At 40.0% G+C, this 274,166-nt stretch overlaps 5 protein-coding genes, 1 long non-coding RNA gene and 3 other non-coding genes across 15 annotated transcripts; all 9 read left to right on the forward strand.

The window, feature by feature from the left end:
• Positions 1–8,452: 8,452 nt before the first annotated feature.
• On the forward strand, positions 8,453–29,566 carry slc38a9 (solute carrier family 38 member 9). Of its 3 annotated transcripts, XR_014090364.1 has the most exons (16): positions 8,453–8,585; positions 11,347–11,490; positions 12,722–12,851; positions 13,088–13,206; positions 13,292–13,355; positions 13,480–13,573; positions 15,035–15,205; positions 15,892–15,951; positions 17,640–17,846; positions 20,291–20,398; positions 20,851–20,957; positions 21,682–21,795; positions 23,602–23,750; positions 24,302–24,391; positions 25,228–25,502; positions 25,801–29,566. XR_014090364.1 is itself a non-coding variant. In XM_008423100.2 (15 exons), the coding sequence occupies exons 2-15, from the start codon at positions 11,393–11,395 to the stop codon at positions 25,391–25,393; spliced, it is 1,677 nt and encodes a 558-aa protein (XP_008421322.1). In that variant the 5' UTR covers positions 8,453–8,585; positions 11,347–11,392; the 3' UTR covers positions 25,394–29,566. The 3 variants fall into 3 exon arrangements, 2 of the variants coding, with proteins under 2 accessions (XP_008421322.1, XP_008421323.1); XM_008423100.2 differs by having other exon boundaries at positions 25,228–29,566; XM_008423101.3 differs by lacking the exon at positions 8,453–8,585 and adding an exon at positions 8,691–8,892 and having other exon boundaries at positions 25,228–29,566.
• A 95-nt stretch (positions 29,567–29,661) lies between these two features.
• Positions 29,662–55,789, forward strand: nrg1 (neuregulin 1). 4 transcript variants are annotated; one of them, XM_008423102.3, is made up of 8 exons: positions 29,662–31,743; positions 31,826–32,783; positions 40,248–40,386; positions 44,087–44,154; positions 46,806–46,908; positions 48,272–48,428; positions 48,510–48,625; positions 53,717–55,789. In XM_008423102.3, exons 2-8 carry the CDS (start codon positions 32,090–32,092, stop codon positions 54,312–54,314), a joined length of 1,875 nt encoding a protein of 624 aa, XP_008421324.2. In that variant the 5' UTR covers positions 29,662–31,743; positions 31,826–32,089; the 3' UTR covers positions 54,315–55,789. The 4 variants fall into 4 exon arrangements, with proteins under 4 accessions (XP_008421324.2, XP_008421328.2, XP_008421326.2 ...); XM_008423106.3 differs by lacking the exon at positions 44,087–44,154 and adding an exon at positions 44,867–44,925; XM_008423104.3 differs by having other exon boundaries at positions 31,899–32,783.
• Positions 55,790–56,832: 1,043 nt separating this feature from the next.
• mfhas1 (multifunctional ROCO family signaling regulator 1) lies at positions 56,833–90,665 on the forward strand. The gene is made up of 3 exons (XM_008423109.3): positions 56,833–60,261; positions 87,337–87,626; positions 88,499–90,665. The coding sequence occupies exons 1-2, from the start codon at positions 57,300–57,302 to the stop codon at positions 87,459–87,461; spliced, it is 3,087 nt and encodes a 1,028-aa protein (XP_008421331.1). The 5' UTR covers positions 56,833–57,299; the 3' UTR covers positions 87,462–87,626; positions 88,499–90,665.
• Positions 90,666–95,923: 5,258 nt separating this feature from the next.
• Positions 95,924–100,664, forward strand: rpl17 (ribosomal protein L17). The gene is made up of 7 exons (XM_008423110.2): positions 95,924–96,004; positions 96,431–96,480; positions 96,662–96,702; positions 97,409–97,543; positions 97,714–97,812; positions 99,741–99,932; positions 100,587–100,664. The coding sequence occupies exons 2-7, from the start codon at positions 96,441–96,443 to the stop codon at positions 100,632–100,634; spliced, it is 555 nt and encodes a 184-aa protein (XP_008421332.1). The 5' UTR covers positions 95,924–96,004; positions 96,431–96,440; the 3' UTR covers positions 100,635–100,664.
• On the forward strand, positions 96,526–96,591 carry LOC145554446 (small nucleolar RNA SNORD58). Its single transcript, XR_014090405.1, has one exon. It is a non-coding gene; the product is annotated as a small nucleolar RNA SNORD58 (small nucleolar RNA).
• LOC145554443 (small nucleolar RNA SNORD58) lies at positions 97,582–97,648 on the forward strand. Its single transcript, XR_014090403.1, has one exon. It is a non-coding gene; the product is annotated as a small nucleolar RNA SNORD58 (small nucleolar RNA).
• LOC145554445 (small nucleolar RNA SNORD58) lies at positions 100,456–100,523 on the forward strand. Its single transcript, XR_014090404.1, has one exon. It is a non-coding gene; the product is annotated as a small nucleolar RNA SNORD58 (small nucleolar RNA).
• A 3,993-nt stretch (positions 100,665–104,657) lies between the features above and the next one.
• Positions 104,658–114,281, forward strand: nkx6.1 (NK6 homeobox 1). Of its 2 annotated transcripts, XR_014090195.1 has the most exons (4): positions 104,658–106,195; positions 106,403–106,575; positions 107,074–107,453; positions 109,803–114,281. XR_014090195.1 is itself a non-coding variant. In XM_081613571.1 (3 exons), the coding sequence occupies exons 1-3, from the start codon at positions 105,628–105,630 to the stop codon at positions 107,317–107,319; spliced, it is 987 nt and encodes a 328-aa protein (XP_081469697.1). In that variant the 5' UTR covers positions 104,658–105,627; the 3' UTR covers positions 107,320–107,822. The 2 variants fall into 2 exon arrangements, 1 of the variants encoding a protein (XP_081469697.1); XM_081613571.1 differs by lacking the exon at positions 109,803–114,281 and having other exon boundaries at positions 107,074–107,822.
• Positions 114,282–130,506: 16,225 nt separating this feature from the next.
• On the forward strand, positions 130,507–132,133 carry LOC145554413 (uncharacterized). The gene is made up of 2 exons (XR_014090375.1): positions 130,507–131,167; positions 131,865–132,133. It is a non-coding gene; the product is annotated as an uncharacterized LOC145554413 (long non-coding RNA).
• The last annotated feature ends 142,033 nt before the right edge of the window (positions 132,134–274,166 follow it).

Consider the following 274,166-nt stretch of genomic DNA (forward strand, 5'->3'; position numbering starts at 1 on the left):
AAACAACAGAAGATGCCTCAGCACTGAGGGATATTGTTGTTCGGATCGATGGACTATTGATGTGAGGGCTCCACAGACAACATTTCACAAATAAGATGGACATTTTATTGTGTGTATTTTGTGAATAGAATATTACTTTACTGTTTTTATGTCCACCGGTGAGATACCAGCTAATATTAGCTATAGTGCTTGGTGTAATACCGGGTTCAGCCCCGCTATGAAGGCTAACTGAGATTCTGTAAATCTAAAAAATTTATTATTTTATAACATTGACTTAGATTATCTAACACAAGAGCCTAGATTATAAATTAAACAATGTAACATATATTATAAAACTTATATTTTGTGTTATAACCAGGGGTGAAAGTAGTTTTAAATTCTTGGGGGTACTATGACAAAAAGTTTCTGTGCTGGTAAATTTTTTTGCGAAGCGATAAAAGCTGGGTAGCTCTTGAATTGCTACAAAATAAAGCTGTATTTCCTCCCTCAGCCCACTGGCTGCAACGTTGACACCTTGAGATGCCATGAGACCTAAATCCTGAACATCATGGCATGGATGCATCCCAGTTTTCCATGTCTGGCATATAATCATTCATTTTATCTATTGATCCTGTGTCCAGACAGAGGGATAATCAGTAGCCAAGCATCATGACCTGTTTGTTCTGAAGATCCTGCAGCTTCCACTTCTCTTCCTAACATGGCGCCTCCTCACCCTGACTCTCATACTGATACAAGGAACCACAGAGCTCTGTTAGGTTTAAAGCACATCTTTTGAAGTTGGGATATTTTTCCTCCAACAGGTTCCAGAGGAATCACCTCAAACCAGATGGACTGGATTTTATTTCAATGTCATTTGTTAGAGCCTCATTTTTGACAGTGGAGCTATAAAGGTTGAAAAAGGTTATCATTTTGGATAAAGTCTCATCAACATCAATATTTCCACTAAATAAGAAGCAAAAAAAAAAAAAAATTGATAGAGGAAAAATGTCTCAGACTCTGAGCTCAAAGCAAGATGCCAGAGAGCAATGAAACTATTATTTTTTAATTAGACAATTTAATTTCACATAATTATCGCGGTAGAAGCCATTTGTTTGTTAAATACTTAATAAAACATATTTACCGTGTTTGATGTTTGTTGTGTCGTATACTCATAAAGAACGAGGTAATTAGTCCAAGTTTGTCGTTTATTGAACGTTCAGAAACTACAGCGGCTGTGATGAGCCACAGCAAAGGTACATTAACCCGAACAGGCGATCAACTCAAAACCACTCGCACCGTTTTACTCTCCGTCTCTCTCTGTCATTTAAGCACAGCCGTTGCGGCGGCAACCGCCTGCGCTCCTGGAGCCGAGCACAGATTACGGTAAAAACATCACGTCCGTTACAATATCAGGTTTTCAGGCTTGATATTTATTTTGCGATTATTAATAAGCCTCCCTGAACACAGTGGTGGTTGATTAGTTAATTTTAAACTCCTGCTCTGCTCGTTATTTTGGTAATGGAACCGAAACGTACAGAATTGCGCAACACCTTGTTGCTACGGCTGTAACGCTGGGCTTATGCTTCTGAGACAACACCTAGCGGCTACAACAACACTGGGTTCCCACTACAACATCTGACTGGCGCTGGGCAGCTGCGGCAACTCCTGAGCTGGACCTCTAACGCCTGACCATCAACTTGTACAGATTAAACGGAAATGTCGAAAAGAAATGTCGAAGCAAAGTCGATCTATGACAGAGGAAGAATTTGAGGAGATAAAGAAATCCTTGGATTTTATGTCTGAGGAGATAGCAAAAATCTCACAACAGCAAAAACTAATAATGAACTTAATGGGGGAGGTTAAAGAATTGAAGAGACAGAATGTAGAGAAAGACAAACAAATAGCCTTCCTGGAACATCGTGTGGCTGACTTAGAACAATACAGTCGAATGAATGATGTTATAATTAGTGGGTTGGAAATGAAGCCACGATCATATGCCCGGGCCGTGACAGAGGCAAACATTACTGAAGAAAGGGATGAAGAGCAAGAAACTTTTGAAAAACAGGTAATAACATTCTTCAGTAACAAGGGCATCAGCATTGATAATAAAGGCATTGAAGCTTGCCATCCACTTCCACAAAAAAACAAAGGAGTTAAACCTGCTATTGTAATGAGGTTTACAAACAGGAAACATAAGAATGAACTCCTAAAACAAGGGAGGAAATTAAGAGGATCCAATGTTTATATAAATGAGCATCTTACCAAAACTAACGCAGATATAGCAAGACGAGCTCGTTTTCTCAGGAAACAAAAGAAAATACAGTCAACATGGACCTCAAACTGCAAGGTTTATATCAAATTAAACGGTTCCCCGGAAGAAGCCAAGGTACTGATCATCAGACAAATTGAAGAGTTGGATAATATCAGTGAAACAGGACAACCAGGCAACTTCTGATCAACTTACTGAATTCCATTAATAAAACAAAAATATACACATGAACATAGACACAGATATTGACCCAGACAACAATTTCCTTGATTATTTGAATGACAACTGTCATTACTACACTGATGATAATTATAGCCAATGCTTTAATTTGGATCAAGAAATGTCAGTTATTCACTTCAATAGCCGTAGCCTTTATGCTAATTATGAAAAAATCAAAGAATATTTATATCAATTAAAAAAGTCATTCAGCGTCATAGCAATAACAGAAACCTGGCTCACCTCTGAGAAGGGAGCAGACTTCCCACTGGAGGGGTATGAGTTCAATTATGTAAATAGAAAGAATAAAAAAAAGTGGAGGTGTAGTATAATGTGACATTTTAAGACAAATATGTCCTGGTTAAATTAAACTGAAAATAATACTTGAAAAATGGTTTACAGAGAAACTCCAACCGCCTGATTGAGGCTGAGAACATCTTACATGCACTTTTTATCTTCCACAAAGGCATAAGTTAGAATGATCTTTTCAAAATAAGAATGATCATACTTAGTATGGTAAGTACAGCTGTGCTGCACAGCTATCTGTCTTATTCAGTTTTTTTTTCCACAGCTGACTTTCATCTCAATATTCAGTGCTTACTGTGAGCATCAGGGCATAAATTCAAATGGCACATTACAATACATTAGAAATACATGAAAACTTTATTAATCACATCAAGGCATAAACCACCTGAGCTACAAAATGTATCATCTTTAGTTTGTAGCTTTGTATATAAAAAATGAACTCAAATATAAAGTGGTAGAAAAAATGTCAGTGTCAGTTGATGAAGTAATGGAATGCATTACTATTGAAATCCAGTTTGAGAAGCAGAAAAATATAATAGTCAGCTGTGTGTACAGAGCACCAGCATCTGACATTGAAGTCTTTACAAATTACATGGAAACATTGTTTGCTAAGACGCATCAAAAGGTCATTTTCATCTGTGGAGATTTTAATATTGACATGTTGAATCCAAATATGGTTAAAAGTGCATCTAATTTTATCGATACTATGCATAGTTTAGGTTTATATCCACTAATTACTAAACCAAGCAGAATAACAACACACAGTTCAACCCTGATTGACAATATATTTACCAATTACATGGAAAGTAAATTGAGAAGTGGACTTCTTATAAACGATATCAGTGACCATCTTCCAGTGTTTGTTATCCTAGAAGATGTTTGCAGGAAAATAAATAAGGTCACTAAAATCACATACAAAAGAATAATATCAGAGGACTCAATAAGAGCATTAAGAAACGATTTACAATCGGAGAACTGGGAAAGGTTGTATGAAGAAAAAAATATTGAACAATAAAAAATAAATGGACTGGAATGAAATTAACATGTCACTTATAAAAAAGATAATTGATGAGATTGCAGATCCTCTAACTTACATCTGCAACTTGTCATTCATAACTGGAACATTTCCAAATGCAATGAAAATAGCGAAGGTTATGCCTCTATTTAAATCTGGAGATAAGCATATTATTAGTAATTATAGACCTGTGTCCCTTCTTTGTCAATTTTCAAAAATACTAGAAAAGGTGTTTAATAAAAGGTTAGATAATTTCATTGAAAAGCAAAACATTTTGACAGATTGTCAATATGGTTTTAGAGAAAGCAGATCAACTTCAATGGCACTGATGGCATTAACAGAAGAAATTATAGACTATTGTCTATAATTTAATTGGATAAAAAGAAATTAGCAATTGCTGTATTTCTGGATCTCAAAAAAGCTTTTGATACCATTAACCATGACATGTTATTAAAAACACTGGAAAGGTATGGCATTAGAGGGGTGGCATTAAACTGGCTTAGGAGCTACATTGGAGAAAGGAAACAGTTTGTAGAATTAGATGGTCAGAGGTCAGATATACTAAATATAACTTGTGGAGTTCCACAGGGATCAGTCTTGGGACCCAAATTGTTCAATTTGTACATAAATTACATAGTCAACATATCACACCTTATAAAATACATTATATTTGCAGACGACACCAGTATCTTCTGTGCTGGAGAAAACATTCAACAACTTTCAGAAGTGGTCAACACAGAAATGGAAAAATTACAGTATTGGCTCAAAAATAATAAAGTAGCTGTAAATTTAGATAAAACTAAATTCATGATATTCGGAAACAATAAAAAACAGGAAAATAATCCAATTAAAATATCAATTGAAAGTGTTGATTTAGAACAAGTACATGAAATAAAATTCTTGGGTGTCATGTTAGACGATAAGTTTAGCTGGAAACCACAGATCAGCCTAGTAAAATCTAAAATAGCCAAAAGTGTAGCTGTTATAAGAAAAATTAGTTTCGTCCTGGACTATAAATCTTTGTTTATTCTATATAACACACTCATTGTACCACAGTTAACATATTGTGTGGAAGTTTGGGGGAATACATACAAAACAAATTTACAGCCATTATACGTCTTACAAAAAAAATCAATCCATATACTACATAAAGTGGGATAGTGGGAACACAAACCAGTTATTTATCAAATCAAATACACTGAAATTCTGGGACCTGGTCAAATTTAAAACTACACAATTCATGTTTAAGGTCCGAAATAAAAAACTTCCACACAATATACAGGAAATGTTTGGTGACAGAGAGGGTGGTTATGATTTAAGAGGTGAAGGGTATTTTAAAAAACAACATATTAGAACAACCAGGAAGAGTTTTTGTTTATCTGTGTGTGGAGTAAATGTTTGGAATGGATTGAATAATGAGATTAAAAAAATTACAAATGTAAACCAGTTTAAAAAATTGATTAAAGCAGAACTCATTTCAAAATATGCTATATAACATGTTTGATGGTTTATGGTGTAGATGATTATATAGATAGTACTTAAAATAATTGTACATAGTTAAACATAGTGAAAAGTGGAAACAAGTTGTCTCTTGTTTCCAAGAGACAACTGATAATACTTCGACAATATGAGGGGGGCAGGATATTATAAGATGTATCTTCTACCTGCTCCTTTTCGAACAGAGAATGTGGAATTGCATGTCACATGGGCAGAATGATTTGTTTTACATTTTATTTCTTGAGTTTGTCTCATTCTATTTTGTTTTCTTGTTCTTTTTTGACTGTTTTTAATGTCTGTTCGAAATAAATAAATAAATGAAATGAAATGAAATTATAATGATTATTGTTGTTGTTGGGTCATTAATTTGAACACGTTTTGTTGATTTTGTTGTTGTTCTTTAATAAAGTTATGAACGTTTTAAGCCAATCAGAGGAGGACGTGCTGCTCTCAGCCTCCTGGCTGCGTTCAGTTTGTCACCTGATGCCGAGATCCACTCAAAACCTTCCGCGATCGACGTGTTGCAGCCCTGCTCTAGCAAAGCACGAACAGTTCAGAAACCATATGAAATGAGAAAAAAAGCTATTTATTAACGGATTATGTGTGTTTTAGATTGTTCTTGAAAAATTAATCAGCGCACTCACAGCTGCACAGTGAACCCATTGATTTTTTTTTTTTTTTTTTACAGTTGCTGCCGCTCTCCTCTCTCTTGGAGGTACTGCGTGACCCCGCTAAATCTTTTAGGGGTACGCAGTACCCTACCGTACCCCCTTACTTTTACAAAGTTTACACAGGTGGTAAAGACTATTATTTACATGTAATTCTTTCACTCTGTCAAAAGTAAGATACATCCCAAATCTTCCGTTTTTGTTTTGAAGGTTTCCTAAAGACACGATGTGAGGAAGAAGAGGGAGAATCTATAAAGAGAGACGGATTCACTGCAGCACGGATGAATCTCGTATCGGATTTTAGACTCAGTCTCAGCTGCTGAATCTCTCTGAAGCTAGAACTCGTCGGCTGAAAAACATATACATATATCTATATGTATGTATATACATTGATACATACATATAAACGTATCCAATAAATATTATTCAGTATTAATCATGTATTTGTGTCATTGTTAATCATTGTTTGTTTGTGTTTGTATAGTTATATAAATATGTATTGATATTACTAAAGAATTTATTAAATAAATTATGAACGGCTGTGTGCTTTGTAATATGCTCATCATACGTCAATATCAGAATATTCCATTCTATTGTTATAGCCACTAAGCATATATATGCTGAACTATGTATTAAAAACATTCTTAAAAAATACAATTGTTTATAAATGTAGCTTTGATAGATGTTTGAATATGGTTTCCAGTAACAAAAAAGCGTGTTATGATCGATTAAATACGTTGATATGTCATTGTGCTGCTAAACACATAAGCTGAGTGGAGTGGTGGACCGCTCCAAGATGGCCGCACTAAATCTCGTCAACGACAGTAGGCGAGAGCCTGCACTTCAGCTGTTTGGAGTTAACCTTTTGGACAAAAGTAATTCAAACAAAAGGATGCGCCAACATCTAACCAATTTAATATTTCCTGTCCGATCAAATAAAAACTCCATCTTAAATTTGTTTCCTGATTCAGAGGTTAATAAGTGGAGAACAGCTTACCTTAAATCCCCTCTAAGCCCTAAAGCTAAAGAAGTTCATTTTAAAATTCTCAATAATATTTTTCCATCCAGGGAACTGTTACGACAAAGATTCAACTTTGACACTAACAGCTGTACCTTCTGTGATAATGATATTGAAACAACAGATCATCTTTTTCTTCTGTGTGCACACTGGGACATTTTGGGGAAACTTTCAGGACTGGATCTCATCAAAACTTTTCCTAAATCATCCTTTAAAAAGAGAGGATATAATATTTGGAACCACCCACAGAGACAAAAGAACCGACCTCATACTTAACAACCTGCTGATCCCTGCAAAATTCTTCATCCACTCATGTAAATGGGGAGATAGAAAACCTGACTTTACAAGCTTTAAAAACCTTCTAATGGACAAACACTTCAGAACTTTAAAACGGATGAAAAACAAGCATGGACTACAGCTCTTGATGCCTATAATGATGTGAATTTATTTGAAAACTAGTGCCCCTTTCCTTTTTTTTTGTCATCTTATAATTTTATGTGCCTTAAGTATTTGAAGTATTTGAGACTTATCGTCTTTATGTATGTACATGCCACGTGACTCTGTACAGCTCGAATTGTTTAATAAAAAATAAAAAAAAGTAGGCGAGAGCGGTCCGTGAGGCGTCTATTCTTATATTATGTCTATGGTCTTACCAAAAGAAGAGAAAGGAAGTGGTCATGCGGTCCTCAGACGTTCTGGTGCCCCCCAATAATGCCAGATTTTTTGTTTTTTACATTCTTTTTATGTCTGACGGAGTTGGCAAAAACTTGGGACAAATTTCAACTGAGTTGGAAAATATATAAAAATTATTTTTAATTCAATTTATTGATACTTTTATAATTATTTATTTGAATACTTTAATTGTCATGGTATATATTTTTAGTATTTCTTTAATTATTTTAACCGTTGTAAGTGCGTGGACTGAGGCAACTGATACAAGCGATATGTATCAGTTGCTTAACCCTTTGTAAACACAAGAGTTAAGCTATTACAATGTTTTGAGACAAGGGGTTTTACAGACACCATCCACCTACTACAATGTTTAAAATAAAACATATTCAGCAAACACCAGGAAAACATACATTGTTGTGCTCACATGGTCCAGGTTAGTTTAGTCAGATATTTAAAAAAATTGTGTATATTTTACTCAAATTTTGTGTAATATTTTAGCCTCTAGTGTGGAGCTGTACCAACTGGAAAGAGGCTGGGCTTTAGAAAGTAAGGAACGACCAGAGATGGATAAATCTTTCATCCATTTTCTTTACACCGTTTTCCCTTAGTGGGGTCGGGAGTGGTGCTGGTGCCTATCTCCAGCGAGAGGCGGAATCTGTATGCATAAATCTTTCTGTATGCACATATTAGATTTCTTCTGGACTAAAGCAACAACGGGGTTTAAATTTTCATTTGACCTTTGGTTTTCTTCTTTCGTAATGGAAACACACAGATTTTTACCTTTATATTTGACTGGGGAGTCTGCAATATTTACTTACGCGGCCCTGCGTGTGACGTCATTGCACGTGCTTGACAATGAATTTGATTGGATGATGCTCAGCATTTTCAGAGTGTTGTGTAGCTGTGGAGCTAACACCGCTTTATTTCCTCTACGCTGGCCCACAGGTTAGTAACGCTATAAGGTTGGCATTTTCCGGAACATTTCGCTGTGTTTACACTACCGGAGACAGGAGGCCGCGGCTCCTTCGACGTTTCACTAGCAGAAAAACTTTAAATTGGAAGCTTTAGCTGTGACAGTAGGGTCGAAGTCAGGTAAAACACGGGAAGCTGCAGTGTGTGTTACCCACACATTCTAATATTGCAGGCACTTAAGAGCGCAACGACAGGAACTGTGCTAATATGCGCTGGGAGAAATAGCGAAGAGAAGCAGGTCCAGGCCACTTCAGTTCTTGCCAACTGGTTCTGCGGTTCGGTAAGGGGGCCATTAGGGGTTTCAGATGATAATAAGAGAACATCTGCTTCCAGACACTGCTGCCTGGGAGCACGCGCGTCCAGGCGGTCACACGGATAAGCAGATTGCGGATAGTTGTTTAAGTTAATCAATAGTCTTGTGATTTATTCTAAACTATGATAGTTTGTTCTAATTATTGTTTTGGATCTAAAATAAAAGTATTCTTTTTAGATAAAGTCTAAAACCAGTTAGATTTTATGTAACTTTTAGATAAAAACATCTAAAAGTAATTTTTAATACACAGTTGTAATCAAGCTCAGACGGGGACGATCACTGAGGGTTTCTAAACTGCTCTGATTATATCAGCACACAGAAATGACCTAACCTTTGTTGTCACTGATTGTCACTCTCCGGATTTTTACTTTAATGCATTTTGTGTTTGATGTTTTATTGTTAATAATCTACTTATGCACAAAAGATTACCATCACAGCTTCAGATCTTCATGTTAAATGCTGATGGTGACTAATTGGATGACTAAATATCTCACAATTTGAATGTTCTGTAGTTCCCTTTTCTTTGGACTTCCTTATTTTAAACATCTGAGTAAGATAGTTTCAGTGTGGTTGTGGACACTGAAAAGTTTTTTAAAAAAAACTTTCACCTGAATAGCCTTCTCAGAAGTGATATGTAGTCCAACTCGCTTAATCAAATCAGACTAGTGTGCAGATCAAGCCATGTTTAAAGAAATACTTGGCACAATAAGTGTGTTTTAGCATAAAAGATGTGATGTACTGTAGTCTCTACCTTAATGCAATGAAAGCATTAGGTGCATAAGATGCATCCATAAATCAGCCAGCCTACAAATCAGCCCAGATTTTCTAATTTTGGGAGATTGGTGATCGGCCGATGCTTACATGTGAAGCCGACCTTATTCATCCATCTCATTTGCCTCAGCGAAGGTCTACAAATCAGCCACTGCCCTCTTTTAATCTGCTGTGAGAGGTTTGATTGCCAGACCGGCCCACCAGGTCATGTCTGTATGTTACAGTTAACAATAGTCACTCCACTGTCACTAACTCAGCGACTTTCTTGCTATATTTATCAACATTCAGATAAAAAAAATCATTATGGGCCAAAATCGGAATCCGAAGGTCAGACTTTTTATAGATCGGCAATCGGCCAAAAAACTGCAATCGGTGCAGCCCTACAAGCATGGCCTCTCTGGTAGTTTTCAACATGAAATCTCACTAAAACTAGCAGTGTGAGCACACATTCCTCTTTTTACTCAGCCTCTTTGTTTGGTTAAGAAAATTGTTCCCCAGAAATGTGAAGGTGTACAGTTTGCTAATAAAACATTCTCTTACACTGGTGGAACATGTTTTCAGTGGTGCTGTTTCTGTTGACTGTGATTTGTTCTGAAGATCTTCATTTGGTCAGCAGCTGCATGACCATTTCATCTCATCTCTCCAAAATATGTTGGCTGTAACTTGGGTTTACTGCAGGCACAATACAAGGAAAATACTTGTGACTATGTTGTTAAGGTACTGATCTGATGATGATGATGATGTATTTTTGGCTCTCTTCTTTGTCATTAAACAATGTCCCCTTAATTCTCTAAGCCTTGCTATCGCATACTTATTTTATAGAATCCAAAGATAATTATTCTAACTTTATCTGAATCATTTACAATGAAATATTGCAATGGTGGAGGTGGACAAAGATCATTTTAAATATGAAGCTACAAAGTTTTCATCCAGTTTTAGAGTTTGCATAAGCTCCTCCTTTAAGCTCTTTAGAGCCACATGAGTGGAAGATGTGTCAGTGAAACAAACTGAGTACTGAGCAGAGAATATTATTTAAATGACCTAATTTTGTCTTTCTGTTGTTCCATTATAAAAAAAGAATACAGATGCTGAAGTAGCGCAGCACCCAGTGAACTTTTAAAGACACTGTTAGATAAACTCTAGATGCGTCCATTAGTTTATAGAACTTTGAGTCCATTAGTTTATAGAACCTGATGATAGAAGCTGCTGCTGTAATGGACAACGTTTCTGTGATGTTTAGCTTGGTAACAACACTGCTGATGAGTGGAGTGGTTGGGAACATCTCTGGTTTAAATCTGTCTAAGCCACATTAGATAAGTTTAAACCAGCCAGCAGGCTCTCTCTTCCCAACATAAACTTAGAAATAAACTGGAATAGAAATATCCTTTGTTGCCCCACAGAGGGGAAATTCAGGTGTAAGAGCAGCATCAGATCTGTAGTTTCACATAAACGTGTGTCCCACATCACTCCGAGAGAATTGAATGAACTTTACTATGACGGGAAAAAAACTCTGGGTAAATTGCAGTCAATAACTTCTGTGCAATATTCAGCAATAATATTGTATTATTATGCTTCATAATATAATTTCTTTGACATTCTGTTGTTGAAGTACTGGTTGTTCTTAACGTGAATCTTCCTCTGTCCTTCCAGACAGGTGATGAGTTGAGGGCTGAAGCCTGGCTGATTGTTAGAGACCATGGAGGATGACTGCAGGCCTCTGCTGGGCCCAGATCCCACTGGGGAGAGCCCCTCCCACAGAGGCTCAGCTGGGTCACTGGACATCAGAACTAAACGGTAGAAACCCCAGAACCTCTGTGTGCTGCAGAAGCTCAGAATACCAAAATTGGCTATTAGTGGTGAAATATCAAAGACTTCAAAAGTTTTTAAAATGGCTGAATGTACTGAAGCAAACAGTGGTCCATTCTGAGATCAGGGGATAGTTTTGCTTTCCAGATGGATTTGGTTTTTTAGAAAAGTTCTCTGCAAAGTTTAGAATGGACAACAATTTCTTTATGAGTTACGGTATATAATTCATTTTAATATTCAAGTCCAGTTATTTATAATTAAACTAATTGAAACATTGGCAACCATAAACTGTTCAGCTGTGTCTTTCCACACGGGGAGGAGTGTAAGACTCCTGGCCCGACCCTTAGCCAGATATCTTGTATGGTCATCCGGTAGACGTACCTGAAATAAGGCTTTAGTCACAACTGTTCATTTATTTTCTATTATAACAAATGTTTTCTGTCTTGTCTAAAATAAAATAAAATAAAGTTTTCAATGTCAACCTCTGGAAATTCAGAGGCATTTAGGATTTTCAGTACAAAAGCCACCTAGTTCAGTTTTGTAATGCTTTTAGTGCATGTGTTTTTTCCTTGAGGGTATTGCATGATAATAAACAAACATGGTGCTTTTCTAGGAAGCGAACTCTATGATGGACTTGTGAGATTGGCACCGTCTTGGCATAATTCCCCTCTCTGTTAGCAGTTTGTGTCAGTTTTAATCCAGTTAGGTATTTCACAGGGACCAACAAGTTTCTAGCACATTAAAGATTACAAACACTCCCTTTCACAGCTCACAAACAGTCTTTGTTTTTACTCAGGGAATTTTTGCAGAACAGTAGTACAGCATAGTGTGGTATGACTGTGATCAGTTGGACACTGTTCACTGTTCTGACTGCAAGAAGCTGATCTGTTAGGCAGCCCAGGTTGCCTTAATAGTGGCCTTGCTGGGTCTTCTCTCTCTTCTTTTCCTCTTGACGCATAGACTCTGTGTGGTTCTGGTCAGACCAGTTCACCTGCACATCCAGCACTGGGATCCATGGTGATTAAAGCAGGTACTGGTACTTGTAGCAACAGGCACCAAGTGCTGGAAAATGCAGTCAGCATGAGGCACTGTAAGATGTTCTAGCATATTCTTTGCTGACTTTGGACTTGATAAACATTCTGAACTAACACTAAGTTGTTTGGGGGAATTTAAATTAAAAGTAAAGGGGGCAATGCTGTGGTTTTGTGTGGTGTTGCAGGCCTTTCTATGTGGAACCCAGGAACATTGTAAGTGATGACCCTCAGGAGAGGATCTCTGCTGAGGCTGCCATCCTGAACAGTAGAGTCCATTACTACAGCAGACTGACAGGGTCCTCTGACACAATGCTGGTAGGTCAAGTCACTTTGTCGCTATAGCAAAGAATGATTTTAAATGACATTTAATTTCCTGGCTTACTGTATGCCAATAAAATTGGAGAAGAAATGATAATAAAATGGCTGTTTTATGTTTTTCATATTGTCATCATTGCATCCAGCTGTGAATTAAAGCCATGTGAATGTTTGTCTTTATTTCTCTGAAGATGTCATTGATTTGAAAGCGTTGATGTTTTCATTTGCTCCTCCAGAGTCCTCCAAACCATGTGATCCCCACAGCAGAGGAGATGTACGTCTACAGCCCTCTCGGGACGGCTTTCAAGATTCCAGACAGTGAGCAGGCTGTTAAGAACCCCAGCATTGTCACCATGTAAGATCTCACTGCTTGTCAGTGTCACTGAACTTGGAGCCCTCATCTTCAGGGCTTTGATTCCTTTGTGTGTGTTTCCTTGCAGCTTTGCCATATGGAACACCATGATGGGGACGTCCATACTCAGCATACCGTGGGGTATTAAGCAGGTCGCCTACCTTTTACTGTTTTCCTCAGTTTGTGGCTTTATGCTAACATTAAGTCAGCTGTTGCTGATCATAGATTTCTTCCTGAAAATTGAATAGACTTTTTTTATTCACCTAATTTCTTCAGGCTGGTTTCACTCTGGGAATCATCATCCTCATCTTCACTGGCCTGCTAATGCTGTACTGCTGTTACATTGTCATCAAATCACCAAAGGCAATTAGTAAGTCCAGCAGTATCTCCTCTGCTTTAGTCCTCTCCTTGTTTTGCTTTAGTGAAGTAAGGGATGATATTGTATTGTACAGGATAGATGTTCTTTTTTTATTTTTTCTTTAATCTGAGCAAACTTGGTCTGTGCCATTCTTCATTAGGAAAACAACGTTACTATCACTTTGCTGTTATTCAGCATTAAGCTGTGGCTTAATAAACTGTGAGGAGGTGACTATAAGAGCTTAAAGAAATTCCTTAGTGTTGTTTTGAAGCATGGTTGAAGTCCAGTCTTGACATTCTGTGAAAACTATGAATGGTGAGTAAAATTGGGAGGCCCGTTATCTGTTGATGCGTTCATTTTATGTCGTGGTATGGTAGTTTCACAGGTTCTGGTTCTACTAGTTTTCACATATGATGTGACAAGACCCTGGGGGATTATGCTCCCACTGATATGAAGGGCTACACAATAAATTATCATGGAAATATCAGTGTGTGCAACATTCACATCAAAAGGACTGCTTGGAGTTGGCTAATATATTCAAGGTTCTGTTGACTTTGTTTTTCATGCTAGCATAATATTTAGCCAGTTGGACAGATATCATGTCCAACTGGAACATAATATCTGTGCCAGTTGGATGTAATATCCCACTGACACTCTACCCTGGACAGAGTGTCAGGGCAGCAGATGTTGACATCAGACACTAATGATCTTCTCCAAAATGCTAAAGGTCACAGAGTGATGGACGGACAGATGATGGATAGAGGAAAAAAAGAAAATATAGTCCACCTGATATCAGCCACACAATTTCCTCACATCATGCAGCTCTACTGATATTAATAAATTCATGTTGTGGAAACTTAAATGTAGAATCTGTTTCTTAATGGTCTGAAGAGTGCAGTCAATGGTGAGAACAAACAAAAGCGTGATGAGTGATCTGGTCCAAGTCATTATTTCTCTTCACATTCTCACAAGACTTTTTCTGACAGAGTATTTCTCAGGTTGATGATTTTATGTACTACTTAATTATAAGTACTTAAGTATAAGCAGTGCAGGAATCTAGAGAGTCATATCTCTGTAGATTTACTAGATAAATGGCCTTTTGGTGTGGTTTTCACCAAACTCTTTTTTTCTTTATCACTATCCTTCCATTTCTAACATTTCTCATGAGCTTTACTGAAGATGAGTGCAGGTCTTTCCAGGAAACTTCATCCAATGTGGACATAGTGCTGCCACCTGTTTGACTATGTCTTACTTTGAGATTTTCCCAACCTTCTGTTCTGTTCATGCTGGTTTTCAGATTCATTTTAAAATTCCTTGTTTGCTAACTTGTTCCTTGTGTGTAAACTCAACACATTCTATCTTTGTGTTTTTAATATCCAGCAATGAGGTATTGTGTCTTAACCAACAAGGGAATATTCCTCTGGAAAGGAAAATTAACTGATATTCTCTAAAATACTGTTCTGTTCTGCTCAGGGGGTGTGGACACATCCAGCTGGGAATTCCCTGATGTTTGCAGGTTCTACTTTGGAAAGCTTGGCCTGTGGTCCAGCTTGGTCTTCTCCTTGGTGTCTCTTGTTGGAGCCATGGTGGTATACTGGGTCCTAATGTCCAACTTCCTCTACAACACTGGGCAGTTCATCTACAGTAAGTTTAAACATGACCGTAATGTTCCATGTTTACTCTGCTGTCTTGAATCTTGTCTGGTATGTGCTGTTGTGTGCAAGTTTTCAAATTATCTACCAAAGTGCAACATTGCTGCTCATAAACATGTAATTCCAAAGTCTGACAGCAGTTTTTCTTTACGGGGTTGTTCATGAAGTCATGTGGGCCATGTCCACTTCAGATTGCTAGTTTCCATTTTTGCCTCAATGCTTGCTTCAGCAAATCTAAAATGCTGACTCAGCTCTGATTGTTCAACTCATACATCCTGTTGGAAGTGGCTCATTCATTTAAACTGGAACCAGAAATGTCTTTAAGGGCTGACTCTTTATTGTATTTGAAGCTGTAGGTAGGTAGTTGCTTTGATCATGCAGCTATCAAGTCACATAAAGGTCATGTGACCATTTTTAACAATGCATAAAAATGTTATCTTGGGCAATATCTGTACTCAGAAGTTGGAGCCGTTCACACATTCCCTCATTAAAACATTTTAAAAGATTTATTCTTTGAGAATGTCTAGGTGTTTGACTGAACACCCAAACCCTGGTCCTGTATAAATATGCATTTAGTTAACTGTCCAGCAGTGGTTTGAAATAAAAAATAATTTTACATTGTGAAAATAAATTCATAAATGAGTGTTTTAAATTCTTCTTATTTTTTCACGTCTACAGACCACGCTCACAACGTCAGCACATCCGATTCAGAGTATGGAACCAATGGTTCTGACAGAGGTGAGAAACCTTTACTTGTAACATTTCTGAGTAGTTTTAAAGACTGTTCTACACCAACAACCCCAAAGTTCTATTTATTAACAGCTTATCACAAAAGGTTATTCCTGACCATCTACTCAAAATGCATGATAAAGTAATTGTGCTCAGTGAAATATGAAATATTTTGCAGATTTTGGCATTGTAAGAGCGAAATATTTATAATTCGCACATCTGGGATAATGTTATTTGATGTATAATGAACCTGTTGGTGTCACCTTAAAGGTGGCATTAACCACATGGTACCCCATTCATTCATTCATTCATTCATTCATTCATTCATTCATTCATTCATTCATTCATTACATTACATTACACACTCAGGCCAACAGCATGAATGAACAGAGTAGCAGTGGTGTTGGTGCTAAAAGTTTTCTGCAGCACACAGTAACCTCCTCTGTATGTATTCTCTGGTGATGTGTGAACGAGGCTGCTAATTCAGATCTTTTGGCTAAAAGGAATTCTGTGTGTTTTGGAGCAAAGAGGATCCTTCACAGCCATCCAGGTTAAAGACCAGGCTCTGTGATGATGATAGGTTTTTATTTCACCTGTCAAACCTTTTTACACATTCTCATTCTTTCCCCTTCTTCACAAACTACTTTCCTGTCTGACCAATCTCAGATAAAAAAATCTTAAAAACGAACAAAAGAACATCAATAATGATGTAAACTTTAAGTACTCTCCCCCCAAAACGTTACTCAAGTACCTGAACCAGAACTTGAACAATCAAATAAAATTTAATTGAGTGATTAGATTTGGTTATTGAGAACTACCCACCTCTGAACATGGAAAACAAATTTATTAGCTTGTTTTTGTTAATGAGCTTAGTGTGATGTATTATATAGTTATCGTTTTACTAGCATTATCAACATCCAACAACATTACTCAACTCTTTCAACTTGTTTGGAAAAAACTGTACAAAGTTTTTTGCCTGTTGCTGGTTTGCTCCAAGATTCTAATACACATGATGTGCAAGTTGACACAGCAGCGTGTCTCCATCTGTAAAACCACCGCAGGCATCTTGACGCTCATGTTATGTATAAAGATGACTTGGAAAACTACGACATATTAACAGAGTAAACATTTGTAACAGCTAAAAAATGTGTGGGGGATAGAGGACACAACTACGGTGTGGGAGTCCATATTTTATCAAATCAAGATGAGAATAATAGAAACTTTGCCTCTCTGACGTAAAAAAACCCCCAAAAAACAATCACTATCACATAAAATAAACTGCTTCCATCCCAAGGCAGGCGTGGCTGACTCTGTGGGTGGGCAATGTCCGCCCATGCTGCCAGGGCTGTGGGTGGAGCATGTACAGAGTAAGACTGTGCATCTCTTGTCTGAGTTGTTCTTTAGGTACCAGCTTAGAGAGAGAATATTTATGAACATGGACCCCCAAATAAAACTATGGCCACCCCTGGTATAACAGCCCAGTTCCACCACAGACCCTACCCCACACTTCAGAAATGAAATGGATATTGTTGTTAACTGAAATGAGGGTGGCTCGACCAAATGTAAAATATGTGAAGTTTGTGCAGTGAGGTGAAAAGTAAAACCCAAATTAAAGTGGATCTTTCTAATTGTGTATTGTTAATAGTGTAATTGTTTTAATTATGCGTGTGGTGATGTCTTGTTGATGTGTTCGCCAGTTATCTGCCCATACCCTAAAACTCACCCTGGAAGAAATGACTCCATGACCAGTCTGTGTGGCAGCTCCTCTGGGAATGACTCATCTGGGAGCAGCTTTGATCACTACTGGAGTAAAACCAGCACCATCCCTCTCTACCTCATCATCCTGCTGCTGCCACTGCTCTGCTTTCGCTCTGCCTCTTTCTTTGCCAGGTTCACTTTCTTTGGTAAGTGGAGACCAAGCTCCTGGGATGCTTTCAGGAAGTTTTGGCATTTATCCAAAAATGTGGGACTCAGTGAGCGAATAGTTTGTTCTTCAGCTACCTAGCATAGATTTTCATTAGAAAGATTAGAACTCGGCATTTTACCACATGGGGAGGATTCAGCGCATTCTTTGGTCCTTAATTGTAAAACCACTGCAGTCTGGAGTAAAACCAGACTGAAGTCAGTGACCAGACCTGTCACTGACTTATATGCTATAGTGTTGAAAAGGCCACCCTCTTCCTCCTATGATAATAAATGAAAATAAATGAAACACAGTCTGCTTAATGATGATTTTGGCATACAGCTCATGAAAACCCAAAATCCCTGTCTCAAAAAATTAGCATATTTCATCCGACCAATAAAAGAAATGTGTTTTAATACCAAAAAAGTCAACCTTCAAATAATTATGTTCAGTTATGCACTCAATACTTGGTCAGGAATCCTTTTGCAGCCTTCAATGCGGCCTGGAGGCCATCAATCTGTGGCTCTGCTGAGGTGTTATGGAGCCCAGGATGCTTTGATGGCCTTAAGCTCATCCAGAGTGTTGGGTCTCTCAGCTTTCTCTTCACAATATCCCAGATTCTCTATAGGGTTCAGGTCAGGAGAGTTGGCAGGCCAACTGAGCACAGTAATACCATGGTCAGTAATACCAGTGGTTTTGGCACTGTGAGCAGGTGCCAGGTCGTGCTGAAAAATGAAATCTTCATCTCCATAAAGCTTTCCAGCAGATGGAGCATGAAATGCTCCAAAACCTCCTGATAGCTGCTGCATTGACCCTGACCTTGATAAAACACAGTGGACAAACACCAGCAGCTGACATGGCTCCCCAGACCATCACTGACTGTGGGTACTTGACACTGGACTTCTGGCCTTTTGGCATTTCCTTCTCCCCAGTCTTCCTCCAGATTCTGGCACCTTGATTTCCGAATGACATGCAAAATTTGCTTTCATCCGAAAAAAGTATTTTGGATCACTGAGCAACAGTCCAGTGCTGCTTCTCTGTAGCCAAGGTCAGGCGCTTCTGCCGCTGTTTCTGGTTCAAAAGTGGCTTGACCTGGGGAATGCAGCACCTGTAGCCCATTTCCTGCAGACGCCTGTGCACGGTGGCTCTGGATGTTTCTACTCCAGACTCAGTCCACTGCTTCCCCCAAGTTCTGGAATCAGTCCTTCTCCACAATCTTCCTCAGGGTCCGGTCACTTCTTCTCGTTGTGCAGCGTTTTCTGCCACACTTTTTCCTTCCCACTGAGGTGCCTTGATGCAGCACTCTGGGAACAGTCTATTCGTTCAGAAATGTCTTTCTGTGTCTTACCCTCTTGCTTGAGGGGTCAATGATGGCCTTCTGGACAGCAGTCAGGTGGGCAGTCTTACCCATGATTACGGTTTTGAGTAATGAACCAGGCTGGGAGTTTTCAAAAGCCTCAGGAATCTTTCGCAGGTGTTTAGAGTTACTTTGTTGATTCAGATGATGAGGTTAACGGCTCGTTCAGAGAACCTTTTCATGATATGCTAATTTTTTGAGACAGGGATTTTGGGTTTTCATGAGCTGTATGCAAAAATAATCAGTATTAAAACAATAAAAGACCTGAAATATTTCAGTTGGTGTGCAATGAATCTAAAATATATGACAGTTTAATTTTTATCATTACATTATGGAAAATAATGAACTTTATCACAATATGCTAATTTTTTTAGAAGGACCTGTATATGACAATATGGCTGTTGCGCAGTTAGCTGGTTATTTGGTGACAGCTTGCTGTTTTAGGCAGACACCAGCACAGAGCCTCAGTAACTTGTGAGTGTGGATGAATGAGTCAGAAGAAGGAACTGCATACCACAGGCATGGTGTCACCTGCGTAACCAGCTTTCCACAGAACAGCGTCATGGAAAAGTTGTGCATTGATGTAGGAGGGAGAACAACTGAGATATAATTTGATAAATTTCATAAAAAAGGTGCGAGACAGTCGTTTTAAAATGACTATTTCCCTCAGTATGGCATGAACTGACATTGACGTAAACCTCTGGAACATCCACTCCTGGGAAGGTTGGCAGCCTTCCTAAATGTTTCCAGCTGTTTCTGTTAAATAACAAACTTCCAATTGTTTAGAAATGATCTTATTGCAACTTGCAGATTGAGGTGAAGCGTCAAACAGCTACGTTTACATATGTGGTCACAGCTGCTGATGTTGATTTCATTAGGTACCTTAATGTGCATCATCTGACCCATTAATGGACTCCATGGCTGTATATTGATGTATCAAAAGCTACTAGCTTACTGTCAGTTTATTCTTCACTTATGTAGCATTTCAATAATTGCATAGTAATTAGTAGTTGTAGTCAGTGTAATTAATGGTTTATACAATCTACTCGTTTGTCAATTTTTCCAAGGAATGTTTCTGTTTCTTCTAGGCACTATATCAGTCATCTATCTGATTGTGCTGGTTACAATCAAAGCTTCCCACCTTGGCTTCCACCTAGAGTTCCACTGGTTTGGTCCGTCCCAGTTCTACGTTCCAGGTAGATCTGCCAGTCCTCTGTCCTGTTCTGCCACAGCCCTGAGAAATGCTCACACTTTTATCAACACTGTACTAAAAATGTCCCATGTACCTGCTAACCATATTGAATGAATTTTTTGGGGGGATCTTTTAGATGAACATGGGCAGGGGAGATTAGAGGATGTTTATTTATTTATTTTTTTTTATAAATACTACTACTTTTATAAATAAAAAAATCTAAAAGGTCTATCTGGCTGTTATATTACTTTGATCTTTTGTTCTTTTTAACCTAAAACTAAAAACAAGTCTTTAAAATGTTTCAGATGTAGTGTTTACCAAGACTGGATAGAGCACTAAATATATGACCATACCAACCCAGTGACCTTTGTTTTGGTGAAATCTGTCTCATACATAAAGATCTTGGTTGTGATGCTTATGTTTCGTCTAAGACTTGTGATTTTCCTCTTCTTTCAGAGTTCAGGTTGTTTTTTCCTCAGCTGACTGGTGTCCTCACCCTGGCCTTCTTCATTCACAACTGCATCATCACATTGATGAAGAGCAACAAAAACCAAGAAAATAACGTGAGTCTGTGCTCAGTTATTGTTGCTCACAGAATTAGCGGGACAAGCTTTTCTGTGGTTCTGGCTGGACCAATAGGTTCATCAAGAATTTGGAGGAAAATGACCTTGAAATTGATTAGACTTATTTTTCTGTCTTATTTCCTTTATTTGCCTTACTATTTCAACAAATGCAGATGGAAGAAGTAGTGAAGAAATTGATTTGTTAAATATTTTAGGTCCTTTCAACCTGGACCCACTGATTTTATTACAATTCATTTTATTAAATATCTAAAGTATAACAATGTTAGGTTAGAATACTACCACATCTGGTAATATTGCCTTTTCCACTGAGACAATTCCTGTAAAAATATGAATGACTGTCTGCTCCAGATGTTTAGTGGATCCCATTTTAAATAGACCATAGTGCTGACAGAACCTGTTGTTCAGGCAGTATTTCATTAATCCTAATACACTTCAGTGGAACAGTGCAAAGGTTTTGAATCTTTCTTCTGGAATTCAAATATATTACATAAATAAATTACATAAAGTGATCAAGTTGTGTAGAAACTGTCCACCAGCAGGATCTGTTCAAGGTGGAAAACGACAGTAGTTCACCCACCAGGTCACCTACTTTTCATCAGCGTTTAGGATTTTTATTGTTAATAATTTAAACCTAGTTTTGATTCAAACTGAGTTCAGGCTCAAATACTCCACATGGATCCTTAACAGTTTTTCTTCCATGCAGGTAAGGGACCTGTCCTTGGCTTATCTTCTCGTTGGAGGGACATATATGTATGTGGGCGTGTTGATCTTTGCTGCCTTTCCCTCACCTCCTCTCTCCAAAGACTGCATTGAACCAGTAAGACGTAAACTTTTTTTTTTTTTTACATCTTTTTGAATTCTTTTTCTAAACTTTATACATTATGTACAGAAAGGTCACTTTTCCATATACTGTAGCATTAAAGCTAAATCAACACATCATAAACATGGTACCGTTTGCCAACATCCAGGTATGTATTTAGTTATTCTCATGTGTTTCTGCATTAGTAATATTTCTTTAAATACTAATCAAGGTACTGTATTAAATTCTGATGTAATATATGGTAAGCGATATACAAGTTCTGAATACAAGTTCTCATATATTCATTGTTATGCATTCAGAAGACATGAGGTTATAATGGGTCAGATGAAGTTCAATTCAATTCAGTTTATTTATATAGTACCAAATCACAACAGATGTGGTCTTAAGGCCTTTTACAAAAACATGTAGAGACAATCGTTTGCGTTGAACCACTGACTGTACAGCAATCCCTCATACTGAGCATGAGGAAAACTCCCTTTAATGGGAAGAAACCTCCAGCAGAACCAGAACCAGACTCAGTACAAGCGGCCATCTGCCAAGACTGACTTGGGGTTTGAGAAGACAGAACAGAATGAACAAGAAGAAACTGATGAACTGATGTAGGTTTATTTAGATTTTCTTGAAAGTAAAAAGTTCAAAGCAGGGCAGCTGATTGCAGCATTATGTCAGCCGATGCCCTCCTCCAGGAAGGAATCACAGCCAATCAGTACGCCAGACCAAGTGTAGCTTCAATGGAGAGAAAATAACAGAGAAAACAAATTTAACAGATTAAATAACAGCAAATAATGCAAATTGAAGAGTAGAAGAAGAAGGCGAGAAAGTGAACAGTTCATCCTCTAGTAGCCTAAGTCTATAACATTATAAGCACAAATACATCAGGATAACCCGAGCTGGCCCAACTATAAGCTTTATCAAAAAGCAAAGTTTCAAGCCTCGTCTTAAAAGTAGATGAGTTCTGGGATGGGTGAAAGTGGAGGAAATATATGTTAATGCTTCCTAGTCGTCTTAGTCTGAAATATTTTAATGGTCTAAAACATTTTCCCTATTATTGACTCTTTGTTTGGTCCTAAAAAATATGTACTTGTACACAAATTCTATCTATAAAGTCATCAAAATATTTCCATCTCCGATTGGATCTCTTCAGGAACAAAAATATGTGGCTGTGGAAATATTTTCCACAGCCTCAAGTGTCAGGACAAGTGTCCTGTTTCATTAAAGTGTAAAAAATACATCCGTCAACTAATTTCTTATAAATGAGGTATAAAAGATATTTCAAAGGAGATACAATGAAAATGAAACAAATATGAAATGAATAAGACATTGATTACCTGGACACTATGAGAACGAAGACCCAACCTTTAAATAAAAGTAGGAATAGGTTAATCTTTTGATTGATACTCATTTGAACTTCTATTTTCTTTTGAGAGATGCCATTTTCATTTCCTGTCCAAAACAAGGTTCTTGTTCAATGTAAATTTTAAGTCTAAATCTAAAAGGATTATAAATCATCTAAGCCAGTCTTCCTCAAATTGAGGTCTTCAACTACTGGTGGTCAGTGGGCGCCTCCTAGTGGTTAGCAAGGTACTGCATATATATGACTTAATTTTCTGCCTACAGTTAGCTTTTTTGCAGTTTGTCATTAGTTTTCAATTGGACATGGAGGTGAGAATGATTTATCTCAGCTATATAATTGAAACCTAGTGATTAGAAAGTAATATGTTTTTGAGCAAAAATGAAGGTTAGTTTTTAATTGTTTAATACACTCTGCTTGAAGTTGCAACTGTGCTTTTCCTTTTTTTCCAGAACTTTTTAGATAACTTCCCCAGCAGTGATGTGATGGTGTTTGTGGCTCGAGTGTGCCTACTGTTCCAAATGATTACTGTCTATCCTCTGCTGGGTTATTTGGTACGAGTCCAAATTATGGGTCAGCTGTTTGGAAATCATTATCCCGGGTAGGAGAATACAAATTTTATTTAAAGTTCATATTTGAAGATTTAGTCCTTTTTTTCCATTTATAGCCATTAGAATTTAGGGTCAATATCAGTTTTGTTTACTTTCAAAGCAATATAATATATTTTATTAGATATGACTGATTAACTCAAATCTAGTTAATAACTTTAAATTCTAGTTTGTACCGACTGTTTTGTTTACCAACCATGACTTGTTTTCAGATTGCATCTTTTGAGCTTTGTCAACATTAATTTCCTGCATCAAAAATGTTCAATTTAAATAGCTGTTCAATCTATTTGATGATATTCCATTATTAATGCATTTCACTGAGTGACTGATCTGGTAAATCTGAACCAGTACAATGGAGCATCAGATCAGTTTTTCCTTCGGTTACTGTCCGTGTTGAACTTGCCTGGTCAGGTTCATGACACAGCAGTTTGCCCATTTCAAGTCTTATTGGATCACCCAGGCATCAGAACTTGATCTTTTCTTGGAAACTCTTGAACAACATTTAGGCTAATTAAATGTTGTCTGTCCCATTGTCTCTACTCAGTTTCATTCACATTCTTGTGCTGAATATTCTCATTGTTGGAGCTGGAGTTCTAATGTCCATGTTTTATCCCAACATTGGATCTATAATACGGTATGTATAGAGTTATGTTATTAACTGTTTATGAAAGAAATATCCAGTAATGTTAGCTTGGAGATGCTTCTTCAATAAACTTCTAAAATTCTTCAACTACTGTTATGGAATGATTATTGTAGAAATATTCTTCTATTAACAAGTAGCACACTGGTTTTACTCATCCTGGTACTTTACTTCAGAGAGCCATCTAGTGTCCTAACAGAGGTTGAATTAATTCTAATTCTTAATTTAAATAAATGGCATTTTAAGAAGAACAGATGTACAGAGATTGGACCAGCAATTGTATCATTGTAGCAGAATGAATTTGATTGTTCAGTCCTATAGTATGTTTGGTTTAAAGCCAGCCTCTGCCAACTAGTATGTCAGTCCAAAACTTTACAGTTACAGAAAATCTCTAAAGCTATTTTATATAAACATGCATTAAAGATAAAGATAATCCTTTTCAAGTTTTGAAGTATTTTGGGAATGTGCAAGGGAACCTGAAGTGAAAGGTCTACAGTAACTTGAAAAGCACTTATACACCTTCTGACAACATTAATCTGTGCATGTTTCAACCCCAAACATCAATATATTTCAGTGGGATATGTAATGAACCAACAGAAAGATTGTGAAGTGGAAGGAACTTCACCCCCCACCCCCACACACCATCTTCTTGTATAAAAATAGAAACCTGAACCTACTGAGTAGCAGTCTGTTCTCTTCATATCTCCAAAAAGGGAAAGACACCCATAGTCTTGTTCTGTTTTCTTGAATTATTACAATATAGTCAATTTTCCTCTGCGGCCCATATGTGTTTTCTCATTCACTGATCATAAATCCATTTCTCTCTGCAGATTTTCTGGAGCAATATGTGGACTGGCCTTAGTGTTTCTACTTCCTGCTTTAGTCCACATGTTCTCTCTGAGGGAGCAGGGGAGACTCACCTGGCAGTCGGCCTTTTTCCACAGTTTCCTCATCGTTCTGGGTGTGGCCAACCTGATGGCTCAGTTTTTTATGTAGGAAACAAGTAGGCAATAATTTAAAGATGAGAAGATCTAATGGAAGGTTTAGCTGCTACCACCTAACTGTGGTGTGGTTTAAATATCTGCACAACAAGCTCCAAACATATGCAAGTATTTACATTCATATTTATTTCATTATATTTTTCATATTCAAATAAATGTAAAACCATCAGTTGTTTGAACTTACATTAAGTAAAAAATGTTTTGAACATGTCAATATTTTCTCAGTTTAAATATTTCAAATGATTAACTGGTAGCCTTTAACAAGTTTTTTTTTTATAACAAAACTATTTCACAGTTGCATGAGTGGTAAATGCAAAGACACCTTCACAAAAAAAAAAATCAAATAAAATCACTTATCTGTCCATTTTCCAACGCGCTTTTCCTTCTGGCATCTATCTCCAGCGGTCAACGGGCGAGAGGTGGGGTCATCTTGAACAGGTCACCAGTCCAGCATAGGACAAACAATCATGCACACATTCATACCTCATGAGAATTTAGAGAGACCAGTCAACCTAAACATCATGATTTTGGACGGTGGGAGGAAGCCAGAGTACCCCGAGAGAACCTACGCATGGACATGGAGAACATGAAGAGTCCAGGCCCTTCTTGCTGCAAGGCAGCAATGACTCCACCACACAACGAAAAGCTTACTGTTCCTAAACATAGTCAGTGGTTACAGCTGCATCCCCCGCCCCCAAAGTTGTAATGGCTGTAGTGGCCTTTATTTGACAGGAAAGTGGGTACCGTAGAGAAGGGGGATGACATACAGCAATTGAACCTGTGACAGCTGCGTTGAGGGCTAAGGCCTCCATTTGTGGGTTGTGCTTAACCCCTGCACCATCTCAGCACCCCACAGGTGCATTTTTAAACTTCAAAAGAATAACTACTGGAAGAATTGTCCAAGAGCCAAAAACCACTTGCAAAAAGTTGTGGAAATAGCAGGTGCAGTTTCTCCAGTTAAGCAATAAGTAATGCCTTTAATAGCAATGACTTCTGTTCACAGTGACTGTACAAAACTTCACCCTGGAAGAACGTCTGCTGCAGAAGATTTGGACAAGCATGCGAAATTCAGAGAGAAGATAGTCTGGTCTAATGAGGCCAATGTAATCGCTCACATCAAGTTTAAAGAAAGATTAGTTTTAAAAATCACTGGAAACACCATGCAAAAGGTGACATTTGCACGTGGAAACATCATAGTGTGGGCTCTGTTATAGCATCTGGTTCTGGGAGACTTCATGTAATGCAAGGAAAGATGGATTTACTGGTAAATTTTTGATAAGAATGTGAGAATGAAACAAATGTTAATTTGAAGCAAGTTCCAAACAACCAAGGAAGACATTTTGTCTGAGACAATAGGTTCTATTTCATGTTTTCAGTCATACATTCACTGGTGGATTGATTTTCTTTGATTGTGTTGGTGTATTACTTGGGTGTAGGTTGTTGCTGATGGTGATCTGGTGTTAAATTTTTCTCAGTGTCCCCATTAGAAACATTTAAGCTGAGAAAAATGTTGACATGTTTAATACTAATGTTACCGGCCTCATTTTAATGCAGGCCAACCTTTGTTTATTTGACTTTGCTTATGGTGACATTGGAATGAGATTTGTTATGTGTCGGCTAATTCTGACTATCACCAAACTTTTTGAGGAGCGATCTTTATACAGCAAAGTGCCACACAAAGCGGCGCTATACAGAGATTAAAAACGGACAGATGGACATGAAGGCACAAGAGACTCATTAGATAATGTCAAACTAATCAGAGCTATAATAAAGACTCAAGGGAATATGGACCTATGCGGAGTGTAGATTAGCAGGAAAAGAAAATGTATATAGACACAAAATAATCATAAAGTAAATGGTAAACTTTGATTTGAAAAAATACCAATATAGACAAATACGTTACAACAACTGCAAAAATGTTAACTTGTATAGAAACGACAAAGAACATAGATACTTGTAATGTACTAGCAATAATTAAAAACAATAAACTTTAAGAGGTGACAAATGGGTATAAACCAAAACCACCAAACTGAATGGATGTCTTTAACATGCTCTTCAAGATGTCCAAGCTCTCAGGTGACCTCTGACCTTGAGGCTTGTCCCACAGTAGACAGCCATAACGATGCCTCACCTTGTGATTTAGTTCTCATTGTAGGTACCAGTGAGAACCACTTCAGAAGACGGAAGCAGTTCTCATAAATGGGGTGGGCTATAACATTACGGCCATTATTAAGTTTTAAATGCCACTAAGAACACCTTAAAATCAATTCTAAAATGCACACCAACTTTAAATACAAACTTTAAAGTTGCCGTGATGTGAGCTCAGCTTCTGGTCCTCGACTAGCAGAGTTCTGAATTAGCTGTAATAGAGCTAAGCTTTTTCCAACAAGATCAGGAAGCAGAGTATTACTATAATTGATTGTACTGGCTGTAAAGGTGTGAATCAAAGTTTCTGTATTGGACTATTAGAGAAATGGTTACGGTCTTGCAATGTTCCTCAGAAGATGAAAATATGTTTCTAGTGACATTCTTGATATGGTTTCAGAAACCATAGTTTGAATCAAATATGTTTTTCAATGTTGTCCTAATTTAGATAAAGGAAATTCTCATAATTTAATATATAATAAAAAAAAAATAAAATAAAAAAAAAAGGGCTTAAAAGTGCCTGGATGTAGGCTCATCAGGACGCAATAATAAACGGAGCTGTGTCATCAGCATAACTATAAAAGTTAATGCCATGTCTCCTAATAATGTATGCCAACAGTTGATGGGTGGCATACAAGGATTCAAAATATTGGGACTCAGTGCTGAGCCTTGGGGGACACCATAGTGTAAACTACAGTTTTACACAGATTACTTGTGTAAAACTAACTGCAAAACTGGGATGCTGCTAGTTTAGTTGATTAAGGAAAAGCTTCTCCACATTTTGCTAAAAACACAGCAGATTAGAATAGAGACATTAAGGTTTGTTCTCTTCCCATGAGGCTTCACAACAGCAGTCTTAAAGACAATTGTGAAGCCCACTGCCCCGCTCCGTATGAAAAGAATAGTTAATATTAAAAGCATCATTTTGAAAAAGATGTGGTTTATAGGGTCTAAAGGATATTTTTCTGTTTTAAGTGAAATAATTCTGCTTGCCAGTTCATCAACCATTCTCCAGTGTTTCCCCACCATTTAACAATGACTCAGTGGTAATATTTTTATGCTGGCATTGAGATAAATTATATCTTGTATTGTTTATGTTTCCTCTGAAGTAGGCTGTGAAATCTCCACACTTTGTAATTGTGGAGTTACTGGTGAATACTGGGGAGGGCTGGTTTGGTTAGTCTGTCAAAAACTGAGAACAGGATTCTTTGATTATTTTTAGTATCAGATATTAATTTTAAGAAATATGAATGGTTCACTTGCTTGACTGTTAATGATTTAATTCTGGAAATTGTGGTAATTTATTTGCTGATCTTTCCTTTCTGATTTTCCCCATTATGTCTTTCCCAGAAGATTTTATATTTTGTATTTCTTGATAAACTGTTGGATTTTTTCCAACCATAAAATGTAAAAATTCTATTTATGAAAAAGTATTTTATCAAGCAATGTATGATTGTTGTTAATACTGACCAAAGTGAAACTTCAGCTTCATGAAGTACTGTGGTTTGCTGTCTTTGTGGAGTAGTTTTTCTCCATCCTTCAGTTTAACAGTCTGGTCTCACTTTTTGGGTTGCAGCTGATTTCTATGGCAGAGCTCTTAAAATGGCTGCTCAGCAGTGAAAACACAGCAGCACTCAGCAGTTGGACAGTGCTCTCAGGCATTGGTTTTAATCAGACAATAACATTTGGAGCAGTCTGAACGAAGCGCAGAGTTGCTTTTCCTCCTCTGTGGGTTTAAGTCCAAGATCTTTGCTGTTGGGTTTAATTCAAGTTAAATATATTATGAACTTTATATTTCTGAAAACTTTGTTCTTACAAAAGGTACAGTGTGTTGACATTTTTGAAAGAACTTTAGTAGTATTTAAAGCTGTAACCAAACGACTGACCGGTATTTGACATGCTAAGATGATGTCTGTACACAGCAGATTGTATCGGCCCAGTAGTGATGGACAAAGGGAATACTTGTGTGAAGATGTAGGATCTGTATGTTTGGTAACTTTTATTAAACTTCTTGTTGATTTTATCCTTTGCAGTTTCAATTTATTGGACTTTAGATTCTATTACCTTGCTTCCCAAGAACCAAGTGGGAATAAATAAATCAGAATACAATATTCAGGAGCTTTAAGATTGGTTTTATTTTCTTTTTTGACTAGAGGGATAAACTGTTCTATAGATGTGAAGCAGCCACTGCAAAAAGTGTGCTTTTATATTCATCTGAATCTAAGACAAGCTGATTGACCAGCAGGCAGAGGTTTAAACATTAGTGAGGCTGATGGGGCCTTTTCAAACTAAAATTATGTAGGAAGACATTACCAGAAGTTTTCAGAGCTTTTTGTGGCAGTTAATAGATGAGCCCCTCTGTAATCTGTCAACAATTTAGATAATTTAATAGGCTTTTTAAAATCTCCTTCACTAAGTGTCTTAATTTTGGCATTAAGTTGGAAAAGCTTTAATGCAGAAATCGCTTAACAAAAGTGTTACTCCAGTTTTGACCAGTAAGTGCCAACAGGGACAAGGAGTAAATGTTTGGTGGAAGTCTGACACTCCTTTTAATTTACCGTGACTTTATCAAATTCTTAAGCTACAATTTTTTTTTCTTTGTTTTATTGTGGGAATGAGTTATGAGTTTTCTTTTGTAAATGCAAATATTCAAGCCAAAACCATAAAAATAACACTAAAAACATTCATGTTTTCACTAAAAACATTCAAGGATACCTATTAAAAGTATCCTTTCTAATTCTTATCATGCTATATGTAATTGATAATTTATCTAATGAAACATTTGCAATCTTGGGTCTTATTGTCTTATGGTCTAAAGAGACTAAACAACACTGTGATGGTAATAGACCTAAACCCCACAGATATTTATTATTCTGCACTTCCTGTGTCAGATTATGTATCCTGAGAAGTTAATCAATATTCAGGTCACTAATTCAGAGGCCTGACAGGAAGTGCTCCCCCACTGATACCATTACTGGTATTAACTCTGTCTGAGGATGGGATAGGGTCACAGGAGTGTCAGTGCTCAGTATGGTGATAAACTGACCTTTTAGATACTCCTCATCTTGTTGAAGTCTTCTCCCCCTCCCAAACTCCACCTTGGATTTTTCTTTTATCCTATTTATAAGTCTGCAGTGCTAGTGGGGGGTGGGGCTTGGGCATTAATTGGCTTAATGAGGATCTGGTGGCTTTATACCACTCTTGCAGCTTATTTTTTTGAGAGCAATGAGCACACGGGTAACATTAGGAACCATTCCCTGAAACATTTATCCAACTGTTTCCCATAGCAACTGTGGGAAATGTTCTAAAGTTGTATGATGATGAGCATCAATAATTTATTTCCCATGAAGTTATTTGTTTTAGTTTCTGACCCATTAGCAGCTAGTAGACTGCTGAGATAAAACTGTATGCAATGATCAACCAATGATTACTGTTTCCAGTCACAGAAAGTTCTGATGTTTGAATATTAAACGTTTTAAAAGTAAGACCTGGAAAATTGTTCTCTAAAGATTGTGTACATTAAATATGTTAAGATCTTGAATTTTTTTTTTTCACTTCAATATATTTCAGATGCAACAATATATTAACTAAACTTTTGTGCCATTCATTTCTCCATGTGTTTCCTATGTCTGCTTGGCTGTTCGTTCCCCAGCCTTGCAGTAGAGTCATTGGGGAGTGGTGCTGGGAGGGGTGGCTACAGCAGTTCGGCTGTCTGTGATTCGCTGACATGCACTCTAATTGGATCATGTAGGAACTTGCTTAGCTGGATGCTTTGTGCTTGGATTGGGAGCAGCCTGCAAAGACAGAGGAAGTGAGACAGAGAGGGAGGAGGCCAGAGGCTGCTGTGCACTCCAGTTGGAGAGAAACGACAGCGAGAGGAGGAGTGAGAGAGGAGAGAAGGAGAAGGGGAGTATCCATCCTCCTCTGACCCACTGTGCTACTGCAGCCCCCCTCCCTCTCTAGGATTCGCTTTCTTTCCCTTTTCTCCTTACTCATCTGTTTCTTTGGCTGCACTGAGAGGAAGGACACCTGCCGCTCCCTGATGATTCAGCCTTTCAGCTGCTTGGAGCACTTTAGACAAGGCAGCATGTCCGTCCTGCCACTGCAGTGCCCGGCCAGCCTGTCCTTGACGATCCAGTTACTGCAGCCGGCCCATCACGTCGACACCGCCCCTTCTCCTTCCCCTGCCAAAGTGTTCAGGTGAGTCACAACTACTTTTCTACCGTCGCTCACGACTCAACCAGATACAGCATTAATATATGTGTATGTATTTCGCCTGCAGATAAATTAACTGCAGTACAACTCCCTGACTGTGTTTAAAGCATGTGTAAAAAGCTGGCTTTCCTTGGATGCAGGTCATCCTGCCACCTCGTGGACCACTGTCAAGCTTTCAGTCTCTGAAGGGCATTTTGCTTTTTCGTCCTCTGACTCTACAGCCTCATGTTGGGAAGCCTTCTCATAGACTGTCGTGGCAGACCACACTTGTGTGATGCCCTGTTTTAATGGTTGAAGCATTCAGAGACTCTTCCTCCAGCAGTTTAAAAGGATGACTGAGGGAATGGAGGACTACTCTGCAGGACCGGCTCCATCTCCTGAAACGGCCTCCCCCACTGGCCCGCCTCCTGATACTGGGCCAGTCCCAGAGGAGAAACCAGAGGAGACGGAGGCAGCTGGTGAGAGTGGGGATGAGGGTGTAAAGGGAATTACAGAGGAAGGCCGAGGTGATGGGGAGCATGAGGGTGCTTTGGGAATTGTGCCTTTGCCTGCGACCTGCTGTGTGTGCATAGAGATGGAACAGATTAACCGTTGCCTCCACTCTGAAAAAATCTGCATTCTGCCCATCCTGGCTTGCCTTCTTAGTTTAGCTCTTTGCACTGCTGGACTCAAATGGGTCTTTGTGGATAAGATCTTTGAATATGAACCACCCACCCACTTAGATCCTAAACCCATTGGCCAGGATCCCATCATTATATCGGTTAACCCCACTCTTGGAATCACCGTCTCTATTCCTCATTCTGCTCCCTCTACCATCTCCCTGACCACTACCATCGCCATTACACCTGGACACCCGGACGTTTTTGGGAAAGAGAAATCTACAGTCGGGCCATTTGTGCCTCAATCTCCACAAGTGACATATCCTTCTGTGACCCTGAAGTACAATGCTGAACGTTCTACTGTTCCAAAGCAAAACTCCAACCCACAGACAACCCAGGACTTAGACAAACTCTTTCAAACTTTATGTAAGTATCCCAACATTCTCGTCAACAGGTTTTCTTCTCTTCTTGTTTTCTGTTTAAGAATAGGCTTTTAAAACTAAGGTTTAGGAATGTATTAATGGTGCTTGGTGACACAGAGTAACGTGAAAAAGTAATTTAATTTACAGCAGTCTAAGCACAGCACTCTTTTAAAAAGTTTTAATCCTTGTATTTGTTCTCGGAACACCTGATTTTCTCTTTAAAAGGCAGGTTGATGATTGGAGGATTGCTGAATTTGGTCTGGACCTGGGGTCTGCGGCTCCTAGTCCAGACCAAAGAGGACTCTTTCAAACTCAGCTCTGTTCTGTGGATGTGTTCTGTCAGCTATTTAAAGAATTTCCTTTGAATGATAACATGCTGTGACATGCAGAGTGTAGCAATCGCCTACTTTGCCAACTGTTGCTATACAGGTAGGCGTGTCAGAAGCAACAAATGAACTTGTTCCAATTTCTGTTCCCAGCTTTTATTCCACCAGTGATTCAGGTCAATTTCTGGAAGCAAATGTTATCAAAATACTATGCAATGTTAGGATCACACTAGCTCAGTTTCTTTCTTTGGAAGCTTCTAAGTTCAGAGAAATGAGATGGAAGTATCCACAGAGCTGGTCAGGATTTCCAGAACTCAAAGGAAAGAATTGTGTGTTTCATTTCTGAACTCAATCAGCACAGGAGAAGCTGGAGCAGACTTTATGAAGGGAAAGGACATGTCTTCACATCCTTTCTTCTCCAAGTCAAACAAATTAGCTAAAGACTTTCTCATCACACATTCGGCTTGGAAAGTCAGAGGCTTCTCGACCTCGAAATCCAAGATGGCTGCATCATGTGTTAAATATTAAAAGCAGAAAAAGACATAAAGGAACCCTTACCTAGTACCATATTGTACATGGTACTTGTACAGTATCTCGCCAACATTCTTTTTTATGTTTGAATTAATAAAATAGATAGAGACACTGTTGTCAGTTTGTAATTCTAATAGATTCAGCAAACATCAAAAACACAAACCATCAGGAATGTAAAAAAGGGCATTTTTCAGTAAGGTTTGTATGTGTCTCAGCTGTACTGGTCTCTGGTGAAAACCTCTTACTTTCCAATTAGAATATCAACTTCAGCACACTTTCCAGTTGATTTACAGCTATGAACAGAACACACAGAAGAACCATGAGAATAATCAGTGTGTGAAAGCACTTTAACTTTTTATTGATTTTCTACAATATTTCACATTAATTTGAGAAATGTAGGGGAGCTTATTTGAAAGGAAATGTGATTAAAATTCCAATAAGTTTCTTGTTTGTTTATGCTCATCAGAGCTTAGTGTTAGCTGGGTTCCATTAGCTGAGCTGCTGCTTATAAAGCCCTTGTGTATTTTTCCAAATATTCATCAGAAAGATAAATGAGATAAAAAATTATTATTATTTTTTTTTCAAAAAATTGGATATAACTATCGACATTTCAAAAGTCGGAGATTGAACAGTAAAAACACTGGCAGTGAATAAAGACCACCATATGGTCTGCTGCTCCACAGTATTCCTGATTGAACTGTCTTCTTCTTCATACACTGTAGACACATTGGTGGGGACAATCACTTAGTATAGTTTTGACTTATACATTTGTCTTTTCCATATTTCATCTCAAACTATCTCTAATCTTAATTTGATATATTTCCTTAACCACATTCAAATTGTTCTTTGTTCTGATGCTGACATAAATATCTGAGCTCTTGAAAAAAAACTGCAGCAACAATAAGCTTTCATTTTTAAAGAAAGCAATATTTAGCAGTGATAGAAAGTAAACCTGCTAATAATATAATGTGTATGACTATGCAATGTTTTAATAAGGTAACTAATAATATGGTGACAATGATAATTTTCTCTAAATACAATATGTTGTAATCAGTATGTTTAATGCTAGATAAGAAGTGAAATCTTGCTGGTTCCATTTGTCTTTTGCTCCAGCATTGTGTTGTCAACATGAGGTGTTTCCTGCACAAATGACTCCAAATCAAGCAGAGATGCTCTGCATTGCTTCCAATGTTTTAAAATTTGCTCATGCAGATTAAATTTGTCATGCATACCTAGAACTACAAACATTATCAATTTGAACAATTATCATGTAATAAGAATTATACCAACTATAATTTCTTCTATGTATATATATATATATATATATATATATATATATATATATATATATATATATATATATATGTATGTATATGTGTGCTTGGTAGCTCCACTCTAAAACTAAAGGCACCACAAACCTTATTCTATCTGCACTGAAGATGTGGGAGCTGAAAAGGTCCTGCACAACTGTAAGCAATGTGCAACTCCCTGAAATGTGTGGATGAATAGTTCCAGTCTTATGAATAAGTAAAAATCAATAAATGATGCATGACACTAACTGAAACCCTGGGCTCTGATATGGAGACACTTCCTGTTTTCTGCCTGTGCTACATTTCAAGGTCAGAGCCTGCTGGAAGCTAATTGATGCTGCCGCCAGAAAAACCAGCACAGTAATACTGTCTGTCTGCCTGTGGCTCGCCACCATGATGCTTCTGTTGTGATCACCTCACTTTCTGATTTATTGCCCTGTGAGTGTGTTAGATCATCTCCACTGATGATGGCAGAGGTATTTTCTTTATGACTCAATTAAGGTGAAAACGTATCGGTTTGACGGGAAGGGAACATGCCACAAATATTTTTTTTTCGAAATTTGATCTGGGACTATTAAAAAAATGACATTGGGCTTGATTGTCATAGCCTAGAATTTTATAATATTAATTTAGACACTTAATTTAACCTTGGAAGACCGATTGAAATTTCAATAAGGATTCCCTGTCAAGGTTATACTCTGGGAGATAGGGATCAACTTTCCAGCATTCTGGATAATGATGCTGAGATCCTCATCTAGAAACAGACAGACTGTTCCAAGGCGTAATCAGCCCACAAAAAATGTTTTTATTACCAAAACATGAGCTTAATGAAAATGATCTTTAAAAGTAATTTTCAAAATGAATCAAACAAATGAGTCTCATTGGACCACATATTCGTCTGTGTAAATATGCCTATGTATTAATCTAAGAAATGCATTTCTTGATATTTTTAGAAATTAGATTTTAACCTTATCTAAGTGCTTCTTTTTCTATAGTATTTAGATGCATTTTAGCTTAGATTATAATTGGAGTGTTGCAGTATTATTGACAGTGATGTCAACATTTCTGCCATCAGACTTTAGACATTATTAGCACTGATGAAGAATGATCAAATGTTTCCTGTTTGAGACTGCCTGGCTTTGCACCATTCCTGTTTCCATTCATGATTCCCATGGTGAACACTTAGAAATGTGCTTCCAATTCACTTGATGATGGCAGTAGCTGCCCCATGTGACAGATACTGATCCAGCCTTTTGGATTTAACTAAACACTAAGCCAACAAAAGAATTGGTTTTGCTAAAATTGTTAACATTCTTGTATAATCTTAGCTATCCTATTTTGCTTTGTGTATTAAAATTGTTAATTAAAGATAAGAGGCCTACCACTGTAATGACTACTTAATTCACAAAAGTTCTGTTCATCTAATTATAAAACAACTCTTGTGTTTAGTTATGGCTCAAAGTTATGTCGTTTAACAAACAAGCAAACATTTCTGTAAAATTGAAAGACGTCCAGAAATCCTGAAGATCTAAATCAGGGGTTCCCAAACTTTTTCCTGTGAGGGCCACATAACTTTTCCCTTCTCTGGTGGGGGCCGGAGTCAGTTTGTAACAGAAAAGGTGTGACAATAGGAGTGCCTAAATGTAAAAATATATTGTTTTCCAGAAAGCACAATCAAATAACCCTCTCTGGGTTCTTCACAGAAAAAAATCCAGGAAGGATTATAGTCCGTATTTTCCGAACTATGAGCCGCACCGGACTATAAACCACAACCCCAAAGTTTTTTTTAATTTTTTTTTTAAACCAGTAAACATACACATCTAAGCCTCAGATATCTCTGCCGCTCCAGGTTTTCCACAACGATGCAGCAGCAGCAGAGGGGGGCGGACACCCAAAATTTGAGTCATAACAGGTCAATTGAATATCACATTTATTAGGGTTGAAAAAGAAAAAGTTGCCAAGATTAGATTTAACAGAACTGATTACGGTAGTTTCCGAACGGTAAAAGTGCTGATCCTTCGTGTTGCTACTAGCATGTGCTAAATCAGTGGTCCACCTTTTTAATACTGCGGACTGGTCAAGACTTGGACATTTTGTTGCGGCCCTGGGGGGAGAGGGGGAGGGATGAACAGTCAGATAAGGCTTCTGCATGTTGGTGTTCCCACTAAATACTGAATATGCCCTATTTGGGTTGTCTTGGCCCTTTTATGCAGCCTGTGGGGTTTTTCCCTGACTTGGAACGAGAATAAAACCAGTTGAATGTGACAGGTAGCCAATCAGAAAGCGCGGTGACGTCAGAACAGAGGGGAATCCCAAACAGCTGACATATCTGAGAGTCCGGTGGATATCGGAGATGATATGTGGAAATGTTTATTATTAAATCTAAAGGTCATTATTATGTTTATTCAGTTAAAAATGTTAACTATGAAAAAACATATTGACCTCCAAATCATAGTGCAGCAAATAGAGCGGCTGCTCACGTTGTCTTTTATCCACCGCCTTTTCTTTTTATTACGTCTTTTATCTCTTAAAATGACTCCACAAACTATCACTATTGCTTCTACATCGTCATCCGTGTTTGGTTATTCTAAATTCCCTCTATGTTGGAGGTTTTACTGGATTATCCTCTGGAATCGGGATGTTCGTGACTGGAATCGGTTCATGCTCCTCCTGCCTTGGACACACGAACCGATCGAACCTGTTGGACTTTTATCAGCTCTGTGGTCACAGAGGTTTGGAGAATCGGCCGACATTCTTAAATCTTTCCGTCTAAACCAGACTTAAGACTCACAAGCTCTACTCATCTCCTCTCGACCACTGCCCAAACGCTCTGACTGGTCGCTATGGTAACGTTTATATCCCTTCAAAATAACAGAAGCGCCACAAAAACGAACATTTATTTTCGTGAAAATTTTAACTCACGATAATGACTAACGGGAGCCCTGAGCTTGTTTCTCTGCAACAAGACGGTCCCATCCGGGACTGATGGGAGACAATGACACCTGAAGTGTTGCTTATATCCACAGCCTGCTTGGTCTCAACGTGGCAAAGCAGCTTGAAGCTTCATTGCCTCATTAGCAGCCGGTCCCCTGCCGGCATACCTAGGTGGGCCCCATATGGGGGAAAGGAGGGCAGATATATGGGTCCCATATGGGTTTGTCCTCGGGTTCCACGGTGGCCCAACGCAGTCTACGTGGGCCCTATACGGGCCCTAAATGGGCAAACCCATGTGAGCCCACCACCATGTAGGGCCCATGTGGGCTGTGGCCCTACATGTTGAGCCATCGTGGAACCCGCGGACAAACTCATATGGGACCCATCTGGTCTGTCCTTCTTTGCCCCATATGGGGCCCACCTAGGCATGCTGGCAGGGTCGCCATGTTACGCAGAGCGGGCTTGTAATGTGGGACTCACCTACCGGTCCGGGATAAATCCATTCTCCTGTCTCTTCTCTGGGCCTTTTCCCCTTTGCAAATAAACTTTCCAAAGACATCTGATCTGTTTCTTACTCATTTTGCTGCTTGTGGGCTCAATGTTGGCGCGCAAGTAACCGAGACTTCCAATGATTCACTTCCTGCTAAAGAGCCCCCTGGTGGTTGAAGGAAAATCCACATATAAACGGCTTATAGTCCGGAAAATACGGTAAATGGAAAAAAAAATCTGAATGCTCTCTGGTATTGTTCAGGGGGCCGAACTAAATGTGGAGGAGGGCCGGATCCGACCCCGGGCCTTAGTTTGGGGACCCCTAATCTAAAGCCTGCCACTTTAAGGACTAACCAAAGGTATAGGTTTCCGAAAAGCAACATAAAGAAATCAGAGATGACTCAAGAGTGGTTAAGCTAAAGGGATATGAGGTTCTAAGCTACAAAGGTTGGCAATATTGCATACAGTCAAAAGCCAGTAAAAGCAGGAACCCATAGCAAAGCAACCGATGACGCCATGTTAGAAAAGAAACTGTCTGCAAGGCTGTCTAAGCAAAACGTAACATCATCTGAAGGCTGACCAATGGACTCAGACAACCTTATAATCTGGTTTTATGATTAATTTTAAGACAGCTTTGATTGTTTTTCATGTCTGTGTATTTAACAATTTTGTCTGTATTTTGCTATAACTGGAACTAGAGAGTTGGGCATGTGTGAGAGGAATTTGATCCACATTAAAAACTAAAACCCTGTTCTACTCTAAATCAATTTGCCAATGAGTAAAACAACAGCCGCAAAGGATTGCAGTCAAGTATGGAGCAAGGTCAAAGACATCTTAACCATTTGTGATTGCTATGGGGAATGGGGAGCCTCCGGTTAAAAGCGTGAGCTTGGAGCATCGCCGAGGACAAATTGCAAATGAAATATTGTATGTTTCAAGGAGACTTGTCTCCAGTGATCTATTCTCTGGCTCACTGTTGTTTTCAGGATTTGTGGGCAGACAGACCCTGCAGTCAGTGCAGTAGTGACTGAAGCGCAGTAGCAGCTGATGCTGAAATGCTAATTATTATTATTATTTTTTTAATATTCAGTGTTGGGGGTTTTGCTTGTCATTTTTTAGTAGCAGTGGGGAACTTAGCTGCTTACCCACAGTGCACCCTGCCTCTAGCCTGCCATACCCATCACAGCTATGAGTAACTTTAATCTGATTACTGGATTGGAAATAGTAACACATTAGATTACTTGTTAATAAAAAAAGGGATGAGATTAGAATTGCGGGTTACTAAGTAACACATTACCGACATTACTTTCCAATATACAGATTGGCACAAAACTTTGGATTAACATCCTTGCCCAGGTGCACAGCAGCATGTGGCAGGAGGAAGCTGGAATCAAACCCACAACTTTCAGATTGTGAGGCAACTACTTTTCTCTCTGTGCAATCTTTGTTGTGTTGAAACACTGATAGACTGGGAGGACAGACTATGAAAAAAATGTTTTTTTTTCCAGGACCAAGATAACATGCTTGAAAAATGAAGTTATGCCAAGCTGAGGATTCTGCTGAGTCTGTGGTGTAATAGAGTGCTTTAGTAACATACATGCAGAAAAATGTATTTACCTAGAGGTAATGTAAAGTTTAACATGCATATAAAGTAAACTTAGTAAGATATAATTTAAGTAAAATCCTAAAGTTTCTACACAGTCTTTCAATAAAGTCAGGCAGTAAAAAAAAAAATGTGACAGGCAGTAAAAAATAAAGTGTCCATGTTTTTAATTCTTTTTGTACATTATATATTTATTTATTACTTGCAGTTAAAAAATTGACTAATTGATTTTATTTATTGTCCTTCAAGCAATAACCCTGGTTGTCATCCTGCAGCTACCACCAGCACCTCCTCTCCAACCAAGACTTCCAGCCACATCATGCGCTGCAGTGACAGGCAGAAGAACTACTGCGTTAATGGAGGCGAATGCTTCACACTTGAAATCATGCCTGGCAGTACAAAGTTTCTGTGCAGGTATGAGACAGACGTCTGCTTATGTCACCAAATGTGTTGGAACTGCTGGAGGAGAACTTCTAACCTCTGGTTATCATTATGTACTCTGGGTTAAAGGGCTTTCATTACCATGTGTACAACTGTTCCTTTTAATTTTATTTGGTTTTGTAATTCATAATATTGTCTCTATGTCAATCACTCTAAAAAAGGAGTGGAAGAAAGAAATGAATGTCTATGTGGACCATGAGTTGGATGAATCAATTGATTGATCAATCAATCAATAAATAAATGAAAGAAAACACCGGTTAGACTAGAACACAGCCTAATGTTGCCAAAGAGTGATGACAATAGGTAAGTAACACTGAACCAACTGTACACAACACAGTGTAAAGTCTTCATCTTGAATGTTAACTAATTACTTAAATAATAATAAATAACAGTGAATCCAATGAAGAGAAGGAAGTGTTGAGGATTGCTGTCTGAGAGCAACAAGTGGGAGATCTTACAGACGGGCTCCTTTCTGGGGGTTTAAAAGTGGTCTGTGAGGATCTGTGGAGGCAGCTGACAAAATCAGGTAATTGGAAAGCAAAAATTCTGGTAGCATTGTTTGATGCAGGCGTACTGATTTCTGTTTCTGCTGGTGGGTCACCGTTGATAGGCCTGTTACTGGACTGGACATCACATGACTACTGTGTGTCAGGTGCTGCACTGTTTTGCACTGAGTCAATAATATCGGTGATCAGGAAAATGACAGTAATACAAAGGATCTGAAAAAGTATGCAATGTTTTACTTGTCAACACTATGACAATTAGATAACAACATCCAAGGGTATCTTATTTCACAGTTCTGGAAAAAGTAGTAATAAAACACAAAGTGTTAGTTGCCACGGCAACTATGTGCAGGTGGAGTAAAACCGACTGAGAGAAATTAAGAATACAAGTGGTTTTGAGTTCTTCACCTGTTTTTCAGCATTTTTTCCTTTTGCCGTGGCACACTGCAGCTGCTGTAATTTCTGAAAGTTGAATAAATGCCAAAAACTGGACTGCCTCCTTTGGAGATCATTGCAAAATAACATTTGTAAAATAGGGTAAAGAATATCATAAAGTATTTAACAAACTATATCTCCTACAGCAGCAATTACCAGTATGTAAAAGTAAATTAACTGTCCAATATAAAAAATAAGTTTGCTTAGTCCTCTCTTGCATCTTAACACAACTGACTGAAATTTTTTTTACATGCAATTTTCTTCTCTTTAATTTAAGTCATATTTTATAGAAATCTGATAAGGAGTAAGGGTGCTGCGATCATTTTTGTGGCTGACTCTTGCATTGGAACAGTGGTTTTGTGGACATGATGTCGCCTGCAGGTGTGTGCCACTAGCTATGGCGACTTGTTGGCGCTCTCCAATCCAGTAATCTACATCGATGGTGCTCAGCTCACCAGGCTCACAGGACTTATTGCTGTGGTCATTGACAAATCAATGAGAAGTGCAGGCTGCCTGGCACACGGTGGTGCTCAGGAATCTCTGTGGAATGAGTATGGTTGAAGTAATTTCCACTCAGGTTTTTGTCAGACAATGCTTTTCTCTGAAGAATTGTGTCACCAGAATACTTTGTGTCTGATGTGCTTTGTTTGTGTAGCATAACAACAGTCAGGATAAAAGTTACAATTTATTGCAAATAAATTGGTCTGTGTTTTACTCACTGATATACCGTCACTCTTTCATCTGACTCAGACACTCAGGAAAAGGAAATTCACGCTTCAGCTAAATATTATGGGTAAACATACAGGGGGCTGTTTAGAGACCATGATTATTTCATAAAATAATCCATGGACATTAGCAAACAAAAAAAGTTCAAGTGCTGTGTTGTGTTCTCATCCTGATGTTTCCCTCCTATGAAGGTGTTTAAGATGGAGGGACTGTTTATGATGGATGAGGAGAAATTTACCCTAAAAAACATCTCATCTTGCCCTTAATCACAGTTAGTAGATGATTTAATGAGAGTGGAATTACATTTTCACAAAAGACCAGGTTGGTTTGGATAACTTCTTAATACATCATTTGAAAATAAACATTTAAAATCAGCATTTTTGCATTTATTCACATTATTTTTGTCTGTTATTAAAATGTGTTTGATGATTTGAAGTGTGGCGAAACAGAAAAGCAAAAACAGACGATGTCTGTTAGAGACCAAACACACTACCTGCTTTGATGAATTTGCGATTCCTTTCTCAGATCATAGATCTACATAAACACACAACCACAGGCCTCCCTTAGAGATTACTTTAAAAGTGTGTTCTTTTTGAACATACACCTGGGATTGCTGAATCAAAGGGGCGTGGCTCTGTCACTCTCCTCCTGCAGGCAGTCTGCATAAATCAAATGCTTTAAGAAGCAAAGCTGTTGTTCAGCCATTTGATCTGCAACAAGTTCTATTGAATAAAATACTTGTGAGATTTAAAGGACACTGGATGATCAACTGTTGTTCTGTTTGCAGTGGCAGATTGTAGCTTTACAGCTAATAGTTTTGCTTTGGGTCACTTTTAAACACACTTTCACTTGTGTTTAAAAGTGAAAGTGAGCATTTCCACTCCACAATGTGAAGGGACCTCAAAAGGAACAGGACTGAACAGCTTCCACAGATCAGTGAGGCTAATCTGCTGGGGAGCATCAGACTGGACGCTGGAGCAGTGGAAGGTCAGGTGGTCTGATGAGTCCAGATTTAAATACTGAAGACCAGGTTAGTCCATCTGTGAATGTCCTCTTTGCTGGTGGCATGACTACATTCCAAGACGGCAATGCCAGGATTCATCAGGCTCAAGTTGTCCAAAAGTGATCATGAGTCATCATGGATTGGCGACCACAGAGTCCAGAGTTCAAACTATGCAAAGCGCTGGGTCTCTCCCATCATCTCTGCAAGACCATGACACAAATCAATGCAACACTGGTGGGAAATAAATATTTACATTGCAAAGCTTATTGAAATGATGCCTGAGGTAATGTATTCTGTATTGGTCCAGGTAAATATTACAGTGTGAGTCACTTTTCTTTGGACTGGTAGTGGTTTCTCAGCTTCACTTGCTTCTAATTCATTTTCATCCATCCCAAAATGAGCTTTTTCAGACAAAGAATGGTGACCAGCTGAAAAGGTCCAGCTATAATCTAAACATTTAGTGTTATTGTTTGTTGTGAGCAGAGGATTGTTCTACACAGTGGAAGCTTTGAAGTTATCCTGAGATTTCTGTTATTCACCCTGACTGCTACTTCATCTACTGACTTCAGCCTTCACAACATCATGCTCATCAGATGCTTGTTTGGTTTTTGTTTATATATGTCCTCATAAAAACTTACCTTAATAATCTTTACAATCTTTATTGGATATGTATAAAATCTATTTTATTTTAAACTTAATTGAATAAAGTAATTATTTGGGTTTATTTTGTTCTCAGAAATGTGAGGTCATTTTTTGAGAATAAAAAAAACAACAACTTGTTTGATGAATTTCAAGAGCATGTTAGTAAAGTAATACATATGAAGAGGATCTATTATGGCCACCAAATTAAAACTGCCAGGTCTCAGTGAAAGTAGTGCTCTGTAACTTGAGTTCTTATTCTCCTGGATCTCTGTTTTTTTGGTGCTCACTGTGCTGTCAATCAGTGTGTGTTTGTGTGTAACACATAGCCGTTGTGTTTCTCCTCTCCCTTCTATCCATCACCCAGGTGCTTGGCCGGATTCACTGGGCACCGATGTGAACAGGCTGTGCTTAAGAAAGTCTCAGACCCAAAACGTATGTCAACACAGCTGTCTTCAGTCCCACATGTCATTACTGGTGTCTCACCCCTGTCATGTTTTCTTCAAGACATGATGGAGAAATCCACATTTCCCTGGTAACCCCTAACTAAAATCATGTGATACAATAATCTTTTAAAACATCAAATCTGACACAGCCAAACGGGGAAGCATTTTAAGAGTTCTGCCCACTCTCCTCTGCAGAGCACTGTGCTGAATTTTGCATGTACTTCACATCTCATCACATGTCATCTGTGTTGTAACCCATCACGTCGAAGGGCTGAGTTGTTTTCCAAGAAGCAGAGATACGTGTATGACTTAATGTTGTCTCCATTCACACTAACATTCTTCCCCTGTGACTCCCAATCTATAGGATTATATTAGTGACAGCCTGGACTCAGTGGCCACATAAGTACATGCAAATTTCAGTCTGTTGCAAAGAGACAGGTTAAACTGGCTTGCTGGTGATGCAAACCCCAACAGTGTGTCATGTAATCTCTGCATGACTGCAGACAAACTAAAACACACAGGAAGGTCTGAGACAAATCACATAACTCAGATTCTCAGATGTAAAAAAAAGTGACAGCTAGACTTTTTGGTCTTGTTGGACCCGTCCTCCTAACACCAGTGATGACTGTTGTGGGTTTTACACAGATCTTTCGTAACTAACAGCCTCTCGTTCTTGTTTGTTTCTTGTCTTTCATGCGTAGGTGTCCAAGTGAATTTACTGGTGATCGCTGCCAAAACTATGTGATGGCCAGCTTTTACAGTATGTGTCCTGTTCTTCTCTCCTTTCATCCATATTAAAGCATGCATCACAAACAATTACATTTGTCCTTCATATCATTAATGTTGTCACTTGTTTTTGCATGCTAGCAAATTTCTCTAAAACTTGGCATGATTTGGAATTGGTTCTTAGCTTTTAACTTGAAGGAATTCTTTTACTTTTATCTAGAGGAGTTACAATAAAATAGAATGGAATTTGCATTGTTGTTTTTTGAAAGTTGGAGAAACAAAACAGTAAAAAGATGAGCATCAGAAACCACATCAGGCCTCATGCACATTGGCACATGCGCGAAGTGCATGCAGCCTGTGCATGACCTGTCATCTACATGCACTCCTACTGGATTTCTGACCATTACCACCCATCACTAACCTTAACATTTGCACACAATATTTCCATTCACTGAAGCCTTTCCCAACCATCGGTTTGCACTGATAAATTGGTTTGTTTAAGTAGGGTTTGTAAAGTACTTCAGAGTAGCCAGTGTCTTACTTGCAGTAAACAGTTTGGACTGTCTACTGCAAGTAGACAGTCTTATGATTAAGAGACCAATGAGGTCAGTCAAGACAGCGTCAGATGCCAACATTTGAATAAAAAGCAGATTTTATCATCTGAACTCAAACCCCATATATGTATAATATTCTATAGTGCAACATAGTGGAGATTTACCTTGGTTAATTTCAGTCTCCTTTGTTAAGTTAGACACTGCAGGGTTTTTGGTAAAGTACTGCACAGCTAGGTAGTCCTCATCCTAAACACCATCAGTACAGTAAACTAGCTGCACAGATGAAGCCTGTAGGATGTTCATAAATCAGAATTCCTTCAAACTGCTGTGAGGTCAGAAGGTTTGAGGCGTCTGAATATCTTCTTCTCAGCCTAATCTGAAACCTTTTGTTTGATCACAACTTTTCCTCACCATATAAAAATGCTGTTGTTCTTAAAGCCAAGCTAAAAATGGCTTTTCATCAGATGGGATTTGATTAGTTTTCTCCATGTATTTATTTTGCTCCATCACAGAGGTTCACTTCGCTCATGCATAGTTAGTTTTATTTTGGCCAGTGTTGAAATCATAATGATTTAAAATGTTTATTCTTTAGGTTGGTTAACCCCCCCCCCCCCCCCCCCGCTCCCCCACAATGCAATTATTGCAGTTAAAGAACAGAGAATTGCTATGATATTTTCCCTGATACCTCCTTGATAACTCATGCCTTAAAATATTTGTTCAAATTCAGAATAATATATGAAAATCAAACAAATGACATTAGAAACTTTTCTGGTATCCAACAATAAATTGAAACTAATCTTATTAAAAAGGCTTCCTCAAAAAACAGCATATGCCAAAACTACAATGTTATTAAAATATTGTTTATGATGGTTACAATTTTTTTTGTATTTCTTTTGAGCCCAACTTGAAATTGAATGATAAATTTATCATTTCCACATTTCCTTCTCATATTTATGTGTATAAGTGTGTGTTTCCATAATGTCAGCTCTACATATTCTACAGCTGCTAATGCTGCATGTTTCTGTGGAGATTGGAGGAATTGTTGGTCCCTCCAGTTTCATTTCAGTGTTTGTGTTTTCTAACACACCTGCTTCCATTTAGTGCATCCGTTCATATTTATTTTATCTGTCTGCTCTGCTCTTCTAATACTGTATAAAGATGAGCAAAAAGCAGAGCAAACCAATGCAAACGGATAGTTTGGTGTTTTTATCAATGGCGAGATTTGATCATCTAACTTTTTCTCAGTGTTGTGCATAATGCAGTGTTGCACGCACAATGCTCTCTTTCGGTTTGCTTTTAGTCATATGTTTGTGATTGAGTGTTACTTTGATATCATAAAGAATTTTCTGTTCTCTTTCAGAAGCCGAGGAACTGTATCAAAAGCGCATTTTAACAATAACGGGGATCTGCATAGCACTCCTAGTTGTTGGAATCTTGTGCGTGGTGGCCTACTGCAAAACAAAGTAATTTCTACCATTTCTTTCTCTTTTAGCATAAATGTTTTGAATTTTCACACCCAAATCCCTAAATCTCTCCAATGGGGCGAATCTCAGTGTCTCATCCCAGATTGATCAATTAAATTGAACCTGAAAATGACATGCTGTGCACCTCAGTAGACTTGAAGCAAAGAGATCTGTTTGGGAAGGTTGAGGTGTTATTTTGATCCCGTCTTGTGCTGATCAAAAGAAAACAAGAATAAATAAAATTGAATCGTTCGCAAAATTCAGGTCAGTTTGGATGTATTCTAAAAGTAATGGTTTTTGTGTATCTTTGTGCAATTGAATGCTGAAAACACTAATTTGTGCCCTAAATGGTTGTTATACTTTGAGGTGAAGCTAATGCAACATGAAGCAGAGCCTTTCTGATCTGTATTTTGAGTGTGTGTGATGGTGTGAGTGCTCCTTCTTGCTGCAGCTTTAACTGCTGCATTCACTGCATCATTCACTGAATCATTCACTGAATCATTCACTGAATCATTCACTGAATCATTCACTGAATCATTCACTGAATCATTCACTGAATCATTCACTGAATCATTCACTGCATCATTCACTGAATCATTCACTGAAGCATTCACTGAATCATTCACTGAAGCATTCACTGCATCATTCACTGAATAATTCACTGAATCATTCACTGAAGCATTCACTGCATCATTCACTGCATCATTCACTGCATCATTCACTGCATCATTCACTGCAACTGCAGTTTTCTGTAAACAAGTACAGATATAAGCCTTTTTTTAAACACTGATATTTTCTAATTGGTAGTGAAGGAAGTGCAAGTCTTACAAAAGTCCTAACTAAAACATTTGACTTTATAAGTATTACAATTTAGATGTTTTTAATTAATGTATGTAATATTTTGTAATAATGTTTTCTTCTGTGTTTACAGTCAGTTGTGCAAATGCTTGTAAAGAAGAAGCATTTGCACGTCAGGCTCCACCTTCCCTGTCCGTCTTCACACTGTAAACTCTGATCAGCAAGATGCATTTAGTTCAGTGTCCATGTCAGAGGTGATATTCAGAAGAAATGTGCTTAAAGTTGAAAGCGCCCAATGTGTCTTCACCAAGTACAGTCAGGGATGTAAGCTGTAATCTGTCAAAATGTTCCAGAATTTTCTGTTGATTCAAAGAAAATACACCAGTCAAATATGGAAAATATTTGTTATGCAATTGTTCAGAGATTGAAACACTGCTGAGTTGATTCTGTAACAAAATAGACATGATAAAGAAAACTTATGAGCAGGTGCTGCTTTTGACTACCTGTGAATATTTGTAACACCTTCTGGAAATATTATGACTCTCCTTTGTTTCTCATCAACCAGCAAGCAAAGGAAGAAACTACGTGAACGCCTGAGGCAGAGCCAGAAGAAGAAGAAGAGAAAGAACAATTCAAATCCCGCTGCTGGCTCCTGTATGGAAAGCTCTGCTGCAGGACGTCCCAGTGCTGCTGTGCCTCTGCAGGATTTGAAGATTGTCAACGTAAGCTGTTGGTTTTAAATTAAAAGTATGAGAACTTATATCTGTAGAATCAATTCTCATCCTGGTTCTGCCTACTTCCAGCCATGTAATGGTTCCATGAGGCAGCTTGTAACTGAGGAGACAGAAACAACTTTTCCCACAAGCAAATATGCGACTGCTAATCAGCCCACCACACTCACCAACATCTCCAGCCAAAGGTAAAAACAGACATTTTGTTAGACGCTCTCTTTGGTTTGAATTTGTTTATGGGAATTTATGTGTTACTAATTAGATTGAAAATGTGCACGAGGTTGGCGTAAGTGAAAGAATAGTTCACCCCATGAAATACTGACAGTGAACCTGTTCAAACCCAACTGCTTTGTGTTACCATAACATGTTTTTGAACTTGCCTACAATAGTATCAGAACAACAAAAAGCAATATATCTACAAAAACCTTTTCAATCATGTCCAGCAGAGACAATCTATCCATCAATCCAAAAGAATATTTCATAAAGTGTCCTGTTCAAATTTCTGGCTCCTCCCAGTGAGATGTACCAGGAGAGGATGCAATGCAGGATTACACACTGTGTGCTTAACATAAAGACAAAAAGCACAATTGAGCTGTGTGTCTTCCCTGGAAAAGGAGCTGGTGGCTGAACTTCTTGACTCTGCTGAACCATGGAAAAAACCCATGGTTCAAACATTCAATCACAAAAATGTAGCAAAGTCATGGCTGCAGTATAGCTGGTGTTGAGCCAGATTAATCAGGCTCTTTGATTCAATTCAACTCAGTTTATTTGCGTAGCGCCAATTCACAACAAATGTCGTCTCAAGGCACTTTACAAAGAAATCATTTCAGTTCAATCATACATACATTTCAATAGATCCTAGTTATCTGCCAGATTCCAGAGAAACGTCTCGCTGCACAAAACGGTGAAGTCCTGGAAAAAGCTGAGATTCAGCACAGAGTGGAGGAACCCTCAGTCCTGCAGAGCAATGAAGCCAGAGATGCCAACATGTAGGACCATCAGAGGGCTCCTCTTTGTTCTGTCTGCCTCCGGGCTCTTCAGATGGTGACGAAGCTCACATAGTGAACACATTATTCCCCACCACTGTTTTAATTTAGCTGCCCAAGCAGCTAAACTACTGTAAAAGGCCTGTTGTAATTCAAATGTTATAATTTTTTTTACCTAAATGAAGTTGGAGGCTTCAACAGTCTCCATATTTCACATATCCATTATTCATGCAGGTATTTTAAGGGTTCAACACAAACAGCTCAACTGCGCCCTCTAGCAACTTAATAATAATGATAATAGTAATAAAACAGTATAGAGATTGTGATTTAAAATGACGACACTCCCTTACATAACTGTACATGTATTCTGGTCCCTGAGTGTAAAGAGGAGAAGTCTTTTCTCAAGTCCTGAACAAACCCGGGTTGGGAACACTCTGACCTTTGACCCGACACTGAGAACATGAACTCAGGTGTACTTTTACTGATTACACAGAGTTTTGTGTCCTGACATGAAAACTAAATCCAAATGTTGTCTTTGCAGAGGTGCAGTCTTGATGAGCTCCATGCATTCACCAGTCTCATTTTGGGATGTTTTCTGATCTGACAGTCTGTTCCTGTTTTCCGATTCCCCTTGTGGCTTCTCTTGTGCATTGAGAATAAATACCAAAATAGAAAGAAACGTACATATTTTAGGTGATTTAGTACATCAGCCTCTGACTAAACACCTTCTATGTGACATGGGTTAAACAGGTTGTGGGCAGAAGACGTAGCAGTATATGGTCCCCATGTCAATAACTCCCTCCCTGTCTCTGCAGCTGGAGTGAGGACTGGAGCAACAATGTTCTGTCTGATACTGAGTCTTACTCTGTGATGTCATTGGCGGAGAATAGCCAACGTGCCACACAGGGCGTCCGGGGCCGTCTGAATGCCACAAGTGGCACCACTGACTTAAGTTTTAATTCAGCCAAGTGCCGAGACACCAAACTCCAACAGGAGTTGCCTTAAACTTCCAGGTAACTGATAAATGAATCTTAAATTTGACAAATAAACAGAACTATGAAGATCAGAAGAATGACAACACTTTAGGGGAAAATCGTCTACAACTATCAGTTTTAACTATCAAAAGGAAGCACTTAATCTGCAAATAATGGGAAATGGGGTTCATTTCGCCATGTAAAACATTTATCAAAGGTACATTTAGATATGTTTAATTCAATCATTTTCATGTCTTACTTTAATGATAGAATTTGGAAATCCCTGCTCATTGTGTAGATTTCAGTTTCCAGTAGAGAAGCTGTTTCATGAACATCTCCCCATCAGTTAGTAAGTATGGAATTAGTTTGTCAATCAATTAAATTAGAGCATAATTAATGCAATTATTGAACATATAAATTGTCCTGAAGTGAAATGTGTCCATAATTCATTTTAATGGAAAAGATGGACAGGAGTAATATGCCCTGTGATTGGTCAAACCTCAGAGGTTGACATGCACTCATTATGGTGTGAATGTCTTCACTTTGAGCTCTTAACGTTGAATTTACACATGAAACAATGTCCATTAATTGATGCAGAATTTGATGTTTCCTATTAAACTACCCGTCAGCTGCTGGTTCTTACACCAATATAGAACGTCTTTTAAAGTTGGGCAATAGGATGTATTTATTTTTCTTTAATTTCTTATTTTATAACAATGCTTGGCTGAGGCCAAAAGATGCAGCCTGAGAAAAATAAGACATAATGCAGCTTTTAATGATACACAAATCCTTCCAGGTGAAAGCAAAGCTTTTATTTCTTCCCCAGAGTGCAGCAGTGATTTATTTACCCAAACTTATAACACAACAAAATGGCTGTGGCCTATTTTGAGAAACTACATTTATTGAAATAATAACAAAAAATTTTGGGGAGGGAAACAAACAAAAACTGGCTTTTTTCAAGTATAATAGTGTTAAGCAATCTTCCAGACTCAGCTAAATATGAGATCTATAAAATTAAACATGAACTAAAATAAACATGATCTCCTCCAATGAATGTGTGCTTCCATAAAACAATCTCAACCCCAGGTTGAAGTCTTTTTGAGCAATTTTGCTAATTCAAAATAAGTAAATGAATGTCTGCGCTCACTGAGCGGCTGGAAACCTGAACTGTCCCCAGGTTCTAACCATCGAGCTGATGAGTTGAGACTTAATGTGGAAGAATTTGGCAGTGGTCCTCTGTCTTCATTTTGCAATGCATCTGTGTCTCTGGTAGCAAATAAGACCCACAGCATGATGCTGTCACCTCCACTTGGGCATTGCTTCAATTTTTGTCTCATCTGACCGTCAAACGTTTCTCCAATCTAATCCAGGTAATAAAGTCTTTAACATGTCAAAGACATTAACATTTATTTGACATGTTAATGCCAAACACCCTTCAGTCATGTTCTCTCTGTCCATGATGGGTGTCTGGGTTGTTCTTGGACATTCTCGCCAGTTTCCTTCTGTCTAAGGACAACACTTAGGGTAAACTTCTTGAAATTTTAATAGAGGTGATTGTCACACTAGGACATTGGTTATAAACACACACTACAACTGGTTGAGACGCATTCTTAACGGACAAAGATACATCTGATGTTCAGGTCCACTGTGTGTGAAAGTAAACCATTTTCATGTCCTGTTTCTATAGTGGACAGCTGTCATTAGGCCTAATCTAGGTCACGTGGTCAATGTGAACTCTGCACTCAGTGAAAGATCCAGCATCAGCATAATAAAAATATATTAAAATATACATCTGACCTAAGATATTATCTCATCCCATAACAATGGACCTGTGATACAATCTAAAAATCAGTCTTTCCTTCATGACAGTTAAAAATATGGTCAAAAATCTTGTGCTGTTGCTAATAAGATGGAGCTGCAGTCAGCATATTTTCTGTCTTTGTCTTTGGTTTCTGGTTGTAGATTGTAGAAACCCTTTAGCTAAGCTAAATTTAATTGTATTATATTTTTTTAAACAGTGAAGTTAAAAAAAATGGAGAACACTTATGACAAATAGTATACCAACTGACATCAAACCTTAGAAATGCTTAAAAGAAAAGGAAAAAAAAGACAGAACAAAATGATGTCCTGAAACATTAAAACCAAACTTAATTGGTTTCATTAACTTTGTCATGTTTGGATTTGCCTCAAATTGTATGCATGGCTGACAACAATAATCATTATGTATCACCATACCAGTGTTTAATCACTTCTCACTGGAATGATCTGTTTCCAGTTAGGGTGCACCGATTGCAGTTTTCTGGCTGATTGCCGATTCCCAACCTTTTAAAAAGCCTGAGCTGCTGATTCAGATTTTGGCCAATACCTTTGTTTCTGTCTAAAATGTTGCTAAATACAGCAAGAAAGTCGCTGAGTTGGTAACATTGGGGTGACTATTGTTAAAAGCAAACATTTAGACATGACCTGGTGGAGCTGTCTATCAGTCAAATATCTCACTGGAGAGCAGCAGAGGACAGTGACTGACTTGTAAACCTTTGCTGAGGTACATGTGGATAAGATCGACTTCACATGTTACGTATCGGATGATCAGAAAACACACAGAACTCCCAAAATAATGGAAATCTGCTGGCTGATAAATCGGTGCACCTCTAGTTTTCAGAATAGCAGTAGGACGCCTGCTTTATTGTATCTGGCTGTTTTGACTTGCACTGTGTTCTTTTATTGGTGACGTCTGTGCTATGAAGCCATAATTCTCCACTTATGACTTAAATGATTTGGTATTTGATCTTTTTTAAAATTTAAACACAGAAGAAAAATGTAAAAACTTGAAAGTAATAATTCTGTATGTGGATGTAAGAAGAGTCTGCCTGCTGACAGTGTTGTTATGTTACCTTAGGAAATGCTGGACTGTTATAGTAGACATTAGAAGACTTTACCAGCCAATGTCCCAGATATTTGACAGAAATTAGTTAAAAATATAATAATGGAAAAAATTATCTTATTGATAACAGGAATAAAGAGGTCTCTCTGTGAAGTTAGTTGGAAACAGCGCCCCTAGTGAGCATTTGGTTTAAGGCATGTGGACCTTCATGACTGATGTGATTTTCCAGCTAATTTTCATTGTTGCATCTGGTGAAATAAAAAAAATCTCATCTTGAACTTGCTCATTTATTTTATCTTACTTTGAGTTTGTAATAAAGACTTCATGGGTTGAATCTTAAATATTTGTATGTTATTTCCATTTTTCAGGTCAGTCCTGCGGTATGATTTTTTGAACTAAGTTGTTTCTAATATCTCTGTTCTGACTGTGTTTGTGCAGATTTGCCTCTCCCATGAGAAGCCTGTCCCAGCTGTCTCCGGACCCAAAGACAGCTCTGAGCAGTCCTGTCTCTCCTCCATCAGAGATGTCTGCTCCACTATACAGCCTGGCCCTTTCTGTCCCCTCAGTGGCTCTAAGTCCCTCTGTTGAGGAGGAGCGCCCGCTGCTGCTGTCAAAGAAGAGCCAGCAGCAGCTGTCCCCAAAACTGGCCGATCAGAAGAGAATCTTCTCCCACTATAATCACGGCTTGGTAGCACACAGCTTACCTCCCAGCCCAGCCCTCGCTGCAAAGAATGTTACCTATGGAGTCATGGGGGACTGTGGGACAGACGCTACCAGCTACAGCTTTTTAGAATTACCAGAGAAACTAATGAATCAGAACTGCAGCACCAAAAGTGCTGTATGCCATGTACTGCATTCCATGGAGTCCAGTGACAGCATGATATTCAGTGAAACAGACGAGCCTCATGGAGGAGACGCGCCCTTCCGTACTGCAGACAGTAGCACAGCGCTTTGGGACGTGGAGAGCAGCAGGACTAACCCAGCATCACCAAGTCCTGTCCTGCTGGTTAAACCTTACAATCCCATTGCTGTGTAACATTAACAGAAATACCTTCTACAGAGACACATTCACTTAAAATGTAACTTTCAACAAGCTAACTGCTGTATAAAGACTTTTGAAAAAAAGAAAAAAGAAACCTATTTTAGTGATGTAGCAAATAAAGAGTTTTATAAAAGAAGACACAGCTGTATAAAGATGTTCATGAGCTGCAGGTTAAGTGCCATATGCTCGTATGTAGCAAAGGTTCCCAGTAGATTTCAGAGCAGAAAAATATCAACGGTGCCTTTCTGTTTAGTGTGGCTGAGCTGGAGTAGCGTTGCATACTGAGCTATGGATCACCGTCCCAACACTTGGTTGGGTCCAGACGCATGCTTTGATAAAATAGTGAGCATGTTGTGGTTTAATTTCCAGGGTTTTCCTTTGACAGGTCACTCCTTTCATACCCTCGTCTGATTGGTCCACTGAACGGCTTAAGGGAATGTGTCACTGAACTACCACACCTGGACTCATACTCAGTAAACATTTTAAAATGACTTGTTATCTGCATTTGATGAGAGATAGAGAAAATGTTAGCAAAAATCTGATTTTTGTTGGTCACTATCTGTCCCAGTAACTTGTCACTGAATTAATATAACTGCGAGATAAATGTGCAATCACTAAAACCTGCTTTGTAGGTGTTGCTAATGCTGTCACATCTATACCTAACATAACCATGTAGATTTCTTTCAGTTCTATATTGGATTCTATTCTGTATTAAAATTCTAATGTTGTTACCGGAAGCACTGCTGTAGCTTTGGAAAGCCGATCCATATTCCCACTTCAGGCTGGGGATTTTCCAGACAGGCTGCATAAGAAGGACAGTGTCTGCAAGCTAAAGTCTTACCTGTTTGCCAAGCGGATTTAAAAAGCTGTCCTGTGAGATGTAATATGAGTAAATAATGAATATCTAGAGCAAAGACATGAAGAGAAAGATGGAAATGCTTTCTCTCCGTTTTTTTTATTTTCTTTATTGCTGACTTCCAGCAAATCACTGGAGACAAAATGGCTGCTAAAATGGAAACAGCAGTGGTCAAATACACTGATTTTATGTTCATTCAAGCAAGACATCTGACAAAGATATCGTTTTAAAAAGTAACGTTTCATTCATTTCTATAAGAAACGGTTTACTTCGTTTCACAATCTGTAGAAAAACCCAGCCAGGGTTGTTTCCCCGAAGGACAATGATGAAAATACAGAATAAATGGAGCATTGTTCCTTTAATGAAGGCTTCCATGTTGTACAGACTGGCCACAAATAATACTTTAACTACACATAGTGGTTAACTGCTTTCACTCTTACATGGACTTGTAAGTGTGTTTGGACTTTTAAATTCAACAACTCACAAACTTCAAAAGACTCGTTTGCACTTCTGTTCTCAAATGCTTTGGTTTGTGACTTATGTGTGTGGTGTCATTGTAAATGTAATTGAAAAGAAATGAATAAAAAAAACCTGAAATGGTTTAACCATCCAATCTATTATTTGTCATCTGCTGAACACTCACTCACCATGGAACCAACAGAAAGAAACTTTATTTTTGGAGGTTGTAAACAATTATAATCTCCTAAAGTTACACGATAATTAAAATATGTAATACTTCTAGCACAAAAATAAACCAAAAAAGGCCCAAACAGTTGACTGACAATTTTCTTAGTTTGACCTTTTACCTTTCAGCCGTGTACTCGATAAAAAACACTTTTGAATTTAAATATATTCTGTTTTGTACCTCAAAGTACCATTATATTCCTATTCTATATTTAGTTCTTGCAGTGCTTTGTAAAAGTATTCATAGAGTTTTTACCCCTTTTGTCATGTTACTACCACAAACTTTATCATATTTTATTGGAATTATATGTGACAAACCGACTTAAAGGAACTGTGAAGGGCAGATGAAGAATAAAACAAGAAAAATGCTAGAAGTAAGATTTATTTTTAGATTTAAATACGTTTATCAGGTATTCGTGATTTTTGACTAAAGTGTTGACAAGTCGCCAACTTATTCGCCTTTACTTTGGAGAAACTGTTAGTCGAACTTATACACCCCGTCCACTAGGTGGAGTAAGAGTCATGTAGGGGTTTTCATGTTTTCTCCATTAGTATCGAAAAGACATGAAAAATCTGCCTGTTATTATATTAATTATAAGAAAATCATTTATATTTAATGGTGTATATCAAAGTTGGGACTTATTGTGTCTCTTTTGACAAACGTATTTTAAAATGTAATTTATTACACATCATCCCAGGAAAGGATAATTCCACGATTAGAACATGAAAAGGTGGTTGACTGAAACCACCAGCTGTTTACTGATATTTGTTCTATTAAAAATCACCTGAATATTTAAATCTGGTCATGATTGTCTACAAAATATCTTCGTTCCCTTCAATCAACGGGACCCACAGTCTCCACCGCTACCCTGCATGTTTCTATTCGTATTATAACAACATTTCTGCTCTGGAATCTCGTACAATAGTGAGTTTTGCAGCAGGGAAACGATGGGAGGATGACCACTTTCCCTCCTCCTCTCTCCGGACGACAGGAAGGAGGAGGAAAGGAGGAGGAGCGCAGAGATCTGACGCAGTGTGCGGAGCTGCTGCTGCCTCACTTCCACTCCGCTCCCCGGAGGACCCACGGCGGCTGCAGCCATCACAAACACTCGGCTCCTCCCGGACTCTGGGAGCCTCAGGGCGGTTTCTGTGCGCGACGATGTTGACTGTGATGATCAGAGGGCAGGCGGGGCCCCGGGCCTCGGGCTCAGGGTTGAAGCTGGAGCTGTAATCGCGGAGGTCTGCTCTCATTGTGTGCTGAGTGGCGCAGGAGAAGAGGATGTCTCCGCGGCCGCAGGAACCCCTCCCATTCCTGCCACAACACTTGATTACTAGCGGACACCGAGGGGCTGTTGTCCCCCTTCTGACCGAGGGCTTGTTCATCGGAGGAGCGCTGGTTTTTGAGGGACTTTGTCCACCATGCTGCCCGCTCAGGAATCATGAAAACTCTCAATGAAAACAACGAGGAGGAGGAGAAGGAGAAGGAGAAGGAGGGATCTGGGTGCAACGCCATGGAGGAAACGGAGAACAATCTGAAAACGGCCAGGTTGTGGAGGGATGCCGCCCTCCGCTCCAGGAAGCTGCGGAGCAACCTCCGCCAGCTGACCCTCTGCTCCAAAAACAACCAGATCATCCTGCCCGACGATATATCCGACATAGAGGTGCTCAACCTGGGAAACAACTCCCTTCAGGAGCTGCCGGACGGACTGCAGTCCACCCTCAACAACCTGCGCATCCTCATCCTGCGCAGGAACAGGTTCTCCTCAGTGCCCAGGGTGGTGTTTGAGCTGGGGCAGTTGGTAGAGCTTGACATGAGTCACAACTGTGTGAGAAGCCTGCCTGATGGTGTGGGGCAGCTGAAAGGACTGAAGAAGCTCTGCATCAGTCACAACAAACTCCAGAACCTTCCAGCTCAGATTGGAGCGCTTCAGACTCTGGAGGAACTTGACATCAGTTTTAACGACCTGCACGACTTCCCCAGGTCCTTCACCAGCCTCTGCAAGCTGCGAACTCTGGATGCAGATCACAACAAGCTGAACCGGTTCCCCGCTGAGATCTTGACCCTGGGGGAGCTGGAGGAGCTTGACCTCTCTGGGAACAAGTTTCAGGCGTTGCCAGCTGACATTTTGAGGCTGAAGTCCACCAAGATCCTGTGGCTCAGCAGTCTGCACATGTCCTCCTTACCTGACACTTTCTGTCACCTGCACAACTTGGAGAGCCTGATGCTGGATGGAAACAACCTCACAGTGCTGCCTTCATCCTTTGCTCAGCTGCAAAGACTGAAAATGATAAATTTGTCCTCCAACGAGTTTAACGAATTTCCACAGGCTGTTTTAAGCATTACAGGATTAGAGGAACTGTACCTGAGCAGAAATAAACTGACTAATATTCCAGAGGGAATTGCTCAGCTGGTGAAGCTGGTAAATCTCTGGCTGGACAACAACAACATCACTCATCTACCTGATTCCATTGTGGAGCTGGAGAAGTTGGAGGAACTTGTTTTACAGGGTAACCAAATAGCCATTCTTCCAGATCATTTTGGCAAGCTGTCCAGGGTTAACATTTGGAAGGTGAAAGATAACCCTCTCATCCAGCCTCCATATGAGGTGTGCATGAAGGGAATCCCATACATTGCTGTCTACCAGAAGGAACTAGCACAGTCTCAGCTTGCTGTAAAGCCATGGCTCAAACTGGTTCTGATGGGGACAAAAAATGCTGGGAAGACCAAGCTGAGACAGAGCTTGGTACCAACTGAGCAGGACGTCAGAGGAACCCAGGGAAATAAAGGAATAGAAGTCACTAATTGGGTGGCAGACTCTGATCGCCATCTAATGTTCTTAGTGTATGACTTGTCAGGGAACCTTAATTATGACCTCATCAAACCCTTTTTTCTCTCCCCCGGTGCTCTCTATGTTCTCGTTGTCAATCTTAAAGCTTACTCGCCCAAGAACTTTTATGCCCACATCGGGTATTTCCTTCACCTGCTGTGCGCTAAAGTCCCCCATGCTGTTGTGTGTTTGGTGGGGACACATGCAGACCTGTGTGGAGAGATAGAGGTGGAGGAGAAAACTCTGGACATACACAGACAGATCGGCCTCCAGGAGAGGAGCGACATCCAATGTCTAATAAGCCTGGTCCAGCAGGTAGACCTCGCTCTGGAGCAAGGCTATAAGGTCCGCACCTCCAGCCCACACGTTCTCTTTTATGGTGTCAGCGACAAGAACCTGAGGCGCAAGAAAGCCCAGTTGCAGTACATGCTTAACCAGCGATTGCAGATCCTGTCCCCGGTCCTGAATATTAGCTGCACAGAGACCCAGAAGAACATCCAGAGGCTGAGGGAGAAGCTCATGTCGGTTGCAGACCACAGGGAGATTTTCCCCAACCTTCACCGTGTGCTGCCAAAGTCTTGGCAGATGTTGGAGGAGTTGCACTTTAAATCCAAAGATCTGTGGCTGTCATGGTGGAGCTCAGCCCGTCTGGGCCTCCAGGCGGGACTCACAGAGGACCGACTGCAGAGCGCCTTGTCCTACCTGCATGAGAGTGGGAAGCTGCTTTACTTTGAGGACAGCATCACACTGAAGGAGTATGTTTTCCACAATCTTCCACGTTTTATTGCAATTCTTAATGTCTTCTTTCAGAGGGACAAGTCCACTCTATTGGACCGGCTGCTGTCTGAAGGGGAAAGGGGTGACAAGGGGAGAGTGAGTCTAGTTATTGAGGATGAGAAGGGAGAGAACCTCAGGGTCACTCATCTTCAACAGCACCTGGAGGGCTTCCTCCATGATGGCCTCCTGCCCTCCAATGTCATCCGCCTGCTCCTCAGACCACACATTGAGACACAGCAGGACCTCCACCTCATTATGGAGCTCCTGGAGAAGATGGGTGTCTGCTACTGCATCAACAAACCTCGTACCAAGCCCTTGAATGGAGCCACAGTGTGGTACAAGTTTCCCAGCTATGTCAGTAGCGAGGAGGCTCAGTTAGAAGACTCAGTGGGAGGAAACTCTCTGAATCTTAGCCCCTTGTTTTCAGTGGAGCAGCTCTACATCCAGTACAGCTTCCCTTTCCTGTTCCCTCCTGGACTTTTTGCACGCTTCAGTGTGCAAATCAACAACCATGTGGTCCAGCGATCAGATGGCAGGCATCAGATATTTGCCTATCGGGGGAAGGTCCCAGTGGTGATCAGTCACCAGCCCTCTAAGGGGAAGCTGTTCATGGAGACTTTGTCCATCGCTAGCCACGCCTCACTGCCTAACATCTGGACCGCCTGGCAGGCTGTCACTCCACTGGTGGAGGAGCTGAACATGCTGCTGCAGGAGTGGCCTGGCCTGCACTATAATGTACATATTTTCTGTTCCAAGTGCCTCAAGAGAGGGTCGTCCAACCCGCATGCCTTCCCAGGTAAGTCCTGTTTGATGAGCTCATCCAGCTGAGCGTCTTTAATCCAGGCTTATTAACACAGCTCAGACATGTGAACCACACTGAACTGGGAGTGGTGCAGGAAATATTAAGTCTATTTAGTAGAAAGCAACATTATAAAGTTGAACACCTCTGAAAGCTACCAGTTAGTGTTTGACCTGAGCGGATACAATGGAAGATTTTATTACTTCCTTATCTGGATAATACGCTGGTTGCTACCTGGAGTTCACCAACATGGTTCATTATTTTCTTGTTCCAGCAAGAAATTATTCTGCTGGTTTCAGAACATAAATTATCTGTTTAAGTTCAGACTGGGACCATCTGATCTACTAACACTGAAGATGATGCTTGAATCATGATGGATCCTTTTTCTTCTTCAGCTTGTTTTACTGCAAAATATAACAAAAATCAGAATTCAATATTAATGTAAGGCTTGGTGTCATTATGTGTGGTTTTGGTTAGATTTCAGTGCTGTGTCCCCTTTAACATCCAGAGCACTTGATGTTCCATCCTTAGCAGTTTGCTGTTCCTGGACAGGTTGCTACTGGATGGGCACAAACAGATGATGATGATGGTGTCTGAGTGAAGAAGGCTGACCTGTGAAATTAGACAGAGTTCTGTCTTTGTCCTTGTCTGCCTCTGCTGTGAGAGGAAGATTTGTGTTGACATGAGCTGAACCACTGCAGCTGTCAGTAATCAGATTCAGCCACACCCTGATTCTGAATGCAGCTCTATGGAAGATGGAGACAGATGCCTCCATCAGTGGGGGATGGAGGTGGAACAAAGCTGCTGCCGCTTCCCCCTTCCTCAGGGACAGAAATAATCCTCAGTGCTGGTCAGGCTGCAGCTGCACAATGACCTGCTTTTAATGCTGGGCTCTGGTTCTGCTGGCTGCAGACTGGACGGAGTGGAACTGGTCAGCTGCTGCTGTCATGTGATCTAATGTAATGCTGGATATTCTCAAGCTTTCAGGACTCTTGTTTTACAAGATTTCCAGTAATTAGATGATCAGTTAGCTCCCAATAACTTTACATACTTTGACACATTTTACAGAGGAGCTCTGACACACAACTTTCTTCACACTACATAAACCGAGTCATTTGTTATTGCAACAGGAAGCGGTATTGTGGTGACAGTTTCCATCTTGGCTTGAAATGTTGACATGCCATGTTTCCAAGGCCGATGAGCCTGGGATGCTTTCTGACATGAAGGCTTCTCTGTGGGCTGTACACTGTCTGAACTTATAGTGCAGAATCTTTTTGGTCATATTCAATGAGTGTTTGGATGTCAAACTGCAAACACACATTTTATTTTGAAGGTCTGTGATGCATTTTTTAAAGTTTTACAGTTTAAACTGAAAGTGGGAGGTCCTCCAGTCTCTGTTCCTGCAGATCTGCACTGAATCGTTTCCACTGAACATAGTTTTGTTTCAACCAATGATTAATTTTCCGCCTCAGTGGTCAGGGCTTTGGAACTGGCTTTCTGCAGTGTTCATGTGTGAAATGTTGGCCAGTGTTAGATTCGAATAGCTTGAATCTGACAGCAGAGTGATCACAGTGTTGGTGTTTAACAAGTTGTTTTCTGCTGCTGTCATCCTGATAAAAGGCAGAAATTCCTCCTCCAGGACTCATTCTGCTCCTGCACACCAGCAAGATTTTCACTTTGTCTTTGAGGCAGAACACATAGAAAAGACGTGGACTTTTATGGCACATTGTGTGCTGGCAGCTGTGGAAGTATTCCTTCTGCTTATTATATTTAGAAAAAGAGCTGGATTAGTTTTTGGGAAAAGTTCAGCTGTGCTCAGAGGAAACAGGCTGCAGGTCTGCTGGGAGGAAAGAGTCATGATGACGAAGGCTGAAAGATTTACTGTTTCAGGATTGAAAGGGACATTTCAATTCTGGTCAGAGGAAAACAGCAAGGCACACTCCATGAAAATCAAAAGATTCAAAACGGAAGAAGTGATTATTGAAAGCCTGAAGTTCAAAGAAACAAGGAGTAGGTATAATGGGTATAGCGTGTAAGGAGATCTGCTTCATCTGGCCTTTTATGGACATGATCCTCGTGGCTGCAGTGTGTTGATGCAGTTTGGACCCACAGAGACTAAACACACTTTGTCCTCAGATGATCCGCTCCGTTTGAGAACAAAGTCCTGGGTTGATTGAGTGTGTTAGACTGTTAGCATCTTCTCCTTTTTCTTCGTCCTGTGATCCATGCCACAGGTCTGAAGGCTCGAAGTCTTCTCTGTTCTCTTTTCCAGGTTTGTTGCGTTCATATTTAGTATGAATCTGCTGAATTGTTTTCACCTTGGTATGTTGTTTGGAACCTATCACAAGTTTCTCTTCTTTTTGAAATCATTTTTACTCACTTGTATAACTGCAACCGTAAGTTCATGTATTGAGGAAGTGACAAATATTATGTGTGTGCGTTTTTTTATTATTATTTTATTTAATTCCAATATTTAAAACATCAGGAACCGCTTGGATGATGGTCCACTCTTGGTCATTTTATTTCATTTGGACAAAGTAGTTTTTATATCTGACCATTTATGGAAGATGAAACAGAACTTTGCTTATTTTCTTTGGAAAGGCTGCAGAAACATGTTTGTTGCTTCTTCTTCAGAGGTTCATATCAATAAGTTAGAAAATTATTAAAACTTAATTTATTTCAGCCAGTTCACTATGTGAAACACAAATGATTAATTCCACACAGACTGATATTTTCAACCCTTTATTTCTGTTAAAATAATTTTCCTCTTGCAGCACATTTAAGATTTGAATATTAATATTATCAGAATAAAAATGTTTAACACAGAAATGTAGATTTAAAGGCAAGTATGTTTATTACCTGCTTAAGAGTTATTATTAAAAAAAATACTATTAATCTGACAAACGAGCCTTGTTAGAACACAGATTCTAACTTGCTGAGACGTAGCTGGTTATACAGAGTGTAACACTGTGCTGCTCACCCTGCAAAAATACTCAGACCTCTTCATCTTTTTCACTTTTTGTCACACCACAATGACAAACATCAGTGTATTTTTTATTTTGGGGTTTTATGTGACGGGTCCACACAACACTGTTTATTTATGAAATGGAGGAAAAATAATGCTTGATTTTCAACATTTTTTACAAATAAAATTGTAAAACAAAATGTGGCCTGCGATCGTGTTCAGGCCTTCCACAAACCCATAAATTGGGGATTAGTTTATGCCCTTAAATAAACTAAACCCTAATTTATGAGTCAGCCAGCAACACCGGGATGACCTGGTGCTGGTTTGGTGTAAACATGTCATGTACCTGGTAACTAAGATACCAACTTTTTTGGTGGGAAGTTTATTTTTTGCCACAGTTAATACATTGAATGAAAATCACATCAGTCAGTTTTTGCAAAGTTGTAATTACAGTTTGGATGTAATATTTGGTAGAATATTATAATCAAAGTGTCATGCACTAATAATGTCTCTGTCCTGTTGGATGGACAGTCACTGGTGATGCTGAAGCTCAAAGAAGGATGGGTCATTGTGACGGGGTTAACAGGAAGAAATTGACTCATCGTCATGGCAACATTCAGCAATTCTATCACAATGACATGTTTCCTGATGTCATGCTGCATTATTATTTAGTCTGGGTAGGGTTTTATTGTGAAAGTCAGCAGGATATGCCGTTTATGGCTGTGTCTTCTTCAGAGGATCACAGTTTCTACATGGACTAGCTTCTCTTTTGATGGAGGACATAACATTACTGTATCGAGCCCAGGGGTCAGATAAAGGTCAAACTGAGATCAATGGCTAAGACTTCTCCGAACATAAACAGGAAGGAAGAATGTCTGGATTCTCTGGTCCTGTAAGTTCTTCTTCTCTTCATTAGCTGCTCAGACAACGGACAGTCAACCTTTAGTGGCGAGGCCTGGTGTGCAGCCCATTGGTGGTACTTACTGCAAAGCTTACTTCACAAGGAAGCAAAATTAGACAAACATAAAAATAGATGAAGCAGAGTTCATCCTGACCTGGAGGCTCAGACTCATCAGAGCTCCATTAGCTGACAGTGAAGGATTACTGTTGGAGCAGGCAGCAGGAGCTCTGGTCTATTTGAAGCACAGAGGCTTCCTAATGGCTACAGGGCTTCCATGTGACTGGAAGAAAAACACACGAGTCATCACTAGTTCCAGATGATGAGCGCCTGTATCTGTGTTTGGGAGGTTGTTCAAGCTCTGTGGATAGTATAGAAATTCCTGATGCTCCTGACCTCATCATTACATTAGTTTGAGTTGAAGCGGTCTGTGTCAGTCAGCATCCAGAGCTAGCTGCTGTAGGACACCGTCATAAGACCAAAGCACCAGACTGAAGACTTATCATCCAGTTTTTGAGAGAAAGGATGAATCATGCAAATGAAAACTATTGAATTTATTTTAAATGATCAAACTATTAATTGATTTATTGCGTAACAGATCTAATGTGTGTCCGTACATTTGTGGTCTAACGCGAAACCTTTTTTCACGTCTTTGGTTAAAAACGATGTTTTTACCAAGTTCAAACATTATTTCAATCACACTTGAAGTATACATAAGCACATAGGAGACCACACACCCTTATTTTTTTTTAAATGAAAATGAATCTGAAATTAAAAGCTCCTTTGGCAGTAAGCGCTTATAGTGCATGGTTTCTCCATGACTCTTATTTGCAGTAATGCAGATTTGTGCTCCTCTAGAGTGCTGTTTATTCCTCCACACATTGTTTCTTTAAGCTTGTGGTCTAGACTTTGACTGGACCATTGCAGTAACTTGGCTCCTTTCTGTTGTGGAAAGGAACCAGAAATGGTGACCAACGGTGATGTTTGGGGTCATTGTCCTGTTGATGATCCAGTTTGAAACAGTCTTCAGCGGTTAAGACAGATGGTTTCATGTTTGGTGTGTTCACACTGCAGCCTGAAATGACCCAATTCCGATTTTTTTTGACGTAATGTGACCTGTATCCAATCTTTTCATGGCAGTGTGAACAGCACAGGTCAGATTCTTTTTCAAATGTGACCCATATCCGATACATATCAGATTCAAATGCGACCTAACGTCCAAGTCGCATTAACTGAACGTCACTGATTCTCAACAAATCTCACTATTCTACGGGAAGAAGCGAGAAGAAAAACAACAGCTATGATGGACTATATGAGGATTAAGTTGTTAATAAGCTGCTCCGGCCGGACAACAACTTCAAATATGTAAGCTAAGCTCCACCGTTAGCCTCCAGGTTTACTTCCGCAAACACTGAGCACTTCTTCTTATGGCAGTTGGCAGAACACTGAGAACGCTGACGCTATTGCGCCCTCTAATGCGCATGCGGGACACTTTCAGGTCGTTTGCCCGTTCACACTGCAGAACGCATACAGGCCGCAATTACTGGCAGTGTGAACGGCCCCGGCAAAAAAATCGAAATTGCCAAAAATTCGGAATTGGGTCACTTCAGTGTGAACGCACCAAACATGAAACCATCTGTCTAGCACTTCTGTTGAATCCAGAATACTTTGGTAAACAGGAGTTCATCATAAACTCATGTGGCTGTAAAACAAGCCTAAATAATTCCCCCTCCCACCACCGTGCTTGACTGTTGGTGTGAGATGTTTGTACTTATACCTATATACTCTGTGTGTGGTTTTCTGCTGGGATACATGCCCTTTGTCTAATCGACGTTGTTCTGGGATCCTTGTGGTACAGTCTAATGCAGCTCTGCACACCAAAGTTTCACCATCATATATTTTATATGGGGGACCAAACTTTCTCGACCTTCTGGGCAGCCTTTCCAAACAGACCAAACATGTTCAGGTCATTTCTAATGTCTTTCTCTCTTGGCTTTGTGCTGTAGATACATAAATGCTCCAGATGAGCTAACTGCTAGAAGAACTGCTTTTCTACAGGTGGTCACATGACTGATAATCAAGGTTTGATGAGGCATGCTTTGTTGTTACTTCCCTTTTGAATTTGGTAAAAGCAGCAAGCGGGTATATATATATATATATATATATATTTTACCTTTGTTTTATTTATTTTCAGCGGTGGAACTTGATTAAGATTTTAAACTGAGTTAAGTGCAGGGTCTATAAATAATCACAATTTATCACATTTTATTTGAAAACTTTATGGCAACAAAATAAGAAACATTTTGTGTTCAAATTATTAAATATATGAGCTCAATAACAAGGATACTTATTGTTTTTATTCACATTGGTGCCAAAAGCTGTTCTTGCCATTCAGCTTTCCAGAATTTCAGGAGCTATGATCATTTATGGAACTTCTTTAGAAATGTGAATGAAATGAAATGCTGACATTAGCATTGGGGTGTCTGAGCTGCTGCTACATGTTTAGCATGTTTTAGACTAGCATAGCTTCACTGATGAGCTAACTTGTTTTAGCACAACTTGAACACAACAATAATTTTTTTGCAGTGTTCCTTCAAGTTTGATTTTTGAAGCAAAATGAAAATACTAGTATTTATCTGTTATATACATTTTTTACATACAGTATATTTGTTAAAACTACCACTCTCTTTACAGTGCAATATGAAACGGATAATCAGTGAAAAAGTCAAGTTACTTCTCCTTATAGACCTGCTGCCACCTCATAGACCACTCCATCAGAAACAACCAATCAGAGCCAGGAGGAGGGTCTTGGGGCTGTCAGTCATCATTGTGTATGAGCTGCTCACACCCTCCCTCTTGCTCTTTGCTATGCTACATTTTGATGAGGCATGCTTGTGTTCTCCACAATGAATGCTCAGGCTCGTTAGCTTGGCCACTGATGATGATGGATAAACTACTTTCCTGGAATGATAAGCTGTTTCTCCATCATTAGCACAATGAGCAGTGTCTACACAAGAGTGATTGACAGTGCTAAGCCCCTCCATCTGATTCTGACCTGTTGTTTCTGACCAGAGTTAATTTCTCTAGATGCCAATTGGTCAGGGAGAAGATGGAGGAGTTTGATCTTTTCATAGATAATCTGTCTCATACAATACTGCCATGACATAGTGTGAGTTTTAACAAATAAATAAAAATACATTTTTAATAAAATTTACATAACGCAGCTTTAACCACTGATTGCAGAAAAGCAGTTTTGCTGTTTGCTGATGTTGCTTGTGCGTCAGATTTACTGCTGTTCCAGAAACGCGCTAATACATAGGTTATTTTACAACCTGGTTTAGATCATTTTTATTATGTCCTGGCAGTCCTGCTTCATAAAACGTGACATCCTGTTCCCAATTTCTGTAACAATTTTAAATATGTAAATTATCTAAAATATCATAAAGATGTATATTTCTGAATACAATCATCATGTTAAATGGGAAAGTAAACAAGAAATCTTTAGTGAAATGATTTAGATTCAGCTTGTAATATTTTTTCCTGGTAGATCTGGTACTGAAGGCTTTCAGTACCAGATCTACTGAAAGCCTTCAGTAGATCTGGTAAATGATTAACAAGTTGCTTGCTCTATGTACTTTTGGTGGTAAAGTGTGTGTGTGTGTGTGTGTGTGTTGGGGTTTACCCCTGAGAACACGTGTTGCTGCATCTGGTTGTCACAGGACTTTCATTCTTGCTGTAGATTTTGGTCCGACTCTTAATCCAGTTACAGGATCTGCTGGGATTATCCTGAGTTCCTGAGCAGCAGGGCACTCAGACGCAGCCAATCTTATTTAAATGACTCTGGAGCAACTGCCTTTGCATCAGAGAGCGGAGTGGAGCAGAGCAGAGCAGAGGACAGGAGGCCTGTCCTCCCACTCGTTACCCTCTCAGCCTGCAGCTGTTACACGGCTTTAGCTGCAGGCTGCTCCGCCACTCATTTGTTTCACATGTATATTTGTGATGAACCTGAGCCAGGTAGCAGTTAGAACATGTTCAGGCTAAAGGCTCATGTTTCCGCCTCAAGCTTAAGTTTAGAAAACTGAAGCAACATGGATGACTTATTAAATCATTCCCTTGCCAAAATCCTCCCGGGAACACATTTTACTAAAAAACATTAACAGTTTTATGGTTGTTTTCCTTTCTCTGTTTTAGGCATCAGAACAGACACTTTAGTCACTTCCAAGAACTTCATAAATTATATATTTTTTTTCTTTAACATACTGCATGCAGTCTGAGTAGAATGCTGTACTCCTGTTATTAGACGTTTACAGGAGTTTTACTGTAGCACAACTGTTACATTTCAACACCAAACACATGTATTAACTGTTTTTCAGAGATTTTAGATGAAAAATAAATACAAAAATATGCAAGTCTGGGTAAGTTCCACAGTATCATGTTTTTTTCCAAAATATTCCCATCAGCAGCAGCTTTCTATTGACAGTGACAGAGTGAAGTGTTGAATGAAGCAGAGCTGCTGTTGGTCCTGATTGGCTCCCACATTGCAGCTGCTCAGTCCTCAGACTGCCACTGCCCTCCAACTTGTTGAGAGTTTTCATTTTGAGGAAGCAGACCTTTTAGCTGTCAGCTTCAAAACCACTTTTATTGAATTACAAAATATAGTATGTAGATGTGAAAGAAGTCAAAGTAGGCTTTTCCATTTTTAGTTCTTCATTTTATCGTCTGAAAGTGTCAATAATGAGGAAGAGACTAAACCCAACTGAACTGGGTACATTGAAATAAAACATTTAACATGAGACAAGTGTAAGTATAAGAGGTGCTAATTATGACTAAATCCATGCAAATAAACCAAAGGCAGAAATCCCACAAACGGATCAGTGAATTTCATTCAGAGAGGCACCAAGTCATTTATTTGTGAGTCCAGATGGAAGCAGCTGGTTCTCTTCTGCTGTGGCTCAGATCAGCTGACAGGTTTCAGAGTAGTACATGGATTACCATGGATACAGTGTCATTTTGGAATCAGAGTAGCAGGCTTTTGTGAAGAGACAATGAGTTCCAAACGTTGCGTCTAAAGTCAATTAAAGAGGAAATACTGGCCATACAGGACCTGGAGGTCATCATAGATGTGAGATAAAGGTCAAGACAAGTCACTGAAGTTTAAGAGACACCAACACCAGCCTCAAGTACCAAACAGGAAGGATTACAAAATCCAGTTCAGTTCATTTATATGGAATCAGTTCACAATAAATCAGCTCAGATGTGCACACACTGGCACTGCAGGCTGCGTTCATGGTTCTGCCATAACACTTTCTGTCTTTACAGGAACTTTCTATTGACTTCCATTTATTTTTGTAGCCTGATCCTAAACCTAACACTCTCAAAAGAAAATAGTTGAACCAACTTAATTGAATTGCTTCTACGCAATTCAATTCAGCTTAATTTATTAAGTTTAACCAAGTCAATATATTATAATCATCCAACTCAATTTGTTAATTGTTTTTAACAAATTTATTAAGTATGTTTAAGATAACAGATTTATGTCAGTCTTACTCAAATCCTTTAGTTTATTTCAAAAAATGGTAAATGGACTGAAGTTATATATGCTTTTTCAGTCATATTGACCACTCAAAGCACTTTACACTGGAGTCACAAACGCTCACACATTTATATACTGATATCCACATCAACATGTGGCAGGAGGAAACTGGAATCGAACCTACAACCTTCCGATCACAAGATGACTACTCTACCCACAGAGCCACGGTCACTTACCAGGAAATCTGTCCCTGGTCAGCTTGAGGCATGGTGTCAGACGTGGGATATAAATATGGTATTGAAATTAATTATTTCAAGTAAAGTCAACGTAAAAAGGTCATTTAAGAAAAAGAACAGCTAACTTTTAAGTTAGAGTGTATTTAGAGGACATTGTAAAAAAAGTATTATGCTGCAAACTAAGAAGTTTGCAGCCCAAAATATTTAGTTTGGAACTACTTAAAAGTTTGAGTTGACTTTTTGTAGAATTAAGTCAAAGAGATTTTAAATGTTTATTAGAAGAAAATAAATTATTTGAGTAAGAGTGACTTAAATCTGTTATCTTAAACATACTTAATAAATTTGTTAAATAGAATTAACAAATTGAGTTGGATGATTATAATATATTGAATTGGTTAAACTTAATAAATTGAATTGCTTGTTACCTATGGAAGCAATTCAGTTAAGTTGGTACAACTATTTTCTTTTTTAGAGTGTAAGTTTTGAGTTAAATGAACACAAAAAAGGAAGTTGTCATAGTAAAAGCAAAATAATTAAGTAAAAGTCCATAAGATGAACTGCAGCCCAAAAACACTTTTTAGAGTGAACCTCAGCTTAATTCATACCTTAGTCCTTAACCTAACCCATAACCCAAAACAGCAGCCCTTCTCCTGGTAAGGAGCATGATGACATCACCTATGTGGGTCCATCTGTTTGTTCTTCAGAACCAGAACATCTTGTAATCTGTTAGATGAAATAGAGAGCGATAACATGACTCAGGCAGATCAGTTGCTTCATTTAAAGTGCCAGTAAGTGTTTTCTTGCTTTGGTTGTGAATCTTCATGCTGACCTTGAGGTCGTTGCCATGGTAACTCGCAGATGCTGAAGTGGAGTGAGGCAAGATGTTTTGTCTGAAGCTAAAACAGATTAGATTATTTCCTCTTGACTAATTCTAAAGGGTTGTAGCAACACCATCTGGACCAAAAACTGGAAGAAAAACCTTCCAATAGATTTAGTCATTTTAAATGGTTCAATCTGGGAAAAAAAGTAAAAAAAAATTTCAAATCAATTCAATGCCATTGTATTGCATGTCATGTTAATTAGAGAGCACTGTTAGCTTTGTATAGGGAATTGCAGACTGGTGTAGTAAGTGACTGGATGGATGGTGCATCGCTGCATTGAATCAGCTCTGGGCTTTTTGATGAGCTGGAATGTTTGTGTGTGAATTGAGCTATACTTTCTCTTAGGGGAACTGCAAGTCATCTGCAGTTCCTTCTTTTAAAAAAACCCAAAGTGTGTGAGCAGCAGTCTGAAGGGAGAACATGCTGTGGTTTCTCTGTATGCCGGAGACGCTCCTCACAGGATGGGTGTGTCAGAGAGGGGGGGAGGGGACGGGTGACGGTCTCTGCTGGGAAACCTGAGGATGGTTATTGTTGGAGAATATGCAACAGGTCTGAACAGATCCCTTTACTCCCTCTGAGTCACTGAAGGAGGAACTTCTGAGTGGACTAAGACTTTCTGGTTTCATTACTTCAGCCATGCTAACAAGCCAGAATCCTAGCACTCCTTCCATCCTGTGTGTTGTTTGAGAACATTCCCCAGTATTCCATGTTCCTCATGTTTGTCATAGCGATGTGCTAAAACATGTCTGTTCCAGTTTGGAACTCCGGGATCAGATATGAGCTCTGTACTGGTCCGAGCACTTTGTTTGTTGGCGGATGTACCAACTTCTGAGTAAACAGATAATATCACATCCCACTAAAGTCTTCATTTGGATTTAGGAAATGAATCTGCAGACGAAACATGAGTTTAGAGCTCAGTGTCGGTTCGAACAGATTAAGATCAGCACCATGGCAATTGGGTTCCTCAGTCCAAGAAAGAATTCATGATGTCTTCTTCAGTGACAAAGCTCCGTCCTGCAGTTAGAACCTGATTAAAACAGATTTAAGCATCTGTTAACGCTGGAGTAAGTTGATGCCTTAAAGGATTCATGCCAACAAACCAACACGAGCTCCAACAAAGTTCATTTGATTAAATTGTGAAGTAAAAAACTTGGCTGGTGAGTAATGTGTCGGCAGAGAGACGATCCTGTTACGTCACCCTGCAGTAATCCTGCTCTTTCCTCACATGAGTCAACTGCAGCTTACTCAGTCAGGTGTGTGTGAACCTTGGTGCATACAGGTTTGTTCATGAATGAGTTAGGAAACCTGGAGAGCTTCTCACCCACTCCGGTCACCAAGACGATGCCATCGCAAGACAAACTGGTGCAACTCATAATTTGCTGATTATCAGTTGTATTTTATCCAGCTTAGAGCAAATTTAGTTCAAATCAGTTGAGTTCATTCCAGTAATATTCAGTCATTTGTGGCTGTAAACTAGCCACTGGCCTGCCTCAGTCTGAGAAGGGTTGTAAAGGAATTTCAAAGCTTTGGTCTGCAAAGAGCCACAATGTGAGGTGGAGGTGGCAGAGGAATATAAATACCTCAGTGTTCATAAGGACATAAGGTCTTGACTGGAGACAAAACAGTGAAGCATCTATAAGAAGGGACAGAGCAGACTGGACTTCAAGGTTTGCAACAAGATGCTCCAGATCTTCTGTCAGTCGGTTGAGAGCGTAATCTCTTCTGCTGTTATCTGTTAGGGCAGCAGCAACAGAGCAAAACCTCAAGAAACCTTCTGGTTAAATAAATACTCAATAAATACAAATAAAATGTAAATAGTTTTTAAACTTATTAAATTAAATCCTTTTTAAAGATCATAATCGGCTGGAAAATTTCAATAAGCCGACTGATTAAACCTATAATCAGTTTTTGTAGTTACTCAGGATGGTGTTGTCTGATCCTGAGGAAGCATGGGGTGACAGTGGAGAGGAAGCACTCTTCTTTAACAGGTGGAGCCCATCAGAGGATCAGAGCCAGGCTTGGGGTGAAAGGTCATCCGGGGGCTTGGAGGAGAGGAAGAGATGGAGCAAAAACACAGAAGCAGTCAGTTGTGGCCATGCAGTGAAGATGTCTGCCCTAAGCATCCAGGATGCAGTTGGATCAGAACACTTTACTATTTCACTGCTCTCTGCCGTTGCTGAAAAGCCCAACTTGGATTTAACATGAGTCTCTTTGTGGCTGCTTGTTTTCACAGCTAAACAGCAGAGTGACTGAAGCCAAGGTGGCGGCTGCTGCTGCTCACCACAAGCAGCCACCAATTTGTCAGAACACAAACGTTAACAGATCCTCAGGCCACCACTGCTCTCTGCTATAGGACTGAAGGTTTTAATCTGCTCTTTCATTTGGATCTAACCTGCTGCAGAACCTCCATGGTTCTGTTGCTATGATTCAGAACAGAACTTTTGCCCTCAGCCAGGACTCTGAACTCATTATGAGCTCTTTCATTTTACTGTGCAGATAGCCTAAGAGCATGATTAAACTAAAAGCATGAGCATCAGAGAAACTCAGTAGATTCTGAGGTCAATCAGTCATTTAGTCGCAGTAAGCAGGATTCTGCCTCATTTCATTTCTATTTAGGTTTCCACTGACCATGACTTAAATCAGGTCAGCCTCAGATGAGCAGTGCTCATCAACTAGCCAAATAAAAGTTAAAAGATAAGTCCAGATGAGCCCAGGTAGAGCTGCACAGATTGAAGTTTTCCAGTCGTTTACGGACCTGCTAACTCCAGTTTTGGTCAAAGCCAAATATTTTTGTCTGAAATGTTGCTAAATACCAATAAAGTTGCTGAGCTAACAACAGTGGGGTGACTGTTGTTAACTGCAAACCTGCAGACATGACCTGGTGAGCTGGTCTGTCAGTCAGACCTCTCTCTGCAGAGCAAAGAGGACAGAGGTTGATTTGTAGGCTTTGCTGAGGTAGATAAGATCGGAGGATAAGATCGGCTTCTCATGTAAGTATCGGCCGATCACCAAAATCAAAGAAATCGGTGCTGATAAATCAGCTGGATGATCGATTGGTGCACCTCTAAGCCCAAGGTGTACACAGTAACCATGTCTTGTTAATGAAATGTATTTATGAACTCATCTACATTATTATCACTGTGACTGCCTCTGAAAAGCAAAGTCTGCCCATGCTGTACATCACCAAGGAAAAAAAGTTAATGTTGGTACCCATCAATTTGGAAAGGGTTAAATTTGATTTTCAAGCAATTTGAAGTCCAGAATTTGACCTTGAAAGAAAATATTTCAAAACAAGCAACATGTAACATAGTTTCCACTCCCCAGAGGTCTGGACAGCTCAGCTGGATTCCTTCTTTTCTCTGTCCCTGTCTGTGCCGTTACTCTCTGCTATGAGGGGCCGTTTAGGACAAAATCTATGTTTTGTCTCTCACACACTACAAGAAACTCACGCACACTCCAAAAAAACATCACGCACACTCTAAAAAACATCACGCACACTCTAAAAAACATCACGCACACTCTAAAAAACATCACGCACACTCAGAAAAACATCACGCACACTCCAAAAAAACATCACGCACACTCTAAAAAACATCACGCACACTCTAAAAAACATCACGCACACTCCAAAAAAACATCACGCACACTCCAAAAAAGCATCACGCACACTCTAAAAATACTCAAATTGCGTATACATACTACTAAAATGTCTCACGCACACACATTTTATCTTTCTTGCACACATACACTGTACTAACAACTCGCACACACACACAAAAGCTATATTTCTCGCTCACATACACACTACTAACATCTCGCACACACACACAAACGCTATCTTTCTCGCTCACATACACTACTAACATGTCGCACACACACACAAACGCTATCTTTCTCGCTCACATACACTACTAACATGTCGCACACACACACAAACGCTTTCTTTCTCGCACACATACACGGTACTAACTCGCACACACACACAAACGCTATCTTTCTCGCACACGTACATAAATGCTATCTTTCTCGCACACATACACTGTACTAACAACTCGCACACACACACAAACGCTATCTTTCTCGCTCACATACACACTACTAACATCTCGCACACACACACAAACGCTATCTTTCTCGCTCACATACACTACTAACATGTCGCACACACACACAAACGCTATCTTTCTCGCTCACATACACTACTAACATGTCGCACACACACACAAACGCTTTCTTTCTCGCACACATACACGGTACTAACTCGCACACACACACAAACGCTATCTTTCTCGCACACGTACATAAATGCTATCTTTCTCGCACACATACACTGTACTAACAACTCGCACACAAATGTTTCTCTCACATACACAAGACTAAAGTTGCGCGCACACACTCACACACTCGTTTTATGTATGTGTGAGAGCGAGACTCTTTTTTTGAATGTGTGAGAGCGAGACTCGTTTTTCGAATGTGAGAGCGAGACTTTTTTTGAATGTGTGAGAATTGTCACGGAAGAGGCGGGGCATAATTTTTTGATCAACTGCGCATGCGTTGATCCTAAACTATAAGCTTCGATTGTTGACTCACTGTATGTTCTATTACTTAGTATATTTGTGCTTTTAAATATATATAGAACTTTAAACTTTCTTGTAACTTAAATGTACTATAGAAATAAATAATCTGATTGATTGATTAGAAATAGCAAAATTGCTGTAGTACAATCTGTCCACTGGGTGCCAGCATTACAGCCAACTAGTGCCGAAGAAGAAAGAGTCTGCTATACCGAACATGGCTAACTCTAGTTCAAACCGAGGCGGTATTGGACCGCAGTGAAGTTAGTTTCAAGTTGGATATTCGATATTCGAGCTCCGGGGAGTAGGGGCGTTTAGCACAAGGTTGATCCGATTTATGAACGCTAATGTCGGCCGGGGGTTCTCCACAACTCCCGGCCGCAGCGCACCAAGGTTTACTCTTTCTTCTTCGGCACTAGTTGGCGCCGGTTAATAATTCCTGTAATGCTGGCACCCAGTGGACAGATTGTACTACAGCAATTTTGCTATTTCTAATCAATCAATCAGATTTATTTATTTCTATAGTACATTTAAGTTACAAGAAAGTTTAAAGTTCTATATATATTTAAAAGCACAAATATACTAAGTAATAGAACATACAGTGAGTCAACAATCGAAGCTTATAGTTTAGGATCAACGCATGCGCAGTTGATCAAAAAATTATGCCCCGCCTCTTCCGTGACAATTCTCACACATTCAAAAAAAGAGTCTCGCTCTCACACATTCAAAAAAAGAGTCTCGCTCTCACACATACATAAAACGAGTGTGTGAGTGTGTGCGCGCAACTTTAGTCTTGTGTATGTGAGAGAAACATTTGTGTGCGAGTTGTTAGTACAGTGTATGTGTGCGAGAAAGATAGCATTTATGTATGTGTGCGAGAAAGATAGCGTTTGTGTGTGTGTGCGAGTTAGTACCATGTATGTGTGCGAGAAAGATAGCGTTTGTGTATGTGTGCGAGAAAGAGCGTTTGTGTGTGTGCGAGAAAGATAGCATTTGTGTGTGTGCGCGACATGTTAGTAGTGTGTATGTGTGCGAGAAAGATAGCATTTGTGTGTGTGTGCGAGAAAGATAGCTTTTGTGTGTGTGTGCGACATGTTAGTAGTGTATGTGAGCGAGAAAGATAGCGTTTGTGTGTGTGTGCGACATGTTAGTAGTGTGTATGTGAGCGAGAAAGATAGCATTTGTGTGTGTGTGCGAGTTGTTAATACAGTGTATGTGTGCAAGAAAGATAAAATGTGTGTGCGTGAGACATTTTAGTAGTATGTATACGCAATTTGAGTATTTTTAGAGTGTGCGTGATGCTTTTTTGGAGTGTGCGTGATGTTTTTTTGAGTGTGCGTGATGTTTTTTAGAGTGTGCGTGATGTTTTTTTGGAGTGTGCGTGATGTTTTTCTGAGTGTGCGTGATGTTTTTTTGAGTGTGCGTGATGTTTTTTTGAGTGTGCGTGATGTTTTCTGAGTGTGCGTGATGTTTTTTTGGAGTGTGCGTGATGTTTTTCTGAGTGTGCGTGATGTTTTTTTGAGTGTGCGTGATGTTTTTTTGAGTGTGCGTGATGTTTTTTTGAGTGTGCGTGATGTTTTTTGGAGTGTGCGTGATGTTTTTTTGAGTGTGCGTGATGTTTTTTTGAGTGTGCGTGATGTTTTTTTGGAGTGTGCGTGATGTTTTTCTGAGTGTGCGTGATGTTTTTCTGAGTGTGCGTGATGTTTTTTTGAGTGTGCGTGAGTTTCTTGTAGTGTGTGAGAGACAAAACATAGATTTTGTCCTAAACGGCCCCTCATACTCTGCTGCTCTGCAGCTGCAGTGATGCCTTGCTGTGCTCTTACCTGCTCAGATCCACCTGTAACACTGAGTGCAGCTACTCCAGCCACCATGCATGGATCTGCTTTAATGATTTCTCTCCAGACAGGACAGAACAGCAGGTTTGGCATAATAACAGGGATGAGGGCCAGCCCTGGAGCTGCAGGCTGAACAGTTTTCCTCATGAAAAGGACCTTAAATCATCACCCTATAAACGTCCATAGAAAAGCAAATAACTGCCACTCATCTGCAAAATCTGGTCTGTAAAACAATGTTGGAATATATAGTACTGACAGATAGAAGTTTATGGCCAGAAGTTTCTCCTGTAGAGCTGGTTAACAGAAGCTCTCTAATTCCCCTGAAAAATGCAACTCTGCTAGCTGTGTGCGTGTGTGTGTGTGTGTGTGTGTGTGTGTGTGTGTGTGTGTGTGTGTGTGTGTGTGTGTGTGTGTGTGTGTGTGTGCGTGCGTGCGTGCGTGTGTGTGTGTGTGTGTGTGTGTGAGAGAGAGAGAGACCAGCCATTAACAGCTGGTCTATAATGATGTGTTCCCAGTCCAGCTGACAGTGATCCACAGTGTGTCATCCTGACTGAGTGTGAGTTTATCTGAAGCAGACTCTCTGTAGCCACATTAGCCTTAAGCATGAAGCTTTGAATATTACTTTTAGATAAATAATCTGTTTTTGTCCCTGAAATGTGACAGGAACAGATTGGATGTGTTAGGGAGATGAATCAGGACTGCACTGTGTTGTCCTGGGTTCAGATCCTAGTCTAGAGCCTTTCTGCAGGTTGTTTGCATGTTTACTTGGTGGGTTCTCTCCTGGTACTCCATCTTCCTTCCACAGACCAAAAATATGCAGGTTAGCCTAGGTGGTCTCCACATTCCCCTCAGAGCAGCATGGTGCATCTGGCCCCCTGCAGCTCTGTAAATAGAAACATGGATAGAAATGATTTGATGCCATGGATGGATGGAAGAGTCACTTTCAGTTTGCTTTGAGAATAATTATTTCAGAGGAATAATTGTGTAACAAATAAAATAAAAAGTGAGTTAGTGGAGGGATAGTAGAGGAGTGATGAGCCTCACTGCTGCATACTGAGGAACAATCTGTCCAACCCATGAACAGAACTTCCTCCATTCTAACTGAACTAGACTTCAGCTTGGTTTCTGTAAGCAGCATCTGTAGTCGTGTTTCTGGCTTTCCGGGCCAAACATTCCTGAAGAAAGATGGTGCTGGGTTCATCAGAAGGCGCTGAACTGCCAGTGTGGGCCGGTTCTCTGAGCCTATCCTCCCCACTCATTCTGCTCCATTTCACACATCCTGCGTTCATCCAGTGCAGCTAGCGAAGGCTTGCAGAGCTCCTCAGAGCTGCTATAGTTTCTGTTGGAGCCCAAAGCTGTCACTACTGGCAGCTCAGGTTGTTGTTCATTTTATCAAAAAGGATCAAAAGAGATAAAAAGCGACAGGGACAGCTGAGATCATCAGCCTGGCAGCTTCTGCAGGACTCAGTTTCCTTAGTTCCACATTTTTCTATCAGATATTTTCCAACTTATTCTCTTAAGTTTGGATGAGAACTTTTCTAAAATAAGGTACATCACTTCCTGAGACAGAGGTGCGCTAAAGAGTTTCCAGTACTTTTTCAACCTTCAGCATTTTGTGTGCGTGTGTTTGGTTGATCCACCCTTTTAACACAGTGCTGTGTTAATCCCCAGTCTGAGCCGGTGGCCTCTGCCAGCCTCCCAGCAGCTGCTGTGAACCTATTCATCTGCACACAGCGACCTCATTATGAGTGGCAGTCGTGCCGCCCAGCTTGCAGACGTGTGCAGCCTTGCAACCTGAACTGACGACTATTTGCAGTCGCTGCGGGAGGTGGTGCTGCTCTGGTTTCTGCTGGAAAGGTCACATCACACCTGAAGCTTAGGAGGGTTCTGATGGCCGAGCTCCATGTTGGGCCTGAATCCTGAAGTCAGCTCTGTGGAGTCAGGCTGGGTTTTCTGAAATCACTATCAAAATTAATTGTCGTCTGTTGAACTCTGACCCCTGCCTAAAATGAAGTTCGTTCCTGTGTTGATCCAAACTGCTGCAAAAAACTCAGTGTTCTCCATGATGCAAGAGAAAGCGTGGCCAGTGGTTGTTCCGTTTCCCTCCCTTTATCCTCTTTGCTTTTTGCCAACGATGTTGCAGTTTCCATCCAGGAGGCTTCCACCATTTGACAGTCAGTTATTATTATAGTAGTTATTTAATGAAGAGTCACACAAATGTACATAATTCTTTACTGTATTAGATAAACGTTCCTCAGAAGTGTCTAAGTCCCCTGCAGACACAAAAACCGGATAGTGGAAGTAAAATATGAACTTTGCTGATTGAGCAGAGTGATAGTCTCATCCTGCAGAGTCCCTCCATGAGACATTAGAGAATAATCGAAAACATTCCATTAGCTTAACTTACAAATACATGAAACTGCTTTTAAGAATCAATGTTCCTACTGTTGATACACTAAATCGTAACTTCTGCAGTTCATTCTGACTGCAGATTTTGCATTATGGGCCTCAGCCTGACAGATATTGACCTAATATTGTCTTATTGGTGCTGCATCTCTTTCTCCACCTACTATTTACAAGCAACAACTTGTCAGCGGCATAGATCTGTGGAGTTTCCTCACCGTGGGTCCAGCTTACTGGAAAGAATTGTGAATACGTCCACTCTTTGATAGGAAACATCCCCAGAGGGAGTGTATGAGGACAGCTTTAATGTAGATTTAATGTAGCTCTCAGCTTTTCTTGTTTGAACAAATAATTTCAGATAAAGCAAAAAATCTGTAGGAGGATTCACCAGAGAAAATAACTCTGCAGTAGCCATCCTGCAGGCCTTCAGTCTGTCTTTATTGCTTTGTAGTCTTGTTGCTCTCCTCCTTCTTACCAGGCTATTGTCCAAAAGTAATCACCTCACAGGATGCAGATGCTTTTGGACCCATTTATTGTCAGTATTGGTTGAGCTCTGCGCTGGGTTCATTGTTCTGGGTTTAGGCCTTACATCAAATGTCATGGATGCAGAAATTGAAAAAAAAGAAAAAAGAAAGGGAGAGAGGTGGTGTAAAAATGTAAAAGGTAAAGAGGGAGAAGAGAATAGAGGAGAGAAAGAAGGATAAGGAGAACCAAGAAACCCCAGAGACAAAACACATAATATAGAACAAAAACAACATCACTGACAGTACTAGTTAATGCAAGATGTATTTAGTGTTTCTGGGACTAAATAAGCACTGGAACCAGATTGGTGGAGGTCAGAATCTCAGCATGCATACTTTAGTCTGAGAGAAAACACATTGTTCATTGTTCTCTGCTACTGTGGGACTCGGTGATAAAGAAATCCTGAAAGTCCAGCCATTCTTCCTTACAACACACACTCACAATGGAAGAGGAAGTTTAATAGGAAGTCTGAGTTGTTGTGCTGAAGCTTGTGAATGAAGCAGACCCTCGAAACTCGCCATGACATCCCAGTGGGAGTTTCCTGGAGACAGGAAAACTTTTGCTGCTCAGGCAGAAATGTCCGTTTCCTTTTATGGCTGCAATTGAAAACCGTTTCGGAGAAGCCAAGGAGGGTGTTTGGGGGGGAACGGTAAGAGCCAAAGAAAGTCATTCCTCTACCTGCAGTGTTTGTGGAGGGAGGTGTGTGTATATGTGTGGATGCATTATGTATTTTGCAGTCGGGGTGAGCATTCCTGTGTTTTGAAATCAGGCCTGTGAGGGTCACAGTGTGACTCCTCTCAGTCAGACAGAGGAAGTGGAGGAGGAGCTGATTCAGCCGGAGGCTCCGGCCCTCAGCTGCTCTCATTCTGCCTCTATTCCTCCTATTGACACCTGCAGACATGTGATAGCTATACACGTGATCTCATGTATTCTCTAATATCAATGTTGGTGCTGTGATCTCACAGTATTGTAGGGTTTTTTTTCATCTAAAATTTGTGTTTTGAAATCTTGCCTAACAATTCATAAATTTCGGACCCCTTGTTTTTTTCACCACAACTAGCTTTGGCAAAGTCAGACTTTCGTTTTATAGCTTTTTTAATAGCTTTTTTTATAGCTTTTTTTTTGTTTTCTAGCTTTGTAAGTTACACCCTCCTGCTTGATATCTGCTAGGCTACAAATATGTAATAAATTGTTTATTACATACTCCAGTTTTAAGAGCTACTTTACAACATCCAGCCATTTTTGCAGGGCGACTGGAGGCTGATTGTCCTTCAAACATGAATAAAGACATTTAGAATTTTCCTGAAAATAAAATAGACACAACAAGCCTAAAGAGTATCAATATTTTTATTTCCAAAATAAAACAAATAAATATCATAAACCAACTTTTCTACTACAGTAAATACTGAAATGTATATGTTTTTAGCAACATTTTAATATTGTAATAATGTAATAATTTTGTATAACAATTTTATTTAGGTGGTAAATTTCAACCCTGAATATTAATGACCCCAGAAAACGACCCTGGTTCCTGAAGTAGAATTTTTTTATTTTGTAAACACATAATTGATACTGAAAACAACAAAGTTTGACTTGTTTTCTTGGTGATATGGTTGTCAAAGAAGACTGCAGCAGTACAAAGGTGTGCTGCCTTAACTGATTGGAAACAGACCAGATTTCTAAGTTTCCAACCGGCAGGTCATTAGTCAGACCTGATTGATGTGAAAAGTAATTTTGTGCTGCCTGTGAGCCTGATTTTAGTCTCAAGACTTTTAGGAGAGAAGGTGAGCGTGTGATGCTTTCTTGGTAAACAATGTGGGCTTACTTCCTTCTTCATTTTGTTAGCTTAGCGCAAAGCAAACAGAGCAGCATCCTGTCCAGCCCAAACCCGTCAACAGTTTGCAGAGCTGCATATTCCATTAGCGTGAATAAGAGAGTATTGATATCCACTGTGAGCTCTGTGCTGATAACGGCTGACGGCATACTCAGCCCGTTTACCTGGAACTTGTTTGTGTTTGATTTGGAAGGCTGCCTGATAAGATGAGGTCAACTTAAAGGTGGCCCTACAACAAACAGATCATCATGTCTTTTCAACTCATTAATATATTTATACAAAGTCAAAATGGCTGAAAAACACAGAATGACCTATAAATCAATTACGTATCTTAGAATATTAAATTAAAATGTAATCCAGACTTGTTTACGTTTATCATTGCCATATGAGAACAGAACTAAAATGAAAGCTTGTGAAAGTTTGCTGTCCTTGTTAGAGCTGACTGAGCTCCTGGGCTGGAATCCTTTTCATAAGCTCAATAGGATTGCCAGGAATTATTCAGACAATCCTGGGGTTTCTGCATCGATTATCTCTACATCTGGCAGGTCACCAGATGCTGCAGCATGTGTTAGATCCTTCCTGCTGGAATGTCTAAACATGACCCTCTGGGCTTCCTAAAGCTGCTGGGTTACTGTTTTCTATCTTGTTCTTCCATTTAGAACACATTACATCAAGGGTCCCCAAACTACGGCCCGCGGGCCGGATCCGGCCCGCCTCCACATTTGGTCCGGCCCCCTGAACAATACCAGAGAGAATTCAGATTTTTTTTTCATATACCGTATTTTTCCGGTTTATATGTGGATTTTTCTTCAACCACCAGGGGGCTCTTTAGCAGGAAGTGTGTCCTGTAAACTGTGGGTGTTTTGTTTTGCATGGTGCATTGCTGCCATCTGTTGGACTTTTAGGGAACTGCTTGACTTTTATGTTATTTAATCAGTACGGTTGTTTGCTAGCGGTAGACCAGATGAACAGACGTGTCTGTTATGAACGCCGCATTCCAAGTCGAGTTCTTCGAAGCAATGCCTGTAAGTAGCAGCTTATACTTCAAAACGAGCCTTTATGTTAACATATGATAAAAGAAGTAACTTGTTTATTGAATTTGTTTTGGAAATACCTGCGGGCGATTTGATTATGTGTTACGTCATTGCTAACTAGCAGGCTGCTAAGATTTCTCAGGTCGTTACATAGCATTGCAGCTCATAGCATTCTGAGGTAGCTGTTGTATCAGTTGTACTTCTAATGTATGCAACTGAATGTAAAACACTTCTGTAAGCTGCTCTGAGCTCATCCTGAGTTGTTTGTGTTTTGACAGTTTCACTCCATTCTACATGGAAATAAAGGAAGAACTAATTAATCCTGACTCGTGTGAAAGGAGTTTGGCTGATGGTTAGTTTTGGTACAAGACACGATAGTGAGACCATTACAAAGTGAATCATTGGAAGTCAAAATTGGAAATAAAAGAAGAACGCACCCATTAAAACGGAATTAGGGACATCTCCCGCTGCAGGACGGGAGATGTCCCGTCCTGCAGCGGCCCCAACACAACAACACCATATCTTGTTGTTGGGGCAAGATATGGTGTTTAACAGATAAACCAGATCATCTGATCAGTGCTGAGCTGTAGGATGGAGCGGAGACCCAGGCTCCGGATCGTAACACAGACATCTTCAGGTGACTGAGATACAGCACTCATGAGGCTGTTAGTCAACTACTGTAGAACAGCAGGACTGGTTTTCATGACTCCTCCGCCATGTTGAGTGATGCTGTGGTTTTGTTTGTTCCTGCCTGCTGCCATGGCGACGTGAGCCCAGAGCTGGCTGTACTTTTTTTTCAGAACAATTCTTATCTTATCATTCAACTTGTTCAGAGTTCAGCTGGATCAAACTCTGCTCCTCAGGGTAATTAATTGAATGAGATGCTGAAATCCAAACAGCACAAAGGAATTTGTGGGGGTTGGAGATGAGGGGTGACCCTCTTCCGGATAAAAATGTGAACATATGCAGAAATATTCCTCCTAATGGCCAACTCATATTAAAGTCTGTTGTTCAGAACAGCTTCTTCTGCATTCAGCAGGTTAGAATGGAAACTGGACTCAGCTCAATATCCTGACTACACTAACCACAAAACATTAAACTCTGTTCTAATCATGTTGGCTTGTTTTCTTCTTCTCCTTCTAAAGAAGACAGAAGGAATGTTTCTATCAAAACCTGACAGTATTCATAGATGTGGTCCAATAACAGCTTCTTTCCTGAATGGCACACTGTTGTCCTGCCATGCACACATAACTGTAGGTACATTTCAATAATATTTTTGAAAAGAAAACTTGTTTTCACATACAAAACAGTGTTTCAAACTGTATACGTATTGTTAGAAAAGTTTTTTTGTGTGAGTTTGTTAAACAAAATAAAGATTTTCAGAATCTCAATGATCTGCCAGATGCTGTCAGGATGAATTGCTCTTCAGATTAAATCCAGTTTTTCTTACAGCTTTGACTTTGAATAGGAATACAGTTACTACATTGCACTTCCCAACATGCAGCATGTCACAAAGAACCTGATGCTTCCTGCTATATTCAGGTGTGAATCAGCTGAATGGCTACATTTTAATGGAAGTTATTGCTTGCATTTGGGTGGAAAAAGTGCTTTAATCTGAAAGCTTAAGGGATATTCCTCTGCTCCCCTTTAATCTGCTCAGGGCTGATTATCAGACAAGGAGGAAAAATACTGGAAACAGTCACATTGTGCTGATCTCTGCTGATCCCTCAGGCTGCAGCTTGTTTTTGTTTTCAGCCCGTAGGAGAAACAGGCCTGGGATCAGTGCATCTGTACTGTGTGTGTGTGTGTGTGTGTGCGTGTCTGTGTGTATGTGTGTGTCTGTGTGCGTGTCTGTGCGTGCGTGCGTGTGTGTGTGTGTGTTTTCGGATAAAAATTTTCCCTTATTGTAATCTCTTCAAGCACAAAATTGCCAAGGGGATCATAAAAATAGCCACAAGCACAAACAATGGTTGGTGCTGCAGGAAAATGGAAAAACTTGTGACCTGAATTCAGACTGGCAGGTTTGACCTCACCACCAATATGTCTAGGAAGAACAATGGGATGTTCTGTTGGGAGACATTAAAGGTGTTTCATATTTCCTGTAATTGTGTCATCACTTTGTGTATTATTGTTGTATTTATGCTTTAATGGAACATTCCTACACTGAGAATAACTCTAAACACTCTGGTTTCTCTGGTTTTATTTTCTACAACAATCTTTACTTCCTGTTAGCTCACCAATGGCTTCTGAAAAAGAGAATCAGTGAGAAGGTTCCAGAAGAAGGCTGTGACCTTCTTTAAGCTGCCGGAGAAAGACTCAAGATGAAGGCCTGTTCATCAGCAGGGGTGAAAGTAGTTTTAAATTCTTGGGAGTACTATGACAAAAGTATATTATACACTATATAATATATTCATACAAAAAATTGCTTCTTTGTGTGCTTTGGAGTTTCTGTGCTGATGAAATTTTTTGCGAAGTGATAAAAGCTGGTAGCTCTTGAATTGCCACAAAATCAAGCTGTATTTCCCTCAGCCCACTGGCTGCAATGTTGACACATTGAGATGCCATGAGACCTAAATCCTGAACATCATGGCATGGAGTCATCCCAGTTTTCCATGTCTGGCATATAATCATTCTATTTAGCTTTTTAAATGGTTCTATTGATCCTGTGTCCAGACAGAGGGATAATCAGTAGCCAAGCATCATGACCTGTTTGTTCTGAAGATCCTGCAGTTTCCACTTCTCTTCCTAACATGGCGCCTCCTCACCCCGACTCTCATACTGACAGGAGGAACCACAGAGTTCTGTTAGGTTTAAAGCACATCTTCTGAAGTTGGGATATTTTTCATCCAACAGGTTCCAGAGGAATCACCTCAAACCAGATGTTGGACTGGATTTTATTTCAATGTCATTTGTAAATGTTAGAGCCTCATTTTCAACAGTGGAGCTATAAAGGTTGAAAAAGGTTGTCATTAAGTATCATCAACATCAATATTTCCACTAAATAAGAGACGAAAAAAATTTTGATAGAGGAAAAATGTCTCAGACTCTGAGCTTAAAGCAAGATGCCAGAGAGCAATAAAACTATTATTTTTAAATTAGACGATTTAATTTTACATAATTATCGCGGTAGAAGCCATTTGTTTGTTAAATACTTCATGAAACATATTTACCGTGTTTGATGTTTGTTGTAAATGACATATAGTCACAAAGAACGAGGTAATTAGTCCAAGTTTGTCGTTTATTGAACGTTCATAAACTACAGCGGCTGTAAAGAGCCACAGCAAAGGTAAACAAAGGTAAAACAGCCCGAACAGGTGATTAACTCTAAACCAGTCACATCTTTTCTCTCTCTCTCTCTCTCTGTCATTTAAACACACCCGCTGCCATGGCAACCTCCTGTGCTCCTCGAGCCGACCAGAGATTATGTTAAAAACATAACATTCAGTCCGTTACGATATTAGGTTTGCAGGCTTGATATTTATTTTGCGATTATTAATAAGCCTCCCTGAACACAGTGGTGGTTGATTAGTTAATTTTAAACTCCTGCTCTGCTTGTTATTTTGGTAATAGAACCAAAACGCACAGGATTGCGCAACACCTTGTTGACATAATAATCACTGAGATGTTGTTGGGTCATTAATTTGAACACGTTTTGTTGATTTTTTTATTTTTTATTTTTTTGTTCTTTAATAAAGTTACGAATGTTTTAAGCGAGCCAGAGGAGGACGTGCTGGTCTCAGCCTCCTGGCTGCGTTCAGTTTGTCACCTGATGCTGAGATCCACTCAAAACCTTCCGCGATCAACATATTGCACCGCTGCTCTAGCAAAGCATTAAGAGTTCAGAAACAATATGAAATGAGAAAAAAAGCTATTTATTAACTGATTAAGTTGTGTTTTAGATCGTTCTTGAAAAACTATTCAGTCACAGCTGATTAGTTGGTGAACTCACGGCTGCACAGTGAACCCACTAATTCTTTACAGCAGACAGCCGCTCCCCTCTCTCGCAGGTACTGCGTATCCCCGCTAAATCTTGTAGGGGTACGCAGTACCCTGCCGTACCCCCTTACTTTCACCCCTGTTTATCAGTCACAAACACACATGCATGACTGACCTTCGTCTGCACAGTCACAGAAATATGTTGCTGCCACCTAGTGGATAAATAGCACTACTGCTTTACCAGTTTGAGCCAACAAAATGAGTGACATCACTTATTTAACATTCTGATTTCTTCAGGAGTCTGAGCTGGAAAAAAATCCCCAACAGTTTACAGACTGTGATTCAGAATTAGGTTTAAATGTTCTGTGTACTGGGTGTACTGGGTGTACTGGTGTTGAGCTGTGCTGTCGTCCTGTTCCAGGTGAGCTGCTGAGCCAGCCGCGGCCCGACGGTCTGACTGAGATCATCTGTCCAAAGAATGGCTCGGAGCGGGTCGACGTGGCCCTGGTTTACCCCCCCACTCCCACAGCTACGAGCCCCAAGTGACTCCACTGCCACCCCCCAGCCCTCACACCCATCTACACAAAAACATGGCTGCCCCGGCTCATCTCACAGTGTCTCCAGACGCCACGTCCCCCACCACTCCTGCTGTCCTCCTCCATCATCAGCACCGCTGCTTCTGCCAACACTGGAGCTCACATCAACGTTTAGGTAGAAAACATTTCCTGCTGTTCCTTCATCTGCCTCATCCTGCCTGGACATCAGACTGCTTCCTGTCAGAACTGGCAGGCCTCGTGTAAATCTGTGGTTTTTATGAAACAATCCACAAAATACCAACAGAGCTGAGATCCAATTCCAGGAGTTTAATACAAATTTGCTTGGGCCTGTCACCGGAACTAATTTTGCTAGATGATAAATTTTCCCAGTAATTTTTGCGAAAAAATTATAATATTGTTGTTTTGAGACCATTTTCAAGTAATATTTTGATAATGGCATAGTGATGCAAGTTCACTCTCTTAAAGACCAAGAAAGTGGCAGATATATAGAATATCCAAAACAAAACACTACAACCAAAAACGATAAAAACCAAAATAAAAACCTCACATAACCAAAACCATAAATAAAATGGATTATGGTGTCTCAGTAAACCAGATTTCTTTTGAAAAATATTCATCAATAGAATGGAAAATATGAAACTAATTTAATTCATGGTTGAGACAAATCAGTAAAAGTCCCATTTACCATAATGATGAGTGTCACTGTGCTGTGGTCTCCTTCTAATGTGTTCATGAAGGATCTTCTGCACCTGCTGACCTTTGATTTGTTTGACTCTCAGTCTCTTAAGTGGACCAAAGTCTGTCCAGACCAGGACACTCTTGGTGTCTCGCTCGGTCTCTGGGAATACCTAATAAAACTTATTATGAAGGAGTTAACATCTTAAATGTTCCAGATGAACTGTCATCTCTTCCACTTTTCCTTCAAATTGAAGTTTGATGTCTAATGGTTGGGACAGAGTAAGTTCATGTTTTCATGAAGCTGCTGTTTGGTGTTTCTGTTTTTACCTGAATATTTCTGTGTTGTAGGTTTGTGGCTCTGTCTGTTGGCGTCAGCCTGGTGCAGACGGAGGAGCGGCTCAGCATTCTGTAGCATCAACCACAAACGCTGTTTCAGAAGTTTCTCCCTGGACTCTGAGATGAAACAGTGAATCTGAATAGTAGTCTCAAACTCATGGTGCATTTATTTGGAAGAAGGCTCCCATCCTGAAGCTGCAGACCTGCAGGGCAGCGTGGAGGAGAGCAGGAGCAGGCTGTCTTTACTCTCACATGCAGCTATTCAGTGCAGACCACAAGTCACAGTCATTCATCACAGACATCTCAGTCAGGTCCTAACTAAATGTAACTGCAGAAGACAGGCCAGCAGGTGGAGCCAAAGATGCAGGAGGATCATTTAGATATCAGAGAAGCAGCCAGAAGGTCGAGCTGGTCTGGACGTTCTAATCACTTCATGTCATTTCTCACACAAATCAAAGCTGTTTCTGGGCGGGGCTTCAGGAAATATCTGGAAAACTCCATTTTATTTTACCATCAGACGATCCATGAAGCTGAGGATTAGACAGCAGCAGAGCCACCATGGGCTCGGAAGCCTTTCAGGTGGTTCTTCTAGAAACAACTGTAAGATATTAACTACTCTCAACCATTCAACGATATTTCACTTTAAAACTCTTGAACTGTCCCTTTAAGGCCTGCCCTTTCACTGCCCATTGCGGCTATGATCACACATGTTGTTTAGGGAATGCAGTGAAACATTTCCAGACTTTTCCCCCAAATCCAATTTTCTAAAAGATAGCTTAAAATATCTGCTGGAAATTTATTGTTAACAACTTTACTGAGATGTCAGAGAATGAAAAATGACGTGATTTTGAAAATGAAAAATCTGTAGCAACCCTGTGCATAATGTACAGGTAATGACAAAAATAAGTTTCCCTTCCCAGGACAGTGAATGCATCAGGGTTTAAGGATGACCACAGATATGTGTCTTATGTAATGAAGGGTTTCGGTTGTCAGGCTTGTTGTTGACCTGAGGACAGAAGGCCTGGCCACTAGATGGCGCCACAATAAACAACAATGATAAAAATGTTTTTGCAAAGGTGCCTCCTAATTGTTCCAGCTGGAACTGCTCCCACAGAACTTTGCAAGAACTTTTCCTGTTAGTTACTTTCATGTTTTTCTCTCCACATGCAGTTAGTTTTATTGTGCCAGAATTTCCTACATCTGGATCTGATAGACATCTTGGAGAAGACAGCCTAGCTGTGGGACTGGATCCACATCACTCACATAACATTCCTCTCAAAATCCAGATTTTTCAAACACTGACTACTAAAGAAAGCTTGATTCTTATTATAAGTCAACTCAGACATTTACATGTGTGTGTGTGTGTGTGTGTGTGTGTGTGTGTGTGTGTGTGTGTGTGTGTGTGTGCGTGCGTGCGTAAGTGTGTGTGTGTGTCAATAAATTAGAACATTATTGAAAAGTTAATTAATTACAATAATTGATTCACACAGACATGTGAACCTAATGCAAAAATATTTTTAGTACCTCCTTAAAGGTTATTTGTGTTAATGTTACAAATGAGCCTCATTAGAACATCAGAAGACATTCTACATTCTGATGAGGTGTTGGGATGTAGATCCCTGCTGCTGCCCAACGGGATCCATCAGAGCTGTGGAAATGTGACATGAAGTGCAGAATGGAACAGACCGAAAGTGAAACAAAAAAACTATCTACCATTCAGCAGCTGAAGAACGTTTCAACACTAAGCAGAGAGTTCCTGGACACCGCTCATCATGGCCTTGTGGTCTGCACTTCATCAGACCCTGAATGATGGCTGGTGATCCACTAATCTCCTCTTCCTCACACGCCCTTCAACAGGCCACATGTTAGCAGAGCAGAGTGTTCACATTTTTCTCTAAACTGCCACCTCTGGCTGAACAACTGAACCATTCAGAACAGTGACTGCTGTGAAAGGATGAGATCTGGTTGTTCCCACTCTAAAGAGCTTTTCTGCAGGATTAAACTAAAGACTGTTTTCTTTCATGTAAATAATATCTTTATTTTTCTACTTAGACACAACGTGTTAAACTGTGGCATATATACAGTGCAATGCTGTGCATGACTTGAGAGACATGCACTAAAGGTTTTATATGTAGCTGGTTTCAATATGAATACCAAATAAATCGATATCTGGCTTTAATGGGTACTCCCCTGTGTGTTGTTCTTTACTTCTTTTAATTATACATTTTTCTTCCAGTTCTAATCTGGAAGGAAAATTATGCATTGTTCCCAACATTTTAAAATGTGATGTGTGTTTGTATACAGGCTGTATCCAGCTGCAGTTCCAGCTGCAGGTCTGTCTGTAGGTTTGACTAAAAGGTTTGTCCAGCAGCTCAAGCTCATTCAGACTGGATATGGAAATTTGTAGACAGCAATTTTCAAGTCTTATCACTGATTCTGACAAGGATTGGGACTGGACTTTGAATAGGCCATCCTAATACATTATAATGCTTTAACTTAAACCTTTTCCTAATTCTGGCTCTTAAGTTTAGAGTTATTGTCCTACTGGAAAGTAAATCTACATTCCTGTATCTTATTTTACAGGCTATCAGACTTTCCTGATCCTTGCCTGTGTTTAGCTCCAGTGATCTTTCCATCAACTTTCTCTAGCTTCACACACACGATGTTGCCACCACCATGATTCACTTGGAGATGGTGTGTTCAGGGGCCATGCACTGTCGGATTTTTTCTACTACTCATAACTTTTTTCTTGTAGCTCAGAAAGTATAACTTTGATCTCATTTGATCAGGATCCCCTTCGACCTTTTTGATGTCCTACAGTACTGCAACCTGCAACCTTAACCTTCTTCCCGCTTCTGTTCCGTAAAGGCCAGCTCCTCCAGAGCTCCCATGGGAGTCTTGTCTGCTTCCCTGATTAATGTCCTCCTTGGTCAGTCTGTCGCTGACCAATGTCTTCAGTTTTGTTGGTGTTCCATCCATCCTCTCTCCATGTTCAGATGATGCACTGACCAGAACTCTGTGAGATACTGCTGCTACGATAGCAAATAATAACAGATTATTGAATGCAGAATTAGCCCAAAATATACATTTCCAGACCATTTTTAATTAAAAACGGTCATAAAACCTGTCATTTGCTCAAATAAGCAACTTTAACCTAATAAATGAACAGTGGAAGTCAGTGTCATAAAGTGTGTGACAGCAGTAGTTTCACACACTTTTTGCATGTTACCCTGTTTTGTTCCACATGTTACCATTAAACAAACACAACAGATGAAGATTAAGTGTAAGAACATTTTACAGTATGTGGATAAATGTTGCAAATTATTTACTAATGTGCAAATTACTTACTAATAACTTAGAAGGTATAAGAGCTATAGCATCTTTAATTAGTTTTAACTATGGTTAACTTCCTGTTTGAGTGGTGATGCCTTTGTTTTGAAGGAACAATTTCCTGATTAACTGGAAAGGCAGATTATCCATCCATCCATCCATCCATTTTCTTCCGCTTATCCGGGGTCGGGTCGCGGGGCAACAGCTTCAGAAGGGAGGCCCAGACTTCCCTCTCCCCAGCCACTTCTTCCAGCTCCTCCGGGGGAATCCCAAGGCGTTCCCAGGCCAGCCGAGAGACGTAATCCCTCCAGCGTGTCCTGGGTCTTCCCCGAGGCCTCCTCCCGGTGGGACGTGCCCGGAACACCTCACCAGGGAGGCGTCCAGGAGGCATCCTTACCAGATGCCCGAGCCACCTCAACTGGCTCCTCTCGACGTGGAGGAGCAGCGGCTCTACTCTGAGTCCCTCCCGGATGACCGAGCTTCTCACCCTATCTCTAAGGGAGAGCCCAGCCACCCTGCGGAGGAAACCCATTTCGGCCGCTTGTACCCGTGATCTCGTTCTTTCGGTCATGACCCAAAGCTCATGACCATAGATGAGGGTGGGAACGTAGATCGACCGGTAAATCGAGAGCTTCGCTTTTTGGCTCAGCTCTCTCTTCACCACGACGGACCGGTACAGCGCCCGCTTCACAGTAGACGCTGCCCCAATCCGCCTGTCGATCTCCCGCTCCCTTCTTCCCTCATTCGTGAACAAGATCCCCAGATACTTAAACTCCTCCACTTGAGGCAGGACGACCCCCCTGACCCGGAGAAGGCACTCTACCCTTTTCCGGCTCAAGACCATGGCCTCGGATTTGGAGGCACTGAGCCTCATCCCGGCCGCTTCACACTCGGCTGCGAACCGCTCCAGTGAGAGCTGCAGATCACGTTCCGATGAAGCCAACAGGACCACATCATCCGCAAAAAGCAGAGACGCGATCCTAAGGCCACCAAAACGGATCCCCTCAACACCTCGGCTGCGCCTAGAAATTCTGTCCATAAAAGTAATGAACAGAATCGGTGACAAAGGGCAGCCTTGGCGGAGTCCAACTCTCACCGGAAACGAGCCCGACTTACTGCCGGCAATGCGGACCAGACTCTGACACCGGTCATACAGGGACCTGACAGCCCGTATCAAAGGGCCCGGTACCCCATACTCCCGGAGTACCCCCCACAGGGCCCCCGAGGGACACGGTCGAACGCCTTCTCCAAGTCCACAAAACACATGTAGACTGGTTGGGCGAACTCCCATGCACCCTCCAGGACCCCGCTGAGGGTGTAGAGCTGGTCCAGTGTTCCACGACCAGGACGAAAACCACACTGCTCTTCCTGAATCCGAGGTTCGACTATCCGACGGACCCTCCTCTCCAGGACCCCTGAATAGACCTTACCAGGGAGGCTTAAGAGTGTGATCCCCCTGTAATTGGAGCACACCCTCCGGTCCCCCTTTTTAAACAGGGGGACCACCACCCCAGTCTGCCAGTCCAGGGGAACTGCCCCCGATGTCCATGCGATATTGCAGAGTCGCGTTAGCCAACACAACCCCGCAACATCCAGAGCCTTAAGGAACTCCGGGCGGATCTCATCCACCCCCAGGGCCCTGCCACCGAGGAGCTTTTTGACCACCTCAGCGACCTCGTCCCCAGAGATTGGAGAGCCCAGCCCAGAGTCCCCATGCTCAGCTTCCTCAACAGAAGGCATGTTGGTGGGATTGAGGAGGTCTTCGAAGTATTCCGCCCACCGGCCCACAACGTCCCGAGTTGAGGTCAGCAGCGCACCATCCCCACTATAAACAGTGTTGGTGCTGCACTGCTTCCCCTCCTGAGACGCCGGATGGTGGACCAGAATCGCCTCGAAGCCGTACGGAAGTCTGTCTCCATGGCCTCTCCAAACTCCTCCCACGCCCGAGTTTTTGCCTCAGCGACAACCCGAGCCACATGCCGTTTCGCCCGCCGGTACCCATCAGCTGCTTCTGGAGTCCCACAGGCCAAAAAGGCCCGGTAGGACTCCTTCTTCAGCTTGACAGCATCCCTCACCGAAGGTGTCCACCAACGGGTTTGAGGGTTGCCGCCGCGACAGGCACCAACAACCTTGCGGCCGCAGCTCCGATAGGCCGCCTCGGCAATGGAGGTACGGAACATGGTCCACTCAGACTCAATGTCCCCCACGTCCCCCGGAACGTGTTCGAAGTTCTGCCGGAGATGGGAGTTAAAGCTCCGTCTCACAGGGGACTCCGCCAGACGTTCCCAGCAGACCCTCACTATACGTTTGGGCCTGCCAGGTCTGACCGGCTTCCTCCCCACCACCGGAGCCAACTCGTCACCAGGTAGTGGTCAGTGGACAGCTCCGCACCTCTCTTCACCCGAGTGTCCAAGACATACCATGTCCAAGCCTCTCCTTGGGCTGCCACCTTATCGTGGTGGAGGGGTTTGAGTGTCCCAATGATCCTAGGAGCTATGCTGTCTGGGGCTTTATGCCCCTGGTAGGGTCACCCAAGGCAGACAGGTCCTAGGTGAGGAACCAGACAAAGTGCAGCCCGAAGACCCCTATGATGAGTAATAACTTTGGACTGCGTTTTCCCTCGCCCGGACGCGGGTCACCGGGGCCCCACTCTGGAGCCAGGCCTGGAGGTGGGGCACGATGGCGAGCGCCTGGTGGCCGGGCTTTTACCCATGGAGCCCGGCCGGGCTCAGCCCGAAGAGGAGACGTGGGTCCCCTTCCGATGGGCTCACCACCTGTCCGAGGGGCCAAAGGGGTCGGGTGCATTGTGCTATGGGCGGCAGCCAAGGGAGGGGACCCTGGCGGTCTGATCCTCGGCTGCAGAAGCTGGCTCTTGGGACGTGGAACGTCACCTCTCTGGTGGGGAAGGAGCCGGAGCTAGTGTGCGAGGTTGAGACGTTCCGGCTAGAAATAGTCGGCCTCACCTCGACGCATGGTTCTGGTTCTGGAACCAGTCTCCTTGAGAGGGGCTGGACGTACTTCCACTCTGGAGTTGCCCACGGTGAGAGGCGCCGGGCTGGAGTGGGCATACTTGTTGCCCCCCATTTGGGCGCCTGTACGTTGGGGTTCACCCCGTTGAACGAGAGGGTAGCCTCCCTCCGCCTACGGGTGGGGGGACGGGTTCTGACTGTTGTTTGTGCTTACGGGCCGAACGGCAGTTCAGATTACCCACCCTTCTTGGAGTCCTTAGAGGGGGTACTGGAGAGTGCCCCTCCTGGGGACTCCCTTGTTCTGCTGGGAGACTTCAACGCTCACGTGGGCAATGACAGTGAGACCTGGAGAGGCGTGGTTGGGAGGAACGGCCCCCCGATCTGAAAGGCAGATTAATGGCAATCAAAAAACAAAAGATAAATTGTAACAGAACTTATAAAATGAATCGTATTAGCAACCTCCTTAATAAAGACAAAAGGTATAGTTACGATGTAAATAAGTACTTGTTTTAAATATTTGTAATTTAAACTGCATTTCTTTATCAAAATATCAAAACTAAAGTTGCTTACGTTGTAAGAAAAAAATTCAAGCAGTGTTAAAATTCATCTGTAAGGTATGCTGCATATAATATGGCATCACTTGATTACAATATATTTGTTTCTTTATGACCCATATATCTAACACTGCAACAGTCTGTTAAAGGCATTTCTGTCCAACTAGAACAACGTTCTTCCAAAACACAGTCGAACAGAAACAGAGTGGGTTGTTTTAAAATTGATTGTGGCATTTTCTAGTATTATGACGTTAAATAATAACAGGACTTGACTGAATACCAAGATAAATTAGTGGTATTTAAATTCAGAGTAATTAAAAAGACAAAACGAGACAGACAAGTAAACGGAAACACGGACAAAACTCATTGGTTTCTGAGGACGTGAGCGCTGACTGAACAGATGAGGCTCCAGCCAGGATTAACTGGGCCTAGCTGCACAGGATATCGCCATAGTTTATGTATTGCCGCTTTTAAGAAATCAAATCGATGCTTAATTAAGGCAAGATATCCGGAAAACCTCGGCTTAAGCCACTAACCTAGTTTTGTGAAACAGTCCTGATCTGATCAGTGCCACCTCCTGACCAGCAGGGGGCGGTAAACTAAGACGAAGCAGAAGAAGAGGAGCACAGGCTACCGTACTTCCTCTTCCTACTGCGGCCTCAGAGGTGAGGATCTTAGATTTTATTTCAAGGAGCAGAATCTGCTCACAATCTCTTTTAAATCTTCTGCATCCAATGTTTTAACGCATTGGGTTTCATCTATTGATAATAAACAACCAATGTGGCGTCATATGTCTGAGTTGAAAGGCGTAGATTATGGGTTATATGTTAAATAGTGTGAGGACGCCGGGTTAGGTCGCTACTGTAGCTCTCCGCCATGTTGGCTACATGTGATGATACACACTTAAATGCTATTTTTTAAAAGAATATTAACATTCTTTCCTCAAGACAGTGCCGAATTTATGTTAATTCTGGTTTTGTTGGCATTTGCTTTAGAAAAATGAGTAGACGTTAGCAGCTAAAATTAGCGTGTTTTCTTGCTGAGCTAAAGGAGGGGGCTCAATGAAAACCCTGACCGTGTTTGTGTTGCAGGTATCTGAAAATGGTCCGCTACTCTCTCGACCCCGAGAACCCTACTAAATGTGAGTAAAACCCGCAGCCTGGTCTGGGTTCGGGGCTTCGCTCAGTGGCTGTGATGACTCTTAGGACACCTTTGGATTAATCGTGAAAAGAACTTATTAAACCTGAGCTGCACAGTTACTGAGGCAGTGTGTGTTAAGTTAGCTGCTGGGTTGTTGTTTCATGTCTTCATTTTTCTTTCAGCATGCAAGGCGAGGGGCTCCAACCTCCGGGTTCACTTCAAGGTAAGCCGCCCAGCTGTCCACATGTTGGATCAGACTGTCTCTCTAAGATGCCTTACCTTATTTTATGTGTCTTTATACAATTGCTGATAAGGCAGGATACCTACTTTTTAAGTATTTAGCTTTTGAATATGACATTCTGTTACACAACAATAGGTTTTTCTTAAAGTTGTGGTAATTTTCAAAATGTTTCATCAATCGTTAAACCTCTGAGTGCCAGAAACTCAGTGTTCCTGGTAGACAGTTTTTGCTTTTAGGTGTTTCAAAGTTCAAACTTCCTCCTTGAGTTGGCATTCAGTGCAAATCTTTTTTTGTCTCCATTTTAATTTTGTTTTCATTATGAAAAGAATAATGACAAAGAATTATCAAATGCTGTTACAGTTCAGACCTCTACATTGAGTTAAACCAAGCCAAGGAAATGTAGTTAAAGTTGAGTCAGGGACCTTAGAGGTGTTAGTTCTGCATCTTTACTAGTCATATCAGGTCTAGTGTTGAAATTGATACTTTTTAAAATTTACACAGCTGATTAAGGGACTCGTTTCTGTACAAAGTTGGAAAGTTATGACATGGTTGAACTTTTGTTTGTTTCAGCTCTGTTTAATCTCACCAGGTTTTTCTGGCGGGTTTTTTAAAACCTGGTTTTTTAAAACCTGGTTTTCTAAACAAATTAGTTTTACTCAACCGCTGTGCTTTATGTTTTCCCCAACAGAACACCCGTGAGACAGCCCAGGCCATCAAGGGCATGCACATCCGCAAAGCCAACAAGTACCTGAGGGACGTCACTGTCAAGCACCAGTGTGTCCCCTTCCGTCGCTACAATGGTGGGGTGGGCCGCTGTGCTCAGGTTAGACCCAGCACCAACACCTGGAGGGGGCGTACAGGCTGCCATGATGACCTTCTTAGGACACCTTTGGATTAATGATGAAAACAAACTCTTAGTCTGAGCAGCATTGGGGGAAACTTTGAGACTGAATGGGGAGGATGTGTTTCTTCTAATTGGTTTATTGTTTCCAGGCCAAGCAGTTCGGCTGGACTCAGGGTCGCTGGCCCAAGAAAAGTGCAGAGTTCCTGCTGCACATGCTCAAGAATGCAGAGAGCAACGCTGAGCTGAAGGTGAGTCCAGGTCCGGTATCAGACGGGCCGTATAGCACTAGGCACAAATGTACAAAACACAAGTATGTCTCCATTAGTTCTGTCATGTAATGTTAATTTCTGAGAATATTTCTCTCCAATTCCATTAAAAATTATATTTAACTGCACATCTTGATGTCAACTCAAATTGCAATGCCATTTAAAAATAAATCCAGTAATTTGACAATTGAAACCAGTTTATTACAGCCATTTATTTTCTACATTACTTTGTTTATCTTAATAACTGGATGATTACAACTTTATGATCTCAGAAAATCAGAATATTCAATAAAATCTATATATGTAACAGAATTATGTTATGCACTTATAGAAAGCTTTAGTTTTTTTTTCTTCTCCATAGAAGTTTAAACGGACTCAAAGGACATGTTTTTATGTCCACAGACTGAAAAGGCAGTTTTCAGTTTTAATGCATTTAATGAAAGCATTAATTCAGATTTTTGTTCTGCAGATAATCAGTTAGCTAAATAAATAGAAATGCCCAGTGTTTCCCATAGGGACTTTAACTTTGCAACACTTTTGATGTATTTAGCACAGAAACAAGTCGCAGCAGGCCAAAATCAGTCAGGCTTTTTAAATTGCAATCGCTGCACCTCCACTTTCTTTTAATAACAGCAATAATAACGGTTTCTACTGCTACTTACAGGAGAGCAAACTGCTGCCATTAAAACACCACCAAACATGTTTCACCCTCTTGCAGTCTTGAGAGACGGGGTCATTAGGACCCCCACAAGCCTTTTGGTCCAGCAGGGTCACACATTTACAAGGTTTTTTGTGGGTGTGTGGTTTCGGAAACGGACAGTTTGGCCGTGACATTTGCCGCTCTCCTCCAGAGTGTTAACACTGATATCCTTTTTCTGTTCGCTCTCTGTCTGATGGAGAGAGCGCATGTTCACCAGCGTGTGAGATCACCTGACTCAGGGTGTGTGAGGATCAGTGATGAGAACATGTTTTTCAGTCAGTAGCCTAAAGTGGTGAGAGACTTGAGGCCTGACTTGGATTGTAGGGAAAACACTGGGAAACCTTGAACGCTTTTCTGGCTGCTTCATATGTAGGCTTGGGTAGAAAAATGAAGAGTTGAGGTATAACCTAAATATAGGGAAGTTTCATTGTTTCATACTCAATTTGTGTATAATTTAGTGGTTAAATAATTAAATAAAAAATATATATAGAAACACAATAACTTTATGAAATCCTGCTTTTTCTTCCTAGTGTTGTAACTGGAACTTGATACCAGCTGCTTGCTGGTATTCAAGCACATGCTTCATTTTAAGGTGGCAAACAAACTGCTCATATTTTTGCAGGAAGCTTTACTTTTTTCTACTCCTGGTCTGTTTAACCCTCCATTGGTCTTATGAGACAGTTATTTATTTTTGTCAGTGCAGTCCGGTGGAGTTGCACTTGACCTTTCATGTTCTTTTACGAGGTTTATTCTTTGCGGTCTGTGATATCTGCCACAGCATTGTGCTAAGAGCGCTGAAGGTGAACCAACTCCAGATAATCAACATTTTGCACTGCCTTTTTAACCAGCTCTTCCCTTCTCAGTCAGCTGATTACATCAACAAGCGTTAATGTGATTAGCCTGTAGACTACGGGACTCTATCGTAGGCCAAACTTCTACTAATTCCATATACGTTGCACTTTCCTATTAGCTGGTTAGTCAGGCTATCTGCTGTGGTAGAACTTCAATTTTTACTCCATAAATGTCAGTTTAATATTTCTGCTCAGGCCATCTCTTCCAACAGTCAGTGGTTTTGAGACAGAGTGTTCTCTTAAAACCCTGGTGTGCCTTGACATCTAATTTCTTATTTTCATCACATATTCAGTCTGGTTTTATATATCATTTATGATTTGTGACAACTTCTCAGATTTTACCCAATCTGTGATTTCAGGGTCTGGACGTGGACTCTCTGGTCATCGAACACATCCAGGTCAACAAGGCCCCCAAGATGAGGAGACGCACATACCGCGCCCACGGCCGCATCAACCCCTACATGAGCTCACCGTGCCACATCGAGATGATCCTCACCGAGAAGGAGCAGATCGTCCCCAAGCCAGAGGAGGAGGTGGCCCAGAAGAAAAAGGTGCAGTACAGATGTTGACTGAAGAGCTCAGACCAGCAGGATACAGCTCAGGTTCCTGAAGCCCCTTCTCCACAGCCAAGGGTTTAACCAGTTCTTACCCAGAATGCCTCAGCTGCACCCATGTCATTACCAGATCCTTCAGTTCCTTCCTGTTTTCTGTACTACTGTAGAGGTGGTACTAACCAGAACTAACCAGGTAACCAGGCATGCCACTTGATGGGCCTGTGGGAGGCACAGTGAGACTGCAGTAGATTTTGAGCTGCAAGTTAATAATTCCATGGTCAAATCTTTAGGTTCAAACCTTTTAATCAATTATAGCATCAACAGGCAAAATGTACCGAGAGATTTTAGAGAAGCTGGCTGCCCAAGGACAGAGTGACCTCACCAGAGTGGGGGTACACATTCTGAGAAACACACCCAACCAGACCAGAACCAAAGCAGACCAAACCCGGCTAGAGGGAGACTAGACAATGGAGAAGGGGCTTCAGACTGAACACACCCACTCACTGAGGCACTCTGATGGTTGCCATGATGACTACTTAGGACACCTTTGGATTCTCCATGAAAATAAATGATGACATTCTGAGCAACTAAGCAGTAAAGTTGTCATTCCTGTCATCACAGAGTCTGTATTAACAGAGTGTCTGTCTGCAGGTTTCACAGAAGAAGCTGAAGAAGCAGAAGCTGATGGCACGCGAGTAAAGTCTAATAAAAAGCTGTCTTGTAATATCAGTCCAGACTCTGGATCTTTATTCTTTATCTACTGAATACCTGAGGTTTGTCCCATAAAGGCTGTTAATTCTGTTTAGAAGTGGCTTTAGTCACATGAATGCTTTGTTTGATCAGCTGCTGTAAACATTAAAATATCACCTCTTCCCAAACTATACAGCTTAGTTTACCAATTGAATTGACTGAGATATTAGGGAAACTTTGCTTCCAGTCTGCTTTATTGGACTACAAACTGCTGACATATCTGCTTATATTTCAGGATGTTGTGCATCCCTACAATCAATCAGAATGAGTGATGATAAAAGGAAACTACCTCATCGCTCAACTTACCCCAAAATGGGCCAAGTTGAGTCACGTATTTAAAAACACATCATTCTCTCCCCAACTCAGTCCCACCTGTCACTGACCACCTTCTCTAGATGAAACTTTTTTATCAATCGCATTCTATTTGTTATACATGATTCATGGGGTACAACAACTTTTTGTTGTAGATTTCTGCTAAACAGGTGTTTGGCTAAAAAAAAGCCCTGCAAGATGCTTTTTAGTGGCCTTGTGAATCAAACGTTAACATTTGGAAAGAAATGGTAAAACTGAATCCTTGTTCCAGAATCATAGTTTAATGTTTGGCAAATTGAGATTCCGTGGCAACTAAGAACCTCCTTGTGGCCTCCGCTTCTCCATCAGAACCCGTCTTTCTCAAAAGTACTTTATTTTTTGTCTATATTGTGTCATTCTGTCTATTTTTGCATCGTTTGCTGCTGCTCAAACATGCTTCCCTTCAGTAACTCCACTGTTGGCTCCCGTATTTGTCCATCCATCCATCGTACAGGTCATATGTAGAACACATTTAAAACAATTATTGTGGTCTAAACAAAAAGTTAACTTTCAAGAATGAAAAACATTTTCAAAAGTCAAATCTTGCCTTTTCAAACGTCATTGAATGATGCCTTCTAACCAGCACAATTGCTTTTTTTGTCTCAGTCTTTTTAACCATTTCCTAGCAACAAGGGGTGGCTCAATTTACCCCTGATAAATGTGTATTCATTAGTATATAATGAACAATACTAATGAACTGTAGCTTGGATTACAGTCTGACTAAAAACTGAAGATCTGTTTTAAAATCCTAGACAGATCTTAAGACTGATTTCAGATTTTTTGTAAAAGTTCTTTGATTTAATTTAGAAATGCTAGATTTTCATAGAAAAGTATCTGCTGTTACAGGTGGTATCCACACGGGGGCCCTAGTGGATCATCACCTTTCCGGTGTTTGAAAGAACAGATATCCTGTTTTCACTAGATGGTTTGTTGCTACTAAAACGTGAATTCTTCCATTTTCACCTGTGCAGACTGCTGACCTGGTTCAGCTGCATCCAGAAAGAAGAGTTTAACGGTTTCCAGAAAAAAAACACTAGTATTTTTTTATACAATACACACAGGGAAAAAAAAGGAACTTTCTGTCCTGCCTGAAATGAAATGTTTGAGGCAAGTTTTTTCTTGAGCAAAGACGCGTGAAGGGAACAGATGTTAGTGGAAATGTTGTATTTCCCCCACAATTCATAGGAAGGGAAACTTGAACATGTGGCTGGAGATCCTGAGAGCTCCAATCCCTTCTGTACATATCGTCTAATAATCCATCAGTGGTTGCATGATGGTTCAATATTTTTTACATGCAAAGAACATAATTTTTTCCTTGCCAGGTTTTGCAATGTAATATACAAGAGTAGGTCAAACTATCAAATTATTAACCTTAGACTGAGGCTAATAGCCAGCAGCTGCTGTACAGGAAGTTCACATTTCATCCAAGATGACCTCATAAAGTTCCTGGCTGATGCAGTGGCGATGCCCAGATGATCTGGCTGGAGTGTGAGCTCTTTTGTTCTGTTTCATGGACAAACGTCTCTCATTGGACCACAGAACATCCTTTATATCCAGTCAATATGAGACTAATGTGTTGAAGCCTTTTCTGACACTGGGCAACACGTGCAGAGGCTGGTGAAGTCAGAGTTTCTAATTTCTCTGAGTATTAAGCAGCATGAACCTTGAGGCTCATCCACTCCTGGAATGAAAGCTTTCTACTGGTTGATGATCATTTTTGAGTCGCATAGTTTCTTCTATAAGGTTACTGCATATTTGTACTGTGTTTTCTGTTAACGCACACACAGCTGGTAGAAGATGGTCACTGTGATGAGGATCAGTCGATGGGGAATTTTTCTTGAGCATCATCTTTACACTTGTTCAATTTGATAAGTAGAATCTCCAAAAACTGGCTGGAATTTTAAAGATTAATATGGTTAAATGTGATGAATTTTAAAACCTTTAATCTTCTGCCTGTTCCTTTATGTAAAACTTTTAAAGTCCAAACAGAGGTGATCACAAACTGGATCAATTCTTACGATTCTTTGTGTTATTAATATTATTAGTAAAACAGTATTGATTGTGTAAAGATATTGGGGTGATTGATAAATTATGCAGATCTTTTACTCATTTTGTCATGAGATCTGGCATTTAAGAATCTGTTTTCATTTGTACAGAATGAACCACAAACCAAACCTAATAATTAAATATTCACAATTAAGATAGAAGCATGAAAGGTAAAAAATGAAATAGGTCAATTTAATATTTTTCTATAGCCATTATCTAAAATTTGTTTGATTATTTGATCGAACATGCCAAGAAATATTTACAGAAGGTTAGGAAAGATAATTATAAAACTGGAAAAAATCGAAAGAGAGAGAGAGCAGAATTAAATCAAATCATCAGTGCAAACCAAACTCTTCTCTATCTTTTCCGCTCAACATAAATACCTCAGCTTGTCTCTTCGAGCTTAACGTCCCTCAGCAGAACAAAGCAGCGCACTGATCCATGAAGGCGCGTTCAAGGAACATATGTAAACACCGGTGCTTATGACATCTCAAATTGAAATTCAAACATTTCTGTTTTATCACCTCACATTAAAAATCAAAGGTCTGGTCTGAGGATTTAAAAGTCACATATTTGCCTGATTTAATGTGGACTGATTTCCTCTTTAGTAACCTGGAAGATGCGTTGTGAGAAAAGCTGGAGCTGCTGCAGTTTTTCCACACCAACTTCCTGCTGAGGGTTCTCAGCAGGCCTGGCTCTGCTGGAGCTGAGGGTTCTCAGCAGGCCTGGCTCTGCTGGAGCTGAGGGTTCTCAGCAGGCCTGGCTCTGCTGGAGCTGAGGGTTCTCAGCAGGCCTGGCTCTGCTGGAGCTGAGGGTTCTCAGCAGGCCTGGCTCTGCTGGAGCTCTCTTCCTAATGTAGAGGAATTCTTTCTTCCCTCTGTCCCCTCATGCTTCAAACTGTTGCAAAGTAAGTGACTTGATGCAATCAGCTGGACTTTAACTCCTACCAAAAGCCATTGAACCAAATGAAAGCATGCGCTGTACAACTGGATTGATCTGGAACACGTGATGTATTTTATAGTTGAATCGAAAACTGAACTATTAGCACTAATAGTGAATTCTGCAAGTTAATCACTAGATGCAGTCTGCAGGGTTTCCTTAGATAGAAACTTTTTTTAAACTTTGAATAATTAATTGAGCATACTGTACAGTTTGATCATTAGTATCAATTTGAATTGAAGGGAAATGTTTTTGCTTTATCTTGGGATCATTTGTTGTGAAATGGTCGATATAGAAATAAATAGAATAGAATTGTTTGGTAAATCAGATTGGAATAGCTGAACGAATTTGGAAATTTGCACATATATGTGATTGAATATTAAATGTTTTTATTTTTTGTAAAGCGCCTTGAGATCACATTTGTTTTAATCTGGCGCCGTGGAAATAAACAAAATTTAATGAAGTGAATTATTTTCTTAGTTATTATTAGAGCACGCGATATCTAGAAATATTTTACTTTTTTGTCCGAAGAGTTTTGGGGAGACGCTTTGATAGTGTGTGTGTGTGTGTGTGTGTGTGTGTGTGTGTGTGTGTGTGTGTGTGTGCGCGCGCGCGCGCGCGCGTTCCGATCATATGAACATCTCCCAATCGGAATATAAGTGCTTTGGTCTCCGCCCTCTGGCTGAATCATTCTCGGGATTAAACCGGCATGTGATTAAAAAGTCAACATGAACAGATAGATACTTTACGGAAGCCTGTGGGAGACACTTAAAGGCCCATCTAGTCAGATGATGCTGAAAAATCATAAATGTAAAAGTACATAAAATTAATACTTGAATATTTAATAATTATGTTTAATAATTAACTTTCAGTTTCAGGATACTCTTAGTGGCTCATTTTATTGTATAAAAACCTAAAAACAAGCGTAACTCCTGCTGTAAGAGAGATTCAGCTGCTGTCTGTTCCTCTTCACTCTCTCAGCCTCCTTATTGCAGCCTGTTGCTCATCCTGCAGCAATCACCGATCTGCAGGTGAAATACACACTTTTTACCTTCTTTATATTTTGAATCATTATAATCATCATTATCATCAAATGTGATTATGTTTCTCTTCAGTTTTTTTTCCTGCTCTCGTGTCGCGGTTCTTGTTCCCTCTTGATTTCTGCTCATTAAATCAGAGCATCCCTGAACCAATCAGAAGCCGCTGTGAATCTTAGTGGACTGCATCACGGCCGGGTCACCCAATCCAAACAAAGACCCCCAGCTCCATTCAGACACGCGCACTCCCCGCCCCTCCCTCCGGCTCTTCGTCTCCTCTCAAAGTTTGGTTCGCAGCTGATGAAGATGCTGAGCTGATGATCACTTTTGATGGTCTCCTCCAACCTGCCGGACAGAAAAGAGACGCTCCCGGATCTGGATCGGACCCGAACACAAACGGAACTTCGTCCTGCTTTCCTGGAGCATTTGGGATTTGGAATCTGCCCGCTGACTGAGATGGGCTTTGAGTCCAGAAAGAAAGTGAAGCTGTTTTAGTTGAAGTCTGGATTGTGGAGATCGGCCCCCGCAGCCCCATCCCCAGTCCTCCCGGGCCTCCCTCAGAGGCGGTAATGCTAGCGGTGGGTCAGATGGACGGGTCCCGACAGAGCGCCTTCCTCCTCAGCACTCCACCTCTGGCAGCTCTGCACAGCATGACCGAGATGAAGACCCCCTTGTACCCGGCCTACCCCCTCTCCTCCACCTGCCCCAACTCCTCCACCTCTCCCGCCACCACATCTCCCAACCCAGGCGGCATGGCTGTGTCTTCCCCCGGAATCAAGAGTTCCACCGGGCTGTCCTCGGGCCTCGGCTCCCCGCAGCAGTGCTCCTCTGCAACTCCGCACGGAATTAACGACATCCTCAACCGGCCCGTCGTCTCCTCAGCTGGCACCACGGCGGTCGTAGCTGCCGCAGCAGCCGCCGCCTCCTCATCTGCTGGGATTCTGTCAGGACTGCCCAGGTTCAGCAGCCTCAGCCCGCCGCCACCTCCCGGACTTTACTTCAGCCCCAGCGCGGCGGCTGTGGCGGTGGCCCGGTACCCGAAGCCGCTGGCTGACCTCCCGGGCAGGACGCCGATCTTTTGGCCAGGAGTTATGCAAAGTCCGCACTGGAGAGACGCCAGGTTCGCTTGTTCACCCCGTAAGTGACACATAAATACATGAATATAAAATAAATAATGTTACAATATCACAACTTAATTTTTCTTTATGTATAAAATTAACTTACCGGAAAGTTGTGATATTGCAGCATTTTATAACTCGTTCTGAATTATATTCTAATTATATTCTATTCCTTAAGAACTATAAAATAATTAGTTCCGAAATTGTTTTCATGTTTGTGTTGCAGATCAGAACTCAGTTTTACTGGACAAAGATGGGAAAAGGAAGCACACACGGCCCACTTTCTCTGGACAGCAGATCTTTGCGCTGGAAAAGACTTTTGAACAAACCAAATATCTGGCGGGACCGGAGAGAGCGAGGCTGGCCTACTCTCTGGGGATGACGGAGAGCCAAGTGAAGGTAACTCAGAAAGAGAGCCAACACACACACACACACACACACACACACACACACACACACACACACACACACACACACACACACACACACACACACACACACACACACACACACACACACTGGCTCATTGTCGGGTTTATTCTTTACTCTGAGAAGAATCTAAATAATTATTTCGACACTTTCAGATGACCAAAATTGAATCGATATAAATTATGTCAGATGTTTTGGATTTTGCCTAAATTAGTTGTTGATATTTTCTGGTTTTATTTTTCTTTGGTTTAGAAAATTACTGAATTCATTAACGGAGCTGAAACTGTCCTCTCTTCAATATTTTCTGCAATTTATAGTAATATTTTCCACTCAATTATTCCGATTATGCGGCGATGCTAACATTACGATATAAAACACGGAAGAACTTAACCGTCTGTGTGTGTGTGTGTGTGTGTGTGTGTGTGTGTGTGTGTGTGTGTGTGTGTGTGTGTGTGTGTGTCCGGCCAGGTGTGGTTCCAGAACAGAAGGACCAAGTGGAGGAAGAAGCACGCAGCGGAAATGGCCTCGGCGAAGAAGAAGCAGGACTCGGAGACGGAGCGACTCAAAGGAACGTCGGACAACGAGGAGGAGGACGACGACTACAACAAACCTCTGGACCCGAACTCGGACGATGAAAAGATCACACAGCTGCTGAAAAAACACAAACCGGGCTCTGCGCTGCTGATCCACACATCTGAAAACGACAGCTCTTAATTCACTTCCTGTTCCGAGGAGGATCTGGCGGGACCAACTCATGGATTCGGTTCACTTTGTGAATGTTTTTCTGCGAGGCGAAAGAGGATACACACTTCCGGTTCACAGAGAAGACTTTAGCTGTAAATAGAAGCGTGAGTTGTATGAATAGAAATTGCTATTGAATCATTGCTGTGAATAATTTATGTGTAGTATTTTTTTCTTATTTGCTTTGTACAGAAACGATTCTCCCAGATCACGTTTTTGTTTTGATCTGACAGCAGAGGTATTTTTTCTGTCTGTCCCTGAACGCCTCTTGATCTGTCAGATAAAACCGCAGCTGCACCTGAGGTCGCTAACACACACACACACACACACACACACACACACACACACACACACACACACACACACACACACACACACACACACACACACACACTGGTGAACCCTGTGAAGCTGTGGAAACGGCCTGCAGCAGCTTCATGTAAAGCACTTTTATTTAATAAAAACTCTAAAGTTGGCTCGTTGTTTCCAACCGATGCATTGAATCAAAGCTGGAGTTTTATACATTTCTCGCCATTTTAACCTATCACGGCCTGTTTATTATTTATATTAATGTTGTTATTATCAGGGGCTTTTAAATATGTTTGAGATTAAACGATTCTAAAGAAAGGCTATTTTAAAAAAGTTTTTTATTCTTAAAAAATGCTTCCGAATGGTGCTCACTCCTTCCTAAAGAGCAGAGTGAATTGGGTTTTATTCGGTCGGGTCCACTGCCCTCTGGAGGTGCCGATCGGGGCCTGAAAACGGGCGAGGTCAAGCTGAAGTCCAGACAGGAAAACCGAGGCTCCTCAGCGGGCAGCAGGCTGCTCTCTGTCGGCTTCAAACTCAACTGCTCCGCGGGTTGTAGGACACACTCCATAGGACGCCTCCATAATATTTTTCTAATAAAATATATATTTTAAACTAAATATACTTGGGAATGCGCTTTTTTCACCCAGTTTGGTGTATTAAAATCAACACATTCTCTCATATTAATTGGATTTTTATGCTGTGCGAAATTCTTAATTGTAATAATTAATTACGCTGAATATCTATTTAATTTCTCTAACTTGTAAATATATTTGCGCAAAATATTCCTACAGTGCTGAAGTGGCGCGGCTCTTATTTGTCTATTCAACGGGCTTTGTGGCAATTATGGTTATTACATCAAATCAGAGCGAGTTGGTGCTGTCGAATCTACCTGAAATTTATTTATATATATATACATATATATATATAATCATTCATTGGATTCTACTCGTTTTTTTTTGTATATCTTCCAAATGTAGAAACCAATCTGTAAATTTTGATTTTCTGAAAACCCAAAATCTATTTTCTTGCTTTAACTGGATAATATGGACTGATAGGTTTCGTTCTAAACAGGGCGTTGAATAATAATAATAATAATAATAATAATAATAATAATAATAATAATAATAATATCATAATTTATATAGCGAGCAATTCACAATGCATGTCGTCTCAAGGGGCACTTTCCCCCCCCAAAATTATAAAAATAATAAAATTATTATTATTATTATTATTATTATTATTATTATTATTATTATTATTATTATTATTATTTTAGCTATGGAACATATGAGTTTTGACTCGTGTTTTTGTTTGGAGGGATGTTGTTAGAACCTGTCAGCCTGTCAATGATGAAGTGAATTCAGTTTGTGAATGAATGAGAAACAGAAAGAGGAATCCGGCCTAATCATTGGTCAGTTTGACCTGACTCTCACTCTCACGCTGGCCTTCCTCCTGTGGTTCCCATCTTCCTCTTCCTCACACTGAAGCTCCAGTGAAACTAAATGTGCTGGTGGCAGCGGGCCAGGTTCGGTGGGGTCTGCTCTGACCCAGAACACAACCGGACATCCTCCGGTTTGCTGGACAGACCGCTGAGTTGTGGACTGTGTCGCGGCTCTCGCGTTTCTTCCTTTTGAACAGTTATTTTGTGTTTAAGCAGCAAAGGAGAACCGCGAAGCTGTCACCAATGATTATTCTATCAACTTTTACATGGACCGAGCTTCATGCGATGTTATATTTATGATGATAAAGAACGAAGTGAATGTTTTATTCCTGCACTGTGGGGCCTCCGCTCACGCTCCAGGGACCAGACTCCCAGCCGGCCTTCTGCCCGGGATGCGGCTCACACCTGCCGCTTCGAGCCCCGTGTTCCGCTCTGGAGGCTGAGGCTTCATCTCACGGATCCGTCCTCACTTAAATTATGTTCACTGCAGGGAAGTGAAAGAGCTGTAGATCACAAAACGAGTAAAACAACGAGAGAAACAGAGAAAGAAACAGGAGAAAAAAATCCTTAATATGAAGGAAATATTTACCCGTTTCTATATGTTGATCTCTAACAGTTTTATTCTTTTTTGATATTTAAACATTCTTTTTAGCTTGCTTGTGTGTGTTAAACCTGCCCTCCTGGTGTTTGGTTTACCATTAAACAGAATTAGCTCCACATCACAGAGAGCTGATGACTGTGGAACTGGGACGGAACCATCCATCCTGCTTGGGCCCCGGTGACGTCACAGCACCAGTGCCTACTGCCAGGACGGAGGTCGACCTGACGTAACACCTGTGTCTCCATGTGGATCAGTGACAGGTGGGTCTGCCCTGCGGTTTCCACTCAGCTTCAGGTATTATGAAAGGTTTCAGGTCGATATGAGGGAATAATTGTTCTGAGTTAAAACTGCAGCTTGTGGAGGCCTTGGTTTGGGCCTAATTCATGATCAGTGCAGAGACCCCTCACCCTACCTCACCGTCTCCCTCCACGGCTGCTAAAAATAACTTTGTCCTGCATGAGGAATAAAAATAGTAATAATGAGTATTAAAAATAAGCCTCCATAATAGTAAGGGGAGAATGTTATTTTATTTTAACAGAAAGTAGGTCAGCTGTATTTTAAAAATGTGCTGCTGTTTTTCCAGAAGGTAACTGATTCCTCTTCTGCAGACATTATAATAAATCCCCACATAAAATAATAAAATGGTTTCCTAGAAAATAAAGAAAAAAGCAAAATGTATTCCCCACAACATGTGATTCTTCTTAGGCTTGAATCTTTCTGCTTATTTATTAAAATGAAGACACTCACCTAAAATATTAAAAATATTATCAGCATTGGTCATTCTGGGCAGATTCATCTGCTCTTTAGACCAACAGCAGAGAATCATCTCATACATCTGCATCTTAATGCTTTATGACCCAAAAATCATCTGTCAGTCACACCTTCACAATGTTCATTCTGTCCTTCTGTTTGAAATTTAAGAAAAAAGCCAGACTGATTCTGGCAGATTGTAATAAAATCATTTTTATTGATTCATTTTGAAAGGAATGAGTCCATCAACACAGCAACAAGGCTGAGAGGGGAAGGCTTCAAAAGCCACTGCACCGAAAACCTGGCAGATCAGGTCCAAACAGAAAGCTGATATGAAAATGCCATAAAGTGTAAATTATACAATAAAACAAATTTAAAACAAAATGAAACTCCAAAAATGTGTTGTTAAATATTTGGTGTTTGGCTTCTGAGATGTGAAAGTTTATGTCTCTGTGGTTTTAGTCAGTAGGTTTGACTTCTTAGTGAATGATGTAGAAATTATTTCAGCTCAGTTGTCTAAATGTTTAATGGAGGCTTCATGGACTGATTCAACGTAGAATACAAGTTCATGAAAGATTAATCTGAACACATTAATATCCTGCTAATGCTACTAAATGCTAGAAACACATACTGGGTTTCTAAGTGGTACAAAACCTTTAACCTAGAGTGAGGAGAGCACAGAGCTGGTTGGACCGGTTGGAAATGTGAGGCTGTGAATCTGGGCTGAGGCGTTCCTGGACAGGTTGATGCTCTCGCTTTGGCAGCATGGCTTTTCTATTCACAGTGAGGGATGGGTGGATGGATGGAAGGATAAAAGGATGGATGGATGTATGATGGATGGATGGTTTGAGGGCAATTAATTTAGATTAATTTTGATATATTTATAGCCATGTTTCTGTTCCTGCAAAAATCTGTCCTTGGGTCATCACGTTTTTTTATCTGAAATATTTATTTTCCTGCAGGTGTCTGATGATGAAATTTGCCTTAATCATAATTTTAGGCAATTTATTATTAATTGTGAACAATTTAACAGTACAGTGGAACAGCATGAACACAGACATCAAAAAATAGAACTACGATAGGAGGAACAAAACACTATCCAAATGTGATCAGACTGACCATTTCAGATTATTTTTTCTCTGTGTGAATGTTGGAACATTTATTCCCTATAAACACCTTCAGAGCAAAAATCAGAATCATCTGGGAGTTTGTTGGTTTTTATAGAGAGGAAAAACATCTGGAGTGTATTGCAGATGAAAAAATGATCAGTAATATAAAAAACCCCAACATATTTTCAGTATGTGTGTGGATTTAACGTGTGTGTGCTTGTGTGTGTGTGTGTGTGTGTGTGTGTGTGTGTGTGTGTGTTTGAGCTATCAAGTACTTTGAGATTCCAGTCCGCATCACATTTTTAGGGTCTGACATGTTGGAATCTCAGACCGCTGCTTTAATGTAATATTTGGTAGCTTATAATGTTTTAGGGGCATTGCATTCAAACTGTACATATTAACACACACCGGGTCGATTAGATATTTAGATGGGCTTCCACTGTATTTTATGCCCCACCTGATAAAGCTCAGAAAGTGGGAGAGTCAGGAGGAAAACAGGGGTTATCACAATCAGCCTAATCACACAATTAACAAAATGTTGCAAATCTTTCTTATCTTTTTCCTCAATATTGTGCAGCTGTAATATGTATTTATAAGCTGATAGAAAAAAGCCATCTGCAGAGAAAAAGAGCAACAAATATACCAGCATATTTTTCATTGAAATTTATAGAACATAAATCAGCTAATGTAACAGATGATTCCGCTTCAATTACGTTTTTGTTTGGTTTAAAATCACAGCATTAGAATGTAGACGTAAGAATAAAACAAACTGTCACTAACGCACACAATCCTCAAGCATGCTTATGTCTCTAATAAACCCATGTCAGATTTATCATTTTTCCGTTTTGCTGGTGACTGAAAAGCTGCCAACTGTTTTCCACAGATGTTCCACAGCAATTTATTAGCAGAGATTTGTTTCACCACACAGTGTAAGATGTTTGACAGCAGCAGCACAGTAAAGATCTAGGAGGAGGCCATGAGCCCCCTGTTGACCCCAGGTGGGGAAATCACTGCCTTTATGGAGTTCAGGTGTGGTGAACATGGCCCTGGTCCTCAGAGACCCTCTGCAGCAGCTGTTCACTCACTTCCTCTGCTAGCTTACCTGCTGTTCTGACTGCAGCTCAGGACTGGCAGATACATTCTCCTCACATTCACTAAGAGCTACGTAATCATACGTGGTAATGCAATGTTCCAGTTTAAATGAAAGGATTCACTGGGTTAAATGTTTCTGTGATTGTAGAGATTTAGCTGCACTCATGTTAATACAGAAAATCTAATAATACCTGGAGAACAAATATACAGTAAAATATTCAGCGACACAAAATATCTGCATGTTTCACATGTACAGTAGTTCTGATCAGAATGGCAACCAGCTGAACTTAAAGAAGCAGCATGAAGCAGCAGGAGCATAGATCTACTCCAGCGCTGCAGCCTGACTCCAACCTGTTAGCAGCCGTTCAGTAAGCAGCTCTACCTGTTGACTCCCACTAAATCTTTCCCTGTGTGCCAGTGTGACTAATGTGTCAGTCAACCTTTATAAAGAGCCTATTGACGCTCTCTCAGTTGACCATGTTCTACAAGAGATTATACACAAGGACATGTGTCATGGGAGTCGCCAGCTCCCACAGACATGAATGGTGGTCTTATCTGGTTCCAAGCCGCCTGTGCTCCTGTGATAAGGAGCGCCTGGGGATGGATGCTGCATTATGAGAAGGTGGCGCGCTGCAGCGGCTCTCTAACCACACATTCATGGTTGAGTGAAAACATTGTGTCTTCAGAGGACGGCGGCCGTTCCTGCAGCAGTACGCTGCTAAGCAGCACAGGCCAGATGGAAATAAAGTCACTTTTAATTGTTCTGTCTGCTTGAGCAACCTAATGATAGATTATGTGAATCATTAACTGAATGTGTTTCTGCGTGTGTGTGTGTGTGTGTGTGTGTGTGTAAGCAGGTCCTTCTTAAGAGCTCACCTGCTGGCTTGCTGATGTGAATAAGGTGCGATAGCAGAGTGTGATCAGGAGTTCTAAGCAGGCAGCAGCATTGTCCATGTTTTCATTCCCAGATATTCTTACATAATGAGGAGTCACTTCTCTCTCTCTGCAGCACCGTGTCCAGTTTGAGCAGCATGTTTGCACATAATGGTCAGCAGCCATGATCCGGCACTTCTGATGTTTCTGGCAGAAGTGTCGGATCACTACGACGGCAGAGCAGAAACATCAGAATATTTTAACTTGGTTAAATATTTTCACGTGGCATACTTACTGCTGTGTATTTTTTTATTAAACTCTGTAATATGTTTCAGTTTATTTTGAATATCAGGTTTAGTTTATATGAAGATATTTAAACAAAACACTGTGACTCTATAGGCCCATGTGACGTCACATTATTCCAGTAATCCTGTCTTTAGAGTTCAGATTTATCGTTTACAGAACAAAGTGTTAGTGCTTTGATCTCTACAGCATGCTCAGGTCTTAATGAACACTTGAAGTTGATTGGAGCAAATGTAGCACTGAGATCTGAAGTCCAGACATGAGCCTGTAATGGACTCATTACGGGAGAACATGAGCGACTGGTTCAGCGCTACGATGAAAACTGACTGAAACTCTTCTAACATGTTTTTGCTGTATAAACTCTAATGCATTTGAGTAACATTTTCTTCAAGACTTTTAAACTCAAAATGTAATAAAAATGTCTGACTTAACTGGGTTGTTCATGCAATTTATTCACACTCATTCATTCACACTCAATGCAGTATGCAATTTATATAAAGAATATATTTAATGAGATTTACTTTTTGAATTCATTTGCAGAATAAATAAACTTTTTGCTCATTGTTAATTTAACGAAGATAATCCTTTATGTTTTAGAAAACCAAAATGTTACTTAAAATTCAGATTTCTCTGCTTTTAAAAGATAGAATATTTGAAAACCAATCCAAATATTGTTTTTCAATATTTGGAGAACAATATTCACATGAAAGGTCACTGTAAAACTTCTCTGGTTTGGTTTGTGCCAATAAAGATGTGGAAGCGTGTTGTAATGATGCAGAGGGAGTTTCATTTGCTTCCACTTAACCTGACCAGTCACCTTGTACAGCCTGAATCAGCTTTAGAATAAAAAGGAGAGAAATCATTATATTCAGTTCAAAGTTGGTTGTTGCCTCCTGAAGAATGGACAGCAGTGAAAAGAATCCTGGTCTGAGGAGGAAGAAATGAGAAGAAGGAGGAGGGACTTGGCTGTGGTAAGTAATGACAAAATGAGCGCCCTCAGTAGACTGACAATGAAAAACCCTGCCCTCATCACCTGGGCCTTTTGTTCTGAATTTTATTAGCACTAGCCACGCTAAAATAACCCGTTAACACGTATCATAGTGCAGCAATAATAACCTCCTCAATCATATTTTAAAAGTCACGTCAAGGCGGCCGGCTGTAACTCATCTCTATGCAAATACTCCTGTGTCAGCCCATTAGCGGGTTGCTACAGGGGTTTTATTAAAATGCATTTGGCTTCTCTTTCTTCCTGCTCAGGACTAATAAAACACGAGCCCTGCTGCACAAGAATTACAGCAACTATTAGACTAACATATGGGCAGCATGCAGTGTGAAAATAAAAACCAACAGATAAAGTGGCAGGGTCAGGCTGGGGAGCAAACACTTAGGAAATGGCAGTAAAGTAATAGATTGTTCCGGATCAGGCTGATGCAGACGTGCAAATCAAACTCTAGTTATTCATTCATTTGGAGGGAGGAGGAGTTGTATAAGTCTACAACACTCAGTCCCTTGTAACACTATTTTATATCTTTAGACAGTAGATGTGTGCTGTTTGTTAATACTAAATACATTCCTTTAAAGGGTTGGTAGAGGGGCAGGGATGATTAGACATTTTCGATCTCTACATCATGTTATAATGTTATTCCCTCATCACAAACACAAGAGCTTTTCCGCTCAAACACAAAAATTCAAGAGATTCAAGGATTCAAATCATTCTAAACACTTTCTCCCACAGAGCTCCTCCTGCAGACTCCAGCTGAGCTTCCACCTCCCATAGCACCCTTCCCTCCCCCGACTCCCCACTCAGCTCCTTCAGACTAGCAGCAGCGTGCCACCATGTAGTATGCATTGCTGTGATGACGTGTTAAAGGCCAAGTGTCAGAGCTTCTTAAAACAGCAGAGCCTCGATTTCAAGGGTTCAAATTACAAAGTCAAATTTCTTTTAAGTCATGCCGGATGTATGTATATATAATTTTTGTAACAACTAATGGTAACATAGTTACTTGATTGTGCTATTTAATATCATCAACACATAACACTGTCCCTTTAAACAGAAATAGTGATCAGGATAAGCAGAAAGACTTGTTAGCATAGAACAAAATAAACCTTTTTTGAAAGGAGACTGAGGAAGGAGACACAGATAAACAAATTAAGTATCAATATTTACAATATTAATATTCAAAGTATCTGTATCACTTAGAGGAGCTTGTTTGTGCTGCTCCCTCCCTGCTGCAGCTTCATGGAAAATATAAATTCATGTAGAATTTGAATGAAATGACATCAGACTTGTATAGCACTTTTCAAGACACTCAAATACGCTTCACATTATATCATGGGAATCCATTCCCTCACACATTCTGATGTTACTTACTTACTTCTGCAACCCATCTGACTTTACACAGCAGACAACAGCACATCAAGGTTTCATGAAAAAAACCCTAAAACTACAGCTACTGCTATTCTTTATTTTTTTGTCACTTGAGTTTGAGATAAAAGCCTTGCAGCAGAATCTCCACTTCATGTATGTAGCACACATGAGGGCTCACCCTTCAGCTGCCTCTCCAACGGAAGAGCTCCCACCATTCTGATTATGTCATTTAATAGTTTATCAAAGTCGGAGCATCCTGCCATGCTTGAGTGAACAGAAGATTTTTCTGTTTTATTAAGTCATTAATTTCTCATGGGTCATTAGTTGCCATATAGATTCTTTCTTTGATAAATGTGGCTGGTAAATTATGCACACAATGTGCTTCCTCCTCGTCCCTGTAAGTGACAAACAGGGGGAACCTCGTCACATGGTCCAGATGTGTTGTGGGGGCGTCCATCACTCCATCACAGAGGAGTCACTACAGCGAGTGGATGACAACGATGTGACTGTCAACAAACTTCACTGAGAAGGCCATGGGCAACTGAGCAAAACCACATTAGCACGCACACACACACACACGCACACACACACACACACACACACACACACACACACACACACACACACACACGCGCACACACACACGCACGCGCGCAAGCACGCGCTCACGCACGCACGCATGCACACACACACAAGCACAGACAGTTGAAACATAAAGTTGAGCTTGACATCCCTTCATGTGTCTCGACAAGATGTTATGTTATGTTGTAATAAGATAAAGTTATGAGTCATGGATGCACTGAACACCTTCAGTTGCCCGATTCTATTGAGATGAGTCTTGATTATCAGTATGAAGCTGTATCAGTCACTAACATACACTGTCATGGCTTTATAAAAGTCCTCATCCCTCATTTTCAAAAGGCTCTTCTTTAATTTCTTTTTAATTTCCTAAAGTGTCCTTTGAGTGAGACTTACTGGAAGTCAGTTGACACATATGGAGGCTTGTGGACTGATTAACGTGTCTTTGGCTTCATGTTGATGCTCTTTGACGGCAGGTTAAGAGGATGAAAAGAAAGTTGAATTAATGTTTCCGTCAATGGATGAGGTACCGTTTTATCTGCAATAGAAACCTACCCAGTCTCACACACAGGCTTTTTCTTCCTTTTCTTTCTTTCTTTTTTTATTTTTATTTTTTTTACAAATTATAGTAAATAATAAGGAAATGAAAAGAAATCCTACCCACGAGTTCCTTGTGAGGAGGAGGATGGAGATTCCCAGGCTCAGGTTGTGTGTCTGAGACTTCAAGTGCAGGTTAAGCGACAACGTTTGCTTCATTTCTTCTCTTTTTGACAAACATTTTCAGTAGATTTAACAGTTTTACCCTCACTCAGTCTTAGCGCGTAGATGTCAACAGACAAGCAATGGAGGCGTCCTGCCAGCTCTTCAGTTCCTGAAACCACAAAAAATAAAATAACAAACAAACAAACAAACAAAAAATAAAATAAAAGCTCATGCGGGGTCAATGAGACCGGACCACACACAGGGTAAAAAGATCACACAGGTCCACTGTGGAAGGGTACAAACTCTGCTCATTCATTTTTAGCTAGCTTCACAGCTCAGTCACATTTGACTTACAGAAAGAGCGGAAAGTCACTAAATAAACAAAAGTAAACTGATCAATAACATGTAGGTTTAGATCGTACACCCCCACAGGTTCACACAGATGTGAGCTATATCCAGAATGTTTTGACACGAAATACCATTTTTATTTTATTTCACAATTTTGTTAATAGTAAAAAAGTTAAAATAATAAAATACCATACCAACTTTATTTATGCACTTTAAAACAACCACAGCTGATACAAAGTGCTGTACATTAAAACACAACATAACAATAAAAAAATAAAAACTGTTAGTTTAAAAACAAAAACATACAATTTAAAACTAGATCCCGCTGGAGTTGAAAGCCAAGTAAAATAGATGGGTTTTAAACTTTTTAAACTTAAAGTTCGTTTTAAGACGAACTTTAAAGTGGACAGTGAAGGGGCCTCTCTGACCTGCTAAAATGTCAAATAACTAATAAAAAATAGAAAAATCCCTCAAAGGAAAATCTCAAGGTAAGCACAGTACCTTGAGAAAATACAGCTAGTGATGGTATTCACCTGCCACCACTGAGTCAGGTGAATACCAGGTGAATACCACTGTCATTGTTATAGATAATTACAGATAATTAAGCCTTAGTCATGTGTGAGGAGTGTTGCTCTGCAAGTGTTGGGAGGTTTGCTGATGAAAACTGATAAATGCGACTGTTAAATTGAGACCGCATTTATTATTCAGATAGTTTTGCAGCAGTCACTCCAGAAGCAAGTTAAAACCAAAAACAGGAAGTAAAGGTGAACTACTGGTGTGCTTAAAACAATAATCTTGATCATTACCAGCTTTAAGAAAACATATGATCATATCTTAGCTATAGATCTTTGTGTCTTTTATTTGAGCCACTGCCTTTTTGATACAAATTTTTAAAAGCTGCTGGTGGGTCCAGAGTTGGACATAGGAGGTTTTATCTTTAGCAGGTAACTCTGTGAGAAGAAGCATGTTGATAACCTGGCTTGTCCTTTGTGTCTGGGCCTTTCTACAGCTGACCTTGTTGTCTGTGCTGGATGCTTGCTCATGCTGATCCCACCTGCCCACCGTGTTGTTTGGTTTATTGACTGACACTTTGCTGCATCTGCATCAGCCTAAACAGGTTTTCAGTTTTTATTGGCAGCTCGGTAATGATGGCTGTCCTGTTGAGGCTTTCTATACTATTACAAGTCGAGGTATCAAACTATGTTGTCTGGCTCTGCAGAAGCCACCAAAAGGAGCCATGCAGAGGCTGAGAGCTGCTAAAAGTTAAGGAAAGTTTTTGGTGAAATGATTTAGTGAATATCAGTAAGAGACAACTAGATGGTTGATTAGACCATCTAGTTAGTCTAATCAACTAGACTAGTCTAATTCCATATCTGGAGAAGTAAATATTAGTTGGTTTAGATGCAGCCCAACTATATCTTCATAGCTTTTAAGGGTAAAGGTATGGAGAAAACTGCCTGCATTCTATTTTCCTGAGGTTTTATGTTTTATTCCATTAAACCTTCCTTAAATTGTTCCACGGAACATTCTCACAATCTGTCTTTAATTGTATTTAATGTTGTTTAGCCATGTCATCATTTAATTGATGCCATTCAGACGGTTTTTAAGATACTTTTAGAGATACATTTAATTGATTTGAACAAAAGTAGATAAAAATATAATTACAAATAAAAAACGTATGAAATTAAAAAATCTGTACTATACAAAATAGTTTTGTAATTGTAATAGGGCAAAATCGACATATGTGACAAGTGAAATAAGGGACATGGCCACCTTGGGCCATTTCCAAAGCCTTGCAGCTTGCAAAGCTTTTCAGCTGACCTAAAAACTGATCCTTAAGTCAGTCAGACCAGTCAGTACCAAAAGTGAACTTTATTTATGTTGTCTTCATTTTGGCTGCTCTTTCAGACCTGGTGTTTTCACTCACAGGATTCTCTGCCCTCCAGTATTGTGAGAGTTTACAAAACTGAAACATTTGTGACTCATATTCTCATCAGGATGAAAGTTCCGTGAATCTCTTCAGTAAAAATGTACGTTTAACAAAGAGCAAAGAGGTGTGCATAACATTTTTTATTGACTTCAAAATATAGTGTAAATTCCAGTTGGAATTGGCTGTTAGTATGTTTAGGTGATGGACCCATGCAGGAGAAAGTCCGGGCTGTTTTGGGCCCAGGCAGCCCACTGTCTGCGACTGGTGAAGGAATCAGTCAGGGGCGCCACCAGGACAAAAAATGTAATTGCCCCCCCCGCACCCCCTCCCCCCGCAGTTGCTGTTACAGTTTCTTGAGTCTATGTGACCCATCAAAAGGGTCAGAATTTTAAAGGCTTGCAACAGCCTTGCTTTCTTTGGGCTAATACTGATACTAGCACAATATTGAATTTTACATGCAACAGTCTGCATACAATACAGCAAATAGGTTGCTTAATTTTTATTATTAGTTTTATCTCATTGAAATGTCTCTTTCCACTTGCAACAATCACAGACAATGAGCAAAATATACATAAAACCAAAAATGCTATATGGTTGCATTTTATTCAAGCTGCAGTATATTACTTTAATTAAAAAATGTTTCTCTATATTTGTTAAAGCTGTCACCATGTTATGACGGTTTGCTATGAGACAGATAATCTGTGAAAAAAATCAATCAACCAGCCATTCATTTTGCTTTAGATAAATGTTCACTAGCTGATGTCACTTCCTGGACGTAACAGCATCGTCTGAAAACTGAATTTGTGTTTGTTTTGACAAGCTAATCTGTCAACCGCTTATTCAAAAGAAAGATTTTAGAGATTATTCACATGAAATCTGATAAAATTACAGATGTGTATGAATTTTTAAATCAAGATTCACGGCCATAGAGTGGTTTTCAGAAGCCTTCTCAGAATATACACGCTTATTACAGTTTGTGTGTAGTTGTCATGACCACAAAACAGCAAGAATAAACAAAAATGGTTGATGGTTTGCAACGGGAATTATTATCAGATGAGAAATATTTTCGGCCAGTCTTCCTTTGGGAGAAACAGCTATGAGGCAGAACAAGACTGCACCAATGAAAAACCTGGCATGTTTATTTTCTACATAAAATAGTTATCACAGCGGCAACATATAAAATCCTATTTCTATTTCAAATCCTTTTTATGTTTAAAAATATTGTCATTTCCAACTCACTTTAAAAAAGAAAACGAACCATCATGTAAGAGCAAATCTGGAATGTTATTAAAACTGAACAGCAGTATAAAATGGAATGAATGTGTGTATTCAGTGTGATTTATCAGCTCTCTCTTAATTCCATCATAAATAAAACCTAAACCTAAACTCTAAGAGGTACAGGAAGTTCCATTACAAATCATATTATTTATATGGATTGTGCTCTATTCAAACAGAAGATGATGAAACTTATTAGTTTAGTTTTCTGTATTATTATGAGGAAGATTTATGGTTATTTGAAAGGACCACAGTCCTCAGCAGGACTGTCTCTCCTGTCTAAATATAATCCTGATGTAAATGCTGATGGTGTTTTAGCCCCAGCAGAAGTGGAGGTGTGGGTCAGAGCTGTGGTTCACGGCACGGTGATCAGACGGTGACCTCAGCAGGAAAACGCTGCTGCTGCCCTGCTGAATGCCACTATTTCCTCCTCTGACAGACACCCTGACAATAAATAACTCTATGAAAAATGAGGAAGGAGAGAAAGCACAGTAACCTGATGAACTTGAGAACCTCTTCCCATTGATTATGGAAATCTCTCTGGCGCTGACCTGGGCTATTATGAGTCTTAAGCATTGATTAAATGTGCAGAGGAAAATACTTTGGCAGTTAAATCAGCCGCTCATTTAGCTTTTCTTTACAACCATTCAAGGTCTGCTGCAGTTTAAAAGGATTACGTTTTTGTGTAGAAAGATGTGTTGTCTGAAAATAGAATTAATCTGGTGCAATGTTAATGCTGAGTGACCCTGGGTGGGAAGATAACCTCTGACCTGTGACCCAGCAGAGCGTCTGGTCGTAAGAAAAGTAACAGTGAGGTATAGCCCCCCACACACTTAAGCCCCTCTTTTCCCTGTGATTTGGCTCAGACGCATCAAATCATCCATCGCTGGATCGATCCCTCTGAGGCGGCTTCATAAGTAGGTCAAGAGGAGCTCTGTGGATGAAACCAGGCTGACTAGAGTTCACGCTTCACTCTGGACCTTAAGGAGCGATGCCACACCAGAACCGAGCCCACGTTATCTGGACACTTCATCAGTACCACCAGATGTTGATAACTTAGTCTGAACATGGGATGTTAACAGCAGAGCTGCTCTTCCACACACTCCCAGCAGCTTTGTTTAATAGATGTCAGTGATTAGTTCACCCAACCGGCAGTGAGAACGAGACACACAGCAGATCACAAACTAAAAGTGATCCAGAAGGATCGATGTGGAAGACAACTCTCCCTGTTCACAGTGTGGAAATAAAATCAGGATAGAAAATATCCAGGACACGCCTGATGACTGGACCTCCTGCACGACAATAAACACTTTAAAAGAGTGAATATTTATGCAGTCACTTTTTTGTTGAAGAATTTTATTTAGCTGTGATTGTTTTGTAGAAATCAGTTTGCATTTTGATGTTAACGAATTGTCATTCTTTTGTGGGAAAAGCCACAATTTGTTGATCTTGATTGATTTTTAAATGCAATAACAAGCATCAGACATACAGGGGGTAAAAACCTTTCATAGGAACTGTAAATATTTGGTTTCTTTGCCAAATCTATACAATAACATTGTTGTGAATTTTGGTCTTACTCAGCTTACGCTCTGGTTCTTTTCTTTTACTGTTACCAAAGGAAAATGACAAAGTTAAATGTTACCGTGTCACACTCAAAACTGGAAATTGTTATTCACATCTGGATTATAGGAGTTTGTTGTTACATTTTCTCCTTGGAACATCCATCCATCCATCCATCCATCCATCCATCCATCCATCCATCCATCCATCCATCCATCCATCCATCCATCCATCCATCCATCCATCCATCCGTCCATCCGTCCGTCCGTCCGTCCGTCCGTCCATCCATCCATCCATCCATCCATCCATCCATCCATCCATCCATCTCCAGCGAGTCATTTTGGTGAGAGGACAGGTTGCTAGTCCATCGCAGCACCTGACAACATGTTGCAGGTATTTCAGATGTGTGGGTTTTACCCTCAATCCACCTGAGATCAGTTTATTGGACTGAAATCAGAAACATCATCCACCAGTGAACTCTGGATCTTCCCCCCCTGAGCTGCTGCCAGGAACTCAAACATCCTCTTCTGAAACCCACACTGCCATCATTTCAATTCATTGGCTTTTGTTTTATTGTGAAGAACTGTAATTTTTATTTTGAAAGGTGCTTTACATTTAATATTTACATAAAATATAATTCCCTGCTTTCTTTTTTCTTTTCTCTGCTTGTTATGCTAGCATATCTCTCATTGTGCTTATTAGCTCTTTAGTGTAAGAGTAAAATAATTCAGTGTTCTAAATATCTTTTGTAAACTTTTATTTGAAGACTGCTTCTACCTAAGCATTAATGAAAATCTGTTTCTGTTTTGCAGGGTTCTTCCCACAGCAAAATTATTCATTTAAATTGGGTTTCTAAATCATTTACTGTCAGATGTTACAGCTGCAACGCCGTCCCTTATTTTTATGAAAAGGCTTCATTGAGAGATTCATAAAACGTCTGGTCAGGCCAGTCCTGCTCCAGACTGCAGATCACAGTCGATTCTCAGAGGTCGTGTTCTGCTGTGGTGAAATTTGATTAGATTTGCAAGATTAGAAGCAAACCACAGTATTTTCCCATGAAACAAACTGACAACTCAAAGAATGTTAAAGCTTCAATAAACAGTTACAATTATCATAACTCTTGCCTCAGCCTCTCTCTCATATCTGGTGGATCTTTCCCTGTAATCAATTGCACCAGCAGATATGCTTCCTCAAGACAGTGACAACAGAACCAGTGTCAACACTATGTCGCTGCCAGCGGTGAGGTGCAGGACAGACATGACCCTGCCGCTCTGATTTATGAGCCCAGACACAGGAAAAGGCTCTTTTACGGTGCTGGTCCTGCCTGGGAAAGTTGGCATACATGAGAGAAAGTTGTCAACTGTGTGTAGACAGAGGCAGAGATGGACTGCTCCACACAAGGCAGAGATTGTGCCTATTCTCCTCATTCAATTCACCACAGGACTATAATGCTGTTTTCCCAAGCTCACCAAGACCCCATGTTTGCTTTGTGAAGTCATAAGTAGGTGTTAATGCCTCTTTAGTTATGTCAGCCAGAGCTGCTGAGGAGGAACCTCTGTCTCCTCACGCAGAAGCTGAACGCTCTCTACTAACCCCATCACTTCAACCTGGTGAGAAGCAGCTCCATCCTAAGCCAAGGATGAAAAATTCACATTCCAGCTTTTAACTTGCCATAAATTCCACCAGAAATGTTTTTTCTATCAGAGCTAGTTTTAAACATCCCAGTGCTGATAAATAGGGACCAGAGTCTCACCACCCACTGGAATATAAATAGTGAGTCATCAAAATTTTGCAGCACTGACCCAAACAGACGCTAAGGTCCAGGAACACCTTAGCGTCCTGGACATTAGGTGTTCAGGACGCTACACCTGAAAAGCTAAGAAAGCTTTTCAAACCTCTGGATAACCAGACACCTCTGAGGTTTGAAGGATGGATATGGAAGAGAATTCTTCTTGGTCAATGTTGAGGCATCCATGAAAACATTCATCTCATCCACTGAAGGACAAAACAAGAGATGGAAAAACATTGTCATTCCATGTGTGGCTGGAAGGTTTGAAAACACTCAGTAATTTTGGTGGATTTGAAACCTGCTAACTCTCAGACAGAGACGGGTTCATATCAACGCTAAAACAACCGAGCACCAGCTCAGCAATGTCTGCAGCAGTGGAGTAAGGAGTATGCAGACCTCTGCATTGGGAAATCTAAACAGCAACAACACAATATCCTGGCTGTTCATTTACATCTCAGGGACAGGAATCTCTGACTTGAAGGTACCAGTGAACAACCAGGACAAGGATGGTGTCACATCTACTGCCAGTGTAGTTCTGCTCTGCTTTCAGAGCTCTGCTTGCAGATGGCTAGCATACCTGCAGGTGTAAACACTGTCCTGGCTGACAGCTATGTTATCTGTTGGATTGTTTCCAGTCACTTCATTCTCAATTTATTCCTTTTAGATGTGTAATCATAAAGGACAGAGTTTAGGTCCATGCTGTAAATTCCCTCATTGTAATGTAAACAAACAATTGTTTATTTACATAAACATCTAAGCAAATAAAAATGTAAGTTTGTCAGGTGTGTTTTGTTGCACTAATCCAATTTAATGGCCACCAAAACACAAAACACTCAAAATGAGAAGTGACAAAAAGTCATTTAACTTTCATTTAAAAAATCATCAAAAATTCAAAGCATGAAGTTGTGAATAACTGTTGGAAGGAGTCAAGAGAAGCATGACAGCTGAAGAGTGAAGCATTCTGGGTAAAGGACCATAGTGCTGTGAAACAAACTGTTACAAATGACCAGTTTTCTACTTCATGGGGGATAAAGGTTTTGGGACAGAGTTGGATTGTTGGGTGAGGATAAGATGGGAACTGCAATGAGACAGTTATGGTTCTACCCACCCCATGAGGGACAAGCTTCAGTTTGATATTAATTTATTGATGGCTGATTTTACTGAGAGAAGACTTTCAATTTCAAATTGTCACATGTCAATATGTCAGCGGTTCAGGTGAACAGCATCATTCAGATTCCTGCCAGCTTCATCTGTTAATATTGAAGGATTAACTGATGAGTTCTGAAGGAAGAAAATGTGTAATACTATTTATAAATATTGTCATGGAACTATAAATAAAAGGAAATATTATTATTAATGAGCCTGTCTGGGATTTTAAACTACAATCCCCAAAAATCTATCAGTCTCACTGAATTCTGCAAACTAAATAATTTACTGCTGATTATTACTAATTATTATTTATGATGTGGCCATTAAACAATTCTGTATTTAGTGTGAAAATCTGCATAGTTGATCTTGAACAAAAGAAATCCTTTGTAATCAAGATTGTCACAAATGTATAATTTCTAGTTAATGTGAAATTTATTGAAAAAGAACTAAAAAATATAAAAATCTTTCTACTTCTAAAAACTGATTTTCTAAATCATGGAGAGCTTTAATTTTACTTTCATGTTCATTAATAATTTTTCCCCCCACATTTTTTTTCATTAAATTTTACATTGCACTAAAATGTCTCTGGAACCAATAACACCAAGTAACTGAAAACCTGAGATGTGCAGAAACACTGTCACTATTTCTGATTACCTTTTAGAGTTATTGTCTTAGTTAGTGTTAGTGTAAACAGAACATTATCCTCAAGTTTCACAGACTGTCAGAGACATTAAATAAACATTTGCCTTAACACAGGAGTCAGATCAGTGTTACACACTTCCGTCTCAGGATGCAAAACATGCTGCTAAGCACTCTGGGAAATAGTTCCCACTCCTGTCTTTTTTGTTCTTTCAGGTTTTGATCTGACCCTGACCACTGATTCCTCTGTATCTGGATGATGGTTCTCTCTGTGGTTCTCTGGAGTCCCACAACTTTAGAAATATTGTAAACATTTAAAGGCTGAAATGTTAGAATCTTTTTCACCTTTTCATTAATTTTGTGTGTTGATTTTTCTTTTAGCCAACTTCATATTGTCAGATAGATGTTCTTGATTCATCTGCTCAGATAAATCAACCCACCTGGGTTCTATCAGGTTCTAATAGAACTCAGTGCTCTGGAAAAATAAACTATAAATTTAAAATTCTGCTTATTTTGGTTTGGTATTAAAACTTCTGTTTTAATTAAAACATATTTGATGATCTGAAACTTTTAAGTGCAAAAGAAAAAAGAAAGTAAGACAATTTGTTACAGAAAAATCCTTTCACAAAGCTTCCAAAAATATTAAATTCTGTTTAGGCTGAATGTTTTCACATAAAGATGCTGATACAGACACCCGTGTGGTTCCTATCATGTGATCCCTAATCTGCTTGGATAACTCAGTTTGGTTAAGAGTAATGCTGATCTTCACACATTCCCAGCTATTTGGATCCCATCGCTCTCTCCCAGCCACATTCTAATGGCTCTATAAAGTCTGGTGACCTCAGCCTCTCACATTTACAGCCAATGACTTTAAGTGTGTCCAATCCAATCTGCAGGTATTTATTGACAGAGAAGTGCACAGTGTCCCACTAAGTAAATTGAAATTGCTCGCCTCCCGTGGGACGTCATTCAGCTGCGGCCAGCTTCAGGGGCAATGGGAGTTGGGTTGCAATCACTAGGGGATATGTGCATATTTATGCATCACTCATGATGTTATTCCTTCTTATTCCATCAATAATGTTGTGTCCTGTTGCAGCTCTGTCCCACACAAACGACTTTTATGTTCTTCTAAATCAAACAGGACATGAGGGGAAAATGTGGTGATGTATTGCTGAGCTGTAATGTAACACTCTGCAGCGTTGGGTTAAGCTGGTAAACATGTGGTGACTCTTCCACACCAGCTGTGCAGATGACCTGCAGCCTGCTGGCCAGTGCAGCCGCAGCTGGGTCAGTCACAAAAAACCGGTGATGTTATACACCCATAAGCCCCTTCGCTGCAGCCTCAGCTCATTCTGAGATACATGCTTCATTACATCATTATTCAGATGGACACTTGAACCCCATGCAGCTCGGTGATGATGCATAAATCAAAGAATGATGAATGCAGTGGATTGGTCTTTGTTCTGAATGTGCATCATGGTGTTCTAATGCAGAAAGATAGATTCTTATGTAAAAATCAATAAAGGATATTCTCCAGAAAGGTGTCAGCGTTTAGTGTTATGGATCTTTTTTGACAGGAAAGCTGCTGCAGCTTTAAGCTGAAAATGTTATCGTTTTGTCAATCGATAAACGAGGTACTTCTTTCACCATCTTCACTCTGCAAGCAGCATCCATCTCCTCAAGTACAATTCCATAGCTGATGATCAGGGCCAAGATTTCCTTGTCATTATTCTAAGTCCCAGGTATCCTTTTCTTGCTGATCAAGTGAGTTTGGGTTGTAGGATGACAGTTTTTAACCACCTGATCATGTTATCTGTAAAATGTGAGAAAATAATGACAAAAAGTGAATCCTCTAAATCTGTGGACGTTGTTTCCAAACTCTATAAAGACTGAATTGAGGACATAAACCACATTATCAAAAGAAGAATAATCTTCATGAGTTTAAAATGCTTAAATTCAAAAGTACAGTGCTACTCCAAGGTGCTGCCACAATGAGAGGCGCAATTAAGTTAATTAAGTTTGCACTTATATTTCTACAGCGTCTCCTTTTTTTTTATCTGGGTATTCTGTTTTATTCTATATTATTTATTTGTTCTTTTTATATTATTTTATTGTTTATCCAGCTGGTTTCTGTTTCCGACCTAATGTCGGGCATAATTTGGTTCAGCCGTGATCCCTGATGTTATGTTGAATGACAATAAAGATAATCTTTTACAGCAGAGTGAGAGACTGAACAGGTTTGTGATTTATGATCTGCAGATGGTGAGATGTTTGTTCAGCTCTTCATTCATGCTGCGTCTGTTAACCTGCCACAGAACCATGGAATGAATGTAGGCATAAGGATGGATGTGTATAATGGAAGGTCACTATGATCAATCCAAAATATATGACATGTGGTCATATTCCATAAATAAAATATGTGTTCTGATAAGGATAGTTTGTCAGATTAGAAATTACTTTATGATAATAACAATAAATGGATATTAAACATAGTTTTTGTTAAGCTCATGTTGGTATATTATGTCTTTTTATTATTCTGAAGAAATAATATTTTTCCATCAGCTGTAAGCATAAAATAATCACGATTAACACAAATAAAGGCTTGAAACATCAGTCTGTGTGGATTTACTCATTAAAATAAATGTATCTTCATTAATATTCTGATTTATTACATATGTCTACTTATAAGGTGGAAATGTCAGTTCAGAAATGTCATTTATGTCAGGGATTTTGACAAGATAATTAAGTTCAGAAGTTTGGAGCCAGAAAAGTCAGAAAAAAAAAGACTTGCAGTTTCAGTCCAGAAACTGCAACAGTCCAGAAGTAGCTCCAGTCAGAAGTTTGATTGATTAGTTCATGTTTTGAGAAATATTTATTGCACTTCAGAGTAAAATAAAAAACAACTTTGAACTGCTTTCAGAGTCATCGTGTGTTGGACCTTCAGCGTCTAAAATGCTTCTTTCTGCTGCTGTTTGACCCAGAGGGAGTGGAAGGCTCTCCGTCAGAACGGCTGAGGGATGCAGATACTGATGAAGACATTAATGGTGCAAAACTGTCCTCCTCCCCACTCCTTATTGTTTTATGAAGCCTTAACACAGACACACAGTCCAATCTCAGATTGATTATGCTGCTCTTCTCCATTGATTGTGCTGCATGTGGTTCTGCTGTCAAGTGTGCAGACAAGAGAAACGCACTGGGGGAGAAAAACAGACCAAAACACTCTGATTTTTATTTATGTTTATTCTCCTCACCATGACGAGCAGAAGAATAGTATTTTTTTCATTATTAATTTCATGGATTATTTGCTCATTATGCATTAATCATGGTGCCCCATCTGAAAGGTGCAGGCGCCACAGTGTGAGAAACAGCCATTCTGATCTCAATTAGATTCTGCCTCTGCTCTCCGTCTGCCCATAAATCACCTTTCTAAAGTGAAATTAACAGTTACTGGAGCGCATTAATATCCCAAGTCAGGCATGAGGGAGGCAGTGAGTGGAACCAGCCATCTCTCACATTATGAAAACCTCCATTTGTTTGTAAAATATCAACATCACACTCAGGTTTTCCTCCTCCTCTTTTTTCTCCTCCTCATCGCACTGGGATCCAGTTACTGCCCTCTGAACAGAAACTCCATCAGAACCTTTCCACATATCACCAAATCTACAAAGGAACCGTCATTATGCTCAGTTTCTTCATTCTGCAGATGGCGACTAATTGCAATAAATACAGAGTCTGTAAAAAAATATTTAATCAAAATTAAGTTGCAAAAAAACCCCCAATAAGTTGAAAAGTGATTTCAATTACAAACAAATGAGTCAGACTGAGACCCGTCTGCAGGTCTGGCCAGTCATAGCTACTCCTGGGGCCTATTGAAGTCTAGCTAGCCACAGAAATAAAACATCAAGATAAGAGTAAATAATATTAAAATAAATGTTATTGTGTTAGTCAAACCATCTCAATTTTTACTTTTATAATCCAAAATTACACCAATGTGGGAAGATTTTAAGACGTACTCATCGAATGCAGCCAAAGCTATTATATTTTAGCAATTTTTTAAGAGGTAGTTTTATCAGTGAAGCTGGAATACCTGGAGAGAACCCAGACATGCACAGGATTTGAACCCAGGACCTTCTTGCTACCTGCTACAAAGGAAAACCCAGCTATGTTTTTCCTTTACAGTTGGGCTCTAAGGTAGCAGCTTAGCTTCAGTTACAAACCTATGACAGATACAGGTGTTTTTCAGTGTGAAACAGAAAAATCAAATAAGTCTGTTCTAAGTGTCAAAATTACATTTTCACTTTGACATACGTGAAAAGACAGTTTGGGATGTTTTTTTTGTTTTTTTTACACTTTTAGGTATTCTGGCTGTAAGTCAGGATGATATTTGACCTGCAGGAAAACACTGAGCAGTTCTTTCTCCATCCTCTGTCAGCTCCTCAGTAACACTGTGGTCTATCAAAGGTCAAAGGTCACCCAGCATTCTCTTGTCAGGTCTCCCATGAGTCATTACCATTTTAATGTCACACTTCCATCTATCAGTCCTGTGAAGGGCAGCACACAGAGGGTGTAAGCCTGCGTCCCGGGGGCTTCATTCGTTCTGTCTGCTGACAGTCAGAGATGAATCCTTGCTGCTGCTGTATGGTTCCTCTTCCACTCGTCCCTTCGCTTCTCTTGTTCTTGCTGAGATTCACATTCCAGGACATTTCAGTTGGGGCAATTATTTAACAGACAGAACTCTGAATGTAGTCACAACAAAAAGATGCTTGTGTCAATTGTTGCTAAGCAGTCCAGTAAAAGTTGCTACCAGATGGCCCTGGATCAGTCACACCAAACACATATCTAATATGAAATCTGATTATAACAGCTTGAGGAACAGTGTGTAAGGTACCTTTGGTAAAGAGCTGAATGGTTAGATAAAGAACTGAGTCTGAGCTGATCTTGAGGTCGGATGAATGTGAACAGAGCTTCCAGCTTGGTGTCTCAGCGAGGAGGAGCAATCTGGAGGTAGGCGTTTTGTGAGCTGATGAGGATTCCATTTTTTGTTTTGAACAAAAACATGGGAGAGCAGGCAGGCAGGAGGAGATGGAACCGAGGACAACAAGGAGGTTAGAGCGCTAAGGCGACTCAAAAGGGAGCCAGACTGGAGAACTGGTGTGGTATGGAAACCATTCCTATCATTAGACCTGACTCAAAGACAAGCACAGAGAGTTTTCAGGGGTTTAACTCTACCTGATATGGCAAACATCAGGATCTGATTGGCTGTGCAGGTGCTTCTTAGAAGCCACAGCAACAAAAGGCCAAATTGTTGCCAGGTGTGGTTGCTGCCTCCAGAGGATCCCATCCTCCTTCAGAGCCTCAGCTCTGGGAAGACTCAAAACGCAACACACAACACACACAACACACACGAATCCTAACAACAAAAAGTCCAGTCTGTTTGCTTATTTTGTCAGTGCAATGTTGTGTTTTTTGCTTGTTTGCAATTCTATTTTCTAACTAATCGTGCAAAGCACTGAATTGTCTTGCTGCTGAAAATGTGAAACATAAATAAAATTGCCTTGGCTGAAGGCAATTTGGCCACTTTAATAAAAATAAGTCATTTCTGGTCAAAATCAAAACATGTCTTATGACGACAAGGCTGCAGAAATGACATGGCTTTGATGGCTGATGGAGACGGAAAAGCTAAAAAAGTTTTTTTCTTCAGGAGGAACAAAAACGAAAGAGCTGCAGCTGAAGATGAAAATGTATTTAAGTAGGAAAAAGAAAGAGAAAGAAGTAGAAACATGAAGAGGAGATAAAGAGTCTGAAGATGGAGCTGGAGATGGATTGTTCCCTAAACGCTGATGATTCCTGCTCTTCCATCTGTCAGGATGTGAACCGCAGCAGCAGCAAGCTGAGCAGGAGAAAGAATCTCCATTCATAATTAATGACATCATTTCAGCTACACTATTGACTAAACAAATGCATAAATCACACAGGCCTGAGTCAATAGACATGAAATGTTTAATCATGTTCTTAGTAATGACTACAGTTCCCATAATGCCATAATAGTTTTGAGCTGCTGATGTGGATTAATGTGCTGTCAGATGAAGATTGGAGTGAGAGGAGACATGCTGCAGCGATCAACCGCCTGAGCTGGACTGACAGCGACATCGGGGGAAAACGCCGCGCTTTATGTGGAGTGGCAGGCGAAAAGTGGCTGTCAAAAAATGCACTGGATATTTGCTGTTTTGTTTATCAGCCGGCTGGCGCTGAATAAAAGTGCAGGAACATGTAGAGGCTGTCCTCCTGCCTTTTCATCTGCTCTCTAAATGGGTCTGGGGATTGGAGAGTGCAGTTTATCCCCTCCATTCTGCCTGACAGAGAAACCATTTAAAGCTGGCTGCAGAGCAGACAGCAGTCTGTCACCAGAGACAGCGCTCAAATCAACTCTTCACATGCTGCTGCCCGCTGCGCCTCCTGCCTTCACATCAGCACACTCAGCCTCAAGCTGCCAGCTGTGTACAAATGTGCCTCTCACACACCCAGTCGTGTTTTCTGTCAAAATCACAATATGCTTCAATCTTTGTGGTTTTAGGTAAGTAAAAGCTGTTGCATCATAGCAACAAAGCAAAATTCTGACAAACACACAAAAGAATCTCATCAGAACTTTTTGAGTTTCTGAGAGATCTGCAGGATTCCTTCCTTCCTTCCTTCCTTCCTTCCTTCCTTCCTTCCTTCCTTCCTTCCTTCCTTCCTTCCTTCCTTCCTTCCTTCCTTCCTTCCTTCCTTCCTTCCTTCCTTCCTTCCTTCCTTCCTTCCTTCCTTCCTTCCTTCCTTCCTTCCTTCCTTCCTTCCTTCCTTCCTTCCTTCCTTCCTTCCTTCCATGTATGAGTGTTCTCAGCCAGCTTCAGTATCACAGTGATGTGATTCTGCTCTGATGGGTCCATCTCCTCATGACACGTTGAAGCTGAATGCCCCCCTCCACCCCGCTCCCCCTGTCCCCAGCAGTTTGGGTCACAGGTTAATGACTTTGTGTATAACGTCCAGCAGACTCTTTGATAAGTCGTGGTCCAGCCCCTCCCTCCATGTGTCCACTGTGAGGACGATGAAGATGCGGTGTAGCAACAGGAGGAGAGGAATGTGACGGCTTTGTGGGAGAACAAGCAGCCAGGCCTGCACACTGAGAACCACCAATATTTATTCATGATAGAGAGAAAGTACTGGTTTGTTGGCACAGGCTACTTCATTTACATTCTGTTATGGACTGTTTGCTCCAGCGTGGGAGCTGTGTCTGTCTCCAAATAGATGAACCTGTCCCGCTCACTCCTTTTCTCTGTCATCCAGTCAAGAAAACTCTTCAGTTTTTCACAGAAGCTCCCTTCATGTTAAAGTACAAGCTAGCTTCTGTTCTCAACAACCTCTAAAACCAATTAGCATAAACCAAAATCGATCGCTCATTGGGGTATTTTCAAAATGTTCTGTTGGGTTGGAGTTATGGTCTTCTGCTTTATGTTTTAATAAGAAATTATGCAGTTCTGTATTCAGTTCTTAAGTAGTTTAGGTTTATCATGCGCCTTCCAAACATCTGCCACTAGCTGGATTTCAGCACTCAGTGTCAATTTATAACAGAAAAAAGATTGAATGATGGATGTGAAAAAGAAAGAGAAAAAACAAGGGAAGCTAAGACTGAAGTAAAGACAGAATAAAGGAAAGAAGATTGCAGCACAAGAATGGGGGACAAAAGTGTTGAAAAGAAGTAGGACAAAAGGAAGAAAAGGTGCAAAGAGGGAAGGGAAGAAGGGAAAAAGAAAGGAAAAAAGGCCACAAGGAATGATTTTAATAGGACACAAAGCAGAGAGGTGGGTCATTGAAAGAAAGGAAGGAAATAAGAAGACAATGAGCAAAATAAGTAAGGACACAGGGAAGGAAGAAGGGACATAAACGAGTGAGCAAGGAATGTTGGTTTTTATTATTAGTTAAATTAATTTTTAACTTCTAATTTACTTTGTAATTTGATTACTAACATGATATTTTCTTCGTTTTTTTACATAGTTAGGTTTTTTCTCCAGTTAAAGACATGTAACTGCGTCTTTATTTGTTGTTTTTAACGTATAAATCCTACATACTTTATAAGCTCTGTCATGGTGCTGGGTTGTTTTGAGTTTCCTCGTTTGTATTTTGATCATTTAGTCCTCTTGTGTCGTCCTCACAGCTGTTTGCCTGTGTGTGTTTATTCCTACCTGTGTTCCTGTTTAGATATTGTTTGTGGACTATTACATTATTTTTATCTACATCTGCCTCGTCCCGTTGCTCTTTGGATCTTTTTCACAACTTACCAAATCATAACAAACTCTTTTAAATGAAGATTTATCAAAATGGAGTCAGGAAAAAATTAATGTTGGAATTTATTGTTGTTAAAGGTTAATCAATGCGTTACTTTTCTAAACTTGGTTCAGAAGTGAACGACTCTACAGTATTACAAATTAAACACTGTAAAAACATATTTTAGTAAAATTGAAGAATTATAGTCTATTTACTGACATTTGCACTCAGCATATGTAGTTGAAACCTCGCTCCACTTGTTAGTCATGCTGTGTGATCACACTGATTGTTGTGATTTGAAAGTGATAGAAGATGGAGATGCTGTTTTAAGGTTTTTTTTTGGTTCTTCTTACAAACTCAAGTTTGTAGTGAATAAACTTTTTGCTGAACGATAAACATATTTGGACACAAAAACTCCAATCCTTTTAGATTTGAACAAGTTGTTTCGTGGGAACTCACCTTCCCTCACAGAGTTGTTGATGATAAGAGTGGAATGGTTGGCCTTTTTAGTTTAAAGAGCTGAACACTTAATCACTAGCTGGTGTGAAGAGGCTGCAGATAAAGCAGCTGAAAACTAGTGAGACTCTACAGGGAAACGCTGAGTCTCTGTTAATGTTGTCCAGCTGTAACAGCTGCAGAGTTTCTCACCACCTTTATCTCAACCATGGTCATTTATTACCTTGCCGACTCCCTGGCTGATATTTCCTCTTTATCATAACGATGTTTTCTGATGCACCACAGTCATACTCCTGACCGTTTGATACTTCAGATACTGCCATACATTGCGGAGTCCTCACAAATAAATACCGTATTTTCCGCACTATACGGCGCACCTAAAAACCTTCAATTTCCTCAAAAGCTGACAGTGCGCCTTATAATCCGGTGCGCCTTATATATGGACCAATATTGAGCCACAACAAGTCTAGCAACTATGGTAAGCAGCCGCCGACTTCATTTTCCCCTGTAGAAGAAGAAGCTCGCGATGCATGCTGGGATAGTTGTCAGAACGCTGGTTTGTTAATAAAGTTTGATAATACATTTAAAGCCAGGGGGAAGGGGTGGGGGAAGAAAGACAGAGACTGCGACGGCAGCGTGTCGGTTGGTCTGTGTTACCCAGAAAGCAGTTGGGCACAATATCGCAACACCAACACCGTGAGTGAAACAATGACTGGGGCAGCCTAGTATATAAAGTACTCGGGACCACTTCTTTACAAATGTGTAACAATAGAGTATGTAACAAATTTCCAAACTGAAGCATCTATTCTATTCACCTTATAATGCGGTGCGCCTTATATATGAAAAAAGTTTAAAATAGGCCATTCAGTGAAGGTGCGACTTATAGTGTGGAAAATACAGTAGTTGAATTCTAGCTATTAGGGTCTGATGTATTGATGCACCGTTCCTCTCCAGGAATCTCACACCCCTGAGTGCTGTGTTTTGAAACGTGGCTCCTAAAGTGTGTTGGCATTTAATAAATTTTATTTCACATCAGAGTGGACTGGATTTGATTTGATTATAGAGATTTAGAGACTAGAAATAGCTTAGTATCAAGAAATAAAAAAACATGACTTTTGTTAATCATTAAATGCATGCATGTGTGTGTGTGTGTGTGCTTGTGTATGCATGTGTGAGCATGTGTGTGTCTGTGTGTGTATGTGCATATGTATATGTGTGCCAAACTGGATCCTCCAGTCAAATAAATAATATGTTTTAATAGCTGCTCATTGCTACCCATTATGAAATACAATCAATAGTGATAACATGTTGGGTTGTGAGCAGCGGAGGCACCTGCAGCTCATCACCACAACGTCAGTCCATTTTTATTTACACCTCAAACACATCATTTGCCTCCTCAGCTTCCCATTTCTAAATCCCCTCCTTCCGCCTGAGATATATTGCCATTTAAACATGACAAAGAGGCCGTGGAGGTGGCCATTCCAATAATCCATCATGTCTAGTAGTGGCTGGATCCAGCCTTGCGGTAAATCCAATCTGAGCAGGGTCAGCTGTGTTTTGTTGTCCTGCAGTTTGCTGCCTGACGTGTCCGCTGCTGTCGCTGCTTAGCTTTGTCACATGAGACACATTAATGCTCCGCATCTGACAGCAGACAGACACTGGGATGCCATCGTACAGTTAAACACCATCATCAAACACACTACAATCATCTGACCTACAACTTCAGTGGGAAGATTTCATTCTTATCAAAATATCTTCATAGCTTCCACTTGCAAAGCATTACAGTTTTAAATGAGAATTTATCTTCTACTTAAATTAGTTTTTTGAAATGAATGTTTTATTTTGAACATCTGCAGCCACTCTAATGTGTTCAGCTAATGCCTGAAAAGGAACAGGAAGAAACATGAACTCATTTAATCCAACCTAATTCTCCCATGTTCACAAACCAAAGTGATCACAGGTCCTATAACTGAACTACTTTAAGCTTAACACAAACCTCCTCAGTACACGTATGTACACACATTTTAAATCATTTCAATCTGATGTTATGAGTACAACATATATACTACAGATATCACATTATCATCATTACTGAGTCATCAATATGTTTTCAAAAAGTTAAAGCCAAACTGTAAAAACCTAAAACACTGAAAATAACCTGCACACAAAAAACACACAAAAAACTTTACAGTTAACTTTAAAAAACAAATAGAAACATTTTATTTCTGGTAACCACAGCTGTATTTTGTTAGTTAGTTACAAACTTACTTTTGTTTTATTGCACTTCTATTTAAAATGATGTAAGGTCCAAACAAACATCATTTACTATGTACTATTTCTTACCTCTAATTTGAATGTCTAAATTTCTGCATGTTTTACAAGGTAGAAGCACAAGCTTGGCTAAAAACTATATGAATTGTTTCAGAGGTCTTAACCTGATTAATCAAAAGTGACTCAGGCAGCTCTTCTCTCCCCAGGATGCCTGCAGACAAACCACTTTCACATATTAATGTATGCACTGGTGACTAATGCGTAAGTATGGATCTTTAGTCAGCCTACAGCCAGGCTAAGGAACCACCAGATAGAGTTAATCATTACATCCCAACCCCTACCCTCATTGATTAGTCAGATACTAAAGCTGGCGGAGCAGTCAATCCTGCATTGGATGCAGATGCAGCTTGCTGTGGCAGAACAGCCTTTAAATGGCCTTTTATTTTCTGAGTTTGTGTTAAAAAAAAAATCAAGCAGCTTCAAGGCTCTGCTCAACAAGTTGTGCTTCTGTGTTACACCAAGACTGTTGAAACAGATGCAGGGATAGATTTGTTTCACACACAACCTCACATGCCATCATTTACTTCAGCAAAATGTCATCAAAAAGTGACTGACTTGTTTTCTGGCCACTCAGGAGCAAGTCCCTAATCAACACCAGGACAGAGCATGTACTCACTATTAAACACTTCTAACATGAATCAGAGTTTATAAGGGTTGGACTAAACCTGGAGACTGGGGCAGAAACAATTGATGTCCAAGAATCAGAGGCTCAGGGACAAAACTGTGGAGAACAAGGAGAGGAAAACCATGCAGGAGGCATCAATAATCTGGCAGAAACAGGAAGGTTTGAGAGGGTTAAGTACTAAAGATGACAGGTGAGTGAAATTGCACTGATTGCAGCAGAACCGTGGCAGGGCAGAGGACAGGCGACATCAAACCAGAACAGATTTAATCATTTGTTATGTGAAGTCTTAGCAGCCTTGTGTGTCCAGACTGAGGATCCTCAATAGGTGTGGTAACTTTGTTAAATAGAACAGATGAGTCAGCTGATCAAACAGGACCAGAAGTTACAATGACATATTGCTCCGCTGAAGAAAGGCTCTCGGATTGAACTAGTCTTCACAGCTCTGTACTTCTGAGTTTGTTTAATCTCTATGGATCCTCTAAGTCTTCTGTCTCTTTCTGCACTCATTATTTCTGCTGCAGGATTTAAGTGAGGCTCAGATGGAATAGCTTTGTAGAGATGTTGAGCTTGAGATATGTGTCTCCACTTTTTCTGTGAGGTATTAAACAGATGTGCCTACTCTGATTAATATTTTTTGCCTGTGAATAAGTTACACAGCTTTAAAGTCTCATGAGTAACAAATTGTTCCACTTATTTAAATCTTTCCAATTTTTACTTCTTAATGTGTAATCTTCTCTGTGGTTCATGTCTCTGAATAGATCTATATTTTTTGAAGCAATAGCTGCATGAAATAAACTAATCACATTACACTGGTATTGCTAGTGTCATGAATATCTTTAATGGATCTACGGAAACTCTTGATAAGTTATGAAATCATGAGCTAATAGTTTTGTTTTCTGCACAGGGGCATGGGTTTCCATTCCCAATGTGAAAGATTGAAGTTACATTATCAGATTTAAATGTGTTCATGGAGTTATTAGCTTATTTCTTTTTTAAATGCACTAACAATCACATCAGTCATGCAAATGAAGGACATGCCATCGTTTTGTCTTCTGAGAAAGAATATATTGTTTTCAGCCAAAACACGTTCAGCGGTCACTATTAGTTCAGCAAAACACAAAGAAAGTCTAACAAAGTTGCTTCTCCTGCTCTCCACCAGACTCTTTAAAGACTCACACTTTGGCAAACGATCAGCATTGTTTCAAGTCATGTAAGGCTTCCAGGAAGTATAACTTCCAATTATCCAATAATCTCACCACGATCTGAACACAAATTAATACAATTATTTAGGAAGCTAAGTGCAGAAAAAAAATATGACTCTGGAAACCTTACATCTCAACTTATGGGCTTTGATGTACTGTAAATGGAAACATAACCGTTAGGTTTTAGCTTTAAACAGTAAAGTTTTATAAAGAATGATCCAGATTTCATTTTGATCCAGACTGAGATATTCACAGATCAGACAGGTTGATGACAGTCAACACAGTTAGGAGGATGTCGAACTAACCCATTCGACACCCTCCTTAGAAAATGAATTCAAGAATGAAGTGTTGAGGTTGAGGTTTAGTGAGAACATCCAGGGAGGCAGGAAACCCACACAGAGTTTTGACCTGGGAGCCACAGAGAGGCTTCAGGTATGAAGGCAGCAGCAGCTGCACCACATTCTCCATCAGAGATCCTTCATTAGGTCAGACCCTTCACTCACATACCTCACATAAACACACAATTCTAAATACCTACAGTCAACACAGGATGGAGTGAAACTCTGACACAATTTTCATTTTAAGCTTGAACTACAAATGAAAACATTTATTCATAAACTCCCCTACCACCAGTAATTTTGCTTACTAACTAAAACTGTTTAAAGCAAAAGGAGTAGTTTCAAAATGAAAGGGTGGTCAAATTGCTTTTTGATAAAACTAAAATTAAATTATTGTACAGCCATGATTAGAAACATGAAAGTAGTGGAAGTCTAACAGAACTTATTAACCTGCCTGAGCTGGTTGTTGCAAACCTTTCCTGGATCCGTAGTGAGGCTGACAACAACAGGAAGTGCTGGTAGCTTCTGGTAGTCCTGGTGCTTACAGTGGAAAGGGACTAGCTCTTGAGTTAACTCCATATAATGTGTCCTGCAGTATCTGAAATGCATAAATGTGTCAAGTGAAGAAGCCTTAATAGACCTGCTTAGGCTTGTAATTGCAACAGTATTGTTTCCTTCTGATTAAGACAGAAGCGTTCCCTCCGGACCCCCACCCCTCAATTGCTTCAGCTCCTTCATCTGCATTAGCTGCCTCTTCCCTTGCTTTAATCTGCTCTCTCCTCAGGTATTTAGAATAAATCAATGGGAATACATGATTGTTTAATGATTTTTTGGGGGGCTTCCTTCGACCACAGCTGCATGATTTAGAATGACTAATCCCAGTTTTTAGCATTGATCCTAGGTGGGAGGCTGAGCATCCTCACTGAGGAATGGCTGCATTAAGAGGCTACTAGCTGGGCATGTCCAGCATTAAGCTACGAGAAAAAGATTTGCTCAAGGTTACACACTACTGAACAGGGTAGGTGTAGAATAACAGTGTCCATCTGAAAAAAAAAAGAAAAAAGAAGAAACGATTTGTGATCCAACAAGTGTCTATTGTTGCTATATTTTTTTCTGGACTAGCTGTCTTCGATCCATTCACAAATGGCTAACTAAATAAAATAAAAAAAATGGGGTAACACTTTATTTGAAGGGGGGTGAATAAGACAGTCATGACACTTTCATAAACATGACATAACACATGTCATGAACATGAATAAGCCTTCATGAATATTTGTGACTGTTGTCATAAAGCATCATTCAGTAAATTATGACACTTTTAATACAAAGTTGACATTATTTAAAATGTCTTTGTTATGACAACTTGACATTAACCAAGAAATCATTACTGTTTAAACTTTACCTTTAATAACATAAAGTTAATTAATTTTTAAAGTGCAATCAGTAATGCTTTTATAACAAATTTATATCAGTTTAAGAATGCTTTGATTCTTTATTTGAAGTAAACTAAATGATCTGAGTAAGAATCACACTTAATGAATTCAGTAAAAAAAAAAACTTAACAAATTGAGTTGGATGATCATGATATCTTGATTGGGTAAACGTAGTAAATTGAGTTGGATAGACATAACTTGAGTTGGTCAAATAAATGAAGTTGGATAAACTTACCAATCGAAGCAATTCAATTAAGTTCGTTCAATCATTTTCTTTTTACAGTGTGTACCTGGGATGGATTTTGGGAATGTGCAGCCCAGTCTCCTGTTCCTCTGCTGGTGTTGAAATAACTTATAAATGCACACATGTCACTACACACATGGACCATGTCATGTGAGTGTGTGGAAAGACACATGTGCAGCTTTCCTGTTAGGCTTGTTCCTTTAAGCAGGAGGAGTGAGTGAGCAGCAGCAGGCTGGATCATGACTGTGCCTCATGCCTTTTAAAGACAGGAACTCCCACTGGAATAAAAACTTGGTCATAAATGACAAACCTAATTATCACAAAGGTTACATAATGATTTAGTTCTGTCACAAGATTCAAATTGGAAACTACAACTGCATGAAGGCTTTGTTATGAAGTTAAACATCAGGGGCACGGTATAGAAGGGAAAAGTGATAACAATTCTAGAGGCCCTGACCAACAGGGGGCCCTCCACTATTTATTTATTTATTTATTTATTTATTTATTTATTGCTCATAGAAATAAAAAAATAAAAAATTGGGGCCCTGTTAATTACAAAATTAATCATATTGTATTTTCAAAGATTGTTTTTAGCAGTAAAAATTTAATGTTCCCACTGCCAGACTAAAAAACACACATCCATATTTGCCCTGAATACCCTCCCCCTTCGGAAATGAAATTGTTCGTTTCTGCTTGCAACGCTTGAGAGTGACGCTGTTCAGCAGCAGACAGTAGGAAACAAGAGCGATTGTGGCAGTTACTATGCTGCTAACGAAAGTTAGAAAATCAGGTTTTCAAATAAAAATAGAGAGAGGGAGAGAGAGAAAAAGGCAAGAGTGTCAATTTATAACCCAGTTTTCTTCAAGAGAGGTGAGTAGACTGTGTGAGATGATCAACTATTTAGCATAGTTAGCTTAGCTACAGACTACTGTTTGCCTCCATTTCACTAGCATTTAATGAATTAAGGAAAGAAATTGCCAGCATATTCATATATTTAACTTGTCCCTTGTACCTTTTACCACTTAACAACAGATGAGTCAGTCAGCAGCAGCAGCAGCTCTAACCCACGTCCCTCCTGTCCTCTCCTAAGTAAAATTAAAGCGGCAGTATGTAACTTTTACAAAAATATATATTTTTTCACATATTTGTTAAAACTGTCATTATGTTGTGACAGTATGGTATGAGAGGTAATCTGTGAACAATCTATTTCCTCTGCTTTCTCCCAGTGCTAGAAACAACCAGTCAGTGGCAGGAGAGTTTTAGTGCTGTCAATCACAATTTCGTATGGCTCATCCTTCCTCCCCATCACTCTGTGCTGTTCTGTAGCTAGCATGGCCTGTGAATGCTTAGTCTAGGTAGCACAGCTACCAGTGATGGCAGATAAACGATTTTTCTATAACAATAAGTTGTTTCTCCACCATTAGCACATTTAGCAGTGAGTGAATGAAGTTGATTGACAGCGCTAAGACCCGCTTCCTGGTTCTGATTGGTTGTTTTGGTCAGAACGGTGCATTACTTTAGCTAGAATAGCAGTTCAGGGAGGAGGTGGATGAGATTGATTGTTTTCATGAATTATCTGTCTCATAACAAATTGTCACATTGTGACAACTTTAACAAATATGGAGAAAACATATATTTTTTATTAAAGTTACATACCTCAGCTTGAATAAAATGTAACTAAATAGCATTTTTTGAGAAGTCTGGATTGCTTTATGTATATTTTGCATGTTGCCTATGACTGTTGCTCATGGGGAGACATTTCAGTAATCTAAAACTAATAGAAAAAATTTAAGCAATCTACTTGTATACTGTTTGCAGACTGTATGCATACTGAATTTTACTCTTGCATGTAAAATTCATGAGCAGTAAATATTCTACTAGTAACCAGTATTGGACCAAAGAAAGCAAAGCAGTTGCACGCCTTTGAAATTGTGACGCGTTTGATGGGTCAAATAGACTCAAGAAATTGTAACAGCAGCTGCGTGAGGGGGCCCAATTTAATTTTTTGTCAGGGGGCCCAAGATTCCTGGTAGCGCCCCTGATGAACATTATGCAAGTTTTTCTTCTAAAAGTAACATTGAATATTTGACAAGAAAATATAAATAGGTACAAACAGAAACAGTAGTAATTCTTACCATTCACACTGGTAGTTATGATTAAGACCAATAAAAAGGTAAAAATTGGCTGAATTACCAACTGGTTGATAATAATATTACTTGGCCTCTAATTCAGTTTTTTGGTAAGACACAACCTCAGAGATATTTATTGTTTAGCGTTTCCAAAAAGATTGCAATTCAGAAACAGCTTTATTGTTTTTAGTCATAGGCCAACATGAACTCAGTCTTGTAACTCCACCTTGAAATGACAACTTTTGAATCCTCCTCCATTTGCTGCTGTTATGCTGATTTTGTAGCCAAGTGAACAAGAAGCCCACCGGTTTGATTTGACTGTTCAAATACTGAGCCATGCTGCCTAAATCTAAAACATAGACCAAATGAAGACATCTACGAGCTCATTTGGTATTTCGATGGCATAAATCCAAAAGAGTATGTTTGTGCTTGTGATGTGTTTTGTCTTGCATTTTAATTGCACATTAGTTTTAGCACCTTGTTGGTTTACGCTGGTTGATTTTTTGGTCAGGTGAAAGCAAAAATGCGAGTCATGATGTAGGAGTGTCACTTCAGATGTGAAGATCCATCTGCTGACCGGTGTCCTCAGCTTCTACTGTGCTGTTTTGATCTTCCTGAAACACAGTTAAAAGTGAACTCATTATTTCTGCAGGTTGATTTCCTGCAGCTCTGGGGCCAAGGAGGGAAGAGTGGGGGCATCGTCCTTCCAAGCTTGTTGATGGACACTTTAATTACAGTGGAAGCTGATTAATTATGGGGCTGCCATTTGCCACTTTGCCACGAACCTCTGCCCCTCCTGGCAGGTTAAAGAACAGAAGCATCAGGTGGACGTCATATCTGCGGTAGCCACGGTTACAGCTGAGAGAAGGTCACTACTCCACCCAAGGATGACCATTAGAAACAGGAAAGATTCTACTTACAACACAGGGTCTTTAATTACACTTGTATGAATTTGCTTGAAGCCTCATGAATTTTTTTCTGAAACTAACTACTTTTGATATCACTTTGTAAGAGAAGATCACACTTTGTGGAGTTTAATTCATTTCAGGAAAATAATTATTACATGCTTAATGAAAACAAAAATTCCATAATTTGCCTGGCATCTGAGGGTAAGAAGATCAGAAGAAAAAAGGATTTTGGACACAAAAGTCATAAAGGCAAAAGATGAAGTTAGAGGAATGGCGAAAGGGACGACATCAATGAAAACATGAGGGCAGTGGTTGGTTACTGATTACATCAACTAATAAGAACAATGAATAAAAATGTGAAGCAGAAGAAAAAACAAGCTCTGTTTGGATGGATTGAACCATTAATAGGGATAATAAAGCTCACCTTTCCTTAACTCTCTATGTCTATTGTGATTTTTTTCCAAGTTTAAACCAGGACCATTGTTCAGTTTTTCTTTTCTTTTTTTAAATTATTATTAAAACAGTGCCTGATGTGTGGCTGTTTCCTTACCTTCTGACTGAAGGTCTCATGAGAATTTCCTGTTCATAAATGTTGGAGCAGAATTCCTCCTTACCTGTAGGTAGCAGTATAAATAAATATGAAATGCTCTCAGAAAACAGCAATAACAGTTAACAGATATAACAGTGATAATTTATTAGTATTGTTTTGAACTGTATGCATATTTGACATACTGGAAATATGCAAATGCACAGTTAAGGTTGATGTGTTTAACATAGTCATCTGCGTTTTATGCTTGCCTTTAACAAAAAGGTTTTCCTTAATGATTTCTCACATCTCCTCACAGAGAACACACTGGCCTGACTGTCCACCCACAGAACCACTGAGTCAATGAAGTCAGATGGTCAGAAGCTGAATTAAATGCTATAGTCTGTTTTAGCTGCTTGATCATAAGCCTTGCACTCATGCTATTATTCTAAATGTGCAATCAAAACATTTGCATATTTTGACTTCTGAACTTGTCAGTGATGACAATTTTACCCAAAGCTGACAGGATCTGAGACAGCAGGTCTTATCAGGATTAGGAATATTCTAATCTTTATTAGACTTATTGGACTTTAATCAAAATTGTCCGGTAATTGGTGTCTGTGATTAGATTAGTTGGAATGAAATCAAGCCACCGCCTTCCCTTTAAAAGGATTAGATCAGGTTAAAAAACGGTGTTCGATCTAAGCAGTGAATGCAAATGCAATCTAATAGAGGGGGAAAAAGCATGTGATGGAGAAAAAAAAAACTGACTTGTTGGGAATGCAAATCGGCCCAACCCGGTTTTATGCTAATAAAACAAGAGCAAAACATTTCAATGTATTCTTGTCTTGTTACAGTCAAGCTAAAAGCTTCTAAATCCCTGCCATTTACCAAATTAAACTAATTTCATGTGCTTCCAAAAGGCACATCTGTAGGCTGACGTTTGTCCCCCGGCCTTTGAGAAGTGGGCTGCGCCACAGCATTCAACATCCCATTGATCCTTGAATAGTCATGCCTGTCAGGCAGCCATATCAACCATTATCATTCTAATTTTACTGCCTTTCTTGGTCCCTAATCTAATTTGCAACGATGCTGGAGCATTTCGCGAGGCCACTGCACTTTCTTCAGAATTTCAACAAGGGTATTAAAAGCTACCCAATTTACATTAATGAAGTACACATTTAATTATGGCAGGTCACAGCAGTACTGTGGAGGGAGACGAGTTGGACACTAAGAGGAGGAAGAGATGAGGTGAGAAAGCCTGGCAGCTTAAAGAGAACAGAAAAGGAACAAAAACATGCGATACTTTCTCATTTAAGTAATAAACATGCAGCCGGAGGTCAGAGGAACCAACAGAATTCCACTCAAAGTCACAGAGTCTCGGTTTGATTAAATTCCTGTTGCCTAGACTCCTCTCTCCTTGTGTCTTCTTCACCTCTTCCTCCTATCACAAGTGTGACAAGTTAAGACGGGATGAAAGACTGGAATAAAAGATGCATAAACTGTAGGAAAGTGCATTTTATTGTTTCTCATGATGTGTTAAAAGGTCTCATTTTATTTTACTCTGTGTTTTAGCAAGTTAACTGAAAAAGCTTTGAACTTTTATGGGTTTGTAAAATTTTTATTTGTATTTTGTCTAGATTTGCCTAAAATTTGTGATGCATTTGTCAAGCATTGTACATTCCTATGTAGTTTGTAGATTTAGACCTTGAAATGCCAACTTAACATTTCAGTGAATCAGTGAAGAACATTCAGCCAGGTCTAATCCTAACTAACAATCTATTGTGAAAACTATTGAGTGTACATTCAAGAGCATGAAGGAATTTTCTTTCAACAGCTGTCATTACTGCACCTTGCTGTGACTTTAAAGGGATTCTTCAGGATTTTTAAATTGGGATTATCTTAAAACGATTATAAGCAGTTAATAACTTACCTGAAGTAAATGACTGCCTTGTCATATTTCTCCAGTTTGAACACAGATTTGATGTTTCCAGAGGTGGCAGCATCTCCAAGAGCAGCCAAGACCAAATTGGATTGTAACCATATATTGCTGTATGAGAATCATTTCATATGCATGAGTAAAGAGACAGCCGCTCCAATCGAGTGTGTTTATTTATAAGTGTGCAAACAGCACAATCTTTTCAAACTTTATCCATATATTGACTTCATCATAAACATTAAAAGCACCAGACAGATTCCAGTGTCTTCATGTGAACGATAAATCTTCACTCTCCACGGTTACTTGTGGAGTACCACAGGGCTCCGTGCTTGAACTAATTCTCTTTACAATAAATCTATGCTTCCAGTTGTAAAAATCATCAGACATCCTGGGATACATTTTCATGTTTATGCTGATGATACTCAGCTATATCTATCCATAAGTTCTTGTGAATTCAATCTCTTGGTAAATTACAGGCATGTATTGAGGACATAAAATTTTCTTCTAAGACAAAAATTGTTTTTTGACCAGAACATCTGAAAAAGAACCTGCTTAGTCAGTGACTTGATCTGGCTGCCATTAAAATGGCATCTAATGACAAAGTAAAGAGTATGTGAGTTATTTTTGACCAGGATATGCTATTTAAATCCCATAATATACAGGTCTCTAGGCATTCCTTCTTTCATCTATAGAATATTTTCAAAATTAGAAATATTTTGTCCAGGAGTGATGCTGAAAAACTATCCATTCATTTGTTACTTCAAAGATGGATTATTGTAGTTCTTTACTATCAGGAAGTTCACAAAATACAGTTAAAAGCCTTCAGCTGATCCAAAATGCTGCACAAAGAGTTCTGATGAAAATTCTGATGAAAATTTAAAAGAGAGATAATTAGGAATGTGTCAATGTGTGACACATTGAAAGGTGTCACACACCTTTCAAGGTGTGTGACACAACAGACATCTACCAGTTCTAAAAGATGGAAAGAATTCAGATGGAAGTGCTTAATTAGATACTTTATTACACCTCAAATTATTAGTAGACATAGAGGAGAAGAACAGAAATGTTGGAGACTATGTGGCCATCAGAACGTCAATCACTCTCATGTATCTTGGTCCTGCCCAAAGTTGGCACCTTACTGGGATGGAATCTGTCAGACTACCGGGGTCATTTTGGGGTATGTCATCCCCAAAGACCCCAGAATGTTTTTGCTGGGGCTGTTATCTGGAGAAGTGTTTCAAAAAGAAAATGAGTATTTTTTAAAAATTCTATTAATTGCAAGGAAAAAAGCTATTAGACGGTTTGGCTAAAGAAACTCCCCCCCCAGCTGGACCATTGGCAGGAAATTGTGGAGGAGATTCTCTCTATGGAAAAACTGATATCTTTTACATATAAGATGACATTTTTACAACAACGCTGGTCTAAATGGCTGGAATACAAGAGCAAGGAAGTGTAACTATGTGTAACATTTTGTAATATTTTCTTTTTCTTTCTAACTATGAATCAGTGCCTCTAGTTCTGTGTGTTTTATGTTTCATTGTAAAAATTAAAAATGTTAAATAAAGAGTATAAAAAAGAGAGATAATATTTTAGCTATTTTAGCTTCTATAATAGAAAATTTCATTTTAACTATTTTATTTTAATTTTATCTAAATAAGGAGTGATAGTGTTTTGTGTATATGGATGTTTTTTTATTGTTCTGTTACTGTGTAACTATGAGTTACTGATAAAGAAGAACTAGAAGTTTCTGTTGGAGTTCTTGTCAGATCTCATTTCCTGCTTAACTAAAAATCGTTCCCTCCAATGAGGTGAGGGGCAGTTGCATGACAGTGGATAACGATGTAGCGCTGTTGTCCACCTGGTAATGGAGATAAGTTCAGACTTGGGGTGTGTTCTTTTTTCCTGTGACTTGATAATCATGTGACAGACTCTCATTCTCTGATAACAGAAATTTACACAACTTCTCTTCACTGGTTTCCTGTTAAATCCAGAATAGAACTGAATGTTCATCTTCTCACATATAAAGCCCTTAATAATCAAGCTCAAGCTCATGTCAGAGATCTGATTGGTCTAAATGTTCCTCACAGAGCTCTTTGCTCTCAGACTGCAGGTTTAATGCTGCTTCCTAGAAATTCAAAACATAGAATGGGAGTCTGATCCTTTAGTTCTCAGACTCTTCTTTCTCCACAAGCTTTCAGCTGGATCAGTGAGATTAATGCTATTAGATCAAAGCTAACTCTTCAGCCACATTTTCTAGTTGATTCCTTTGGTTTTGTCTATCAATTAAAGTAGTAAGAATTTTCATAAAACAGGCAGAGGAAAAAAACATGTGGAGGGGGGTCGGTGGCCTCTGGGGCTGATGGGAGGAGGGGCCCAGACAATGATTGGTGCTTGTCCACTGTGAAAAGGCAAAGTTATAAATTCATCTATTTGCTCTCTGCTGACCTCAGCTTAGAGCTGGCTCACCCACAATGCATCAGCCTGTCACACTGTTGAGGAAAATGTGAAGGAAGAAGAAAGACTACCAGATGCTTTATTGTCTCTGTAATTTCCACATAATTAGCCAGGAAGAAAAGTCCCTGCTCTGGTTTAATCAAGCTGAATGAACTTGAAGATTACCATTCTGCCTGACACCAAAACCACCAGACCCCTCCACCCCCACAGCTCCACATGCCCCTCTACCCCAAACTGGGCCACAGTAGAGTTTAACTGTGCATGACTACAGACTGTGAAATTGCTTGACACACACAAACACACACTGACTGCTGACCTGCCTCATGCTGACTGTTGATGTAGTTGAACAGATTAAGCAAATCTATCTGTTAACACCTCCAAACATTAAGTTGGGCAGCCTGATGTAATGGGGCCACTCAGCCACAGAGAGGACGGCTCTCATTAGTTAAGCCACTGCATGCAGCACCATCAAAGCCACATTAGTCTGTTGATGATGTTTAATTTGCTTTTGATAATCCACATAAAATTTGTTCTCAACTGATGAGTGTAATAGTTCCTAATTATAATGATGCTGCCAATCAGTTAAAAAGACATTTACATGACATGATTTCAGGTGCTGCAAACAGAGCATCCCCACCTGGGTTTAGATCCAACAAGACTATTTATACTCTCACCACGTTTTTTATTAGGTGCACCTGGTGAATTGCTTGTTAGTGACTCATACAATCATACTAAACGCATGAGAATCTAAATGTGATGAAGACGTTCAAATTGTGCACCAGAAGGGGGATGACTTGGTTGATACAGGATGATCTGATTTCAGTTCATCAGAAACTGAAGATTTCCTCTGATTTTCATCCAAAATCATTTCCCAGTTTTACAGAAAATGATCTATCTAAAAAAAAAAGTAAATATATGATACATACATAAAATTTCATTTTTATTGTTTGCTCCTTTTGTAAATCTCTAGGTCTTATCCTGAACTCCAGATCCTGGTATGTAGCATCACACTTGATATAAAGCTGTATAAGAACAGGGCACTTACAATTTATACAGTTATGGTGATTAGACAATAGAGCCACATTTAATTCTACACCAAATTAGTAATCATTAATTAATCATTACTATCATTAATAATCTAAGTGATTGGCCTGGGATGGTCTAGTTTTTACAGTATCAAAAACCAAACAAATCAAACTTTGCTTACATAAAGTATTGTCTTCAAGATAATCAATTACTAAAGAACTCAAGGTTTCAAAACCATTACTCATGTTTATCATGTTTATCAGAAATTGTAACAGTAATTGTAAGTTTTATTAGTAATCATTTCTCACTTTATTAGAATTTTTAAATATAAATTTTAAATGTATGGATTTTTATTTTTTTTAATACAATAGAAACAGCTGTGTAAACATCTGATTATGTAAAAAACTAAATATTAATACAAAGCTATTAAGGAGGGTACACTGTGAAATCTTATTAGTTCAACTTACTTAAAAAAATTAAGCAAACTCGATGTGTAAACTTAAGATTAGTGAGTAAATAAACCTAATTTATTTTAAGTAATCAGAACTAAATCAAGTAGTAAAACTAATCCCTCCAAAAATGAAGTTCATGTAACTTAAACAACCCAATTTTCTTGATTGGTTCTTCTGTTTTTTTTATGAAGGTTTTATTGGGTCAGATAGATTTCTTTCTACAGAAAAGAAAAAACACCTCAGTTACGTATTTGTACTTGGATGGATTCAGTATTGAGTCAAAGTACTTTCCAACACAGAAGAAAAAGCACAATTATCAAAAACTTACTCTTTCCATATTAACAAAGCTCAAGTAGAGTGAGTTAGACTTTTCAACCACAAATGACTAAAAGTAACTGTTGATAGCAATTTGAGGAAAACTGGTTCAAAGTTAATTCTATTGCCAATTGCATATCATTTTGCATTTATAGTGTATGTCTGGGTCCATATGTGAGGACAAGAACTGAGAATTAATTCAGTAAAAGCATATATTTAAAACCTTTATCTGATCATGGCATCAACATATAGTTTTCATAAAAAACTGTATTTTTTTCCCAATACCCATCAAAAATTAGGGCTAGGCAAATTTACTACTTTAATCATTTCCAGAAAACATATTTTCATCGTGTTGAAGTATGCAAAATATCTTCCCAAACAATCCTTCATGTCTCAGATGAAAGAGTTAATACTCATCCTGAATATTAAAATCTGACAACTGAACTGATAATCTTAGATTCGGCCAAACCAGACAGTGAAATCTGCTTTTGGAAAAGGTGAACAGTTCTTTTTTTTAATGGGCACCCAGCATAGTGATCAAGCAAGAACAGCAACATCATAATAAAATAAATTTTACACAGCAGTGAAAATAAAGGAACTAATCTTTTCATAAAAAAGGGAAAATGCTAGACTTATTGGTAACAAAATCCCAGTTGACATGTTGAAGACATGATGTAGTTGAATTGTGAGACTGAAGGAAGCTTCTTTGAGTGAGTGTATTGTTGTGTGTTTGGAGCTCATTGAGTGTGTGTGAGTGCTCTGACTTTCCACTCGAGCAGAAGGAGAAGAGCAGCCACTCATCCGATCCGCCCCATAATCTCATCCTGCCTCAAAGGAGGAAACAAGGATGGAAAAGCACCTTCAGATGATCTGAAGATGAGTCAAAGCCCATGCAGCTGGCTCTGGTGGCAGCACCAGCAGAACGTCTCTCTGCTGAATGGCCTCATGAATGGCCCGCTTTATTCAGTGTGCCCTGTGCAGTCAAACAGCAGCAACACACCCATCCTGCTGCCTTTATCCATAGGGGGGCTTGTAAAACTGCTTGGGCCTGCAGGGTGAGGGCTGGTGGGAAGGAGGGGAGCGAAAATCCATCCTGAATTAAAGTCTAAGGGAAGACTGTGGGTGGGCCTCGTCTCCCCACACCCACTTTGACGAGGCTCGTTCCTACTGTGACCCAGGCCCGGCCAAAGCACCACAGCTGACAGCTTCACGGTTGGTGACGTGAACTCATCACTTAAACCCTCCATTATAAAAGAGGCCATATTTCCCTCAGGCAGCGGCATTAACTGGCTCTGTGTGTCTAGCTCACCCCGACAGGAAACACAACACCCGTCAGAAAGGGTTTCAGAGTGGTGGGATGAACACGGGGGGGTAAACAGCATGAAATCACTCACAAAAACCAGACAGAAGATCTAGCAAACACACACGATGTCTCCTCCTGTAAAGAAGAGCTAATCTGGAGGTTAATCTACCTTCTGCAGCGTTGCAGAGCAACACAGAAAAACAAAGTGACATGAAAAATGCAACAAATAAAATTAGAAGCAAATAACTAAACAAATAAAATCTTGATGTGATTTATGAAGGTAAGCAGGTTGGAGTTATTTGATTTAGGTTATAGTGTTCGAATAGTTCATGTGTTTCCTTAAGTTTTATTGTCATTTAAATATGTAAGAAAAATTAAAATGTCAAATCTGTTAAACAAAAATTTGAGTCACATAATTTTCTGTATAAAATTTGTTTAATTAATTTATTACTTCAACAAACATTATTTAAATTGTCTTATCTTTCTTAATCTCAGTCAGTTGTTCCTATAACATATTCCGTTTGAATATATTATTTTCATTTTGCTTTTTGTTCATATTGTATGTTGTTGCTCATCCATCCATCCATCCATCCATCCATCCATCCATCCATCCATCCATCCATCCATCCATCCATCCATCCATCCATCCATCCATCCATCCATCCATCCATCCATCCATCCATCCATCCATCCATCCATCCATCCATCCATCCATCCATCCATCCATCCATCCATCCATTGTCTTTACACCCTTGTCCCTCAGTGGGGTCAGGAGGGTTGCTGGTGCCCATCTCCAGCTAACGTTCCGGGCGAGAGGCGGGGTCACCGTGGACAGGTCACCAGTCTGTCGCAGGGCAATGTTGTTGCTCTTCTTTCTGTCATTTGTTTTCAGTCCAACAGGATTGATCTGTTTCAGGTTTTGTTTTAGATTTCATATAACTGGACATCTAGCAACAATCATGCTTTGATTTGATAGAGTTTGGTGAAAGATGAAGTTGACATAAAAGACCAAACAACAAAATAATGTTATAAAAATAGGAAGCATAATATAAGTTTTTTTGGTTGATTTATATGAAACAGTTGAATTAAAGATACATTTCAAGGCATTTGATGTTTCACCTGAAACAGATTATTTTGTTTATTTTGTCAGATTGAAATTATTTTTAGAACCTTCAGATGGCTAAAAGTTGAAACTACAGACTCTGTGTAAACTTTATTATCTCTACAACTTATAATTAAAAATATATCGTTACGTCTGCTAAGACAAAACTTCAATCTCTCTGCTGTATTGTGTGGCATTGCAGAAAAAAACAAACAAAAAAACTCCTAAGATATCAGGAAGAGAATTGTGGACTTCCATTAGTCTGCCTCAACCTTGGGAACAATTTCCAAATAAATGAAAATGCCATTGTCGTCCGTTCAAACAATTACATCCAAACATGAATGGCATGGGAATGTCTAGCTGTCATTCTGTTCAGATAAAAGTCACGGAGGAAGAAGTAATTCCTTCTAAAGCAGAATGAAAAGAAGACCTTTTGCAAAACATAAGGCAAAACGGCCGTTAAGACCATTGATGAATTCAGCAGGAAAGGGGGAACACTTTTTCAAGACTGAAAACATCATCAACTGTGGAAGCATTATGTGGAGGTGTTTTGAAGCAGGGGGTAGTGGTGCACTTTACAAAAAAGATGGCATCATGGAAGAACATGCTTCGAAACAATTTCTCACAGCTTCATCCAGGATGGTAAAATCTGGCACAAATAAGTTCTTCTAAAAAGATATTGACTTTGAGCTTACTACCAAACTCATTACAAAAAGTCAGTGTTTAGGAGTGGACATCACAAACCCTGGTCTACCATGGGAAGTTTGTGGGCGGTGCCACCCGTTCTGTCAGGACCAGTGGACCAACACTCCAGCATTCTACTGGGAGAAGCTTGTGAAATGGTTCCTAAAACGTTTGACCCAAGTCATTCAGTTTAAATGGCAATTCTTTCCAACACCAACTTGGATGTCATCATCTGAATTTGAAGAAAGTCTTTAAAAAAATCTAAAAAATTTTATTGTCAAAGTGACTCAACTGCCATGATGAAATTTATAGTTGAATCAGGGATGTTTTTATAAGTGGTTAAATGTACTATTGTACAGGATCCGCAGTGTTAAGCTGTGCTTCCCTTCCTTTCAGCAGTCAGTGTCAAAGAGCTGAGCTGAGTCTGAGTGACAGCTGGATGCTGGGAGGTCCGACTGGACCAGCAGAAAGGGGAGGATGTGATGAGTCGAGCAGCAACAAGACAACTATGGAGTGTCGGGCATGTGTGTGGGGTGGGTGGCATGGGGGGCCAGAGGGAGGTCGTGGTGAGGGGTGGGTATGGCAGAGTGTGTAAAGCCTATGAATAAATCAGTGGTTAGTAACAGTATTTGAATAACAGCAGCAGGAGGAGGAGGAGGAGCTCTGCAGCTGCACTACTTAACAGACAATGGCCACTCAACAGATGGGAGCGTTTAGTTAAAGAAAGTCAGTGTTTTGGTTAAGGAAGCCGCCGCCCACAGATCCTGCTGGGCCACTCTGACAGGTGGTCTGATCTCAGCCTCCAGCTTTTCTTCCACTAAGTCTAACACTTTGTTAGACCATTTAACAGGGGTGTGCCTGAGACATCACTCCATCGCACACCGATGCCTTGATGCTTTTACATCCTTGATATTAATCTGCTGGTAATCCTGACTGATCTGAGAACGGTGTGATGAGGAGAGAGGAGAGACATCTGTTGTTGGCTGAGAGCCTGGGTTCAGTCTGAGGGACTTCCTGTTACAATACGCTAGAGACATGTCATGCCATCATAACTGTGAACACCGTAATCTGCAGAAGTCACTGGCAGGCCCAAACATGGAACCACAAGGATATTGTATTGTTTAAAGTAAACAATACAATTATTTGATTTCATCTTTTAATAAAGAAATATTTCATAGTTTTTGTAATATAACGGTTTATTGCTTTCTATAGTTGAAATAAGCGATTTGTGACCAAAGGTACTTACTCCCCTACTGTGTGTACCGAACACACAAGTCTGACTTTTTTATTATTTAGAAATGACATCATGGGATAACAAAACTGATTCTTTATATAACATATATGTGAAGTTGGGTTGATTAAATAAATATCAATCACTTCATATTTTATTGTATTTTTTTCCACGTTAAGCCTCCTGTTGGAAAAAACACGGTAAATGTTGGTGTTTGTGTTGCTTCTCTGGCTCCATGTAAGTGAAAGTGATTAAAGTTCTTTAAAGCAAACAGTGAACATGGACAGCATGATGGATCTGGCCCGGCTCTGCAAAGCACCACACACTAAGATCTAATTTTTAAGCTCACAATCATAACAGATGACTGGAGAAAGCAGTGAATTCATCTTCCTCATGTACTGTGGCACGCTCACCTGCAGGAGATATATTGACACAGCCTGACAGGAGTGGGTGATTCAGGGGATCTCAATCTGCATGTGAACAGCTCAGCTGATGTCATTTGTTTGACAGAGCATCGGTTTATGATCGTGTGTGTGACTGATGGCATTTTATTCTATAATTTTTCTGTCTTTGTCAGAAAAACTTTGCAGGCAACACGAATCACCCTCATAGAAGAGACAGATAGAAATTGAATTCTCTCTCTGTCTCTGTGTATAAACTAGTAATTGAATATTATATTTATTCTGCTATTTATAAAAAGTGAGTGCTGTTAGCATTAGCTGTGCATTATCTGATTTTATTAGCTTTCCATGAATGATACTCTAAAGCCTCTCCTGGCTGCCAAATCTGCATTTGTGAGTCTGGGGACATTGAGGACATTAGAGTTAATCACTCTACGTTTGGCTGCCGATGGCCTCACTCCCCCTCTGCAACATCCCTCAATAATGGCATTTCTGCCTCTTGCTTGTGAAGGTTGAACTCCCTACATGCTCATCAGGAGGACAAACCTCCTCCTTGCGTCTCAATTGGCAATTGTTTTTCAGAATGAATTATATTTAAGTGAATTAGCCAGGATGCATGGTGGGACGGTCTGATTTGGAGCTTTGCAGAATCTCATTAAAAGCAGCTTTGTTACTATGCAGCACTCCAGTAATGACATGCAGAAGGCCTAGCTTGGCGCAGTTATGGGCTTGCTCATAATTGGCCTGATTCATGGATCTTTGATTGCTGCGTCGAATTGGATTAAAGGATCATCTCAACTCTTAAAGACGGCTCTGAAATAAATGGTTTACCCATGTGTTTAAGTCTGGGGATGACTACACAGTTGCTTCCTGCTTTGCATGTATTTTAGCGGTGGACAAGGGGAGTTGAAAGTCAATTAAATAATAATGTTTAAAGCTGAAAAGGCAGTTCAATGCATCCAGATGTCCATCCATCCATCCAACCTGGTTTTGCAGGACATGTTGGCATGAGTAAACCTATTTTCTGGTTTGCAGCTGCACATTTAATCAGACAAAACTTAATCTGGGACTTCAGCTGCTGTGTGCAACATGCACTCTAAGGGAATCCAGACTGACCAGAGAAGAAACAGCCACGTCTGAAATCCAGTGCTGCTGAAAACAGATCAGTAACAAAGGAAATCCTTTCATAATCAACAATCAATGCATGACATTCTGCTCTTTCCATTCCTGAACCCATTCCCATATAACGGCACATGACTGGTATTAAAACTACCACATAAATTCTTAATTACCGTAAATAATATTTTTACCTCTGTTCATCATCCTTTGCCATAGAATTGACAAGGCAGATCAAAATTTGACATGTGATCAGAGACCATGTGAGGACGATGTTTTCCTGTTTAAGATGTACAGGTTGATATTCCTACATGTTTTTGCTCTGTGACAAACTCTGGTACCTGTAAAATGCCAGTCCAGAAGGTTTCAACAAAATTCTGCAAAACAGAACTTCCAACAAAACAAACTGGTTTATGTGCAGTTAGTGGATGAGATTCAAGCTTCACCCCAGACAGACAGCTAGTCCATCACAGGGCAGCACAGAGACGATGCATGTTCACATTCACACAAGAGCAATTTGAAGAGACCAGGTGACCTAACGGACAGATGTTTTGACCGTAGGAAGAAGCTGGATTTCTCGTCAGGATCCAACAAATGCCAATAGCCTAAGAAAGCATGTGGCAACAATGGATGGTTGATTGATTCAGTTTATCTAAACATGTACTGAAACAGGATCATTTGGACTATCTGGTCACCAACATCAAACATATTTTAAGTTTGTCCTTTTCTTCTGTCGCTGTCCAAATTGGTCAGTCAAAAGGCCAGCAGAGGATCTGTATGTGCACATTGAGCATTAATATAATTTGGTCGAACACACCTAAACCATGTCCTCAGTATGCAGTCAGGTTCTCCTGACTCCTGCCAATGACCTGATTACTTGACTCAGGTGTGTTGCAGCAGAGACATGTCTTAAAGTTGCAGGACACATGTCCTCCAGGACAGACCCTGCTCTGGTCTTCAAGGCACACTGCTTGCATGTTTTAGGTTTTTCCTTGCTTCAGTCCAGGTGATTTAAATTGACAGAACTGAAGCTTGCTTTTTTGTCTGATGTAACTCTGTGTTCACTTCAGCACTGATAGAAATATTTCTACTTCATAAAATTTGCCAAAATAAGCTGAAGCATGTCTTAGTGAACTGTTATTTGAGCGGATATGATCATGACACGATCAAAACGGAACAAGACATTCTCTTTTTAAGCTGTTGCTGATTAAAGTAAACAGTTTAATCAACAAAAGTTGAAAGCAGCCAGCTTTATTCATTCACAGTTCCAAAATGAAATAGATCTCGATCATTTAAAATATTTGATCTTAGACAAAGTAAAAATAAATACATAAGTTATGAAATCCTTCTCTCCTAACATATCCTTCTCCTGCTGCGACCTGCCTTATTGTTTTATTCTCATGTGTTGCATTGGCTTCTATTGTATAAATTATTTTATATTGACCAAATAACCAATAAAACTCCTTTTATTTATATTCTTTTAATTACTTTTGTCATCAAAAAGCAAAGAGCCTGACATCATTCCTGAAAAGCATCCATTTAGATTGTGGTCAGTTTTAATCATCCAGGGGGCAATAGTTTTTTTTTGTTCCGCCTTTGAAACTGTTACTACACAGTCAGAAACATACAATACCAGATGCACACTAACCCAGATGCTAAAAATACATATTCCACATGCTCTCCCTCATTACATCTCTTTAGGATAAATCTGCAGCCCAGCTAGATCAAGGCTGACTTTAAAGCACAACAGTATTCCTCTTTAATAAAATCTTGATTCTGGTTAAACACATTAGTTGACAAAACCTTCAAACATGTAAATGTAAGACAAAATCTGTGCTATTTTTTGGCTGGCTATTTGATGGCCTGAGAGCAAAATTACATGCAGCTGCAGCATTTTGCTGCATCTGCTGCACATAAACAATAAAATTGTGGCGCAAAAATTCAGTTTAGGTCATTAGACCAAAGTTAATGTTTTTAAAAAGTAAAGCCTTAAGCATCACACTCAAATTTAAAGCAAGGGGACAGACAGACAAAAACATTTATGGCTTTCTCTATGAAGTATCCAAAGTTTGCTCCTGAAAACATTGTGCCAGAGTGGAGGACCATTAATCAGTGGGTCAATTTGACCCAGATCACTCCTTGGAAAAAAAAGAGTGAATATTTATATATATATATACTCCAATAGAAAACTGAACTTCAATAAAAAAAAAACTAACTTCATGTAAATCTGTGTATTTAACTATAGCTTACAGCTAATAAGAAATGAGAACTGCAGCAGATATAACTGGATACATATTTAATGATGGTTTATGATTAATTAAAATGAGAAAACTTTAGACCTAAATGAATAGAAATGCCACAACAGTTATAATTTTTTTTAAGTGCTCACATGCTTCAACATTGGTGGTCTGGTTTTCAAGAAGACCCTTCCTCATGGGTTTCAACAAATTGCTAAAGGGTCATCAGATACCGATGCCCCCTCCCCAGCCAATCAAACACCTTCTAGTTTGAGAGAGATAAATTCATCACCCACTGGCAGCGTGCACTTGATTAAAGATCAGGTGTCCGTGACTATCCCTGAGACATCTCCCTCCTCGACTTGGATGGGAGTCAAGAGACCCCCACCCTTCTCCGTTGTGATCATGTGACGCAGGTTATTAATGGCCGCAGTCTCTCCGCCACTTGACATGTTGCTCCAGCTGTCAGTCTGCTGCTGTGGCCGTATGAGTCTCTGGTTGGGAGAGTTCCAGTGGCGGCCTGACCCATCCGTCACTGTCAGCAGCAGGCCGGTGATGAATGGTTGGGAGATGTGCGGTGAGGATGGAGAGGAGAGGTGTGAGCAGGGCGTGTACTCAGTGTATGTTCACCATGTGTGCTTAGGAGAGGTAGACTAATGAGAAATGCAGCGCATCCTGGATGGTGGACATGAGCAGCATCAGGGGTTAATGATTGCACTACAGTAACTGACATCCAGATGGTTACACACCAGAAAGAGTTGCATGGAGTTTTCTATGACACAAATTACATTTATTAACATTTTTTACAGCATAGAAATTAAGGAAATGAGGCCCTTTGGGATCTGTTGGATGTTTTGCTCCAAAGTGTAGCTAAAACTAGCAAATTCAAAACATGGCAGCAACATGTTGATCAACAAAGCTTTACAGTGGTATGTCTGAGACTGATTTAGTAAAATTCAAAGTGACCAACATGTAAGGAAACACGCAGCACTGCAGGACGTCATGGCTGTCAAAAAACCTCAGACTTTCCCAGTCAGAATTCATAATTTGAAAGTTTTCATTTTTTCCATTTGGATGCTTTTACTTTATTTATAATTTCTCAGAATTAAACAATCAAGACAGACAAAAAAACAACAACAATACAACAAAAATGTAAAAGTTTAGGTTCTAATTTCAGCAGCTGGATTGTATAATGTTTTCTATTATCAGCTCTTAAACAGACTAAAATTACAGCATTATTAACTTTTCATTGTTTCAAATAAAATCATCACACATTTAATGTTAAAAAGCCTGAGGTTGTTGAACATACAAGTGCAACTTCTACATTGTTAGAAAAAGAAAAAGTTCTATTTTCCATAACCCACATCAAAAAATGATGGGAAACCTGATCTGGATATGAAAGTACATTTTGTTCTCATGCATATGTAGGCGTGTCAGTCTGTACACTGAAGCACATAAAATGTATGTCAATTATTTAAGGGGAACTTTAAAAGAGGTCAGATTTGATTATTTAGTCATTTGTGGCGAATAAAGAGCTTATGAAATGACGTGTTGGTGGCCTTAAAGAAAGCCAGGCGGCAGGAGCAGTGAAATATTACCAGGGGTTATTTTTATTCTTTGATAATGTCGTTATGTAGCAGTGGCACATTTACAGTTTTGACAATGAGATTAGAATTATTGTCCTAACAAGTGGAACCTTTCTTTGGTTATGTCAGATTTTCTGACATAAAATGTCAGCATTTACACGCTAACAGGGATCGTTCTGAATCCTCAGCAGGTGTGTGTGTTGGGTGGAACCAGGTGAGGCTCATGTTAGTGTCATGTGTTCCAGGTTCTGTTTAAATCTTCTCAGCTGCTATCCAGCCAGTACACCTCCTAGCAGCGGTCAGATGTCAGTCAAGCACATCAGCTCTTCTCCCCCTATCTCCTTTACTCAGACAAACACAAAAGAGCCTCTGGTAATGTAATTGTAGCACTAATTATACATTTAATTCAGTTATAAGGAGCTAACAGCTCCCTCAGTGGCAGCTCTTGTTGCTAAAAGGCAATTCATCCCTGAGATTGAGAAATCTAATTAAGAGGAAATGCTTAGCAGTGAAATCCTTTCTGGGGATAATCCTGTTTGCTGGCATTAACATCAGCTGCGGCTGCCGTTTGCCCATTAAAACAGTGCAACTCTGGGTCATTTTCTTCATGTCATTGAACCCTTTTAAATGTATTCTTAAGTTTACATATTAAATTGTTTCCTTCAGATATCAACATTTGCAAGTCAGAAGGTGCTGAAGACTGAGAGCCAGGGGGATTGAATCAAAGTTAAAAACTGAAGTTTTATTTAATCTTTATTTTACCAGGAAATCTAATGGAGATTAAAAATCTTTTTTTGCAAGTTAATTCTGGCCAAGACTGATTGTGGCCAGCAGAAGTTAAAGAACATTCACAACAAAAACAGACAAAGTTAACACTGTCATAAATAAATTAATTAATTGAAAGATTCCTCAGTTGAAACATTTACAGAAAGGTGTAAATGTTTCCTTCTCAAAATCAGTAAGAACATTGATGAAAACATGTAGTGACAACAGAACATGTAGGTTCATGTGTATCTTTCCTCTGGTTCCAAAAAGATGGAGAAAACATTTTCTTTTAAAGTTCAGTTTGGACTTTTTATTCAAAGTAAAAATAAGTTCTCACAAAGAAGAGGAAATCCTCGACTGGACTTTCTGTATAAAATGTTGATTAACCCAAGAATGAATATAACTGAAAAGATTGTTGTTTTACTTAATATAGCAAACAAAAGGAAAAAAAAACTTTCAAAAAATAAAATCTTGTTAGTTTCCACAGGTATGGTGTGGCGTGCATATGTGTGTGAGTGTGTGTGCGTGTGTGTGAATACAGACACATGCTATCAGCTGGTGTTTGAGGTCAAATGCTTTTTCTAAGATGTTGACACAAGTGCTTAAAGGGTTAATCCTACTAATGGAACTCCTGAACAATTACTGCAATCTAAATGTGATCAATAATGTTTGATATGAATTAGTTTTAATTGAAGTTTAAACATGTGGGCCACATTTAGCCCAGTAAGGCCATTAAGACTGCAAACACCTGGCCTTCTGGGTCTGACTTAAACACAAATCTGAAATCTTAATGGAATAAACTACAACTATTTTACTCAAAATATTCATCTGTTTATGAATATGTCAGATTTTAAGAGTTTTGTCACAAGCCGTCCTTTAATTATTTCTGTGATTTCAGATTAAGATTGTGTGAATTAAATAAAAGCAGGACTAATCTGAACTTGGAGAAATGTGGAAAAAATGTTGTAGTAACATATTGAGAAATTGTCTGGTAAAGTGTTTTAAAAGGAGGTTAAAAGAAACATAAAGCTAAAACAAAGGCTAAACAAAAATATTTTATCTTTATTTTAAAAAATAACAGTGTGATGAGACTTCTCATTCTAAAAACAATAGTAATCTTTTTCATATATAATAAAAAAGTGGCTCCTGTATCGTTACAATAAATGAATGGATGTTTTAACATGCTCACATAGAGAAAAACATGGGCATCTTTCTTTAAACGCTTAGAAAGAACAGCTGTTGTTTATTCTAAGTGAAATTTGCAGAAAGAAATATACACATTTATGAGTTGCAGAGAGCTCACAAAATTTTGCTTTTATTAAAGAAATATGTTTAATGCTAAAGTTCAGTTTTCAATTTATTTAGGAAGTTAAGGTGACCTATTTCATGTTATTTATTTTTTAGAGAGAAAATGGAATGATCTAAAATTGGGTGAAGCTTTATAAAGTCAGTGATGGGAAATCAGCCACAAAACGTCTGAGGAGTTGAGCTGTGGAACCCAGATACCAGAGCGGAGGAACATTTCTCCATCTTATTTAACGTCCCCAGCTCTGGTGATGATTCATTTTACTGCTCATCTGTTTCACTTGAGGTATTTGTTTACATGCGTGTCTGCTCCATAACTCAAAAGTGTGAAAATAACCTACAAGAATGCCTAGATATGAATGGCAATGTGTTTATTAAAAAAAACTGGTGATTAAAATTTGTTTCTCCGTTCCTGCAAATGTTTATAAAATTTTATTAAAAGTTTACGAAAGGTTTATTTTTGTGAAGTGGAAACTTCAATATATTTAGTTTTAAAATAATCTAAGTTTCCAAATTTGTCTTTTTACATTTTAAAAATACATTTTAAAAAGAAACAAAAAAATGAATACATCTCTGAAAATCTATTGAGGATTGTGTGCAAACAGAAAATGATGCCTCTTGACATTGGACACAAGTGAGACATTTTTATGCAGTAAAATGACCGAAATGATGAGTCGCTTATCAAAACAGCTGTTGATTAATTTTCTGTGGCGAATGGTCACAGCTGTAATTGATGTGTGTGGACTGCCACCATGTTGTGAGGCTGACTTCCCTCCTCAGGCTTCCTCCTGCTGAGTTTCTGGGGCCCTTTGCTCCATCCTTTCCATCTCTGTCAGAGCAGAACACAGACCAGCCTCTGCTTCTTTTAATTTACTATGTGAATGATTACATAGCTCATTGGCTGGCCATTGTCTGGCTGATGGATTTAATTAAGTTGGGATTAATCACGGCAGGTGATATTTAATGTTTGGGATGAGCGAGCAGGGAAGTGGCCAGTGATGGTGGAATCACACATTTGTGGGATCTTCCTAGATTAATGCACCTTCCTGACAGAGGTTGAAAAATAAATTTCAAACGCATTACCTCCTGGCCTTGCGTTGCCTTTCTCCATTTTTTCCACATCACAGCCCACTGGTTGGCCCTCCCTCCCTGACGTCTCTCTGTGCTCCTGATGAGTTATTTCAGATGTTGCAGCTGTAAAATGTTTCGTCTCAGGTTTGTCAGCAGAGGTGGGGAGAAAGCGCTGCTCATGAAAGTGTCCATAAATCAGATTAAAGGCTTGTGAGAATGTTGGATATGTCTGATTATCATCATGTTTCAGTGCTTTGATGAGCCTCAGTTGTTACAGAAGCACCACAAACATCTCTTTTATTCCAAATTCAATGATATTCCATTAAAGGGGAAGGTTTAGCATGAAATATTATTTGTAGACATTGATGCACACTAAAGACATTAGAAAAGTCTACACATTTATTTTATAAAACAAGTCACCAAAAAACACTCAAAGTGTCAATTATTGATCTTTAATTAAATAATTACAGCTGGTATATTTATAATCATTTTCAGTATTGACTTGCACTTTAATCAGATGTTCTGTGCTGAAAACTTAATTTAGAAATGCAGAAAATTAATGTATCAAACTTTATTTGAATGTCACTTCATACAGTGGTGTGACAGCTAGTTTTAGAAACAGATGGACAAACAAGAAATGGTCAAACTAAGTATCATCATTTATCAGAAATAAGTCAAACAACTTCTAAAGAACTGAGGAATAATAACTGAACAGCAAAGAAGCAAAGGAAAGAAACAGAAATATTTATGAAGGCACCAAAACAACAAAACAATAAAATGAACATAGTAATAAAAACAAAGGGATGAAAATATTTGTAATAAAATTTAATATTGTAAAATACATAAAACAGTGCTAAAATAGAAATGTAGAAGTACTACTAAAGGCCAGACTGAATTAATTTTTGCTTGTTTTAAAAGAACCAACAGTCCCAGCTGCCCTCAGCTGTTCAGGAAGGCAGCACATGTTCTCATTTTTACTTAATATTCTCACCAGGTGTCTGTAACAACTCCAGTAATTTACAAGTACTAAGAAATCAAACCAAAACAACTGAGGGATAATAGTCCCTCAGCTTTTTATTGGAACTGATCATTTATGCTGGATTTAGCATCCAGCATAAATGTGGATGCTAAAATGATACATGGAATGATATGCAGCTGGAGATGGGCACCAGCAACCCTCCTGACCCCACTAAGGGACAAGGGTGTAAAGAAAATGGATGGATGGATGGATGGATGGATGGATGGATGGATGGATGGATGGATGGATGGATGGATGGATGGATGGATGGATGGATGGATGGATGGATGGATGGATGGATGGATGGATGGATGGATGGATGGATGGATGGATGGATGGATGGAATAATGTGCTTGCTAAAATTTGTTCAATTCTTCTTAAAAATGTATTTTTTTGTAATGAAGATATAAATATTATAGAGAAAGCAGAATCATGCTCTGGCTTGAAGGTTCTGAAGGTCTCATATGTACTCTGACCTGTGGTTCTTTCCTGAAATATTTATTTATTTATTTATTTATTTATTTATTTATTTATTTATTTATTTATTTATTTACTGTTCTGGTAGATACATGAATGTGTTTGGGATCATTAGTTTAACTGAATATTCAGTTTTTAAAATTCAAATGTTACATTTCTCTTCATTCATCTAGTTTTCTATGAATGGTCATTGGCCTACTTGGACTACACTCTGATCATTTTTTAAATCCTACCAGAGGAGTCCTGAAGAGCTACCATCCTGTGACTTTTAGATGCTTCCCTTCTCCAACACAGCTGGATCAAATCGGCTGCTCGTCAGCAGGCCTCATGATCGAATTCATTGGGCAGGAGGATCAAGAGCTACAGTGTAGTAGCTCTCCAGGACTGGACCTGGCTACCCGAGGTGATTAGCAATGGGACAGTTTTTGTTGTGAAATCAAAAGATCATAAAAATGTAAAATAGACAAATTAATTTAACAAATGAGACATTTAGTGTTCTTCCTCGGTCATGTGATTAAAAGTGAAGATTTTCTTTGGGATCCTCATGGTGAGAATAAAGCAGCTCCAGTCCATCTCAGTAATGGAGCAATCCAACCAGCTGTACAGAACGCAACATGACATCAGATTTAGATTTTATCTGGATCAACAGTAAAGTCAGGTATAGTTTTTAGGTTTTAGAGTAAAACTAAAACAACAGATGAAATTAGATAACTTTTAATCAACTGGGATGAGAACAGAACTTCCTTATTGTTCACTGATATTTTTTAATCTTGTGTAGAAATCATTCCGGCAGCAGTGATCAGAGCTCCTGATGGATTCTCACTGATGGTGCGTGGCGCGTGCTGCCTCCGCCCACCGAGGACAGCAGATCCTATCAGGTCTTGATCATATTGATCAGTCCTTTGGGCCCAACTCAAGCATTCAGTCCAAGCGCTGCTGGACGGGGAGGGGCTGAGCCACATGTGTTCTGGAACAGCCCCTCGCCAGGGAAACACTCGGTGCGTGTTCGCTTCTGATTGTTATCTGCAGAAAAAGCTTTGAATATGATTATCTGCTGCAGGCCCAGCTATCATTAACATTGTAATAGGGCATCTGTCAGTGTTGTGATCTGCTGCTGTGAGCCCGCACAAGGCCCCCTGGTCCTTCTGGAGACCGGATCACTTCATTAATTAACCTGAACCTCAGGTCGGCCGCAGCTCCTCTCACAGCGCTCACAACTTTACCTACACAACTCATTAGCTCCTCGTTTACAGCTGCTGCTGCTGCTGCGGCGCCACCTGAAGGATGATAACTGTTTACATAGGAAGCCTCTGATCAGGACTTTACACAGAGACCCCCACCGCTGGGGGGCTGACCTTCTCTACATCAACCTCTCAGCCAAATTAGTCTGCCATGTAAATCAGACGCCAGCTCGTGTGACAACAAAAACACCTGTCAGGGGACGCTTTCAGTATCGCCTGTTTAATTGAAAGAGGTGTGTCATAAACACATTATAATCAGCATAATAATTCCCATCATGAATATTGGCAGAGAAGCTTCTGGAATCTTTACCAGTGCAGGATGTCTCACTGACGAGGCTGTTTGTTGACACAAGCGCCTCCCCACAAATGAAATATTGTGTGTCAGTAGATTATATGCCCATATAAATAATGGCTGAATGAGAAATGATCATTAAATCATCGGTGGCTCTTTGTTGGTGTCCAAATGAGCTCTTTTGCCTGGACCATCTGTTAGTGCCATCGCCTGTGGGACGCCTGGCTTGTTGGTGTAATGTAGCTCCCTCTTATTCTCAGGGCTGAGCATGTGTGAGATAATGAGATGATGCCTCTGACTGTAAAATAAAAGCACAGGTGAGTCTTTATGCTCCCACCTCTTAACAGGTTAACTTTAGATAAACACAGTCCTCAGAGGCCAGTATGACCTGTGGTCCAGCATTACCTTCAGTACAAATCACCAGTTCAACCCATTAGCAAACACAACAGGATAAAATGACACAAAATGACACACACACACCCCATCACACACACATACCCCATACATTAACCCAGAGCCGCCATGCAGATGCTGGTGGAGAAGAAGGTTTAGAGAAGGCTGTTGGAACCTGAACAAAGATCTAGAGAGCTATGAAGACTTAAGTGAAGGAGGAACGTGGAGGAAATGTGGATGATGAGAACTGCAGGTCTGCTTACTGCTGCTGATGAAACCAGAGTCTGGTGGGAAAGGCTGTCCAAGCCTCTGAACAGCTCATACAGGTTTGTACTTATGATGGTGAACGTTTCTTTAAGTCCTCTTCTCTTCACGTTGCTCTACCAAAAGGAACAATCAACAGATTGAAGCGTCGGAGCGTGGCCCACCTTGTCTTCAATCCCAGACTAGGTGGGCTGCTTGTCTGGGATTGAAGGGGAAGTGGGAGCTGATCCACTCAGATGACCGGTAACCAGGGAGAGGATTAGTGATGCCAAGTGTTCAACATGAAATATTCACAATCATCTAACACATGACCACATGTCCTCTATTGACTGGTGTCAATCTGCAAACATGAGAAATCTCACCGAATTTTAAATCGTTGGAACTCCTCTGAACACAGTCACAGGTAACATTTCTGGTGAAATACCCTACAACCAAACTGAACATGTAAAAGTTTTCAGCTAGCTGAACAGCCAAACTGTCTTCCTGTGAAACATAGTACAGAGATGCAGAACTGAGTGGCCAGCTGAGTGGCCAGCTCTGGCTAGCTCAATGTTTTGACCTTGAGACCTGGTGTAGAGAGGTGAGGAGAGGCAGAGGGTGTGTGTTCCCAGTGTGCCACCTTACCGGAGCATTGGGATTCCTGCTTGACAGGCTGAGAGAAAAAACACCTGCTCAGGTGTCGGCATGCATCAAGGTATTAGCTGTGAAATGAAAGGTCAGGTGGGAAAAAAAGTTACCTTTTGTGTGCTGCTGCACACAAAAGGCAGCAGCTCTTGTCACAGATTAATCTTGGAATCATTATCATGCATCTGTATGTGAATAACTCTGAGGCGTGGAAATATTTCTGGATTAAATCAGCACAGAGAGCTGCTTTTCCACATGAGAGAAGTGGGAGGAAAAAAACAGGGCTGCTGACTTCACCCCACCGGCAGGAAAGATTAGAATATATGTGTGCATTTATATTACCTCCTTTAGTGTCAACTAAATTATTCATGGCATCCAGATCTGTTCAGTTTCAATGTGTCTCCTGCTGCAGGTCATACATCTAACAGGGGGTTTCCCTGCATTCATTTCATTTTAATAAAGATCTCTTCACCTGTAGCTGCTGAACCTGCCAGGCTCACATTAACATGTTGCTTTACAGTGTTTTCCATTGTTTTGCAGAATCAGAAGGTGATGTGCTGCTGAGTATGGAGAGATTTTCAATTACCAAAAGTAAACTTGATAATGTCAAGTGTCAGAGCAGGATTCATTTGTGAAGGTGTAGAGTCAGTTCAGTTACAGTTTGCTCTCAGCAACTTTATGCAGTTTGATGTTTTATTTTAGTGTTTATGAAGTCGATGACTGTGCTGTACTTAAGATGTGGGCTGCTGGTTGTTTGTCATGTTCAGTATTGTCTTCAGTAGGTTTCATATCTGGTTCCATTGCAAGTCGTTTTTGATGACCTATCACACAGATGTTTTGTGGTGCTACCTGTGAAATGCCAGAAAGAGCCCAGTGTGTGTGGGTGTGTGTCTGTGCATGTGGGCCATATACATGTGTGCGTACGTGTGTGTGTGTGTGTGTGTGTGTGTGTGTGTGTGTGTGTGTGTGTGTGTGTGTGTGTGTGTGTGCATGCTTGTGTGTGTCTGCAGTGCACCCTACCTACTCTGTGCCCTCAGTTAGCTATGAAACAAACCTTGTGTTGGACTGGACCCAGCCACAGGCTAATGGCTGACTACCCTGCAGCTGATGACCTCTGAGCAGAAATGTGTCATCTCCTCTCTCGCTCCATGGACTCTCACCTGATTGTTACGGTGTTAGATCATCTGCTGACTAAAACATCACAGATCCCACTTCTTCCCTCAAGTTTCTCATTAACTGTCCACCTGAAACCTCTTGTGTTTCTCAGCCCTCTGTACCTGAGAAAGAGTTTCTTTGATTTATTGTTTAACATACCAAGACATATTCTTAAAAATAAATTAGCTACTTAAAATAAAGACACAAATATTTTAAATGACGGGCTGCACAGTGGCGCAGTTGGTAGAGCTGTTGCCTTGTAGCAAGAAGGTTCTGGGTTTGATTCCCGGCCCCTGTCTTTCTGCATGGAGTTTGCATGTTCTCCCTGTGCATGTGTGGGTTTTCTCTGGGTACTCCGGTTTCCTCCCACAGTCCAAAAACATGACTGTCAGGTTAATTGGTCTGTCTAAATTGACCCTAGGTATGAGTGTGTGTGTGTGTGTGCATGGTTGTGTGTCTCTGTGTTGCCCTGTGACAGACTGGTGACCTGTCCAGAGTGTTCCCTGCCTCTCGCCCAGAACGTTAGCTGGAGATATGCACCAGCACCTCCTGACCCCACTGAGGGACAAGGGTGTATAGAAAATGGATGGATGGATATTTTAAATGTCCCTGAGACAAGAATTTGACCTTAAATAAACCCACAGAAATTCATTAGTGTTTCTGCAGGAAACACAGAGACTCCTGTTGCTTCACAGAAATCTAATAATGTGCTGTGTGACATGTCCCTGTGTCAGAGCAGAAGCTCTGATGAAACATTGAAAAGGAAAAGGAGGCTGTTGGTTCCTGGTGCTGACAGAGTCCTTAGACTTAGAAATTGAAACATTTAATGGTCCTGAGGAGAGTTTCCTGTTCAAGCAGCAAACAGTAAAAGGATTTTACTCAGTCAGTGGTCAGATTAAAGTTTCTGTAAGATTTTAGAAGACTTAAATATTACAATCTATTTCTTTAGTTTAGACCTTGTTGGTAGTGGCATTGCGTTATGCTGTCAGGAAAACAGTCATCAGGTCTGGAAAACAAAGTATTTAGTGATAAAAAGATTTGACGTTGTAGCATCTTCTGGTTAAGTAGGAGAAATTGACTGAATAATAAAGTTTCCTTGGATTCCTTTAGAATTCAACAAGTGTTTTCTTTCAACTTTTCTCTGAAGTGTTTCAATCTATATTAAAGAACCCAGAGGGAACCGCAGCCTAGCTTTTCTTCCTTTAAACAGTCATGGAAAAAGCCAGAAGAAACATTTTATTTTCTCTGAAATCTCAGAAATGAAAATAAAGCACAAGGATCTGAGTTCAGATCTCGGTCAGTAAGCCATGGCTGTGATTCAGCTTCTACAAATCAAAGCGTTCCTCCTTCATACCAGGTCTTTCCAAGGTACATGCAGAGCAGAAAAAAAATAAAGTTTTTAAATAAATAAAATACTATATTTGTAGAATAAGACAAGAGACAGTCTTTAAATGTCCATCACATTTGTCCTACACAATTGTTTAAAGAATTCAGTCAACCTGAAGCATTTGCCCTTTCTCAGAATGTCTCACTTTCAGAAGACAATCTGTTATTCCCTCTCCTCAGGCAGACTTTCAGCCTGCACCCTGATGAATCTGCAATTATTGATGGCTTCATATAAGCAGTGAACTTCTCCAGCCGGCCCGTATGGTAATTGTAAAGGAAGTCATATGCATAAAATTAATTATACGGCGCAATAAGGCCCATAAATCAGGTCACTATCAATTCAGCTGAAAATGTTTCAAGTACTTGCTCCTTTGCAGAGTTCAAGGTACAAAAGGAGAGGAATCCCCACTTTTTTATGCCAAATCAGGAAAGTAATCTATCAGAGTGGACAAAAACGTGTTTCCCATAATGGCTTTACTCAGCCATGTCTTCTATATTTGGAACAGGAAATGAGCTTTTCTCCAATTGTGTCCTGCTTAATCCTATAAATGGTGCAATCAAAGAAGAGCTCCTGTTTCCTCTCCCACAGTGATATAATGTCAGCATCCAAAGCAGTACCACCTTCTCTGCCTTTATGTGACTCTAAACGATGAGGGCAATAAGACACTGTAAAAAAGCGTTAAGCTAATTATTGAGTTATTAAATGGTCTGGATGGAGGACAGTATTTACCGCCCCTGCAGGCAGATACTTGCGACGATCCTTTGAGGGATGGCTCAGAGTGCTGGGAGAACTAATTTGATAGAACAATTACACGCGTTCAGTCCATTTATTTTCCATCGGATAATTATTTGATGTATTTGTTTTAATGACATTGTGTAATTCAGTTCATCTCAGCCTCTCGCTGACTGCTGGCTTCAATTACCGTCCAGTCATTTATAACTCCCTGAGGCTAAAAAGAAGGTAATTGCCCAGATGGAATGCTTAATGAGGGTGGTGCAATTATTTCCCAAGTTATTGAGATTTGTATTTTGTTAGCTACTTAATTAAATAGCCTCTCTTTCAACAGGTCTTTTTTCTCCCAATCACAGGGCTGAGGAGCAGCTTATTACCCATCCTCTGAGGCGTAGTGCTCTACATCCTGCCTTCTGTTTGTGGAGGTTAGACAAATGAACAGCTTCTCCTGGAAATGAATTGCTGCTCTGAACACACAGTGGAATGATAAATGCATGACCTCTGCCTCCAATTAGCACCAAAGAACAGATATTATTTCATTCATTCTATGGAATGTTTAAAACACTACATATGCAGTGGTTTGATTAGTTTTGTGTTTTTCCATGTTTATAACTTATCTCAGTTTTAACTGGAACAAAAAAATCTTAGTTGCAAAATTGAGTAGAATTCAGTACAGTTTGTTCTGCTTACACTGATTGGATTTGGACTGAAATGGAGTGCATGATTGGAAATAGATTAGACATGTTTGTCCTGAAAACTGATTAAAATGACAAATAATGATAATTTATGCTACATTAATAATCTGAGCTGAAATGGACTAAATGGAAATAAATTATTTTTAGTCCTACTCTATGAAGTCAAAACACCAGCAATAAAAGGCCAACGGGTAGATACAATCAATTATTTGAATATGAATAGGAAACGTTTGATCAAATCACACCGTTTAGTGAAAAACAACAAACTGGAGATTTTCAGATTGCAGATAAATTCCTAAATAAGCCATACAGCCTTAAATTAGGGATACAGTTTTTCAATCTGTAAAGTTGGAAAAACTTTTTGATACTTCAGTGAACAATCTTATTCAATCATTACAGTGATTTGAAGACATAACTGTTTGAATGTTAAGGGATCTGAATTGGTCAGCTGTGACCTTTGAACCCTCAGATGGCACTGCATGAAGAAATATTTTGTAAAGTGCAGCATTGTGAAGTTTAATATATATTTATTTGCATCCAGAAAGTGTTCACACCACTTCACTTTTCCACATTTTTGTTAAGTTACATCCTTATTCCAAATTGTACTAACATAATCTCTGTCTTCTGCCTGTCATATTATAGACACAAATACCCCATTAGGACAAAGTGGGAAACTGTTTTGAGATTTTGTTTAAATTATTAAAAATAGAAACCAGGAAATCACATTTACATTCAGTAAGTTTTCACAGCAGAATTGAGCTGTTTCCACTGATCATTAATGAGATATTTCTACAACCAGGCTGCAGCTCCTGCTGTCAGATCAAACTTCAACTCCTTACATCATCAATGCCTGAGTTCATCATAATGTCAAGACTATGAAATATACACTGCATTGCTGCAATGTCACATTAGAATTGTCGATGAGAAGTTGCTCCCTGACATGAGCAGTCTGTGACGCCACAATGTCAGGCCTAACAATAACAATAGTCCAACTGTGTAAATGCAGTCATTAAAAGGCTATAGAGGCTTATCAGCTAACACAAACTGTGTGCTTTATGGCCACGGCTACAGCTGCTATTTTAATGAGGTGCTGCAACATGTAGCTCTCCAGCCTGGCAGGATAACTGTGACATCACAGAAATATTGATCTCACTATTATTATGGTTAATTCTAGTTTCACACATGGCCAGTGTAATATGGAATTGTTAGATTTGTTGACCATCTTCACTTTTACCATTTAGAACAGAAAATGATAAAAATAACCACACTGATAGTAAGATTTGTCCTTTTGGGTAAAAGGATAAATCTTTATATCCTTTTACCTTCTTTTCTCAGGAAACAATGTGTGCCTCATTGTTTCCTGAGAAAATGTAACTTTAGAATTATAACATTTTGTCTGAGGTGGGACTTTGAAGCTGCACTTTATGAAAATAGTTTTTTTAATGTATTTGTTAAAAGTGTCACAATGTAATGACAGCATTATATGACACAGATAATTTGTGAAAAAATCTAACTCCTCCACCTCCTCCCAGTGCTACTTTTACCATCTGCAGAAACTCCACTTCTGTCCAAAAACAACCAATCAAAGGGTCTTAGTGCTGTCAATCACCCTTGTGTACTTTGTTGTGGCCATTTATGTTGAATTTCTGTAAACCTTAAGTTCTATCAATTTAATTTGTTTTTGGTCAGTTAGCATATATGGTAACACTTTATTTGAAGGGGTGTGCATAAGACTGACATGACACTGTCATAAATGTGACATAACACCTGTCATGAACATGAAGGCTTAACTTCAGAATGTTGAAGTTAAGGTTTAAAACTAAAGAAATGAAAAATATTAATATGTTTAGTGTGAGCATTTTTATTCAAGATATAGAAAAATAAATTGATAGTTTTTGACACTGCAACATTTGAATTTACTTTTAAATTTCCCACAATTTTAATTCTATCAAAAATTCAGCTTAATTTTATTTAGCTGGTTAAAAATGAGCAATGATTCATTCAAGCCACCACTTTCTTCCTGATATAGTCAGTTCCAGATATGCAGACTCAAGCCTTATGAGAGGAACAAAAAGCAAGGAAATGGGAATATCACAGTGCTGATGTGTTTACATAGCATTTAATGATATCTGCAGGCAGCATAGGACCAGTTTTAATGAGAGTTGCTGCAGCTGTTAGCGGCGACATTCATGAGTTACAGTGAGCTGTAAAATGATTTGATGTATTCACGGCACTGTTATTGCAGGCAAATAAAAGCTTACAGTGAAAACATGGTGTAAAACTGTCTGTTTTATTGGAACAAGTGTTGCCATTATGTTGAGGGACAATATTACTGCATGCTGCCAGTTAAAACCAATGTGCTGATGTGCAGACAGCCTGCTCCACAGTCCTGCCTTTATTATCACGCAGCTAGAGTTACAAACAGAAGCTGTTAATGGCACAACTGTTTGTGCAGTCTCAGTTTTATACAGAATGCAGGGTAGTTTCATCATGAATCAGTCCAACAAAGGAGAGGGAAAGGGACTGTCCTCAAACAAAGTACAGTCTATACTGTTGGGCTGCTGGAGAGTGGCGCCTTCTTTCTGGAATTTGTTAGATATATAAATAAATAACTTTTTTAACATCATTCAAAAACGTAGAATACACTTTCAAAATTTGAACATATGTCGAAATGCCCTCAGGGAGACTTCTTTCTGGTTTTGTTGTGGCCAGTGACAAATTTAAACAACCTTTTCACATTTCACAGAAAGATCATGCTTTCAAATCTGAGGAAAAAAAAATGTATTAAACTAATTTGTTCACTGATTGTTATTGTTGTGTTGGTCACCATTTCCATAGAATCCAATTTTGTATCCATTTAAGTTCTTCTGTAGGTCTTTTGTCACTCTACTCTGAGTCTGAATCTAAAATTTGAGTCATCCCTTGACTCAAACTGGCCTTTGATATTAGTGTGTGTGAGAATATGTATGTTAATAAATGTTACTGTTGTTAAACAATTCATATTATCTGCCTCTGCCCTGGTGCTCTACTACATATAACACCTCTAAAGCCTCTTCCTATCAAGTCAGAAGAAATGTGCTGAATCCATTTTGACTGAATTCAATTCCAGGGAGGTCACTTTGATAAATAGAAGCCTTGTTGATTTAGAGCGTTTCAGTAACCAGGTCACTTAAAGTGAGTGACAGTGGCCCCGGCTTCATTTAATAGCATTAATTGAAGTGCTGATGTGTTTGTGGCGTTTATAGGATTTGCATCTCGGCAACATTGACACTGACACAGTAGGCTGGCAAAGACAAATGGCACAGTTGCTATGTTTGATTAATAGCTTTAATGTCTGCTAGCTGTGAAACATTTTAAATGTAATATTAAAAGAGCACATCATTCACTATTCAAAAAGCTACTCTCATAAACTGTATGTGAATTATTACTGGAGAGATTTTCTCATCATTTGCAGCATCTAGTGTGCTTTGTCCCACCAGATCTTCTCAAATCCACTGACAAAGGTCGCTGTGATTGGCTGCAGAGTGAAGAAAGAATCAAGAAGGGATTATAAATAGCAAAATATTCAATTTAGTTCACTAGAGCACCAATTCACAAAAATGTTGTCTCAAGGCACTATACAAAAAATTATTTCAATTCAGTCACACATGCATTCCAATTGATTCTAGCTATCAAACAGCATAGTAAGTTGAGTTTATTTTCAAAGTAACTTAAAAAGTTTCTATGGAAACCAAGCAGATTGCATGAAATCAATGCCTGACAGCATTCACTCCTCCTGGAGCGCTGGAGACAATCACTGGCATTGAGTCATACACAGCAATCCCTCATACTGAGCATGTATGGAACGACAGTGGAGAGGAAATTTGGGTTAAATAAAGGGGGTTAAATATGATCACTAAAGAAAAAAAAATACTTGCAAGAATATATTTAGTTTTTAAAATTTAAATCTGAAATGGAGACCTATGCTTGTTCATGATGGTACTTGTCTAATCAAGTGTCAAGTGATAATCTCTTCACTGAATCATTTTATCTTTTTTAATATATATAAAAACAGGTTAGATTCCACACTGTCTTCGTTTAGCACTAAAAATAAAAGCAGAGTAAGACTAAATCCATCCATGATGCCTCTGCTGGATTTAGGAGTGAGAATCACAACCAGGAGCTGCTAACCAAAGCTCTCATTAACAGCAGTAAGCTGCTGTGCAGCTTGCAGGAAACAAGAAAATACTTAGACAGAAAATAGCACTATCAATCAATTCATAACATCAGTAATGTTGGTAATTGGTTGGATGGAAACGTTTATTTAAAAAGTTTTACTGAATAGTATAATCTTAGCAGCAGCTGACCAATAGCTTCAACAGGTAAATGTCAGTTGGTCACTTTCAGAGTGATGGGCATAAATGAGCTTTGTTGACTAATTCACTTAATGAATAGCTTCAGCCTTCGTCTTTATCTACAACAATGGCTGCTGCACCACCTCCCACCCTGTCACTGTGAATGCGGCGACCACCCACACTGGACGGTGCAGGAGAAAGGTTCATCAGCAGGTACACTATTGCTGTCAGGAGTTCACAGGAAGTTCACACTGACTCCCAGGAACAGCTGGGATTTCTGACCTCACAGGACTCTGTAGGCAGGTTTCCATGTAAATACAAGCCAGTGTTTCTGTTCTGTTTACAGCCGTGACAGTAAGACAACCTGCAGCCCGTTCATTTGCAGTTACTAGCATAAACACTGCTGTCTAACACTGCGGAGCTCTCAATAAATCAAGCATATTCAAAAGGTTGTGAGCACTTTCATTTAAAGTCATACAACTTTCTTGGCAGTTCAGATGATTTTGTGAAGGTTAAAGGTTAAAGGTCAAAGTAAAATCTCAAAATTTTCAAAGTTTCATTTCATTTATTCCGCAGTTAGCCTGAACAATTCATCTACAGTCTGGAATATAAAAGCTCACTTTCTTCTTCTACTCTCCAATTTGCATTATTTGCTGTTATTTAATCTGTTAAATTTGTTTTCTCTGTTATTTTCTCTCCATTGAAGCTACACTTGGTCTGGCGTACTGATTGGCTGTGATTCCTTCCTGGAGGAGGGCATCGGCTGACATAATGCTGCCATCAGCTGCCCTGCTTTGAACTTTTTACTTTCAAGAAAATCTAAATAAACCTACATCAGTTCATCAGTTTCTTCTTGTTCATTCTGTTCTGTCTTCTCAAACCCCAAGTCAGTCTTGGCAGATGGCCGCTTGTACTGAGTCTGGTTCTGGTTCTGCTGGAGGAGTTTTTACTCTCCACCGTCGCTACATGCATGCTCAGTATGAGGAATTGCTGTACAGTCAGTGATTAAACGCAAACGATTGTCTCTACATGTTCATCCAGGAGGAGTGAACGCTGTCAGGCAAAGATTTGATGCAACCTGATGGGATTCCTTAGAAACATTTTAATCTACTTTGAATAATTAATTGAATTTACTAGGATCAATTGGAATGTATGTACGATTGAATTAAAATGAATTTTTGCTAAATGTTTTGAGGTGACTTATGTTGTGAATTGGCATTATATAAATAAACTGAATTGAAAAATGAGTTGAAAAAGGAACATTTATAAAAGACAAGAAGTGTGACGTTACACATTGTCAACTATGCTGGTCATGTTAACAACTAACAGAGGTCTTGAATAAACTTTCTGTTTCATTCTGTAATGTAAATTTTATTTATTATTCCATGGTAAAATAACCACAAAACTTCTGAACCCTGAATTTGTTATGTCTAAATTTGGAAATATTAGCTGGTTGTTCATATTTTTTAGCATGAGTTAAGAGTCATTGTTGCATGTCTAAAAGAGCCCAACAGGTTACAGACCCTTGGTCATTATCTGCAAATATAAAGTCTGGACTTTGTGCAAAGCTATGAATTATTAAAGGCTCATTAAAAAACCTGTTCAATGATCTTTTCAACCCTCAGACTTGTTCATTAGATTTATTCTTTAGAAAACACAAAAGTACAACTTATTTTGATATATTGAAAATGTGAACAACAGTATTACCCATTTAGCCCTGAACACTTTCTGCTAATGTTAGAGCAGTATGACTAATGGGCAGATGAACTTTTTTTGATTAGCGGATGCTCTGCCATAATCTGACCAACAGATTTTAATAGAGAGTAGATGATAAATCATGAGCATTCATACCCCACAAACTGCTCAAAGCAGTGGAAGTGATTGCCTTGGCTTGGTGGCATGGCACACAATGGTCTCCCTCTCAAAAGAAAGGAAACAGGGGCAAATAATGGCCAGAGCCAAGCTATTTATGGAGCAACTCCAGAGAGCTATTAAAACCTTCTCAGTCAAATGCTGATCTGCCTGAGTGGGTCAAAACAACACAGCAGTGCTTGGCTCACACTCATCCTGCGACTGGTTAACATTCATCGCAGAGGGAACTCCCTTTCACTCAGAGCGGGGAGGCAGAGAGCGCAGAACAATGGGGCCTAAAGGAGAAATGAATTCTAATGTGAATCTGATTATAAAGTCTTAATCCAGACACAGAACGTCCCTCTTTCCCACCAATACTTCAATTGCCGTTGACATTAATGTTACACTCATGATGCACATTGCTTATCCTTTCTGGTAAATCCCATCCTTCACTGATAATGTTTTTGCTTTATGTTATGCTATATTATCTTAGGGTTTTATAGAACAAGCAAAAGCTGCATTTTATTGTGATGACTTCTATAGAATGATTAATCTAAATGTGGAGTCATGAATATAATATGGCACAAATCATCCTTTTTTTAAGTAGTAGGTCATTGTGATGGCTGAATAAACCTCAATGTCTCAAATTTGAGTCTCATGCATAAACCCTGGTAGGACATTTGCTTTTCTCTGCTGCACTCGCCAAAGCAGAGTGATGGATATACAAGACTGTGTTTAAACAGTCTTGTATATTGCCTCTTAATAATTTGGAAAGGTTACAAAAAATCTTTGTCCAGAAAATAACTTAGTAAAAAAGTTCCAGTTGTGGTTATTTTTATGTATGTTTCAATAAAGAGATTAAAAAATGGTTCAGTATGTATTTTTTGCTTCATTCAACAGCAAACAGAAAATGTTGACATTGATTCTTCTTAGGGAAACCAGATTCATTCAGATTCTGTTCTGTTGAAGCTCAGAGAAACCTTACTTGAACTGGAGAGTGACAGACTTCTGCATCCTTAGCGCACAACAGAGCGTTATCGTAGATCATTCCTCCAAGCAGCTGTTAGACTCTTGAACCTTCACTGCTCCCAACAAACTCAATAAGTTTGTATCTGCAGTTTTGCTCATTTCAATAGAAATTTCTGCTGGTATTTGCACCTTTTTTGGCAGATATCTAAAATAGACTTTTGTCTTTTAATGTGCTAATACACACTCATATTTTTATAAAGGTTTTAAAAAATACTACTCATTTGCACATTCCTTTAATTGCATGCTATTTGTGCCCACTACTTTGGGAAAAAATAGTCCAAAGTAGTGGGCTATTTATGATTCTTGAGTTTCTTTACACATTTTTATATTTTTGTTTTTGTATGAACTTATCTCTTTATTGTCTGCCACTTTGAAGCTGTTACACCTAAATTTCACCACCTTTGGAAAACAAAGGGTCCTTCCATTCTAGTCTGTGCAGATCCTTTTGAGGAGCATCAATAATATATACCATATGTCAGTGGCAGCAGTGGTTGTATATTTTATCTTAAGACATCTATTTAACTTATACACATTTTAAAATTATTATGACAAATGAAACAAACTGTGAAGACCAAACAGTTTTGCAGTGACAATCTTTGTTTGTGTCATAATATCTGGATCTTTGAACTTAACCAGCTAATGCTGTTGTATGTCACAAGTTAACCTGCATTGTGTGTGTGCGTGTGTGTGCGTGTGCGTGTGTGTGTGTGTGTGTGTGTGTGTGGCTGGGGTGTGTCGGGGACATCTGCCCCTGGTTTTGGAAAAGTGTAAAACACAAAAGCCATCTGAGTGACAGGGGTTAAGTCAATCCATGCCTGACCAGCTGCTACCCCCCAACCTGTGCACACACACACACACACACGCATGCACGCATACACACCCGCGCTCACACCCATTTATGCCAAACAAGAACGCCCTCCAACCTGCTTAATGGATTGACTTAAATATCATTAGCTTAAATGTTGAACAAATTGCAGCAAACAATCCTCACATTTAAGACCTAATATGTCTCCCTGACTTTAATTGCTTCATACAATTAAAGTCATACAATTAACTGTGATGGGATTACCATGATGCACTTTGTAACCTGAGTGAAGATTATAAATAAAATCAACCTTTTTGCTAAACCATAAGGATGAAAAGAAGTATATCAAACTACATCCAGGGATGTTGATGGAGAGACTCCAGATAAAGCACTGATTGGTTCAACACTTTTGCTTTCATTTTCATTTAAGGTTCATTTATAAACACAAACTTGATGTTTGAAGAACAGTGTTGAAACATTTAATACATACATACATACCATCAAGATATAAAGAAATAACACCCTTAGTTTTTTTATATCTCAAAAACTATGAAATACATAGTTTATATATTAAACCTTTTGGTTTTCTATCTTTATTTAATAAATGATGAAATACAGAAAGCTATGGTGCTTACTTTGGTACACATAAAGTTGGATCATTTTAAAACTTTCATTTTATGTAAATTCAAACTAACATGGTTCCTGTATTTAAGATGTAAAATTGACCCTTTGTATATTTATCTTTAGTCTTTTTTCTCACTAGTTGCTTAAGTAGGTAATGTTGGACCTCTGTTTACTTTGTTGTGAAGATAATTGCTTCATTTTCACAATCTGTGGAGTTTATGTCACAGATTTGTTTGTAATAAATAAAATGCAAACATTTTTTGGGGATTTTATTGGCAGATGGCAAACCAACGTCAGGTGCATTTACTGCCACCTACCAGATAGGAGTGTGGATGTCAGTGACAGTGAGAGGGAATTTATCAATACACACGCTGGTGGTGTGTGTAACATATATAAATCTTTGAGTACAATTAAACAACTTGGCATTTTTTCAAAATATCTATTGATATTGAAAATATAAATATTGATTTCTAGTAGATTTTGACACATTTCCTAATAGATTAATTATAGAACGTACTTGTTTAGACCTCTCAATATTTGTTACATTCTATTAATATATTCTCCACAGTCTCCAACTGATTGGAATAATCACAAGTCCTTGTTTCATGTTTCCCTGTCCGAAAAAGAGAACTATTATGGCCTGTATGGCCAAGACCTGATATGATTACTTCTTCTCTCTGGCTTCCATCCCTACATCTATTACCCCCTGAAGTCTTTTGAATGTTATATAACTGTCTGCCAGTATCATGATTATTCCATTCTTCTTGCTACATCTTAAAGATTTTGTTTTAAGTAACGGATTTCACTTCAACTTTGCTAGAGTCACAGATACCCACTCACTCTCAGTTGTTCCTTAGCCAATAATAAGGCTCACCTGTTTCACATCCATTAATTAATCTTCCAAATACTTTAACACTCACTAGCCCTACCTCATGATTCATGATTATATAGTTGATCTTCATCTTCTGTATTATTAAGCTTTCATTAGTTCTGCCTACAATTGAGCTGTCCATTTTTACAACCCTTTAAAAAGAAAGAAGCTAAAACTGAAGCTAAAACTTCAGCAGACTAGACACAGGATAACTGGGGTCTCTGACGTCAGTGAAAATGACACCATGAACAGTGAACTGTAAATGAAAATGAATTAGACTGATGACGAGGCTCATTCCACCCCCAAATGGATGTAAATGGGAACTGCATCTTGATGTGATTTGCTCAGGTAATTTATCACAGTCATATGCAGTATGTAATATTTTTAAGAATTTATCCAACAATAGGTGTTTTTAGTTGTATGTCAGTAAAAGCTTAACGTGCATGTTGTCTCTACTCTGCATTTCTTTCTCAATGTTTTACTGTTTGAACTTGTCTCATTTTGCAGTTTGTTAGGCTTCTCATAAAGTAAGTTTTTAAAACATTCTGTCACTTTACTAAATTAATAAATCTAAACTTGATGAAGAGTTTTTGTTATTAAGGACTTTGAAAGTGTGATGACATTCACCTTTATTTACACCAATAAATAGCGCAAGCAATTGACTTCAGATATTGTCTGATTAATAAATCCAGTATAAAAACAGCTTTTCTGTTTCTGACCTCAGAGATTTGTTAGAGAGTATCAGTGAACAAAACAGCTTCATGAAGACCAGCAACACTACAATCAGGGAGAAAGCTGTGGAAATGTCTAAAACAGGGTTGGTAAAAGCTTTGAGCATCTCTGAGAGCTCTGTACAGACCCTCTGTACTTACACGAGGGTGATTGACAGTGCTAAGAACAAGCTAACTGCAAACCTACCAGACATCCTTCTGTTCCCCTGAACTGAGGCAAAGAGAGGGTGAAGGAACAAACCAGTTCATGATATCACTGGAGGAGCTGCAGCGAGGCAAAAGTCAGGTGGTATAATAATCAGGATGTCAACAGACACAAACAAATCTGACTATTGTGGAAGAGAAAGACAAAGAAAGACATTGCTGCCAGAATAAGAATTTCTGTTTGATTTGTAACCAACAGGAAATGAAAGAGATTGAAGAAGGCTTGAAACTGTGGAGGTTTACCTTCTGGTAGTAAAACAATCCTAAGCATTCAGGTAGACCTTCAGTGGACTGATTTTAGATCAAATCATGTGTGATTTATGTGTTAGAATAGCCCTATCAAAGTTCAGAGATGAATCCAACTAAGAATCTGTGGGATGACCTGAAAATTGATGATCACAAATATGTTTGATCAAAAGTGACTCAGCTTGAGATTTTTGCAAAGACAATGAACAAGTTCAAAGTTGTCCTGGTATGGAAAACTGTGCTATAGTCTGCTGGCTGACCGACGCTCTTCAGTTCTGAACATTATCACATGACTGAAAACTATTATTGAATTGTGATGAGCTGTGGACAATATTATAGCTGCACTATGTAATTTTTATGAAAAAGAAATCAGTTTTTTGGATATGTGTTCAAACTGTCACCATGTTATGACAGTATGGCATGAGACAGATAATCTGTGAACTCCTTCACCTCCCCCCTGAGCTGTTAATGCGATTGGCAGAAACTCGCAGTCACAAACAACCAATCAAGGACTGGAGGAGGGTCTTAGCGCTGTCAATCAAGCTCACGTAAGTGCTGCTCATCAGTGGATATGCTAACTAACTCTGGTTGTTTCTGACTGAGCTGTGTAATTAGCACCGGGTGAAGGCAGAGGAGCCAGATTTTTTTCCCCACAGATTATCTGTCTCATACTACACTGTCATGACATATTGACACGTAAAAAATCAGATCTCTTCTAAAACTTACTTTTGAACAGTGTAAGCAAATGACCTTTTACAGATTAGAAAACATGACTAATAACAAATACTGTACTGTACTCAGAACACACTTTATTGTTACATTGTGTAGTGATTTTTCAAACTGAAACAAGGAAAGAGCTCTGTCATCTTCCAGGAGTTTAAAAAGTGACCAAAGGAAAAAAAGATAGATGATGTTCCAATTACCCCTGATTCAGTAACACTCAGGTGTGTGCGTGTCTCTGTGTGTGTTATCTTCCTGTCATTATTATGTGTTCACTGTTTTTGTTGAAACATAATGTGCGAGTCAGAGAGCAGGGGGAGTGGAGTCTTTGATGAGGCTCATGATGTCTTGTGAGGTCAGGACGACAGGACTCCCAGAAAACATTCCCATTCAGAGCTCTTTCAAACAGAGGTCAGTGCTGCAATAATATTTTCCCCCATGACATGAGCCCATTCTCCTCACAAAGCAGCCATCTGTAAGACGGGATTCCCAAGCTGAGTAAACTTGCGAGAGCGAGCCTCGCTCACACACTCTCATTTCCCCTCACACACACTCACACATGTGAGTTGCTGTGCTTGTACTGCTGCAGTGACATGGAGCGCTGACAGTTTACTCAGCTTGGATGAACATCCATCATCATATCTGACATATAGAATACAGTTTGAAGTTTAAAATTAATCTTCCTCTTTCTAACTCGCAAGGATCCCTTTTAAAAAGTTGAAACACTTGCACATTTGCTGCTGTAGTTTCTCACACTGGTCCCAATGTCACATTATTTACACCATTAGAAGAGTTTTTAGAAATTAAATAAAATAATAAACAAGAACAACAACAAAAAAAGAAAAAGACATCATGAAGATTCAGTTAGTTCAGAAATCAACAATCTGTTGTGATGATGGTGATTAGACAATAAATGTTCTCACTTTATCAAAGGAACAAATCCTGGAGAAAATGTTGAGAACATGAAGACGCCTGTTGGGAATTTGGAACATTTCTACATGAAGGAAAAGGAAACATGCAGCTGGGATGTTCTTAATGTGGCCTTTTTGTTTTAGAATAATTGTCATATTTTAATGATAATTTTGAAGATGCAGAATTTTGAGCAGTTTGAAACGCTTTAAACATTTTGTTGCGCTGAAAACAATTTTCTTGTTACTTTATGAGTTTGTATGAGACTTATCTTGTATAAACAAAATAAAATCATTAATATTTCTTATGAACTAACTCATCTAAATAAGACAAATAAAATGTGGATATGACTGAAAGTCTTAAGTCAGACATTTAGATAAATAATATTTCTTTTAATAAAATTTGCAATGCTGTCAATTGTATTTAAGTTTTTCACAAAGAAGCACCAGCAGCAGAATCACGAGGAAAACAGTTTCATTTCGATAATGTTTATCAAATTCTACAAAATGATTATATTTCAAACTTGATATCACTTCAAATACTCATCCATTCTACCTGCTCAGTCTTTGCAGAGCTGCAGCCTGTAGTTGTCAGCAGGCTGAGGTGGAGTAGTGGAGCTCAGAGCCAGTCCTAACATGGGGCTTTGTAACTCTCCTCCTGAGAGAGGAGGGTTGTGTACTACCAGGACATCATGTCCAAAATAATCTGCTGCACATTCTAATACAGTTTTCAATAAAATTATTGGAGATTCGTTAAAAAAAAAGAAAAAAAGAAAAGAAAAAGTGTTTCAGAATAGTAAAAAAAAAAAAAAAAAAAAAATCAATTCTTTAGTTGCAATGTTTTGTATTCATTTTATTCTTATCTCTAGTTTGGATCCACTGAATCCTGTTGTATGATATGATTTGATTATCTTTTCTAAAAGTAGAACAGGTTTAAGAATAACGAAGCTCATTTTCATTGTTAATTAACCTCAATTAAAACGAACAGCTGTGACAAAAAAAACTTAGTGTAAATAATATGAAAGGATAATTGACTGATAACTGGCTGTACACAGGTGAATGCAATATATATATATATATATATATATATATATATGGACGACCTTCCCTCTCTTTGTAACCATCCGACCACACTTCTCTAGTCTGAATGACATCCCAATGTCAGTGCTGTAGATCCTGGTGGTGTGGATCAGTGAGTCGATGTCTCGCTCGCTCTTGGCGTACAGCTTGATGTCATCCATGTAGAGGAGGTGACTGATCGTGGCCCCATTCTTGAGTCGGTATCCGTAGCCAGTCTTGTTGATGATTTGGCTGAGGGGGTTCAGGTCTATGCAGAACAGCAGTGGGGACAGAGCATCTCCTTGGTATTTGCCACATTTGATGGACACTTGTGCAAGTGGTTTGCAGTTGGCTTCAAGGGTGGTTTTGAAGGCTCTTAGAGTCCTATTGATGTAATACATCTCTAAGCATTCAATGATCCAAGTGTGTGGCATTGAGTCATAGGCTTTCTTGTAATCAATCCAAGCGGTACACAAGTTGGTGTGTCGGGTTTTGCAGTCTCGGGCGACTGTGTGGTCTACAAGGAGTTGGTGGTTGGCTCCCCTGCTATTTATGCCTATGCCCTTCTGTGCCTTGCTCATGTATTTATCCATTTGCCCACTTATCTTAGCCGCTATGATGCCTGACATGAGCTTCCATGTTGTAGAGACAGGTTATTGGCCGATAGTTGGATGGGACTGAACCCTTTGACGGATCCTTCTGGATCAGGATTGTGCGCCCTTCAGTTAACCATTCAGGGTGAGTCCCATTTCGTAGCAGCTGGTTCAGTTGAGTTGCCAGTCGCTCATGGAGGGCAGTGAGTTTCTTCAGCCAGTAGGCATGGATCATGTCAGGTCCTGGTGCTGTCCAGTTTTTCATTCCTGAGACTTTTTCTTGGACATCTGCCACAGTGATGGTTACTGGGGCTTGTTCAGGGAGGTTGCTGTGGTCCTCTCGTAGAGAGGTTAGCCACTGTGCATTGCTGTTGTGGGACGCCTCCCTTTCCCATATGCCTTTCCAGTATTGTTCAGTCTCCAGCCTGGGTGGGTCTGCTCTGTTGTTATTACCCTGCCATTGAGAGTACACTTTAGCTGGTTGGGTGGAGAAGAGCCGGTTAATCCTCCTGGCTTCATTCTCTCTCGTGTATCTCTTTAGGCGGCTGGCCAAGGCTTGGAGCCTTTGTTTGGCAGTTTCGAGTGCTTCAGGTATGGGCATCTGGCTGTACTTCTTAGGTACTGATCTTTTCATTGCACCCCTTTGGAGCTCTGACAGTTGACTCACTTCCCTCCTTGTTATCTTGATTTTAGCCTCTAACCGTCTTTTCCATGGTGGGTATTGGGTCTCATGGTTGCTTTTGTAGCCAAGCATCTCAAGGATCACTGATGATGAGTTGTATATCGGCTCATTGGTTTCTGTTATGGTGTTGGTAGGGATCGTTCTCAATGCTGCATTCACATCTTCAATGAGACTTTCTGATGGTACTTCACTCAGCCGTTGTAATTGGCGTCGGGGTCGTCTGGTGTTCATTCGGGCCATGATTCTCTCTCTCAGGTCAGTTGCTGCCTCGTTCAGCTCAGATGGTTCGTTCATTACTGGGGCTACATACCCAGTCTCTGGGCGGGGAGCTGTAGTTGACTCCCTTCTGACCTGGCATCCTGGCTCCTTCCCGTAGCACTTGTGTCGTACCTCGTCAATCTCAAGTTGTGACAGCAGTTGCCGTTTGCGGATGTTGGAACACTGAGCTACTAGTTGTTTAGCAGTTAGTGTCGACTGGGGATGTCAAACTAACCATTCCTCTGACATTCTTTGCATGTATCCCCTCTGACTAGGGTTACTTGAGTAGTAGCATTCCAACAGATCCATGTTTTCATCTCTCGCCCATTTCCGTCTTGTTCCAGTAGCCCATTCTTCATCAAGGTGCTCTGGTTCCCCAGCACCTGATGCAGACCTTGTTTGGTCGGGCGACGTCTGAGCCGGCATGTCGTGCTTATCTATGTCTCTCATGGTATGAGGTAGGCTATATAGCTCCAAGGGTCTTGCATAAGGACCCACCCTGGATAGCTCAATTTCACTGTTGTAACTTTTTTGCCCCACCTGGATTCGAACCCGTGTCTCCCAGGTGAATGACTGGTGACTTACCCATTGAGCTAAACAGTCAGCCAGAGCAATAGAGGCTCAGATCTACCACACCAGACAGGACCCAAGGTTTAGGTTGTGCAAGGAGGCCCCTGAGACAGTCCAGCACATAAAAGCAGGGTGCAAGATGCTGGCAGGGAAAGCGTACATGGAACGACATAACCAAGTGGCAGGCATAGTGTACAGGAACATCTGTGCAGAATATGGACTGGAAGCCCCAAGATCAAAGTGGGGAACACCCCCAAAGGTGGTGGAGAATGACCGAGCTAAGATCCTGTGGTCATCGGGGCCCTCGGGGCGTTTGGGAGTGACAGATGGGGCTAAAACAGATCCCAGGAACAACATCAGACATCTCAGTCCAGAAATGAGCAGTTCTAGGCACAGCCAAGATACTGCACAGAACCTTCAAGCTCCCAGGCCTCTGGTAGAGGACCCAAGCTCAGAGGATGAAAGAGACCACCCACAGAGGGGGAGAAGGGAATAATATATATATATATATATATATATAAATCCTTATGTGATGCTAAATGTTAAATGTGCTATGAATGAATGAAACAATCAACATTCTGATGTGCGTATCACATAAAGGACACCTTAAGTAGCCTTAAGGCTGCAATGACTATGTTGGACTATCTCTATCTTAGAAATGCAATATGTTTTAAAACAACAAAGAAATTGACCATTTCAACCAAATAATTAAAGGAATTGTATCTTTATTTTGTACATTCATGATGTTTTGTCATTTGTCTGGCAATGCTTCCATAATGAACCATGCAAAAACAATAAAAAGGAATTTGAATTGTATGTCCACTTAGAACTGCAGAATGTCACTTTTACAAAAATATATTTTTTACATATTTGTTAAAACTCTCACTATGTCGTAGCAATACAGTATGAGACAAATAATCTATGAAAAAAAGTTCCTCCACCTCCTCCCAGTCTTACTATTGCCTGGTCAGAAATAACCAACCAGCGCAAAGGGGAGGGTCTTAGCACTGTCAATCATCCTTATGCGATTCTAAATGTGCTAACTTCAAAGAGACAACTTACCATTCAAGTAAAACTGTTTATCTGCCATCATCAGTGGTCATGCTAGCTAACCTGAGCATTGGGGGGCTCTATCAGGAAGAGAGCAAGGGAGAGGGTGTAAGCAGTGTGTACACAAGGTTCATTGACAGCGCTAAGACCCATGTTGTGGCTCTGATTGGTTGTTTCTGACTGAATGGTGTATTTGTGACAGTAGAACCATAGGGAGAAAACAGAGGAACTAGATTTTTCATAGATTTTTTGTCTCATATTGTACTGATGACATTGCAAGTTTTATCAAACATGTAAAAAAACATTTTTAAAAAAAATAAAAGTTATATACCATAACTTTAATTACAGTGTTTCAATGAGAATTAACTTTATGCCACAACATTAAATATTGACAAAGAAGTCATTCAAACTTCTTTGTCAAGAAGTTTGACAAAGAAGTTGTTATGAGTTAAAATTTTTGTTAACTCATAACAACAATTTTTATTTTCATTGCTGTGTTTTGCTGTGTGCCGTGTGTCAGGCTGTAATGTGGAAATTGTGACAATATCCGATTTATAATGAGCAAATGGCAGAGCAGAGAAAAACCTCTGTTTTTTAGCATCGGCATTAATGGTGATCATACTGAAACGGTGAGGCTCTTATCATACACCATCCCAGCCTCTGGTCTGTCCTCTGCAAAGCAGCGAGGGTCTTCAGGGAGGGATGTGGAGAAGAAGAGGAGCATGGGGGTTGCTGTTTGATGTGGGAGGTCTCCTCTGTCACCCCGCTGTGCTGCTCCCTCAGACCTCTCATTAACCAAGTCATCAAAGGCCCTCTACCCCACCAATCATAACATTAATGTTAACATTACCACACACACAGTTTTTTCTTAGCACTGAACCAAAGCAGCCGTTCAGTCCAGTCAGACCAGAACCCATAGCTGCACAAACACACAGACCAGGTCCGCCTAGTCCCAGTCCAGCAAAAGCAGAGCTAAGACTGTGAATCTTAGCTCCTGCAGCGGAGCCATGACTTAATGTAATGTTTATGATTGTTGATTTAATGTTGCATGACTCTGTGTTTTTGTGTTTGTAATGATGTAAAGCACTTTGAAATGCCTTGCTGTTCAAATGTGCTATACAAATAAAATTTGATTTGATTTGATAACTATGTTCACTCTGCATATTAATGCATATTCAGGAATGTTTGTTGTTTCACCTTTTAAAAGAGGCAGTTATAAACATTTTTAAACTGGGTCTCAAGTATTTGCTAATTCTAGCTCTTTAAGGGCAGTTGTGCAGCAGCATATACTCCTTCCTGCTAACTGCTTCCTGTAACCCAAACTTGATATCACTTCGACAGTGAATATGTGACATATTGCTATATTTTTTTGCATTCAGAAGATTTCTCCTCATTCAAAGGACAGATAGGATGAAACAGGCATCCTATCTGCCTGTTTCATCCTGTCTGCCTAAAACAGGCAGACAGGATGACTCTTCCCCTGCCTCCAGCAGCATGGAGCAGCCTGTAGTTGTGCAGCAGTGTGTCCTTGATCAAGGCAGCACTGTCAGACTGCTGACAGCAGAGCCCAGATAGCCGTCCTCCATCTGTCCTCTAGTCCCAGCCGCCTCCTGCTCCACAACCCCCTCCATCTCTTGTCCCCAGTTCAATGTCTCTCCCATGTCTTCCTTGCTTTTAAGCCATCGCCCCCCACACCCCCAAGCCTTCCTGTCCCCCCCATGGGACACATGAGGGAGATCTATCTGTGTCACCCTCCTCAGGTGATCTTTAGGGAACATACTGAAGGACAGGAAGTGGTCCCCTAGGTTCAGACCTCCACACCCCAGCCTACATGCCCCACATGTGCTGTTGGTGGGTAATTACAGGGTGAGATGCTCTTACCAAACCAATTAGAGAGTGTCTGTGCAGTTAAAGGACATATCTGTGACAAACCTGGCCACAGGGTCGCATGTTTATTATGTCATCCCTCCACTCCGGAGGCCATTATTACAGATAAGTGTCAGTCTGGAGGTCATCAGTGGAAATGGGATTCTGTTTTGGCCCGCGATTTAACATGCCCTGATTATGCTGATGGCTGCCTGAGTGCTTAATTATGATCATTTGTCTCAGATTGGGCTTTGATTCCCTCCTATAACATATCAGTTTAAAAGGAAATTAACAAAGGTCTTGTAGGGATCAAAGCCAGGAGGAGATGGAGAGGTTTACTTACTCTCACATTAGATGGGCTTTGATAAATGCAAGATGAAGGACAACTTCACATTCCGGATGAGCTCACAAGTTTCAGAGTGTATAGTCTAAGCTCTTAATGATGATCACACCACTGTGTCATCACAAAGAGTTTACTAAAATTAACTAAAGGTTTCCATCATTCCAATTCTTTACATTTTTGATTACTTATGCAAACCAATGGAAAAATAGACAAAATGGCCAGGTTCTCCTTTTAGATTTTCTAAAACTGGATGATTCTTCAGTGAATTACGTGATTCTCGCCTTTCAGTCTGGAATAAAATTTACTGGTGTTTTCTTGCTAATTTGAAAGAAATGATAAGTATTCCATCCTAAAGGACTTAAGGAGGAATTGATGTTGAACTGATTTCTATGATTTTTATGTTGAATATTATTGTTGTTTGCCACAGATGTCTCTTCTTTGGACTGATTTCCCAGCTTTAATATCTCAGATATGTAACAAGCTGACAACAGCATATATATTTTCCACCTTCTTAAATATTAAGTATACATTGGGAAGCTGGTCATGCCATTATTTTCTTTAGAAGCATGCACTCGTTTTTTTTGTCTCCCATTGTTTTACATTAAAGTTGTTTGCACATCCTCCTCTGTTTGAACATATTGGTTTCTCATGTCTTTCTTGTTTATGTCTATATAATTTTTCATGTTTTTCGTTTCTTCAAAGCAGTGTGACGCTTCAGTATAAAATAACTGCATGTAAAGTGACGCTTTGCTCTGTTTTTGTTTGTTTTGTTTTGTTTTTTGTCTACAACAGTAAGTGAGTGATTCATGCTGCTTCTCTCCTTCCCATCTGCTTCAAAGTGATCCTGCAACAGCACCAAAAACTACGGCTATATGGCGACAGAGAATTTTTCTGGAGTAAATGTTAGTTTTGTTATGCTGATGTCTTTAAATTCAACAGAAACAGAGGAACCTTAGGATCAGGCTGTTAATGTACTCAAAAACAAAACATTAATGTAACATTAAAGTATTTGATGTATTGTTTATGTGTCGGTGCTGTGTGGGAGACAGGAACTCCAATTTCCCTGAGGGAAAATCCCAAAGGGATTAATAAAGTTTCTATCTATCTATCTATCTATCTATCTATCTATCTATCTATCTATAGATCAATACAGTGATCCAAGTTCAGTTCAACCAGACAGTAGCCATTACTGTCAGTACACAGAAAGATGCTCATATTATTAAACCAATACCAATGTGGGCTTTTTTGAGAGATAAACAGATATAAAAATAATATTTTCTCACTTTGCTTAAAATTGAAATCCATAATTCTATCCTTCACTTTTTCCCCAAAAGGAAAATGGAGATAAGACACAAACAGCTGTAGCGGCGTTGTGGCCGTCCTCTCAGCCGCCTGCTTTATGTTTAACAGTGCTTACATCATCACCTCAGCTTTGTTTCCTAACAGCTTGAAGTTTTAATCATTTTTACCTACTATGTGGCCACAGACACAGGCCACTTCATCAGAGAAGAATCTCAGAATAGAATACATTAGAAACAGACAAATTCCCCAAAGGGGAATTTGAGGTCTAACAGCAGGACCAGGTATAAAGGTTCACGCAAAAAAATCTTAAAAGTGTTAAAAACAATACAACAACAACAACAACAATAATAATAATAATAATAATAATAATAATAATAATAATAATAATAATAATATACTGTGCAAGAAAATAGTGTGCAGTTATTAGAAATAAAAATATTGGCCTGGTGATCCAAGGGATGTGTAACTGAGTTGGAATACTTTTCCAAAAACATACAGAATGTGCATGTATACTGAATATTGAAAAAGAAGGTGGTCCTGTTTTCTTGAGTTGTTTGTAAGGCTGGGTCACTCTGTGATGTTTAACTAGAGATGATGTGATACCAGAATGCAGTGGAGGTCATGTGACTCTGACATGCAGTGACTAGTTAATCATGGCTACTGATGAAATCCACTGTAAGCTTTAAGTGTCTGATAGCCTCTTTCCACAAGATGACAGGTAAAAATAGATCACAGAACAGTTAATGTACTCAATACTTTTTAGTGAAAATATAAATGCAATGAAACAAGACAGTTTCTCTTATTGAGCAAATTGTTGACATGTTTTTACATGTTTGTTAAATTTAAAAAGAGAAAACGGTAACATTTTATTTGAAGGGGGGTGAATAAACATGACATAACACATGTCATGAACATGAATAAGCCTTCATGAATATTTGTCACTGTTGTCATAAAGCGTCATTCGGTAAATTATGATACTTAATACAAAGTTGACATTATTCAAAATGTCTTTGTTATGACAACTTGACATTTGTCATAACATTACTGATATAAATTTGTTCTAAAAGTATTACTGATTGTAATTTAAAAATTAGGTAACTTTATGTTATTAAAGGTCAAGTTTAAACACAGGTGTTATGTCATGTTTATGAAAGTGTCATGTCTTATTCACCCCCCTTCAAATAAAGTTTTACAGAGAAAACTTCTTGTTTGTGGTTTTCTGTGCTGCAGAGTGTTATACCTAAACCTCCATGAACCTTTGCTCACCTTTTCAATTAGGACTGACTCAGATGCTTACAGTAAGTGTGCTGATGCTTGTCATAGTTAGTTTTTGTAGTTCTCATACTGGAGGTGTGAGCACATTAGTATGTGTGTGTCATGGTTCAGAGTGTCGCAGCTGCCTGACCTTCAGCCTGATCTGCATACTGCAGGGACAATACTGCAGCTCTCTCCATCAGTATGCACTGACACCTGCACTGTTTAATGCACTCCTGCAGTTTATTAATGGCTACTGTGTGATAAACATTTCTGCAGGGGAAACTCACAGGTCACCCACACTCACAAGCAGCCCTGGCAGGACAAGGCTGGGGACCGTATGCAGAGGCTGAGTGACACAGTGACACTGCTGTTTGGTTCTGGTTTTTATTTTATTTTGTTGACTGATTGAGTTAAAAAAAAACTTTTTAAAGTTTTTTGAAATTGAAAAAATGTCAACATTTTTTCAACTGAGAATTTTTTGAAATTGTTTTAATTTATGCATAAAACTGCCCAGTTTTATGCAAAAATTAAGAAAAGAAAAGGAAAAAAACTGTTGTCACGGTGAAAGGCAGTACAATACTTAGTACATGAATTACCTAAACTTTACAGTGAGAATTGTTTTACCACAGGTTGCATCACTTTCATTTGAGATGTAAACATGACTCTAAAGATCCATGAGTAAAAATGTACAAAGAAAACTGCTGTTAGATCCTCTGTTCCAGCTCTGTACACCAGTTTGTACATGAAACTCACTACTGCACTGTCAAAAAACTAAACAAAACAAAAAAAACAACACAATTTTGAAATTGCATTGTTTCTATTAAAATGAAATCAAATGTGAATACACTTTTTCATGCAATAAAAGGCAGTGACGAATGTAATCAGTTACGCGATATGTAGTCATAATTCAGCTGTGGCGCTCATCATCTATCAGCCAATCAGAGGAGACATCAGCGTCTTCATAATGTATAAACTGGCAAACGTAGGAGTACATAACATATCTGTCATTGAAGTGTTAGTTTCCAGGTTAGAGCCAGAAATTGAAACCCAAATGCATCTTGTGGATCCATTACTTGAGTTTTTATTTGATGCTTTGCTCCAAACTATCTCTGTGTTTAAAGGAGCCTTCCACTGTGGCCGACTGGTAGAACATTTGGATGTTGGCATTTTGAGAGTTTACATTTGAGAGTTTCGGTAGTGAACAAACTTCTGTCCGGTGCAGACAGCAGAGTGTCATCGAATCGTCTGTCTGTACAAAGTTTGAGTCCTGAATGCTTTCAGTGAGGGCCTCCACAGGGGCCACAGTGGCTACAACGAGGCCTTGTTGGGCCAATGCAAAGAGACTCTCATTAATATATGATTAGCAGTCTGCGTTGCAGTGATCTATTAGTGTTTGTGACAGTAATCTTTTAACAGGTCCTGAGTTGGACTCTGTAATGACCATTTATCTTTCCAAACCCCCTCATCACCATCTCCTTGTTCCAACATCACATCCCCCTCCCACCTAACTCCAGACATCCAGAAAGACCGAGCAAGTTTGCATATTCTAGTCTTGTCCGATTTCATTCTGCTGCCGCCTGGAAGGAGCAGCGAGGAATGAGGGCTTCCTGACATGATTGATTGCTTTGCTTTTTTATTTGCAAGGTGGAATTGAGAGAAGTTTTTTCAGTCTTTTTTCTTTGTCAGCGGCTGCCTGTCTCCCCCTCACATCACCACTTCTACCTCTGTGTGCTTGTTCTTCAGCAAATGAGGAACTTTGTGCTCATTGGTACAGAAATTTTTTGCAGCTCTACTTTGAAATTGATTTGAGTCGCTGGTGGATGAGCTTGTGTGTTTTTCACACAGCTCTGTGCTGCTGTATCTCCCAGCACAACCACAGTCTCTCTCCTGACTCTGCAGCACTGCACTTTACACACATACACACACGCACACATGGACACACATGCGCGCGCGCACACACACACACCTACACATAAACGCACACACACACATTTAGGCCTGCAGCAAACAGGTTTTTACCAAACTCAAATCATTTGGAGATCTTGACATTGTTAGTTCTAATTTACAGGCTTTGGGTGAACCTTATAGCAGAACAAAATTCTGTTTTCATCACAAAACTTTTTTTTAATATCTGACAAAGATGTAATTTTTCAAAATTACATGACCGATGTGTAAATATACACATCAATGATTGTCATACACATGATTTGATGGTTTCCATCTCTATCTTAGAAACACCACAAAAATATATATATTTAGTGCAGACATTTTACTAATATTTTATCATTATTTCGAAAAAGTTTAAGTAATTCAGACATAAAATCTCCTCATAGTCTAGTCTTTTCATTTAGTAACCTTGATCCATTTCAGACTTGATATTAGTTTAAGTTAACGGTGCTTCATGACACAAGCATAGATTATTAATACCACATATATGGGCTGGTATGTCAGGAACTCTTGGGCCACTAGTCCTCCCCAGTGCAGCCCTGCTAGGCCACCACAAGATGTTACTTCCATATTGGGGTATAAATCATTTTTGGTTTAACTGTAATATCCCCATCACATAATTATATCTGTCTTGTTTTTAAGTAGTGGGTAAAGGACCAATCATGTACAAACTGTCTATACTCACATACCGTAGCAGGGTCATTGGTGGGATATTGCCTATCTTCACATTTATCATGTCAACAATCACAGTTAACTGGCATGGCCATTTTAGTTCCAGTTTAGATCCCTCTAATCCTAACAGTCCAACTACAGTTTCAGTTTTTGTTACTTGATAATTATCTGTTTTACACAGAAAAAAAAAAAAGTCAAACCAACTTGTTACCGATTGAATTGCTTCAATTGGTAACAAGTAATTCAATTATGAACTTGACAAATTTAAGCCAGTCTTACTCAGATCATTTAGTTTACTTTAAATAAAGAAGTGAACTAATAAAGGATCTTTTAGCTCAGGTGGTCTTTATTTGAGAGTAGTTAGACTGGAAAGTGAGCAATGACAAAGGGGGAAGACATGCAGCTAAAGTCATCAGGCTGGAATCGAACCGCATTGAGGACTCATGTCTCCTTATGTGAGTTGAGTACAGGTGATGGCTGCATCATGAAGCTTCACCAGCTTCACAAAACTTCACTGTTTTGTAAAGTCAAAGCAAAAAGTCCATTTAAGTTACAACTTTTAAGTTAATTCAACACAAAAAAGTAAGTTGTCATCACTAAGCCAAAAGAATTAAGTGAGATTAGCATAAATAAATCCGTGGCATGAACTACAGTCTAAATACATTTTTTAGAGTGTATGTCATATGATGTCGTCCATTTTACCAATACAGTTAAAGTGATGGATAATTGATCTAGTTTGTGTTGTGTTTTAGGATTTAGGAACATGATGTGCTGCAGAATCTCCACAGGATGAAACAGCCATCGTGCTGCTTTCTGATTTACAGTAAAGAAGCTCTGTGCTCTGCTCTGAGAGGACACTGTCTCTGTCTCTGTGTTTTTATTCAAGGAAGCAATTCACAAAGAGAAGAATGAATCAAAATATATGGCTTTTAATATAAAAGCCTGTCATCCCTCTGGTGTGTGTTATTAGGTTTGTGGAGGCGAGTGGAGCTGCTGGGGTTCACAGGGTGAGCACCTGTACTGCTGGCCGCCAGCACTACACTTATATAATAAAAAACCTTTTCTGGGAATTTGTTTGAAGAATTTTGAAATGTTTCAGGGTGTGTGTGGAGTGCAGAAACTTTTCGTTTGATTATTCTCATTGTGGGTAATCTCTTTACCTCCAGGGGTGAGCTGCTACACCTGAACCTCTCCATCCAGGGCTGCTGCAATCGCTCTATGGCCCATACATCTAATCCCATCATGCCTCAGAAGGACTTGGCCTCTCCTCTACTGCTGTCGTCTTTATAATATCTTCTTCCTCTGCACTGCTAAAAGAACAGGGGAGAAAAGCAGAGCAGCGTAGACATATTTTAGTTCAGTGACCCATCTGTGCTGCCGTAACTCTGTAGAGGACTCAGCACCAGACTCCAGACACAATCTCTGTGGTCAGCATACAGGGACACTTTGCACTTTACTTTCTAGAATTTTACCCAAAGCGACTCAACACTGTCAGAAATGGTAGTGTAATGGTAGAGATTATGAAGAATTTTAGGTTCTTTTCACACCTGACAGTACAGTAGACTTTGTTTTAGGGACCAAAATTGCAACATTAGTTCCATTTTTAGCAGAATAGGATGAGGGGTGGACTTTCACATGGCACTGTGTAAAACCTGTTCTGTCTCTTGCCTATGGAGGCGCTGCACCAAGAACTACAGAAAGAAAATGACAAAAACCTATGTAAAGCATTTCCCTCAGTAAGGTGAGGTACACACAGACACAATAGAAATATGCTTTGTATTGCTTTTATTTTGAATACTAATTTATTTTTTCTTTGAGGTCAACTTCACAGAATGCACACATGATGGCAGCCAGGCCAGACTTTCCTAATGATCCATCTAATGGGGCAGACCACTGGGTGCAGCTGCATGTTAAAGTGTTTTTTGCTTTTTGTTTATTGTTTTGTATATTATCTGTATAGTCAGGTATGTGTGTGTGTCTCTGTGTTAAATATTTTTTCTCAGTAATTTGTACAAATTTATTTGAAACTGTTTTGCTTCGGGGAACTCCCCTCAACTTTAGATAGGGTTAGAGTATCTTATCTATTTAAGAGGACTGCAGAGTGGCTGGAGAGATTCATTATGTGAAGATGGGCTGCTCTGGAGTTTTATGTCTGTCTGACCACTGACGCTGTGACCCTGTGCCAGAACCTGTAACTCGTAAAATCTTTGTACAAATTGTTCGAAAGAAATGAAAAGAAAAAGAAAAAAACATTCAGAACTCTAGAAAACCAGCCTTTCATTTTTGGTTTTAGTGTTAAGAATAAAGACACCTGAATGAATATGTTGAGTTCTCAGATAGCAGCATGTTTTTCCGTGTCCTCTGGACACTGGCTGGGACTGTTCCATCAGGTTACACATCATCAGGTGTTTAGTTCTTAAAGTGATCAGATATGGTTTTCTGCCCTGACCTTTTAAACTCATAAATTGGAGATTGGATTTGTAACCAAATCAAACTCTAAATTGTTTGATTTTCTAAATCTTTCCGATTCTTAATATGGAGAATTTCAGATACAATCTCAAAGGTGACCTATTATGCTTCCTTGAACAAGCTAGGATAGCTCTGAGTTATACAAAACATGTTCATTACATTCAATGCACCAAATTATTCTCAGGTATTTAGATTTCACCCAATCAGTTCTGTGCAGCCATAGCAATGTGTCGAAGAAAGTGGGTGGAGCTCCACTTGGGTTGCCAGGTAAGGGCTGGACTTGGCTTGGAGTTGCTAATCCCAAACAAATCGTGATACAACTATTCAGGTGTTTTTAAAACAGATTATTTTACAGACAGTAGAAAAGCATTTACTGATTGCCAAATAACGTTTTTCTTTCTTTTGCTCTTGGGCTGTTTGTAGAAACAGGAGATACATAAATGGAAGTACAGAAAAGTTCAAAAAGTGAATGTAGCATAATATGACGCCTTTAAAGACAAAATAATGGCTGACCCATGTTAGTCTGGAATTGCTCCTATTTTTTCATTATTAGTATGTTGTGCAGACACAAAGATATTTTCAAATAGGACAGTATAAAACATTTTTAATGTTGTGTTTTCTTAACTTTAAATAAAAGAAGACTTAGGGCAGTTAGATTAAGAAAGTCTGAAATGACATTGTTTTCCCTGTGACATCATGTTGTGTCCTGGTTTATTTTTGCATGCAATGAGGTTTCTCACCTCAGTCCATGCAAATCAAAAGCAGTGATTTATGCACCTTTCCTGCAGTGAATGGAACATTAAATTTAATTTTGCTGCTGTGGAGCCGCGCCTGCATCCAACTCAGGCTTGACACGGTGAACCATGCGTGCTGCCGGCAAGCAGGAATTCATTACTTCCTCCACAATATGCGAAAGCAACATTTGAATGAAACATTTGTCTCATGTCAGATCTGAGTAGCATCTACTCCTTCTATTGAGACACATAGATGGAGGAAAGCTCTTATACTCATCTGTAACAAAGCAGCGAGTTGCATAATGGTGGCACATTAAAATGAGGCCTGTTACATACAAGTAGAGGAGCAATCTGTTTCCACTGTGATCGCCCATTACTGCATTGTAATGACGTGGGAAAAAAATGCCACAAAGCAAAGCAATGAAATGTATTTTTCTCCTCTGCCTGCTTTGACTATATGCTTCAGTTGTGCAGCTCAAAGGGCAGCCAGGAACCACTTACAGCAGAAAACAGATGGGACCATTTAACTGTAACCAAAAATAGATTATGGGTTGTTGAATCAATTTTTAGATTAAACAGTAAATTCAGCTTTACAGTCATGGCCAAAAGTTTTGAGAATGATTCAAATGTTAATATTTACAAATTCTACTGCTTCAGTTTTTATAACGGCAATTTGCATAAACTCCAAAATGTCATAAAGAGTGATCAGCTTAACAGCAATTAATTACAAGGTCAATATTTGCCTAGAAAATGAACTTTATCCCCCAAAACACATTTCAACTTCATTGCAGCCTTAAAAGGACCAGCTAACATCGTTTCAGTGATTGCTCCATTAACACAGGTGTGGGTGTTGATGAGGACAGGGCTGGAGATCAATCTGTCATGATTTAGTAAGAATGACACCACTGGACACTTTAAAGAGGCTGGTGCTTGGCATCACTGTTTCTCTTCTGTGAACCATGGTTATCTCTAAAGAAACACATGCAGTCATCATTGCACTGCACAAAAATGGTCTAACAGGGAAGAGCAGCTAGAAGATTCACTCAGTCAACAATCTATTGCTTCATCAAGAACTTCAAGGAGAGAGATTCCATTGTTGCCAAAAGGCTCCAGGGCGCCCAAGAAGACCAACAAGCGCAAGACCGTTCTTAAAAGTGTTTCAGCTGTGGGATCGGGCTACCAGCAGTGCAGAGCTTGCTCAGGAATGGCAGCAGGCAGGTGTGAGTGCATCTGCACACACTGTGAGGTGGAGACTCTTGGAGCAAGACTGGTCTCAAGGAGGGCAGCAAAGAAGCCACTTCTCTCAGGAAAACATCAGGACAGACTGATATTCTGCAAAGTACAGGGAGTGGACTGCTGAGGACTGGGTAAAGTCATTTTCTCTGATGAATCCCTTTCGATTGTTTGGACATCTGGAAACAGCTTGTTGGAGAAGACGAGGTGAGCTACCACCAGTCTTGTCTCATGCCAACTGTAAAACTCCTGAAACCATTCATGTTGGGGTTGCTTCTCAGCCAAGGGAGTCGGCTCTCACAGTCTGGCCTAAAACACAGCCATGAATAAAGAATGGTACCAGAATGTCCTCCAAGAGCAACTTCTCCAACCGTCCAAGAGCAGTTTGGTGATGAACAAAGCCTTTTCCAGCATGATGGAGCACTTGCATAAAGCAAAGGTGATAACTAACTGGTCAGGGAACAAACATAGAGATTTGGGTCCATGGCCTGGAACTCCCAGATCTTAATCCCATTGAAACTTGTGGTCAATCATCAAGAGACGGGTGGACAACAAAACCTAGGAATTCTGACAAATGCAAGCATTGATATGCAAGAATGGACGGCTATCAGTCGGGATTTGGTCCAGAAGTTGATTGAGAGCATGCCAGGGAGAATTGCAGAGGTCCTGAAGAAGAGGGTCAACACTGCAATATTGACTTGCTGCATTAACTCATTCTAACTGTCAATAAAAGCTTTTGTTACTCAAAATTGTATTTCTGTATGTGATGAAAACATCTGACATACACACATGAAAACCAGAGGGCAGCAGATCATGTGAAAATATAATTGTGTCATTCTCAAAACTTTTGGCCATGACTGTAGATTAAAAATCATTTATGCTACTTGAAAGCCTCTGTGAATTGGATGCAAATATTCCTCTGATGCTTTTTGCCACCAAACAAATGAAGCTCAGTACAGCTGCTGCTATTCAAGATCTCATTCTTTCAATTATAGTAAATATCTTATGATTATAGGTCATGAGACTGACATAGTGTAGACAGACATCATCCATATGTTTTAATGTATTTCTTGTCAGAGGGAAAAATAATTCTGAAAATGTGTCTAAAATAGGGCTGCACAGTGGCGCAGTGGTAGAGATGTTGCCTTGCAGCAAGAAGGTTCTGGGTTCGATTCCCAGCCCCTGTCTTTCTGCATGGAGTTTGCATGTTCTCCCTGTGCATGCGTGGGTTTTCTCCAGGTACTCCGGTTTCCTCCCACAGTCCAAAAACATGACTGTCAGGTTAATTGGTCTGTCTAAATTGCCCTAGGTGTGAGTGTGTGTGTGCATGGTTGTGTGTCCTGTGTGTCTCTGTGTTGCCCTGCGACAGACTGGTGACCTGTCCAGGGTGACCCCGCCTCTCGCCCGGAACGTTAGCTGGAGATGGGCACCAGCAACCCTCCCGACCCCACTGAGGGACAAGGTGCAAGAAAATGGATGGATGGATGTCTAAAATATGATTTAAGTGGGATGTGCAATTGGTAGCACTGCTGCCTTTCAGCAAGAAGGTCCTGGGTTCAAGTCCTGACCTGGGGTTCTTCTGCATAGAGTTTGCATGTTCTCCCTGTGCATGCATCTCGATCTGCATCTGGGTACTCTGGTCTCCTCCCACAGTCCATAAACATGACTGTTAGGTTAACTGGTCTGTCTAAATCAGGTGTGAGAGTGTGTGCATGATTGTGTATCTGTGTTGTCCTGTGATGGACTGGTCAACTGGTCAGGAAGACCTGAATCTCATCCAATGATCCAATGACAGACACCACCAACCTGCAGGAATAAGAGCATTATTATGGATGGATTAGACTTACTTTGTCATCTTAAATCATGATAATTCACCAATTAAACAGAACTCTACAAAATGTTACAAATCTATTGTTATTGCATATTACTGCATGCAATATCAATTCCATAAACACCGGGCTGGATGCTAATAAATAGTACCTAATTAAAGTAGTATACCATCATGGTGATGGTGATGGTTAGTTTAATGTGGCAAATTGTTTTATTAAGGGTGTTAAGATATTTATTAAGAAAATCCACCTCCAGTGATGTTTTTTCTGAACACCATGGGAGGAAAAAAACAAATTTCATTTTAATTCCAAAATAACTGAAAAAAATTGTTCTCTATCTGGGGTCTGTGTTTGCTATGAACCCAAACTGTTTATTCATTTTTTGATGCTTCTTTTAGTCGTTAACACACATCGGTTTCCATTACAGCAGATGTTTGGATGACAGAAGACTCAAAGTTTTTTTCTTAAGCAATAAAGTGAGTTGGTTACCAATGTGAAGCTGGAGATGTGGCTGGAAAGCATGATGTGGGTCAGCAGAGACCTCCTGAAGTCAGATGACCAGCGGTCAGACCAAACACACCACATGTTGGTAGTCTTCCTCAGGTCACTGAGCAGTTTATAGACAACACATAATTCACATAAAACATTGTGTTCTTCACTGCTGGGATCAGACATACATGAGCATCCTGGCTGAGTCGTGGCTCTAATGCCTCATTGTTATGTGAGCTGTGCATCCAGCAGCACCAGTGTCCCTGCGGCCTCCTCAGGGCCAATGTGACGAGATCCCACCTACATGCAAATGACTTTCCAAGGTCCTTGTGATTGCTCATTAACTTTCCACAAGCATAAGTCCTAACTTTATTATTGACTGCGCAGAATACACAATCCACCGACCTCTGCCACCTGCAACTAAATCTCTCCCCTCCGATCCATCGTACTGATTTCTGCTGCCAGCCAGAAAACTCAAGCCAGCAGTTTAGTCACCTTAAGTGTTTACTGCCTCCCCCAGTCCTCAACCTGCACACACTGCAGCACGCATTTAATCGTACTCACATGTTTAACCTCCTCCCAGTTGAACTTTGAGGCATAAAAGTACAAATTTGAATTTGTTTCTGGATTCTAAAGTCACCTTCCTTATTGATTCATACTAACGTGCTTGCAGTGTTGGTTTATTCAGGAAGTCAGGGAGGGGCAAAGATTTCACGTCTGCATGAAATATTTATAGACAAAACCAAAAGGAGTCTCAGCTCATCTGCAGAGCTTTTGCAGATCAGCTTTGCAGAATCAACTTATTTAAAGCAGCTGACATTTGTCCTGACATGCAGAATCATTAGTGCAACTGAATCACTTAAGTCCGATCCACTAAGATCAAGTTTCCTCCTCTTATTGACTCTAACGGGCCAAGTCTGACAAGTGGAAGTGCAGCAAAGTTCATTAATAAAGTGAAATAAATCAATTGGCCTGAAAACTATGGCACAGCTGCAGATCAAAGTAGTTCTACCAGAATTTTACTTTTTCTTGTTCTTATATTCAGATGGAGAGTGAACTCTGCTGCTGGACATTGAATTAGGATTTTTTAAATGCTGTGTCCATAATTATGGTAAATACACACTCCGCCCTCTACTTCTTTGAAAACATAAGTCGAATCATCTCGCCAAACTACATTCCCACGGAGATGGATGTCCTGAGAGTCAGAGTGAGGACCTGTGGAATCATTGAGACACAGTTTCAAGTAGATTTAGAACCAAATCAAAAGAGAATTAGCATAAGAATTAGCATATAGTCACAGTTCACAGAAAATTCTATTTCAAAATCCAAAACAACTAGGTCCAGTTAGCATCAAGTAATCAGAATCAACATTTCAGTCAATTCTAATTCTACATACATTGTGGTTTGAGTCTTAGTCATAAAGACTCGTTCAATAAGATAGAATATTGAAAAGTTCCTTTATTTCAGTTGACTCGAAGCAGAAGTAGGTCTTCTTTGTTGTTTTTCTATTGATTTTTCAGTTTATGAGTTATATTTTTGACCACTAAAAGCTTGTCGATTTCATTGATAATAAATTTAGTCTTTATTCCAGTGGGTGGTTCTTTTGATGACCTTTTCTGATATCTGTTTGAGAATAGGTCGTAATTCACAGATGAAATTCTTGTGCTTTTTTAAGTGCATTTAATTGACTGGCTCAACAGAAAATAGAAACATTCCTTAATTAATTATGAAATATTTGAGACTGATTTATTTATTCTATAGTGGTGTTATTTTATATAGCTGTGGTCTTACATGTTATTTTGTTGTTCAATACCACTGAGTTTTTGCTTAATGAGCCACATAAAACAGCGGATATATGTTTTTCTGGGCTGCTCTCATGGCCGTCCTTCCACAGTGGTCCAGCCAGTGTTGTGTTCAAGACCACCTAACCCGAGACCGAGACAAGACCAAGACCAGCGCCGCGCTCTACATGATATGATAAAATGTGAAATATGATCAAAATTACTTCTTACATTGATCTGAAAGATCCATATTCCCATAAAAACACATAGATATTAAATACTAAATAAATTTAACCAATATTAAATTTAACGAACTCTTTGTTCTGCTTTGCTTCCATCTCTGTGCTACAATCTGCGATGGTCTCGTGCCATCCCTAAAAAGATAACGCCCTGGGTGTTTACCCATGTTGCTCAATATTAGATCCAATTGTTGATTATCCTAATTTAGTTTGATTTGGTGTGTGCAAGAAATATAGTCCTTTGTCATTGGCGCCATAGTCAAGAGTCCACTAAGGGGACTCGTGCGCTCTTTACAAATAATACAAGAACAAGTAAAGGCGCGCTGGTTCCGTCTGATATTTTCTTGTATTTCTCCCCTTTTATAAGGTAGAGATTCATCTTTGGGAATGAGATGGATGAATGCCTGTGGTGTGTGAGTTTGCATGTATTTAGTTAGTTTGTGTCGCATATTAGTTATTGTGCTTTAATGTGTTGGGCGCGAAGTTTGCTAGCTAGTTAGCTTGTTTCTGTTTCTGCCGTTGCAATGTGTTCTGTTCGGATCTAGCGCCTGATTTGTTTAATGAGAATTATTGTGATTTTATGTGTTCTGCTTTACAAATATACAGAACAGTAAAGGCGCACTGGTTCCGTCTGATCATTTTCTTGTATTTCTCCCTTTTTATAAAGGATAACTTTTGGAGCACCGCTGGGATCGTTTGGCGAGAGGATCATTCCCAAGATTCCTGTGGAACCCTCCGCTATCATCCAAACAACCCAAATTTGCAGAACAACGTGGAGGTCCTCAGCCAGCAGTTGACAGTTTGTATCTGAAGTGTGCACTGACCACTAGAGATCAACACCAATCAACTGAAGGCGGTTAGGCTTCATTCCATTGTTTCTGAATTCAGAATAAAGATGGAGTCGGATTGGAAATCTTCGCTGGAGATAAAAGGAGCATTGTTAACTTGACAGTTGAACAGCTGATTGAAGTATGCATTACACTGCAGCTTCAGCACCTGGAAGAGACCTTTGACTGTAAACATGCAGTCATCTAATTTATATGCCATCAATATCTGGACGGGGGAATGGCTAGCCTTGAAGTGAAGGCATGTCAGAATATCTCAGCCTCTGGGACCAATAATAAAGTAAGTCTGTTGAAGATCACCAGAGTAGAACTCAATCTGATGACCAGAAAGGCTTCAAAAGAATAGAGGCACTCAGATTGTCACTACAACAGAAAGAAAAGAGGCCCAGGTGCAATGGACAGAAAACACTCTCTTGCCACAGATTTCACAGATAAATGTGACTCCAACATTTTCAGAAAACCCAATGTGGCGCAAAGATTTCAAGATTCTTATACAGATAGGAGAACCAGGCCAGAAGGATCGACTGACATTCTCTAGTCTGGCAAGACAGATTGAAAGTGGGCTTACCAAAGGCTATTCAGAGACAGATATTATTGATGCTGTGATCTGTGCTATAACACCCGGCCTACAATTACGGAGCTATTTGGAGGGGAAGAGACCCTTACCTTACCTGCACTGCGGAGAATCTTAGGTCCCATTACCAGGAGGGGCGCCACAGATTTATACAAGCAGCTAACTTCTGAGGTTCAGGCAGCAAGAGTCTCCTCAGAATTTCTTAATCAGGACGATGGACCTGAGGCAGAAAATTCTGTTTGCCTCTCAGGAAGCAGAGTCGGCTTTAAAATATGACCCTGCTCTTGTCCAAAATCTGTTTATGCATACTGTCTTGACAGGTTTACAGAACGACAACATCAAGAGTGATCTTGCACATGGCACGGCGCCCACTCCAGGGGGGCGCGCCCCACAGTTTGTGAACCTCTGATGTATGCTATTCTGACAGTATATGGTAATCTGATAGGCTCTCAGTGCCACTCCAGTCCTATCTAATAAGTAAAGACCTGTGCAGAAGAATCATACTGCTCCTGAATGTCGCATCACTACATTGCAGACTTTTGGATACAGCGTTGTCTCATATGTGTGACAAGTCAGTCAACATCTCCGCACAATAATTCAGAACTTTTTTTCATCACAATGCTTATGTGTCTATATACAGCTAGCTTTGCTAACATCACGTTAACAGAGCTTACCTTTCTTTGAGATACTTTTCTAAGTGACGAAAAATGTTAAACGTAGCCCCCACTGTCTGTGAAAGCGAAGCGCTGCTGAGTTAGCTGTGGCCATCGGATTTCTTATTATTTATGCTGAGAGAAAACCACTGCGCATGTCCTGGAGCGCCGCGTGCGAGTGAAAGGTGGTGGGGAGCGGGGGGTGAGTAACATAAACACGTAATTGGCAAGTCACGTTATTGGTTGGATTTTTATCGGTGCGTTTTGCATCCACTGAAAACAAAGATGTTAACAAATAAACTGGACAGTATGATGCATGTTTAGTGATATTTTCACAGTTGCGGTCTTGACCGGTCTTCAAATAAAATACCGAGTCCTCAGCGCCCGAGACCAAGTCAAGACCGAGACCAAATGCGGTCGAGTCCGAGACGAGACCGAGACCATCAAATAATGGTCTCGAGACCGGCATCGAGACCAAGACCGATCTCGAGTACTACAACACTGGGTCTAGCCACAGATATCAACATGTTTCCTTCATCTAACAGAAATTCAGTGGAACTTGGAGAACCAGCAGTACACTTCAACACTTTCTTGCTCCTCTCTGTGTTTTCTGTAGATGATCACAGCACCTCCTCCTTGGGCTGCCACCTTATCGTGGTGGAGGGGTTTGAGTGTCCCAATGATCCTAGGAGCTATGCTGTGTGGGGCTTTATGCCCCTGGAAGGGTCACCAAAGGCAGACAGGTCCTCGGTGAGGAACCAGACAAAGAGCAGCCCGAAGACCCCTTATGATGGAGATGAACTTTGGATCTGGTGTTCCCTCGCCCGGACGCGGGTCACTGGGGCCCCACTCTGGAGCCAGGCCTGGAGGTGGGGCACGATGGCGAGTGCCTGGTGGCCGGGCTTTTACCCACGGAGCCCAGGCGGGCTCAGCCCGAAGAGGAGACGTGAGACCCCGTTCCAATAGCCTCACCACCTGTCGGAGGGGCCAAAGGGGTCGGGTGCGTTGTGTTACGGGCGGCAGCCGAGGGAGGGGACCCTGCGGTCTGGTCCTCGGCTGCAGAGCTGGCTCTTGGACGTGAATGTCACCTCTCTGGTGGGGGAGGACCGGAGCTAGTGTGCGAGGCTGAGAGGTTCCAGCTAGAATAGTCGGCCGCACTCGACGCATGGCTCTGGTTCTGGAACCAGTTCCTTGAGAGGGGCTGGATGTCTTCCACTCTGGAGTTCCACGGTGAAAGGCCGGGCAGGAGTGGGCATACTTGATGCCCCCCATCTTAGCACTGTCATTGGGGTTTACCCCGGTGAACGAGGGGTGCCTCCCTGCCTAAGGGTGGGGGGACAGGTTCCGACTGTTGTCTGTGCTTATGGGCGAACTCAGTTCAGTTACCCCCCTTCTTGGAGTCCTTAGAGGGGGTACTGGAGAGTGCCCTTCCTGGGGACTCCCTTGTTCTACTGGGGCACTTCAATGCTCACATGGGCAATGACAGTGAGACCTGGAGGGGCATGGTTGGGAGGAACGGCCCCCCCGATCTGACCTCGAGTGGTGTTCTGTTGTTGGACTTCTGTGCTCATCACGGATTGTCCATCACGAACACCATGTTCAGGCATAACGGTGTCCATATGTGCACTTGGCACCAGGACACTCTAGGCCGTCATCGTTTCGTCGGATCTGCGGCCGTATGTCTTGGACACTCGGGTGAAGAGGTGCGGAGCTGTTCACTGACCACTACCTGGTGGAGATTTGGCTCCGGTGGTGGGGGAGGAAGCTGGTCAGACCTGGCAGGCCCAAACGTGTAGTGAGGGTCTGCTGGGAACGTCTAGCGGAGTCCCCTGTGAGGCGGAGTTTTAACTCCCATCTCAGGCAGAACTTCGAACAAGTTCCGGGGGAGGTTGGGGACATTGAGTGTGAGTGGACCATGTTCCGTACCTCCATTCCCGAGGCGGCTTATCGGAGCTACGGCCGCAGGTTGTTGGTGCCTGTCGCAGCGGCAACCCTCAACCGTTGGTGGACACCTTCGGTGAGGGATGCTGTCAGTTGAGAGGAGTCCTATCGGGCCTTTTTGGCTGTGGGACTCCAGAAGCAGCTGATTGGTACCGGCGGGCGAAGCGGCATGCGGCTCGGGTGGTCGCTGAGGCAAACTCGGGCGTGGGAGGAGTTTGGAGGCATGGAGAAGACTTCCGTACGGTTCGAGGTGATTCTGGTTCACCATCCGGCATCTCAGAGGGAGCGTGCAGCACCAACACTGTTATAGTGGGGATGGTGTGTGCTGACCTGAACTCAGGACGTTGTGGGCCGGTGGGCAGAATACTTCGAGACTCCTCAATCCCACCCACATGTCTTCTGTTGAGGAAGCTCAACATGTCTTCTGTTGAGGAAGCTAAGCCTGGGGACTCTGGATTGGGCTCTCCAATCTCTTGGGACGAGGTCGCCAAGGTGGTCAAATAGCTCCTCGGTGGCAGGGCCCTGGGGGTGGATGAGATCCACCCAGAGTTTCTTAAGGCTCTGGATGTTGCAGGGTTGTGTTGGCTCACGCGACTCTGCGATATCACATGGACATCGGGGGCAGTTCCCCATGATTGGCAGACTGGGGTGGTGGTCCCCCTGTTTAAAAAGGGGGACCGGAGGGTGTGTTCCAATTACAGGGGGTCACACTCTTAAGCTCCTGGTAAGGTCTAATCAGGCGTCCTGGAGAGGAGGGTCCATCGGATAGTTGAACCTCGGATTCAGGAAGAGCAGTGTGGTTTTCGTCCTCGTTGTGGAACACTGGACCAGCTCTACACCCTCAGCAGGGTCCTGGAGGGTGCATGGGTGTTCGCCCAACCAGTCTACATGTGTTTTGTGGACTTGGAGAAGGCGTTCGACCATGTCCCCAGGGGGGTTTTGTGGGGGGTTCTCTGGGAGTATGGGGTACCGGGTAAGACTGACTTAAATCTGTTGTCTCAAACATACTTAATAAATTTGTTAAAAATTAATTAACAAATTGAGTTGGATGATTATAATATTGAATTAGTTAAACTTAATAAATTAAGTTGGATAAATTTACTAAATTCTGTTGGATAAACTTAATTTAATTGCTTGTTACTACGAAGCATTCAATTAAGTTGGTTCAACTATTTTCTTTTTAGAGTGTGTTTTATAGTTGATGCACCATCAGTTGTTGACCTCAACCGGACATGCAACCTTTGTGATAATAATTCAACATTGAATTAACATCTTTTGCTAACAAGCCAACAGCGAAGCAGCTGTGTGGTTGGGCTTCCCACTCATGTAAATGGTGGGGGTGGACCGCTCCACTACTTGTAGTAGTTGTAGATGTTTTTGTGTCAATATATCCCACGCAACAGTCAGTGAGAATTGTTATGAACAAGAAATGTACAGAAAGGATTCAGCACCGATATCCTCTACAGTGCTTAATTTAAACATCTAACCTCTGCTCAGTAATAATGCTCTGACCCAGAGCTCGGATGGGAGGAGAGGTGGGGAAGGGTTGCGGCAAACAGCTGACATTGATGAGATGTTGATAGACATGCATTTCAGTCATTAGATTTCACCACAAAACACATTGATTCAATGTTAGTTATTGGCTAAGGTGGATGGTTTGTGGTTGATACACCGTCATTTGTCGACTTCAACCAAAATCAACCATTAATCAGACCTCAACTTTCGTCATCAGATTTCAACCACAAAACAACATTGATTCAATGACACAGTTTCAACGGTTTGATTGGATGGTTGTTTGATGGTTCATCCACCGTCATTTGCCGACTTTAACCAAAAATCAATGATTCTAACTATTTTTCAACGTTGATATAACATCATGTGCTATCTGGGATAACATGAAAAGCTTAAAAACTTCAATTTTGTAGAATATTGCCTTTTAAAAGAATAAAGCAAACAGTTCCTGAACCTCGGATTCAGGAAGAGCAGTGTGGTTTTCGTCCTGGTCGTGGAACACTGGACCATCTCTGCTTTTTGCGGATGATGTGGTCCTGTTGGCTTCATCAGATCGTGATCTGCAGCTCTCACTGGAGCGGTTAGCGGCCGAGTATGAAGCGGCCGGGATGAGGCTCAGTGCCTCCAAATCCGAGGCCATGGTCTTGAGCCGGAAAAGGGTAGAGTGCCTTCTCCGGGTCAGGGGGGTCATCCTGTCTCAAGTGGAGGAGTTTAAGTATCTGGGGATCTTGTTCACGAATGAGGGAAGAAGGGAGCGGGAGATCGACAGGCGGATTGGGGCAGCGTCTGCCGTGAAGCGGGCGCTGTACCGGTCCGTTGTGGTGAAGAGAGAGCCGAGTCAAAAAGCGAAGCTCTCGATTTACCGGTCGATCTACGTTCCACCTTCACCTATGGTCATGACCGAAGAACAGAACACGGATACAAGCGGCCGAAATGGGTTTCTTCCGCAGGGTGGCTGGGCTCTCCCTTAGAGATAGGGTGAGAGCTCGGTCATCCGGGAGGGACTCAGAGTAGAGCGCTGCTCCTCCACGTCGAGAGGAGCCAGTTGAGGTGGCTCGGGCATCTGGTAGGATGCCTCCTGGACGCCTCCCTGGTGAGGTGTTCCGGGCACGTCCACGGGAGGAGGCCTCGGGGAAGACCCAGGACACGCTGGAGGGACTATGTCTCTCAGTTGGCCTGGGAACGCCTTGGGCTTCCGCCGGAGGAGCTGAAAGAAGTGTCTGGGGAGAGGGAAGTCTGGGCCTCTCTTCTGAAGCTGCTGCCCCCGCCACCCGACCCCGGATAAGCGGCAGAAAATGGATGGATGGATTGCAGCACAGAAATATGGTTTATTACACAAAATGTAATAATAGTCCTACTATATACTATATATGTACAGGATTCCCTTATGGCTCTGTTTGATACTCTTATTTTGAAGTAGGAAAGGAAGTAGTTCTCAGTTTGTCAGTTGAATGACAGTGCATTAGACTGGCTGATAAACCGTGGTTATATAAGTACTGCTTTTATACATTTCTCATATGGCAGCACTTTGGGTTCTCATTAGAAAAAAGAAACAACAAAAAATAACTAAATTCTCATCTGATTTATGGTTTCCTATCAGAAGGTAAAAGGGAAAATCTGGACACTGATCATGGAATTCTGTAGACCCCAGTTTGAGGTATATAAAACCTTCAATTTGTCTGTAAAACAAAGAAAAATGGGTTTCTATTGGCAGGTGCTTTTTAACCAATAATCTGTCAGATCTTTTGAGCTGAATAAACCCACCTGTATCTGTTATAGTGGCAGCCAGTAATTCTACATTACTACTGTACATGTAGAACAAATTTCAATTTTTGATTTCAGTTGAAACTTGATGACAGTTTCATGTGGCACCCTGACATGCTTTCACCAAAGTAAGGCGATATTTGAATACGCTTTAGTGGAAAAAACCCTTTTGTTTAGGTATGTCCAGCATTAAATCAGACTAATTCAGTATATTAGTGTACTAGTATTAAATCATTATGAACAACAACAACAACAAAAACAAGATAAAATGCTATAAGTTATTTGTCTGCTTGTAGGGATAATTGCGTCTAGCTTTTTGTATTTATCAAGTGATCCACTTTACATACAAACCCCTGATTCAGCCTGGATGGCTGAAAGATGAGCCTGCCTTTGTATTTGTGGTCTTTTTGTAGAGTTGGGTTATTTCTCAGGACATTTGGTTTCCCCAGAGACTAAATGCAAACACAGAAGCGCCCTGATATGAAGACAAATAAACCCAAGTGTCTGGCAATCAACCAGAGAGCAGTTTAGGATTCCACACACTCATCAATCATTTGCTGGGCTGCTTATTATTGTTCCGACTCAGAGAATGATCAGAGGGTTGCTAGGTTTATGTTTCCTGCAGAATAACAGGTTCATCTCTTTCAAGAGCCGCACACAAACTAAAGTCCATAAAAGTGTCAAACATGTAAAATGTGCAAAACTTCATTTTTTTAAATTGTTAAATTACATTCAGTATCACAACAATAAACTTACTTCTGCAGTTGTATATTAATTGACTGCTCCCTCCTTCTTCATCTTCCTCTCTTTGGAAGTTTCTTCCCACCATCACCAAATGTGTCATGGTCATTTTTGCAGTTTGTCTCTCCATGCCCCTCATTTCTTCATCATTCCTCGCTCCATCGATCCCTCTGCTTCATCAAGTGTGCGCACACCAGCCGGACCTCTCACACCTTGGCAGCTGCCCGTATGCTGATGGCGGGCAGGAAGTGCACTGTCAGCCAATCAGGACGTCCTTCAGCGGTTTCTGTCACAGAGCACGAGAAGGTCAAAGCTGCTGACAGAGGAGACGGGAAAAAACAGATCACTTAATTTGCCATTCCTACCTGAGCAGAAGAGATCAAACATCCATCTGCGCGGTGGATGTTCGATCAGAGCGGCAGGCTGCATCAGCGCCATCACTGATGATCAATGCAGTCTGTCGTTAGTCTATCGCTGGATGGAACTCAGCGAAACTATTCCAAAAACAACCTTTTACTGTCTTAAAGCTGTTTTATAAGGCACTAATTGGATATCTTTTTATTTGCTTTACTGTATTGTACAAAATCACCACTACATCAAAATCAAGTCCTTTGAAAAACAAACTATCATGCTGAAAAGTCTCTGACATCATGATGCATAACAGGACTGGTGAAACGTTTTTTTGAAGGCATTTGTATGTTTATTGCTTTTGTTATATGTGGACAACAACTGTGTTCATGCACTATGTAACCAGTCCACAGAGTGGATGGTAGTCATGCTTGAAGAATAAGGGATCTGAGAGGGCAGGCGCAGGTGACTGGATGTTTGTTCTGCTACCTGGTGCCGAATCATCTCCTCTTCTTGCCACATAGTAGAGGCTGGTTTTGTAATGGTGGATCGACTCACCTGGCCGCTGCTGATGATGGTGGAAGACTGTCCACTCTGTGGTGCAGCCAAATGTCTGCTCAACATGGTAACACAGTCACTATACGTATTCACTGGCCTGAGTGTCTGGAAGATGCTTTGTCCGTCGCTTCCCAGGTGGTGCATGAGTATAGTCATTTGCTGATCATCATTTGGGTCGGCTAACCTGATACTCATCATGAATGTCTCAAAACTCTTTCAACTGGGACCATGAAATCAGCGGCTCATTGGGCAGAGTGAGGAATGGAGGCAGAGGTAAGGAAGAAAAATCTATCTTTCTCATCAAAGTTACATCCAAAGGGCAATAACTTGTCTGTATTATATCTCTTCCATCACCCTTATATAGACACACACAGATAAACCTACAGCAGTTGTCACACTGTCATGGTCCTGCTGTTGATGGCATTGCTGCACAAAATATCAACCTGCAGTCGTTTTCATTCTATCAGTGATTTCAACCCTGCATTCTCAAAGATCTTTTGGATGTAATATTTGGTAGGAAGTTTTATTTTAGTATTACACATTCAGATTCAGCATGATAACAAATAATTAGACTGTTTGAGGGACTATCACTCCTCTACGCACACTTATGTTTAATCAAGCAGATGTAATGCTAAAACCCTCAGTGTAAACATTCTGATGATGAAAAAAGCATATTCAGGAAAATGTGTGTTGATTAAAGCAACATCTTCATTAAAATATTCAGTTATAATATTTAAAAAAATGTTCAGTACTGTGGTACATTACTTGATTTCCTTCAAAGGTGATTACTTGTATTCTGATAAGTGTACCAAAACATCTCAGCTATATGTGAGAACACTGAATGAATTCAAGGAAAATATTGCAATTAACATTAAAGCAGTTACTTCTTCCAAGAAGTTGATATGTTACAACTATTAGCACTAATTCACTCATCATTCACAAATTCTGTGCAGGTTTGCAGTTTTCACCACTCATTACAACTTTGCTGCAGATCTGACCAGTCACCTAATGTTTTCTGCATGTCGTTCTTTTCTGACCAAAAGCTGCAACTCAGGTGAATTTTGATCAATTGTTGTTCTTCAGATTTAGCTACTTGTTTCAAGATATCTCTGGAAAGCTCACACTTACAAAATAAAAAGCTAATTTGAGCTTTAAAAGTTGCTTTCATGCTAAACAGTGATTTGCTTTTTTTTTTTTTTTTTGCAAAACCATTTTAAGACTTGGTGAAGGATTTGCTTATCATGTGTGTCTATGCTAACTTCAGAGAGCAATATGTGATTCTTCTTTTGCACTTTGGCAACTCTTCAAGACATGAATATGTCATGGAAAGCCAGATGAGGAAGAGCAGATCAACTACCAGGTCCATCAAAAACATTTCCTTTTTAATGAACAGAAATTAAGAGCACCACAATGCACGAGAGTTCACAATCCAGACTCACCCAGGAATCACAACTGAGCAAAACAGAATACCACACAAAGACACAGGTGAACTTCAGTACAGGCAGGGAGGTAATCAAGAAACAAAGAAACAGCTGAAGCAATAAAGGGTAATGATGGACATATAAAGGTGGAGGAAATTAACAAAACGTTCAGAGCAAAAACTAAGATCATGACAGAATATTTGTATTAAGGATGCTATTTCAAGAAAATTCTTTTAAAATGTTATTTGCACTAAAATATTTTTGGGAAGGTTATATGCAGCAGTTTAACTTTTTTGTAAGATCATGTTATGGAAAAAAAACGGTAAATCTTAAAAAAAAAAAACATTTGTAACTGACCACAAATTTTTTGAAAACATGCCACAAAATTAGTCATTTTTGGCCACAACAGTCACACAAAAACAAAGACCTGATTCATTTTGAGCTACAATATTTTAAAAACCCTATGGTATGAATGATGTTTATGGTTTTAAAATTCAAATTATGTTTCCTGCAGAACTTGTCTGCTGAAGGTAGTTACAACTTGACCCCAGTCCTACCAGTTATCCCCAGCATAGTGGTCCAGCCTATACCATCACCATTACTCCAGTCAGCACCAAAGGGCAGTGTTAAGAAAAACATTTGATAAATCTATCCAACACTGCGTCACTTTCTTCTAACAAATAGTCATACCGTGTTTATGGTCGGGTGCCAGTGCAACATTTGGGCTGTTCAGGAAATAAAAATGCCAAGTAATTAAACAGGTGGCAAAAAATGATACGACACTGCCGCTGGTCACGGATTTGAAAAATTAAACTGTGTGAACTGGCTCAGATTCAGAGAACTTCAGGTAGTGGTCAGGTAGTGGTTAGGTAGTGGTCAGGTAGTGACGTCCTGCTGATGCCCAAAGTCAGAACTCAACCGGATGAGCCTGCGTTTCAGTGTCATGCTCATAAAACCTGGAAGTCTTACTGAAAAAGTGAGATGGGCCTCGACTCTGACAATATTTAAATCCAGCTGGAACCAGCTCTTTTTAGCTGTCCATATTCAAATTCAAATTCCAAAATACTTTATTAATCCCAAAGGGAAATTAAATCATGAATTAAATCTGACAGCAAAAAGTATTTCATTTCATTTTTTGTAATTTATTCAATATTTTTTTCCTTGTATTTCATTTGTTTTGTCTTTAATTTATACCTATGTTTTTAAACTCTTGATTTTTCTGTGAAGTGCTTTGCATTGACTTGTAGACAAAATCTGCCATACAACTAAATTTGCCTCCCATGTCTCACTAGATCAGGGATCTTAGCTGGTAAAAAAAGTGACACCTCCTCCAAATTGCGCCCACATAAGATTTCTTCTAACTGGTTCATGTCCTCACTGTGAGCCATGCTGGTTAAAATGAGTATCACTGTCAGTGGCTCAGTGGTGCAGCACCATGTCCCCTCATGGTGCTGATAAGCTTAACAAATGTATATCCTCCTTGACACCATGTTGCTCAATTAACAGAAAAATAAAACAATGTTGAACAATGTTAATCCACTTTGTTAGCTTTGTAGGTGTGTGACAAGCTGGCATTATAAAGTCATGGATTCATATCATTACTAGGACTGAACTGGGCTGTGTGCAACTGAACGTGGATCAGAATCTGTCCAGATGATGATGATTAGATTGTTTTTACCTGTTGGTTGATCTGAACTGGATCTGTTTGTGTTGTGAGATGTTGAGGTGTCATCAGTTGTGAATTGGCCACTTCACTGTTAAATAAGGCGAAGGAGGTTTTGCAGAAATCTGGCTGCTGCTTCATCATTCTCTTTCCACTCAGGATAAAGTCACTTATTGGCCTCTTGATGGCCCTGCTTTAAGAATGAGACTATTTGATCAATTGCATAATGGTAATTATATTATATAGAGGTAATTTCATTGCTGTGTGAGAAGAAGTGGCTCATTCTTGCTGGCTCAGCTCTCCTCTGTCTTACCTCAGCTCTCCCAGGAAGCGATTGAACTCGTTTTGACCAGGAGCTACCTTGCTGGTGGGGCTCATTTGCTAATTGAAAAGTGATTGACAAATCAGGCGCTCCATGACTCGGAAAGCTCTCAGCCAATTTCCAAGCCCTCTGATCCCCGCCGATGTGACACAAAACAAGCTGCGGAGGAGAATGGAGCACGATGTTTTGAGGGATGAGGTGTGTGGACTGCTGCAGTGGCTTCCCAGACTCGAGCCAAACAGCGGGGATTCGGGAACAGAGTGGCGGAAGCCAAATCCTTTATTGTAATTCCTGGCGAAGCAGGCGTCCAACAGTTCAAATGCCTTCTGTCAGTGCCTTTAAAAGTGAGCAATAACAAATCTCCTGGCTAATGGTCAATGAATTAAGCTGCCAGCCAGCATAGACAGTGTTAGGAGAGTGGAGGCTGCAGCAGAGCAAATGGCCAATCTTCACCTGTCTCACCCTCAATCCAGCCTCATCAGCCGTCACAGGGACTGGGCTGCAATTAACAGAGACAAGTCATTTCTGTGCCCAGAGCCGAGCAGAGCTCCCCGGAGAGATCCCTGGATCCTGTCTGATAGCTGTGAGCAGCTGCAGAGGGAGCTCTGGTCGCTTAGGGAAAGTGGATCTGAAGGAAGAGAAGCAGCAGAGGCAGAACTCATCATGCCACACTGCTGAAGAACCACTCAAAACAAACTGAATAATAGACATAGGGGCACAAGTTAGTGAACCCTCAGAGTTCAAAGCTGACAGGAGAGCCATAAACACAAAGCTGGATGAAGCTGATAGATAACAGAGAAGCAGCAAACAGTCTTCTGGAATAAACACTAGAATATTGAGTGGACTGCATGTGATGAAAAAGTCCTTCTTAGTGTGTTCATATGTCTCCTGATCTTGTTTTTTAAAAAAAAAAAAACAATAAAAAAAATAAAGTATGCTACAAGAAGAAAAAAGGGTGGGTGGGGCCATAAGAAAAAGAACAAAAGAAGAATAAGGATATGACCACATGTATACACGAGCTGTGTCGATCTACAGGATTGTTGTTTTACCTTGGTAATGTGGCTAATGTGTTGAAACTCACTATTACAATTTTAATGTGAAGATATACTGTGGTACAGAGTGTGTTCTGACAGAGAGTATAGTGTCTGGGTGACTCATGGGATCAGTGAGGGTGAGGTGACATATTCCTCTTTTTGCACCATTGAATTAATGGTCTGACAGAAGGGAGACAGTGGCAACTAGGGAAACAGCAACAATGTCAGCTGAGCTCTTTCACATTCTCCACTGAATCCAGTTGCTGCTGTTGTTTATCTCATTTTAACAGGCAGACTCCTTGCTGGGCACCACAGCTACCTATTGTTACTGTAAAAACGTTTCTCACAATATTTGAAGATAATTGCTGTACTTATTGAAACCTGTGTTCATTGATTCTTTTTGGTCTTGGTGTTTTACTTCTATTGCTGATGTCAGTATTGGTCCTGCTGTCTTCCAATGGCTGCTCGAGACATGGTGCGATTTCCGAGAGGAGAGTTCATGCTTTCGTTTTGGAAAAATTACAAATGTTTTTCCTTTCTATCAGTCACATTGCTAATGTAGCAGCAAGTAGAAACAAGTAACAGAATAACATGCATGTTTTGAAATGTTGGTTTTTTTCTTCAGTTGCTGTTTAGTTGGTTCTTTAACCAAAGCATCCAATAAAAATGCAGAGTCCGCCTCCCATTAGCTGCTCATTTGTTCCCCACCATCAACACAACATGTACTCTGCCCCCCAACTCCACACACCAATGACAGAGTCTTAAATTAATCCCTATTATCTCCACAGGGGGTCATTGTCTCTGGATGAATAGAAGCATTACACGATCAGTTTACTGCTGTGTTCTTATCAATGCCAGCCTTACATCACCTCTGATGTTAAACGGCCAATTAGCTGGAAAATACATGACAAGTCAATTGTGGCGTTAGAGGAGACAGAATGAAATCACAGCTTCAACAAACTTCTGCAGGACACAGATACAGTTGTTGTGCGGTTGCTGGGATCTTATGTCTCCTGATGGTCATTTGTAAGACTTGTGGTAAATTATTATTGTCTGAACCCAAATAGTTGTTTAAAACCAAAAAGTCGTTTCATGTTATTTAATACATTTCAAGATATTTTTTTCTCAGAAGGCAGGAGACGTTGTTGGGAAGAGAAGATTTTAGTGTCTCTCTCGAGGTCTGGTCCTGGATCCTGAGAAATGTTCATTTCTGCAACTGATGTACCATGCTGGGCTTTGCATCCAATCTACATAGTTGTCTCAGCGATAATGTCATGATTTGTGCAGTATGCTACTCACTCACATACTGTGTCAGGCACTGTAGTACAGGCTGAACACATCTCACCCTAATACAGAGTAAAGCTGCTGTCCTGGAGTCTGTGTCTCTCACTGGGTGAATGTTTGTCACACACTGAGTCACAGAACACAGAAGTTCCACCCAACCAGTAGAGAAATTAACAAATCATTTGACTAATAATATAAAAATACACAATAATTTATTGATATGTCAAGGACACATGTGCTGAGGGACAGTACGCTTTTTAACATCTGATACTGATGTATTGTTATTATTCAAATTTAAATTTATTTTATTTTTTATATGAGAAATCTTGGTTAGCCTAACATTTTTTTAAATGTATCATACATTTATAGTGTAAGCTGATTAATTGAGTTTAAAGAATGTGTATCACTATGTTCTCCACAGTGCCAAGGAGCACCGGTCTTCTGATCTGAGCATAACTCTGGAGCATCTGGAGATAATAATACAAAAAATTATTTTTTTTTAAGTCAAAAAATGTACAAATAATCCTGACCATCCTCTTCATCAGACTGTCATATAACAACAGTGATTCTTTAGTCAGAAGCTTCTACAGAGTTGCTGTAACACAGACCACTACAGTCTCACATCAACACAGTCCTCCAGCACCATCAGGCAGGAGCAGCAACATTCTACACCGTCAGGAAAAACACAGGGTACTTTTGCTTTGCATTGTCCTCAATGACAATTACATAGTTAGATGGTGTTGCATATTAGAGTCTTGATGAATTGTTGTTGTTATTCAGCTGTAAGTTGTGTTGTTGTGAGGTGATTTAAAATCTTATTCTCTGTGCCCCTTTTTAATATTAAGCACCGGCCCTCCAAAGCTCTGTGTCCGGCCGTGCTTATAATGATCAGTACTGTCCACTTTCTTTAGCTTTAATGTTAGAACCTCTCTGGTGCAGCTGGGCTCTCCAGCCTCTCCTGTCTTTTGATCTCAGATTGATGCTAATCTGCTGATATCAAAAAGTGGACTTTAAAGATGACCTCAGGATAAGGTGTACTGCTCTAAAGTTTAACCAAAGTTGGTCCTTGCTAAACATAATTGTGCCTCTGCTCCCTGTTCTGCCAGGTGGTGTCAGTCTGAAACTGACACCTGCAGCAGATCCCTGAAAGTTCTCAAATGTTTTAAGGAAAAGGGAAACTTAGCACAGCGTAATAGTGGCAGTAAGTGCTCTCTGCTTGTTTCTGCTGTCCAGTAATACTAATGAGAGGTAACATCTGAAACTATCTCTCAAATGTCTGACTAGGGAAAAAGCATGAACTGTTGCTTTTGGCAGCAGTTTCAGAGCCGCCATAACGTGCTGTTAGTGCTGCTTCTCCTTCGGCTTCTGCTGGCTGGGGGAATTTATGTGGCAGCGGATCTGTCTTACGGAGCGGCCCATCTGTCCGGAGCTGCCTCGGCTGGCAGCAGCTCCACTCTGCTGCAGATTGCTAATGTGGCATTAAACAATAAATGGACGACAAGATCTTCCTTCAGTCGTCTCTTCGAGTCGTCATTGTCAGCAGCTGCAGCGTCCTTTTTGTTTATACCTATAAACCACAAACTACACACTGGGTCCGCTCTGGACACCATCGCTGGTGGCTGTTTGATTCACACAGCACACTTTATTACATTTATTACATGTGAGCTCAGTCTTTGTTTTCTTTTAAAGCAGAGTTGCTGCATTTTGCTGAATGCATCGACCCTCCCCCCTGATGTTCAGTTTGAGAGGACTCTTTTGGCTACACACTTTACAAGCACAAGGAGCTACAACGAGTTAAAGAGCCCCAACAAACAAGCCTGTTATTGTCCTTTGTCTTCCATCTGTCATAACCACAATTATGCTTTGTTTTAAAGCTGTGGCCCCACAGTTTCAGGGAAATGTTGGTTGTAAAAAGAAAGTATAATGCTGCCCCACACCCTAAAACCAGCAAGATAAAAATATAAATGAATAGAACGAGCATTATTCCTTTCACCAATCTCAAAATATGCATTTGTTTGAAATAAATACATAAATCAGGTTAAAATTAAAAATGAACTGAAGGATATTATGTGACTTTAAATAAATAAACAAAATGCTAGTATTGCTGCTATGACAGAAAGAAGTGGTAAAAGAAGTGCAGAACTGATTGGTTTACTCCATCTAACCCTGAATGACACTGTCTGGTTTGAACTTTGTTAAATAACTTTACACTTGGTAATGCATTGGGATCTCCAAACTGTTCTATATCTTTCATATACATTTTGGAACGTATTTTAACTTAACCCTCCTGTTATGTTCGTTTCTGAGGTACAGCAATAATGTTCGTGGGTCAATTTGACCTGGGGAGAGTTTTATCATGCAATAGTGTCAGAAACCAAAAAATTCTTCCAAATCATTTTTGTATCTGATTATTAACTCCAATACTAACCATCTCAATCAATATTTGTGCAATTATGTTTTTTTTATTTTTCAGAAATTGAGGATAATGACGGCAACTTACTCAATTACAAAAACCTAAACACAAAAAAACAATAATTTCCTTGAAATTGATCTCTGGTAAAAAAAAAAATTATATTACATTTTTTTTTTTCAATGGATGATCTTTATAATTGAACTTGAGACACACATACTGTTCCGGGTCAAATTGACCCGCCGATTAAAATCAAAATAAATGAGTCATGCAGAGAGTATTTATGGTTTCCTCCACTTCTACTGAGTGTCCACTCAGTGGGGGTGGAGTTTGCCAACGGGAACGGAAAAGGTTCCCGTCAAAAGTTGTATGAACACCTGCTTTCTCGCAGTTCATAGTGAAGTAAAGAGAGTAGGGAAAAAGTGGGTTTGTGTGTGTCTGCGTGTGCATGTGTGTGTGTGTGTTGTGTTGTGTTTGTGTGTGTGTGGTGAAATAAGGTTCATAGCTGCAAGGAAACGTATAGAATTGGACATTTTTAATCTTTTTTGCACTTTAACTTGACTGCCGGATCAAATTGACCCGAACAGTATCGATGTAACAAGTAGAGGCAGGGGGGGCTGCAAATGTGTGAAATGAATACATTTTCTAGAGTGCACCTATTAAGACAAATAGAAAAAGTTTCATGAAAAAAAAATACTTCCAAGTATTTAAAACAAAATTTTTAAACTGGGTCAATTTGGCCTGCAACATAATAGGAGGGTTGTGAGTGACACATCAGGAACTGTTTGCTTTATTCTTTTAAAAGGCAATATTCTACAAAATTGAAGTTTTTAAGCTTTTCATGTTATCCCAGATAGCACATGATGTTAAATCAACGTTGAAAAATAGTTAGAATCGTTGATTTTTGGTTGAAGTCGACAAATGACGGTGGATCAACCATCAAACAACCATTCAGCTCTAGTAACTAACGTTGAAACTGTCATTGAATAAATGTTGTTTTGTGGTTGAAATCTGATGACTGAAATGCATTTGTCTGATCAACATCTCATCAATGTCAGCTGTTTTGCCGCAACCCTTCCCCACCTCTCCTCCTCATCCGAGCTCTGGGTCAGAGCATTTTATTACTGAGCGGAGGTTATGATGTTTTAAATTAAGCACTGTAGAGGATAGTCGGTGCTGAATCCTTTCTGTACATTTTCTTGTTCATAACAATTCTCACTGACTGTTTGCGTGGGATATATTGACACAAAAACATCTACAACTTACTACAAGTAGTGGAGCGGTCCACCCCCACCATTTACATGAGTGGGAAGCCCAACCACACAGCTGCTTCGCTGTTGGCTTGTTAGCAAAAGATGTTAATTCAATGTTGAATTATTATCACAAAGGTTGCATCTATGGTTGAGGTCAACAACTGACGGTGGATCAACTATAAAACATCACTCTAAAAAGAAAATAGTTGAACCAACTTAATTGAATTGCTTCTGTAGGTAACAAGCAATTCAATTAAGTTTATCTAACTGAATTTATTAAATTTATCCAACTTAATTTATTAAGTTTAACTAATTCGATATATTATAATCATCCAACTCCATCCATCCATCCATTTTCTTGCACCCTTGTCCCTTAATGGGGTCAGGAGGGTTGCTGGTGCCCATCTCCAGCTAACGTTTCGGGCAAGAGGCGGGGTCACCCTGGACAGGTCGCCAGTCTGTCGCAGGGCAACACAGAGACACACAGGACAAACACACCTAGGGGCAATTTGGAGAGGCAAATTAACCTGACAGTCATGTTTTTGGACTGTGGGAGGAAACCAGAGTACCTGGAGAAAACCCACGCATGCTCAGGGAGAACATGCAAACTCCATGCAGAAAGACCCCAGGCCGGGAATCGAACCCAGAATCTTCTTGCTGCAAGGCAACAGCTCTACCAACTGCGCCACTGTGCAGCCTATCATCCAACTCAATTTGTTAATTTATTTTTAACAAATGTATTAAGTATGTTTAAGATAACAGATTTAAGTCGGTCTTACTCAAATCATTTAGTTTACTTCAAAAATGATAAGTAAACTTACATAGCACTTTTCCAGTCATTTTGACTACTGAAAGCACTTCACACTAGAGTCACATTCACACAATTATTTAATGCACAGATCAGTTGGGGTTAAGTGCCCAGGGTCACATTGACATGTGCCAGCTGGAATTGAACCGTCAACCTTCTGATCACAAGACAACTGCTCTACCCACAGAGCCACGGTGGCTTAGTAGAGAACCTGTCCCTGGTTAGCTTGAGCCATTGTGTTAGACGAGGGATACAAATGTGATATCGAACTTAATTATTTCAAGTAAAGTAAAAGTGAATCCAGTGTGTTTCAGCACTGGTCCTCCAAGCCCTGCAAGTTTTAGGCATTTCCCTAATTTGGCACACATGATTTTAATTGATGTCTGATTAACAGGGTTTTGCTGATATGAAAACACGCAGATCAGTTTGCCTTGAGGACAAGGTTTGGGGAAGAACTCGTGATCTAAATGTTCAATCAATGTAAGCTGTTTTTCACACCCCTCTAGACACACCCCTTTCCCCCCACCCCCCACCCCTTGCCTGGGCCCATCTACCCCTCAATCTCCTCCCCTTTTTCACTCTCCTCCCCTCCTCCTTGGGCTCCGGGTGAAACAATTTTAATTTTAGGTGAGGGTTTTAAATTTTCACATTTTGTTTTGTTAAAGATTTTTTTTGGCTCTAGTGGCCTTTATTTGATAGTTAATTGACAAGAAAAGGGGGAAGACATGCAGCAAAGGTTGCCAAGGCCGGGAATCGAACCTGCGACAGCTGTGTCAGGGACTGAGGCAGGGGTGGGAAACTCCAGGCCTTGAGGGCTGGTTTTCTGCAACTTTTAGATGTGTCTCTACTTCAACACACCTGAGTCAAATAATAAGGTCATTAGCAGGACTCTGGAGAACCTGACTGCACTGAGGAGATGATTCAGCTATTGGATCCAGGTGTGTTCTACCAGGGAAACATCTAAGAGTTGCAGGACACCGGCCCTTGAGGACCAGGATTGCCCACCCCTGGACGCTGGTGTTTGTGATTCAGGAGGAGGGAGAGGGATTGAAAGAATCCCCAGAAGACATTGTCACTGGGGGAGTGGAGGTGTTGCATGACCTGACTTCAGTTGCCTCAGCATGTGCCCTGCTTCTGGGTTTGATATATGCCCTTAACCTGGCTTATCCAAAGCCTCTGCGCTTCACATTTGAAGTGTTTCAAAAAATCTTCATGCAACTTGACCAACATAAGATGTCTCCTTAAGTTCAGAATTTGTTTGGAAGACTTCAGACCTCACAGTGAAGACAATTACATGTTGTGCAAAAGGAAAGATTATTTTCTGTCTTTGTTTGAACATGAGAGGGCCATGTATTGGAAGCTTATCCTCAAGGGACTGGACTTTTTGAATTTCTTTTGGGACATTGTGCATATTAAAGCCACGGCAATAGTAAGCTGCTGTAGTATTGTTCACAGACACTTTCACAGCGTTCTTTCATTTTTCCAATTTGGATCACCACATTTGTGCAGTGCTTAATGTTTACTATTCTGTTCTGATTGTCAGTTAACTTAAGTATCGGACTTGGTTTAAACACAGCAGCTATTACCCCACATCCTTGTCTGAAAGGATGTAGATGTTATTGCTCGTTTTCAGTTTGTTCTTGAAGATGTTAAAAACAGTCACACATGTTACATGTTATGTAAAAACAAGTTACGGATTGAGAATGTTGATTTCATTTATTTTAGGAGGACTTGTGGTAAATCTGAAAAACCTTTTTTTTTTTTTTCTTCAGAGGAATACTTCTGGATTCTACAAGCTCACACAGGGATGTCCAAGGTTTGTCCTGGAGAGCCATCAACGTGCAACTTTCAGATGGACTATTTCAATACCACCTTGCTGAATTCACACACCTGCAGACACTCAGCTGAGCAGAGGCATAATAATGAGCAGTTCATTTGATTCTGGTGATTTGGAGATTGGATTCGTCTGAAAGTTGCAGGATGGTAGCTCTCCAGAACTGGACTTGGGTGCCCCAAGTTGGGTTTACGCCAAAGCAAACCCAATTAAGCAGAAAAGCAAAATCTCTTGGATCATACTACACAGATCCAAAAGATCTGTGTAGTATGTTCAGTGCATAATATGTTGTGAAAAATCTGTAAGTTTGTGATTTCACAATAAAATTTTAAATGTTCTATTTGTGCAATGTAGATTTGTTGTTATTATAACCGAGTTGAATTTCTGAGTAGTGTGAAGGAATTCTACTCTTGTTTTAAAAGCTAAAACATACTTTAAAAGTGATTTATATTTAAGCAGTATTATAAGTACAAAAATAAGTATAAACGACTTTGGGGTAGTTTCCTTTTTTTTAGTTAGAACAACTTAAATTTTTGAGTTGACTTTCTATAAATTTAAGCAAGAGGGATTAAAATTTTTTATATGAAATAAAGTAAATAAATGAGTTAGACCGACCTAAGTTTGTCAAGTTAAACAAACTACAAAATTAAGTTGATCCAACTTAATTGAATTACTTGTTACCTACAGAAGCAATTCAATTAAGTTGGAGCAACTATTTTCTTTTTAGAGTGCAGAGGCCCAATTTAATGTCAGAAATTATGAAGTTAATTTTCTTTTATGCCATATTTGATACATATGTAGCATTTTTATAACAACTGAAGGTAACAATTACCTGACTGTGGTATAAAATGGCACTATCCCAGATAGCACAGAATGATTGAAACAGCATTGAATCAATGTCAGCCAGAGACATTGAATCAACGTTCTACGCTGACATTGAAACAACATTGAAAGTGGTCGGTGACTTGTATGTTGAATCAACGTTAGGGTTTCAACCATAACTGACATTATATCAATGTTGATTCAACCATCATCTGTAAACCAATTTACATGCATATTTGTGTTGACATTACATGCAATCAGTTAGGAATCAATGTTGATTCAACCTTCATCTGAACGTGGTTCTGCATGCATATTTCTGTTGATGTTACATTGAATCAGTTAGGAATCAACGTTCATTCAACACTCATTTGACTGTGGATCTGCATGCATATTTCTGTTGATTCTACATTGAATCAGTAAGGAATCAACATTGATTCAACCATCATCTGAATGTGGATCTACATGCAGATTTCGGTTGATTTTATATTGAATGAAAGCTAAGGATTTATGTACATTTTTAGGTCTGATAAATCTGCATCATAACATACCACTAAAAGTTTCTTCACTGGTGTTAAACACTATATTATTGGCAGATCATGGGTAAACTGTGTACAAAAGGTTAAAAATGACAGAATAGATTTGATATAACATTTTATTTAAGAAAAGAGGGACAGATCTTTAAACATATTTGACTGTCAGAATAACAGTCTATTGTCCACAGAAGAAAAGAGTCCATGAGGTTAAGCTTTGTACTGTATGAATCAGGGAAACAGTACAAGTTGTGGTAACCCCAGTTTGACTCTGGTTGGCGTCACGTTGGTTCCTTGCGATGTCTTCCTCTCATTCTGGCGTGTAATGAAGCCACTTCTTGACAGTTTTACTGCAGTCCTCAAGAGTCAGCTTTTGGTCAAACTGCAGAGCAACAGCTGAAAACCACAAAAATAAAAGTGAGGAAGGTGCCTGTTAGAAAGATGATAAACATTTGAAAAGTCCTGAAAGACATTGAAAGATTAAACCGCGTACTGGTTACAAGTCTGAGAACAAATACAAACCATATAGTTCCCCATGTACACTCACTGTTATATTAATTTTTATCTTAATCTTTCATTATTATTTATCTTAATGTTTACATGTACAACTACATTTACCTATCAAGCTGCAGTCTAGTGTAGGATTTATGATGCTGCACTCATGTTAAAATGAGGGAATCAATATTTAAAATAAAGGCTGTTTATCAGAAAACAAAGAAAAAACTCAGGGAGGATCAAGGTTTATTTAACACACCAGACACAGATAAATAGACCAAAAGGTGATTTATACTGTAGTTGGAAAAATTATAATTCATACAAAATAAACTTCCATCAAATAGCTGGTTTAATCTTCAACTACAAATATTACCAAATAAGTTGATTAAATTCATTACAAAATGTCCACATGCTGATAAAGATCCCAGACCAGTAATAATAGACCAGTTCAGTTCAACCAGTTACCAACCCAAGAATCAACAGACTGAATCAGTCATTAGCAGGTTTAGTTCACTGTTTCACCTGCCTTACATGTTTTAAGTGTTTCTCTTCTGCCTCACCTGGATTTAATCTATGGATGATTAACAACCTTCTGCACTTCTTGATGGCTGCAGACGGTCATGCAAATATATAACTCAGTTGTTCTGGAACAGAGGCACATCTAAGCACGTCCCTAAGCACATCATAATAAAAAGTTAAAAACAAGTGATTACTATCACAACAATTTAAAGCCCACCTGGAGCAGCCAGCCTTACACTTCCTTGTCCACCACATGCTCTCCCAGACCAAACAATAGGCCCCGCCCTATTTTAAAAACTCAAATCTCACAAAATCTCGCAGGATTTCATACTTAGGCCTGGAGACATGACCTCAATTATTAAAAATATCTGTTTTGCCCCCAAATAACCAGGATTACTATGGGCACAAAACAATGCCCTTATTTTTCAATATACACATTTAAGATCAAAGTAATATTGAAAAACTTACCATGAAACTGCTCAGAGGAGAATTCAATTCAGAAGCTGGTTGCAAACAAGCCAGCAGCAAAGTGGCTGTTTGGTTGGGACAAACCACTAGTGTAAAAAGGGGGAGTCGGACTGTACAACTCCTAGTAGAGACTTGTAGATGTTTTTGTGTCAACACATTATGCACAGTCAGTAATAATATTTACAGACAAGTAAGAAAATCTACAGAAAGGAATCACAACCCAATGTTCTCAACATGCAGTGCTTAATTTGAAACATGATTAACCCCCACTTAGTAATAAAATAATAAAATGTTCTGACCCAGAGCTCAAGGATGGGGGGAGGGAAGAAGGGATGAGAAGAGGTAAAGAGGGGAAGATTGGGAGGAGTGGGTGAGTGGGGGGAGGCTTGGGAGGGAGTAGGGGGAGATGAGGAGGCGATGAGGGGTGCAACAAACTGCCCAGATTGCACACAATGGTAAATCAACACTGACAGACTGGCGACCTGTCCAGGGTGACCCCGCCTCTCGCCCGGAACATTAGCTGGAGATGGGCACCAGCAATCCTCCCGACCCAACTAAGGGACAAGGGTGTAAGAAAATGGATGGATGGATGGTAAATCAACGTTAAATTATATTCAGAATGGTTGGTTTTTGGTTGAGGTCGACAAATGATGGTGAATCAACCATCAAACAACCATCCACCTCTAGCCAAGTAACCAATGTTGAAACTGTGTCATTGAATCAATGTTGCTTTGTGGTTGAAATCTAATGAATTAAATGCAGATGTCTGAACAATGTTGAATCAATGTCAGCTGTTTTGCCGCACACCTTCCTCTCCTCATCAGAGCATTTTATTAGTGAGTGGGGGTTATCACGTTTTAAATTAACCACTGTAAAGGATAGTGTGTGATGATTCATTTCTGTACATTTTCTTACTTGTTCATAAAAATTCCTACTAACTATTTGGGTATGATATATTGACACAAAAACATCTACATCGTACTACAAGGAGTGGAGCAGTCCACCCCTGCTATTTACATGAGTGAGATGTCCCAAACACACAGGCACTTCGCTGTTGGCTTGTTGGCAAAAGATGTTAATTCAATGTTGAATTGCCATCATGTGCAATCTGGGTACAGAACGGAATCACAACTCAATGTTGTCAACACATAGTGCTTAAGTTAAAACGTAATTAACCCTCACCTAAAATGGGTTGTGCTGTGGTGGCGCAGGGGTTAAGCACAATCCACATGTGGAGGCCCCAGTCCTCGACGCAGCTGTTGCAGGTCTGATTCCTGGCCTTGACAACCTTCGCTGCATGTCTTCCCCATTCTCTTATTACCCACTTTCCTGTCAAATAAAGGCCATTAAAGCCAAGAATATCTTTCATTTTTTGGCTGTTTTCATTTTTAATTTCATTTCAAATGAAAAACCCTCACCTAAAATTTAAGTTGTTTCACCCGGAGCCCGAGGAGGAGAGTGGAAAGTGTGGGGGGGGGATTGAGGGATAGATGGGGCCAGGTGAGGGGTGGGCGGTGGAGGGAAAGGGGTGTGTGTGTGTGTTTTTGGTGGGTGGAGGGAGAGGGGTGTGTGTGGAGGGGTGTGAAAAACAGCTTACATTGATCGAACATTTAGATTACTAGTTCTTCCCCAAACCTTGTCCTCAAGGCAAACTGACCTGCATGTTTTCAGTTCAGCAAAACCCCGTTAATCAGACATCAATTAAAATCATGTGTGCTGAATTAGGGAAATGCCTAAAACTTGCAGGGCAGTGTGCCTGGAGGACCGGTGCTGAAAAACATTGGATTCGATGTTGGCATTTCAATCAATGGATATCGACAATAAATCAACATTGATTCAATGACACATTTTCAACGTTAGTTAATTGGCTAGAATTGAATGGTTGTTTGATGGTTGATCCAGCTTCTGTTGTTGACCTTAACCATAAATTCAACCTTTGTGATCATAATTCAACATTGAATTAACATCTTTTGCAAACAAGCCAACAGGGTAGTGGCTGTGTGTTTGGGCCATCCCACTCAAACGGGAAGGGTGGACCGCTCCACTCATTGTAGTAAGTTGTAGATGTTTTCGTGTCAGTATATGGGCACGTCCCACCGGGAGGAGGCCTCGGGGAAGACCCAGGACACGCTGGAGGGACTATGTCTCTCGGCTGGCCTGGGAACGCCTTGGGGTTCCCCCGGAGGAGCTGGAAGAAGTGGCTGGGGAGAGGGAAGTCTGGGCCTCCCTTCTGAAGCTGCTGCCCCCGTGACCTGACCCCGGATAAGCGGAAGAAAATGGATGGATGGATGGATATATCACACACAGTAAGAATTTTTATTAAGAAGTAAAAAAATTTACAGAAAGGAATCATCACTCACTATCCTCTACAGTGTTATTAAAAATATGATAACCCCCACTCGGTAATAAAATGCTCTCACCCAGAGCGCTAATGAGGAGGGAAAGAAGGTGTGCGGCAAAACAGCTGACATTGATCAGACGTTGATCAGACAGCGGCATTTCATTCATTAGATTTCAGCCACAAAACAACACTGATTCATTGACACAGTTTCAACAGTTAGAATTGGATGGTTGTTTGATGGTTGATCCACTGTCAGTGTTCGACTTCAACCAAAAATCAACCATTCTGATTATAATTCAACGTTGATTTAACATCGTGTGCTATCTGGGTAGTTCTTCCCCAAACCTTGTCCTCAATCAAACTGACCTGCTGTTTTCAGTTCAGCAAAACCCTGTTAATCAGTCGTCAATTAATATCATGTGTGCTGAATCAGGGAAATGCCTAAAGCTTGTAGGGCTTGGAGGACCAGTGCTGAAACACACTGAATTCAACGTTGGTATTTCATTTATTTGATGGCGTTATATTTATTTGATGTGAACCACAAAACAACATTGATTCAATGACACAGTTTCAAAGTTAGTTAATTGACTAGAGTTGGATGGTTGTTTTATAGTTGATCCACCGTCAGTTGTTGACCTCAACCATACATACAACCTTTGTGATAATTCAACATTGAATTAACATCTTTTGCCAACAAGCCAACAGCGAAGCAGCTGTGTGGTTGGGCTTCCCACTCATGTAAATGGTGGGGGTGGACCGCTCCACTACTTGTAGTAAGTTGTAGATGTTTTTGTGTCAATATATCCCACGCAAACAGTCAGTGAGAATTGTTATGAACAAGTAAGAAAATGTACAGAAAGGAATCGGCACCGACTATCCTCTACAGTGCTTAATTTAAAACATGATAACCCGCTCAGTAATAAAATGCTTTGACCCAGAGCTCGGATGAGGAGGAGAGGTGGGGAAGGGTTGCGGCAAAACAGCTGACATGGATTCAACATTGATGAGATGTTGATCAGACAAATGCATTTCAGTCATTAGATTTCTACCACAAAACAACATTGATTCAATGACAGTTTCAACGTTGGTTACTTGGCTAACGGTGGATGGTTGTTTGATGGTTGATACACCATCATTTGTCGACTTCAACCAAAAATCAATGATTCTAACTATATGTAACCACTACTTAGTTTAATTAGCAATAAACTCAGCGGTAAAGTTACTTTTGTTCTAGGATCACAGAGGAGGATGATAAGCAAATAAATTCAACAACTCCAGTTTATTTTTCTTTCCCCACAAAAGAATAATAATTCAGATAACACCAACTACCTTCATGAAGATTAATAAAACTTAAATTGTCCACCCTTAGAAAAAAACAAAATATTCAGAAAAATAAGGGTAGTTTCAGCAACCGCTTCTTTTCCAAAAGAAAAAAATTACATTTCCCAGTTAGTCAGTCAATTCAGTCAATGTGCACATAGTCAGTTTTTTTGGGAAAAAATGTTCCTGAACAAATAGTTTGTGGAATTAAAAAAACTAATTCGAGGTATTGGGGGCCCCCTTTTTGTTCAAAAAGCTTATCTGTTGTCCAAGCAAAATGTCCAGCTCCAGCCGCACAGTCCCTCCTCTTTCCAGGCTTCAGTCCGAGTCACAAAGATGGCGGCGGGGCCCTCCTGCTTCTGGAACTCCACGGGCTCGTTCAGATGTCGGCCATTAAAAAAACCAACCTGCATGCAAAGTGTTAACCGATCATGCAGGTATATGGAAATCAGTGAGATTCTTTCAATTACTTCTCATTAAAAAAACAAATTAGCGTTTCAAATAAACCCAAAAAAACGCTCAGTAATAAAGAACTTACTTAATAACATCACTTCACCATAAAACAGTCTCATTTCACAGAACTATGCTACTTACAGAGTGACACAATATACTCCGGTTGGTTTTTTTCTTGTTCAGAAAAACTGAGCAACATTAGCTCCGGCTAGGTAGCCATTCTGCATAAATAAGCAGCTGAAAATAAAACGACAGACTCACCGGAGAAATCCTGGAACAGAATGTACATCATCCAGTTCAAAATTACAGATTTCATTCGTATAACAGCAGCAGTAGTGACTTCTCTATTTCTGCTGAAACGTGCTTAGTCTGCATAGTCTGCCATTTCTCTTTCTTCTCCCTTAAGCCTTACTCTTCTTCTTTTCCGACACAGGAGAAATTTGGGTCTAGTGCCCTCTACAGGACATCCTAAGAACTAATAAGACAACACATTAAACATACCGACAGACCAGCGTAGTTTATGGGGGTTACATATAATTCAACGTTGTGTGCTATCTGGGATGTTCCTGGAATATACAAGCTTAGTTGCCAAATTGTCCATGTGCATGTGTGGAAACTCACCAAACTCACTGACGATGCAGATCCTAGTTGCCTCTTTAGATTTTTGATTGTTAGTGCAAACAGAGGCAGCATAGGGAAAAAACAGCATTTATCTATGAGATCAACTCTGTTTACCATTGTTTGGTAAAGTTTCTCCTAACACTGTCAAATAAAAGAATTAAGAGGATTTTGGCTTTTCAGTATGGCTGTTCTGAGCCGGCCAGCTTTTGATCTGGTCAATCCAAAATATTAATAACCTCTCAAACCTGAGTATTTAAGAAAGTGAAAGTGAGATTTTTCCTTTCATAGGACAATATCTATGTGTGCATGATTATTGGGCAATTATTAGTGTGTAGAATTATTCTGTAACTGAATTCAAACTGAAAATGTTCAATTCTCACTTGTTTATTGTGATCTGTTAAAGAGGGAATAACAAACATACAACTCAAAACTGACAAATATTTCTGACATTTAAAAGATAAATCGGGGACCAATATAGTCACTTTTCTTTTCAATAACAGTTATAAGTCTTCCATTCATGGAGTCTGTCAGTTTCTTGATCTGTTGACGATCAACTTTTAGTGCAGCAGCAACCACAGCCTCCCAGGTACTGTTCAGAGATGTGAACTATTTTCCTTCACCGTAAATCTCCCGTTTAAGAATTGCCCATAGGTTCTCAATGAGGTTTAGGTCTGGTGAGGAAGGGGGCCACTTCATTATTCTTTCATTTTAAGGCCTTTACTGGCTAGTCACATAGTCGAGCACTTTGATGATGTGATGGAGCATTGTTTTCCATAAAAATCATGGTCTTCCTAAAAGATGCAGACTTTTTTCTGTATTACTGCTTGAAGAAAGTGTTTTCTGAAATCTGCCAGTAGATTTGGGAGTTGATTTTGAGTCCATCTTCAACCTGAAAAGGTCTAACTAGCTCATCTTTAATAATACCAACCTATCCCGCCTCCACCTTGCTGGTGTCTGATGTGAAGTGAAACTCTATGCCCATTACTGATCCATCCACGGGCCCATCATCTATCTGGTCTGTTAAAAGTCACTCTCATCTCATCAGTCCATAAAACCTTTGAAAAACCTGTTTTCAGGTCTGTCTTGGTCCAGTCTTGATGTTTTATATGTGTCTTGTTGAGTGGTGGTCGGGTTTCAGCCTTCCTTACCTTGGCCATGCCTCTGAGCTCTGAACATCTTGTACTTCTGGAACGCCAGGTAGGTTGCAGTTCTGGAATATGACAGCACTGGAAGATAACAGGTTTCTGGTAGCTTCACATTTGGTGCTTTTCAAATCTTTTTCATTTAATTTACATCCAAAACCCTGTTGACTATTTGCAGTAAAACATTTGATGGTTCTGTGATGATGCCCCGATATTTTAGCAATTTCAAGAGTGCTGCATCCCTCGGAAAGACCTCTTACAATTTCGGACTTTTCAGAGTCACTTAAATCTTTTTTGGCCCCTTTTGCCTGAGGAAAAGAAGCTGTCTAGTAATTATTCACATCTTGATATAGAGTGTTGATCTCTTCAGCTTCACCCTCTCTCATTAAACAAATACACATCAGCTGATAAGTTTATATTCAATAAGCATCCACGTTTATACAGCTTGGAGTTGGAAAATATGCATAAAAATGATGATATGGTCAGAACTAAAACTTGCCTAATAATTGTGCACACAGTGTATAAAAGCTGGTCATAGACTGCAGTGCAATTCATTTTTTCTGTTGTTTTTACTGAAACCAGCAGAAATATTTTAGGTTTGTCAATACTGAAAATACAGGGTGAGCTGGCTGCTCTCATGTGAACAATAAAATGGTAATCTGCAAATATATTGTTTGTTTTTTTTTCTCTGAAATATGTGAGACATTGCATTATGTTTAAAAAAGTAACCAGACTTGCATTAAGAATCCAGAAGGGGCTCATTAACCCTGGAAGACATGGGAAATGTAGAAAGACAACCTTTTAGATTGTTTTGTAGGAGTTGTATGGAGATCAAAATAATATACACTGCTCAAAAAAATAAAGGGAAGACTTAAACAACACAATATAACTCCAAGTAAATCAAACTTCTGTGAAATCAAACTGTCCACTTGGGAAGCAGCACTGATTGACAACGGTGACCCTCGTCGGGTCAATCAGTGTTGCTTCCTAAGTGGACAGTTTGATTTCACAGAGTTTGATTTACTTGGAGTTATATTGTGTTGTTTAAGTGTTCCCTTTATTTTTTTGAGCAGTATATTTTCAGCTGTGTTTTGTAACATGCTCTACTTTGCTGTTTTTTTACAAAATGCAAAATGTGTACCCATTTTCCTGAGCTTGCAATGATCACCCAAAAAAATTGAAAACACATAAATGCATATGTCTTGGTTAGGCTGGAACAGTCAAACTTCCTGTAAAGGGGAGGGGTGTGTGTGTGTGTGTGTGTGCGTGTGTGTGTGTGTGTGTGTGTGTGTGTGTGTGTGTGTGTGTGTGTGTGTGTGTGTGTGTGTGTGTGTGTGTGTGTGTGTGTGTGTGTGTGTGTAGGTATGTGCGTGCGTGCGTAGGCGTGTGTGTGGGTGTACGTGCGCGCATGTGTGTGCAAATGTCATTCGAAGATTAAACAACAGGGTTTAATTTCTATGTTTTACAGTGAACATCTGTAAATATGTTTGGTCTGAAATAGAGATATTACAACACTGGGTCTTACAAGGTTAGACTTCAAACCAGAAGAGCCAGAAAAAAAAAAGACTGTTGAATGTGACTGATTCTGCTATAGGTCAGAAAGAATCATATGCTGATGCTGGCCGGCAGCATCTCACTGTATCATCAAAAGGTTTGCAATGCAAACATGACTAAGGCTTTGGATGATTGAGAGGAAAAAGAAACAGCAGTTAGGGGTTCAATGGGTGGGTGGTGTGGGCGTCCCGTGGTGGGAGCTGTTTTCTCTCCACACACTGGGCACTGAGGACACTCTTCTGTGCGCCAGTGTGATGTTAGCTCACTGAGAAGCGTTTATTTTTGCTGCATCGTGTGCGGCGGCACGCACGTCTCTTTCATCCAGATTACTGTTGAAGTTTGGACACGGATTTCCAGTTTGAGAGCAGGCTGCGGCTGGTTCTCGCCTCCAGGCTGCTGAGTGTTTGTTTGATGGTCGACACGTGTTTGCAGATCAGCAATGGATTTGCAAAAACATCAGAGCAAATGCCAGGGAGATTCAACAAACAGCCCGGCAGTGATGGAGACAGCAGAGCTGTTTGATTTTTGAGCCTGTGGAGGGTTTTCTTTCCTCCGCTTTTCAAATGAGCTAAAGAGGCTAAACCACTACCCAGAATCCAGAGAAGCCCTTAGAAAGTAAAGATACAACTGGAAATCTGGCATTAGTTAGGCTCAAACTGCATTATTGGAATTCTTTCCACTGTAGAGGACAGTAATGTGTGCTCCATCACTGGGTGTATAGTTTCATCCTCTCCAGTGTGTTCTGGTTGGAGATCCTGCAGAGAGATGGTGGTGTCTCGTTATTCTGCACCTCTACATCTGTATTTACATTGTCCATAAATAATCAGAGTAATAGTTTGGTCAGGGTTAGAATGCCTCCATCTGATCAGATCATTTGTGTATCTTTTTGGGTCACAGAGCTCTGAGTAGAGGGAGGAGGAGAACCTCAGATGTTATTCTCAGGTCATGTTATGGCTCCATCTTACCTAATGTAAGACCCTCAGATGCTGCATACTTTTATTTTCAGAATATTGATCAATAAAAATAAATCAAACCGTTCTGACCAGCTTACATTGTAGCTCTCAGTTTAAATGATTGTAGCATATTTTGCTGTTTTAAACACATGCTTCCATTCTCCAAAAGATTCTAACCATTTGCTTATTGAAAAGGTTTGGCTGACTTTACTTCTCAGATGTGGCAGCCAGACAAACAGCTGTGTGACAGTCAGATGGACAGTGAAGAGAAATACTAAAATTATTGTGACAAGGTGATTTCCTTCCTAAAGATTTCTTCTGGGTTTTTTTTCTGTAACTTTGTCACTCCGGAATGTATCAGCTCATAAAAGTATTTGTAAAATCAGACAAATGTAATCTGGGTAAATTAAAAATATTTTTTCAGGTAATGCTTACAAAATCAAGGGGAAAACAACCTGGCCCCATGTAAAAATCAACTTGCTCATTAACTTATCTGGTTGTGCTAACTCTGGCAACGACAACTAGTGTCTGCATGTCTTTAACATCAATGTGGCCAAATTCAATCTCAGGGTTGTTTTATTTAAGGCCATGCTACAACAGCTTCATTTGATTTAAATCCAGACTTCAGCCAAACCTTCATTTTATTCATTTTCTGAACCCGTCAGATGTGGATTTTTAGAGTATTGTCTAGCTGCAATGTATTGGTCCATTTGTACGAGGATCAATAAAGTATATTCTATTCTATTCTATACGTCTGGAGTCAGAAACACAGTAGAAGTACATTTGCAACCTTTTTAGATGCCCTTCCCTCAGCAGCACTGTAGCCTGCAGCAGGTTAGAGGTAAAGGGGGCGTCATCTTCTTCTACTTTGCCTAATTACTGCATAGACAGGCGTTTAGCCGCAGCAGCAGTTTGGTCCTGATGGGAGAACCGTGGCGGCAGTTCAAAGCCCTGTTATGGAAATCTTTATTATTTAATACATCGATTAACATTAACAACTGAGGCAGAACTGTTTCAACAGTTCCATTATTATTTGATATCTCTCCATAGAGCGAGGATGGCCGCTATAATGAAAAGTGGATCTCTATTTCAACCTTGAAGGGGCTGGGCAGAGTGCCAGTAATGAAGACGTATTAAAGCTTAATGTAGCTTAATGTAGCAGGTGTCATATATATAATGTACAGAAGCTCTTTCTAAAGCATTATATTCATCGCTACTACCTTAAAAGCCACTAAATCTTCTGGGCTAAGTTAGTCTGGCTATGATTCTCTTCAAATTAATCAATAGAAAAATTGTTAACACACCTTAACTGGGATCCATTAGGGTGTCCCGGGGTAATAAATGTTCCTGCAGAGCTCAGAAGAAGGAGGGCAAACTGCCTGCCGCACTCAGGTTAATGGGCAAAGTTGAGAGAAGTGACCACTAAATCTGCAAGGACACCACATTCACACTGGCTGAGTCTTTATCGCTGGCAAATGACCATCCCTAAGAGCCCAGGGCTGATCAATTGTCTCAGTAAGAGAGCAGCAGTGCTCAGAGACAGCATCAAGTGTGATTCATGTAACTTCACTTCAGACCCTCTCAGTGATGCTGTGTAAAGTTTCAGGATTGGACAGAAGCAAGCTCCATCTGTGTCTGTGGCCAGAATAGCTGAGCAAACAGCTGCAAAGCTCGGTTCCCTGAAGCTTCTGCAGAAGGAGACGACTGCGTCCTGCTGACCACAACCTTAGTTTACACACCTCACGTGCCAGATAATTGTGCATTATTGTTTTGAAGTGTAACATGATAGTTTTCTAGCCTTATTAAAGATGATCTAAGTTAGCTGCTTCATCTGAAGTGCTCTATTACTTTCAGCTGGCCTCCACTGTGTAAGCGACTGTGTAAACCATCCATCCATTTTCTTGCACCTTGTCCCTCAGTGGGGTCGGGAGGGTTGCTGGTGCCCATCTCCAGCTCACGTTCCGGGCGAGAGGCGGGGTCACCCTGGACAGGTCGCCAGTCTGTCGCAGCTGTGTAAACCAGAAGTAGCTTATTCATTTGTTGCTGTCAAAAAGAAACTTTTGAATTTTGTAAAAATTCAGGGCAGTAATTATGTTTGACTAGTTTGTGTCTGATAGTTTGCAACAAACTAATTCACACAAAGAAGTCCAACAAATTAAAATAAGGTCTTAAATTCTTTGCTGTTACAGAAAATGTCGCTTCCCCATTTTCCTGGGCCAAGGAAACTGAGGACAAATTCTCTGTATACGGGGCCATCGCTAACCACACGACGCCAACGTAGCCCCTGCTGGATTTTGCAGAACCCCTTTGGTAAATTACTTACATTTTTATACAATTATAACTGACAAAATCATGTAGTTCATCTTCTTGAAAAAATCAGTTTTGTCATGATTTGGACTGGTCGACTATCCACATAAAACGTCATTACAGAGCAAAAAATCGACTAGTCGACTAGTTGGTGCAACCCCTAGTCATGACAGACATTAACAGGAATGAGTCGGCTCAAAAACAGACAAATGTCACAAAAACAGACAAATCCTCAGTTTCATCTTTTTTATGTAAAATATTGTTTTAGTTATTCCCTCATCAAAAACATACCTGTAATGAGGCCTGGATTTTTTTCATGAATATTCGAGAAATCGTTTAATCTCCATGGCATCCATTCAGGTGTGCAAAACACTTGGGGACAGAAACAGGTGTCCCCAACATACAAGTGCTTCAACAACCAAAGCACATTGAAGCCCCGCCTTTCAAAGTGCAGCTCCTCCTCAGAGCTGCACTCAGCTCCTCATTATAGGAGCTACTTCTCTATGAATCGTTGGTAAAAACGTTGTTAAAGGGTTAATAGAAAAGAACAATGATTTCCTGAAGGTGGAGTTTCAGAAAGAGCAGGAGTTTTTAAAGAGACAGAGCCCCAATTTCAAGGTGTTATATCAGGAAGTAACATTTATTTTAAGTCATATTTGATATAACATTTTTATAAAAGCTGAAGGTTGCATAGTTACTTGACTGGCATTATGTGCCTGGAAAACATAACACTGAAGCTCAGCTTCCAGTATGATGTAAACTATCAGAGTCAGATCAGCAGGAGAGAGTGTGTGACAAGAGCTAATTAAGTCACATCATGCTGCTGAAGCTGACAGGGGGGAGTAGCTGCTTTTACTTCATGTAATGTGGGCCATCATAACTGCTAATTCAATCATACAATCATTCTGCCAACTCCTGGCCATTAAGCACACATTTAATTGCTTCCATAAAGCTATTAATATGCAGCACACAGAACAGGGGACATGACACGGCCTCTTACAGCCAGCAGACATGCAGACGTCCCTCCATCACCATTCACAATTAGGCCTGTGTGGTATCAGAGGGAATTCCAGCGTTTAATACATCCTCATTAGACCAGTGTACGAACTGTTTAGTGCAGAGACGTCTTGAACGATGCATGGGCAGAGATCAGCTGAAATTTGTGGTTCATGTTAAACACATTTTGAGATTTACAACATTTCAGATCTTACAACTTCAAAAGTTTAGCACAACACATGAAGCAGCAATTTCTCTTTAGGATTAATATGTTTTATTAATGAACTAATTATTTAATTTATTCATTCACAAGATGTTGAAGTTGAAACATTGTAGAAGCTTAATTAAACATGGCAGCCTGTAAAGAGGGATAGTGTACGGTTGTTGAGAATGCCTATGTGTAGTCAGTATCTTACCTGGTTGAACTTTGACCCCTCGTCTTCAGCTGGTCTTTGCTCTCCTGTCCATTTCAGTTAGCCAAAGTTATCTTATGGTTCACACCAGAACTCTGCAGAGTTTAGGACCCAAACAGACATTTTTACTCCCGAACCAAAGACAGCTGCAAAAACAGACTTATGATCTGAAAGATACCTGCTAAAGGAAATATATTTTTAAGAACAGCCATTTTATTTACTAAGATTAGGTTTTAAATAACAAAAATATAAAATTTTAGCAAAAGAAAAAAAAAGGATTGTCACATTTTCTTCAGTCAAATGCTATTAGTGGAAATTACATAAACAAATTTTCTGATGCAATGACAAGAAAAATAGATCAACATAGTTTTTACTGGTACGTTTAAGGTCACTGTATGAATTTAATGCGATCTTCATGAAGATCCTTGATTTAGATCAACTTTCAGTTTAGCCAAAATCAAACATCCTTCTTGAGCACAATGATTTGTTTTGAATGTGGAATCTTACCTTTAGCGTTACAGTTAAAGTAGCCATGCCAACAGTCAACTCAAACCTGATAGCAAAAAAACCCCAGATAGCACAGAATGATTGAAACAACATTGAATCAATGTCAGCCAGAGACATTGAATCAACGTTGAACGCTGACATTGAAACAACATTGAAAGTGGTCGGTGACTTGTATGTTGAATCAACGTTAGGGTTTCAACCATAACTGACATATCAATGTTGATTCAACCATCATCTGTATGTCAATTTACATGCATATTTGTGTTGATATTGCATGGAATCAGTTAGGAATCAATGTTGATTCAACCTTCATCTGAACATGGTTCAGCATGCACATTTCTGTTGATTTTACATTGAATCAGTTAGGAATCAACGTTGATTCAACACTCATTTGACTGTGGATCTGCACGCACATTTCTGTTGATTCTACATTGAATCAGTTAGGAATCAACATTGATTCAACCATCATCTGAAAGTGGATCTACATGCAGATTTGGGTTGATTTTATATTGAATGAAAGCTAAGGATTTATGTACATTTTTAAGTCTGATAAATCTGCATCATAACATACCACTAAAAGTTTCTTCACTGGTGTTAAACACTATATTATTGGCAGATCATGGGTAAACTGTGTACAAAAGGTTAAAAATTACAACATAGATTTTATATAACATTTTATTTAAGAAAAGAGGGACAGATCTTTAAACATATTTGACTGTCAGAATAACAGTCCACAGAAGAAAAGAGTCCATGAGGTTCAGCTTTGTACTGTATGAATCAGGGAAACAGTACAAGTTGTGGTAACCCCAGTTTGACTCTGGTTGGAGTCACGTTGGTTCCTTGCGATGTCTTCCTCTCATTCTGGCGTGTAATGAAGCCACTTCTTGACAGTTTTACTGCAGTCCTCAAGAGTCAGCTTTTGGTCAAACTGCAGAGCAACAGCTGAAAACCACAAAAATAAAAGTGAGGAAGGTGCCGATTAGAAATATGAAACATTTGAAAAGTTCTGAAAGTCATTGAAAGATTAAACCGTGTACTGGTTACAGGTCTGAGAACAAATACTAACCATATAGTTCCCCATGTACACTCACTGTTATATTAATTTTTATCTTAATCTTTCATTATTATTTATCTTAATGTTTACATGTACAACCACATTTATCTATGAAGCTGCAGTCTAGTGTAGGATTTATGATGCTGCACTCATGTTAAAATGAGGGATTCATTTAAAATAAAGGCTGCTTATCAGAAAACCTAAAGATAAAACTCAGGGAGGATCAGGGTTTATTTAACACAGTGTTTTTCAACCATTTTTGAGTCAAGGTACACTGTTTTAATTTAAAAAATCCCGAGGCACACCACCAACCAAAAATGGAAACAAAGATACTCTGTAGCCGCCTATATATAGTCATTCTTATCAAAGTCTCTAGAATAGGAATCAAATAAACACAAAATGTATTATCACATTTTACATTTCTTATTTCAAATTGCACTTAACATGTCCACTTCAAAAATACCCCTGAACAGTGCCACAACACTGTGGTGTTAAATTTAAAGAAGTTGTAGAAAACTTCAAACTGTTTTACAAACTAATCCACAAGCATCTTATAGCCAGAATACAGAAAATAATTCTTATTCTGAAAGAAGCAATAATATTTGGGAAACATTTCACTTCATATTCACTGTTACAATATGAAGAGTTGCATGTACAAAATGTCCATATCTGTATATTTTACCCACCTGGTGTGAAACCTGTGCATGTTTGGATAAAAACAGCTAATTTCCTGGCAGAAATTGAAGAAAGACAAAGCTCTTCCTACTACTACAGCAGAAACTCGAAGATGGCATTATTTGCAGACAATTCATTTTCAAAAAATCTTTTAAAACCAATTACCGTATTTTTCGGACTATAGAGCGCACCATACTAGCACCCTCAATTAATAAAATAAAATAAAAACTGGAAGCTGCTCTCGGTTTTCCATTAGGACCCAGCAGAATGCCTCGTCCTAATAAATCTGCTGGACGCAGCACTCCGTCTCCAAAGCCGAACCATGGTTTCGTTCACACCCAACTTAAGTGCAGCGGCTCTATTTCCCTCCTGTAGTGCCAGATCAACAGCCCTCAACTTAAAAACTGTATGATATGAAAACATTTCTCCGTCGTGCCTGCTGCTAGCATGTGCTTGTTCTAAATGAAAATTAGCCGTTCTTCTTTGATTTACAATTTTGACTTCCAATGATTCACTTCCTGCTAGAGAGCCCCCTGGTGGTTGAAGAAAAATACACAGAAAAGCCACAGCGGGCTACAATCCGCATGGCTCAAAGTTAAGGAAAAAAGTAGCAGCTTATAGTCCGGAAAATACGGTACCGTAGTGAAATTGAATAATTTCCACGGCACACCTGACGATCACTCACGGCACACTAGTGTGCCGCGGAACAGTGGTTGAAAAACACTGATTTAACACACCAGAGACAGATAAATAGACCAAAAGGTGATTTATACTGTAGTTGGAAAAATTATTTATAATTTATACAGAATAAACTTCCATCAAATAGCTGGTTTAATCTTCAATCAACTACAAATATTTCCAAATAAGTTGATTAAATTCATTACAAAATGTCCACATGCTGATAAAGATCCCACACCAGTAATAATAGACCAGTTCAGTTTAACCAGTTACCAACCCAAGAATCAACAGACTGAATCAGTCATTAGCAGGTTTAGTTCACTGTTTCACCTGCCTTACATGTTTTAAGTGTTTCCTTTCTGCCTCACCTGGATTTAATCTGTGGATGATTAACAACCTTCTGCACTTCTTGATGGCTGCAGACGGTCATGCAAATATATAACTCAGTTGTTCTGGAACAGAGGCACATCTATGCATGTCCTTAAGAACATCATAATGACAAATGAAAAACAAGTGATTACTATCACAACAATTTAAAGCCCACCTGGAGCAGCCAGCCTTACACTTCCTTGTCCACCACATGCTCTCCCAGACCAAACAATAGGCCCCGCCCTATTTTAAAATCTCAAATCTCACAAAATCTCGCAGGATTTCATACTTAGGCCTGGAGACATGACCTCAATTATTAAAAATATCTGTTTTGCCCCCAAATAACCAGGATTACTATGGGCACAAAACAATGCCCTTATTTTTCAATATACACATTTTATATCAAAGTAATATTGAAAAACTTACCATAAAACTACTCAGAGGAGAATTCAATTCAGAAGTCAGTTGCAAACAAACCAGCAGCAAAGTGGCTGTTTGGTTGGGACAAACCACTAGTGTAAAAAGGGGGAGTCGGACTGTACAACTCCTAGTAGAGACTTGTAGATGTTTTTGTGTCAACACATTATGTACAGTCTGTAATAATATTTACAGACAAGTAAGAAAATGTACAGAAAGGAATCACAACCCACTGTTCTCAACATGTAGTGCGTAATTTGAAACATGATTAACCCCCACTTAGTAATAAAATGTTCTGACCCAGAGCTCAAGGATGGGGGGAGGGAAGAGGGGATGAGAGGGGGTAAAGAGGGGAAGGCTGGGAGGAGCAAGTGGGTGTGGGGAGTTTTGGGAGGGAGTAGGGGGAGATGAGAAGGTGATGAGGGGTGCAACAAACTGCACAGATTGCACACATGGAGGCCTTAGTCCAGGGGTGGGCAATTCTGGTCCTCAAGGGCCGGTGTCCTGCAACTCTTAGATGTCTCCCTGGTAGAACACACCTGGATCCAATAGCTGAATCATCTCCTCAGTGCAGTCAGGTTCTCCAGAGTCCTGCTAACGACCTTATTATTTGACTCAGGTGTGTTGAAGTAGAGACAAATCTAAAAGTTGTAGGAGACCAGCCCTCAAGGCCTGGAGTTGCCCACCCCTGCCCCACTCCCTGACACAGCTGCTGCAGGTTCAATTCCTGGCCTTGGCAACCTTTGCTGCATGTCTTCCCCCTTTCTTGTCAATTAACTATCAAATAAAGGCCACTAAAGCCAAAAAAAATCTTTAACAAAATAAAATGTGAAAATTTAAAACCCTCACCTAAAATTAAAATTGTTTCACCCGGAGCCCAAGGAGGAGGGGAGGAGAGTGAAAAAGGGGAGGAGATTGAGGGGTAGATGGGCCCAGGCGAGGGGTGGGTGGTGGGGGTAAAGGGGTGTGTGTCTAGAGGGGTGTGAAAAACAGCTTTCATTGATTGAACATTTAGATCACGAGTTCTTCCCCAAACCTTGTCCTCAAGGCAAACTGATCTGCGTGTTTTCATATCAGCAAAACCCTGTTAATCAGACATCAATTAAAATCATGTGTGCCAAATTAGGGAAATGCCTAAAACTTGCAGGGCTTGGAGGACCAGTGCTGAAACACACTGGATTCACTTTTACTTTACTTGAAATAATTAAGTTCGATATCACATTTGTATCCCTCGTCTGACATAATGACTCAAGCTAACCAGGGACAGGTTCTCTACTAAGCCACCGTGGCTCTGTGGGTAGAGCAGTTGTCTTGTGATCAGAAGGTTGACGGTTCAATTCCAGCTCCCTCCTGCCATCTGTCAATGTGCCCCTGTGCACCTAACCCCAACTGATCTGTGCATTAAATAAATGTGACTCTAGTGTAAAGTGCTTTCAGTGATCAAAATGACTGGAAAAGTGCTATGTAAGTTTACTTATCATTTTTGAAGTAAACTAAATGATTTGAGTAAGACCGACTTAAATCTGTTATCTTAAGCATACTTAATAAATTTGTTAAAAATAAACAAATTCAGATTTCAACCACAAAACAACATTGATTCAATGACACAGTTTCAACGGTTTGATTGGATGGTTGTTTGATGGTTGATCCATCGTCATTTGTCGACTTTAACCAAAAATCAACGATTCTAACTATTTTTCAACGTTGATTAAACATCGTGTGCTATCTTGGAAGTCAACACTGTATAAACAAAAAACTGATTAAATGAAAATATTTTACTTATTTTGTTGTATTTTCTATACTTATGAACTGTCTTTACTTCTTGATTTATAAAGGAGAACCCAAAGGATCAGTCAGGTAGCATCAGGCTGTGGGAAAGTTTTTATTCAACAGAGACAGGGAAGCTAGACAGGGTCAAGAACAAGGTAAAAACAACCAGGTACTGAACACAGGACAGTTGTTAGAGAGTGCTGAAGGCTTTTAGACTGCAGTTCTTCTGGACAATAAGCATCCAGAGAGCTCTAATGGGACGGCTCAGATCAAAGTATGAACCCATCAGCATCCAAAGTCAACTGAGATTATCAGCAAGACCTGAAAACTGATATTCAGTTTTTCTCCATTCATTCTGACTACATGAACTGTTCTACAAAGATCAACAACTTGAATCTGTAATATAGAGACATACCCAAAAAGACTGGCAGCTGTATTTTCCTTTCACAGCTTTTCTTTTCTTTGTGTTGGTCTGTCACATAAACTCCAGTAAAATGTATTAAGGGTTGGAGTTACAATGCCAGAAAATAGATGACTTTAAGTCATATAAATAGTTTTACAGGTGCTATAGTGATACTTTACTAAATGTACTTGGAATTTTTGTGAACAATTGAGAAAAAAAAATCAAAGAATATTACTAAACCCATGCATCCTTTTTCTACAGAAGAACTTGAATAATTAAAAATGGGTACATTATGTACAGTAAATATGGTAAGAACTGTTGGAAACTGCAGGTGTAGCTGTTTCAATTACAATGTTTGAGTCGATGTCACGTTTTCTGTGTTGTTCAGTGGGTAATAAGTGTGCTGTGGTGGGGGCGTCTTTTAACTGTGCCAGGAGCCACCTGGGAGCTGCTGGGGCCACACTGAGATGTGATAAGCAGACACGCTGTGTGAATAAGGAGGAGAGGGCTTATGGGGCGCAGGTCTGATAACATCCTGTCGTATATAACCAGTAGACAAAGCCCACCGGAGACAGAGCATCAATACCCACACATGTACACCATCATTACTGTCCCCACACAAAGCCTGGTGTCAATAGCCGCCGGGTTATGGAGGCGTCTCTCAAATTAAAATCTTGTATCACACTGCATCTGATGGCAACAACTATTTAGCAGCCATATTTTACAGCCGAGCCAATAAAAAGTAATAACCGTTGTATTTAATGTATCTGTTCTGCCAGCTGCCCAGCAGAAAGGGTCTTAATAGGAGCTGTCGATCACTGTCAGCACAGCGTGGTGCTCAACAAGAGGCCGGCTGTAATAAACATGTGGGGGGAGATAACAGCGGCTGCCTGCAACGCTCTCCTGTTAACTTCCTGTTTGTAACCCTCATCATTTGTCACGTTGACTGCTCAGAGTGTCGCCCCCTGCCCCTTTACCTCTCTCTCTTTTCATGCTGTAGCCATTATTACTCATCAGACACATGACAGTCAGGCTGACATGGGTACATGATGCTGCAGAAAGAAGCAGCTGCTGGGTTTGGCCAGGGCAGCCACACATCACAACTCACTTCAAGGTGAAATGTTATCTCTCTGATGCTTGGAGAATGACACCAGTTGAGCTGTGAATTGCTTCAAATAAAAAGCTGGTCAGTTTTTGTGTTTAAGGTAAAATTATGACTGTAGATGAATGAACTCTTTACATAGCAGAATTAGCAGCCCTTCCTAATGAAATTACACAAAACTCTTAATGTTTCTGTGGAAAAAAACATAATAAAAACAGTGCAATATTATAGTTGTATTGCTTGTAATGCCAAAATAAAACAAAGACAAAACATCTCCAAAGTTTTATCAGTATATTCTTGTTTCTTGTAACAAGAAAAGTGAAAAATAACAAGACCAGATTTATCAGCTCTTCTGTGCTTTCTTCACTTCCAAGACAATCAGCATTGAACCTTCCATAAGGTTCCCACACTTCTGGTGGGAAGCAAATTCATTAGACCACCAAAAATAAATAAATACAATTTGTTTGTGCCTCAGAGAAAGGATAGAGGACACTTATTTGGGGATGAAGGCTCCACTGTGTGTGGCTGAAAGCGCAAGATTTCAAAAACTTTGGAAAGAGAGTTTCTTTCCAAAGTTGAGCAACAATTGTGAGATTGTTGAAGTGTTAAGGAAGACATCTTTGAGAGCTCCTCATAGTCGATGACTTCAAGGTCACTGTCCAAGAAAAACCTGGTGTTTTGAAAATCTGTTCTTTGGTTTAATGTCACTAACTTGAGCACTTTATTTTGTCTAGAGAGGGAACAGAGAAACCTTCAACCCTAAAAACAAAAAATGCAGTCAAATTCTTATCAAATCTTATGTAAACTATAAAATCCAGTCCAAATAGATTCAACTCAAATACATTTTAAAATCATTCTAGATTTCTCACCAAATGTTAAAGGCAACATTCAGAAATGTAGATTTCAGATGTAGCATGATTAGCATTTTTAAGGTTTGTGTTGTAGAGTACAGGAAACTTGTTTAAGCTAATTCTCAGCAGCCTTAACTGTCAGCCTGAAATCATTTCCATGTCATCCATGAGGACAGCGGTGTTCTCATGGCAGTTAAATGGTTCATTAACAGTTTAAAGAGCATCTACACCTCAGTATTTAGTTGCGTTGACATTGTAGAGTCGTGTTAGGAGAACATGCATGAAGATGTGCTCTCACCCTGCATGTGATTGTGGGTAAACTCTCAGTGAACTGTGTGCACAGCGTCCCCTCTCCTTCGTTAGAGGACAGCAGTGTGGATAATGAGAGCACAGCATCCTGACTGCAGTTTTAATCGCTATAAAAAGCTCCACCCCGCCCTCTTGTCCCACAGGACAGAGATTAAATGCTTCTTCACATTAGTAATGTCAGCACAAAATGATTATCTTTTCTGAATAATTTATTCCTCATCCCAGTGTAATTTTCCTATCTCTCCCTTTTTGCCTCTTTTGCTCTACAGGAGACGGTAAATGGCTGTTAGTCTCCAGAAAACCTATAGATCGTTGTTTCCATCAATCAATTAAAAAACACTTACCTCACACTCAACATGATTTATATCTTGTTAATAGAATTGTCTCACTATATTCCTGTATTATTATAGCCTTAATTCCATTAGCTGTTTGCTTAATGCTTTTTTTAAGGCTGACCTCCAGCAGCACAGAGATGAAGGGAGGATTAGTCTGATACTGGCCAGAATACTGAGCTTCTTTCTGGGAAAGTTGTAGGTCAGAGCATTTGGAGGACTCTGGACAATGACTCCAGATTGGCATTTGTTGTCCCAAAGACCTTGCCCTTTTTATGAAAACCTTTTCACTTCAGTGGAATTAAATTTAAAGATCTCAATGCAGTAAATCTTAGCATTTCACCTTTAACTGTTATATGAGGTGAAGTCAGACTCTGGTTCAGACATGAGAAAACAAGGAGGAAACGAGGCTCACATAGACTTGAAATCATTTATTAAAGATGTTGAGTAACTGACAGAAGAACCGCAGAGCATCTGATGGGAACAATCAAAAGCAAAGGCAACAGGATGACAGTCATAAAATAGTTACTTAACACAGAAATTAATGTAGAGGGATCTGTAATAAAAAATAACCTAATAAAACCAAAAGGTAAAGCCTGACAATAATCCAATAATCCAAAACAAAAGAACAAAGAATCATAAACAGAACTGTGAATGGCTGTGATTAACCCATGCAAAAAGTAGTTCTAACTAAACATGGTCTATCTCAGTGTTTCTCTACCCTTTTCCTCACCGCCCCCCTGCTCTGCATGTTTTAGATGTGCCTCTATTCCAGAACAGCTGATTCAAATGAAGGACAGGGGGGCGGTGAGGACCAGGGTTGAGAAACACTGGTTTAGATCTTCACGTTGCCGGTTGTTACCTTTGTTATCCCTTGTCTCCTGTTTCATTGTGTTTTGGATTTCCTTGTTTTCCCTGGATTTTGGATTTAGCTAGTTTGTTTAAAATAACATCTGCATAAAGTATGTCCACTGCCTGCTGCGTTTGTGTCCACTGCCACACCACATCATGACACAAACCAGAATTAAAGAGTCCATCTTTAAACAATTAATGTGTAATTAAACAATAACGGTGACATACATTTTATAAAATAGATCACACTTTAATAAATATTTGTTGTATTTAACATATTTCAGGTAAGTAAACATGTAATGAAATAGATCCAGTCCTTTAATTATATGTAATTGAACATTACAGGTTACAAATGTTCTTGTCATCTGAGGTAATACACTTTATGAACTTTTTAAAAATTTGGTTAAAAAATAAAAAAGGGGTCAAAATGGAATAAAAATATGCCTCATCTATATAGTTTAGTAGAATAATTTCACAGATTTTGAGTTAATAGGTCACATGACCTAGAAGCTATTGAAGAAAAATACTAAAGAAATGGCAAAAAAAAAGGGAAACACCTAAAACATGCAGGACAGGGGGGCGGTGAGGACCAGGGTTGAGAAACACTGGTCTAAATGCAAAACCAAGGAGACAAAAACTCATTTATGATCATGATACTAATGTTGTCTGAAGCCCATCCACGCCTGGTTCAGATTGTAAGTATTGAGCCATTTTGCACAGGTTGCCTCAAGCCCTTTCTCCTGCTGCAGTGAGGTCCAACTTAGGTCCTGGGCTTTAATGGTCCACTGGTCAGTTCTTGTGCTGTCCTATGATCCTGTCCAGCATTTCTCTGTAAATAAAATAAAAGGAAGAATTGGGAATTACTTCCTTCATTGAGAAACACTGATGTTGGCTACATAAGAAGTAAAAGCAACTAATTGCAGCATAATGTCAATAAGTGAGAGGTCTTTTTCTTTAAAATCCCATCTGTGCTTATACACATAATCCCTTATATACATGTAAGATCCTTACATGATCTAAAGATCATAATTGATCTGAAACATAAAAGGGTTTTACCTGTTTGCCTTATTGTATAAAAAGAAGCACAGTTTCTATATTTTCTGGGATTGACTGTTTCTCTGTTTTCTTAGTGTGGAAAAAAATTAATGTACATATGCTCAGCAACAAGAACAGGATGTATCTGTGGGCCATATTGAAGGAATGAGTATGCCCAAGTTGCTTTTTTACATTTTAGGAAGATTTTAATTGATCAGTGAAAATCTTGCCATAAAGATTTTAGACAAGTGTCCATCTGGATCAACCGCTTGTGCCAGAAGGCCAAATTTGCATCATTTTTGAGCTGTAGTTGAGAGCTACACAAAATAAAAAAAACACAATTTTATTTGCAACGCAGACAACTGTCAAGCTGCACTTTGGACACTTGATCCAAACTGTTCCGTTCTACCCATCTGGCTGTGTCACTGTCTGGCTGAGGCTGGCTGTCCTGCTGGAAGGTGAACCTTCCTTTCAGTCTCAAGTCATCAGCAGTAACTAAAAGATTTTTTTCTTTTGATTTCCCTCATTTTAGCTTCTCCATCTTCCTGATAAACACATGCTGTTTATGTTCATGTGTATGTACAGTCACTACTAATCAATGAAAAAGAGATGGTATGTTTATGAACCCATTGTTACTTGTTCTTCTGAGGCAAAACTAATCATTTAGTCAGTGCCCTTGACACGATGATATGTAAGTTACATTTTAAATATTCATCACGTTTGGCCTTGTGAACCCATTACAGTGCTCCATGTTCAGAACCAACACACACATCCTGCAGAAGGTGAGCTACAAACCCGCAGAAAGTGTCGTCAAATAATCAATCACATGCCCTGGCTATGATTGTGCTCATCTATTACTTAAGACTGTTGCATAGTATTTCAATATATTAGGAGGGGATGAATAGGGAAGGCGCATGGCACTGGTGTTAGAGGCAGTAGATGAATTCAGCTGTGTGAGCTAATGAGGATCATATCACATACTGAACCTTCTCCAGGTCCATGTCAAACATGGGTCTCTGCTCAAGGTCAGTATTTCTATAAGCACCATGTGGCATTAAAAGAATCACGGCAGAGTCATCGGTTGTCTAAAACTACGTACTGATTAAATGATTTTTTTTGGACAATGAGACCCTGTGTCTCCATGATGTTTTCTGGTGTAAATATGAACAAATTATGGCAAAATCACAAATTAAAAATAGCACTGTCATGTACCAAAACCATCCAAAAATACTTCATATTTTTATCAAAGGAAATGTAAGAAATTCCTTGAACTATAAATCAGCACATATGCTTCAGCAGTTTTACAAATAGTTCCCATAAACATGGCAGGTATCGTACAGTAACCTTTAACCTTTAAGACTGATGCCACTTCTACACTGTATGTACACAAAACAACAAAACATAATGTGATATAATTACTTTTAGAACAGAAAATCAACAAAAATTCCCCAAAACTGCCAAAAATATATCATTTTGATTCTATGATGCATGCCTTTATTTTCACTACTGTGCATTATTGCAATAGTGACTGTACTGCTGCCAGAGTCCTGACCTACACCAAGAAAATGTATCTGTTTGTTAAAGAATACATTTAAAAATGTTGTTATCGCTATATAAAACACTAAATGGTCTTTGACCAAAATCCATTTTTGGTGAAATATGAGCCATGTCTGTACAGACCTGCTCACTACATGCCCCTATGACCAGAACTAAGCAACGTGAGGCAGCAGTTAGTTTCTATGCTCCTCAGATCTGGAACAAACTCCCTGAAAACCTGACTCTGCCATAACATTGTTGACCAGAGTGTATGATAATACTTTTTATTATTATTTATTTATTTTATTATTATTGGAACCTTGAAACAACATTTTGCTCAATATGTACAATTTAAATGTACAGATGAATGACAATAAAGTCTGTCGAACTATTTGAAACATTTGTTTCTTTTCTGCGTTTAGCATCTGTGTTTTAAAATGCTTTTCTTTTATTTAATGCTTTTATGCTTTGCTGTTTTCTTTTTGCCATTCCTTTCAAATAAACTTGCTTGCCTTGTCTTGGCTTATAGACATGCTGCTCATATCTCACCAACATTATTGCAATGTTTCATCTTGATAAAACAGAGACGGGCAGTGCTCCTCATTTTCATGCAACGTCTGTGCTTTTCACATCAGTCTTTCCAAAAACCCAAATATGTTCTTTGTTCTTCACCAGATGTAGGAACTTTCTACCATACTGGCAGTATGCAGCTCTACCTGGGGGAGGGGCAGCATTATGATCATTTTATTCTCTATGTAGTCAGAAAAATGTCAGACATGCTTTATTAGATACTGCATGTTAGGAAAGTTCCACAGCTGTGTGAATATCTGCTGCTAGCAGGTTACTGATGGGACTCTGTGTACAGTAGACAGAAGCGCAGATGATTCAGCTTAATTAAATAAAAGCTCTCAGGCCCAATCTGAGTGATACGAACATTAATGGACATTTGTTGAAGCCAAACAAAGGACAGTAACGCTCATTCAAACATATTAATCCCATGATTATATTGACCTGTTTAATCTGTTATTGATTCTAAAATGGGCTAAATCAATCCAGCAAATAGAACACTTAGTGAGACAAGCCTCATGTGGTTTATGGGAATTTATTCCAACTGACAGCATTTGATTAGGGGAGCACATTTATGCAATATCTGAACCTATGCAGCAGAGATTTTGGCACACTTACACATAATAGATACTGCTGTTGCGGTAATGTTCCTCACTGGGAGACAAGTAGAAACTCCTGCATTGTGCTTTTAAAGGCAGCAGCCTGGCGAGGCTCTGAATGAGGGGTTAAAGTGGTGGGAGCATGTTTGCTAAGCTGTTTGAGGAGCATTCTCATATGGCCGCTGGTAGTGATGGGGCACGGGGGGAGGGGGAGCTTTCCATCTCAGTTCTCTGGAGTGCAATGATGGAATGACCTGGACTTGATCTTTGAGGGCAACATGCCTGATGGCTCCTGCAGATTGATAAATTGATTCAAAACTATTACCATGGTAAAAAAGCAATAAGGTCATAAAAATTGCATCGGTCCGTCCGGCTAAGTAAATCCGGGGCGATTTCAGTAGCGGGTATGATGGGGCAGGAGGCGCCGGGCATGAGGTGGAATGAGAGAGCAAGAAATGACTTTGAAGAGCTCATCATCTTCAATCTATTTTTCCTGCAGGGGCTCCATGCCTCTGCATAGAGGCACTTCATTACAGGGGAATAACTGTACACAGACAGAGCCCCGGCCAGCCTCTGCCGATCCCCTCGGGCCCCTGGGGGCCTCCAGCTGGTTAATACCTCATCACTGGCTTCATTGAACTCTTTAATCTGCACTCCTGTGATCAATAGGAGCCCGCTGTAAATTAAAAAGGCCATTTCGTGTAATCAACCCTGTTAATGCTCATTCTGAAAACCATTATTTGTGGAAGGTATTTAGGAGAAAATTGCCACCGTGACAAACCTTGTGATACTCCCCTCCCCCATGCTGAACCCCGGCCCCCCTCTCTGTCTGCACCAAGCTCACTATCTGTGGTCAGAGCTTTGGAGGAGAGTTAACACAACAGTGTCAGTGATCTGATAGGGACGAATAGTGAAAGCAATTATTTAAACCTGCTGCAGTGCCCCCTGCTGCTGAGACACAGCATCTGTAGCCTGTGCAGGTGCGCTCCCGCAGGGGGGCGTGGTGAGGTGTGGGGGGCGGCGCCAGAAGCAGGACTTTGTAATTGTCTTTATTCATGTGTAACTGATGAACAAACCTCCAGTCACTAGGTGGCAGCAGTGTTCAAACTAATCAACAGGCTGCATGTTCAAGCCAGTAGAAGCATCTAAACAGCCCTGTTGTTAACAGAGCAGAGCTGAGTGGACACGCGTGGATGTTTTGACACATCTGCCGCCATCAAGGAGAGATGGAGAAGTTTGACAGCGAACAGAAAAACGGAGGCAGAGGTCAGCAAAGCAAGCATGACGGAGTTTTATGGCCATGCAAAGAGATTTTTCTTTCAGTTAGAATAAAGCAGTCATAATATTACAAGAACTTAGTCAAATTAGCAGAATATTTACTATTGGCAGAAAAAGACGCAATATTGCTGGAAGAAAGTTGCTAAATGATGAGTTGAAAGTAATTTTAATAATAAAAAAAATCTTCATAGAACTGTGATGTACGGAGCCCCTAAGGGTACATGGAGAAAAAGAAAAAGCAATCAAGAATTACTTTCTCGAGATCCCGACTTACCGAGATCCACAAGGTCAGAGACATAATGAAATAATCACAATGATGGAGGAGATTTATAGGGTTTCATTTTGAGCTTGGACTTAAGTATAAACAGATCAGTGCTTGACAGAAGGTTTTCATATAAGTGAGAGGCATCTGAAGAGTTATTAGCGCACCGGTGTTCTGAATACCTGTGCTACCCAACAATGCTTCCTTGTGGCAGAGCGCATAGGAAAATCTGACGAGATGGTCAGAACACCGCTCATCAGATTTTCATACTATAGCGCATCTAGACATTTATGTCTGTCTGTCGATGTTACCGCACAGCATTCTGGAAGATTTACGCAGAGGAAAGGCTTTAGCCCAGGGGTGGGCAATCCTGGTCCTGGAGGGCCGGTGTCCTGCAGCTCTTAGATGTCTCCCTGGTCCAACACACTTGAAGCCAACAGCTGAATCACCTCCTCAGTGCAGGCAGGTTCTCCAGAGTCCTGCTAACGATCTCATTATTTGACTCAGGTGTGTTGAAGTGGAGATGCACCTAAAAGTTGCAGAGACCGACCCGCCCTCGAGGCCTGGAGTTTCCCACCCCTGCTTTAGACGGTCAACCTTTAAGCCAAGCAAGGTTAGTGTCAACAACTAGTCCACTCACTCTTTGATTACCTAGCAACAACCTGTTGAGTATCTTACACATCAGCAGTTTTTGTGTTCATTGCTGCCTGAAAATACAAAACAATGAGGTGGAGTGAGAGGAGCAAAGGAGGAAACAGCTGGAGAGGAAATTGTGGATTAAACAGTAAAGGTCACATCGGCAGTTTGGTGGTATTTCATGAATTTAAAACAAAAACCTAATCAATAATTATCCATATTTACTGTGCTGAAACTCTTACAATACATGTTCAGCCATGTTGCCCAGCCCTATGTTGAATCTTTCAGCGAAGAGCATTTTGGCAGGAAAAAAAAAAGCTGCTCATTCTGTCAGAGAGGAAGTCAAACTCCCACATAGTTTTAGTAAATTCTTGTTTTGTACACAGTTAGCCACATCTCAGTGTCCAGGTCTTACAACAAAGCAAAAGTGCTGTGGATGTTGTAGTTGAATGAGGCAGCAGTGGCTGAATGCGGCTACAGTCGGACCAAGAGCAACACTTCAGTGTCCCAATGAAGAGAGCTTGTAGACTGGGAAATGGAGGACAGAATAGATCAGTTAGAAAGGAGGGGATGAGCTTTGAGTGGCACACACATACATTCACGCGCACACACGCACACACACACACACACACACACCCTGTGGGAGCGAAAATGAAATTTTCCAGGCAGCTATTTCTGCAGCAAATTCAATTACTGAAGGCACTTGTACAAAGAGCTGTGACTTCCCTGATGGTGAGATTGGAAAAGGCTGATGGCTGCAGACAGTGAATAACAGGACATGGCCGCGGCGCCTGCTGAGGGCAGGTACGAGCACAAAAACAATAAGGGCCGTGTGGACAGGTGTGAGAGCGCAAAGGCCGCAGAGATAAAAGGTTACGAGTTCAGAAAAGTTCTATCGCATTATCTTCCTTTTATATAAAGTGAGAGGAGGGATTATGCTGCAGCCCTGCACTGCGTAAATGGCTGCTGTCAGTACATGTGAGTCTGCCTCCATCACACACTGCAGCACTTAAACACACCTGAGATGATGAATTGGAGCAGAGACAAAGCAGGATATTAACCTTAGAGGCTGGCACACAAACACACCTGGAGAGCAACACAAGAAACAGAAATCCCTGCTTCATTCAGATCCAGAAATATAACAGAGCACCAAACGCAATGCATTTATGTGAATTCAATTCTGCACCTCTTTTTATTGTACTTGAATGAATATTAAATATTACTTGCAGTGGCACACGGGCATATACATATATATAGTTATAAAACACGCTGTTCATGTGTTCACTTATTCTGTCTGACTCTGACTTTAAGTCCGTTTTTTAGAATGTTAATCATATAAGAATAGTGTTTACGTCTTTGATTGTGTGTATTTGAAGTGCCCTACCACATCATGTTGCCATGGAGAGGATGCTGTCCCATCCTAAAATAACAGCATTAGACCTGCTTCAACATGCTTGTCCGCGTGGCTAGCCTCTTGGAAAATGTGTGTCCTGTCTGGTAATCCTGATCGCCTGCTCTTCATTCTCATTGTGTGCCTTTTCTTTAATTTCTCTTTTCTGCGCCACAAAGCTGGTGGCTTTACCTCCGCGGAAGAGGAGATCTAAAGTATTTGATTCCAATTCCAGGCAAACCCTAAGGGGGACTTCATCAGCACAGCAGCCTCTGGTGCTTTACACCGTGACAGAACGAGAGGGGAGAGAAAAGCTATTAAAGTTGTATCTTAAAAGGTCAATAACACTGGCTGTAATGACTCTGACTGTTTAATCCAAATATATGGGTGTGTGGCTGAACCCTGCTGCTGACATTGATAGACTTGAATGGCAAGTGAAGGATTCTTCAGTGTCAAAATATCCCAGACCAAGAAGTAATGAGGGACATCACCTGAGTGTAAACTGAAATACAGATCTCCATATTCCTTCCTTCAATCACTTCAAGTGTGTGTGTGTGTGTGTGTGTGTGTGTGTGTGTGTGTGTGTGTGTGTGTGTGTGTGTGCGTGCGTGCGTGCGTGCGTGCGTGTGTGTGTGTGTGCGTGTGGGTGTGTGTGAGGGGGTGAAGGGATGGGAGGGGGGTCAATGGTGGGGGAAGGGATGATTTGTGTGAACCTTTGCGTGCAATAGAATCAATACTTGAGCTTCCTACATCTCACAATATGTTCGCTGCTAGGAAAAGGTGATTGCCTAGGAAACCATCAGTCTATCTGCATTAGCAAGAGTTATAGACTGTAGAAGGTTAATTCTAGACAGTACATTTAAATAAGGGAAAGTTAAGTGGTAACCAGGTAATTTTGTTGCTCATGTTTAGAATATATTGTCTCTAGAAGCAGATGTGTTTAAGGCTGGCCACAGTAAAAGGCCACTCTAAAATGTTATAACTCTGATTAATTATAAATGAAATGATATCAGGTTTGTATAGCATGTTATCATAATATGTTATATTTTCTGGATTGTAGCCCTGGGACAGTGTGACAGACGCAAGGCTGCTATACCGATGCCATAGATGAAGTGTCTTTCCAAAAGTCACAAGAATAGAGATGGGCAGGGGATCCATCCAGTGACCCACCGACTGCAGGACCAACTCCTATCTCTGTTGCCCCATCACTCCTTAGCATGCCTCCAAATGGAGTAGGATGTGGATGATGGGGTGGCGGTACTCCTAACTTACCTTGCCTCAAAAGATGTTAGAAGATTATGCTAAAAGTAATCACCACTGTTCAGAGCCAAAGAAAATAAACTACACAATCATGTAGCAAATAAATTCCTTGTCAACAAATAATAACAACATGGAGTCAAGTGAGCACAGGTAAAACCACGACATCTTCCCACTGGTACTGGTCAAACGACCCCCCATAATCCATGAACTGTGGATGTCCCAGAGCCTCTGCAGTAGCTGGTTATACCAGGCAACCCAAACCTGATCCAACTAAGCTGTGCTGCTGACCAGCTCTGCTGACTAGTGGATTTCTGAGTGGCGTCAAAAAGATGTTTCACACTTCAACATGAGTACATTAAAAAACCAGAAAATTGCAACAAGTGCATTTCAATTTAAGACAGATTATTCAACAAGGTCAAATTCACATCAAAAATATTTCATTCAGAAATGCCTAATCTGAATAATCCAATGTAATCCTATCAAAAGAATCAATTTCAACATGTCACTTGTTCTTGTCATAAGCTAATTTTAACCACTAGTCCATGACTTAAATACCTAAAAGTCAGTTGCATAGCATTTTGACTTTTCCACCTTCATGTTCTCAAGAGTAGCTTTCGCTCTCTAAGTGTGTGTCTGCACTCTGCAGTGAGGTGCTTGGTGTTGTTTGGGAGATGGGCTGATAAGCAGTTTTGTTTGTCCAGACCTTAAACACAGTCTGATATCATCTGTGTGTCTCCTGGGCAGCTAATGTGATATTTGCAGCCGCTTGGCCCCTGAATCCGGTGTCAAGCAGCAGATCTCATCTGCAATGTAAGACAATTTCCGCACATCTGAAAAGACACTTTCTCCAGTCAATAGAGTACAAATTGCTCTTGGAGAATGGGTTTCCTCTTAACTAAAGGTGACTCACTTTCCTCCCAAGGTTCACTGTGTGACCCCTCCTTTTTTAATAATTTGTACATTTAGATGTTTAGTTTGTCTGCTTTGCGCTCGAACTGTGTCATCAATCAGATTCATTCGGGCAAACAGCTTCTGCCACAAGATTACAGGTTATTAAAAGGTTGATCACAAGGCAGCAGGCCGTGTCTCAGCCCCTCTTATCATTCACCCACCTCTTCTTGTCAACAAATGCTGTTTCCACTGTTTCACCACAATATTTACTGCAACTTCATATGAAAAGAGTCACAATCCATCCTTCTGAATCTCCATGAAAAAATATAGGATACACAAACATGACTATTCTAGCACTACATGCTTATCTATGAGGCTCACTGGTTACTAGAAGCTTGTTGATTAGTATAATGGGAAACGGTAGATGGTCATAAGGTTGTGCTTTTCTGTTGCACCTTATAAACAAACATTGGATTTGCTATGTAACTGTTAGCTGAAGATCTATCAGGATAGTAATATACTGATAGGTATATCAATTATAGCGGTTAACATCACTGCTAATTAAAAGTGATGTTAACCACATTTCAGGAGCAGTCCAGAAAGAATCATCTTAATTACTTTTTTATAAAGTTGATAATGCAAAGAATATCAGCCTTCAAATATTCTATGGAGGCATTTTTTCTAAATTCAAAACTCCAGCAGATGGATGACATTATTAATGAAAATATGACTGAACAAGAGTTTTTGGACACTTTTGAGGAAACAATACCCCTAAAAATGTGAGCCGTAACACACTGAACATTTGAGGAACATTTGAGTTTGTGATTTTTCTTTATTATTTGTTGGGTTCTCTGCTGATTGTTCCATTCATTGTCTGCTCTGGAAACACCTTTAAAGACAATTGATTCACAGCCGGAAATTCTCAGAAAGATTTATGGATGATCTAACTAGATTCTCAGTTAACACATAAATAATTCCTTTGATTACTCAGCACTGAAGAAATTAATGTCTTTATTTAAATTAAAAGAAGGGCTTATCACCATGGTATTTAAATAAGACAAACGATGACAGGACTTAAATAATGACTCTGTCTTTATGTTGGCCTTACATTATTATTGCCTTTTATCTTTGTCCAGGATATTAATATTAGAGCACTGTGAATTAATACTTTTGATCATTAAGGGTTCAGAGCTGAGTGAGTAGAAGAAGCAAGTGCTCAGGTCGTCATTAATAACCATCATAAAACAGAAGATGTGGCTCTTCAGGGCCTCATTGCAGGTGATTGATCATAAATATTAACTATTCAAAATGGCAAATAGATGGCACCATTTAAATCCTTCATATATGTCTAGTTATGGAAGTGCAGCATTTAACAGTGGAAACATATTTCATGCAGAAAAGCTGTCAAAGAGAGAGAAAGCAGGAGATTGTGGACAGGTGGGCAAAGCATACAAAGCACCTCATGGCTAGCAGAAGTAAACCACCAGGCCATGTCATTAGTGAGTGTAACACAGTTTACCAGGGTGTCACCAGATAGTGGTGCTGTTGCTTCGAATCCTGTCAATAGAAAATGCTGCGAAGATAAGTTTTAATTACGCTTGTTTCTTTGTAGCATGCATCTTCTTCCTTTGCTGTCATTCCACTACTACCTCCTCTGCAGCAACACCTTATATTTGTTAGAAGTACTGAAGTAATGTCATTTTTCCTTTTATGCACGCTTTAACTGCATATCCAGAAGGAATACTAAACTAACATTTCCAGACTTGTAAGGAGAAGGACACAACCAGATCTAAGAAATATATAAGCGAGGCAGAAGACTGCCATGTAAATAATCTTGGAGGGTATTGGCAGAAAGTACATCACAGAAGAAGAGCTGACTGGATGTATAACAATTTTGTAACTACCAAATATAACGGCCTCTGCTCTCCACATGTTTGCATCTGATCTTCAGCTGAAAGGCTTTTTCTGATTTCTAACACAAACAGTCTTCAACTGTCATGATTTTCTTCCATGTTTTTGTAACATTAGAAACTTTTGGTTCTAGGGCCTATTTATTGCTTAGATCACTTTGTTCTGTGGTGTAATTGCTATGAAAACAAACACACTTAAGTTAATGCTGATTTTTTTAAATTCTCTAAACAACCACAATTACATGTACTTACTGTGTAACATCATTAGAATACAAAGGCAGAAGGTAAAATTGTGTACTAAGGTAGTTTCAGGAAGGCCTAAAAGATTTAAATATAGAAATGAGCATAAGCTAATCCTGATAATCATTTAATTATCCAAGTTGGGTTTTTAACTCATCATTAAGAATGACATTTCCTGTTTTTGATCTTCACCAAAGCATCTAGACCATTAAAGTATATGCTCTTTAAATCTTTTCATGCTGCTACAAAATATTATAATATCTACAAGCAAAATTCTTTGGTTTGAATGCAATGTTAAAGAGCTAAAATGTTGCTCAGTAATGATACTCACCAGGTTCAGCCAGCATCTTTTCTAGTCTTTAGAACACTGGAGGGCCCCATGCAGACCAAATCCAGCTAAACGCTGGGCAAAAAACCATTCTGGTCTTAGAGTTACTTAGTTAAGTGTTTTTCCCAGGTTGAATTGAGACTGACGCAACGTCACATTGTCCCATTCGTTGTTGGAACCAAAATAAGAGACATTGGTCATTTTCTTAGTTATGGGCTGGATGATTCTCCATCAGGATTTAAAACAAGATCAGACTCCACAAGGTGAATTTAAGAGGTCTTATCTGAGACTTGTTTTTGGAGTTACTCTCCTAAGAAAAGTGTGAATTGGTGAATCCATAATACTGAATGGCATGATCCGACATGATGATCTGTAGTAGCACAATAAAAATATGTGTAATTTTTTTCTGACTGATGGATTCTGTGATGGTTTAAACCCGCTACAGTCCTGTGGGATTTATTCCTTTAAAAGCCATCTATGAAGACATGTTCATACAGACAGTATGTCTGCTTTTACATGCAGCACTTAGTTTAAAAAAACCATTTTGTTTCTCAGGATTATGAAAACACAGTGGAACTGAAATCATCATCACCTCTTTAATTTTTAACCTCCAGCCTTATAACCCCCAGTCGCCTCCCACCCAGCCACCTAATTACAGATCCCTAAATGATAAAAGCAGCTAAACGCCACGCTCCTGTGAGGCCCGCCTGCTGATCTAACAGCTCCTACACCCAGCAGAGCACCACCACCACCACCACCCCCACCCCACCACACACATACACATAGATTTATTTCACACCAGCAGGGTGGGGTGGAGCCGCTGTGTTGTGGTGATCCCATACATCACACCTCGTGTGAGCACATATTAAGTGCTTCGCACATCCTTCCACCCCCCCTCCATTAAAAGTAAATAATCTGTTAAGGAGTGGTGCTATTTGTCAGAGCTGACAGGTATCTGTTTGTACAGAGTGGTAAGGTGTGTGAGGAGGATGAGGCGGCCTGACGTGAGAGGATTCTTATTATCCTAATGCCGTCCCACGTTTGACCCCTGCAGAAAAAGAAACATCTTAAATTTCTATGAAATACACTACAGTTTCATCTACTCTGAATTAAAAGCCCATAAAAAAAAGTACACACAAACCTCAGTTCATTAACACTAATTTGCTAATGAGAACATGGCTAAGAGAGAAACCAATTAGTCCATACACCAAGCTGGAATAAATTACAACTCTGTGGCTGCTATGCTTTCATGTGTTTGCATATTTATGATGCTAAATTCATCGCACACCCCCTTATAAATCATGCAAATTTATAAAGCGGTGGTTTTGTTTTATTACAGCGTATTATGTCATGTTCGATGTCTGAGCTGTCACAGGAAGGAGGTAAAGGCCGGGCGGCAGGTGCTGTGTTGGAATTATTGATGGACACTTCCTGTCAGTCTGTACACAGCTGGCTAACAGCCTACGGTGTGTATGTGTGCATATGTGTGTATGTGTGCTATTTCCCTGGGGGCGACTGGGGGTCATTCATCTATTGCCCCTCCATAACACAGATTCACCAGATCCTTGCAATTTGATTTTTGTTTTATCAGTAAATATGATATTTATGGGAAATTTATAATTATTTTTATTCAAGTTTTGTCATTTTCTCCTGTTTTCTAAAATGTTCCACCAAGTTGAAACAATAAACCGATATATAGCAAAGAGTCACTCTAGCGCCTCATCAATCAGTGTCTATTAACTAATTAAGTATCAGGACCAACATATACACACAAGGCAGGCAAATATTCACTCACACAACTGAGTTGAGTACCGGTTTCAGGGATAGACCAAGACGTGAATGAACAATAAACTAACTTTGAACAGAAAAAAAGTGCCTGTAGAACCCAGTACCAAAACGGTTTTAACCCTCGTGTTGTCTTGTGGGTCAAAAGTGACCCAGTAGCATGTTAAGCTGTAGAAAAAAATATGTTAAACTATCATTTTCCAACTTGAAATTGTATGACCTTTCCTAAATTGACCCCATCATTAGAAAAAGTAATACTTTGTTTTTGTTCATATTTTCATGTGGGCTGTACACCACTAGGGTACGAGGATTGTTTTATTGGTCATTTCTGATCTGTGAATTATAAAACCATTTAAACAGCAGAAAAAAGTTCAAACGTCACACAGAAACTGTCTCTAATACATACACACACACATAAACTTTCTCTAATACATACACACACACCTACACACCCGCATATGCACCACATACACACATCAAATACACTGCATATATCCACGGCATCACAAGGGAAACTCGGGAATATAGCCAGACTTGTAGTCACAGGGACATCATAACTGGCTAACGCTCAAGCGTCGGTATGCTGGCAGTCGCCGTCTCTTGAAGCCCCGCTGACGAGTGGATTGGGAACCAGTGTGACGGTGATGTCAGCACGCCAGTCCTCCTGACCTAGCCTCCGCAGTGCCATCTGGTGGTGATGGCGAGCCATGGGAACGAAAAACAAAAAAAAAAACCCAAACAACCGAGATCCCAACAGTACCCCCCCTCTAACGGTCGCCACCTGGCGGCCGAGACGAACTGGCAGGCAAAGAGGAACGACGATCAGTAATCAAATCAAAATCCAAAATAAACGAATCAGGGACCCAGCGGCGGACCGTAGCCCTCCCAGTTAACGAGGTACTGCCACCCACGACCTCGCAGACGGGAGTCTACAATCCAGCGAACAGTGTAAGCGGGGTGACCATCAATGATACGGGCGGGAGGAGGGGGCTCAGGTGGAGGGCACAAGGATTCTGGTCTGGACAGGTTTAACTTGAGACGCATGAAAAGTTGGATGGATCCGTAGCGAGGCTGGGAGATGGAGCCAGACAGCAGACGGACTGATGATGGACTCTACTTCAAAAGGTCCAATGAACCTAGGGGACAGTTTCTTTGACATGGATTTTAACTGAATGTTTTGAGTGGATAGCCAAACCTTCTGACCAGGAGAGTACACCGGAGCCGGAATCCTTCTGCGATCAGCGAAGCGCTTGTTCTGAGTCGAAGTATTATTGAGGGATGGTAGATCTCCAGATGTTCTTGCAGTAATGGATGTGGTGTTGGACAGAAGTACCTGAGATCTGGTTTTCCTCAGAGGCGAGAAGTGGGGGTTGGTATCCTAGGGAGACCTCAAAAGGAGATAAACCGGTAGCAGCAGAAATATGACTATTGTGTGCATACTGAACCCATGGCAGAAAATAACTCCAGTCAGAAGGATTGGTGGATGTGAAACAACAGAGGACTGACTGACTTGCGGAGGGGAACTAAATGACAAGCTTTGGAAAAACGGTCTATGATGGTGAGTATTGTCGTCATACCTTTAGAGGGAGGTAACCCAGTGACAAAATCAATGGCAATGTGAGACCACAGGCGCTTGGGAACAGGTAATGGTTGAAGGAGTCCCGATGGAGGCTGATGAGAAGACTTGTTCTTGGAGCAAATGACACAGGCTTGAACATATTCTTTAACATCCCTATGGATGGATGGCCACCAAAACCTGCGGTTTATTAGAGAAATGGTGCGACTCGTACCTGGGTGCCCTGAAAACTTAGAAGCGTGGATCCAATGTAGAAATCTGGCTCGGACAACTGAGGGGACATAAATCTTATTAGCTGGGCAGTTCTCAGGTGTGGATTCGGTCGACTGAGCTTGCTTTATGAGGTCTTCAATCTCCCAGGTGACAACACCCACTGTGCAGCTGGGGGGCAAGATAGTCGCAAGAGTCTTGTCAGAGTTATCAGCAGCATATTGCCGGGACAGAGCAATATGTTGCTGGTTTCTGGTTGCGTGAGCCTGGGCAGTAAGAAATGGACTGGTTAAACCTCGAAAAGAACAAAGACCAACGGGATTGACGTGGATTGAGGCATTTAGAGGATTGAAGGTAGGAGAGGTTCTTGCGATCGGTTAAAACCAGCACCGGATGTTCAGCACCCTCCAACCAATGCTGCCACTCCTCCAGGGCCAACTTGATGGCCAGCAGTTCCCGGTTGCCCACATCATAATTCCGTTCAGCAGGGGATAATCTACGGAAAAAGAAGGCACAAGGATGTGTCTTATTATCAGTGCCTCATACTTGGGACAAAACGGCTCCCACCCCTGTATCAGACGCATCAACCTCCACAATAAATTGTCTGGATGGGTCCGGCTGAATCAGGACAGGGGCAGCAGAAAAAAGAGACTTGAGTTTCTTAAAAGCTGCTTCAGCTGTGGGAGTCCACTGGAAAGTAGACTTAGTGGAGGTAAGTGCGGTTAAGGGAAGAGCTGTTTGACTGTAGTTGCGTATGAACCTTTGGTAAAAGTTTGCAAAACCTAAAAATCTTTGGAGCTGTTTACGTGTTTCTGGGGTCAGCCATTCCACAACTGCTTTAATTTTTTCCTCCGTAGGACGAACCTGTCCGCCCTCAAGTATGAAGCCCACGAAGGACACAGATGATCTGCTTTCACATAAAGTTCATTCTCAAGAAGCCGTTGCAGAACCAGGCAGACATGGCGTTTATGTTCAGATAAGTTCTTTGAGTAAATGAGTATATCAGTCAGATATACGAACACGAAAATGTTCAAAAAATCCCTCCCAACATCATTAACCAACGCCTGGAAGCAAGCTGGAGCATTAGACAGTCCAAAAGGCATAACTAAATACTCAAAGTGTCCCAGAGGCGTCTTAAAAGCTGTTTTCCATTCGTCACCTTTTCGAATGCGAAGCAAATGGTAAGCATTTCAAAAGTCCATTTTAGAAAAAACTGTGGCACCATGGACAGGCTCAAAAGCAGAGGACAACAGAGGTAAAGGGTATTTATTTTTGACTGTAAATTGGTTTAGCCCATGGTAATCTATGCAAGGTCTCAGTGTTCCTTCTTTCTTGCCAACGAAAAAAAATCCAGCCTCCAGAGGAGAAGAAGGCTGAATTATACCTGCTGCCGAAGAGCCCTTAATATACTTCTCCATAGTTTCCCGCTCTGGTCGTGAGATGTTATACAGTCGACATGATGGTAACGGGGCTCCAGGGAGGAGATCTATGAAGCAATCATAAGGTCTGTGAGGAGGAAGAGAGAAAGCTTTAACCTTACTAAATACATGGGCCAAATCGTGGTAGTCAACAGGGATGGACGATTAATCCAAGGGGTCCACTCCTTGTTGTTCTGCCGGTGGTGGACCTGGGGGAACAGCAGATCGGAGGCAGGTAGAGTGACAGTTAGTGGATCATGATACAATGTTTTTATCTGACCAGTTTATGTGAGGGTTATGCAGTTCCAGCCAGTCAAAACCTAAGATGATAGATGATGTGGCTGTGGGAACAACAAAAAAAAATTAATTAATTCGTTGTGGTTACCTGAACTAACCAAAAGATGCGGTTTCATTTTGTGAATTATGGGTGGAAGTGATTTTCCATCTAAAGCGGAAACTTGAAGAGGAACAGGTAACTCGATTGCCTCTACTGACATCTGTTTAACCAATTCAGAGTCAATTAAGGTTTGTTCACAACCAGAATCAATTAGAGCTGCCAAAGGAATGGTCTGGTTATTGTGACAAAGGTTTGAAATGATCGAAAGGCGAGGAGAAACTTGAACATGTTTGTCCACCAGACCTCCCCTTTCTACTGGCGGACTTGGGGGTTTAACCACACTGGACAGCTAGCAATGAAATGTCTGGAAGCGCCACAGTACAGACACAGGCAAGACTTCATCCGGTATTGCCTCTCTTCGGGGGATAACCGGGTACGTCCAAGTTGCATTGGCTCGGGTTCAGGTGAATTCGGTGAGGAAAGTGTTGGGGTTACAGAAGCAGAAGTCAGTACGTTTCTGGTAGATGAAGTTCTGCGGCTTCTTTCCTTGTTTCGGGATCTGATCCTGTTATCTAAACGAATTGTTAGTTTTATCAGATCTTCTAAGGAATCTGGTTCATCGAGAGTTGCTAACTCATCTTTTATTGAGCGACTGAGGGGGGCAGCCACCCACCCAGCCCCCCCCCATAGGTCCGCGCCTGGCTGATTGTTGTTCAGCTAATGCTCTCCTGATTGTGTCTGCTGGGTTCGGTTGTTGGCTTGAGTGTTCTGTCATGTTGGTATTAACACTACGAACCTACATGCAGAACACAAAATTGGAATGCAAAGATCAGTTAAAGTGATTTATTAACAAAAACAGGATTTCCAGGTAGGTTCTCATAAACATCGAAGTGGACGGAAACAGACAGGAATGCCAGGACGTCTGGGGACAATAACAGATCAGGAGGTGAGTTCTGAGACCGTGGGAATATTCAGTTAACTTGAAAGTAATAGATATATAGTAATAGATCCAACATCAAACATAACTAAAGGTGAGCCGCCTTAAGGCAGCCAGAACTTCAGTTCCTGAATAAAGGTGGAATCCAGTAAACCAGCAGTTTGGGAGTGAGGGGCTCTGTGGGGAAGAACAAGATCTTTAAAGATACATCTGACCTTGGTTATGTTTGAACATTTTCCACATTATTTATTTCTTTATTAAGTAGGGATGCAAATGAACTCTCTTCATTCATACCTGAACTCTGGCAGAAAAATCAAGCGAAGAAATCAAGTGATTAATTTATCTTAAGAAGATTATGCTGATGATTGGACATTTGTTATGATGTTTTGTCGTAGCAACAATGTGGTTTCCAACTGGGAGGAACTGATTAACATCAGAAAAGCTCAAATAATACCTTATCTCCAACCAGTCCCAGATTCTTTGCTCCAGAGGAGAGAGCAAAAAGTTCCAACCATCTCTTCCATCTGCCATGATGGGAAACGTGAGGTTGCTGGTTAGCAAGTGGATGCTGTGGAGCCTCTGATTGGTATAAAATCATTATGCACAAACCTGACCATCCTCTTCATCAGGCAGAGTGTCCTCAGTCAGAAACTTCTTCAGATCTGCAGGAGTACAGACTGCTGCAGGAGATCATCCAGTCCACAACCGTCAGCATCTACAGCCAATCATCTTGGATGACATGAGTTAAAACACTGAATTTGACTTTGGATTAATGAAGTATTACTGAAATTAGTTACAGTTATGTGGTCACATTCTAAGCATGATGTGCTTAGCTGACAGATTTAAATCTTTACATTACTTTATGTTCATATATAGTGTCATAAGGAAAACGTTTAAAGCTTTTAAAACATTTAAGTGTTGTTCCGTGAAATGAAAGACCTTAAACTGAATTTTCTCTGCAGTCCACTAATGGAGACTGTTGCATCACAGCTCTGAAGAAAAGACATTCTCTGGTGTCAAATGATCCATAAAGGAATGAGAGCAGCCCAAACAGCGCAGAGGGAGGTTAAATGCTCAGCAAATGAAAACCTCTGGGTATTCATGTTGTCTACGTCTGTGTCAGGAACTTTGAGGCCCCAGATGGGTCTTCAAAACCTCCCCTTAAACCAGAGGCAGAGCGCCGGCCCCTGACCTGGCCCCGCACACGGAACATGATTGCCTTTGTTCTGCGGAGAATATTCAAATGGGCCCCATAAAGGCGGGGGGAGCGGGTCGTAACACGGTGATTCTTCCTGCTGCTGCAGGCGCTGCGCCGTGGGCCGGGTCACGGCGTGGCGCTTAACAAAGCCCTGCATGGCTACAATGATCCACACTGCACACTCACTGCAATTTAGCTTGAGTAATAGATGGGGGTCACATCGGGTCACTTTCAATTTCCACATCCCAGGGAGAAAAATGAAAACAACTCATTTGCACATATCTGAATAATTCAGTCAGTCAAAGAGAGCAGAGATGAAAATATGGGCCTGAAGAGAGGGAGAAGAAAGAGCAGACACTGTTGCATGTCCTGCGGTAATGACAGCCAGCCTCTTAGTCATCTTGCATAAAGGCTAATGATGAATCTGACAGAGAATATGAATCCAGATGTAAGAATAAAGCGACTTCCCACTCGGGAGGCTGCGCTGCCACTGGTGAGCTTTTAAACTTATCATAAATGTATTAAGATTGCAGCGGCCCATGAAACAGCTGTAGACAATTAATCTTGTGCAAATCTTATCTGAGGAATTGGTTTCTGCAAAGTAACATCTGCTCCGAGAGGCGATTATTCATGGGCATCACGCAGCACAGCGCCTGTATGCATAGGGCACAATCACTGCCAATGAAGTAAAAATTTATAGTTTTCCCTGTTCAGTAAAACTAACATTCAGCAGCATTAAAACATCATCCATCAACATTGTCCTGGGGCCCGGGGCCATCCCTGGCAGACAAATTAAAAAGTATTCATTTTGCAAAGAAGCTGCGCAGCGTGCTGCTCCACTGGACTCGTTTTTTTTTTTTCCTGAATCGCTTCTGAGAGGGAAATTGGAGCCGCTGTTGCTTTTTGCTCTGCTGGAACAGTGTGGAGGCAGAGGAGAGATGAACCTGGTCCCCCGGAGACGGTGATAAGGAGCTACAGGCCATGATGGATGACAGTCAATGTGAACTTGGCAAATATGAACCTGGATTAAAACCTAGCCTGGTAATTTTCTTACAAACTTCTATGGGAGATAAATGCCTCAGCAGCTTTTAATACCACAGCTTTCAGATATTTTACTGGGCTTGCTTGTTTTTCGTGTGCAACTCATTTCTAAATCTTTTATTAGTACATTTTTATTTTTCATCTTTTCATTTTGGATATTTTGTGGTTTGTCTCAAATTGAATGTGTTGTATACTTTTGGTTAAAATACTAAAACTGCCGTCCCCAGGTTGGTTTATGCTGTTTGTTTCTAATAATAATCTCAGAAATATTAAAGCACTAACAGGAGGATGTTAGGAGGACGGTCAACAGGAAGTTCTTGTCTGACACATTTCCAAACAGTGAAAAATAATAAAGGTTAACTGCTAAAGAGCTGCAGAAGCACAGTGATGTCTCCCAGATTATTGTTGGTCACCATCTGGCCTCCTACAGCAAAACTTTTTGTTATTTCATCAGGCTTTTGCGTAAGAAGGCAGCAGGTAATGCAGCATCATGGTTATGCTTTCTGACTCAGTGTGGAAGATAAAGGAGAAATTGTCAAAACACTTTTTTTAATCAAGGACATTTGGGGAAGTGTCAGCAGCCCCGGCACCACTCCGATCTGCAGTGTAGTGATATAAACTGGCTGAATGGAGATGGATAATTTTCTTCTTCTTCTTCTACCGTCTGTTGGAATCTCACAGATGGCAGTATCATTTACCGCACAGGCTGTCGGTTGGATTCGGGCCAGACATGTTTTTAATACAACTTTGATCATCTGTATCTTTGGCTGCCTGTCCAAAGTTGTGGTCTGTCAATAATTAAAAGCTGAATTCAGCCAATAAATTATTCAGAATGATCCTGTTGATTTTTCTCAGAAATGATCAAAATGATCTGAGACACAGGGAGAGAAACCAGTTGAAGAGCAGAGAACCTGGTCACTAACACAACGATCTGATTCCACAGATACTGAACCGTACTGCTGCCTGAGGCATCTTACATCAGGTATAAACAAAGCCCAAACAGCCTTAAACATAAACATCCTGACAAAAGTGCACGTAAAAAATATCATAGTGGCATTTTATATTCTTAGCATTATTTATTTATTTATTTATTTATTTATTTATTTATTTATTTATTTATTTATTTATTTATTTATTTTTTACTGTTCTGGTAGACACATGAATGTGTTTTTTTTATTTTATTTTGAATCTGGTGTCTTGTGTTTTTTGTAGTTTTTTACAGTGTAGGTATAAAACTAGCATAAACACACGCCCAACCGCTAAACACATGCCATGCCAGCACCGACACACAAAGTTTTACTAATGATGGAAATAAATTTAAAACATTTCTAAATGCACTACAGTGGAGTCCCAGAACCCAGCAAACTGAACTCTGTGGTTTCTTGAGAGTCCCTCTAATAATGCATATAGCTGCCTATTTTGGTAATAACACCAAATAAATATACCTTAATATGAATTAATAAACTGTGGAAACAGCCTTGGAAGCCTTGGGAAGCAGAAGCTTACGTCCACACTCATTCAAGGGAACTGAATGGTGGTCCTGGACTGGCCTTGCAGGCCACCAAAAGCATGTCAGGCAGCATCCTGCCTGCGTTTCAGCTCCCTAAGCTCATTGTCTTTAGAATATTTATGTGCCTGTAGAATACATAATCCTGACCCTTTACCGAACATTTGTTGTGTACAGTAAGATGAAGTTGGTATTGGCGCACCGGCAGCTATTGGGGAAAGTATTTTGGTCCATAATGTTTTTGTGACCATATTGAAAGCATCAGGGTTTTCTTTTCCAAATGACACAGGAGCACAACATAACCACCCCAGAAAGTTCACATGGAGACCAGTGCAGGTAGGTGTCGGCCACGCTGGCCTGCATGGACAAAAGGGTGAGGAGAAGGCGGAGGAGGCCATGTTTAAAGCTCAACATGTATTGTTCGATGTGACACGCTCAATTTATCATTAGTTGTGAGGGGAGAACGGATGAGTACACTTTCAATTTAGTTCCGCTGCTTTCTCCATTCATCATGCCTCTCATCATCCATCATTTCTGCAGCTTCCCTCCACACTGAACACACTCTCATCAGTTTAATGCAATTAATCTTAATGCTGAGATAATTCCATATTAATGAAGCAGGACTTTTATTTGATTGTTGCTTTGATGAAGTCGTGTCTGCAGCAGCCGCGACAGCATGCGTGTTGCCCAGCGAGCATGAAACTGACAAGGTTTCTCTGTGTTTCCTCCGTGTCATTTCTCTGCTGAGGTTTATGTATATTTCCCGGAGAGTCGGTGACGCTGGCGCCTTCTGTCTTCATACAACGAGCCCTGAGAAATTGGAAAAGTTGCAGCAATAGATAGGAGGTGACCTGGAAACAAAAGCAATCAAGACTCCAGGAGGGAGGGTTGGGGGGGGGGGACTGTGGCAGCCATCAGGCTTAAATTCAACCGTGCTGTCAATAAAAGAAGAAATAGCTTCTGAGGCACGGGGCTGAGGGCAAAGAGGAGTCTGCAATTTCACACCTTCATGTACCTTGCCGCAGGACATTTTTCATGTGCCTTCACCATCTCATTCACTAAAAGCCAGCCAACAGTTTGTAGATGATTCCTGGGATAACAAACAGGGGGAGGAGTGAACGTGATTGGAGGAGGAGGTCAGAGACTCACCTCTGCTATCCAATCATTGCATCATTTTTTTTCAAGACAAGAAAACTGGAATTTAACCACAAATCAATCAGTATTCCACTTGAAGAACTTTCGACTCAATTGAAGCTCAATCAGAGCAAAAGAGATCAATTCTGACCAATTAAAGCCTGTTTGGTTAGAGTATGCAAAGAGAGGCGGGAGGGGGGGCACTGTTGGTCTCACGTTTGGCCCTTCTGGTCAGCGGCTGCGTCTGGTCTGGGGTTAGTTTGTGGCACTGGCAGACCTCTGTAGCAGAAGTCTGAAAACTGGTGCATAGCACCAGGTGTTTTCATCCGCCTGGATTTTAATCCGTTCCATCATCCTGCAGAATGTGTTCACTTGTTATTTTCATTTTTGCACATTTTAAACCCCAAGATGTTGTGGATAAACACTTTAAAAAGGCATCGTTATATATTTTCAAGGCACTTAATGTCAAATTTATAGCACAAGCAAGTAACCAAATTATCTTCAGTGGATGTAAAAATGCAGTGTACATAAAACATGACTTTGGAATTTCATGTTTTGGAATTGGGCCTCTGTCTCTTTAAGAAACTCCACTTTCAGCATGTCATCACAGTAATGCTTCTCCATGATGCCATTAACAACCGTTCTTAGGAGCGTTGGACTGAGAACTAGTTTGTATAATCAGATTAGCAGACATGCAGTTCCACCAGATATTTGCTAATTGCTGCTGCTGCTAGTCTGGAGGAGCCGAGCTGGGGCGGTGTAACGGAGGGGTGCTCTGTGAGGCAGACGTTTGGTTTGGAAACTTCAGCTCCAGGGAGGAGCTTTGTGGAAAGAGCAAGAGCAACCCGGAATGGTTGCCATGGATGGAGATTAGAGGATTTCTCAAACATACATGAAAGAATCAAGGTTTGTTTTTGATGAGGGAATAACATCATAACCTGATGTAAAGCTAAAAACATATATTTCACATATTACTCCCCTTTAAATGTTGAGTGAAATGATGGGATGTTATCTAGCGGCACAAACTGGAGACTGCAACCAGCAGCTGCAGTCCAAAGCCAGAGTTTGTTGTCAGTAGAAACAGGTATGATGGGTGTGGACGAAGTGGATGAAATGCCTTAGCATGAAATTAGCATTTAATACAGGTTTGTGTTTAACCTCAGAGTTAAACAGAAGCAGCAGCACAGTGGGCACATCCCAGGACTTGTATTGATCCCTCCCTGCAGCTGCATTGTACCTCCTCAGCATCACATACA

Source organism: Poecilia reticulata, chromosome 12, assembly GCF_904066995.2.
Source record: "Poecilia reticulata chromosome 12, P_reticulata-male-v2, whole genome shotgun sequence".
NCBI classification, from domain to species: Eukaryota; Metazoa; Chordata; class Actinopteri; order Cyprinodontiformes; family Poeciliidae; genus Poecilia; species Poecilia reticulata.

What these genes read in the sequence shown, in the direction of transcription:
- slc38a9 (XM_008423100.2), top strand. Translation starts at nt 11,393, where the DNA reads ATGGAGGATGACTGCAGGCCTCTGCTGGGCCCAGATCCCACTGGGGAG. An exon ending in TACCGTGGGGTATTAAGCAG is followed by an intron (nt 13,356 to 13,479) that starts GTCGCCTACCTT and finishes TAATTTCTTCAG; the next exon opens with GCTGGTTTCACTCTGGGAAT. An exon ending in CCAAAGACTGCATTGAACCA is followed by an intron (nt 21,796 to 23,601) that starts GTAAGACGTAAA and finishes CTTTTTTTCCAG; the next exon opens with AACTTTTTAGATAACTTCCC.
- nrg1 (XM_008423102.3), top strand. Translation starts at nt 32,090, where the DNA reads ATGACTGAGGGAATGGAGGACTACTCTGCAGGACCGGCTCCATCTCCT. An exon ending in CAAACTCTTTCAAACTTTAT is followed by an intron (nt 32,784 to 40,247) that starts GTAAGTATCCCA and finishes GTCATCCTGCAG; the next exon opens with CTACCACCAGCACCTCCTCT. An exon ending in AGTACAAAGTTTCTGTGCAG is followed by an intron (nt 40,387 to 44,086) that starts GTATGAGACAGA and finishes TCCATCACCCAG; the next exon opens with GTGCTTGGCCGGATTCACTG.
- mfhas1 (XM_008423109.3), top strand. Translation starts at nt 57,300, where the DNA reads ATGAAAACTCTCAATGAAAACAACGAGGAGGAGGAGAAGGAGAAGGAG. An exon ending in CAACCCGCATGCCTTCCCAG is followed by an intron (nt 60,262 to 87,336) that starts GTAAGTCCTGTT and finishes GTCCTGTTCCAG; the next exon opens with GTGAGCTGCTGAGCCAGCCG.
- rpl17 (XM_008423110.2), top strand. Translation starts at nt 96,441, where the DNA reads ATGGTCCGCTACTCTCTCGACCCCGAGAACCCTACTAAAT. An exon ending in CCCCGAGAACCCTACTAAAT is followed by an intron (nt 96,481 to 96,661) that starts GTGAGTAAAACC and finishes TTTTTCTTTCAG; the next exon opens with CATGCAAGGCGAGGGGCTCC. An exon ending in AGGTGGCCCAGAAGAAAAAG is followed by an intron (nt 99,933 to 100,586) that starts GTGCAGTACAGA and finishes GTCTGTCTGCAG; the next exon opens with GTTTCACAGAAGAAGCTGAA.
- nkx6.1 (XM_081613571.1), top strand. Translation starts at nt 105,628, where the DNA reads ATGCTAGCGGTGGGTCAGATGGACGGGTCCCGACAGAGCGCCTTCCTC. An exon ending in CAGGTTCGCTTGTTCACCCC is followed by an intron (nt 106,196 to 106,402) that starts GTAAGTGACACA and finishes TTTGTGTTGCAG; the next exon opens with ATCAGAACTCAGTTTTACTG. An exon ending in TGACGGAGAGCCAAGTGAAG is followed by an intron (nt 106,576 to 107,073) that starts GTAACTCAGAAA and finishes GTGTCCGGCCAG; the next exon opens with GTGTGGTTCCAGAACAGAAG.